This window comes from Myotis yumanensis, unplaced genomic scaffold (genome assembly GCF_028538775.1).
Source record: "Myotis yumanensis isolate MYYU_CA2020_CCGP unplaced genomic scaffold, mMyoYum1.0.hap1 SCAF_11, whole genome shotgun sequence".
In the NCBI taxonomy this organism is placed as follows: Eukaryota; Metazoa; Chordata; class Mammalia; order Chiroptera; family Vespertilionidae; genus Myotis; species Myotis yumanensis.
The window spans coordinates 36,885,741-37,174,098 of NW_027223762.1; the positions used below are offsets into that span (position 1 = coordinate 36,885,741).

General features: G+C 42.2%; 2 protein-coding genes and 2 non-coding genes across 11 annotated transcripts; 3 read left to right on the forward strand and 1 right to left on the reverse strand.

Moving 5' to 3' along the window:
• Positions 1 to 14,358: 14,358 nt before the first annotated feature.
• AFTPH (aftiphilin) lies at positions 14,359 to 75,324 on the forward strand. 4 transcript variants are annotated; one of them, XM_070429338.1, is made up of 10 exons: positions 14,362 to 14,588; positions 37,301 to 39,258; positions 48,064 to 48,215; positions 50,018 to 50,144; positions 50,779 to 50,835; positions 54,180 to 54,302; positions 60,627 to 60,687; positions 62,198 to 62,281; positions 66,529 to 66,652; positions 74,176 to 75,324. In XM_070429338.1, exons 2-10 carry the CDS (start codon positions 37,333 to 37,335, stop codon positions 74,318 to 74,320), a joined length of 2,799 nt encoding a protein of 932 aa, XP_070285439.1. In that variant the 5' UTR covers positions 14,362 to 14,588; positions 37,301 to 37,332; the 3' UTR covers positions 74,321 to 75,324. The 4 variants fall into 4 exon arrangements, with proteins under 4 accessions (XP_070285442.1, XP_070285441.1, XP_070285439.1 ...); XM_070429340.1 differs by lacking the exons at positions 66,529 to 66,652; positions 74,176 to 75,324 and adding an exon at positions 61,640 to 61,679 and having other exon boundaries at positions 14,360 to 14,588; positions 62,253 to 62,267; XM_070429339.1 differs by lacking the exon at positions 62,198 to 62,281 and having other exon boundaries at positions 14,363 to 14,588.
• A 27,816-nt stretch (positions 75,325 to 103,140) lies between these two features.
• Positions 103,141 to 213,160, reverse strand: SERTAD2 (SERTA domain containing 2). 5 transcript variants are annotated; one of them, XM_070429344.1, is made up of 3 exons: positions 125,237 to 125,523; positions 124,690 to 124,770; positions 103,141 to 108,436 (listed from the first exon to the last, which is right to left on the reverse strand). In XM_070429344.1, the coding sequence occupies exon 3, from the start codon at positions 108,430 to 108,432 to the stop codon at positions 107,479 to 107,481; it is 954 nt and encodes a 317-aa protein (XP_070285445.1). In that variant the 5' UTR covers positions 108,433 to 108,436; positions 124,690 to 124,770; positions 125,237 to 125,523; the 3' UTR covers positions 103,141 to 107,478. The 5 variants fall into 5 exon arrangements, with proteins under 5 accessions (XP_070285445.1, XP_070285444.1, XP_070285448.1 ...); XM_070429343.1 differs by lacking the exons at positions 124,690 to 124,770; positions 125,237 to 125,523 and adding an exon at positions 212,473 to 213,160; XM_070429347.1 differs by lacking the exons at positions 124,690 to 124,770; positions 125,237 to 125,523 and adding an exon at positions 140,530 to 140,607.
• Positions 213,161 to 269,285: 56,125 nt separating this feature from the next.
• Positions 269,286 to 269,365, forward strand: LOC139020257 (small nucleolar RNA U2-19). Its single transcript, XR_011473264.1, has one exon. It is a non-coding gene; the product is annotated as a small nucleolar RNA U2-19 (small nucleolar RNA).
• A 396-nt stretch (positions 269,366 to 269,761) lies between these two features.
• LOC139020256 (small nucleolar RNA U2-30) lies at positions 269,762 to 269,825 on the forward strand. The gene has a single exon (XR_011473263.1). It is a non-coding gene; the product is annotated as a small nucleolar RNA U2-30 (small nucleolar RNA).
• The last annotated feature ends 18,533 nt before the right edge of the window (positions 269,826 to 288,358 follow it).

Genomic DNA, 288,358 nt, shown 5'->3' on the forward strand with positions numbered 1-288,358 from the left:
TGCATGTTTTTATATTATAAAACTAGAGGCCCGGTGCACAAAATTTGTGTAGGCGGGGGGGGGGGGGGGCCCTCAGCCCAGCCTACACCCTCTCCAATCCGGGATCCCTCTCGCAATCCGGAACCACTGGCTCCTAACTGCTCACCTGCCAGCCTGATCCCCCTAACTGCCTACCTTCTCTCCCCTCCTGGCCTGATCCCCCTAACTGCCTATCTGCTCTCCCTTCCTCTCCGTGCCCTTCGGACCCCCGGCGCAGGCGTGCTGAGAGCTCTCCGCCGCGGCCCATCCCCGTCCTGATTGGTCATTACGTGATAGCATTCCAGCCAATTTGCATATTCCTCTATTATTAGTATAGATAGCCTACATACTATGTTATGTTTAAATTTACATGGACAAATTTCATGCTACATCTATCCTTTAACAACTTGCTTTTTCAATCGTGTTAAGTGGGAATAGCCACATTTTATTTACCCACTCTCCTACAGGTGAACAGTTAGATTGCTTCCACTCTTCTGCTATTATAAACAGAGCTGTAATGGATAGTCTGATCCTTATACCTTGGGCACAGATGCTGGAATGGTTCATGGGAGTTATTGGCATATATATTTTCTATCTTCATAATGAACTCTGAAACATTTAAATGAATAATTTACTTATTAAAGTAAAAATAATTATAGAATATATCCACTATTCTGTGGATATGTGTGGTCTCAAATGTCTCTGGATATGCATGGTTTGATGCTTTAGGGTATGTTAACCTAACCTATAGAAAGATAACAGATAATACTAAGTCAATGATAATGACTCTTTGCACCTTAAGAAAAGTAGAATTTTATGGTATTAGCTGACCCTTGTTTGTCTTTTTATGTGTATATTCCAGTGATGGCAAACCTTTTGAGTTCGGCGTGTCAGAATTTTGAAAACCCTAACTTAACTCTGGTGCCGTGTCACATATAGAAATTTTTTGATATTTGCAACCATAGTAAAACAAAGATTTATATTTTTGATATTTATTTTATATATTTAAATGCCATTTAACAAAGAAAAATCAACCAAAAAAATGAGTTCGCCTGTCACCTCTGACACGCATGTCATAGGTTCGCCATCACTGGTATATTCTATCTCCCCAACAGGAGTGATGATGTGTTAGATTTCTTAGAATTCCCAGCAGCTAAGAAGGTGCCCTTTACATAGTTTAAACCTCTTGGTACTCAAAGTGTGCACCTCTCACAAGCACCCCTGGCATCACCTGGCTGCTTGTTAGAAAGGCAGAATCTTAGGTCCCACCCTAGACCTAATGAGTGAGATTCCGAATTTTAACAAGAATTCGGGTGACATTAAAGTGTGAGCAGCACTGGTATAAACTAAATGTTCCCTGGACCTTACCAGCAGGTGTGGTTAATTTTGATTGTGTTAATCTCAATAACTCATATTCCCTAATCCTACCGAATTTGTTCTCAAGGACCTTACCTATTACTGTGCCATGTGATAAGTGTCACTCAGTGTGCTGTGGGGCATAGAAAAGGGGCATTTTCAGATGGGTGAGTCAGAACATCTTCTCAAAGAAGTTGATGTCTAAGCAAGTCTTAAAGGACTCAGAGTCATTAACCAGTTAGAGAAGGGCAGGGTGTTCTAGGCAGAGGGAATCAAGTGGGAAAAATGCAGGTGTGCTTGAAAAATGTTTAGGGAGCTCCAGGTAACTGAGTGCATATAAAGAAGTAGCAAAACAAGAAGCTGAGTACAGATTATGAAAGATCTTACTTACTAAGCAAAATAGTTCTGGCTTTTATCATTCAGGCAGGCTGGGAGAAACGAGTGAGCTGTTTTGAGTAATAAATGACACAATTATACTTGTAATACAGGTAGGTCACTCTGGAAACAGTTTCAAGATTGAATTTGAAAGAGGCTGGAGTGGCAAAAAAAAAAAAGTGACAGACGGCAAGGTGGCCAGCATATCCAGAAGTGGCTCACAGACCACGGTCAACAAAGGGAGTCTTGAGAAACGCCCCACCAGAGAGTGGTGGTCCTATGTGGCTGCGTGACTGCAGATCCAGATGGCTGACCTGTGATGGGGCTGGCAAGAGCGAGCTTTAGTCACACTTCTCCAGGTTGGATGCTACAAAGATGATTAACTCGCGTTCTCTTAGCAGGCGCCTTGGCAAGTCAGTTTGGTCGGGATGGACATATTTTGTGGAAGGTAACAGACTTAACACAGGTGATGTGTTTGAGACTTATGTGCTCACTCATTCAGTAAACACTTGACTATCATATGTGTATTATACTTGTGGAAGGATAAAAGCACCATGGTGAGTTCATAAAAGCTCCCGAGGGCCAGGAACCAAAAACCCCAGTTCCTTAGTGCACGGATTTTATAGTTTCTCTTTTACACCTGAGTATAACCCAAGATTCAACCCTGCTTCACCCCACTCCAGAAACTGCTTTGAGAACAACAGGGAAGGAAGAACCTTGGGAAACCTAGAACTCTGATCCACGCGAACCCATGCTCGGGAGTCCTGAGATGAGCCACAGTATTCAAGGTATGCCATCCTCTTCTTGGCATCAGTTGTCCATCTTAAACTCCACGCCGCTGATACGGCAGGAAGAGATTGGTTCCGTCTCTCAGTCGGTAGGTATACAACACCCATGGAATCACCACAACATCAGTCACAGCGGACATTTGCTGGAACTTATGTCCTGAGCCCTGTATTTAATACTTTATTTGCAGCATCTCACCTAGATCTCACATAGATCCTTGAGGTAGAGACTGTTATTTTTTTTAGCAATTATCTTATGAGATTATAAAACATACAGAAAAGTATATAAGACATGCAAAATCTTTGTATGGACCGGATACTAATTTGCAAACTCCTGGAGGTCAGGGAGTATCTTATTCATCTGTAAACCCCCTCAGCAAAAAGGACACTTATGTAATACCCTTTGTAATACTTTAAGCGAAAAAAAAAAAAAAAAGAAATTAGGTGAAGGGTACATATAATATGCTGTAGTATTTTATAGTTTTTTTTACATGTATGAGATTATTTCAAATTAAAAAATGAAAAATTAATTAAAAAAAAAACAAAAAACCCCTCAGCACCTGAGATTGAGCCTTGAGACACTACTTAATATATTGCAGATGGATCACGAGAATTTGCCAGCTTTGTTTAGTTCCACTTCATATTACACAGTGTTTTACAAGTATCATACTTTAAAAAGATATTAGCTTGTGAGAACATGTAATAAATAACTTCAAAATGCAATGGGTATTTAATTTTAAAGCGTGCCTTTAACATTTATGTAAAACGTTTTTTGTACTCATTCAATAGAAACTTATCTGGCCACTGGGTAAAGCCAGCAATAAAACTACTGGTCCGCAATGTGCTAATGTTGTTAGGGCTTAATAAGCTAATAGCCAAAAGAAAACAAATGGTCCCTTGTCTTAACAGGTCTCAACTCTTGGTGCACTTCACTCTCACCTGTGGAACTTTGAATGACACAGTTGCCGCTGCCCACGCCTGGAGACCCCGGTGCAATGGGAGAATCCTTCATCATAGCTGGATTTTGACCATACAGATAGTTGTACTCACCTTTAACTCAAATGAGAAGAATGTGTTTGCCATGACTTCACTAAACATGAGACTAGAAGCTCTGTGATATGTATTTATCAGCTCTTTCCTTCTAAAATGATTTTTCTTATACAACTCCTCCTTTCAAATATTTAAATACTCTAGGGAATATCAGTAAATGTATTTTTAAACCCACACTTTCAACATTTTTACATCAAAAAGAATAAAAGTAATCATCGGAATAAAAATGGAAATTTCTCTGGCAGTGCATAAAAGGGAAACAGTTACTAGTTTGAGAAGGAATCCATTAAGATTATGATTATCAGTAATATCCAAAGAATTTACAGTAGTATTTTATAAAAGCAATACTCTAAAATTTGCTCTATTTTGACAATTCTATGAGTGGTAAAAAATATTTTTTTGAAATGATGTCTATTTGTGTCCAGAACTGTTATAAATATACTAAATTTCATTTATTCCATTACTCATTCATCCAACAAATGTTAGATGAACACTATACTAGACACTAGAGATAGTTTATGAAATTGAAAATTACAATGGATATGATAAGAGCATTATTATACATACACACAAGGCACTTCAGGGGCTTAAAAGAGGAGCAAAAAAAAAAAAAGATGGGGGAGGGGTAAAATACTGAGAAGACGTCTGTGAAGGTTTCCAGGAGGAGTTTTTCTTAAGCTTTGAATTTTATCTTAAGGAAAAAAACCAAAGCCAGCTAGTTTGAGGAGTATGTATGTATCAGAGTTCTTAATCATGAGCAACAGAAATTGGCATTCATTGATTAACTAGAAAAGAAATTTATTTAAATTATATTAGGTAGCTCAGAATTTCCTGGATGACTCAAGAACCAGGTTCAGAGTCCACACAGCCAGAAACATCTCCCAAAACATCTCCCAAAATCATGCCAGAGATAATCATGCCATGGTATAGTCAGCGCCACTGGCCCTGAACATTAAACAGCAACTAGTTCCTGCTGCCTCACTATCGGGAAAGTTCTCTGTTGTTCTTGTTTTTCTGTGTGTCATTAGCTCCTAATTCAAAGTCTTGGGAGAGGCATCTGCTTAGCAAGGCCTAGGGCACATGCTATACCTTGCTGCAAAAGAAGCTAGGAAAGTATCTAGAATAATAATTATTCTAGTAGAATAATCTAAATACGGGATCGGTCTGACTGTTTCTTTGTAATCCTGTTTAACTTGTTCCTCCAGCTTTCTTTGTTGGATAACTACCACCCTCAAAACTGAGTGGCTTACAATCAACAACCATTATTATATCTCCAGCTTCTATAGGTTGACTGGGCTCAACTGGACAGTCCTGCTCCAAGTGGTGTCTGCTGAGTCTAAAATCCTCTGAAGGCTCCTCTGGCTCACTCCTACGGCTGGCTGTGGGCTGGGAGCTCAGCCAGCTACCTAATATTCTTCTGTGAGCTACTTAGTATCATTTCAATAAATTTCTTTTCTACTTAATCAGCCAGTGTTGACTGGTGGAGCATTACTTGGTTGAGGGGGGAATGAGACTGAGAAAGAGATGGAACTCCAGCAGTCCAGTTTTCCTCCATCGGGCCTCATCACATGACTGGGCTCCCCACAGTGTGGTGCCCTCAGGGAAGCTGTACCTTTCACATGGTGTCTCTCTTCCAAGAGGGAGCGTTTTAAGCAGCAAAGGGAGCAGCTCCAGATCTCTTAATGCTCAGCCTGAAAAGGTACACAGCACCACTTTCACCCATTCTATTGGGCAAATCAAGCCACCGGCTAGCATGCACTTACAGAAGAGCAAGACAAACCCCATCTCAGATGTAAAGAGTGGCAAAACATTTCTTTTCTGCAGCTGTCTTTAATTCCCCACGCTAGCACTTCCAGCCTTTATACTAGAGGAAAGCAAAGATTCATAAGTTGGTGATTTTCCTAAACATAGAAAAGGAGTTCAGATGCTGAGCTCTCTCTCTCTCTCTCTCTCTCTCTCTCTCTCTCTAAAAAAAAAAAAAAAAAAAGGCAATTGTTCACTGTAAGAAGCAGGAAGGGCACTCCAAGCAGAGGAAACAGTCCTGGAAAGCCACGGAGAGGGCTGCATCAGGTACTGCCGCTTAAATAGTGCACTACCGATGATAATGTAATTCCCACTGTGCTCCTGCTAACACTGCATTAGAGAACTCCTTGTTGAGCAGACTTGTAATCCTACTGTATTTGTGCATATTAGAGGGTTTAAACTGATTACAATTGATTCGGAGGTTGCAGTCCCTGCTCGTTTTCTCCTTTCTACATCTTTAAAACCCTTTACAAGGTCACTGTTTACTCGAGCTGCTCCAGAATCGGAAACGCGCGTCTGACGATGATTGCCTAGGGAATGCAGGAGTTTGGAAATAAGTGTAAGGGAGAGGCAGACCTCATCTGTACAGTCGGGTAGTTTTCAGTAGTCTCTCCTTTCACTTTGCATTATTCAAAAGAGCAGAAGAGTAGAAAGAATAATACAATAGACGACAAGTATCAACCACCTACATTTGGTTCAATAATTGCTAGACTTTGCCATATTTGCTTTATTCCTATGTATATGGGGTGGGGGGGTTGAACCATTTTAAAAAATTACACACATCATGACACTTTAGTCACCTCTAAACAGTAAGGATGTTCTCACACATGTTAATAATTTCATTATTATATCTTAAAAATGTAATAGTAATTTCTCAAGAGCATTTAATGCCAGTCTATATTCAGATTTCCTCAAATGTCTTTTATAACTGGTTTATTCAAATAAGGATCCTATAAAGAACCACACATGGCATGTGGTTGTTATTTCTCTTAAACCTCTTTTAATCTAGAATATCCCTTTTGAAAGTGTTTTGTTTAGTAGAATAATCTAAATACGGGATCGGTCTGACTGTTTCTTTGTAATCCTGTTTAACTTGTTCCTCCAGTATTTCCTGTCACCTGGAAGGTAGATGTAGAGGCTAATTTAGATTCAGGTTAACTATATTTGGCACGAACACTGTGTACTTCTGCCTTCTCTGTACTGCTGTGATCTGCCTGTTTCATCTGTGGTCTCTGTACTTGACGTTACATCCCATCAGGAAGCTCACTGTGTCCAGTTGCCTGTGTCTTTCAGTCTGGGAAGTGGGGAGCGAAAGTAATGTACCCCAGGTTGGATGAGGCAAAATATTCTAAGACAGGGTCACAGCGGGACTACAGGTATGGAGAGAAGTGAGAGCCAGCTCCCAGGGATGCTGCGTGCTTCTGAGTCCTTAGCTTTGGGCTGACTGGCTCACCTAAAAGGACTGATTCTCATCTTGATAGTATTAACGGAGGCAAAGATCCTGGCTGGGGTCTGAGGATTTGTCCTCCTGCATCTCATAGAATAGGAAGGTCCCAGCAGAGTCCCTGCACAAGTCTCTCGTGCCCTGTTCTGGGAGAAGTCTGGTCTGATTTCCTAAAAAGAAAAGCAGTACAGCAATGTTTACTTCATAGGATCCACAGAGCAATAAGAATTAAGGGCCTGGTGCACTTAATATGGGCCCAGAGGCTGGTACGCTGGAATTATTGTCTCTGTCAGCTCTAACACGCCAGCAGAGGTCCCAAATAGCAGTAGGGAGTTCTCTGGAAAGCAGGGGTGGCAATTCGGTTCCTGGATTGACTTTAAGTGTTTGGGAGCAGTGGCAGACACTTGAAGGACGCAGGAGTAGTGGCCCCAGTGGACAGAATTACCTGAGACAGTACAGAAGCAACTGGCAGTTGCGGGTTTCTCAACCTCAGCACTACTGATGTCTTGGCTGAAGAATTCTTTCTTGTGGCGGTCACCCTCTGCATTGTAGGAGGCATAGTGGCTTCTCTGGCCTCTACCTCCTCGATGCCAGTTATACCCCCACCCAAGTTGTGACATCCAAAAGTTCCTCCGGACGTTACCAAATATCCTGGGGTAGGAGTGTGGTTGGAGAGAGGAAAATCAACCCTGGTTTTGAATTGCTGGCCTGGGGGGGACAGGTCAGTTGAGTGGCAGTAGGACTTTCTATTAAAGGACCAACACCAGGCTCTGTGTTGAAATCCCTTACATACAGTAGTTCATCTCATCTGGATAGCAGCTCTGAGACAAGGGCTCTGTCTTGATTTTTACAGCTGAGGAAAGTTCTGCGCAAGGGTCTGTGATGTTGCTAAGGTCCTGACCTGGGTATACTCCACTGGAAATGGAATTCTCTCTCCATGTACCAAGCTGCTTCTCTTTGTGACAACAGGAGCAGTTGCCAGGATGCCAGCACCCCAAGCCTGGTTGCAAGCACTGAGCAGACTTGAAGGAGCATTGGCTGGGGGCAGGGAGCATCTACTGGCTTAGCAGCATTGCGCTGGTAGGAGTTTTCAGGGGCACAGGGAGGTTTCCACTGATGGTTTTCATGGGGCTGCTGCTACCTGATCTGACCAGTGAAGTGAAGAAAGGATAGCCATGAGGGTCACAGCAACATGGCTTTAGAGTGGGAGATCATGCAACATGTTAAAGACATGGAGAAAAAAACATGGCGGGACCCTGAGAAATAACAATGAGAGGATTGGACTCAAGTTCTCCCAGTAATGTAGAAGATCCTAGAGATAATTCAGGAGTTACAGCATGAGAACACTACTTACACTAACCACACTTCACTAAGTGGCATAGAGTTGAGAGACGCTCACTGAACACCCTAGGAAGGAAGGAATGGGGCGAGGAGGGGCAGGCCTCAGGCACTGGGCATGGAAGAGTCTGGAGAAGTACCCCTCCAGTAGGACCAGTCAGATACACCAGGGCAAACCCATATCTGAAGTGAAGCTTCTTCCAGCGATGACAGCAGATCTTCCTCTTCTCTGAATCCCATTTCTTTATTAGTCCTGTGCACATCAGCATTTAATTGTTCTCCATTTTATAGAATCAGAAGTTTCAATGTTGTAGTTGTTTCAAGTATATTAGTCTTGTCTCCCTAACTAGACTGTAAAATCTTTTGTTGATGGGCAAGAACCAAGGCCTATTTCTTTACAGTCCCTTAGCACAATGCTGAGTGCATAATTGTTAATTAATTTTAAAAGACAAATTACAAAAGTAATCAAGAATAGGATAACTATAAAACCATTGAAGAACATGATAAATAGCAAAGCCTCATAAAAGCTAGTAAAAATTAAATATTAAGAAAATTTTTAAGGAAGAGTCCATTGGTTTAAGAAAATGTTATATCTTCAACAAGTATTATTTCATCAACCATGTGCCAGGCAATGTTCTTGAAGTTGGGAACATGGAAATGGATACAAGTAAGACAGACAGAAATCTCTGCCCTCGTGCAAGTATAATTTGCATGAAACTATCTCTGCCACATTTCTCTGGATCCTACTACCACACAAAGTTAAACACAGATGTAAGTTTTCCACAAAGGTAATACTCTAGTTCAGCACTGTCCAATAGAAATAGAATTTGAACTACTATGTGATGTAAAATATTCTAGTAGCTACATTTTTTCAAAGTGAAAAGAAACAGAAGAAATTAATTTCAAAATCTTTATTTAATCAAATATATCTAACATTTTAAAATGTAATCAATATCTTTAAATTATTAAATTAATTTTTGATCTAGGTCTTCAAAATCCTGTGGCACATCTCAATAAGACTCAGACTCAGACTCAATTCAGACTATATAAGTTCTGAATGCTAAACAACCACATGTGGTTAGTAGCTACCATATTGAATAATGAATGTAGCTCTAGTTATTTTTTAAGTAGCACATTTAATTAGCCAATGACTTCAGTGCTGGTCATTTCAACATGTTAATAAAGCCAATTAAAAAGGAGTCAAATTTAGGTATTAGCCTTTCTTCCTCTACATTTAGAAAATGTCTTCAGGTTCCTTACTTTAAATGTTATGTATTAATTTGAATTCCTACCACCAGGAGCCTATCCTTTAAAACTTTATCTTTGGAAAGGTCTATACTGTCCTGACATTTTGAATATTTGTCCAGAATGTTCTAGTATCCAGTAATCCAGAAAGTATCAAAACATTAAATTGTAATTTTCATTATTTATGCAATAGACTTGATAAGCAAGTCCTTCAAAGACCAGTGGGAATGATTAAGAAACAAAATCTCTGTTGTTTCACCAAGTATAAAATGGGGAAGTCCCCATTAAACCATCAACAAAAACATTAGCAACAAAAAAAGTTTAATTGTATTGTTGTTATAAAACAAGCTTCTTTTTATACTGTTATTCCATGTGATTAGCACAATTTATACCTAGCATGAATGTTTATCTTCAGCACATCTTATATTATGGTCATAGCCAGCTGAGTATATAGAAAACAAGTTTATTTGGGTCCCAAATAGTTTTGGTTTTCTATGTGCTTTGGTGAAAAAGAGAAGATTGTATCAAACAAGAAGTAATGTGGAGTAAAAATAGGATTTACTCTGTGTTAGGAACATGAAATCTGGTTTCTAGTTCTCAAGAATCCAACTGAAGACATCATTGTCATTTAACCTCTTAGGACATTATGAATCTCACCTGTAAAACTGGGGGGCCCAGCTGGCATGGCTCGGTGGTTGAACATCGACCTATGAACCAGGAGGTCACGGTTTGATTCCTGGTCAGGGCACATGCCAGGGTTGCAGGCTCGATCTCCAGTGTGGGGCATGCAAGAGGCAGCCAGTCAATGATTCTTTCTCATCACTGATGTTTCTATCTCCCTCTCCCTTCCTCTCTGAAATCAATAAAAATATGTATATTTTTAAAGTGGGAGGAGAGACTACGTTTGGACTACATGATTTCCCATGCTGCTAAACTTTTTACAGCAAATTTTTCAAAGGCTTTAATCCTGTATACATGGTACTTTAGATTATAGTGAAAGCTTGTTCCATTTATTAGCCTTACTCATTGTGAGAAGAAAAAAAACTCCATTTTCTTCAAATAATTCAAACATAAAATAGAAAAGGTGTATTAAATGACAGAACGGGGCAAATTTTCTTTTACCCATGAAGAAACTGAGGAACCATAATATTCCTCTTCTGTAGAGTGAGAAGGCCAGATGGTATAGGAGGGAGGGGCTGTGAATCAAGAGGTCACAGTTCTTGTCCTAATTCCATCTCTAACTTTTTGATCTTGTACAAATCTCAAAATATGTGGCCACATATTCTGTAAAATGGCATTAGTTGGCTCCACAGGGATCTGTGTGAAAATCAGAAGATATAACATACTTAAAGGCACTTTGAAATATTCTGCAAACCTAATATATTAGCATTAGCATAATCAAGAACTATCTCTAGGACCCTGTTCACAATTCATAGTTTTAAACTAACTGGTTCTGGAAAAGTTATTTTTTTAACCATGAAAAAAATGAATATAGAACATGGCACATAATTATATAACAAACATCCATGTACCCTCCACCTAGAATTAAATGTAAATGGTTTAATCAAAACATCAAGCTTTACACCTTAAATGTATGTAATTATTTGCCAAATATATCTTAATAAAGCTGGAAAAAATATAAATGGTTTCTCACATTTACATCAGATCTTTTAAAGATATAAAACATTGCAATTACAGATAAGTCTTCTTTAATACTTTTTGACCCATTTCATACTAGTCCATAATGAATTTGTGTATATCATGCCTGTCCATATTTTTATACTTTACTATAAAATGCATATCCATAAGTAATAAAGTATTGACTTAGTTTTAAAGTAACATTTATTGTAAAATTCACATGTATTCATTCAGAAAATTCACTTTTGTTTTTATAATCTAATGTGATTGATACCTATAGCTCTAGTTTAAGCGTGCTGAATAGTAATGCATCTATGGATATATCACTATTTATCCACTAAAAAGTGTTTACTGGGTTATAAAGTAAAGTCATAGGAAAATATTTAAATATGGAAAGGACCTTAGAGGTCTTCTGGTACAGGGTTTCTTACACTGGCATTTATAGACTCTCTTCCATTAATGAGATTTAGGTTTAGGAAATTTGAGCATCTGGGGGATGAGCATTTTCTGCAGAAAGGGACAAATCTGTGACCATATGCCCAAAAAGATACATGTGCTAAACACAGTAGTTACTTGTCCTAGTAGAGTTGAGAATCTGTGGTCTAGTTCTTCTTTCATTTGACATATATGAGGTCCAGAGAGGTTAAGTAATTCATACAAAGTCAGTGTAAATTACTTTCCAGAACCACACATTGCTGGGGTTTTGTGCTTGCTTGTTTGTTGATATCTTATACAATATAAGTTTAAGTTTCTTTTACCTTTTAGTCTATAAAATACAATTTTATCTTTTTATTTCTTTTAATTATTATCCACTGCTGGTGAGGAGGTAAAATTGATACATTCCTATATCACTGGTGACATTGTAAATTGGAAGTCTTTTAAGAAATAATCTGAGATGATGAAGTACCAGTAAAATATAGCCTTTTGGCTCAACCATTTTTATATTGAGAAGAAATCCCTAAAATCAGACAAAGCCACATGCAAAGAAATGTTCATCAAAATATTATTTATAATAGTGGGAAATATCTATGAGTAGGATAATGGATAAATCAGTCTATCTATTCCATTGAATACTATGTAGGAAAGTAAAATTAAGGTTTTACAAAATGTTAAGCAATAGTAGGGAATATTTATAACATACTCTTAAGTGAACAAAAGGATACAAAATCAACTTATATGATGACTACAACTTTGTAAAAATTCTGCACAGGAGAAAAAGAAAGAAAGTAAATACAACAAATGATAACTGGTCATTTATTTTTTCTTTTCTTGATACAAAATCTTAGCTAATGTAGTTATGGTCATAATTTTTAAAAAGTAAACAAAAACAATACTATCATTGGACCCAAATGCAATGAATTTAGTAAGTATGTTTCCCACAGATTCATCATCTTAAAAAACATTCAGAGATAAAGACTTTCCTTTTGTAATACAATTTCACAAGCACTGAAATGCTGTCTTCAGAATTATGGTAGGATTACCAATTACAATTGGTTGACTGCACTCGCAAGTCAGCTGGCCAAATAACTACTCTAGTTCCATGTACAACGTTGGCCTCTGATTTCTTAATTGTCCTTAGTGAACAGGATTGGCTTCTGCATTTACCTGGAAAAAAATAATAATCACATGTTATGTATGAAATCAGGAAGATATTTTTTTCTGAAAGCAGGGTTTTCTTTTGAATGTTTTGATGTTTAATTATTTCACTTTAAACATTTTCTTGATATAGGTTCAGCTTTAAGATTTTGTCATATGTTCTTATTATTCTGATATTTCTATTGAGTAGAGCTATCAAATAAAAACAAGCATGTGTTCATCTAAAAGAATTAATTTCCAGTTTCTACACACACACACACACACACACACACACAATTTTTGTTTCTTTCCTTCTTCGGTAATAAACTTATACTAACATATACATGTATATGCAATCATGCACGAGAGCTAAAACCAGCAGGGGGCGAAGCACAATAGGAATACATTTGACAAGCCCTATGGATTACTCTCGCTTTAACAATAACCAGAAATCCAGCAGCACGGCCACGAAGCAATTGGAGGTCCTCCAAGTTAAAAGGATGTCGTCTACGCGCATCTGACAGCGAAGGAGCTGCGGAGACAAATGCGGGTCTGTTCTACACTCCGAGGTTATTCGCCCGGAACATCGCGGAGGCGGGGTAAACCGTGATGAACTGCTTTTGTCCTCATCTTCCCCGACGTGGGAAATTCCTCCGCTCCGAGGGGTGGACGCTTCCCGGTGGCTGAAGGGGGTGCTTTTCATCCCGTTTCTCTGGGCAGCTGTTGAGCTTTGCTGTTTTGCAATATTTTAAATTATTCCGATCGCCGTTGCAGGCGTGGCAAATGTGAGGAGAAGGACCCCCGGCTCATCCCCCCAGACGAGGACAGTAACCCGTGCAGCCTTGCACTCTGGTTTTTATTCACGATAAACGCGGGGGGAAACTCATACACCCGCAGTGACCAACTGCTCAAGGCTGATGATAGAAAAAGAGTCTGTGTGACCTGTTAGAGAAACGCAGAAGTTTATTGGATGTCTTTAGTTTCGTCGGATAGTCTCCCGCAGCATCGGTAAACAAACAAACAAACAAACAAACGACCACAGTCTCCATCCTTTCACAAAATCCCGTATTTGTGGTGTTGGGTCTCCAAGACGATTTGTCAGTGCGGCGGCGGCTTTCCCCTCTTGCTTCCCCCTCGTAAGTTTCATGTATAACAATCTCTTCTTTATTTGTTAAACATCAGCTTCCTCTTCTGTCATATTGAATTAAAAAGAGGGAGAGATGAGTGAATGAAAAAGGACAAGCTGATCAGTGCTCCACTGTAGTTTTTTTGGAAGATAGGATTCGGTATTTCAAAACCTTAGTCATTTTATTGGGCGAGCAAGAGACTGAACCCGTCCCGAGCTGAGCGAACATATGAATCCGCTAAGAAGCACCTGTCCCCCGCCCGGAGCGCCGCCTGGGCGGGCGGCGGAGTGCGGAAGGACGTCGCCGCCTCTCCCCGACCTCGAACGTCTCGGTGACTCCCAAGGAAGTCAAGAATAGGGCAACTTGCCCTCACCCAAAATGGCGGCCGGCGCCCTGCGCGACGGCGCCTGCGCGGGGTAGCGTTCTGTGACACTAACTCCCTTGGAGTTTCCCTCCCACACGCCTCCCCGGCACCCACCAGCGCCCGGCCCCGACCTAGCCACCTGCGCCCGGAAGTGACGTATGGCAGCAGCGGTTCCCCCGCTGCATGATGGGAGAGTGTGTGGAGTGGGCGGGGGGCCTCCGCGGAGGAGGAGGTGGAGGCGGCGGCGGCAGCGGCGGCGGAAGAGGGCGGAGGGTAATGGGATGGGGGTTCCGCGGCAGCGCTGAAACTCCGGGTGGGCGTCCATGGCGCTGCTTCGCTGACAGGGCTGTGAGTCGATTGCCTTCCGCTCTCACCAGCTCCGCGTCGGAATAGCCAGTCCTACCCCGGGGGAGCCAGTTCCTCCCCGGCCCCCTGAGCCATGCCCATCGCGGCCGCCCCGGACGAGCCAGGTAAGCGCCACTGCTCCTCTCCCCCAGCCACGCTTGCGGGGAAGAGGGTGAGAGGACCCAGCCCACCCGCCAGACCCTCGCCGGGCCAGGGGGCACCTGTCTGCCGCGGAGCCCGGGGCTGCGGGGAGGTGCCGGCTCTGCGGGCCTGCGGGCTCCGGGCTCGGGCTCTGCCCTCTTCCGCGGCGGGTGCGGGGAAGCCGGCGGCGGCGCCCGAAGCGTACAGCTTCCTCCTTTGCCACCCCAGGCACCGGCCGGGGAAGTGAGTCGTCGTCACCTCCGCGGCCGCCGCCGGCTCGCCCTGTCCCTCCGCTTTCACCTGCAGACAGCTCCGCGCCGGCCGCTCCCTCCCGGGAGCTGCTGAGAAGTTTGGGGCTTGGCTGGGGCTCCCTGTTTCTCCCTCCTCCTCCCTCGTGACAGGTGTAAACACTGCCTGCTTCGCCCAGGCCGGAGGCTGGCGGCGACCGGAGTGTGCTGCTCCCAGGGGTCTCTGAAGCAAGCGGATTTCGAGTTCTCCTGCGGGCGGAGGAGACGGCCCCAAAGCTCATGCATCCCTTCCTGCGAGGACCTTTTCTGCTCCCTTCTTGCGCTCCTCGAGAAATAAACTGCGTCTCTTCCCCAAATTGCGTTCGAGAAGTTGGACCATTATTATTCTTGAAGCGCCCAGGTTGGCAGGTGCTCATGTCTTGTTTGGGCCGAGGACAGAGGATATAGGGTGAACGGTGGTGGGGCCCCTTCTCCGCTAGGAAAGTACTGAGCCTGGCCAGGTTTTTCTCTTGTTGGTTAATGCAAGTTATAGCTTGGTTTCCCACTAAATTTTCTACTGGGGCCAGGGAAGGATTAACTCGTACATGTGAATATTTTACTGGGGATAAATGAGACAAAAGCAAAGGTTCCATTTCAGCGTTCTCGCTTTAGGAGAAGAAAAGTAGAACTTGAATCTTCCCTTTCACTGGCTATGTTCGTACTCCCCAGTTTGGGGGATTTTGGGGGGTGGGGGTTGTGGGGGGAGACAGTTTAATCCTTTATGTTACATTTAAATTGTTGCTTTCAGTTAACCTTTTAGACACAGATATTTGCCAAACTCTAGGTGAAACAAATGTTTCAACACTGTTGTGTTGATAAAATTTATGCAGTTGACATTTATGCCCTTTGCCGGCTTAAATGTTCGTTTTCCTGGTAATTTTTAACTCTTCCCAGAAGTATAGGGTGGGACAAGTTGTTCGTATGGAAAGTAATACAATAGTTAATAAATAATACAAGAGTAAACTGTTTTGCATACATTAATTTATTTAATTCTCACAACAACTCTGTAAGCTAGTAGGTGGCATTATCCCCATTTTCTAGAGAGCAAACTGAGGCAGAGAGATGTCAGTAACTTGCTTAAAGTCAAACAGCTGTTAAGCCAGGATATAATATACCATTTATATAGTTTTAACATATGCAAAAATATACAATATTTTTGGGGGGAATCATGAAATATGTAACAAAAGTATAAAAATATACCTGGTAATGATAAATGGCAAATCAGAATTAAAAGTTACCTCTGGAGAATTAGAGAAGGATAAAGGATCTAGGACGGGCCCAAGGGTTTTCAACCATAAATTTACTGTTTTTAAATCTGAAGCTGATTTGGTAAAAGATTAAGTTTCAACACAACTAGGTGGTGGGTACTTGCTCATTCATTACACACACACCCTAAACTTTGTTGTATGCTAGAAATCATAATGAAATTAAAAGTTCAGTTTTTTGTTTAAACTATATAAAGCAGTGGTTCTCAACCTGTGGGTCGCGGCCATCGGAAAACACATATAGCATATCAGATATTTACATTATGATTCATAACAGTAGCAAAATTACAGTTATGAAGTAGCAACGAAAATAATTTTATGGTTGGGGGTCACCACAACATGAGGAACTGTATTAAAGGGTCGCGGCATTAGGAAGGTTGAGAACAACTGATATAAAGTATCACTGTGTCTTTCAGCATAGTATACTTTAAAAGAGGATAGGGAAGGGATTGGTGTCATTTTGTGTTGACTTCCTTTTAAAATTCAAGGAGCCTCTAACTGAAAAGTATTCGGATTAAGAAATGTTGCCCTCTCCAGGTGCCTCTGCAGCAGCTTCTCTTGCCTGGGCTCTCCTCTGACTGCTGCCAGTGATCTCAGTAGCTCTGTATCACACTCCTCATTTCCATTTCTGGCCTTACCCTAGGGTAGGGCCTCATAGGTCCGGATTAGACCTATCCCCTGAGAAAGGGAAAAGATCTGAAACTATACAGTAATGGGAAGAGGGGGAGTCATTGCTTATTAGTTTGGGAGGAGTGAAAAGAGAAGGAAAATAGATTTAAGACTCTGTCCTATCATTCCTCAGTCACTACCACCCCATTCTGAATAACTTAAGTAAACCTTGCAAAGATAAATTGCTAATAAATTAAAGGTTGTCTGTATTCTCAAAGCTTAATCTACAAGCAGTATTTTGGTAAATAGTTCCCAGAGGAAAATCAAGTAGTAAATTAGAATAAATTCACGTAGGTTCTATTTATATAAATATTTACATAAATATTTATAGTGTGCTGCAAATCATTTCAACTAAGTATCTGCTAACACCGTGGTATTCTTTTCTTGCCATTCATACGGCAAGTACTTAACTGAGCACTTGCTGTATGACAGGCTTTGTTTCCCCTGGGGATATGAAATGAACAATCCAGGGGAAAAATTAGCTGTCATAGGGCTTCATATTCTTATATGTGTGTGCACACGCGTTTGTATATGTGGATAGACGAATGAAATATAGAGATGGCAGATGATGTTAAGTATTACGGAGAATAATAGTCAGTTTAGGGAGATAGACAAGTACAAACTTTTTTACTTTGAATTGGGCTGAGAGGTTGGTGGTACTTGCAGTTTTATATAGGATTGAGTTAGAAAAGGCTCAAGACCTGTCTGAAGAAGGAGAAGAGAATAAGGAGGGGAGAGGTAAAAGTATGCCTGGGATATTCAAGAAATTACAAGCAGAGAGTAGTAGCTGTGATCAGCAAGTTAGAGGGTGAGAGGGCAATGTTGTAGTGACTTTGTAGACAATCCAGCGACTTGGGCTTCTTACTCTGTGAGATAGGAAACCATTGCAAGGTTTTTGAGTAGAGAGCTCAAAATGATCTGTTTGGCAAGAGTGAAAGCAGGAAGATTCTGTTAGGAGGTGGTTACAGTGATGTAGCTAGGAGATGGTAGTGGCCTGAACCAAGATGGTGGTGGCAACAGAGGTGATGAAAAGTGGTAGAACAGTTTCTTGAATTGGAATCTTTAATAATTTACCCATTGCTAAACAAAAAACTTACAAAGGTGCTACCTTCTAAAATTCAAGGTCGTCAGCATAACTGCCTTATTCCGTCTATCCTACTTTCTAACCAGACGCTGCTATGTGATTTCCTGCTCCTTGACAGTTGCCACATGCTTTATCCTTAGCGCCTGCCTTTTCCTCTCTCAATTAAAATCCTTCCCATTTCAAATTCTTTCTCCTTTATGAAGCTTGTTTTTCTCATTTCAGCATTTTTCCCTCTTCCCAGTTAAGTAAGATCTTTTTCTTAGAATCCTTATAGCCACATTTTAGTTCATATGGTGTTTATATTCTGCCTCATTAATTGGCTTTTACTGTTTTCTTGTATTGTCCCCCCTAATTGTTAGTTTTTCAAAGGTCATGACTCCTTTTACTCCTCCTTATAGAACCTAGCAGTTTTGTATATAGTAGATGCTCAGTAAATAGTGGATGTACATATTTTTTAATTTTAAAAAAATAGTCTTTTAGTACAAAAGAATACAGAAGCATTGTATATATGAGGCTTGTATTGTATTTAAAGTGGGCAGTGCTGCTCTAGAGCATGACACTGACTTGTTTATGAAGAAGAAATATAATTTTTTTTTACTTTTATTTTTATTTTTTTTCTTTATTGATTAAGGTGTTACATATGTGTCCTTATCGCCCCATTGCCCTCCCCCCCCCCCCCCCCACACACCACCACTCATGCCCTCACCCCCCTGGTGTCTGTGTCCATTGGTTAGGTTCATAAGCATGCATACAAGTCCTTTGGTTGATCTCTCCTCCTTACCCCCACCCTCCCCTACCTTCCTTCTGAGGTTTGATGGTCTGATCGATGCTTCTCTATCTCTGGATCTGTTTTTGTTCATCAGTTTATGTTGTTCATTATATTCCATAAATGAGTGAGATCATGTGATACTTACGTTTTTCTGACTGGCTTATTTCACTTAGCATAATGCTCTCCAGTTCCATCCATGCTGTTGCAAATGGTAAGAATTCCTTCTTTTTTACCACAGCGTAGTATTCCATTGTGTAGATGTACCACAGCTTTTTAATCCACTCATCAGCTGATGGGCACTTAGGCTGTTTCCAAATCTTAGCTATGGTAAATTGTGCTGCTATGAACATAGAGGTACATAGAAATATAAAATTAACTTCATTATTCTAGAAAGTAGTAAGTAGGTTTTTAAAAAGTTGCTTATTTAAGCCTGTCAATATGTTTTTCAGAGTATACACAGTTTGCATAGTCATTTTTCAAGTTATAAGTGTTTGATTACAAACCATAAGTTACTATAGTTCTTATGCTCTGAAAGAAATACTATGCAGTATATGTAAGAGGCCTTGGGGGAAGGTGTTAGAAAACTTACCTGAGGAATCAATCCTTCATCTAAGAATTAAAAGATGTGCCTGTCTGGAGTGGCTCAGTTGGTTGAGTGTAGTTCTGTGCACCAAAAGGTTTCTGGTTCGTTTCCTGGTCAGGGCACATATCTGGGTTGTGGGTTCGATTTCCCTTTGGGACATGTATAGAAGGCAACTGGTCAATGTTTCTCTCTCACATTGATGTTTCTCTCTCTCTTCCTCTCTCTAAGCAGTCTTCAGGTGAGGATTGAAAAATAATTGAGAAATATGTGGGAATGTTTTAGGCAGTGGGAATGTAGGTGCAAAGGCCCTTTGGCATAAAAGAATGTTATTGCCTGCCTTTCAAAAACTGAAAGAAAACCTAGCTTAAAGAATTGATAACAATGGGGAAAGGGAGATGAAGTAGTGTGGCTAAAGAAATGGAATTGGGCTTAATAAACTTAGAGATTTTTTATTTTTATTTTTATTTTTTAGATATCACAAGCGTTTTACATGATCAGGTTGACTTTTTAAAAGATACTTGGATTGGACATGATTAATAATAGTTCATGAAACTCATTTAGATGATAATGGCTGCTTAGACCAGAACAAGGTACGTAGTAAAAAGAGATGTTCCAGATTTTAGGGGTTTATGAAATAAAAATCATTCTTTAGAGGTAGTGGAGGGTGGGGTGGTCTTAAGTTTCTGGCTTAGTAAGTGGATGGGTGGTAGGGACACTCTCTGAGTTAGAGAGCCCTGGAACAGGATCAGATGTGAGGAAGAACTTGAACTCTGTTATTGTTAAGCTCAGGTCGAAATCTTAAGGAATTCAAGTAGAGAGGACTAGTAGAGAGTTGGCTTGGCTGGACTGAAGCTCAAGTTTGAGGGTTGGGCTATAGGGATCAATCTAGGACTCAGTTAAAGCCTTAGGTAGATAAGATTGTTTGTGTGAGAATTGTGAGAAGATATCCTGGATAAAACCTGGAAGAATTTATACTGCTAATCTGAGTGTGTTTAATACTTATGAGAAAATCTGTAAAACATATACCTCAAACCAAAAATCATTACAGGGGAATACCAGATTCCTGCGATCACAGTAGATTTGTATTGGAGGCATTAGTAATCAATAAGGAAAAATGGAGACTTAAGAATTTAAAGGGGTCAACCAACACACCCCAATTTGCTTATGATGTGATGGTTTAGTATACCAAGAGCTTTCAGTTTTATAAACAGTACTCACCAACTAGAAAATAGAAGTGGAGAGACCCCATTTTACAATGAACAAGGGGTTGGGGGCGGTAAAATACCTAACAATAAATTTAACAACAAATGTAAAAACCCTACATTGCTACAGGTTAAATTTTTGTGTTAAATAAAATGAACAGTTCTGGTAATAATAGAGGAGACCATTCCTAAGTCACACTTTCTTATTCTTGCAGTGCTAACTTTAAATATTTTTCAAAGGAAGACTTATAGGAGTAAGTTCTTTAATATTTGCATATGTCTTAATGAGACCACAGTTTTTTGAATGTATGAAATGAATGTTTATGCCTCACCCACTCTCCCTAGTAGGTATTTTTGTTGTTTTATTCTTAGTCATTGCTTATATTTTGTAGTATTTTCTGTCTTTCTGTGGTTTAGCATCTCCAATCTTGTTTATTGTATGGATGCAGAAATGTTGACTTGGAATATTTGCTGCAGAGACATTCAAAATGTGAAAATTTCTTAAAGCTTTTGTTTTTAGTAGCTATTTATAAAAGCAATGAACCTATCGTCAAGAGATCATTTAACTCTTTTTATACTGAATATTCATAATAACATTTTTGTTCCTTTTTAAAAAAATTTGTACCAAGAGTTTCAGCTATCAAATTCAAATTTTCTCTTACCTGAAACCCAAATAGAATGTTTGAATATCCACTTTTTACTTGTAGTTAAGTCACCATTTCTTTGCACTCCTTTACATATTTTATTAGACTATTTTCCCTACATCATAATAAGCCAGCAGATGATGTGTTTCTGTCTCATTAGGTTTCAGAATTTTACTTGAAGCACAGTGCAAGTGTTACACCTAAAAACAAAAGTACAGATTTTAATCAGGTTACCAGTGACCTTGGTTTCTGGGAGTAGAAAAGTTTCTCATGTTCACGTTTATTTCTTAAAGTTCAATTGCAAGTGAAACTGTGATTAATTTTTTAAATGTGCTGTATTTTTTCTAAGAATTGTATAATATTTAAATTATATACATTATTATATCTGTTTCAAGGATTATTGCAGTAATTTAAATTTGATTCATTAAGGAAATTTCCCATTTCATTTTTAAGAAAAGTATTGAAGATTTAATGTTGTGAACTTTTTGTATTTGAAGTCTTAAGAGTGTTAATTTCTTAGTGATAGTCTCAGGTAAATGTGTATGACAGAACTTTAAGAAATATTTGTACAACCAAATAATTGTAAGGGGAAATTTTTAAAAGAAAAAGAACTGTTTCATTGATTTACCTTTCTCAGTTCAGCAGTGAAGTTTAGAGACATTATGTCATCCCCAAAGTTATAAAGTCCATAATGCTTTTATCCTTTGGAGCTTAACACAGTGGTTCTCAGCCTTCACTAGCCATCAGAATCATCTTTGAAACCCTTTTTTAAATGCAGATATTCAGGTGCATACCTAAAATGCACCTATTCTATTAAAAAAAAACAATACAAAACTGAAATTGAGAAGCATTGGTTTATGGTCTAGTAGGGGAAACAAATTTGATTCACTTTGTTAAATGTAATAAAAGAGTTGATATAAAAAAGGAGGCTTTATTCAGACAGTTGACCTCACATAAAGTACCCAGGCCTTAATGTTAAAGCCCTACTCTCTATAGTTACTCTTTATGGGATCTTGAACTGATTATATGACCTCACTGAACCTGTTCTTTCATCTATAAAATGGATGGTTGGGATTAAATTGTATAATGCATGAATAAGCACCTTACACAATACCTATCACATAGTAACTTGATAAATATTGCTGCTCTCACTTCACAGAAAACTTCATGTCTGAATAGGGTTTTTGAAGGCTTAGTCAGTGGGTTCTCTGAACAGATAAGAATAGGAAATTATAAAAAAAAAAAAATGACAATTTGGCGATAGCATGGTGCCAGTGGAGGACCTGGGGGTAGTTTTGTCTGGCTGGAGCAAAGAGGGAATATCTTAGCCATATTGGCTAAGATAAGTAGTTTCAAGTAGATTGCCGTAATCTTGGCCAAAAATAATGAGGCCTTTTAATAAGGTATTGGTTAAGAGATGTTAAGGATTTATTCTGTAATTGATTTAATTTGGGGCAGTAGGATATAAAAGGAGGAGCAAGGGGTAATTTTTTCTGGACTTAAAATTCAGAATATCATATACTAGTAGAAATAAGTGGTTTCGGTGTGTTTTTTGAGTAGAGATTAACTTCAGTTTTGGAATTGGAGAATATGATATGACTTTGGGTCATTCAGGTAAAGATATTCAAAAAGACATTTGGGTAGAGACAGATCTGGAGTTTGGGCAGCCTACAGATAGAGGTTTGAGCATTATGAGCATATAAAAACAAGCTGGATGAAATCTCACAGGGATAAGGATATAGGGAGGCCAAGGCCTGGGGAAGACTGACACTTATGAGGCAGGCAGAAGAAGCAGATCCATTCAAGGAGGAGAAAGAACAGATATAATAGGTAGGAGGAGAATTAAGAAGGAATGCCTCTCAAAAATGCCTTTTCACTTAAAAATGTATTTTAGACACCTTTACCTATTAGTCATGTATAGCTTTATTGCTTTTTTAAAATGGCTACACTTTTTATTTACCCTATTCCTTATTGATAGATAGTTAAGTTGTTTTCAGATGCTTTTTCAAAAAACAAATAATGCAGGCATTAACCATTTTGTGGAAATATCTTTTCATACTTGTATGAATGCATCTGTGACACATTCTTGCAGATGAAGTTGCTTAATCAAAAGAATGTGCATTAAAATTTTGATGTATTACTAAGTTGTCTGGAGTATGTGAACCAATATATACTTCCACCAATAGTATCTTTATTTTTATCTCTGAAGTGGCTTGCTTCTTAGATTGAGGGTAGTAGAATTTGAAAAATAAGTAGTATTTTTATGTATTATTTTTATGCAGAATTCTATAAAGAGAAAAAGAATACTTTCATTTTATCAAATTATTTGTTTCATTCAACTAATGTAATTGAAGAATGCATTTTGTCCTTGTAAGCATCAGATCAAGGAGGAGTTATTTGTTCTAAAAGAAGCTCTGTTTCCTCCTCTAATGTGCTGGAAGCAAAATTGGATTTAAGGGAAGTGAATCAGAAGGAAAGAGAATGATAGCATTATTGTGAGGTGGATTAAACCTAGAACAAAATTGATGAAAGCAAACAGTTCTTGACATACTGACATGACCAATACAAATTCTGTGCTGAGAGTTTTTACAGAAATATTTTGATATTTTTTTCTTGTAGCAAACTTTAAGCAATGGCTTTGAATTATTCTTAAAAAACTGATCATTGTGGAGTTGTTAGCTTAGAAAATACCCAGAGTAGAAATACTGATGAAGTTTTAAGTGGCCAAAATAACACTGCTTACATAATTTTAAGGTGAAAATATGAACAAATGTCACAGCTTTTTTTTTTTTTTTTTTTGCTTGTTTTGTTTTAATTACCTGGCATTGTTTGCAATGCCTGTATTGAAGGGCTCACTGCCATTCCCTAACCTCAGTAATACCAATAGCATTTGGGGGTAAATTGACTTAATTTTAGTCATACTCTAAATTCATCAATGTCCCTTTTGTCAATCTTTTTTTTTTAACTTTGGGTTGTGACCTATTTCTGGTTTGTAAATTTAGGCTTGTGAAGTCAATTTAGGGGGTCATGGCCAGCTTTTAAGATAAAATGAAATAGAATTAAAAATGTCAAGAGTACATAGAGAGTAAGGGTAAAAAGCTTGGTGAAACTTTTTCTTTTAAGTGCATGTATGTATATGTGGGTCTTCATGCAAAATGTATTTTTTCTGTGGGTTACAGGGATAAAGTTTGAAAAATTCTGGTTTATAAGGCAGGCTAACTCTCAAAAACATTCTAATCAAAAGTATAAAGGCACATTGCAAGTAATAAATGTTACCTGTTTTCCTTTTACCCTTTAGCCTTTCTACCTCACAAGAGAAAGTAAAACTTTAAACCAAGCAATGACACTATTAAAAGGTCAACCAGCTAGAAATCTGCTTGTGATGGGAATTCCTTCCATAGTTTCCATGAAGTTATTGGTGCAGGTAGACCCACTTGTGGCATTAGCTTTATATACTACACCATGAGCACTATTTTGGAATGTGTTTATATCTGATTTTTCAACTATACAAAGCTTTTGTTTTATGATAATTCCCCCCAAGAATGTCATTATATGTTATTATCTGTTGATAATTTATGACTATTTTTAAGTGTGGTTCATTGTCTGATTTCCTCCTGTTGCCTCACATGTCTCTAGGTCATTTTTTTTTTTTCTCGGTGGATGGTCAAGAAACAAAGTAAAACTAATAGTGCTTGGCAAAGACATAGTTTATGAGATAAATCTTCTGTTACATAGGTCATATATTAAGGCCAAATTTGTAAGTTTTAGATTATCTAAGACGTCTGCTTCCTTCCTCATTAGCCCAGATAATTGAATTTTGACTGCATTTGAATGTAGTTTTATAACTTTTAGTAGAAGTTTTCTTTAAAAGGTGAGTTGCTCTCACCGTAGACGTTTATGATAAAGAGACTGTCTGAGGAAGGGCATCTGCCAAGGGCCTGCCAGGGTGTACATATTTTAGGTACTGACTAGAGTGGTGTCTTTAGTTTTGAAAGTCCACAAAGTAGGTTTTCCTGTTTGTTTGTTTTTCCCAATAATTCCCTGGGCTCTTGAGGTTTAACTCATCAATCTTGACCAGAATGCGAATTTAAAACTTTACAGCAAGAAATTTTTTTCAAAGCATGTTGGCTTTTCACGTCAGCTGATTGCAAAATCTGTGGGAAAATTTACATGAAGTACTAAAGAAAGTTGCTGGGAGCAAAGAAGAGCAAGCGAAATTAGATGGACTGTCCAGAGTAGCATCACACTCTGGTGACACCAGCTGACACCTCCACTTATTCTGAAGAACTGACTCAAGTCAGAGCACATATTCATGTTAGCTGGTCTGTTAAAAATGCATGAACAAATTGTTGTCCTTTAGCTGGTTTTATTTTCTTGGCTTGCATGTGAGTACCACCCTGCTCAATATATTCTTTCTTCAGATACATTGCAGCACAAATGATTGGACTTGTTTTCTTTCATGTGTCACATTTCAGGCCAGCCTCTCTCAGACCACACTTACTAGGTTGAATTTAAATATTTCCTAATGTATTTGGTGGAATAGAGCTATGGTTCCAGAGCTAGAGTTATAGAAAGATAGTGTGTTGAGGGAAAGGGGGTAGCAATTCAAGAGTGGCCAATGGAATAAATGCCCCAGCAAAAACAATACAGTAATGTGTTCAGTTCCTACCATGAGCCAGGCTCTGAGGATGGGTGTTCAACAACAGAGGCCTGTGTCTGCACATTTCCAGTCTTTTGAGCTCAAGTAAAGTAACTCATACAAGAGCGGTTTCAGTGGAGTGGTGAGGTGGAAGCCATATTGTGTTGGGTTAAGGAGTAAGTGGGAGGTTAGGAAGTAGAGATAGTGAACAGACAGGGCTCTTTCAAGAAGCTTCGTGGTGAGGAGGAGGAGGAGAGCTAGAAGAACACGGAAGGAAGGGATTTGTTTTGTTTTGATCTGATTTGTTTGAGGATGGTAGAGTCTTGAACATTTATAGGCTGATGAGAAAGCAAGAGTAGTAATGAAGAAATTCAAAGAGCCCCCTGAGCAAGCAATTGAGAAATCAATGGAATGTCCAGGGGTTATCTCTGGACAATATTGTGGGTGTAAGCAAGATTTTAGTGAAGGGCATGAAATTGAAGTAGTTCCTGCTTTTAGATTGTTAAGTTACGGGAATGTTAGGGTGGAAATTACAGTGGCTAATTCATTCTGCAATAATATAACAAAAGCAAAGGGGGGGCGGTGGTGGTGGTGTGAAAAACCTGTTTTCCAATGGCTAATGTATCTATCCTCATTGCTGTTTCTGTTCTTTTGCCTTTGTTATCAGTAGTTATCCAGTGTCATTTATTCTAATTCAATTAGAAGTGCCTTGTGAGAAAAATAGCTAGTAAACTCAAAAATAGTTGATATGATGAGTTAAAGTTAAAACAATTTCTAATGTTTTTATCTTGTTTAATTTTGACTGTGAAACTATACAAACATAATTAAACTGTCTTATGGATTTGCATAGAAGGCTAAAATATACAGTAAAAGAAAAGTTCTTAGGAATCTTTGAAAACTAGCTTCTATAAAATGATAATTCATTGCTGTTTAGCAACATATACTGTATGTTGCTGCTCATGTTGTCATTCACATTATGTATTCGTACTTTTGTGAATCATCCTTACTGATATCAAAACTAGGAAGATAAAAACTTTACTGCATTTTTACTACTATGTACATTAATATTGAAATAAGAGATTCACTTCTTGGCATTTTTGTTGTTTATTCTTTCTTCATCTTAGTTTGTAAGCACCTTTTTTTCTCCTTCAAGTATTTTGGAAGTTTCAGAAACCTTTTTCTGAACAACTCAGAAATCTTTTAGGGAAGACTAATTCTAACATTTGCTGTCAGTTATATCAGGAGTTAATGCAGTAATACATTTTTCAGATATTTTATTAGCTTGTGACTGATTCATCACCACTTACTAGTTATACTACTGTGAAGGATTATTTAACCTCTTTAAGGTTTTATTTTTTCACTGTAAAATGATGATAGCAAGTCCTACCTTATGGCCTACTGTAAGGACTAAATGAGATAATTAATGAGCGCTTTTCATAAAGTATCCACACACATAGTAAGTATTGAATGCATACTAATTTGATATTGGTGTAAACAGAGAACAAAAGCACATGGAATATACTATTTTTAATAGATGTTTTAAATAATACTGCATATTATTATGCAGTTGAGGACATAGTGACATATTGATACAGTTGATATCTATAGTGTCTTGGGTTTTAGTTTTTAAATTGACAAGTTTGAAGGAATTGTGAGATCTCTGAAAAATAATTAGCTTTGGGATTGTGGAAGTTTAAGTAGCCTTAGTTTGCAGCTTGTTTGAAGGGAGAGAGGATGGTAGCCCTAATAACAAACAACAACAAAATCTTTGTCAATTCTTTACTAAAAAGTATCTGTTTTTAGGGGCTCTCCCTGTTTTGTTGGCTGCTATGGAATTAATATGCTGAGAACAAAGCATTCAAAAAGAGAAAATAAAAAAGATCATTTTTGTAGATATTAAATTTTAAAGGCATGAAAACTTTTCAACATTATGGTTCTGTCACCTCTAGATGTATTGAAAACCAAATAGTTAACTAAAATCCAAATCTCCTTGTGGCTCAGAAGTAGGACTCTTCGGTTTCTTTATGACAAGATTATCCTTTTTTAAACTTATTAATTTTTATTGAATTTATTGGTGTGACATTTGTTAATAAAGTTATAGGTTTCAGGTGTACAGTCCTATAATACATAAGACAGGACGACTCTTAACCAGGCATGTAGACTGGGCAGATTCATTGACAGTACATTTTGATAGTATCTTAAAACTCCAATGAGAATATTACAGTAATGATTTGAATAATTCAAACTACTGCAGTAGCAGGCAACATTTGTAATGCAAATTGATGATGCTAATTGCTTATGTAACATTTTCACACATTTTTCTAAAAGAAAATACAGATTTTTTTTCTGTACTCACCCAAATGATTTAACAAGTGACTAATTATCTTCAGACATAATGTAATAAAAAGGTAGTGATTTGTGTGTGTGTGCTCCATTAAATAAATCTTCCTATTGTAGTTTGTACTATTTACATCAGTAGCATAACTTCAGATACAGTGATTTGTCTTTTCCTTTTTCTTGACCATTATCCTTCCTGCTTAGGTTCTCCTCCACACACACACACACACATACCCACTCCCCATCCTAGTCCCTATAAAAGTAAGTTTGGGGTGAAGGGTCATCAGTAAAGCTGGATTGTGTAATAGAGGTGTGCTTTTCTGGCCTTGAAAATTAATGTACACGTTGATGCTGTTTGTGCCCTGTAAAAGAATATGGGAGTTTTTGTAATGAGTTTTTAGCTTGTCTGGAGGGAACTCCTTATTCAGTGTTTGATTCTGGGACGTTCCTAGAGGGCCTGCCTCTATGTCTTAGGCAGTGGTTCTCAACCTTCCTAATGCCGCAACCCTTTAATACAGTTCCTCATGTTGTGGTGACCCCCCAACCATAAAATTATTTTCGTTGCTACTTCATAACCGTAATTTTGCTACTGTTATGAATCGTAATGTAAATATCTGATATGCAGGATGTATTTTCATTGTTCGCGGCCCACAGGTTGAGAACCGCTGTTTAGAGAAATATGTAAAGTCCTTTCTATCTCAACTAGGCACCTTCTTAAAAGTCTTTATTTTTGTGGTCTTTCCTCTACCTGGATAGTACCTACTTCAAGGTACTGGCGACAACTTGTGTTGCATTATCCTGTTCCACTTCAAAACTTCGATCTTTTAACAGACTAATCCCTTGAGTTGGTTCAGATGTTATGATCTCAGTCCTTTAACCTTAGGGGTTGTTTCATATATTCTAGGGATTGGTTATGGATTTAGCAATAAAGTCAATTTCATGTATCTTCAGTAATGTTTTTACTAAATGTTTCTTAAATTACTTTTTTAGTGACCTTTTTAAAATATATGCAAAGTCATGTGAATGTTTGTGCTAACTAAGCAAACATTGGCTTAGATTTTGTTAAGGGTAGATTATGATATGAGCCACAGACTTGGTGAAAGTTAAAATGTGATGATAGTTGATAATTTACTGAGTGTACAGAATGTACCAGGTACTGAAAGTCTATTTTCTGTAATTCTCATAACAGCATTGAAAGGTAGGAACTGCTAGACCTTTTTTATAGATAGGAAACTGAAGCTCAGAGAAAGCAAACTCATAGTTATTAGTAAATGAGGAAACTGGAATCTGAACCTAGGATCCATTTTATTCCAAGTCCAAGATCTTTTCCCTATACTATACTACTATCCACTTGAGACATACATATATTGCCTTAAATCCCAGAATAAGGCAACGTATAAATAAGTAAATTTAAAAAAAAAATAGAATGGTATATTTATAACTATGGTCATGTTCATTTACTTGTAATGTAGCTGCTATTAATCTAAGTATGTTGACTTTCTGAGAAACAATTTTTGTTTTTTATTGATGTCTAACATACATATAGCAAAATGCACAAATCTTTTAAGTGTACAATGGGGTGAATTTTTACAAATGTTTGTGCCTGTGTAACTATTACCCAGGTCAAGAAATAATATGGACATCTAGCAGACTCTTTTTTGTCCTCTTCCAGTCAGCATTCGACTCCCTGTAAGAAACCAGTTGATCTAGAACCATTTGTTGAAAAGCCTATATTGTCCACAGGTCTCTCTCTGAAATGTGATTTTTCCATGGACAAATCTTCAGAGTAGAGATCTGCCCAAATTCTCTATCTTCATGTTCTAACTACCTTTAAGATACCTCATTTACTACTCAATCATGAGAACCTCATGTCTACTATTTGTGTATACTATGGCCTGAATATTTTTTGGATACTCCCATTACTTGTTTACTCCCTTCTAGTAGGTCTCGGAATAAGCAGACATAAAAATAGCAAGTTCAACACACACCCCTCTATGTGCATGCACACACACGTGACTTTGTTCAGGTTGTAAAGAAAATAGATGACTGATTAGGACCCCTTTTGGTGTGAAGTAAGAAGGATGAAGAAACATTTCTTGAGGTTGCTATGTGCCAGGCATAGTAGATAACTCATCTATCCCGTTTTCTTTTTCCTGTTAAGTAGAATTAACTACTTAAAATCCATATTTTCTATGTTAAAAATGTGGATTTGTCTAAGTCAGGCTTAATAGGTAAATTCATTATACAAGTAATACTTCAATTAACCATTACTAAATAATATTTCAGTAAACAAATATTAGTGAATTGGCCTGGACACAGAAGAATTTTCTGGAAAGTTTCAAACCTCTTCCACACTGGCTGGTTGGCATTCTTGGCTGAAACTTGGGAGTGGCACTCATAGGTTTCTGAAGGGTGAGTTGGGCCAGAGCCAAGGCCTGCTAAAGGAGAATGTGTGCCCAAGTTCTTCCCTCAATGGTTGACACAGTTTTGAGGAGTAAGGAAATGATCATAGTCTGGGAGTCTGATATAGCCTGTTACACCTAGAAGGAGAAAAAGGGAGCATGCTTTGCCAAGGTATGACAGGAAGAAAACTGCTCTCTGTGTTGTTGGTATGGTTACAAAGTCCTTGATACAGATCCTTGTATTTACCTTAATATGTAAGTTTGAAATAGGCCTTAAACCAGCGGTTCTCAACCTGTGGGTCGAGACCCCTTTGGGGGTCGAACGACCTTTTGACAGGGGTCGCCTAAGACCATCAGAAAACACATATATAATTACATATTGTTTTTGTGATTAATCACTATGCTTTAATTATATTCAATTTGTAACAATGAAATTGGGGGTCACCACAACATGAGGAACTATATTAAAGGGTCACGGCATTAGGAAGATTGAGAACCACTCTTAAACCAATAAAATATTCCATTTTTTAAACAACAAAACATTTTAGAAAAAGCAATGGGTTAACCTCAGCCAGGTTTCACTAAAACAAAGATCAGATATGTTTCTTTAAGAAATAAAGTGTTATGGGAATGTAAAATGGTATAGTACTCTGGAAAATACTTTGGCAGTTGTTGGTTTTGGGGGATGTTTTGATGTGGTTTTTTTTTTTTTACAAAACTAAACATACACCTACCATAGGACCCAGTAATCACACTCTTGGGCATTTATCGCAGAAAAAAATGAGGACTATGTTCACACAAAAACCTGTATATAAATGCTCTTAATATCTTTATTATATACTAGAGCAGCTGTGGGCAAACTACGGCCCGCGGGCCAGATTCGGCCTGTTTGAAATGAATAAAACTAAAAAAAAAAAAAGACCGTACCCTTTTATGTAATGATGTTTACTTTGAATTTATATTAGTTCACACAAACACTCCATCCATGCTTTTGTTCCGGCCCTCCGGTCCAGTTTAAGAACCCATTGTGGCCCTCGAGTCAAAAAGTTTGCCCACCCCCTGTACTAGAAGCCCGGTACATGAAATTCATGCACTGGTGGGGGGCGGGGAGGATCCCTCAGCCCGGCCTGTGCCCTCTCACAATCCGAGACCCCTCGCTCCTTACCGCCCCCCTGCTCGCTGCTCCTTAGCACTGCTACAGAGGCGGGAGAGGCTCCCACAGAGCTCGCCAGCCGTGAGCCTGGCTTCAGGCTGAGCGGCACTCTCCCTGTGGGAGTGCACTGACCACCAGGGGGCAGCTCCTGCATTGAGAATCTGATCCCTGGTGGTCAGTATGCATCATAGCAACCAGTCATTCTGGTCCTGTCGTAACTGCCGCTTAGGCTTTTATTATATAGATTAGTTAAACATACTGTTAGTATAGATATTATTAATGTAGTATGCATACTATTTATAATAATAAAATACTGGAAATAATCTATATGTATTTCAGTTGGTGAATGGTTGAACAAACTGGTATATGTGTACAGTAGAATACTATCCTATATAATAAAAGCCTAATATGCCAAGTGTCCGGTCAACTGGTCGGCCGTTCAGCCAATCAAAGAGTAATATGCTAATGATATGCTAAGGCCACTCAACTGCTCGCTATGATGTGCACTGACCAGCAGGGGGCAGACAGTTGAGTGGTTGACCAGTTGCTATGACGTTCACTGACCACCAGGGGGTAGACGCTCCCACCGGTAGGTTAGCTTGCTGCTTGGGTTCAACTGATCGGGACTGAGTAAGACTGGCCAGACATGCCCTGGAACCCTCCCGCAGTCCCTCCCCAGTCCCTATCGTGCACCAGTGGGGTCCCTGGTCCCTCGGCCTGGCCTGTACCCTCTCGCAATCCGGGACCCCTCTGGGGATGTCAGAGAGCCAGTTTCGGCCTGATCCCTGGGGCCAGGCCGAGGGACCCCACTGCTGCATGAATTCGTGCACTGGGCCTCTAGTTCAACAATAAAAATGATTGACCTGTTGATACATGCAACAACCAAAATGGACTTTAAGGGCATTCATTACACTGAGTGAAAAAAGTTAACTTCAAAAGGTTACACACTGTATGATTCTACTTACAAAACACTCTTGAAATGACAAAACTATAGAGATGAAGAACAAATTAATGGTTGCCCAAGGACAGGGATGGGGTGTGGGAATAAGAGTAGTGGTGGTGGTTACATCTGTAGATGGGATACATTGATCAGAACTATACACAAACCCAAAAGATTGCAAGGTTTTATTTTGTATTGTTTTTAAGGAACTGAGTAAGGTCTGTAGTCTAATTAATAGTAATGTGTAAACAAGATCAGTTTCCAATTTTGCTATTTTACTAGAGCTATATGAGATATCACCATTAGGGGGAGCTGGATGAAGGATGCACAGGGCTACTATATTTACAACTTTCTGTTAGTCTATTATTATTTCAGAATAAAAAGTTTTAAAAAAATAAGGTATGTTGTGCACCTATGTTCATGGCAGCATTATTCATAATAGCCAAAGGTGTAAGCAACCCAACTATTCATCAACAAATGATAGCCCTGGCCAGTGTGGCTCAGTTAGTTGAGCGTGTTTCATGCACCAGAAGGTCTCCAAGTCAATTCCCCGTGAGGACACGTGCCCCAGTTATGGGCTTGATTTTCAGTAGGGTTGCGTCCAGGAGGCAGAGGATCAATGTTTTGCTCTCACATCAATGTTTCTCTTTCTCCCGCTCCCTTCCTCTCTCTCTCTCTCTCTCTCTCTCTCTCTCTCTCTCTAAAAAGCAATAAAAATATAAGATCAATAAATCAATAAAGCCAGTCACAAAAGAACAGATACTATATGATTCTACTTTTATGTAGTATCTAGGGTAGTCAGATTCATAGAGACAAAGTAGAATGATGATTGCAGGAGCTGGGTGGGGAGTGGGAGGGAAAGGGGAGTTTTGTTTAATGGGTAGAGAAGATACCTTGATATTTGGGGAGATTAAAAAAGTTCTAGAGATGGATGGTAATAAAGATTGCATAGCAGTGTGTATGTACTTAATGCCATTGAACCATACACTTAAAAATGGTTAATATGGTAAATTTTATGATGTATATTTTGTCATAATTTTTTAAATAAGGTTTTATTGTATAAGTAACATGTTTATTGTAAAACATACATATTGAAATACACACATAAATCTCCTTTAGTGTTATTAGTGGGTTTTTTTTCATTTTGAAATGGTCCCAGATTTAGAAAAAGTTGCAAGTTCAGTACAAATAATTTTCCCAAAATAATTTGAGACTTCCCAACCCAATGTCCTGTCTCTGCCAAATATTCTAATGTGTATTTCCTACAACCAAGGACATTCTCTTACATAACCATAATACTACCATCAAAATCAAGAAATTAGCATCAATACTTTCCTGCTATCTAATCCTTGGACTGTATTCAAATTTCATAATCATCCCAATAATGACCTTTACAAACAGGGAGTCAGTTGGGAGTGAAATGCTGCATTTACTTGTCATATCTCTTTAGTCATCTTCAATCTGGAACAGTTCTTCACTTTTTCCTTAATTTTCATGACATTGATATTTGTGAAGATTGTTTTGTAGACTGTCTCTCAATTTGAGTTTGTCTAACGTTTCCTCATGATTCAATTGAGGTTATATATTTTTGGCAGGAATATTCCAAAGCGATTCTACGTTCTTCTCATTGGATTTGTCAACTGATGCATGATTTTAATATTCCTATTACTAATGATGTTCACTTTGATCACTTGATTAAGTGTCAGGCTTCACCACTATAAAGTTACACTTTTTCCTTTGTAATTAAGTATGTTGTGGGGAGGTATTTTGAAGCTATGCATATCCTGTTCCTCATCTAACTTTCCATTTATTCACTTACATGTTTATATCTGTGAGAACTGAGTTTATAATTTTATTCAGTGGATTATAATAAGTTATTATTTTTATTTTGATGCTCAATTGTTCCTGATTTAACTGGTTGGAGCCCTTCAAGCTGGCTTTTGTGTTCTTTTGACATGTTCCCATCATTATAAATGTTTTAAATTTAAAAAAAAGAATCATGACATTAATGGCTACATAGTATGCTATTGTAAGAATATAACATAATTTGTATAAATAATCCCTTTGGAGCATTTTGTTTTACCTTTTTTTTAGGAATTTGTATAGTATAGCCAGATTGCCTTCTGCAAGGTTTATAACAATTTGCACACCCACCAGCAGTATGTGTGTGCCAGGTGTCCATTTCTCCACACTCTCATTAACAATCAGAGACTATTTTTAAATAATAGGAACTTCATAATTATAGGGAAACTGTTAGAAGTCAAATTACCCCGTACACTAAACATTGGAAGGAGTTATCAGGACTCTAAACAAGGAGGAAAAAACAGGGTTTATTTTATACAGGGTGTCCCAGAAAAAAAATGTATATACACTTTAACAGCTAATAGCTCGGTTTGGAACAGCTGATCATCAGTTAGCCCCATTTTCTTCATCTCTAATTTAAATTAATATTGTTTCGAAGGCAACTTCTCCCTAAAACTGGAAGATCATATAAAATTTTATTCTGAGAGTTGAAAGAAAGTGATTCTTTTTAAGCTGCAAAACTGATTGAATTTTGTAATAAACATGTTCCTCATGTACCTTACTGACAACTGTGAATTGCAGGAAGTATCAATTCATTGTTTATGGGCTAATTTTATTGTAGGACTTTGGTTGTTAATCCTCCCTTTGCTTTTAATATTAGCCTGTCTGTGGCACTTTTGACTGTTTAGTACAGAGGAACAGAATAAACTAGATATAAATTTAAGAATTAAATGTATAAGGAAAAAAGAGGACACGATAAACTAAAGGATATGGGAAGGATTATTGAATAAATGGGATTATGATAATTGCTTGGCTGTTTAGGAAAGATTTTTACTTAGATCCTTGCTTTAGATCATACACTAAATTAAGTTCTAGATGGTTTAAGAATAATGTAATTAAGAAAATTATTAATGAGAAGATCAATTGGTTTGACCCCTTAAAAATTAATTTGGGGAAGCAGTTTGGCAGTTTCTTTTTTTTAAAATATATTTTTATTGATTTCAGATGGAGGGGGGAGAGAGAGAAAGAGAGAGAGAGAATATCATTAATTAGAGGTAATCATTAATCAGCTGCCTCCTGAACAACCCCCCACTGGGAATTGAGCCTGCAACCCAGGCATGTGCCCAGACTGGGAATTGAACCATGACCTCCTGGTTCATAGGTCAGTGCTCAACCACTGAGCCAAACCGGCCAGGTTGCAGTTTCTTATAAAGTTAAACACTGTATGCCAGCATTCACACTCCTGGGTACTTAAGTTAGAGAAAGGAAAACTCATATTCTCAGAACAGTCTGTACATAAATGTTCGTGGCAGTTTTATTTGTAATTGTAAAAACAGGAAACAACCAAAATGTCCTACACGGAGTGAATGGAGAAACAGAACTGTGGTATAGCTATATAATGAACTATACGATGAATATTAAACTATTTTTGCAACAGTTCTTATCCAAATTGTAGTGATGATTACTCAAATCTAATCTATATATGTGATAAATATCCTAGATAGAACCACGCGCACACACACACACACACACACACACACACACAAAACACAAAGGAAAAAAAAACTAAACAAGGTGGTTTAATCAGGTGCTATCATTAATTACCATATTATTGGGGGAAACTGAGTGGAATATACATGATAACTATAATTTTCAACTTCTTGTGCATCCTAAATGATTTCAGAATTGAAAATTATAAAAAATTGTGGTACATGTAGGCACTGGAATATTATTCAGTGCTAAAATGAAATGAGCTATCAAACCATGAAAAAACATGGAGGAACCTTAGATGCATATTACTAAGTGAAAGAAGCCAGTCATATAGTAGTATGTACAGGCTACATATGTACTGTATGATTCCAACTATATGACATTCTGGAAAAGGCAAAACTATAGAGATAGTAAAAAGATCAGTGATTTCCAGGGGCAGGGGAGAGGGAAAGATGAACAGGTGGAACACAGGATTTTTAGGGCAATGAAATTACTCTGTATAATTCTATAATGGGGGACACATGTCTTTATACATTTGTCCAAACCCAAGGAATGCATAACACCAAGAGTAAACCCTAATATAAACTCTGGACTTTGGGTATTAATGATATGTTGTAGGCTCATGAATTGTAACAAATATATCACTGTGGTGGAAGATGTTCTTAATAGAAGAGGCTATGAATGAATGGGGGCAGGGAGATATATGGGAAATCTCTGTATCTTCTGTGCTTTTGCTATGAACCTAAAACTACTCTAAAAAAATAAAGTATATTAAGACAAAACAAAAGAATCAACTTGGGTAAAAAGTTGAAAAGCAAAGTGAGGAAATATTTGTAATAATTATTAGAGATAAAATGTTCATATCTTTTATTTATAAAGAGTTCATACAAATTCATAAGGCAAGCCCTGAGTAAACTGGAAAGAGGGCTTAAGAGAACAAGCAGGTGCCCCCAAAGAGAATTTTTTGGTGTTTATTTGAAATTTGTTGGAATCCCCAAATTTAGTAATGTACTACCAATGCCCTTAGAAACATACACTAGAAGAGAAAAAATTTTTTGGCATATTATTATAGTGGTGAAAAGTAATCTCACCTAAGAGGAAAATAGTTTAAGATATACAAAAAAGAGCACTGTAAATTTGCATTGTTTTGAAGTAGCTTATAGAATTTTGAAAGATCTTATCCTCAAAAAATATCTCTCTTTTTTTCAGTTATAAATTAATTATTTGAAAGCAAGTGAACAATGGAGCCAGACGTCATTCAAATGTACTCTTCATCCCCACCACCACTGGACAATGGAGCTGAGGATGAGGATGAGGATGAATTTGGGGAATTTGGAGGGTTTTCAGAAGTTAGCCCTTCCAGTGTAGGGTTTGTTGAATTTGAAACACCAGAATGTACTCGTCCCAAGGAAGAGTTTGTACCTTCAAACCACTTTATGCCAATTCATGATTTCTCAGAAAATGTAGGTAGCCTTACAAGCTTTAAGTCCATTGAAAATGGTAATGATAAGGATATCACTGCTGAACTTTCTTCTCCTGTGAAAGGACAGTCTAATGTTTTGCTCTCTACCACCAGCAAAGAAGTAATTCCATCTGAAACTTTAGATACTTCCATCGATGGCATAGAAAGTCCAGGAAATTTAAATAAAATAATGGAGCAGAGACAGAATGTTGGAACACCTGAAAGTTTCTCTCCGAGAGATTTTAGAACTGATATGAATGTTGTTCATCAAAACAAGTATTTACAGAGCTGCAATGGTGAAAAGCCTCCTTGTCTGGAGATTCTAACAAATGGGTTTGCAGTATTGGAAACTGTAAATCCTCAGGGAACAGATGATCTGGACACTGTAGTGGATTCAAAAGGAAGAAAGCCTCTTAGCACTCATGGTACTGAGTATAATTTAGACTGTGCACATAGTCCTGATGAGGAATTTGCAGATTTTGCCACATTTCCCGAAAAGGAAAGGATACAACTAGAAGAAATGGGATGTGCAGTTTTAAATGATAAAGAAGCACTAACCATTCAGGAAAACAATAAAATTAATAGAGTTAATGAACTAAATTCTGTAAAAGAAGTGTCTTTGGGTAGAAACTTTGATAATAAAGGACACATTGAAGGAGAAGATCAGATTTGCCTTTCAGAAACAAGCAGGAAGAGTAACAGAGGTCTCAGTACTGAAACACAAGGCCTTCCAACATTACAACAGGATGAATTTTTAAATTCAAGTGTACAATCAAAGGCTTGGACTTTGGTAGACTCAGCTGATAATTCGGAAGCCAATAGGAGAGAACAATGTAAAACTGAGGAAAAACTTGATTTATTTACTTCCAAATGTACTGGCCTATGCATGGATTCTGTTAAAACTTTTGACGCTAATGATGAAGTTAGTTCTTCCAAAGAAGAAAGTAGAAAGTTTACTGATTACCAAAGCCCCAGCATTGATCCTACAGAAGAAAATGTTTTGGGCGATCCTATAAGTGTAAAAAATGGTGATAGTAGTAACGACTTTGTGACTTGCAACGTTACTAATGAAGATGATTTTGGTGACTTTGGCACAGCCAGTGGCACGACTCCACCTTTTGTTACCGGTACTCAAGATTCAATGAGTGATGTCACTTTTCAAGAGTCCTCAGAGCACTTTCCACATATTAGTGAACCAGGTGATGACTTTGGAGAATTTGGGGATACAAATGCTGTTTCTTGCCAAGAGGAAATTTTATTTACCGAGGCAGACCGAAAACAAAATTCTGATAGTTTTTCAGAGGAAGGTAAGTTGGAAAGAAAGTCTACAGGAACTGAACCTGTTTCAAAACTAAAAATTGGGCAAGAAGGTGAGTTTGGAGATTTTGATTCTGTGCCAAATATTCAAGATGACTGCAGTGCTTTTCAAGACTCTGATGATTTTGCGGACTTCAGTTCAGCTGGTCCTAGCCAAGTTGTAGATTGGAATGCTTTTGAGGATGGACAGAAAGATAGTTGCTCTTGGGCTGCTTTTGGAGACGAGCAAGCTGCTGAATCTCATCATCGGAAGGAAGCCTGGCAGTCACATAGGACAGATGAAAAGACCGATACCCCAGAAACCCTCAAAACGCACAGTGTTCCTTTAGCAACTTCCAAAGGAGCAGTTGCTGGTGGCTATGTACAGGAAACAGCCACTTCAGTTCAGGTATTTACTATTTTCTCTATTTTATATGACACACTATGGAGGCTTCTTAATTTAACTTTTCAAAAAATATTTTTAAATTGAATATCTGTTAAGGAGTCTTTATGATACATAATGCTTGCCTGATTTGTAGGTCATTTACATTTTTTACAAGCCTTTGGTAAACTTGAAATAGTCCTACAATAATGCTTAGTAAAAATTTTCTTTATCTCAAGGGGTTTTTTAATATTTAAAGAAATTCATCAACTTGGTTTTTTTATTAATGTAAATATTGTTACATTATCAAAAATGTAAAAATTCATTAATTAGCTAATTCTAGTGAATCCTTCAGTGTTTACTTTTACAGTGGTTTTAAAAGAAAGTTAAACTGAGATTTAGAAGACTTTTTTAAGTTTCAGAAAACAATGTCTTTTCATTTTGTCTATCAAAGAAAGACCTAGGAGATTAAAGTATAGTTTGGATAGCAGGAGAAAGCAAGCAGAATTTGAAATCTCAACCTATGCTGAAGGCTATAGGGACTTGAAGGATAGAAAAAGAATTTGAAAGAAACAGATTTGGGCCTTGTAATTTAACAGGTACTAAAAGACCTGGGGTAAGGGTGAGAGAGTAAGGTTTAGATCTAGTAAGAGACAACCATGGTTGACTTATTATGGCTATATTTATTTGCTTATAATTTCTTGCAAATGTACATTTACGGCCACTCTTCTTGTTGAGTAAGGACATCAGGGAGAATATTTTTTACCCCCCTGTACTTTATCATCTTCTGTTGTAGTCTTTTTCAGAGAAGATTGATTAAGATTTATTTTCATCTAAAGTAGCCCCTAGAGGTGCAGCTTGATACCCACGTTGTTCCTCCGGCTACATTTTACCTTTCCTCAACCCCAAGGGGTGTGGAAGAGAACACTTGAAAATAACTGCTTTATACTGACAATTGATATATGTAACACTTGGTCCTCAAGCTTAGTTTAAAGTTCCTGAGAATAAAATCAGAAGCTATAAATTCTACTTCTCTAGTTAGTTATCTTTTGCTAAGCAAACCATTTTTAATTGGAAATATTTCCAAAGTCTGAATGTTAATTGAAATGGTTATACATCATTGTTTTAACATCTTTAATACTTTAAGATATTGTCGAAATTATGGTATTACCAGTTGGTGTACACAGCTAATCACTTTTCATTTGACTTTGAGGGTCTTAATAGCTAAATTTGCTAATTCAGTTATTACATGGTTTGGCTAATGTTTTTTATCTGATGAGGAATTTATTTTTGAGGCAGAAGCTTGCAGTTGTAAACAAGGAGTGAATTAATTGTACAATGCAAAGCAAAGACTTGTTGGTTTTGACCTAATCCGTTTCGTAGTTAGTTTCATCTTACTAGAGTGTAAGGTGACACTGGTATTGGATGATCTTTAATTTATGGCGTTAGAACATTTAACATCATCAGATAATGAATTTTTTAAAGTATGACCACTTTAAAAAGGAATTTTTTGCATCATACAAGTTGATCGAAGTTATTTATGTATAATTTGATTACTGAATATAGGAGATGATAAAGTATATGGATGGACCTTATGGAATCTTATGGATCTGAGTTTGAATCTTGACTCAGCCTCTTATAAGCTTTATGACTTAAGACAAGTTACCCCTGGACTCAGTTATCTGTAATATCTACTTCAAAGGACTTTTATGCAGATAAAATGACATGACAGTAAATTTTAAAATGAGTGAAAAAATCTGAAACACCAAAATTTTTAATATGATTCTATTTTTAAAAATTAACTGTGTATATGTGGCAAGATGCATTAAGACTTCCTGGGATTTATTTGGCTCAGTCTTAGGCTTTTTTTTTTTTTGCTGAATGAGTTACACAAAAGGAGCAGAACTTGGAGGTGGGTGTTGAAATAGAGAGACTGCTGGAAAGGGCTAGAAGAGAATTTCGGAAGAAAGTTGAGGTAGGGGAATGGGTAAACCCTGCTAAGTGACTAGTTGCAAATGACTTTCATTCTTATCCTGCTGTTGTGAAGGAGGCCTGTGGCCTGCAGTTTCTTTCTTTTCCAGGGTCTGCTGAGCTACGCCAGCAGGGCTCTTAACATTTTAATAAAATATCTCTTCCTTGGGTCAAGAGACAAATCAGTTATTGTAGCTTTATTGCAATAATTTGTTACTTAGGGGAAAAATCAACCAAGAAGAAAATTTTCAAAGTTGTAAAATGTTGTTAGACAAACTAATTCTCAGAAGTGGGTCCAGCAAACCTCAAAGGGGATTTAAGCCATACATGACCATGTATTGATAAATATTTTTACTCTACAGTGAAATTTTCTTTTTTAGAGTTCAATATATTTCATTCTCATTAACAGTCTTATAAATTGTAGAGAAAGGCAGGTAGTGGTATCTCTATTGTTTAAATTGGAAAGAGGTCAAAACTATTCTTCACTTTTTGGGCTAAGATTTAAAACGAAACAAAATGACGACAAAAGTCCTCTTTACTTTCAAAAGAGTCCTTTTTTCCCAAAAGACCATTATGTGTATTGTTTTAACAGGTTTGTTTGTTTACCTGTTAATTTTCCAGAAAGGAACCTTGACTGATAGCCAAGATGCCTTTTTCTTAAGTATATAGTAAAGAAGATAATGTCATAAGCACTGCATTTAACTTTGAGCTTTTGTAAAATTTGAAAAGTATTACTCTGATGTTATTTGATAATTTAGGTAATTAATGAGTAATTTTTAAAAAATATTAATTGGCTGTAGAAAAGGAAGCTATGAGTCATTCTTTCTTATTGGCTATCTAATTGATAATGCTACTGGGAAAATAGTTTAGTTGAAGATTTGTTTTGAAAGCTTTAAACATTAAAAATATCACAAAAAGGAAAAAGAAGAGAATCTCTAATACTTTGGCTTATGCTATTTTGAGATTAAGTTATTGGTTTGTTCACCAGAACGCATTCTCAAACTAAGTATAACTAATCCTATATTTTCACCTTTGTTTGTTTAATCATCTGCCTAAGGTTTGTGAAAGCTTTCCTTTATTTGGGGAACACTTCAGTTTATGACTGGAAACAGAAGTAAGCAACAAAATAAGGAAATTAAGTGGTCAAAAGATACAAACTTTTAATTATAAAATAAATAAGTCCTGAGGATGAAAAGTACAGCATGATGATTATAATTAGTAATACTGTATTTTATATTTGAAAATTCCGAAGAGAGTAGATCTTAAAAATTCTCATCACAAGAAAAATCTGTAACTGTGTGGTGATGGATGTTAACTAGACTTACTGTGATGGTCAGTTTGTAGTATACACATATATCTAATTATGTTGTACACCTGAAATTAATATAATGTTATATGTCAATTATATATCAAGAAATTAATATTTTGGCCTTACAGCTCTTTGCTTATCTGAAGTATTTGGATAGTGGTTCCTTTTGTTATTTTTCCCTCAAAAAATGTGAAATTCTGGCCTTTGATTCCAAAATAGATAGAAATGTTTTATTAAATTTATCCAAAAATGGTGTAGAAATTGCAAAGCATCTTTTTAGAGCCTCATGAATATTATAACCAGTTGCTTTTATATCGTTTAAAATTGGAAACTAACAAGTATACAATTGTAGGTTGTACTTGATATCTTACTTAATATTTAATGGTGTTGAGGCATAAGGTATCTTTTTAAATGGGAGATTATATTACCCAGTGGATTTTATGTTTCTTCCACTTAAGAGCAAGACCTAATGCTATCAATATTAAAACTATTAACAATAATCAACTTTTGTTCCTAAGAAAGAAAAAAGACTAACTAGAAATATGTTTAAGGAATTTTAGAAATTACCTTAAATAGAAAATACTTTAAAGGAGATACTTATTTGAATGGCATAGAACCAGAGTCTAGGACTCCTACCTGTGCTGGTCTTATACACTACTTTGAAAAACTGAATGAGACCTTCAGTGCACTTAATCTGCTCATACTCCAGCTGTTGATAAAATAAAGGTGTGTTAGTTAGCGCTCTCTAGAGCAGGGGTCCTCAAACTTTTTAAACAGGGGGCCAGTTCACTGTCCCTCAGACCGTTGGAGGGCCGGACTATAGTTTAAAAAAAAACTATGAACAAATTCCTATGCACACTGCACATATCTTATTTTGAAGTAAAAAAACAAAACTGGAACAAATACAATATTTGTATTTGCATGTGGCCCGCGGGCCGTAGTTTGAGGACCCCTGCTCCAGAGAAACAGAACCAGGAGGATGGATGGATGGATGGATGGAGGGGGGATGGCGGGGAGGATTGGCTTATGCGTTTTGAAGACTGAGAAGTCCTAATCTCCACAGTCTTTGAGCTGTCTTCAGTGATTGGATGAGGCCCACTCATATTAGGAAAGATAATCTGCTTTATTCCGTCTACCAATTCCAGTGTTAATCTCATCTAGAAACACCTCCATAGACATAACCAGAATAATGTTTGATCAACCTCTAAGCACCTCATGGCCCAGTCAGGTTGACACCTAAAATTAACCGTATGGGAACCGCATGTCTATCTGTAGCTTCCCAATTTTTTAGAACACTTGTAACCTGTTTGTGACTGAGGCATATCAGTTGGGAAACTCTGCATTAGATAATACGACTTATTTGCACAAGTGGGTAAAAGGCTGCTTTTATATCCTAGGACTTTCTTCCTCCAACCTTAGACAGAAGATATGATGGAACTGGGAATTCATGCATGATTCTGTGTCCACCATTGATGAATTAAACAATCGGGTAGTTAATTGTTTTTGCTTTCCCAGAAATCCAATCTGGTTTGAAAAAAAAAAAATGAAAATATAAAAACACTTAAGGTAATAAAGGACCCTGATAGGAAAACAAGTATGTTACAAAAGCCAGTTTACCTTTGGAGAGTAGTATAGCCAAGGCCACATAGGACTTTTGTGAGCTCCTTCCCCATAAAAGATACTTAAATTTTTCTTTTATAACGGTATAAAGATGAGAATGTTAGATAGTAAAACATTTTCATGAACCCTTAAAATTATTTTGGGCCCTAAGCCCAATGCCTACTGTGTAAGTTAGTCCTGGGCATAGTATAGTGCTGAAAGCAAGGCTCCGGAGTCCCACTGCTAGATTCAGATTTACGTTTCAGCACTAGCTTTTTCGTTATCCACTTCCCTGAACCTCAGATTTAAAGAATGATCAAAGTACTTACTTCAAAATTCTTACTATGAAGATAAAATAAAATTGTGCATCTAAAGGTCCTTAATTAGCACAGTGCCTTGCACATAATAAGTGCTCAATAAATGTTAACTGTTACTGAATAATCTCAGAAATGAACTTGGAAAGTGGTCTTCAGAGGTGCAAGAAATAGTGTTGCCAACTGAATTTTTTGGTGAATAGCGGAAAGTAATAGAGACAAATGAGAATTTGTGTGGGAGTACCCCTAATTCTGGCTCTATATTTACCCATCAGACTATTTTGAGAGCAAAGCTGCTGCTTTGGGCTAGTTTCCATTCTCAGAATAGTTTTGACAGGTAGGAACTCTTATGGGCATAAGTGCCCTTTTGTGCAAGTAGTAGACCTCCTTGTTTGGCTTCCTCGCACTGGACATGAATAGAGAAAATCAAAAGGGAACCTGGCACCTGCCTTGAAGGGCGTTTGACTTTCAACCCTGCATTTATTAGAGCCCCCAGTTCTTAAAATGTTTAATGGCTAGATGTACTGCTGTTTGCTAGGCTTAGCATTTGAGATTTGTATGAATTAAAGGACATGACTGAGTTATATAAACTGGTATTCAGCCAACCAGTCACCAGTTTCTAAATTCCAAATTTAAGGGAGAACTGATGGCTCTTTATCCTCTTTGACTTTGGTGTTGAAGGCATTTAAAATTTAAGTATTTGATGAGAATATTATTTTATTTAGTTACTATTATAATCTCAGCTAAAATTTATTATCCTAAGTGTGTGCACTTTTGTTACCCTCACATTAATGTAGAGCATAGCACTGACTAGTAAAAATTTTCAATTTGCTTTGTTGAAAACTATGCATTGTTGTGTTGAATGAAATTACTTGCTTTTAAAGCAAATCAGCAGTTAATAGTTGAATACCTTATCTAATGACTACAAATGTTTGAAAGACAAAAAAAAAAGTGGATAAAAGCATGACTTAATGAAAAGAAAGTAGGCTTTAGCGTCTGGCTTTGCGTCAAATCCTTGCTGTGCACCATGCCAGCATGTGACTGGTTAGTTATATTAATCTCCCTTTACTTTATCTATAACATGGACACAATACTTGTCTTTCAGGGTTTCTTTTAAAGGATTAATCAAGTAATATATGTAGAGCATCAAGCATAGTGCATTACATAAAGGCATTCATTTAGCTATTATTATGTATACATGCTATAATTATATAAATATATCTGGTCTGTGTACAAAAATTATTTAGATGGCTTACAATAAGATATACTTTTGTAAATAGAACAAATATGCCCCCTGCAGTCTTAAATAAAAGTGAAGTGCTTTTTTAAAAAAAATCTATTTTACATTGATATAGTTAATATTCCTGTACCAATTATGTGTAGGAATCTAGGTACTAGAGATTCAAGTTAAGGGATAGTCCTTGCCCTCAAAGCTCCTATAATTTTTAGAAATTGAATTTAGAACTGCTTTGATGACACTATAATATAGTGGCAATATGTGTTGGGTAGTGCTGTTCGGTTAGTGGACTCTGGCTACTTGAATCTTTGTTACTTGTTTATTGCTCTACCTCAGTTGGGCAAACTGTGGCCTAAGAGACAAATCTGTCCTGACACCTGTTTAGTACATAAAGTTTCATTAGAAAACACCCACACTTGCTTGTTTATGGATGGCCTGCAAAGCCGAAAGTATTTACTATCTTACCCTTTATGAAAAAATGTCCTGCTTCATTCAGTAATTGATTTGAAGCAATGTAATGTAATGTCTAATCTTACACATATGGAACTTTCTTTTTAAATTACTATGTAATTCACATTCTTTATGAGAAAAGATTGGGAAAGAAGTAAAATATTGAGGTAATCAGGTTAATGTAATGCTCTGTTTCCTCAAGTACATTCCACTAATTTAAGAATTTGCTGGCTGGTGTACCCAAGACTTGTTGTGTAATATTGCCCAATGATTGAATGTGTTTTGGAGTCATTTCTTTCTTCCTTTGATAAATGTTGTTGTTTTTTTTATCCCATTTAACAAAGAAGATACCAGAAGGATTTTGTTTTAATTTACAGAGAAATAAAAATTTGGTCTTATGTGAGTTTTGTTTACCTTCCCTGCCCAGGAGATGCCAACACGCCTCATGTTTCCAATTAGATGGTTATCTGATCCGTTTAAAAGTAATGTCTCTCCATTCCCTCTGTGGAAGCCTTTAAGCGCTGGTCCCCTTGACACACTCAAGTTTCACAAGCCTTGGGATCTTGACTCTACTTTTTACTGGAAGTTTCATAATTGATACTGAGAACTTTTCTCATATCACAGACATGAATATAATAAAGATTTTAGAGTAACTTGCAGAGAGCAGAAGAGTACCTGAGACTACTAGTAAATGCAGTGTTGAGTTTTTTGCTCTGATACTACTTTCAAAAAAGAGATTTTAGTTTGGAAAATATGTTTGTGAAAATTTTTCCTTTTGTTTTTCCTGTTTGCTGACTGTACTAAACAACAGAAATCAAGTGATAACTTGTGTGCCTTACTTGGCAGGAAGTACCACCGTGATGTGGCATTTTCTTGTACACTGGGTGTCATTTCAGAAATACACTTAATCTTCCAACAAGCTTTAACATGTTTACAATTTGTATTCTTATTTGATGTTTAATTAGTAAATTGAACTATTCAGTTTTACATGTATCTGAAATAATTAGGAGAGTGAAAATAAATGTTATTGTAGGTTGCACAGGTAGAATAAACCTAGTAGTAACCAAAAATGTAAGTTAATCTAAATTCAGTAAGTTTTAATTAATGAAAAAACTCCAAATACCAACTTTTTTGGTGAAAATTCTTGGGAATATATGAGTTTTGCTTGGAGGAAAGGCATTGTTTTATTCAAAAATACATATATACATACCATAGAAAAATAGAGAAATGGAATTTCTAGAAGATAAGACAGACCATCAGATTAATAAATGAGCTGTTGAATTTCTAAGTAAAAATTGAGACATTCTTTCCTATTTTAGTTTGCTCTCTTAGCAGCAGAGATGTTTCTGAAAGGCTTTCAGAATTCAAGTTTATGTCCAAGAAAAAAAGGTTTGTTCAACTATAATAGCATACTTTTACAAGCATCCGATCTTATTGGTCCTAAATCTAGAATATGTGAGTGGTGGTAAGAAACATCCCAGTGTAGTGTAAAGAATATGAATGCTATCTAGTATTTGTTTTGTTTTTGCTTTGGACAGTTTATTCAGACTTTGAGATTGCTTTCTCACTTTACAATTGGGTAATAATTTCTTCTTTGAGGAATTTTCTAATGGCTTAAATAACATGTTTCTAAAGTACCAGGTATAGTGCTTATTGTGTAGCTACATTTATTTTTCATCACTGTATCACCAAGATTATTTAAAGTAATCATTTAAAACACCTGTTCTATGAGTAGTTGTGCTTCTTTCACTTGTACCTGACTGGTAGTTTCCCTCTCTGTCTTACAGTAATGGACAGAGGGTGTGTGTGTGTGTGTGTGTGTGTGTTTGTGTGTGTGTGTGTGTAGTGATGATGATGATGATGATGATGTTGATGATGATGATGATGGAGAAGAAATATGACATTAAAACTTGAGAAATGAAAATATACTTTTGGGGGGTGTTTTGGTACAGACAGCTTTACTAAACCGCCTGCAGCGAATTTTCGAAGCATGTTTTCCTTCCATGCTTGTCCCTGATACTGAAGAGGAAGTTACTTCTCTGAAGCACTTGCTGGAAACAAACACCTTGCCAGTAAAAACAAGAGAGGCCTTAGCTGAAAGTGGGTAAGTAGTAGACAGTTGTTAGATAGCATGTAGATGTGTTAGTGTCAACTGTTCTATTTTATAAGGTTCTGAAACATTATTGTGTTAAAGTTTTAAAAAATCATATTGTGATAAAAATACATTTTTTTAAAACCTCCATGTGTCTCCATTTTTTAGCTTTTTTTCTGATATTTCTAAATCTTTATTCTAATCACTCAGTCTTACATTCCATTTTTTGACTTCATAGTATGGTAGATGAGAATTTAGATCTTACATCTGCTATTCTCCTTCATCATCCCAATATACTTGTAGTTTTCGCTTAAATTTTTATTTGGTATTTTCATTATGATAATCGTGTTAATAATGGTCCTTGCTTAGACACTAATTCTATCATAGTACAACTTTTTCCCGACTCTCTTTTTCCATTTCTAAGTCTTTCCCTATCAGCCAACAGTCTGTTAATATAATTTTACTTGTGATCAAACCTGTCAGGCTGGCCATTCCATTTTTTCCCTGGGAACTTCCATCTTCCTATTTCAGTCCTCTTAAACACGTTGTCTTGGGGACTTCTGTTCACTTAGATCCTATTTTGGTGGCCCACATCCTCTAATAGCTCCTGAGAAAAAAGGTACATAGGAGATAAAGTTTTATTTTATTTTATTTACTCTCACATTAAATTTATAATCTAGGATCCTTTGTTGCTGGTGTTCTGAAAATTCACAATTAAATATGAGTCTTTTCATTCCTTGGACTGAGCAATGGATGGGACCTTTCAGTCCAGAAACTTCTGCTCTCCAGTGTATGGCAGTTCCGCTTGTATTGACAGTTACCTTCTTTCATTGTCTCTGTTTTCTTTCTGGAACTCTTATTAATTATTAGCTGTTAGAGGGTCTACCAGTATATTGATTTTCTAGTTTTAATTTCAACGTTATTTTCATTCCTGGACTCTTGCATTTCTTTACTCTTTCCCTCCACAGGTCTTTCCTTTATTGCTCTCTGTGACCTTAGTATTTGTGGCTCAGGGTCTTAAGTATCTTTTAATTTCATTGAAGATAGAGATTATTTTTGCTGCTTGGTTTTTGTTTTGGGATGATAATATGAGAAGAGAAGGGGACAAAAAGGCTTATTTTTTGCCACCTTAAAACTGTTTTTGCCTGCTTTTTTTATTGCTAGTTGTACAGGTAGTTCATACTCTTAGAACCAGGAATCTCTTTCCAGAAGATTCATTCTAAGGAAATAACACAACTCAACAACAACACACACCATAAAATACGTGAAGATACTCTTGCCTTACTAACAAGAGCTGAACAGTAAATCTTATTTAAAACCGTAGGAGTATAGCTAAATATGATGGTGCATTGGTCTTAATAGTACATTACACAGCCATTGAAAAATACATATGTAAATGGGGAAATGCTTAAAATCTGAAAAAAGGATACAAAATTATATATATGATATAATTGCAACTGTGTTTTGGGGGATCAAAACTCAAGGAGAAAATACAAATATTAAATGGTTGTAGTAAGAAGGTAGAATGCTGAGTTGATTTCTTTCCTTCTTTTAAATATTTTTGCTTTAAAAAACAACATACAGGCTAAATTTGTGCTTGATTACTGGCATATTGTTTCAAATGAGCTTAACTTAGTTACTTTTCTAATAACTGTAAGTGTTGGCTGTTGATTTAATTCAGATACTGGTTGTATATTCATGTTAGACTCAAGATTAATTGGAATGTATAATATTTCACAGTCACATTAAAAGTAGAATTCGTGATGAATGCTGTTGAGTAAATCATTGTTGGTGGCTTCATCGTGACTTTACAGGGAACTGCTGGATGTGTGGACTGAGCTACAGGATATCCACGATGCACATGGCTTGAGATATCAGTGGGGCGGCTCCCATAGCAACAAGAAGCTTTTGTGCTCCTTGGGAATAGACACCCGAAACATTGTGAGTTTGTTAGTACCTTGGAAAATCCTTTAATTAACCTTTGGATGTTTTTAAATTATTACACTTCTATTCAAGCTGTGATAAGCTAGTTCCTCAGAAAAATAAATATTAATTGGTTTAGATGTTCATGTATTTGTAATATGCCAACTTTTAAACATAAATCTATCTCAGTTTTTCTCCAATCAATATTTCTTATTTTTAGAAAAAGTTGTTTAGTGTTTTTCCTTAACTATAAAATTAAAGAATTGGACTAGGACAGTGGTTCTCAACTTTCTGGCCCTTTAAATAAAGTTCCTCATGTTGTGACCCAACCATAAAATTATTTTCGTTGCTACTTCGTAACTGTAATGTTGCTACTGTTATGAATCGTAATGTAAATATCTGATATGCAGGATGGTCTTAGGCGACCCCTGTGAAAGGGTCGTTCGACCGCCAAAGGGGTCGGGACCCACAGGTTGAGAACCTTTGGACTAGGAGATCAAAATTACAACCCCATATGGGCAATTTGACAGTTTCTTCAATTTACCATTTTTGATGTATGTAATATAGCATTATAAGCATATTTTGGAAAGTATTTCATTTTATGACAGATCATTTTCTAAATATATGCTCTTTCTCTCTAAAACATGTATAGCTCTTCACGGGCAATAAGAAGCAACCTGTTATAGTGCCCATGTATGCAGCAGGATTGGTAAGTATAAAAATGTTTTTGTGTGTATTTATCATTGCTGCATTTATTATATTAAATCATTTACATTATATGACATGTATTTTAAGGGCATTTAGTATGAGAACATTAAGGGAATAAATACAATATCATTTTTGATGTCATAAATCCCTTTAAGTCTTGATCTGAGGATATTTTTTATATTCCATTAGTTACAGACTTTTGTTTTAGATTGAAAATTACTTTTATCTTAATACTGTTAGTGCTCATAACTCTTTGTAAAATGCATTTCTGGATGTTTCTCTTTTTTCTTGTATATTTTTCTTCTTTTTTCTAAATTGCTTTCAAGTAGAAAAAGCTAAAATATCTGAAGACTTAGATACCATTTGTGTTAATCCAATTGTGATCAATTTAAATAATGAAACTATAGATGTATATAAAAGCTTGGAAGTACAAAATTATAGTAACAGAAAATGACCATGATCCATTATTGGTCCTTAGTTTTACCATTAATGTTTTAAATATGTTGAATTTTGTTTTTGTTTTGTTTTGTTTTTTTAGATATGCCAGGTAGTCCAGGATAACTGAGGAATTTTCATTCTGTACCATACCAAGATTCAGTCACATTTTAAAGTTGGATTTGTTTGCGGTTTTTGGTGTGTCATTGAGTTATTGGTGAATTAAAATGTCCTATCTATTAAACTAAAAATATTGTTAAATATTTTTTTGCCAATAACTTGAAAATACTATATTTGAGAAAGAAAGAAAAAGCTAAGGAACCCTTGGTGTGGAATATAAATTTTAGCTCTTTATGTGCATGTAAAAATGAGTTTGCTGTGGAGCTTGACCTTTCTTTAATCTAAAAATTTTTCCCATGAATAAGCTGTAATTATTGATATTGAATTGGACCATTTTGCTTTGTTCTGTTTTGTAGTTTTGTTCTGTGGAATTGGACAAAAACTTTTCTGCGTTCATTCTTACCAGTTTCTTTTCCTTAATAAATAGTTATCTTATATTTTCAAAACACCTTGATTATCCTTACACTCTTTTCTGCTGTAGATAAATATAATCCAGAATATTTATTTAAAGTTTTGGTTATTTGTATTTCTTTTTTTTTTTTCCTCAAGGAATAGCATTCCAGAAGTTGTTGGTGTTATTGTCATATTCTAAGTAGAAAATATGAATTTTATTTATGGGAGCTTTCATTCAGCAATAACCTACTTAATGCTTATTTGTAGACTCATCACATTAGCCAGTTCTTGAAGTTTTGTGAGAGGTTAGAGATGAATATTTATGCTTTATTTTGCTAACTTAATTACAATCTTTGTTAGTAATAATTTACTATTTTTATAAGATTTTAATTCCAAAGTTGATTTAGTGAATGCATCATTTTCTCATTCATTTTAGTAATGCTTTACATTTAGAAACTTACTCTTTTTCATATCTGGCTTCAAATTTTAATTATGCCTTAATTTTTTCCGTGGTGCCTTACCTGTGTGCGATGTTCAATATATTTTTATCTCATTTGGAGGAATAGTATCTGAAATGATCATTTAAGTCACTGGTTCTTGGACTTTAATGTGAAGTGCTTGGAAAACTTGTTGAAACACAGAATGCTGGGCACCACCCTCAGGGTTTCTTATTCAGTAGGTCTGGAGTGGGGCTCAAGAATTTGCACATCTAACAAGTTCCCAGGGGATGCAGAAACTACTGATTGAGGACTACTTTGAGAACCACTGGTTTAAGTGATAGTTCACATTAGAAAAGTTGGCTAAGACTAGTAATTGCCAAATGCATTGTCTCCTTGTATAAGGGCACAGTTATGCAAGGGGTGTTGAGCATGACTTCAATCTGTAAATTGCTTGAGGTAGCTTATGCTCTATATTTTTGGAGAGGGAGGTTCTAGAAATTTACAGATTCTAACATTATTAACTTAGCAGCTTTGATTTTGCATCCCTCCCCCCTTACCCCCCACTCCATTCCCAGTAGAAGGAGATTTTTATTTGGTCTGCTTGATAAATACTCAGGAACTTATCAAGTATTAGTTTTAAATGTGTAAAAGCTTGGCTTTTTTCAGGCCAGTAACTCATTATATTTAGTGTTTGGTAGAGTGTTGATGCAAAATACTGATTGTTTTTTTCTTTATTTCTACATCCATTCCAAATGTCTTTCTTTCTAACTCAAAAAGCATATTCGATTTTTACACACCTAGTGGAACATGTACTATTTCTCCTCTGAAACGGTTGTGTCTCTGCTTTGCCAGTCCAAAGAACTAAGTATTAAGGTTCCCGTATTTTATTTATTTTTATTTTTTATTTTTTAATCTTATTTTATTGTTTAAAGTCTTACGAATAGTAGTACATAGGTCTCCTTTTTCCCCCCATTGACCTTCCTCCGGCCTCCCCTACCGCCCCCCCCCCACCCCACCCCCCACCGCCCCCGGCACATAAGGTTCCCATATTTTAGTTGAGCCAGAAACAAATACTAGATTCCCATTGAAGCATGTAGACGTCATCACATTATACAGTGTGTTTTAAAATTAGCTCTCTTTTTTTTTCTTTATTGATTAAGGTATTACATATGTGTCCTTATCCCCCCATTGCCTCCCCCCCCCCCCCCCCCCCACTCATGCCTTCACTCCCTGTGTCCATTGGTTAGGCTTATATGCATGCATACAAGTCCTTTGGTTGATCTCTCCCCCTTACCCCCACCCTCCCCTACCTTCCTTCTGAGATTTGACAGTCTGATCGATGCTTCTCTGTCTCTGGATCTGTTTTTGTTCATCGGTTTATGTTGTTCATTATATTCCACAAATGAGTGAGATCATGTGATACTTACGTTTTTCTGACTGGCTTATTTCACTTAGCATAATGCTCTCCAGTTCCATCCATGCTGTTGCAAATGGTAAATTAGCTCTCAGTTCTCCAAGCACCACCATGGTGTAATGTGTATGAAGGGTGCCTTTTCCTACGGTTTCAGTGTCAGAAACCATAAAATTGTTGGGTTCTTAGGGTTGGGATGTAATACCTGTTGTGCTTGCCTCTTAAAGACTCTCTCCTTCCTCGCCATCACAGCTTGTGCTTTTGCTTTTGTGTGGCAGTGATAACAAGGTACTTTAAAACAAATTTGATTTAAAATACAAGGTCTTACTTCAAAAAGTTTGGGTTCCCAAGGTATTATTGTGAAACAGTTCCAATTATAGTGCAATAAAATTTTCTCTAAACAAAATTTAAGAATCGTTCCTTTTGTCTTTAGTAACTTTCCAAATAACCTGTTTTATCCTTTCTGCTTCCTTATAGATTAAATTTCTTGTAAAGTTTATGGGTTGATCCCCCACCCCAAATTAATGGCTAATATACCTTTTTCAGGGTATGTTAGAGCCCACCAAGGAACCCTTGAAACCACTATCTGCTGCAGAAAAAATTGCTTCCATCGGTCAGACAACCTCCATGTCACCAGAAATGAATACATGTACATCTGACCAATTCCAGGTAAAAATATCTGTATGTGTATAGATACGTTCAGGCATATCTATACATGTATGTCCACACACACTGGACATACATGTATAGACTTTTAAGTTTTTTAAATGTTTTAAAAATTTGACTTCATGATGGGTGTGATTTTGATTACTTATTAAATAACACTCCATGGAATACAATGAACAAATTATCATTTCTAAGAATAGAAAGGCACAAATTGAGAACTGGCTGGTCATGAGTAAGTCCTTTAAACCTATCTTAAACTTAGTCTCTTTTCCTTTAAGATGAAGACTTTGAAACATGCATCTCTAAAAGTCCCTTGCAGCTTGAACATTGTATGATCATTACACACACATCTGACAAGTGTTGGATATCCTCAAAAATGGGGAACACTGCATTTATACCGACTCTTCAAGTCCGCTATTGTGTGTTTTTCTTGAAGCCTGCAAAATTTTATAAAGTAATAAAGTTTAGGTGTGTTTATTACATCAAAAACTGTTGTTTGAGAAGTTTGAATAAAACTATTACTTAACTTGAAAATGATGTGACATTTAACAAAACTATCGATTAAGAAAAAAAGAAAGCTCTTTTACCTTTCTTATTCTTTACCTGCTTAGCACATTTAAGCACAAAATTTATTTTAGTCTAATATATATAATATCAAAGCCTCCCTGTCACTGTTTATCTGAGGAAAAGAAGCATTTTAGGTTGCTTACTTTTCCCACATCAGATCAGAAACAGATTTAGTGCTGGTTAAATACTGTTTTTTAGAAGATTGATATTTTTAAGTGAACATTACCATTTCTAAAACATATCCTTGCTGTGTTTGTCATTTCTTAATCTTAAATATCATCTTCAATTATATCTAACACAAAAATGTATGTTTGGACAGCCTTTCCCAAAATGTGTGCTCCATTAAATACTAATCCCCAGAGATGCAACACTAAAGAAGTGCTTTAAGGTGGAATAAGTTTGGGAAATATTTCATATCATGCCTTAACCCACCATTGGAGATTCACAACACATACATTAAGGACTCGGAAGAATCCTGTAGTGAATAACCCTATGTAATTGTCATTCATGTCTCAAATGTTCTTGGCCACAGGACCCTTTTCTGCAGGGACTAGGGGAGAAGAGTTCTAACACCTGCAGCACTAGTGTTTTGAAAAACATACTTTAGAAAATAATGAAATAAAGTAAGGTCCTTCCCTTTCAAGTGTGTTTCAAGAAACATATTATATTACTGTTGTGTACCACTGTGGTTTATATCTGGGCACAACTAAACATCCCTTTGAATTCATGAGCAGAGGCCTAATGCGTTAAAATGCCTGGTCTTTTACCAACTCTTTTGGGTAATAGGTAAATGGCTTGGGCAAAATATCTCAGTAGGTAGAATCTGTCCTTAGATGTATCCTCTTTTCATTGCCCTCTGGATATCAACTGCCCTCCCATGCCTGCCTTACCTATGCAGATTCCAAAATTCTCCTAGAACTCATTTCCATGTCTACCTTAATCAGCATTCTTATACTCACAGTGCTGGCTCATTTACTAAAAATGGTGCTGTTCTTATTTGAGGCCACTTGTTACTAGTTTTGCTTTCCTCCTTCCCCTCTTCTCCTCCTTCTATCCAAGTCTATGTATTACAGCCCCATAAACTATTGTTTATTTTACCAAAACTGGCCGATTTTATGTATTTCATTCTAGTCATACCTTATACATATCTTTATTATATAATTTAATTATCGACGTGACTAAAAAAAATCTAGGTGACCTAATACAAACATGTGTCAATTTAATGAAAGACTTTTAATGGAAATTGATGTGTTAATGTAATAGAGGTTAGTTGCAGCTCCATAGTATGTTGCCATCTATTCATGCACATACACCCCTGTGTACTTGCAATCAAAGGATTACTGTCTCCCTATTTATAGGCAAGTATAGAAATTTTTAGCAACATTAAGCACATCTAACTTTTTTGTTAAAAAATAGAACTTGCTCTCTTACTAGTTTTATAAAAGTCCTTTTGATCAAACATATCCTTTTATTCTGTTAGTGCACACATTTCTTTATTCAAAAAAAATAGTGATCCCTAACTGGTTTGGCTCAGTGGATAGAGCATCAGCCTGCAGACTCAAGGGTCCCAGGTTTGATTCCAGTCAAGGGCATGTACCTTGGTTGTGGGCACATCCCCAGTAGAGAGTGTGCAGGAGGCAGCTGATTGATGTTTCTCTCTCATTGCTGTTTCTAAGTCTCTATCCATCTCCCTTCCTCTCTGTAAAAAAATCAATAAAATATATTTAAAAAATAAAAATCATCATTCTCCCCTTTAAAAAAAATAGTGAATTAAAAAATTTATTTTATACTTTTTTGTTGTAGTTTGTGATCCTCATTAGCTTTAGTTTTTAGGCTTTTCGGGAACCAATGAAAATAATATTTCCCAATGGAAGTTGTTCATACTTATTTCTGAATTGACTTGAGATTATGTAAGTCTTCATTCTAATATGTATAAACACACTGAAACAGATTTCAGTATGCGTATCAGAATTTTGTGCTGGGATGCCTGACTGCCATCACTAAATTGTGAGATCTTTGCTTGGCTCCATACTTGTGATTCAAGTTAAAATATTTAACAAACATCTGCTATACATTGTAAAGATTTCTTTATATAAAGTGCTATTTCTTACCACTGTTCTTTGGCCTGCAACATACATATTACTTTTACTTTACTTTTTGGCCATGCAGTAAGGCTGTTATGTCTTCCTGCTACTCATAATTTTCAGATTAAAAAGCTGTATAGCCTTTAATGCTAGAAACTTAACAAAATTTGTCAGGAAAGACCTGTTTAATATCTTTTCTCTCCCTCCCCCCACCCCCGCCACAAAAATATATATATCTATACTAATAAAAGGGTAATATGCTTATTAGACCGGACGTCTTCCGGATGTCCTTCCTGACAAAAGCCGGGGTCCTGGGTGCCTGCGGCTGGCCGGAGGAGGGAAGCCTGGGTCCTGGGTGTGGGGGCCGAGGCAGAGGAGGTTAGGGGCGATCAGGCAGGCAGGCAGAGGCGGTTAGGGGCGATCAGGCAGGCAAGTAGTTAGGGGTGCTCAGGCAGGCAGGCGAGTGGTTAGGGGCGATCAGGCAGGCGAGTGGTTAGGGCAATCAGGCAGGCAGGCAGAGTGGTTAAGGGTGATCAGGCAGGCAGGCAGAGTGGTTAAGGGTGATCAGGCAGGCAGGCAGAGTGGTTAGGGGTGATCAGGCAGGCAGGCAGGCGAACAGTTAGGATCCAGCGGTCCCGGATTGCGAGAGGGTGCAGGCCAGGCTGAGGGACCCCTCTCCCGTGCACGAATTTCGTGCACCGGGCCTCTGGAGTGTGTGTGTGTATCTCAAACCTTCCTTTTATAAAGTGTTTGTTTTGGGCAGCACTAAACATTGACTTTCAAATTTAGTTACATAATTCTCATTGTGACTGCATGCTTTTTGTTCTGTCTATTCTAGCTCAGTTTTGGTACCCACTGAATTTTTCTTCCAAATTAGTTTGTACTCATTAATTTTTTAACCATTGCATCTCTTGTTTAGGAATTTAATAACTTACTAGCAACTGTTAATGGTGTTTTGGTGTTTTCTCTAAGAAAGACAGATTATAGGTAAAAAGCAGTAGTGATGCTTTTGTTGTCTTATTTTTATCTTTATTGACTGAATTTCAAGGTCACATCATTCCTGGTGTCATTACTGATTCCCCTCTTAGTAGGATCAGTACTTATAACCATACTAGAGGCCCAATGCACAAAATTCGTGCAAGAATAGGCCTTCCTTCCCCAGTGCCGGCACTGACTTCCCTCCAGCATCCGGGACCCAGGCTTCCCTCACAGCTCCGGCTTCATCCGGAAGGTAGTCTGGAACGACGTCCAGTCTAATTAGCATATTACACTTTTATTATTATAGATTTCATTCACTAATGAGTAGACTCAACTCTCTGACTAGCAGTTATTCACCTAGTCACCACTAGCAAACTTCCTCTTGTAGGCTACTTGATGTGGCTATTTCAGTTATGAATTTTAGAGTTAGAAAAAAGAATAAAATTATAATTGTGGTCTCCTTTATAATACATGTTTGGAAAGACTAAGTAATATATCCCAAATCATCTATCAATGGTAGCTAAGACCAGAGAACCCAAGTATTGTGTCTCTAGTCTCCTTTTTTTTTTTTTTTTTTTGCTCTTTTTATGACCTTGTTTTTTTAGTGCTTTTGTCTCCACAGTAATCATACCACATTGCTTCAAGTTGTTTTAAAATGCTTCACTCCAATGCTTTTCTTTTTTAGTTGCCTTGTCAGTGTCATTAGTTAGCCTATAATTGCATAGATGTCCTGTTTTTCATCTCTTATTTCTACAAAATGTTGATTTGTGTTTTAGCACCTCATTATTATACAAAGTGGGGCAAAAGTAGGTTTACAGTTGTGAGTATTCAAAACACAGTTTATTCTTGTATTATTATTAATTAATATTTTATTATTTTCCATACAAACAACTGTAAACCTACTTTTGTCCTCACCTGGCTGTGTCTTTAAAATGCCATACACACCTATATGAAAAGCTAAAATTTTAGCAGATCACTGAAATATTTCTAAGTATCCAACTACTTGACATCATTTAGGTAAAATGTTAATGAAAGAGCTTTGCTCCATTTATCCAGAAATGTTGTTACTACATAAATTGGGTTTTGTCCATTCAGTCAATGTTGAATATGACTAAAGGTGTAGAAGTAGAATATATTAGTTGAATCTGTTGGAATGCCTACCTAGAGCTTTTTGTTTGTTTGTCTTTGAGATCAGCTAAAGAAGACCTTTTCTAAATTTTGTTTATCAGTCTTACAACTAGGTTATAAACTAGATTTTCACCATTTTTTGTTAAAATAAGTATAGATTCACTGGAAGCTGCAAAAATAATACGGAAGAGGTACCTTATACCCTTCACCAGTTTCCCTCATGTTTACATCTTACATAATTATGGTACAATATCACACAACTAATATGACCATTGTACAATATGTGTGCATAGTTCTGTATCATTTTTATCATGTGGAAATATTCATATAACCACACTGCAATCCAGATATAGAACTCCTCCATCGGCACAAAGAACTCCCTTAATACTTCCTGCTCCACTGCCCACTCCTCACCCCACTCCCACAACTATCCCTAACCCCTGGCACCCACTAGTGTTAGCATTTTACTTTGTTTATATCCCTCCCCCTGACCTAATTTGGGACAACTAGATGCTTATAGTAGCATGCCTGTGATTGGTATCCCTGTTATGAAGATAATTGTTATTACAATATCATGGTTTTAGACTTTCAGAAATAATGGTTTCATGCTCCTTTCAATGTCTTTACACAGAAAAAAAAATGAGTATTAAGTTTAAATAGTACCTACCTTACAATAAAGTGTGTGTGTATATGTGTGTGTATGTATATGTGTGTATATATATATATATATACATACACACACATACAGTAAAGCAATGCAAAAAAAAGATAACATGTTGATACTGAGTCTAATAAAACAACAGGTTATTTCAGTAAGTGTTGTCAACACTGCCCCAACATGAAAGAAAGAAAGGAAACCAAAAACCATAATTTTTTCTCACCAAGAATATTCTTAAAATAAAAAAAAAGAATATTCTTAAAGCAATACTCATTTTTAAAATGTTTTGTATTACTTTCCATCTTATATGTACAATTTGGAAAATTGTAAAGAACCAGAGACCTAGGACTTTGAACTTTCTCATTTTGTATATAACAAGACCAACTAAATTAACCATATATGGTCATACAAATAGTTACTGAGTAGTTGCTCAGTTTCAGATCATCCAAATTTCCTCAATTCTAATAGGATACCTTCTCTATTGCATTATGCTATTTTTAAGTGCCAAGTCATTTAAAGTTATCACACTAGTGAAAAGGGTCTGATATTTTATACATTTTAATGTTTTTATTGTAATAAAGCCAATAGCTTAAATAATGATTTGAGAATTGATTGAAATCTTGACATAGAAACAGTCCATAAATTTCTGTTTGAACTGTAAAGATAATTCCATTTTTCAGATACAACTTTTTCAATGTCAAGCTGTACTGTTTGTAAATTTTGCAATTTCAGTCTGGGTTAATATTATTTGCAGGTAACCTTCTGAAATTGTAAATTATCCCAATTTTGTCTTTAGGAATTTTATTGCCTAATTATCTTGCTATAATATAATAGATTTTTTCTTTGTAAAGGATTCTTTTTGTTGATACAATCTGTACTGATTAATTTTGATTTTTTGGTTTTCAACTCTAGGAGTCTCTACCACCCGTCCAGTTTGACTGGAGTAGCAGTGGCCTTACTAACCCTTTAGATGGTACGTCTCTCCGTAGAGCCTCTAGCACCAGAGCTAGAGTTAAGAAAGCTACAAAGTTCAGACAAACTTCTCTCTGCTGATTTCCTTTTTTGTTTGAACATAACTTCTTATTCTTATCTTTGGAAATTCAGGCTTTCTTTCTGAATAGTAATTGCTCAAGAAGTCAGCCATTACTACTATTAATTAGCATTAATGGCTAAATATAGGTAGTAGTAGTTAGGTACATTTTTAATTTCTTCATCTTAAGTCAAAAAACGTCTTTATTTTTTACAAATATGTAGGTAGTTTAAATGGTATTTTAGGTAGGGTCAATTTACTTGAAATTTTTTTCTGCAGTTTTTAATTTATAGAATTTTCTTGGATGCAAAGTCTTGTGACGAGAGGCTGCTTTAAAGCACAAAGCACAGTTATTTAACTAAAAACAATGCAAATAGACCCATATTTATTGATTCAATGTAGTTTTCAGATTTAATAATATTTTATAGAGCACTTATATGCAAATAGGAAGTGAATGATTTTCATGATCCTTTTCTAAAATTTATCTCAAAATGCTGGTAAGTAGTTCCAGAAATAATTGTTTTCACTCACGGCTTTAAGAGAAATTCTTGAAAAAGGCAAAGCTTATTTTAGTAATGTGGAGTCTTTAAAATAACGTGAAACGCTAACTTTCCAAAGTGTTGACACCACAAGTTTTAATTTGACCCTAAGATACAATTACTCTTTACTCCTTTACGTCATCGGTAGTTTGAGCCATTGCCTAAAGCATTCTGTCAGTTTTGCCTTAGAATGGGGGCTAGGATATTTGGAAAGCATCCAATTGAATAACAGTGCTGAAGGAAAGCCTGGATGCACCTCTTGCTGTTGTCTGGTGTCTTATTTAGTCAAATCATCGTGCTTTTTATTAACAAACAACTTCTTTAAAAATGTATATTATTTCTGATTACTGTTTCAGAGTTAAAGGGGAACAGTACAGCTTGAGCTTGCACATCAGGGTAGGGCAGTTATGACATATTGTTTTATTTTAAACTAAATTAATGTATTGGTGTGTGTCCTAAAACTGAAAACTTTGTCACTTTTTAAACATTATTAATTGGAAACCAGCATTACTAACATGAAAGATTGATTTGGGCATATGCAGTGATTTAATGTTGGGTTGAGATTAAAGTATTGTTTCCCTTTAACGGGTATATTTTCCCTTGGTCTTTCTGCTATGGCTTCGAGTTTGATTGAAAGAACTGAACTTCTAACTAAAACCTTACTAAAGTGTTAAATTATTTACCTTGTACATGAGAAAATGTACATCAAATTAAATTGTTACTTCAGAAATGTCCTTAGTAATGAAAAACTAATACTGTACACATTGTTTTAATGTTAATTTTAAAATGTGTAATGACTACTAATTATAACCTGCATGTTCAAGTGTGTGTCTTACCCCTTTTTACACATAACCCCTCCTCCCTTGGCTTACCTTCTGTGTGGCTGCCTACCAACACGGTCACTGAATTTCAAGCTAGTGGAGGTTCCACTCTTCTGAACCTTGATTTCTTTGGGCCCGTGGATGACAGTAGCTCTAGCAGCAGCACCACAATCCCAGGTCAGCAGAGTGTCAAAACCACAATTCTAGTTTATTTACTGAAAGCATGACCACATCACTTGACTTTCCTATAAACAAGGAAATAAGTAGATTGTATTCTCTTTGATGTCTTTCTAATACTTTTCTTTCACCTGTCTATTGTTATTTTCCAGTAGCTGACTATAGCAAATGACTTATGTGAAATGTATTTTAAAGAAAACTTTCTCAGAGTGTAATATTCAGAGCTCAAAGTCATTTCTAGGAATAAAACAGTCCTAATGTCCTTATTTAAAGGCAGGAGTTTTTTTTCCTATAAATGAAAAATGTGATATTTGATATGCTTATTTTTTCAAGCATATTCTATAAAGCCATTTGAAAAAATAAAAGTTTAGAGATATAAGAATATTTTAGTACACAAAGATGACTTTACATTGTAGTGCCTGTGATAATAGAACCTTTACAAATGCTAGCATTCAATTAATTGTTTATTAGTGCTGAATGTATAATTAGGTTCCAAAATGTTGGAATCTAGCACTTAGTTATATAGTGCCACATAGAACTATTATTGTCTTCATGTAGCTCTTAAGTAGAAAGTTTACTGTTAGTTTTCCATGTGGAGGAAAAAAGTTACAAAAGTTAATAATAGAAAATAATTGCTATGAGATACTAAAAGTTAGAAATAAACCTTACTTGGAGTGCCTGTTAATGTGCAGCCCTGCGAAAGTTCAGTTCATTGACCAAAGAACTAATGTATTTTGTCATTGTCTAACTGAATAAAAGATTAAAATATAATGGCATTTTTATGTTTACATTTTATTTAATATGATTTTAATGACTCTGTCATCCCATCTTGTGATCTGGTAATCATCATGCCCATTGATCATCAGATAGCCATTGGGGTGCTATGTATAGATGCTGGTGCCCAGAATGCATAGCGAGGATCTCTCTGTGCCCCCACTGGTGGCCAGTTACAGTCAGCCTGGTTCCTGAGAATTTGCTGGGTTTATCCTATTCAACTAGATAACCCTGCCACCCACTTCCAGCAGTTTAGGTGCCATGATGGGAAATGGGGGAGAGTAAGAGTCAGCTAAGAGTGAGCCTGGGATGTGGATGCCCTTCTCCAAGGTCTGGTTATGGAAATCTGACCCTGCTGTAAGGAAGGTCCAAGGCCATTTGGTAGAATGACTCGGTTCCTCCAATCTAAGCCCTGGTTATCATGTTCATTGTTTCCAAGATTTTGCAAGCATATGAAAAAACCAATCTGTGTCTGGTTGTGACTTCAAAATGATATTTTACTATTTACTTATATTACTTCTAAATACATTTGAGCTATGTAATGACCTGGGTGAGCTAATTAGTTGTTTTTAATACTAAATAGGGGGGAAAGTGTGTATCGATTTCCTTATAACTGTACAGGTCCCAAGAATGAATTACCAAGCTCCCATTTTTAATTTGCTCTTAGCTTTGTTTTGTCATGAACTGTATTATAATTTAAATGAGGTCGCTATTTTTAGATGCCTAAAAATCTGGTTTAACTTTAATTTTTGGTTACATTTTAAACTCAGTTAAAATCATCCATAGATAATCTAACCATATAAAGAAGTACAGAAATAACCTGATAACCAGGCTCAGTAGCTTTGAGAGAAGCTTAGAGCTGTGATAGAAGTGAAATTAGCATGGTCAAATGCGGTCCTCATTACTTTTTAAATATTTTCATTCTGTATTTTCATTATATGCTCTAGCTGCTGTATAAACTTGATTACTATAAAGTTGCTTTGCCTTTTTATTGCTATTGGGTTTTGTTAAAACTTACCATCAAGCCACAGGTATCAACACCTTTCTTAGTATTCCATTTCACTATTTGCTTGCACTTTTTCTGACTTGTTTCTGGGAAAGTCATTTTGTCTCAGCTTGCGGTTAATTATTTTGTGTGTGAGACAGGAGGTTGGCATAGAACTTGGTTGGCTAGCTTTAGTTATGTAACTAAACTATGCCTCATTGAGGTTTTGTTTAAAAAAAATTCTTCTATTAAAAATAATTAGTCTAATTATTCGTATAGAGTAGGGAGTTATTTTGTTTTTTAAAAAGGCCATAGTACTGTTGTTTTTCTTTTCGTGCATGGGATAGTTTGTTTTCGGCTGGGGGAGGTTGATTGTTTTGTTTTTTAATCTCCCACTTTACTCTTTGACAGCCAAGTAGCCAATATTTTAAAAATCCAAGTAAACTTTTACCAGCAATTTTCTGTTGCCAGTCAGAATGCAGTTTTTCATTCTGCATTATTCCTTAAACAGCTACTGACATTTTGTGGTTACTTAGAAGCTAACCTTTCACAGTGGACGAAAGAGGTACTTTGGATTCGTTTAGTCCCTTTACAGGCATCTATAATTTTGTACATTTTAATTGCAACCTATATACTTATTATAAAAGGCCTTCTAAATATATTTTGAAATTGTACCTTAATGAAATATTAAGAACTTGGGAGAGTCAACAAACATTTTCTATAGCCTTCCTCCCTTGTTGGACATGGTAAATGTGGAAGCTGCTTTTGCTTGTTTGATTTCTGTAAACATCTGAGATCTATGTTTACATCTGCTAATTGTTTCCTAAGTTGAAGGCAGTTCCTGTGGGTTTTTTTTTTCTTAATCTTGAAATATCCTAAAAGGAGGAAACTTGTTAATATCAATATGTGCATTTATATGTAATTTTTATTAGCTGATCATCAGAGCTTGTTAAAAAATAAAGATTGATGAAACTACAAGACATTTTCCCTGACAGTCTGTTTTTCTGTTATACGCTGAAACTACTGAACTTTTCTCAAGTAATTTGCTGGGGCCAAGAGGAGTGTACAATTAAAAATTTTTTATCTCATTATCTTTATTATCCAAATTTTAGCTTGAGTTGAAATATGTAATTGTTCTTTTCATTGTTTTCGTAATCTTATTTAATATAAATCTATATTCAAGAGAAATATAAAAATAGATATGTATATTTTACTGAAGTCAGATAAGGGGAGGATTTTTATAGACTTACAGCAAATCTAATACTCTAACACAGCTTCATTTTGAATTCCTCTGACAAAATATTTGGTCTAGCACTAGCCAGTTTGGCTCAGTGGACAGAGTGTTGGCCTTCGAACTGAAGGGTCCCAGGTTCGATTCTGGTCAAGGGCATATGCCCTGGTTGCAGGCTTGATCCTGCAGGAGGCAGCCAATCAATGATTCTCTCTCGTCATTGATGTTTCCATTTCTCTCTCCCTCTCCCTTCCTCTCTGAAAAAAAAAAATTTTTTTTTAAAGATATGTGGGCCCTGACCGGTTTGGCTCAGTGGATAGAGCGTCGGCCTGCGGACTCAAGGGTCCCAGGTTCGATTCATGTCAAGGGCATGTACCTTCGTTGCAGGCACATCCCCAGTAGGGGGTGTGCAGGAGGCAGCTGATTGATGTTTCTCTCTCATCGATGTTTCTAACTCTCTATCCCTCTCCCTTCCTCTCTGTAACAAAAATCAATAAAATATATTTTTTAAAAAAAGATATTTGGTCTCATAGCTACTAGATATAGATATGAGACTATAGAAATATAATTAACCCTTGAGACAATTTTTATTTCATCCAAAAGTAGTTCTTTTTTCACTTTTTCTGAGAATATTATACCCTCCCACTTCTTAGGAAAAAACAACTTGATATATAATTTATCTTTAGTAATAATTTAATGCTTTGAGTAATATCTTATCCCCTCAAATTTTCAGAATATTTAAACTAACCAAATCATTTACCATATTTGAAACTTTATATTACCTTCCAAATCCTTTGGTGTGAAAGAAAAGAATGCAGGAAAATGGTCAAGAAGGTAGCAGGAGAGGTTCAAAAAATGTGGTTAATCAGTCAATTTAAAAATTGAGTCATCCTATTGTATAATAAATCATGTGCATTCTACTTATAAAACATTATTAACTTTCATATTGCAAACCAATCCAAAATTGAGGGAGTTTTCTATAGGAGATAGAATTTTAGAGTGTTTGGATGGTATTATGTTAAAGTCTATACATATACCAAAGTGGAATTTTGAAAGTATTTTCCTATTTTATAAGAACTCTGAAAAGTGAAACTTATAATTTAAAAAATAAATACAGTAGTATAGTATACTAAAGATGTGTTGTGCTTATAAAAGACTCAGATGTTTACAGAACAATTGCCTTTTGCATCTTGGATTGTGGCTAATTGAGTGACCCATTGCAGCTTGCCATCACTGACTATCATTTTATACTATAAGGTGTGGATCCAGAGTTGTATGAGTTAACAACGTCTAAGCTGGAAATCTCCACCCCAAGCCTCAAAGTGACTGATGCATTTGCAAGACTCATGTCCACAGTTGAGAAGACAAGCACATCTACCAGGTAAGCAGTTAGTGTTTACCCTGACTTTGAATTCTGTGTTTAAACAGCCCAAATGGGAAAGCATTTCAGAGTATTGTGTTAAGATTCACTTTATGTTTGTAAAAACTAATAATGCCTAATTCCATAAAATGGTGTCAGATGTTTAAAATTGAACTATATTAGAGCAGTCTATTTCATGAGAAACTAGAAAGGACTAATAGATGTGGATTTTTCTCTCCTCCCACCCCCAACTTTGTGGAGAAGAATTCTGGTTAAGTATTAAGATCATAAAGCCACTGTAGAAAGAGTCCCTCTTATCCTTCATAACTTCCTGAAATCTTTGGGAACCCAGTCTCACACTCCTAGAGTCGTTGTTTTATTTTCTGAATTCTTACATGTGCAGCACCTCTCTTACTGAGGTTTCTGGGACCCCCTTCAGGGACATGGCCTAGAAAAGTAGTTATCTCTCGGTGTCAGAACGAGATACAAGGAATGTTACTTGGGCCTTGTGTTTAGGATTCAGGAAACCTTTAGTTTTACATGGTTAAGCACTGGAATAAGCCATTGCTTTGACATGTTAGCCATAGGAGTAACCCGGTTCGTAATAGGAAGCTAATCACTACTGCAAGAGCAAATATTGGTTGATTAGCATACAAACTCTGCTGTCCCACATCCATGATACATCAACACTTTAAAATGTTTAAGCATTCAGTCTACAGAAATTTATTATTATTAAATTATGAAAATTATTTATAATTATGAAAATCCATTATTTGTCTTGTAATTATAATTATGGATTAACTTCCCTGAAATGGATTTGTAGCATGCACATGCTTATTTGTCCACAGATTCTCTCCATTGCTCTCATTACCCCTATTTCTTCATAGTAAGGCTACCTGACACTGTTAAAACCTACTATTAAGTCAACCTACTTGTAAATTAAGCCAATGCGAGTGTTTTACTTGCTTTCTAACTTTTTCTATTCCCAAATAAATCATATTTTCAAATTGAAATTCTTCTCATTCAAATTTCTCCATTTTTTCTATATGTGTTAACCAAAACCTAATGCACGCTTAACTTAAAAAAACACACACAAAAAAACTGATGTTTTTATTGTTTGGGCTTTATCCAGCTATTTTTCGGACAGTCTTTTCTAAGGACAATCATACTATTTCCATTCCTTTTTTCCTCTGCAGTCTCACTGAACAAACTATTTATAGTAGAGTTATGGACAGCCCAATGATGAGAATTCATTCTTTTCGCCATTAGGAGGAGCTCTAAACCACATTAACTCTCCTAACTTTTTAGTTCATCCTTGAAACATGCTGTATGTACACTAGGGAACTTTTCCAACTCCTCTATCACTTTAAGAGGTTATTTTGATGTTTTCCCTTATTCTATACTATTATGGAATGAACTAAAACTATAGTGTGTATCCTACTGACCATCAGTGTTGTGGCTGCATTGAATTACTCTTTACTACCTGTTCAGCTTTATATTTAAACACAATAAATTGAAAAGAAAACAAGCTGCCAACTTTGTATTTTCTGTTTTGAGGAATTAGTTGTTTGAAAGTGGTGAGAAGTACAAATATTCACAAGTCTTACAATTTGAAGGTAATACTATAAAATTGTCCCCATAAGTACTTCTCAATCCTACAGAAAAGAAAAAGGGGGTGACATATATGGCTCCAGAAAGCATTTTAGGTGTCTAGTTGTTTTTCTTTTGTTTCTGTCATTTTTGTGTTTGTTTTTGAGTAAACTATAAAATGTAAAGCTCAGCAAAATCTTCTTGGCTCTTGATAGTATATAGAAGATAGAGCAGAGCATTGAGGGACTGTAGGGTAAGAAACGGTTAAGAAATAGTGGTCTAGGTAGAGGAATTTTACATGTAACAAACAAGATCCCATCCTTTCTAAGTGCTTTGCATGTGTGAGAGAAAGCACATGTTTTATTTTCTTGTTTACCTTTACTAATAGAGAGAAAAATAATTTCTTAATTTTGGCCAGCTAGTTAGTAGCCACAGATCTCTAACTAAAGTTTATACAAGCCAAAGGACTAATTGTCAAAAGGGATACATCTTTTTTTTTCTTACCTTTTAATTGAGATAAAATTCATCCTTCTCAAGTGTACAATTCAGTGGTTTTCAGTATATTCATGAGGTTGCACAACCATCACCACTATCTAATTCCCTAACATTTTTATCACTCCTAAAAGAAACCCTATACTCATTAGCCACTTTTCCCAGCCCCTGGCCACCACTAAAGTGCTTTCTCCCTTTGCATTTGCCTATTCTGGCTATCCTATATAGTAAAAACCTAATATACTAAGTGACTAGTCAGCCTTTCAACCAATCAAAGTATAATATGCTAATGATAGGCTAAGGCCGCTCAACTGCTCGCTATGATGTGCACTGACCACCAGGAGGCAGATGCTCTACCCCGGTAGGTTAGCTTGCTGCTGGGGTCCGGCTGATCGGGACTGAGCGAGACAGGACAGACATGCCCTGGAGCCCTCCCGCGGCCAACCTGCCACGTCCAACCTCCTCCTCAGCTGGCCAACCTCCGGCATCCCTCCCTGCCCCAATCATGCACTAGTGGGGTCCCTGCGCCCTCTCACAATCTGGGACCCCTCAGGGGATGTCGAAAAGCTGGTTTTGGCCCGATTCCATGAATCGTGCATCAGGCCTCTAGTTTCATATAAATGGAATCATACAATATGCAGCCTTTTGTGCCTGGCTTCTTTCACTTAGCATAATGTTTTCAGGTTCAGCCATGTTGCTGCATATATCAGTACTTTGTGTTCTTTTGTGGCTGCATTTTGTGGACATACCACATTTTGCTATTGCATTAATAAATTGCTGGACATTTGGATTGATCTTACGTTTTTACAGTTATGAGTAATGCTACTGCATTTATTATGAGTTTTTGTGTAGACAAATGTTTTCTGTTTTCTTGGGAGTGGAACTGCTGGGTCAAATGGTAACTCTCTGTTTAACTTTTTGAGTAACTGCCAAATTGTTTTTCCAAAGTAGTGGCACTATTTTACATTCCCACCGATAATGTATAAGAGTTCCCATTTCTCCACATTCTCACCAAGGCTTGTTTTTGTCTGACTTTTTGATTATAGTCATCCCGGTGAGTATGAAGTGGTAGCTCATTGTCATTTTGATTTGCATTTCCCTGGTGGCTAATGACGTTGAGCATCTTTTCAGGTGCCTATTGACCATTTGTATCTCTTTAGAGAAATGTCTATTCACAAACTTTCCCAATATTTTAATTGGGTAATTTGTCATCATTATTATGAGAGGCCCAGTGCATGAAATTTGTGCACTGGAGGGAGGGGGTGTTCCTCAGCCCAGCCTACCCCCTCTCACAGTCCAGGAGCCCTCAGGGGATATCCTACTGATGGCTTAGGAGCGGGCATAAGCCACAGTCTGGCCTCCCTCTGCGGGTGGCAACTGGGCTGATCAGGGGAAGGTGCCACCCCCATCACCCCACTGCTGCTGCCACTGCCGGCTGCTGCAGCCGCCAAGGTGTTTTCATCAACACGGACTCCAGTCCCTTCACCACGAAAAAATGACAACTTTCTTTAGGCATTTTCAAGATGTCTCTTTCATAGGGTATGACATTTCTTTTTTTTTTTTTATCCTCATATGAGGGTATTTTCCCATTGATTTTTAGAGAGCGTGGAAGAGAGAGGGAAAGACAGAGAGAAACATCAATGTGAGAGGCACACTTCGATTGGTTGCCTCCTGCATGATCCCTGACCTGGGCCCTGGCCAGGGAGGAGCCTAGGTACATACCCTTGATCAAAATCAAACCGGGCCCCCCTGCGGGTTTGTGTCTCCACTCCGGGCTCCCCCCCGCGGGTTGTTCTCTCTGGGGCCGGGCGTGGGCCACCCTGTCTGTTGTTCTCTCAGGCTCTGGGCCCATGCCAGGCCCCTCCTCCTGAGCTGGTCGTGACTGTTATGGCGTCCTGGCCTAATTTGCATATTGCCCATATATATATATATATATATATATATATATATATATATATATATATGAATTCTTTACATATTCTGGGTACTGGGCCTTTATCAGGTATATGTTTTGCAAATATTTTGTCATTCTGTAGGTTGTTTTTTCACATTCTTGATAGTGTCCTGTGAAACATGAAAGTTTCTTAATTTTCTCAACAAAAGGGAAACTTTATCGAGGCCCCAGGGCCACAGGGTACAGGCAGGGAGACCACTCTGTGGGCCAAGAAGATGGTGGAGAGGCCTTATTTACTCTTCTCCTTGGAGCATAAGTTGTTGGTGTGGCCACACTTTTTGCAGCATTTGACAGCATGGTGGGTACGGGCAGGGGTATTGGCATACGTAACACTTGTGGCAGATCATCTCGCCGCAGTTGTACTTCTGGGCAAGCTGGTGGAGGGAGGGCTCCTTGATGCCACCCCGCAGATGAAGTACCAAGTACAGGGTGGACTCTCTGAATATTGTAGTCTGAGAGAGTGGGGCCATCTCCAGCTGTTTGCCACAAAAAATCAGACACTGCTGGTCAGGCGGGATGCCCTCCTTTTCTTGCATTTTAGCGTTGACATTCTCAGTGGTGTCACTGGGCTCGACCCTTACCAGTCAGGGTCTTCACAAAGATCTGCATCTCTGCGTCTGCTGGGGAGGCTGCTTGGCCCTCATTGAAGAGAATTAACAAAAGTCTCTTAGTTTTTATGAATACAATTTATCTTTTGTTGCTTGTGCTTTAGGTGTCCTATCTAAGAAAGCAATGCCTACTTCAAGGTCAGGAACATTCTAGGTTTTCTTCTAAGAAGTTTTATAGTTTCAACTCTTACATTTAGCTCTTTGATCCATTTTGAGTTAATTTTTTAATATGATGTGAGATAGGAGTCCAACTTTGTTCTTTTGCCTGTGGATATCCAGTTGTACAAGCGCTGTTTGTTAAAAAGACTGTTCTTTCCTCTCATCCCCCATAGAATGGTCTTGGCACCCTTGTTGAAAATCAATTTGCCATAAATGTATAGGTTTATTTCTGGACTCTTAATTGTATTTCCTTGACAAAAAGGATAAATCTTAACTGGAGACACTATAAATGAAAATTAGGTCACTGCCTTTGATTTGAGAAAAGGTCATGATATAACTTTTTATTTTCAAATTCTCCACAAGCATGTTCTTCCTTATATTTTAAGAAAACTAGATCACATCAATGTGCAGTGACTACAGATAAATGCACAAAGAAAACTTTTTCTTATTTTTAAATACAGCTTCATATTGCCTCCAAGTAGTGCCTCTGAAATAAGGCAATTGGTAGAAACACTAGAATAATGTTTACCAAGTATTCCTTGGGTAGAAGGTTCTTCCTTTCCCATACCCCAATTGTACTCCACAAATGAGGAAGTCCATTGAGGTACAATTTTGTTACTGCTGTTAGTAACCTTTTATCATTGCAAAGCAGTAGGATATGTTGTAGAAAGTTACAAAATACAAGCCAACAAAAAATTTAAATTATCACATTCTTACCACTCAGATCACTATAACTTCTTAGAGCAAATTCTTTCAGATTTTTTCTATGTAAATATGCACATACTTGTGTTATTTTAATCAAAAATGAGATTTTTATAGTCCATACTGAATTAAATCTACTCTTGCAATCAGTGATCTCCATCTGTCAATTTAAAAAAAAAAATTTTTCATTTCATCTAATACTCAGGCTATATTCAGATTTCTCTGACAATGCCCTTTCTCTCTGCTTTGTCCAAACCAATATTCAATCTAATGCTATTGTACCTAGCTATTATGGCTCTTAAGTCCCTTTTAACCCAGCATAGCTACCCTTGATTCCTTTTGCTTTTCATTTTATAACATTAGCTTGTTAAAATAATCAATCTAGTTATGCCCAAGAACATCCCAACCTCTGGATTTGTCTGTGTCCAAGTAGTATTTAATATGTTCCTTGATTCCCCTTCTTTACTGTAAACTGGAAATTATATCTGGAGGTTTGATGAAGACAGGTAAACCCTTGCCTAGAATGCATCATAGGTGTTGTGTCACGTCGGAAGACACATAACGTCTGGGTGACTCCATCGTTGGTGATGCTAAGATTGACTATTGGTGAGAGGCTAACCTTTTCCATTTTATACTTTCAGTTTTTTCACTTTTAAACTAAAAAGAGGACAATCTGCTTTTACTTCAGAATGATGCAGATATCGGTTCCCCATTAAACATCCACCTAATAGTTTTGCCACCATTTAAGTACAATGAAATGTAGATTTTTATCAGAAAAAATTCTGCTGAGAAACCCTAGAACTCAGTTCAGTATTGGTTGATCTGCTGATAGTTTCAATGTGCCTAAAGGTGACCCCTGTGCCCCATTGAACAACTTTAACTTTGGTCCTAAAAGTCTGACGTTTGAATCGATTTCAGCCTGAATTTAAAAATGGTAACAATAGAAAAATGTAGGAATAAAATAAAGGTCTGCATCTCTTTCTTGCATTATCTCCTGACTTTCTGCTGCCCATCCCTAGAACAAAGAAAATATGTATAGTAGGTGGCAGGAATAACTTGTGTCACACCTAATAGAGTACCAACTATCCTTTATCATAAAAGAGGTCAGGCTTTTTAGAGTAAATGATTTTAAATGAACTTTGGTTTAACATCAATATTTTTATCACTATAACTATTCTTTCAATATATTTAATTTCCTGGAAAAAAAATAAAGGTTGGATTACAATCATGTGCTCAATTTGTGCCACATTTGAGGTTTTGTTGGCATTTTCTGTGGCTCACCTGCTGGGAAGACATGAGTCACCCAGAGTTCTTCATATATGTGGTAGGCACCAAACTGCACATTTCTAGCACCTGGGGCCATTGTAGTAAAATGTATTTCATCTAGAGAACGCACAGGATTTCAAGATTTCCCCTGTTCCCAACCCCTCCTGCCTATGTGCATCCTTAGTGTCAGCAGCCGGCCCTGGTGCTGCTGCATTTGGACCCTCTGTCTGCATCCCATTGGGGCTGAGGCCCGGTGTTTGTGAACTGAGGGCTTTCTCTCCTGGAATTCCCCTTCAGGGATGAAGAGCGCCCAAGGTTAAAATGACTTATAAGGTCTTGTGCCAAACATGTTTTGTTTTATGTTGAGGTAGTTTTGGTAGTTTCACTGGGAGCAGGGGGAAATCCAGTTGGGCAAAGTGTTATTAGGGTTTCTGGATTATATTTCTGCTTAGTAGCATTCTGAAAATATTCCTGAGTAGGTGCTCCTAGCCTTAAAAGTAAAGCTGTGAGCTATACACGGTACATGTGAATATCCGTATGTACATGCCCAGCTATGATGAACATACGTAAGTAAGGCATGAAACTTCATAAGAGACTTGGCATCTGGCATAGGAAGCACACAACACAAGAGTATCATGAGGTTCAGGAACCAGCAGAGATAAAGGTGCTCAAGTCCGCATAGATTGCTAACTGACCACCGTGAGAGTGGGTGTTCCCCCATTTGGCCCACAGCAGTCACATTAACACACTTCCTTTTTTGCATTTGTCAATAGGAAACCGAAAAGAGAAGAGCACCTGAGTGAAGAAGCCATCAAGGTGATCGCTGGCCTTCCCGACTTAACGTTCATGCATGCCAAGGTGTTGATGTTCCCAGCCACGTTGACACCTTCCACGAGCTCCCAGGAGAAAGCAGACTGATAGCAGATAGGAAGTGGACAGTTTCAGTGGCTTTTCCTTCTCTCCATCCCTCCCCTACCATCAAAAGCATACCTGCTGTAATTAAAAAAAATTCAAGTTCAGCTGATTTGTTGGTAAGCCACACTAGAAAGGTATACATAGTAATGTATATTTATTTACATACTGAAGTCCTAAATTTATATTAGAAAAAATGTAAATAATCGGGGGTGAACATTTTTGAAGATTTATTCTTTTTGTGTTGCTGGGGTGTATACATTTATGTCTTTGTGAAATACACTGGTGGTGTCCTTCTTACAAAACTTTTGAAATAAAAAAAAAAAAGAAAATTAAAAACTCAAATCTCCACTGTCTGTGAAATCCCCTTCAGTCTTTTCAGATTGCATTGAATGTCCTATTAATTTTTCATATCATATGTTGAATTACTTTTACTGTCATATATAAGCTCCAAAGTCATTGTTAAATTTGTGTGTGAGTGTGTGTGTGTGTGTGTGTGTGTGTGTGTGTGGTGGATTTGTTTTAGATCTGGCTTTTGTTAAAATTTTTGTGCTCTTTTTTAATCTTTTCAATCTGGCATATTGCTGTTTTACCTTTTGCAAGGTACTTCATCGATTGCTCCTTTGTTAAGGGTATGGATCATTGTCAGAACTTGATTGCAGGGGTTTAAAGAGATTGTGTGTCTGTTTTAAATCAGTTTGGTTTGGAGAAGGACCAAATTATATGAATGTCTTACCATGAAATTTACTTGTTACTGATTTTTTTTCGTTCTATCATACCACTATTTTTTGAGGATTTTGCACAGTGTAAATGACATAATCATAGATTGCTATGGTTTAGGCTGTATATACAGTAAAAACTATGGGTTTTAAATGTTTGGGGAAATTCCTATGGAAAAAAAAGAGAGAGATGTAGAAAGAAGAACCTCTAACAAGGGTAATGTGCATGCCCAAGGTCTTTGGAGATTTCAGTGTGTAAATTTCCTTTTAGCTTACACAAAAATAAAATAATTTAAAAGAAATTAGCCTGGTGTCTTTGTCCTTTGGTATCTGGGGAAAATGTAATAAGTTTGGATGTGAAGTGTTACTCTGTGTTAATGTACTTCAGTTCAGAGGAAACCATTTGGTAGGGCTTCCACTTTGTTGAAACCAGGAAGAATTCAAATCTGGCCCATAAGAACTGGATCAGTCATTTTAGTAGCTGGGCTGTTTTTTATGTAGAACACGAGATCATAAAAGAAATTCCCATGATTCATTATGATGTATCTTCATCCGAATTGGCAAGGTGAAGGAAAAGTTGGTAGGGAATTTTTTTATTTCCAAGAAAATATAGGCATGAAATTAAGGTGAGCAGGAAATTTCTATAAAGTGATTGTAAAATATTATTAAATATTGCTTCCCCCAAAACTCACATGACACATTTCATTAGAAATAGGCAGTCAGCAGCCCCGAAGCCCAGCCCCTCACATCTGCTATAGAATGCCTCAGTGGAACCCCTCTGCACCTCCATCAGTGACAGAGATTCCTGTGTTGCCAGGTTATTACACAGGCCATTGGGACAGTTGCCTGAGTGTCGTTTAAATATGGCCTGTAGTGACCATGCTTATCTCCCAGTCACTTCCCCAACTTTTTTTTTCCTTTTAGAGAAGGCTTTTCCTCAGAATAGTCACAAGTCTTCAGTGCCCCGTGACCTTCTGAATGGAAGGATAAGATGCTCTGAGCAGAACTTCACATGTAAAAGGTTGCTTCTAGAGTACATTGCAAAACTCAATTGTAATGGCAGCCTTCGCCAACCTAAGTTTAGAGCCTTAGCTGTGTTATCCTGAGGAAGTTAATCAACTCTGAGCCCTAATTATCTTTTAAAATGGAATGACACCACCAACTTGTGAGGTTGATGTATTAAATAACCAATGTAAAACACTTGTAGCATGAGTAGATAGTCAGTAAATGATAGAGTCAGCAAAATTGTGAAGGCCTTGGGAACCCTGGTAAATTCAAGACACTCAAAGAAAGGAGCACTGCCCTAGCTAGTTTGGCTCAGTGAATAGAGCGTCGGCCTGTGGACTGAAGGGTCCCAGGTTCAATTCAGGTCAAGGGCACATGCCTGGGTTGTGTGCTCGATCCCCAATAGGGGGCATGGAGGAGGCAGCCGGTCAGTGATTCTCGTCATTGATGTTTCTATCTCTCTTCCTCTCCCTTTCTGAAATCAATAAAAATATATTCTTAAAATAAGGAAGAAGCACTGAGAATAACAAGTTATTGCATTATTTTAAAACGGTCAAGTGGACTGTCCTCATAAAAGGAATCCTGCTTTATGACTCAGAGAATGGATGTTTCATTTTACAACCACTTTTGGATAAGGAAGGTTTCCCTGTTGTTAATCATATTGGCTCTGGATGTTTTAATCACAACAGATAACATTAATATTGGATTGTCAGGTTAAAGCCAGGGCTGTAGTCTGCTCAGCTCTTTTTTGCATTAGACCAGGACTCCAATCGCCCCAGAAAGCAGTAGCAATGGCTGCTGCAGGAAGAGGCTTGAGCGTCCTATGATCTCAGCCCAGGGAGAGTCTGTCAGGTGCAAGCTTGTCCTGGTCATCAGCTGTCCATTTGTCTTCCTCGAAGTCAACCAGGAGGACCCTGCAGAATTGGGGAGAAGAAACGAGTCAGCAGCCCTAACAGCCGAATCACACATAGTGGAGGCTGGTTTAGCAATCAGCTTAAAACCGGCTCACTCATCTCCTAGTCTCACTGGATGGCCAAATCCAAATAGCCATACATAATTCCCCAGTCAGTCCAAGCCAGACTGGTAAGTATAGGGGAAACTTTCCTAGGTTGAGCCATGTGTCACTATTATTTTTTAAATATGTTTTTATTGATTTCAGAGAGGAAGAGAGAGGGATAGAAATACCAATGATGAGAGAATCATTGATAGGCTGCCTCCTGCACTCTCCCTATTGGGGATCGAGCCCACAACCCGGGCATGTGCCCTGGTTCATGGGTCAACACTCAAACCATTGAGCCACACAGGCCAGTCACTACTATTTTTATGAGTCATTCTTTTATACAGAAACTTGTTTTTCCCTCTACATGATTATCATGTCCTTTAGAACTTGTCATCTTTCTGTTCCCTCGTGTTTCTTGAATCAGGATTAGTCTTAGCTGTAACAAAAACCCAAAATGCTGCGTCTCATGTAATAAGACTCATACTTGTGTCACATTTGAACTTTGAAGTTGGAATGTATCATACAATTGGATAGGGTATCCATTTATTTGGCAGTGGTTTCTTTTTCTTAGTGATGTATAAAATAATGCTATCTTACAATCAATGACAGAGTTGATGAAAAATAGTAATGGTGGCTTCAACAATAGAAGCTTATTTCTCTTGCCTGTAGAACAGAAGGAAACAGTCTGGGGCTGATAAAGAGGCTTCATAAGACCATCAGAGAAAAGCTCTTACTGTTCTGTTCCACTGTTCTCAACACATGGTTTGTACCTTATGGTCCCAGGTGGCTGTTGGTACAACCACCATGCCTACAGTCATCATGGGTGAAGGGTATTCTCCTCCCACTAAGGACAGTTTCCATAAAGTACACGCATGATGTCCAATTACATTCTATTGGCCAGAGTTCAGTTGTGGCACCATATGTAACTCCTAAAAAGACTGGGACATACATTTATTCTGAGTTGCAGTTCAAGAAGGAGTCTAGTAGTAAGGAAAAAGGAGAGAACAGAGTTTGTAGGACAACCCTAAGTCTGGGCCATACCTGTTTTTCACCTCTCAGCCCATACAAACAGCATCTCATTGAGTAAAGGAATACACAGAGAAACGAGTTGTCTCAAGCTACAGCGATGCTTCAGACTGGATCTGTCCTGTTCCTGGTGCTTTTCTGGAGTGGGGGGCGGGGTGAGAATCTATAGAGGCCAGCACTGGGGCCTTTGAGGGAACAAATGCTAAGACAAATCCTGGGTGGAAGTAGGGAGCAGCCTGGTGGGGTGGAAGGGGACTAGGAGTTGTGTGTTCTAAATATAATTGCCAAGAAGCAGCTAATATCTTGGATAATCCCTTTTTTAAGTCTCCCATCCCTCATGTATAAATGAGGGGTTTAAGTCTATAGAGTTGAAAACTAAGGTAGGGCTGGAACATTGGCTGGCCCAGTGCTTTGCAAACCACTCCCAGGAGCCCTGCTTCCGTGTCCTGCAGTGAAAGGGTGTCCAGCAGTAACACCTTGGGCTGATAAACTGGAAGGAGGGATTGCAGAAGATCTCATTTGATGAAAGGGTGGGTTCCATTGCTAGCAAAAGTTCAAAGCCAATGATGATAAAATTCTGAGAGCTGGAGAGTGAAGGCTGGACAAGAAAACTGACTTGCACAACATTACACATCTGTAGCCAGAGGCAGGACCTGAGCCAGTTTTCCTGACTCTTGGCCTTTTCATTTACACTCTCCTGAATCTCCTCTGGAATGGTGGTCAGTTAGCCTTTGCCTGAATATTTTTAGGGACCTCGTATGGCCTCTGAATTTCACAAGACTGCCAGACACGGGCCCTGCACTCGGCCTTCTCTCTCTGAATCCTCCCAGTAACCCTGAGAGGTGCCTGAACTGAACGTGCCTCCATTGCCTGGTGAGGAAACCCAGACATGCAGCATTCTGTAGCTTCCCCCAGGTCCCTCAACCGAGAAGCAGAAGAGCCTGAGCCCCGGGTCTTTCTGATCCCAGGGACTGAACGCTCAAGCAGAGCAGAGTGTCAGCCTCTCAGTGTGGCCAGGGCTGTTGCAGCACCTGTCCTCTTGCTTTATGATGACCAATTTGCTCATCTCTCTCCCTCCGGCTTTGGCTTCAGGCTCCTGGGTCAGCTTCTGGGTCATGTTTGTCCCCTGGTCCCTGGCACAGTGTCAAGGAGTGTTTGCTTCCTCACCCAGTTTAAGCAGGGGACCCTGGGAACCTGAACTGGACAGGGATCCTTCCTAAATCTGGGCTTTGCCTTTGCCAAAAGATACTGAGAACCCCACCTCAAGCACCATCTGAACTTTTCCAAAATATACCCTACTAGAGGCCTGGTGCATGAAATCCGTACACTCGCGGGGGCGGGGGGGGGAGGAGAGGGTGATCCCTCAGCCCAGCCTGCTCCCTCTTACAGTCCAGAAGCCCTCAGGGGATGTCCACGGGGAGCAGGCCTGAGCCATCAGTCAGACATCTTAGCGCTGCCGCAGAGGCGGGAGAGGCTCCTGCCACCGCCACTGTGCTCAGCCAGAGCCCGGCTTCTGGCTGAGTGGTGCTCCCCCTGTGGGAGCACACTGACCACCAGGGGACAGCTCCTGTGTTGAGTGTCTGCCCCTGGTGGTCAGTGCGCATTATAGCAACTGGTCATTCTGCCGTTCAGTCGATTTGCATGTTAGCCTTTTATTATATAGGATACTATCAATCACCAGTTCAATTCTGCAAGCTCTGAACAAACCCAAGCACCTCTTGGCGCCTGAGAAAGGTCTGAGTGTGGCTCAGAGAGGCACAGATAAACCACACGCTTAGGACCTCAGACAAAGCTTGATATTCCTGAAAAGAAATGTCACACTGGTAGTCATTAAACTTGAGTGACATGGCAAGGGCACCTGAAGCCATGCTCCATGTTGAAACCTGCCTGGCCATCTGCCAGCTTTCACCATCCCATTTACCCTACCCCCTCTTTTTCTGTTAGACAAAGCAGGACTAGCGTGTTGGGGCTGGAGTTGTTGCAGGCATGGTAGGGGAGGTGATCCTAACCATGAGGTTCTGGGCCTAGACACCCCATCCTGGGACCCCAAATCCAGCAGGATTATCACCACACTAGAGGCTCTCTTTCGTTATAAAGTCAAGCCTCGGCTGGCTGGAGACATTTGACTATTTTGACTCAGTGGGACGAGAGAAGTGTGGCCCAAGGACCGCCCAGCTCCTCACTCAATGCTCCGGTCAAGGGGAGCGTTGCTGAAGTGGGTTCTCGCTTTGTTTCACTTTATTTTTGCTGCGTTGCCTTGGGAGCCTGAACTTTGATCTGGGTGGGATTCATTCATTCAGGGGCTCAAGAGATTGACACAGACCAGTGTTCCCCCTCCCGTCAGAATGAACTGCGCTCCCTTGGCTCAAAGAAGAGGCCTGTGCTCTTCGCCAGTGACCGGCTACGCCCCGGCAGCACCCCTGTTCCACCCCGGCCCCCTCTCCCCCCTCCGGTTTAATCGCCTTTCCCGGCTGCCCAGGTCCTGTCAGGGAGGCCACAGCTAGAACCCAGAACACAGGGAGGCCTGTCTCCCTTCAGCTACTATCTTGTAACTCCCTCTTAATTTACAATCTGTTTGCTGTTTCAGATGTTTGGAAAGAAAAATCCTTAGTCAGCAGCTCTGGGAAGCTTCGTTTGCAGTGAAATCTGGACTCCTCTTTCCCAGCCCGGGTTTTTTTTTTTTTGGTTTTTGTGGCTAGAACCTAACATCTGCGAAGCAGGCTGGCGCACTCACGCCGGTCACCAGATACCTGTTGAAAGGATGCAGTCGGGGGTGGGAAATCTGGGCACAGCCCACCCGGGACAACAGGTGTTTATCTAACACCAGCCTCCACCAACCTGGAGGTTGTAGGGAAAGGAGCACGGACGAGAAAGGGTGGCCTGTCCCAGCTCAGGTGCTGGAGGAACCCGCCAGGAAGCCCTTTCCCCAATGACTGACAAGAAAGCCCTTTTCCCAGCTGCAGGGGTGTGTCTGCACCCTGGTCTGTACCTCCCGGGCTGACCTCTGGGGAAAGGGTCCTCCCAGGCACTTCCATACAAGATGACACAAGTTGTCATTGTCTTTGGTGTGCTTCCGAAGGCTGTGAGAGAAAGGGACGTGTGCTCTTGTAGATAATCATGTCTTCATGGAGCCTGGTAGGGAGCAATAGACCCTCCCGGAGTTGCAGCGTTAGCGCCCTGGTGGCTTTCCCATGAGGCTGTCCTCAAGTGCTCACTGGCCCCAGCACAAAGGACCCCTGAGCCTCTGAGGCCACAGAAGATCTGGCCGGACCATCGCTCTGGGAAGAGAAGCAGGAATGAGGTGACAGAGTTTGAGTCCTGGCACTGCCACTTCCTAACTGTGACATTGTGAACCGGGCTGTAAAATGGGGATAGGAATTCATGTAAAAAAATACCATAATTGCCCAGCCGGCATGGCTCGGTGGTTGAGCATCAACCTATGAACCAGGAGGTCACAGTTCAATTCCCGGTCAGGGTACATGCCTGGGTTTTAAGCTCGATCCTCAGTGTGGGGCATGCAGGAGGCAGCCAATCAATGATTCTCTCTCATTATTGATGTTTCTCTCTCCCTCTCCCTTCCTCTCTGAAATCAATAAAAACATATTTTTAAAAAACAAACCAATTTCTTAGGTGTGATAATAGGGTTAGCCGAAGAATATCCCTTAATCTTGGATATGATGTTGGTATGTGTGGGTGGACATAATTTATTCTGAGATTGTTCAGCAAAGTAAACAAGTAAGTAAATAAAATCTAAGATATCTAAGTTTCAGCTTGGTTCAAGGGAGGAGAATGAGATGCCCCAAGGGATACAACTACTTAGGAGAATTAAAGAGGTAACTTGTGTTAAACACTTAGCATGACACTTGGAAATACTGCTCAATAAATGTTAGCTATTTTTATTATTATTATCACTAAGTTCTTATTGGGTGCCTGACTTGGAGCCTTTTAGGGTACAGGCTGTTAAACATGCAGCACCCAATTCAGTGAAATAATTAGGGACCAGCAGGCCAGCTGTTCATGTTTGAGGGACTTTGAACAACCTAGTTTTGCCTTAAACCAAGAGGCTACGGAAGTAGCTGAGTTCCAAGACCCAGCCACAGGGAGATGCTGAGGGGACTCAGGGAGACCTCAGACCTTCCTAGGCAAGTCCTTAAAGGTGACCCTGGCTGACACCCCACCCGTGTCTCGTGATGGACCCAAGTTTTCAATTGTTCTGTGGTGGCTTGAAGGGTGGGTGGGACGGAAATGTGTTGGGCGGGGGTATTCAGCCAGAGCCCATCCTAGGAGATGAACCCCACAAAGACTGTCCATTCATTCCTTCAACTTCAATTAAACACCTACTAGGTGCCAGGTGCTGGTGCACATTCCATCCCTGATCACACAGAAAGCCCATACCCTGGGGTTTGTCAAGCACCTGGGCCTGGCAGAGCACAGGAAGGTGAGTCGTATTCTTTGGGGCATCTCATTTTCCTCCCTGGAACCAAGCTGAAACTTAGAGATCTTAGATTGTATTTACTTGCTTATTTACTCTGCTGAACAATCTCAGAATAAATTATGTCACTGCCTCCCACCGCCCCCCAAACACACACACCAACATCATATCCAAAATTAAGGGATATTCTTCTGCTAACCCTGTTATCACATCTAAGAAATTAACAATAATTTCTGAACACCATTCGAAATCCAGTCTATTAAAATCCCCTAAATGTCCCAGAATGTCTTTTATAGGTTGCCTGTTCTAACCAGGGTCTGCTAAAGGAATATGCATCCCATCTGGTTATATATTCCTTTTAATCTAGAACAGTTCTCCCATCCTTTTATTTTTCATTGCCTCATTTTTTTTTTTTTTTTAAGAGACCAGGCCAGTTGTCTTGTAGAATGTCCCACTTTCTGGATTTATCTGATTGTTTCTTGCTGGTGTCCTTTAGCTTGTCCCTCTATCCCCTATATTTCTTCTAATAGGCCTTAGTCCCTTCAGGCTGCTTTAACAAAAATAACATAGATTGGATGGCTTATAAGCAATAGAAATTTATTTCTCACTGCGGTGGAGCCTGGGAAGTTCAAGATCAAGGCACTAGCTTGGCTAGGTTCTGGTGAAAGTCTGCTTCCTGGTTCATAGGCAGCTGTCTTGTCACTGTGTCCTCACATGGCAGAAGGGGTGAGGGAGCTCTCTGGGGTCTCTTATAAGGCACTAATCTCATACATAAGAACTCCACCATCATGACCTAATTACTTCCCAAAGGCCCCATCTCCTAATATCACCGCTCTGGGGTTAGGATTTCAACATATGAATTTGGGAGACACAAACATTGTCTATAGCAAGTAGTATAACCTTCCTAAAGGTCAACATCTTCAACTATCTCCAACTTCATCCAGCTTTCAGCAGAAGATTTGGGGCTCTGCAAAGCATAGGTAGAACAGGGAGGGGGGAAGGGAGAGGAAGAAAGAGTCCTCTATGCATGACACAAAAACCCAAGCACACAGCCAGGGAGGACCATAGGCTCCGGCAGAGGCTGGGCTCATCCAGCAACCTTGACATCCCCAGCTGTGGGAACTGGCCCTGCAGGTTATCAACCAGGATTGACCACTTGGTGGTCGGCCCTCCTTCCTCTCTGGACCTTCCCCAGGCCCCTGCATGGCTCCCTCCCTCACTCCTTCAGGCCTCTGCTCAAAGAAGCCTTTCCTGTACACGCCCAGCCCTCTCCAGCCCCTGTCTGCTGTGTTTTTCTCCTCAGCACACATTACCACCTGACATACATGTTTTGTTTATGTTGTGTTAGCCGTCTCTCCTGCCAAGACTTCATTAGGACAAAGACCTTTGTTGCCTGTTCACTGCTGTGTCCCCAGTGCCTAGAACAGCTTCTCATATAGAGAAGGTACCTAATAAACAATGGATAGATGAATGAATGAATGAATGAATGAATGAGCCCCACAGCAAGTAGGCCAATTCCAAGAACATAATTGACGTCAAGTAAACAGATGTTGTTTGGGTTATCATCTTCCCAGAAACATATACTAAAATTCTGAAACTACGCTTAACGTTAAATGCTGGGGGGAGAAATCACATCATCCATGAATAAAAACAATAAAACCTCCCCTGCAAGCTATCTGATCTCCCAGCCCACAGTCACCCCTGCCACCAGAGTTTGGGTAACTCCTGGATCACTCAGCTCAGGGTGAGTCCAGGGCCTCTTGGTCATAAATACCATTTAGTCCCACTCAGCAAATAAGAGTCCTGTGACTTACGATGTTTGGCAGGGAGGATGATCCCTCTGTCTGATTTTTTTTAAAACTTGAGTCTGTTGTGTTTTTCCCTTTTTTTTTTAAGCCCTCAAATGCCTAACAGGTGCTGTATTCAACTCCTAGCCAAGGGCTGTGGCTTACAGTGGGCACTGAGCCAGGGGGCCTGGGGAAGGTAGCACGGGCCTGGGAGCCAGGGTGGAAGCCTCACTGCCCACGCCCACTGATGAGTGAAGGAGCAAGGCTAGCTTTTGTTCCGTTGGAGTAAAACCAACCAGCGGGAGAGTGTGTATCTAAAGAGGGGCTTCTCACCCTGGCCCTCAGGGGGTCCAAGGATCCCCTGAAACTCTGTGCAACATACTGTGAATATTTGCTTCTGAGCACCTTTCTGGGGAGAAGCTCTGTAGCTTGCATCAGTTTCCCCATGAAGTGGGTGACACTGCCTTCCCCCTCCCCCGCCATTACCACCACCACTACCACCACAAAGTAAGAAAGGAAAACACAGAGACAGCACCTGGCAGCTCCCTGGGTCTGTGAATCAACCAAGTTGTGTCAAACCCCTGCTGTGCCCCCATCTCACTTAGAACAGTGGTTCTCAACCTTGGCTGCACATTAGAATCTCCTGGGAATCTTTTTAAAATCCTGATTTCTGGGCCTCATCCTCCAGAAATTCTGTTTCTTTGTTACTAATGTTGTGGCCCCACCCCATAACAACCTGATACTAGGTTGACTAATGACCCCCTCAAAAAATAAGTCTCCCCAGAACCTGTAAATATGACCTCATTTGGGGGGGAGGGGAGGGAGGTCTTTGCATATAAAATTAAGATAAGGATCTCAAAACGAGACCATCCTGGATTAGGGTGGGCTCTACATCCAGGGATAACTGTCTTTGCAAAGGAGGGAAGGATGTGAATGTACTTGATGCCAATGAACTGTACACTTAAAAATAGTCAAAATGGTACATTTTATGCTATGCCTATTTCACTTCCATAAAAAAATGTAATGAAGAGACACCCAGGGGGAGGTGATGTGAAGATGGAGGCAGAGACTGGAGGCCCATCGCTTGTGTTTGCAAGCCAGGACCCCCGGAATCGCCAGCAGCCACTGAGGCTGGGGGACAGGCACGGGGCAGATTCCCTCAGTGCCTCTCAAGGAGCCAACCCCGCTCACACCCTGACGGTGGACTTCTGGCTCCAGGAGTTTGTGGCAGTTTGTCACTCCCCAGCCCTAGGAAACGAATCCTTAGGACGACACTTGACCGAGGACACATGGCTCCTCTGCTATGGAGACTTGGGGTTTCTAAATATAAGTCCAGAGCTTGGTCCACTGTTGGAATGCCCCCTGCTGCTGCGAGCCAGCTCTCGGGGTTCATGAGGCAGGTGGGGCTAGAAGCAAGGCTTTCATCTGTGCTGGCAGTGATGGTGAGGGTAGCGAGGCCCCCAGAGAAAACAGGTCACCATCTCATTGCCTGGAGGCTTTTCATTCCTCAGGAAGCTCTGTTTCTAATGTTTCTAGAAACTGGGCTGAATAACAGAAATGCCTCCAGGGCCACACGCACTTGCACTACACAACTCCAGGGGGCGCCCTGACGGAGTCAACAGCAGCAATGACACCCAGGGGGCTGCAGTGCAGGGCACCACTGCACACAGTGGCGTTGGACACTTGTGCTGAACAGGCCTTCAGGGAGGCCGGCTTCCTCATTCTGGTCCCAGTTCTCCCGCAGGACTAGCTGGTGGGTCCCAGCCTGAGAACCGTGTGGGCTTCATCAGTCGGGGCCTTTGTATCTTGGAGCTCTTACCAGAACGTAAGCCCACATGGCCCACAGGCTCAGGAGAGGACCGCGCCCGGACCCAGGGCCAGCGGAAGCAGTCTGGGCCTCCGCGGGGCTTCCTCTCATGTTCTGTGTGGTTTGCGGAGGATTCCCTGGCTCTAGGTTTTTAGAGGAAAGTGTCGGAGAGACTTCAAGTTGTTAAGCTTGGGGGCTGCCCTTGGACAGTTCTGTCACATCCCTGCATTCCTACTAGGATTTAACCTTTCCCTAGATTCTGTGAGCCCAATACATGTGCATGTATATGGATATAAACATGTATATTACTATATATATTTACATATAACATAACACTATATGTTTATATATTATATATGTACATGCATCTTTAAGCTCCTCGGAACCAGGCTGCCTTAGATATGTCTCTGAACCATCTGACATTCTGTGGGAGCTTCGCCTTCCTGCAGAGGGGGCAGGGGTGGGCGGGGGAGGACACGAAGTCCTTTGGATCAGTGTGTTGGGAGCTGCCACCAAGCGTATGAATTAAGAGCTGGCGTCTTTGATCTCATTGAGTAAGTGTATAGGAAAATGGATTTAAGCTGACAATAATGTCATTTCCACACAGTCCTGGAAGCACATGAGTTTGGCCTCAAAGCCAAAAGCTCCCCGACTTTCTGTTCAATGCTCTCAGCCCAATGCAGCCAAGTCCCTGGCCGGGCTCCCCAGGGTCCCGCAGGGCACGTGACGTGGGGGCAGGGCCCGCCAGGCTTCGGCCTCCAGGGGGAGGGACAAGCCCAGGGCTTTCGCTGGCCCAGCTGGATTTTCCAGTCCAGCCTGCGCGTTCCTTCCCCTTCCTTCCCCCAGCCTCTGGCGAACACGTGACGGCACGCCAGGCTCCAGAAAGTGAGGGGGGTTCTCCTGGGGGCCTTCCTGTTGGGGGCCCTAGAGGCTCTGCCAGCCCCATCTTGGGGGGCAGGACTGCGGGGCTTGGATGCCCCCCTTTTCCTTTCCTCCACCTCCTCATCGCCCCTGCGTCCTCGCCCCGGCTCCACTCCCCCCGCAGACCCCCTCCCACCATCTGCCACTGACACGTCCAGGTGGAGAATGGCAGCGCCTCGGGCTGGAAGGACCCAGAGACCGTCCTCTGCAGCCCGTGCGCTCTGCGCAAGGAGACCCGAGGCCACCAGGCGCAGGGAGCGGAAGAGCAGCGCTGTGGCCGATGGTCCGAGGGGGCGAAGGTGTGCGCACGGGAAGCCCCCCCCCCCTCTCTTCCTGTGGACTGGGAGGGGGTCCCCCCGAGCACCAGGGTCGGCAGTGGGGACCAGTCGGGTGGGCATTTGGGGAGGGAGGCTTCAGGTCAGTCTCCGCCTGGCCCCTTCGCCCCTTCGCGTGGCACTGCCCATCTCCCGCTGCCTAGTTGGCGGGCGCAGGAGGACCAGAAGCTCAGCTGGCGCGCAGCGGGCCGGCGCTGGGCTGGGCTGGGGAGGGCGGTCGCCGGGGCAGCCAGGGTGTCCGGAGGAGACCCCCGCCGCCACTCCCGGGCAGATTCCGCCCACCCCGCCCGCTGCCTCCGCTGCTCCCGCGGTCCCCGGGAGACGCGAGCCGGCCTGGCGGCTGGATGCGAGCGTCAGAGCCTCCCGGGCAGTCACGACCTCCAGCCCCGCCAGAGAGCTCGGAGTTCCCGCTCCATCGCCCGCCCCCCACTCCCTTCCTCGCCCCCAGGCCTGGCGTCTGCATCCCGCCTGCGAATGTTCAGCCGCTGCCTGCCCTGGGCCTGAGCCCGGCCCATCTCCCTGGGGCAGCATCCCTGGTCTCTCCTTCCGCCCTCCTGGACCAGCGTCCGCTAACTGGGGCCCTGGAACCAGCACCATCAGCGCCCCCACAACCCCCCCGAACTTGCTAGAAATTCGGACTCTACTGAATCAGAGTCTGGTCCCAGCAAGGGGTGTGCCACGGGCCTGCAGGACACATCTCGTCCTCTGAGGTTTGAGAAGCGGGCTCTGGAGCAAGGACGACGCCTGGTCCAGCTCCGCCCGGGAGGGTACACTGAGCTCCTTGCTGGTTACTGATGGGTGAGCAGGGAGATTGTTCTTGCAGGCAACCCCGGGTTCTTTAAGAAAATTGTCTCCTGGATGGTGACTAGAAGTGACTTGGAAAATAACACAAATTTCCTCAAAGAACTGACCCACTTAGCGCCTCTTTCGATTAAATCCCGAATTGTTTACAGCGAGCTGGAAAAGCACACTGACTCTTGCCCGGGGCCTCCGGGCCTCACGGCCTGGGAGGCTCACGAATTCAGCCTTCTTCTGGAGAACCTTGGGCCACTGCTTTACGGGTGTCACTTCCAGGCCAAGTGAAAATCTAGCCAAGAAGGTTTGGGGTACATTTGAAGAGACTGATCTAAGGTCATTCCCACTGCGCTGGCCAGTTTGGCTCAGTGGATAGAGCCTCAGCCTGCAGACTGAAAGATTCCCGGGTTCGGTTCCCCAGCGTGGGGTGGGTAGGAGGCAGCCAGTCAATGATTCTCTCTCATTGATGTTTCTATCTCTCTCTCTTCCTTCCTCTCTGAAATCAATAAAAATATTTTGTAAAAAAAAAAAATAAAGGTCATTCCCATTTCATAGGCAGCAACTACTTCCCTGAACTAGAAAAGATGTGGACAAATGGAAAAGATATGGCCATGATATTTTGTCTTTTCCCCCCAGAATATTCCTTAACATTTTTACATAACGTTTTTAAATAAAACTTAAAACCTACAAAACTCTGTAATGTGCCCCCATCCCTAAGACAAGTCTCCGTTGCTAACCTAGTGAGAGAGAAGGCTGGCCTAGTGGCGGTGGCTCAGTGGGGAATGTCTCCATCCAACCGGAAATCCTTTTTACATGCAGCCACCTTTGAGCCACGCTGCCCTCAACCCAAAGGAGTCATTCTGATGGTGGCGGATTAGAGAGAGGGGGAGATTTGACAGCGGTTGGCCAGCCCCTCAAGTCGCATCCCCCAGGCGACATCCCCACCTGCCTCTGGGCAGTCTGAGAGGGCAGAGGGGTTTGGGAGGATAGGGCCTCTGGCTGGTCAGTGGGTGCCCCTGGGCGGACGAGGATGGGAGAGGGTTTGATAGAGCAGTGCCGACTGTGCGGTGTCAAAGAGCCTTGGAACTATCCCTTCTCTTTGTCCCAGCAATTCCACTTCAGGTAATTCTCCCACGGGAATAATCAGAGAGGCCCTAAATGAACCGCCACAATGGGGGAGTGGTTTACTCAGGAGTGGCCCCGTCACGGAGGAGCAATGTACAGCCACCTAAAACCCCTCTTTCAAAGAATTTCTCACGTGAGAATTGCTCACAATATAATGTAAAAAAAAAAAAAAAAAAAAAAAAGTCGCATAGAAAATATATGCACTGCAGCCCCCTTTTTTTCTATAATGAGTACATGTTACCTTAGAATTTTGGAAAAAAACTATTTAAGAACTCACAGTGCCAGATTCAAAGACGAATAAGACACACATTTAGAGCCCTGGGCCCATGGTTAAAGGACATAGAGGTGCCCAGACAGCAGCAATGGAAGCTGAGTGGATGAATGTGGAAGAAACCAGCCTGGTGCAGTGGGAGCTCAGGGCAGGGAGAGAGAACATCTGCTGGGGCTTCAGCTCCTTGGGGACAGATCAGTGTACACGACACAACGCACAGAGAAGGGGCCGTCAGAGCCCAGTTTGGCTCCCCGGGGCCCTGTGACTTCAGGCAAATCACTCCAAACTAGTCTGACTTGCCTTGTCTGTAAACGGGATAACAAAGAGGTTCCTATGAACAATTTTACTAACATAATAGAGGTGAAGCATTGCCCCTGGCACAAAGGAAGTGCTCAGGAAAAATTAGATTTATAATAAAAGTGTTAGTTAATGTATTCATTGATTTTTGAGAGAGAGCAGTGGGAAGAGAGAGAGAAAAAAACATCAACCTGCTGTCCCACCCATCCATGCATTCACTGGTTGACTCCAGCCTGTGCCCTGACAGGGGATTGAACCCACAACCTCGGCTCCTGGGGAGGACACTCCAACCAGCTGAGCTACCAGGCTAGGGCTATAGTAAAAGTTTTAACACCAAGTCTAGGTGGGAAAGCATAAGAGCTGTGCGGAACCAGTGGGGGTGCAGGGCATGGGGTTCATGGGGAGAGGGTGGGAGAGAAGGCACGGGGGGATGGGTGTGGCCTGGGGCAGGGAGTGGGCACAGGTGGAGGGGTGCAGCTGGTGTAAGCTCTGCTCAGGGGTAGAGGCTGGGAGACCATGTCTGGGGAAGGGGGGTGGGTCTGTCCTTCCCTGACTAACGGAGTAAGTGAGGCATGTGGGGAAGATCATGTGGACGGAGTTTCCAGAGATGGACTCAGAGCCCTTAGCTCCGACTATGGAGGGAAGGGAAAAGGCACGGAGGGGTGTACGCAGAGCGCCCGGCATTTGCTGAGGATCTACATTACACCACAGACTGCTTTGTCCTCTCAGCAAACCTGAACATCACTGTGTCCATTTTACAGATGAGAAAACTGAGGCTGAGGATCACACACTAGCACCAAGTGGACTACGATTCAAGCCAGCGAGCGAGCGTGAGCTTCCACCTGGCTGCGCACCAGCACCTGGAAGACCAGCGTTTGTGGTGCTCCCAAGGCCTCAGCAGTCAGAGACCTCGAGGAGCACAGAGCCAGCCCGCGGGTTTCCAGGGACCTTCCTGATGAAATCACCAGAAAGACCCTTTCAGCCCTTCCCGTCCCCCAAAGTGGGACCGGACTGCAAGCGCCTGCACTAGGTGGACCAGAGGTTTGTGTATGTGTATGTGTGTGGGGGGGTGGGTGGGGGGGGATCCTTTAGGTTTTAACAGAAATGAATTAAAATATTTTGGTCTTTGTGTTTGTGTTTTTGAGAATGTTATAAACCCCTTGGTAGGACTAGAGGCTGTGGAGGCAGCCCCTGCATCCCCCATACCTGGCACATGCCTGTGAGCCAGGGGACCGGCTCCCTCCTGAAGGGCTGATGCCTTGGGCCCACACTCCTCTCTCCTGCTGACATCTGAAAGATGAAATGCCTCAGATAAGAATTTAATTCTTGCCAGAATGGGCAAGACGGCTGAGCTCCTGAAGGTGGGTACAAGAGAGAGACAAAAGGGGTCCCGAGAACCCTGGCGTTGGCCCGCTCCACGTGGAGCTCCGGCTATCTTCAGGCCGAGTCTCATTGCCTGAGCGAACTCTTCATTTTTCCCAAGCCACCTGGCAGAGAGCCTGACCACGGCATCTGCCTACCCCGTTTCCTGAAACTCTGGCCTCCTCCCTGGGATTTACAGACTTTGGGAGGGAGGTGCTGTGTTGCTTCACAGTGCCGATGCCCATTTTTCACAAGAGAAAACTGGGTGTCAAAGTACCGAGAATAGATTCTGCAATGAAAGCATTTGGAGCCAGACAGTGGGAGAAACCTCATTTATAACAAGGGTTCTCGGCCATGGCTACAAATTCGAAGCACAGGACACTTTAAAAATACTGATACCCAGGCTCCTCCAAATATTTACTCTGGGCTGATGAGGCTCTTTCTTTCTTTCCTTCTTTCCCTCCCTCCTTGCCTCCCTCCCTCCCTCCCTTCCTTCCTTCTTTCTTCACTTCCTTCTATTGTTTGAAAAGTCTTCTAGGTGATTCTAACATGCCAGGTTCCACCTAAATAAAACAACTGTGTTAAAAGAAAACTATCTAATTGAGAAATGGAATGGACAAAGGATATGAATGGGCACTTCTCAGAGAAGAAACAAAAATGGCTGATAGGCACATGAAAAACTGTTGACCCCAATTAATAATTAAAGAAATGCTAAATAAAACAAAATGAGATAGCATTTCATGTATCAAATTGTCAACCTTTTTTTTTTTTTTTTTTTTTGTAAGGAAAGAATATTTCAGGAAGAGCTATGGTGTGTCTGTGTGAGTTGAGGTGGGGAGGGAGGATCTCAAACACTATTTATGAGAATAAATGGTTACAACCTTTCCTCAGGGCACTTGGGCAACACGCACCCACCTTTCACCACATCAATTTCACTTCAAGATTCCAGATAGGATATACTGAGATTTTAACTAGCATTGTGCATCAAAAAATTGGAAATTTCTAAATATTAAACATTAGGAGATTGGTTCAATTAATTATGGTGCAACAGTAGAATAGAAGGCTGCACAGCCATTGAACATGAGATAGTGGATGAATACATACATCCCCACTTGGGAAGGTGTTCAGATAAATTATTGAGTGTGTGTGTGGGGGGGAAGCAGTTTCCAAATTGTAGTGATACCTTTTTGCTTCATTAAAAAGAAAATAGAGTGTAGCCCTAGCCGGTTTGGCTCAGTGGATAGAGCATCGACCTGTGGACTGAAGGGTCCCAGGTTCGATTCTGGTCAAGGGCACATGCCCAGGTTGTGGGCTCGATCCCCGTAGGGGGCGTGCAGGAGGCAGCCAATCAATGATTTTCATCATTGATATTTCTATCTCTCTCTCCCTCTCCCTTCCTTTCTGAAATCAATAAAAACATATTTTAAAAAATAGAGTATAAAATATATGTGTATGTTTGTGTCTGAACTAGGAAGAAACTTACAAAAATATATACAAGGTTTTTAGCAATCCTTGCCTCTGAGTAGTACAATGGTGATCACTTTATATTCTTATCTTTGCTTCTTTGTGTTTTCTAGCTTTGCCCTACAAAGGACATACTTGTTTTTGTCAAAAGGAGAAAAATATATTTTTAATGTGCATTTTACTCTCCAGAGAAAACTTTGCGATTGTGTTTTCTTCTGGGAGGGGAGGAGTGAACATCTTGGAGCCATGGAATCTGCAGATAATCCCCTGACCACTCATCCTCCTCTCTACATCTTACCTTAGATCAAGAAGCCAAAATAGAAGCCCAAACTGGGTTTCCCCTTCTCTTCCAGGCCTTTTGCCACACTGCTGGGCTGTGAGATGGCGGAGGGAAGTGGAACGGGGGAAGAAGAGGATCCAGAGGTCTGAGGGATCCCCATCAGAGTAGAGAAGACCCAAGCTTCCAAGTCCGGGCTGCACCTCTGTGTGTCTGTCTGAGCCTTGTTACCCTCGCTGAGCCTTGGCGTCCCTAGCTATAGAACGGGAATAATAATAGTTCTGACTTCATGGGTGGGTGTGAAGTTTTACTGAGCTGGTGGAATGTAAATGCTTAACACGTTGCCGGGAACACAGCACTCAATAAATGGCGCTACTGATTCTGACTTGGGCAGCCAGGCCGTTCCCTGCCCCAGAGGTGGACAGATGCACACAGGGAGCCTCCGATGGCCCTGACCCTCACTGAGGCCCCTGTGGCCACCTCCAGCGGGAAGCTGGGGAAAGAAGCCAAGGACCAGAGTCAGGGACCTATTACCCGGGGGCCACGCTGGGTAAGAGCTCCCTACCCCGCGTGCCCTGTCACTTCATCAGGCAAATGCCCTCAGGGACCGGTACCCCATCTTGGCCCTTCCTCCTACAGTCACTCCATTGATCTCAGTCCATTTGGTGATATGCCAGGGCGGCCCAAGGCCTCTGAACTCAAACTGCCACTGTTCATCTCCCCTGCTCTTTACATGTGGGACTTGGGGGTTAAAAACAGCCTTCATGCACCCGTCCTCACAACCTCCAGGGCCATCTCCCTGCTTCCGAGCCCGTGGCTGTCAGCCCAGAGCGCAGGCTCCCTCCAAAGAGCACAGAGCTCTTCAGTGCAGAGCGAGGTGTCTCTGGGGCACAGAGCCTCCCAGCCCTGCCCAGGTATGGGGAGGCGCCTCTGCAACAGTGCGGATGCCCTCTGACAAAATCCGGAACAGAGTGGTTTTCTGGTCTTCTAGAAGTTTCCATCTGGACAAGGGAACTGCTCCCACTCCCTAACCTAGAGGAGGCCATTGTCCCTGGAGGCAGCAGCTGGCTCCAATTCTCCAGAGGGGGCTGCCTGGGACCACGTCTTCGGAAACCATGTTTGGAGGCGAGAGCCTTTATAGCAGCAGGTTGAACTCCGGTGATCCCCTAAGCCAGGAAAGAGTTGAGAGAACCTTTCGGGGTTAGTACAGAGGACCTGTGGGCCAGCTTGACTTCACATCTCCGGAATGAGTGAGGGGATGGATGGACGGATGGATGAATGAATGACTTGAGTTTACTCTTTATTTCTAGAGTTAATTAAGGCAGAGAGAGAATAAAACATCCGTGATGTGCTAACAGCAATGAGGAACTACGTAGTTCAACGAGCCTGGCATGGAGTTGAGCACACAGGGTCAGTGGGCAGCCCCCCTGTGCCTGTGCTGCCCCGCAGCTAAGCCAGAACGTGGCCCACAGTGCTGTGTGGCCACCCCTCGGATGCACGAATGAAGGACATTACCGCCCAGAGGAGTAGGAAAGGGGGGAGGGGACTCTGGGTGTGTCTCCACATGGAGTTAAGGCCATTTGTGCTTCTCCGTGTGGCCTGACAACTGCGGGAACCTGGAAGTCAAGCACCCACAGATGGGAAGCTCATTTTAAAAAGTGAAATTAACAGAGCAGGAGGGGCACCGCCAGATCAAGAGGGCTCCAGTTCACACCCCAGGCGGCTCTCCTAGCAACCTCGAGAAGAGGCCAGAGCTCCTGCCAAGCTAGTCAAATAACACCTCACCCAGCTGCAGGTCTTCCCCTCAGAACTGTCTGACATTCTAAGATGTAACTGCCCCCACCCCGGTCCCGCGCGGACACACACACACACACACACACACACACTGTGACCCTGTCCTGGGCTATTCTGTTTGATGCTTGAGCCAGAGCTAGGGTTTGTGTGGACTGGATTCCCTGAAGGTGGAGCTTCTGTGTGGGATGGGGTGCCCAAGAACTCCTCCGGAGAGCCCGACCCCGGCCCCCAGGCAGCCCATGGCTCAGGCCCTCTGGGTTCATTGCTGGGCAGTTGCCTCTCCCTGATCTGGACACAGTCCCTGGGCTCCAGCCTTCTGCTTGGTCCTCATCTCCTGTCTCCACCCCTGGACCCCCAGGCTGAAAAGGTCAGTCTCAGGGGCAGTGCCAGGCCCTGTCAGATGGGGGCGTTGGACCCGGGAGGCATCTGGAGTGGAAGGCAGGCCTGCAAAGCTGGTGTTTTTCTCCTGGGAGTGGCCCCTTTGTGTGACTCAGACCCTGAGAATTTGGGAGCCCTGCTTGGCTCTGGCTGATGCTGGGCTCCCAGGGGCCCTCACCGGCCTCAGCGTGAATGCACTTGGGTTTCTTGGCTCCCCTGGCCCCCTCCCACTCCCCTCAGTGGATTCCTTTTGTTGTCACTAAATCCCCTCCAAGCTCCCCTTCCAAAAGCCAGCAGATCCAAGTGGAATTCAACACCCAAACACTCACACAAAAGCGAGGATTAATAGCTGGCTTTGTCTGGGCACAGATGTGCAGCAGCTTGGGGCGGGGGGGCGGGGGGGGGGTAACATTTTTTCCTGCCACTCGAGTGAACCCAGCTCCACACGGGGGAGGGGGGAGGGGGAAGCGGGGGGAGGGGCAAGAAGGAGGGACTGCCACATGGCTCCCTCAGGAGCTCTCTGAGCTGAGCCCCACCTCTCTGAGCTGCTGTGCTCCTGGGGTCTGGCCCCACCAAGGAGACAAAGGTCCTCTCCCACTGGAGGCCCCTCAGGGTCCCCTCCTTTCCCTTCCAACAAGTCACACTCAGCTGCTGGCGGGCACTCACAGTCCCTGTTCTGGAGCCTGACTCTGAAACAGGCCCCAATCCTCAAAGAAACCCATGAGCTGAGCGAAGTAATGGGGCACTGACTGGAGGCCCCAGGAGCTTGTCAGCTCAGGCAGATAGAGAGGGTTCCTGGCGGAGGTGGGACCAAAGTCCAAAGGATGGGCGGGGTCTGGAAAGGAGGGAAGGAGGAGGGCGTCCCAGGCAGGGGACTCCAGGAAGAGTCCTTGGGGCAGGAGAGAGCAGGGCCGGGCAATCCTGGAGGAGGGTGTGCATAGTCCTTTGGGGCAATAGGGAGCCACCAAAGGTTGTGGAGCAGAGGTGGAGCTGGAGGAACACTGTGGGAGTGGGGACAGGCGGGAGGAGCTGGCAGCCCAGAAGATAAATGAGCGTTGCTGGGGGCAGAGCCGGTTCTCATCCAGTCCCCCCTCTGTCTCCAGCAGAATCCCGCTTCTGAACAATCCAGGACAATGTTCAGCCACGTGGTCGTGGAGGTTTTGAATTTGGTCCTCAGCACTTCAGGGAAAAGTATTATATTTCCCTTTTGCCCTGTGTCAGGCCAGTCAGGCTCCATTCCCAGCTCTCTGGTTGGGAATATGATATCGGTCAAGTTTTGGTGATTGGGCTGGGGGTGGGGGGCCTCCCCCTCCTTAGGGTGGTGCACGTATCTGGGGTCTCTAGCCCATCTGGTCTCTGGGGAGCTTGTTGACCAAGACAACTGTCAGGAGGCTCAGAGGAGGGAAAACAGGGAAGAAACAAGGAAGCAAAGAAATGATTGCGATGCCTTTACATGGTGATGACTGCTGTGGGGAAAATGAAAGAGCGATGTGCCTGGCTGGGGGTGGGGTGGTCAGGAAAGGCCACTCTGAGGAGGTGGCATTCGAGCTGAGACTTGGGTGGGGCAGGCAAGACAGAGCGGGACTGGGCGGGAGTGGGGGGAAGGGAGAGGGAGAGAACCTGGGCAGGGCAGGGCAGGGCAGGGCAGGGTGGCTGGAGAAGTTCACACTGGCAGCGTTTAGGAGCAGCAATTTTGTTAGGGGGACACTGGAGGATTTTCTTCCTTTTAGGTTGAAAGTTTGGATCTGGCTCCGTGGGTCACACCGGGCCTGGGTCAAGCAACCTGGAACTGGCAGAGGGCCTTGTCTGCCCCCTTGGCTGAGCCCCTTCTGCTCCTTCAACTCCCGAAGAGTGTGCATGTGTTTGGGTTGGAGGAGAAGCCTGTCGGGGGTGGAGGGGACAGAGGGAAGCTCTGACTGGCTTCAGTCCCCCGGAGGGAGTCGGTTACAAAGCTCCAGGAGACCAGGCGACCCCGGCTCCATGGCTCTGTGGTCGGCAGCAGGGCGGGCGGCAGCAGGTGTCAGACCAAACCTGGGCTCAGCAACCTTGGTCCTTGGGTTCTGGCTAGAAAAGAATTCAGAGCAAGCCCCACACTGTAAGAGACCATTCATGTGGTAAATCATAGAGTAGAAAAAGGAATTCCTAGAAGAAATGGGCTTAGGAATCAAGTTCTAGAGCTAAAAGGAGGGTCCTTGGAACTGGGGAGTGAGGGAGCTAAAGGTAATGTGCCTGGGGAGGGGGAGGGGGAGGGGGAGGGGAGAAGGGGACAGGGGGAGGGAAAGGCATGGGTATGTTCCCTGGAGGGTCCTCCATTTTTAGGATTTCAAGGGCAGAGATTTTAGGGGAGGTCCCAGGGGCAGGTCTCAATAGAATATCCAGCTGTTTCCCAGGTGTGTCCATTCAGGGTCCTGGTCTCCACTGATTGATTGGCCAGCACCAGGGCAGGGGGGTCATTATCCAAAGCAGCTGGGCCCAGGGCAGCCATGGCTGGTTTTGTTGCTTTTCTGGGCCAGAGCTGAAATACAACTGAGGCCTAGATCTCTAGGGAGGAAAGGCCAGGAGGTCGAAACCTCAGGACCAGCAATACCCGAGGGGAGGGTGAGATATGCGAGGGGAGGGTGAGATATGCGAGGGGAGGGTGAGATACCCGAGGGGAGGGTGAGATATGCGAGGGGAGGAAACTTCACCCGGGAGAGGTCCCCACCCTACAACCCACTGTCCATTGTTAGGCGCCTGGGGCTTTCCATCCTGGTGACCTTCTTTGTACCTGGCCCATCTCCTTGCTCTGCTCCGGGCTGTCTAACTGCCTACAGCAGCTCCAGGTTCAAAAGAAGGTGCTAAGGTAGGAGCCAGAGGTGGGGACTGCCCTCCGCTGCCGGCTCTTCCACTTAGCAGACTGGGCCCCTCCCTGCACCTCAGTTTCCCCAGGCCTGCTCGGCCTGTCCCCTCCAGATCGCCATGAGAATCCAACAATGCGAATGTCTGTGAATGTGGGGTGTGATTGTCGAAACCAACAGACCCTCTCCAGGCCCAGGGAAGCCGCAGTCCGCGAGTGTGTGGCTTGGATTGACTTTGAACAACACCATTTCAAAAGCGCTGGGCCACCTGGCACTGTTTCCAGACACTCAGCTGGGAGGTAAGTGACCATAAATCCTTTTCTAGAGGCGGCCTGGCTCCGCGCACCAACGCACCTAACAGTGGCGTGCACGCCCACCAGCAATCACGCCCTGAGAAGACAAGTGGAAAAGAAGTGTGTTGGGGCGGGGGGGGGGGGGGGGGGGGGGGGGTGAGTAGAGGGGGGGGCGCTGTTTGTGCTCCGGCTCCTGAGGCCGGCAGGCCAACCCCCCTGAGGTGGTGTCTGCGTCCGTCCGGAGATTGCTCCCAGCTCGCCCCACCCCTCCCCCTTCCTGGCTCCAGCCTCTCCCCCGCCTGAGCTGCTGCAGCCATTTCTTGTCACTGCAGAACAATAGGCCTTGCTAGCAGCTGGCAGCTTGGCCGCCCTGCCCGGGGAGGGGCGGGAGGGAGGGACAGAGGGAGGGAGGGGGGCCTCCTGGCGGCCTGTGGGCTGGGGCAGCCAGCCTGCTGCAAGGGGGTTCCCAGCTCCAGGGACAATGCCAGCCTGTGCGCCTCCCTGGTCGTGCTCACAGCTGTGTCATGTGCGTGCTCAGTGAGTTGTAACCCTGGGGACTGTTACTCCTGATTCAAAGACACCTTCCCAAGAGGAGCAACAGGACATTAAAAGCAAAGATGGAAGAGGCAGCAGGGACTCTGGGACCCCCGATTGCCATAGACTTGGAGCAGTGTCCTCAGTAAGTAAAGAGCTGACCGTGATGACGACAAGCATGGTGTCAGGAAATCGGAGAGTGCTGCTCGATCTGATCCGAGAGCTTAGTAAAACCACCAGGCAGGACCCCAGGCCCGGATATGGGCGGAGGCCCCGGGGTTCTAACTTGCCCCCAGGGAGAGCCACAACAGGAAGCACTGGCATGTAGTTGTCCTGCCTCCTTTCACCACCGAGAGGGACAGTGACTGGCCCAAGGTCACACAGAGCCAAGATGAGAGAACCGAGGGGGGCACTGAGCCCTGTAGGACTCTCCCAACTCCTGGCTCATGTGGTCCCCGGGGGCATCTTCCTCCTCTTATCCCTCCGGGCAATGCCTGGATGTTGTTCTTCACGCCCCGAGAAAGAAGAGAGGTGTGAAGTGACTTGGTCAAGGTCAGGCAAGTGAAAGGGGTAAAGCCCCCACAGGGTCTCCTGCCTCTCACCTTGCTCAGCCTCCAGTCAGCCTGTCTGGGGGCCCCAGGAACCAGGAGCAGTAACAAGCCACAGGGAGCGAGTGCTGATGTGGTTGTATGAGTCAGAGAGGCCCGGCCCACAGGCCTAGCTCTGCCGCTTGCCAGCTGTGTGACTTTTGGGAAGCTGCTTAAACTCTTCGAGCCTGGACTCCCTCCTCTGTACAGCAGGAGTGGTGAGATGAACGTCCAAGGACTGGGGCGAGGAGGCCACTTAGTGGTGTCTGGCACATACGTGCTCAGTGAGTTGTAACCCTGGGGACCGTTACTCCTGATTCAAAGATACCTTCCCAAGAGGAGCAACAGGACATTAAAAGCAAAGATGGAAGAGGCAGTAGGGACTCTGGGACCCCCGATTGCCACAGATTTGGAGCATTGTCCTCAGGGAGTAAAGAGCTGACCAAGCATGGTGTTAGGAGATGGTGTGCCCACGAAACGTGCCTCCAGCGCTAAAACACCCAGCCTTGCTTTAAGGTTCAACCTAAAACACTACACTGAGCCCCAGCCGGTTTGGCTCAGTGGACAGAGCGCCCATCTGCGGACTGAAGGGTCCCAGGTTCGATTCCGGTCAAGGGCATGTACCTGGGTTGCGGGCACATCCCCAGTAGGGGACATGCAGGAGGCAGCTGATCGATGTTTCTCTCTCAAATATATTTAAAAAAATAAAACACTACACTCAGTGGAGACCTGGATTTTCACCTTGCCCACTGTCATGTTAGCTGTAGCTGCCCTTTAAACTCCTCCTCTTCCTCTTCCTCCTCCACTTTCTCCTCTTCCTCCCCCTCCCCCTCCTCCTCCTCTTCCTCCCCCTTCTCCTTCTCCTTCTCCTCCTTCTCCTTCTCCTTCTCCTTCTCCTTCTCCTTCTCCTTCTCCTTCTCCTTCTCCTTCTCCTTCTCCTTCTCCTTCTCCTTCTCCTTCTCCTTCTCCTTCTCTTTCTCCTTCTCCTTCTGTGTTTTGGGGCTGTTCTAAGTGCTTTACATGTATGGACTCATTTAATCCCCGCCATTGCACAAGATCAGCTCAATCTTACCCCATTTTATAGACGAGAAAGCTAAGGCACAGAGAGGCTCTGGAATTTGCACAAGGGCTCCAGGAAGTAAATGGTGGAGCAAGGACTCAGACTCAGGCAGTCTGGCTGCAGAGCCAGACTCTGAAACTCAGTGCTATAAACTGTGTCTTGCCTTAGACCACAATCACTTCCCCCTCTCTGTGTCTCAGCTTTCACATCTAAAATGGGGCCCTTTGACCATTAGTTCCACATCTAGGCCCCTTTCTTGGTCCTAAGTTCTGTGAAGATGTCCACGCTTACGTGACTTTTCTGACTGCTCTACCTCTCTGGCCCTCACACCATCCCCTCCAACACCTGGACTCTATCCACTTTCCTGGGGTGTACTTTCCAGTCTACATAAGCCCCTGAGCACAGGCACTGTGGCCTGGCCCACCTATGGCAAGACACTGTCTGTCCTAAGCGTTGGTTTGCAAAGATCAGGGAAACATTTTCAGTTAAGGGCTGAAGAGCAAATACTTTAGATTTTGAGATCAAGCCTTGTGTTCTCAGTGCCATTGTAACAGGGCAACAGCCATAGAGAATACACAAATCCATAAACAGGACCATGTTCTAATAAAACTCTACTTACAAAATCAGGCAGTGGGCAGGATTTGGCCCAAGGGCCATAGTTTGCTGACCTGTGGCAAAGATGACTATCACAGAGTTTCTGCTCTTTGGAGCAGCAGGGGGTAGCAGAGGAAATGAGCAGTGTGCAGCTAACCTAAGACACGGCAGGACTTGCTAAGTGTGTTAGCAGAGCTGCAGAGCCCTCCAGAAGAGAGCAGGTGGGTTCTGACTCGGGGATGTGGATGGGCACTTGAGCTTGGCTTGGAGTGATGGGTAGAAGTTCTACAAGCAGAAGTGGGGACATACCCCAGGGAGTGCAGTGTGCTGGGAATGGGGCATCCGGAGGGTCAGGATGGGAGTGGACCTGGGACCCAGACAATGAAGACTGACTTCTGTGCTTTTCTCATGCCCTAGAGAAGGGTGAACTACAGGGTTCTTCTCTTCTTTTAATTCAACAAATGTTCTGAGTGCCTATGTGCTAGGCATAGGTGTAGGCACGAGAAGATAGACAACATCTGCAACTTTAATTTTTTATTGCATTGTCAACATTTGCACAGAGATTTAGGTCTGACTTTATCTTGGCCTCATAAGCAGAGAAATTGAACGAGTTGCTAAAGTTATGTCTAATGAACAGTGGCTGCTCCTATTCCAGAGTCCACTCTACTGAGCAACAGACTAATTCCTAGCTGCCTAATGCGTATCTCTACTGGGATGTCTGGAAAGACTCATCCTGCTCTTCTCTCCATATTAGTTTGCTAGGGCTGCTGTAACAGAGTGGCTTCAACAACAGAAATGTGTTGTTCTGGAGGCTAGAAGTCAGAGATTGAGATGTCAGCAGGGCTGGTTCCTATGAGGGCTGTGAGAAAAAAATCTGTTCCAGGCCCCTAGCTTCTGGGGTCTGCTGGCAGTCTTTGGTGTTCCTGGGCCAGTAGACATATTACCTGGATCTCTGTGTTCATCTTCACATGGCGCTGTCCTGTGGGTTTGTGTTGATATCTGCTCCCCTTTTAAGGACACTAGTCATATTGAGCAGGGCCCACCCATCCTAACAACCTCATTTTAATTTGATTATCTCTGTAAATACCCTATTTCCAAATTAAGATCCCATTTTGAGGTACTGGGGGTTGGAACTTCAACATAACTTGTCTTGAGGACACAGTTCAACCCATAACACCTCTCCCAACACCCCTCCCCCATATTCCATTGCTGATTGAATGGAACCTTCATTTCCCAGGCCTCTCATCTCCAGGCCACTCCTTCATCTCTTCACCAGCTGGTATGGTGGCCAGAATTGCCTGGACCAGGCAAGGCTAGATGCCACAGGCCCGTCACAGATGTCCCGGCTGCCAAGGAGGTTGCATTGGAACTCCTCCATTAACTTCTGGAAGGCGGAGGGGGAGGCCAGGCTTTATAAACCAGGGGGACTGCTTGGAAGATGTGCAACAAATGCCTGAACCACTGGCACTTTGGGATGTCAACTCGAGCATCAAGGACGTACTGGCGTAGTTAGGAAGCAGGAGCACTAACCAGAGGCCCCCTCTTGGGAAGCTGTGGTGGAGATGGGAAGTAGGTGGTGGGGAGTGGCGAACATTTGGGAACAGAATGTGGCTTGGACTGGAGAACAGGTTGGGGGAGCAGGGAGGGGGGCGGGGATTAGGCCTGGGGGAAGGGTGGTGAGGCCAAAAACAGAGGCCCAGAGGGGAAGAACAGGCCCCATGGGGGAAACGAGGCTGTTTTCAAACACACCAAGTCTGGTAGATAGTTAAGTCCAGAGCTCAGGAGAGAGGCAGGACCTTAAAACAAGTTTTCAGACACCTGGGTGGACTAGATTCCCTTGGGAAAGCCAGCAGGAGTGGAGGCTCTGCAACACTCTAGTCACTGCCCAAACCCTGGGAAAAAAAACTATTCAGAGAGTTGGAGGGAGAGAAGTGAGAATGAGGAGTCCGAGAAGGGCCCCAGAGGCAGGGCGAGGAGAGAAAGGTCCTCCTGAGACCACGGCCGGTGAGGGAAGGTTGTCGGCACCAGCTCTGGCAGAGGCCATGGGGGATGGTTCCTTAAAACGAGCAAATTGTGTCCTGAGCTGGTTCTGTTCCGGTCAGAAGGAAGCTGCACACGCACCTCTGTCACCTTTTAACTGTTTATTGTATAATATAAAACTACAAAAGTAAGACTGCTCATTTCCATGTACATTTCATCTGTCCAGTTGTTTCGATTACAGCCCAAACCTACATGTGAATACAGCCATTGGGGTTCCAATGTAACGTCTGTAATATTGCATAGAAAAGGCACAGCTCTCAGGTCTGTGGGGGAAAGGTTACACTTCCTCTTTAGACAAAATCCTCCTTAAAAACTATGCACCAAATGTCACTATGTACATCGGTTCCAAAATCTTGGTTGTTTGCTTGCATGGACTGCACTTCTCTTCCAAACGTATTATCCCCAAAAGATGCCCAAGATTTTTATTGGCTTTGTCTGCAATAGCATTTGATCCTGGCTAATTTTCAAGAAACATTTAGACTCATTCTTAGAAGCACTGAAGACAATGGTACACAAGCAGGAACATATACCTCGCCGTTCGCCGGCAATTACAGGAAGTTAACCATTTACAGCCAGAATAGGTCCAATATGCTCTTTTCGGTATTTTCATAAAATGTAGGAAGGCCCAATTTGTAACAGCAAGGTTTTTAAATTAAGACAATTCATGGAAAATATCAATCGCTACACTAGGTAGAGTCTTTTTTTTTTTTTTTTTAAAACATCTGTCATTTAAGAAGGCTGCCCAGCGGTATTCATAATTCATTGTTTACCACAAAGGTGGTTAATAAATTTAAGCTTTAAAAACGATCCGTAAGTTGATACTTTGGCTCTTTGGAGCTTATTTATGTAAGAAATTTTCCTTGATTGACCTCAGGGCAGTTGGGACACGCCAAGGGGCTATGGCAATAAAAAGCTCAATTGATAAAGACACTCGAGGTGTAGAGGAGGCTCTGGCTAGTTCTCACCTTGTGGTGTGAACAAGGGTGTCGGTGTGGTTGCCCCTTCTGTTGGAGAGAGAAAGTGCTACTAAAAAACATTTAAAAAGATCAACCCTTTGATGCTTGATTTTCTTTAAAAATTTGGAGGTATTGAAACATCCCTCACCCATACCTTTTGCATATTTCAAATAGACCCACATTGGAGAAGAGAGTACAAATGAATGTGGACTGGGCATATGATGAGACGACCCGGGGGTCTGGCTCGGACCCCCTGTTAATACAGATTGACATTCCTACCAGAGAATACATTCCTACCATACATTCTGCACATGTTACGATCCAGATGTTGTTAGAGCTCCACAGTAAAATAAATATATTTACACAGAAAAAAAAGGAATAAATAACTTATGGAAAAAAAAATCACTTCAAATCCAAAGCTCTTAATATTCTGCTCTCATCTTGTCACTTCATTGCACATCACTGTCCATGGGTGTCCTCTCCCAGTCACACCCAGCATGTCTTTCTCATGAAGGCACCTCGAACTGCCTGCCTGACTCTGAATGCCACGCGATGTCCTCTGCACGGGGGAGGCACGCTCCAGTCCGCATCAGACTGGGACGTGCAGGTCGCACACGGCTCACAGTCTTCCCTGCTGGGACATCGCTTTGGGAACACTTGATGGTTTTGTTCTTTTTAAACCACGCCACTCATTTCCCAGGCCTTCCTCAGAAGACCGTGAATATCGAGCGTTTATGGCAAGGGTGTCCAGAGCTGACAAGCATTTGCCTGATGTTGGGGTGGTTTTTTTTGTTTGTTTTGATTTTCAAGACCAGCCTTACAAATACTAGAGTCCGAGACCACGTTCGGGCAACACTTCGCTGTGCTTATTTGAACTGTTGCCCAACATATGGGATTTGTTTAAACACACGATTTGCTAATCCAACCAAAGTACAGTTGTTCTAAGTTACTGTAAATCAGCTTTTAACAATGGCAAATCAACCGCCTTACCCTGTTATTGTTCGGAATAATCAACACTATTGTGTATGTATACATATGTATAAGTGTGCAGCATGTGGTGAGTTTACCAGGTCCTCCAGTTATCGAAAGCGTGGCATCTGGGCTGGCTTGTTCTCCACAGAAAAAGGAAGCTCTTAAAACGGACAGGCACAGCAACACTGGAAGCATTTACAACAACCCTCCCCTCACCTATATATGGTCCCTGGTCCCATCACAGGAAATGACACATCTGCAGCAGTACAAGGTGTCCTGGTGGAGGTTGCTTATAGGAGAACAAGAGCAATTTGATCTGTTTCCCACTGCTCTCCTGAGTTGATAATTAGCCTTTAAAAACACATTCAAGTGGGGGAGGGCCAGGGAGGGGAAATAAATTAGAATGTAGATTTAATCATACCATACACGATGAATCTTTTGATTAGATGAGCAGTTCCTTCATCACAAATGTATTTGTTTTGCCATGTGCATTATAAAAATAAAACTATCTATGGCTTGTTTAAAGTGCCATCTTATAAAGCTGTCTTTTTTTAATTGGCCAGAAAGACTCAATTTTATCCATGGCAAGAAGTGAGCAGAATTGGTGACTGAATATTGACAAATGACTAACAACAAAGACAACAACAACAACACAAATCCCATAATTTAAAAATTCTTAAATAAATATAAAAGTTATTCCTAAAGAAGCCACCTGCATTTCAAAAATATAGGATGTAACCAGCGACAGTACCATTGGAAGAAAGAAACAACTGAAAGGAAAAGGCCATAAACAATGTCGGCAACAAGCATGATACATTGCAAACATTTCAAAATTAAATGTACACCGTTAGGAATAAAAAGCTACTTCTCAAGTGTCCTGGTTTGGGGGTAGGGGGTAAGGGGTAAGGGGTGGGGGTGGCAAGGGGAGGAGGAGGAGGAGGAACATGCATAGAAAGTCCTGTGTATTTGGGTAAAACAGCCTTGTGAAGTGTAGTTAAAGCAGTTGATTCAAGAAAGCAACCAGATTGGAAGCTGTGACATAATGGGACCAACTCCTGGTTCAAGGGCCACGGCTGTTTCAAGAGTGCATCCGGGGCTGGGCCGAGGTGGGCCGAGGTGGGCCGAGCTCACGGTGGTGATCATGAAGATACCATTTTCAGCATTTAGCAACAGAGGGAAGGGAAGCTGGAAAAGACAACTGGGCAACATGATGGACGCCTTCTGGGGGAGATTTTTTTCTCTAGGAGCCCTAAGCATTGCAAAAGGGTTTAGTTCCAAGTAGAGGTTGGTTGCTTTTCATAAAATTTTGTTCACATGTAAAATTTCAGGTCATCATAAAAATTATGCCAAAAAGGAAAGATGTGGGTGTTTTTTTTTTTTTTTAAATAAAAACAATTAAAAGCGCAAACTTGGCATAAATACAGTGAGTATTCGGTAGTCTTCCCCCTCAAGAGAGGGAGCTAAAGAGAACCATCACTTAAACCCCGAGCTCCATGGCCACCTCCCGCCAACTGCTTAATGCAAGTTTGATGAGCTGATGTGGCTCTGGCTTTGGAAGTCACAGTGCTGGCAGGTGTTCATGCCAGGAGGCCGGTGCTTGTGAAATTTGGGTGTGATATCGCCTGGCCCTTTCTTAAAGCGCTGTGTGTGTGTGTGTGTGTGTGTGTGTGTCTGCATTTGGGGGACGTCAACTGCGGATTGATTTGATCCAATTTTCTCTTTGCACCAAACACATATAAAACATTACAACGCTATAAAAGTACAAGTGCAACTTGTACATCTGAAGTTTGCAGGAACTATGTGAGCAAATCCTATCAAAATAGCTATCTCATATGTATAAACAGCATTTGTTTTTAGAAAAACAATATCATAAACTGCAGAATCTGTACAAAAATATAAAATAAATTTGGGCAGCAGTTTCTAAACAGCCATGTAAATGCAACACTTACGAGGCGTTAATGCCTCTAAAAAGGCTGAATTGCCAAGTCAACCTATACAGGGCGAAAATGCCGGAAAAGGTACTGAGATTATCTAAATAATATATATATATATATATACATATATATATATATATATATATATATATACTTTTTCTTTGTTTTACCTCTTGCAATAAAACTTATAGAAAAAATAGACAAATATGCACATGCAATTTACAGCTTTCCCATCTTATTCCTTGTGCTTCACTTGAACTGTTCATTTTTGCCATTCGACATAGCAACATTGTCTTCAAATGTATTCTTTCCTATTCCAGGGTAGCAGGTCTCTGAGGAACCACTCAAAAACGTGTATTGAAAGTGGTCATACTTGGATGAAGGCACTCCAACTCTGCTCAAAGCAAAAACTAGTGTGATCCTTTTGTAAAACGTTCTTTTTCTCTGAAAAAGGCAAGCAAGGGTGCATGCACAGTGCGGAGCGCTGTCGGGGCTCGGGGACACTCGCAGGGTCCGGGGTGGGCACGGTCGCGGGGGGGTGGGGAGGGGGGGGTCCCCGGGATTAGGACCCCACGAGCACCTCCATGATGTGGTCCAGCTCCGTGAGGTCCATTTTGAAAGGCTGACTCGGGGCGACGGGCTGGCTGCTGTAGGGGGCAAGGGTCTTGAGGAGGTCGTCCGCCGACACGGGGGCCATCTTCGAGGCTGTGCCCGAGGCGGAGGTGCAGGGGTCGAAATCATACATGGACGTGTCAATGTCGGCGAACAGGATGTCGTCCAGGGTCAGGTCCGTCAGAAACCCCGTGGACGTGGTGACCTCGAAATTCCCAGGCAGAGAGTCCATCAGTTTGGGGTCGTCGGGGCGGCCTTCGGGGAGCCCCTCGGGTTTCGGGGCGCTGGGCTCGCTGGCGCCCCCTTTGGAGCTGTCAGTGGCGGCCCCGGCGGCGGAGGTAGATGTGGGACAGAGCTCCTCGATCTCGTCCAAGGCGGAGGAGAAGCTGTCCTTCTCGGGCGGGAGGGCCGGGGAGGGGAGTCTGGTGGGGGCCGCGGGCGGCGGGGCGGCCGGGGAAGTGCAAAAAGTGTCGTCGTCGTCGTCCTCGAGCAGCGAGGCCGGGGTGAGGCAGGCCTCCAGGGGTGTAGTGCTGGCCAGGTCCCCGGGGTGCGCGGGCGCGGGCGCGGGCGCGGGGGCGCTGAAGGCGGGCGGGGCCTCCCGGTAGCCACCGCTCAGCGAGGCGGCGCCGGGCTGGGAGGACGGGGTGAAGGCGGGCCGCAGGCTGCCTTCCTGCTTGAGCTCCTCCTGGATCCGCCGCAGCATGTTGTTGATTAAGACGGTCTTCTGCAGGCGGGGCTCGGTGAGGGACCGGTGGCTGTAGAGCTTCATAATGGAAATGTTGAAGATAGTCTGGCGCTGTAAGGTGTAAGACACCTTGGACGGACCGTCGGAGGGAGACAGGATTTTGCCTTCCAGCCCATCTTCATGCTCATCAAACTTCCGTTTTCCTCCTTTCCCCAACATATATCTGGCAAAGGAGAAAGGAAGGAGACGGAGTTAATCACAGGAGAACTTACTGCTGCCATTAGGAAGACGCTGAGCCAGAGGTCTGCACGTGGACTCCTGCGAGCCCCTGGCCCAGGCTTTGCTGGAACACACGGGTTAATTGGGGGAAGACCTGAGAGTCAGGGAACTGGAAGATCTACTTTTGTGTGCCTGTGGAGCAATGTTTTTCACTCCACAGTCTGGTGAATGTATTTCTTGGGAAATGTGTAGGACCCAGACAAGTTAAACGTTACCATGGAAACCGTGATTTTTACTTTCTCAGCTCCGGCGCTTGCCTAACATTACCATGCAGGTTCAATTTCCCTCCCCCAAACAGATTTATTTTTAAAGCCCAAGAAAAACACTTACAATGCTATGACCTGGACAGATAAAGGTGTCAGAGGGTACAGCCTGAACACATCTTGAACGATTAAAAGAACCAACTTGGAGGGAACATGCACAATTTTGGAAGAACTGTGTGTGCTTTCAAAACGCCTTTTCCTTCCTCATTATGCATAGAGCCCTTCTGTCTGTCTGGTGACACGTGGTGAAGCACTTGGCCTGTGTTAAATGACCACAGTGATTAAGCTGCCACCGCTTTTCAGTCTAGAATCAAGTGGAAGAATGTGGATTTCCCTGCCGAAGTTTTTCCATGGCTCAATGTCACTGCATACAGTTATGTCTGAATGCAAGTGGACTAATTGAAAGTAATGTGCTCTGATTATAAGCATTGTTGTTTGGATACTCAAAACATTTCATAACAAAATACTTACTGTGAGTCCAGAGATATATATATGTATTTCAAAAAATCAGCACTCTGATAGCTCAGACCTTGAGTATTTGGGAGTGGGTGGGACGTTAGTTCCTGCCCCGCCTTGCCTGACGCTCACAGCCTAGGCTGAGGCGCCTCCTCAGCTGCCCCGGCCCGAGTCAAGACACCTTCAGCTGGCTGCATCGTCCTCTCAGAACTTCAACCATCTCAACACAACAAGCGCAAGTCCACTGGCCTTTGCCTCGTGGACCTTAACTTCTGACTGTTTAATCGAGAATGTTGTCCTTCTGTCATCCAGACCAGGAGACACGGCTCTACGCCAAGCCCGTGCTTGCTCTCTCACCCTCTACACACGGATCCACGGACACACGGACATGCTCTCTTCAAGGCCACTCACTCTGATATCTTCATGTATGAGCACATGCTTTTGAAAAAAGTTATTCAATTTTTCTTCTAACACTGACTTGCCTTTTACTGAATTGTTTCAGCTGATTTTGACGGTACCTTATTCAATCCTTCATTAACTCATTCCGCATCTATGCTGTCGTGGGCTCTCTGCCAGGCAGTGGGTCCCTCAGGGGAATAAAGCCTGGTCTTCAAGGGGCTAAGTAATTTCTCCTACACCTCCTTATCATTTTGAACTCTGAGTCTCATCCTAAAGGAACACAGCTAACCACAATGAAACTTCAGAAATTCCTTGTAACACTTCGCTGAAGAAGGCCACGCTGCCCCTGGAGGCGGACAGATGTGCAGGTGGTCACGGAGCCTGGCACACAGGTCCCACTGGAGGTGACGACCTCCATGTGCCTCAGTCTCAGGGAGAGAAAGACGAAGACAGCTGCAACGCATCAATGTCAGAATCAGCTCGAGAATTTGTTAATGCTCATAAAAATGTGGAGCTACTTGCATGAAACACTTTTCCGCATTTTATAAACATTAAGAAAATGTCTGTCAATCACTAGAACCAAAGACCAGTCTCATAATGAATTGTTCCCTAAGGCGAGGGAGGTATGAGAGTGACTACTTGCTTATCTAAGACCTCATGTGACAAACATTTCCTACTCTGTAGTGCTAAGAGTCTCATTTGTATATATACTTTGCATAGAACATTTCCTATCTGAAGTATCTGTGCCCATTTAAACTTCAGTGTGAATCCGAGAGGAAGTGATTTCGTTTCACGTTACAAAACACTTTCTACTTTATGCATTTAGAAGTGTGACCGGACCACTGTGTTTTGAAACAGATAACTGTATTCACAATTATACTGTTTGTATTTGCTTACAATTTAAGCATCTAAATACTTCCAGAGAAATTCCGCTTTTGCCAAAGAGCTCTAAGTGCATTTAGTTCTCATATGAAGCTGTTAGATGATCTATGTTATATATTATGTGAATAGACCCAAGACATTTAAACCTGTGTGACAGAGTAGACAAATGCATACATGCAACAGCGAACGGATCGGCCTCTCTGACTCCATCTTGGTCAAGCCTGCTTCATTCCCATGGCCTTCAGGCCAATGGCATCTGTTTAGTTTTGCATACAGACATGCTAATCATTAGAGGAATCCTGCTTGTCCCTTGAATTTAAAAAAAAAAAAAACACCCCCTTACCAGAAGGTGCCTCTCCCAAGGAGATAAGGGGAGTATATACGGTTTATCAAAGATTTGCAGGAACCTCGAGGCTGGACTCACCTCAACTAGGATCAACAGGGTCAACAATCTTCCTCAGACCCTTGCTGGCACCCGTATGTCTTTGGTAGTCAATCACGTCTTGCCCCTCCCATTTCCACTTCCCTTGACATAAAAGAAGCCTGAACTCTGCACCTTCTTAAGATGGATTTGAGTCACCAAAAGGTCTCCCATTTTTCTTGGTTGGTACCTTCTCAATCAATATACTTTTTTTTTTTACTCCAAACTCTGATGTTTTGAGTTTTGGCCTTTTAAAGCACTAGGCACACATATGTTAGACCCGTAGCATACACAAATACTCTAAAACAGTGTTTCTCAAAGTGTGGTCCATAGATGATCTGTAAACTGTTACTGGTCCATGATGAGGTAAGTAGAGATACTATATGATTGAGAAACTTTTATAGTAAATTTAAGAGTAACTGTATGTCTGTAGCTCCAATAAAGAATGAGGGTTCTGTTTTTACATCTTTGTACTTTTCATTTCATTTCTCTAGCAATTATTTTCCTTGTGTTCTACTAAAGTATTAGTCTATGAAGGAGGAAGAAATCAAACAAAATGGTTCTTTATCACAGCAACTTTTAGAAACACTGTCCTAAAATGTAAACCAAATGCACAACTAAAAGCAAACTAGTAAGCTCACTGCCACTTTGAATTTTGCTGGCTTTCTTGAGGAAAGGTAGGTAAGGCACTATAGACTTGTCCTTTTCTTTTAGTCATTGATATAGAACTGTTTCCGATAAAGATTTGTTTCTGAAATAAATAACAGGATTTTTCCAATAACTCACATTTCACCAGAAATAATCACTAAATCTTTGGAACTCAAATATTGACAAAGCATTCAGTCCTGTAGGCATTTAGCAGAATTCCTAGAGCTGAAGAGAGGCTTTCAGAGGGATTTCCATGTGAGAAGCACCTCATTTCCAATTAGAATGATCCAGCTGGTCATTGCTGCGGGATGACCCCAGTGATTTAGGAAAAGCTCATCTGAAACCTGTAATGCTGACTGGATGGGGAAGGAGGAGGGTCCGTGTAGGCAAACTCTGTGAGCAGGAATAGACAGAAAAAATCGAATCTTGGATGCTTTTCAAATGAGTAAATAAGGACCCATGACAGAGTATGTCTCAAAGCAGGTTTGCCTTCATTTCTCTGTTTCTCTTTATGAGGCAAAACTGGCTCCACACACCCAGTAAGATTGCAAAAGGCACACAATCATGATGTGTAACCCTACTTCCACGTACATTTTTATAGAAAGGAATAAAATGCAACATCACAGAACCTAGTCCACATTTTTACTTAAAAATCAATTCTACAAAGTTAAAGCTTATCCAAAGTTTGCTTAATCCTGTTCAGAATCAAGTCTTCCCACTCGGCCTCCTAGAAGTGGGAGGACGTGAGAGGCACTCACTCTCAGTGGCGTATTACCGACCACCTCCTTGGAGCAGGACACCATTCAAACAAGAAAATACAAGCCTCTCAAGAGCCTGAGGGGAGGGCGAGAAGCCAACAAACAGCATCTCAGGGCCTGAGCTCAGGCTGGCCCAAGCCAGAGCAGCGCTCCTCTGAGCCTCTCTAGCCTCTAGTCTCCAGCACTGCACTGCGCGAAACAACAATAGCTCAGTGAGCAGGCTAGCCGAGAGACACGTGACCTTTTGAAAGGCCTCGCAGGGCTGCGGCCAGAAGACAAGCAGTAGCTGGGGCTCATTAAGGGCTTCCAGGTGCCGGGAAGGGGGTTCCTGTCTGAAAGGCCCGGAGCTCACCCAGAAGAGGTGCTTGTGACCCGGCTGACACCCCACTTTGTCTCCTCCCTCACCTTCAAAGACCCAAAAGGGAATCTGGGCTTCAGGGCTTGTTAGAGACCCCCAAGAGGAGGATGGAGGTGGGGGGGCCTCCCTGTTCGGCCCATGCAAAGGGCCCTGAGACGAACCACAGGCACGCTTCCTTAGAACAGTCAGTCAGTGGTTCTTCAGGAAAGGTTTGAGATAAGACGCCTTCCCTTCTCCAATACATTTGTTAGAACAAACTCCTGGCTTTCTAATTTTCTTATCATAATTGTTAGCAACTATTAACTACAGCAAAGTTTTGAAAATAAAGAACAAAACTCACAGGAAGCAATATAAATGAAAACTTCTCTTTCAGAGTTTTCCACAAAGTTTAATACGGAATAAAACTCCATATACACAGAGCCTGGCTTCCGGTTGTGCAGCTTTCATTCAGAAGGACCGGGCTGCTCTCAAAAGCGACAGTCCCCTTGGGCACACGATCAAAAGCAATAAATGTCACTAGAAGAATCCGCGGAAGAAAAGAGGATGGAGAAACAGGCGATGGCATTACCTGATACTTGGGGGTTTGCATTTCAAGATTTTGAGTGACGCCCACAGTAAGGAACCTGAGAGGTCATTACGGACTGGAGTATCCGGAGAGACTGCTGGAGATAGGCCTGGAGATTTGTATTTGAGGGGGGATGGACTCTTAATGTCTATTTCCCACCCCAACCAGTAAACCCCAGGAGGGCGCAGCCTGCCTGTTCTGTTCACCTCCTCAGGACAGGGCAGTCCCTGACCCGCCAAAGATGCTCCCTAGACAGTTGCTGAATAAGTAAACGGCAAATGGAAAGAATGAGGAAAGACACTACGGGACGGCCAGAGAAGAACGGTCACGAAGTTGGAGACGTGTGTCTCTGGTCCTGAGTGTGAACTGGGCCCGGGAGGGAGGAGGAGAGGTGGGCCTGGCTGAGGGAGTCCTGGGACCGGGGCACAGAGGGAGGGCTCTGCTCAGCACGCTCTCCTGTGCCGGCCGCTCTGAGTTCTGGAACGTGGGTGAGCATCAGCCTCACCTGGGGCATGTTAACAGAGACTGTTGCCTTCCACCCCGAGATTCTCATTCAACGGGTCTGGTGTGGGGCCCAGGAAACCCACCTCAGGAACCACGACTTCCTCTCCCCTCAATTGGCCATTTCATGTTTAAGCCTGAGAACCTCTCTACTCAGTTAAACCCGAGTCTGAAGTCTTCCCTATCCGTGTCTCAGCAAGGAAGGAACAAAAGAACAAACAGCGTTTCCGTGATGGCTACCGACAGCTGACATTGGAAAGAAGACTATGCGGAATTAAGACGTCTTCAGCTCAATTTTATTGACAGAACGCAGCTCCTCCGATGGACACATCAGGTCCCCCTGGCCAGTGGGCCCAGATTCTTCTTACTGTGATCTCAGAGTGAATGATGGCAGCGAGGCCAAAAAGGAACGGAAACATTTAAATTAAATGTTTAAATTAAACACTAAATAATTAAAAGGGTAACATTTCACAGCTTTTGCATGTTTAAGGCATTAAGTATTATTAAATGTAAGTATTTAAAAAACCTACAAGTAAAAAAAAAACAAAAACCCACAAGTGATCAAAAAAGTTCTCTAATTCCATGTTTTTAAACTACATATTCAAGCTATGATTTAAAAAAATTTTTTTAAACCCCTCTCTCCTTTAATGTTATCTGGACTGTCAAAATAAATGTCATGATTTTTAAATTAAGAATATTAAACTTGGCCCGGCTGGCATGGCTCAGTGGTTGAGCATCGACCTAGGAACCAGGAAATCACGGTTCGATTCCCGGTCAGGGCACATGCCCGAGTCACAGGCTCAGTCCCCAGTAGGGGGCATGCAGGAGGCAGCCAATCAATGATTCTCTCATTCTATCTCCCCCTCTCCCTTCCTCTCTGAAATAAAAAATAAAATAAAATAAAACAAAAAGGATGTTAAATTTACTGGTGCAAACTACCACTTCTGTCAGCCCCACTAACAACAACAAAACCCATTGCTCTAACTTGCAGGCTCCCCATAGCCCTCAGTGGCCACTAGTGCCCCCTAGAGGCCCAGAGCCTGGTAGCCACAGACTGACAGGCCCCTGCAGGGTGCGGGCAGCATCACTGCTGGGCTCCTGAGTGGGGAGCCCTCCTCAGCTCATCACCAAGGCTGCCTTTCTGGCTTTCTGACTCTGCTGGTCCAAAAGAGATGTAAACATTGCATTGTGCTTTAGCATAACTCATCCCAAACAATAGTCATTACCCCAGGCAGCAGGAAAGCCACCCATCTCATCCTGCTCGATATCCAGGGAATTAATGCTTTAAAAAGTCTTTAGAGGGGGTCAAAATTGATAGCTTGGTCGCAGTTTCTGAAGGGAGCACATGATTGGGAAAGGTGGGACTGACCACATGGTCAAAAAGGCAGCAACAAGGTGAGGTACTTTGCCCTGTGCCTGAGGAGGGTGTGAAATTGGCCCCCAGCTCAATACCACCCAGATGCAAGGATGGGTGATGGGGGATCCAAGAAGTCATTACTTTTAAACAACTCAAGGCTCAGCTGGTTCCTACCTTGTGCACATTTTCAAGAGCTTATTCCAACATCCTTCTGGACTAGTAAATAACAACCAGAATCTAGTGTTTGCCCTTCTCAGAAGTGGAGCAGGCTTCGCGATTAAGTGACATGTTGTTTCAAAAGTCAGCGAACAAGCCGCATGTCTGCAGTCGGGGACGGGTAGCCTAGCAGGGCACGCGGCTTCTGCAGAGCTGGTCACACTCTACCTCCTCGCCCGCGTGGCAAAGACACTGGTGTTTGCCTGGGTATAAGTCACTGGCCTATACACTTAGGATCTGTATGCTATACTTAAAAACAAAAACAAAAAACACCACCTTTTAAGCCCTAGTTAATAGCGCTCAAGAAAAAGGTACCTACTTCAAAGGGGAGCTTTAAGAAGCCACATCCCTAATCTCTTCAACTCCACTGTCCAGTGTGACCACAAGTGTGACCACTGGTGGCTGAAGCGTCCAGAAGTGCCGATGCGGACACTGCTTATCACAGAGAGGCGGCAGCGATGCCAACAGTTCGGAACCACGGCCTGTCCTCCTGGACCTACCTCGTTTGAAGAGAGAGGCTAAGAAGAAGTGACGAGTGTCTCCGAAGAGGCCAGCAGAGGCTATTTCCTCACTCTGACATCCTGTGTCGCCAAAACCCCAAGTCCTTTAAGTGGAAACACATTCTTTCCGTTTCTTTTAGGGGTAGTGGCAGAAGAAAGGAGCGCCCCTGGCAAAATTATTGTGTATGTGACAGACTTCCAAGACCAAAAGAGAGAGGCCGGCCAGAAATGGTTTTGCGACAACTTGTGAAACAGAATATTCTCATTTCTCCTCTCTCACCCCACACAGTCGCTTTAAGATGTGTTTTGGACCCTGCTTTAGAGGTGCTCCTAACAAAGACACCTACCCACCAGCCAGGGCCTCTGAGCCATGGTTCTGCCTGCAGGCTGCCACACAGCAAGTCTCAGGCCGGAAGGAAAGCTGCTCCCACTTCAATGGGGGAAGACACGTTTGCCTGGACAACTTTCCACACTGTTAAAATATCCCACCTTAAAAACACACAGGACCCAGACATCCGATAATGTCCATTCATTGAGCACCCTCCCTCCTGCAGGTAACAACACGCCAGGAGAACAAGGCCACCCCAAAGGACATGGTAAGGGTGGTGCGGACAGGATGGGAGAGGGAGCTGAGAGAAACAGGCAAGTCCTCCAAGGTTTTGCTATCCAAGGCTGTGTAATGCTGTGTGTGGCAAGCACAGAAGTAGTGATAGTCCGTCTGTCCCCCCTTCCCCCGCCCCACCGCCCCCGTCCCCCTCCCCCCCCAAGCACCTGGGTGGCAATTTGTTGAGCCTCCAGGAAACAAGGGGGAGGACCAGCACCCCCAAAGGCTGCCTTCAGACTCCAAAGTGACTGCCTCTGGCCCAGGGGAATGGCAGATAACAGGGGCAAAATTTCACTGGGGGGGAAAGCCTCTCCTATTATTTACAGACAAGCGTAGGGGCTCCCAGAAGACAAGGGATGTCAGTAACACAACCCCTAAAGCTGCCCGGATGGGCTTTTTTTCAAACCAAAGCTCATCCAGAATGAGGTCCCTGCAGTCACAGCCATACTAATTGGTAAGTAAGACAAAGCCTCCCCTAACAAATCGGCAATGTCATTATGAAGCCAGTCGCTAGCCGAAGCCAGTTGGGCGCGCTGGGGTGCTATTCTGCAGCTGTAACCCGACACCACTGTTTGCAGCGTGCCTGCCCCGCCTCTCCCCTGTGCAGGGGGCTCCGGCTGCGGGCACCGCACCCGGGGCTTAGTAATCGCCAGACAATAACTTTCGAAGGAGACCAAGGGAGACAGTTTCTGAACTTCAAGGGGAACAATCCGCTTTGCTTTCTTGACAGCATCTCAAAGCCTGGAGATACAGCGACATTTAGCCAGGAAATCAACCTCTAAGTGAACTTAAAACAACAACAACAACAAAGACTTGTACTATTTGGGGGAGTCTTCTAAAGGCCACATTTTAAGACACTCTAGCGTTCCCGCTCAGGATTTTTACACACCTGTATTAAGTTGAAGACAGTTTCTGACACTATTAGTTTGTTAAATATAATCTGTTCTCTTGAAAAAAGGAAAAAACACACACACACACACACACTTAAAGCTTGACAACTAACTGCATTTAGCAGGCAAAATAAGTCCAATTCTGGGAGATAATGTTTCAAGTAAATATTTCTTTGGAATAAATTATGGCCTGGTTAATCAACCTCTGGAAAGAAAAATGGGCTTCTTTATAGTGCAACTGTTAAGTAGTACAAAATGTTTCTAATATCCTGTCTGATTGGTTCTTCCAACAGTTGGGAATTTTGGGTTTTAAACCTAACTCATGAAGCAAGGGTCACCAGTCACTTTCTTTCAGAGACAGTGGAAATGCTAATAATTCTTTTATTTTACCTAAGGATTCTGGCTTAAAGCACTGCACATGTAAAGTAAAAGACTGGGCAAGATTATACAGAATTTAAGGTTAACAAAAACATACTCAATGATATGATGCTTGGAACCTGCTTTAAAATACTCTAGGAAAAAAAACCTGGTTGTGTAGCTGATACAACACTGACAAAATGTTGCTAACTGTGGACGCTGGGTGATGAGTACACGGGAATGCATTGTACTCTTCCCTTTACTTTTGAGTATGTTTGCAATTTTCCATAATAAAAAGTTAAAAAAAAATACAACACATCAATAGATTCTATAAATTTAAAAAAATCAAGTAAGCACAATCAATTATTTACACTCTCACCGAGAACTATTTTATTAACGTGATAGGTTATTTTACACAGAAGAAAACTATCAATGCTCTGTGTAGTAAACAAACATGCCCAGTAGGAGTCGGGACTCCTTCAAGCTCTGAAAGACAGAATTCCACATCCAGCCACAAGGGGGCGTAGCAGAGCAACAAGGCACTCCTGAAGTCTGATTACTCACAGAAATGTCTACCTACAGATCTCTCAGAGTATACACTTTTCCAAGATTGTTCCTCAATTCCGGTCTCTGCAGGACAATGCTAAGCAAGCCAATTTCTGGAGATACTGTCTGTAGAAAAGGTTGTTGCCTGTATATAAGAAACACTAATGTTTCAAAGACCATGGTTAAAATTCTGGGAGGATTTCTCAAGTGAGAACACACAAACAATAACAAACACACAAACCCATGTGATAAGATGTGGATTCAGAGAAGCCAACAGTTCAGAATTTCCACTGGGGGTACTAAGGTAGAGTCCCAACCACACAATGAGTTTTAAGGTAAGCGCTAAGAATTTTACTAGTATAGAAAAGCCTTCAGTAATCCTATTGCTTCTTAATATCAGGAAATTACTTACATGCTAAACAGACACAGCAGTTATTTGGGAAAACTTCATAAAGGATATTGGAGAGAAGTCATTTAATTATAAAACGCAACACAGTTAACCTTAGAGAGATAATGGGGCAAGTTATATAAGTGCTTGCTGGAATTCTTTCCATTCAAATACAAACTTCAGTTCTATGATGTGTGTTCAGGAAGAATGTCCATAAGAGTTGAACTGTGATCTCCAATATTTCCATAGGAAACTTGGTAAATATTATTGTAATTTTTTATAAATAATATATTACAGTAAGCATTTAAATTATGGTGCTACTTCATAATAATTTGGTGTCAGAAACACATCTTTAGCTGAATCTAAAGCCTCATTAACATGAGAACTTAGATTTGAATTTCTTTCCCTTAAGATTATGTGCCTGTAAAGATTACCAAACCTCACCCCACCCCCATTCCTATGCATAATGAAAATATTTTTTTCTCCTGTATTTATAATTGCTTGGATGGGATTCTGGTTTCAGCCCTCCTGTAGCATCTTTTCCCCAAAGATACCTTGTTTTTCCCCTCACACGAGACCTTTAATAAACAATGCCATGGGAGGTGGGGGGGAGCTTAAGATAGAAACCAAATGCTTTGCCAAAAGTATGTGATGGTTGTTGTTTTTTGTTTTTTTAAAAGAGGGCTATCTGATATATAAAAAGAGACATACTAAAACAGATAAATGTAATTTGTTAGAACAAGTCAGTGAAAAGTACGATTGCATATTAATTTAAACAAAAGATTTCCTTTGAGGTTTTGTTAAACTACTGGCCTTGAATAAAACAAATAAAAACTAAGTATGCTACATCAGGAAGTGTTTTGATGGAAGTGTTTCTTAACGGTTATGATTACTTTTTAATTTCCTTTGCTTTCAATGTTGGAATGCTTTACTACTGTGAAAAACTGCTTAAAAGAAGGCATGCTATAAAATATTCCTCACAAACACAAAACATATTTCATCTTTTAATTTCCACATGCCCAGTTTAAAGAAGAAAAGCAGAGAAATGTTATTTATTTACTTACTGAGTGAATCTAAACATTGTATTACATGATCTAAACCTGAATTCCTTAAAAGAAAACTATCAAATTTCTACAATATGACATATGAGTATAAAGATAGGCATGTAAAAGGAAGGAAGTAACTACCCTATTGTGTAAATATCTGTCCCATGTAAGCAACATGCATATTCTGTATGTATATTACTTATTTCTATGAACTAGGCAGACTAGTGATAAGGTTTTACAAAAACAACTTACACGTGATAGCATATATGTGAATAATTCACAAAGTAGAAAAAGGAAATGATACAAACTAAACCCGAGGGCAGTGAGTGATAATTTGTAAATGTGGCGGCCATTCATTTTTACTTACTTTGGGGGCTATTCTGAGATCAAATGTATTTCTTCTGTATTGTTAATTAATGACCCACAGAACTTGACACAAAGTCATCTAGTCAAATATAATCAAAATAATCAGAGTACTACACTGAATGTAATAAATATTTACTTTCTTAGGAAGCTACCTCTTACTACTTCAAGGATCTTCAATGACCTTTAGGGAGAGATCGCCTGCCTCCAACCTCCCCCGCTTGTCCCCTGGACATTCCTGAACATTCCGATTCCTCCCGCCTATCTTACTTAGGGATCTGCATTTTGAATTTGTAAGCCAATTACTGTTAGACAGCAAACAATCATCAGATGGTAAAAAATACTTTTAAAACATTAATCTGTTTTAAAAACTGTTCAGAGAAGACCACCACGAGGCTCATGGCAAGCAGAGAGGCAGAGCAAAAACTTCTTCAGCCGCAGACCACAGGGCTCAAACGCCACGGCCAGCGCGGCTCTCTGTGACAGCAGGGAAGACACAGAAGTACACACATACACGGAGGCTCCCTCCTCAAAAAAAGGAAAGAAATCTGAAAAGCAAATCTGTATCCAGTTATTGTTATAAAATGGGAGAAGCACTCGGGGAGGATAGATCAGTCTAAAACAGTCGCCACCTCGTTATCTCCTTAGTGTGGATAGAATTTTACGCAAACCTGTCTGGAGGAGAGATGACCTTGGGACTTTCAGATTCCCTGAGTTTAACTTGGACAACCCTTCTCAACACCAGGGTGGGGTACTCCAGCAGGCCTGCCCGAGCGTGGTGTGGGATGATAAGCAGCCAGCCAGGGGCTAAAGGCTCATCTGCAGAGTGACTTTTCAGTATTTAATTTTTTGACCGTGGCATATTCAAGTAGAACTTTTTACTTTTGTTCAACAGGTTCACACAGCCCACTATAAATTTGTGTGTGTGTGTGTGTGTGTGTGTGTGTGTGTAAAATGTCCTTAAGAGCCAGAATCCATTCTCCTATGTGAAACTCCTGAAACACACACACACACACACACACACACACAACCTATGAAAGTTTTTAAAGAAAAAAAAATCTTAGAATTAAACAGTAACTCTGCAAAGCTACAGGTTTTTTGCATAGAGGCGAAAAAGACAGTAATACAGACATGAAGTCATTTTAAGGATTTAGGTTTGCTGCTACCCCAAGTTACTAGAGAAACAAAGCTGCCTCTGGGCACCTAAAACTAGTCAGACCTGCTGTAGCAGTTGCACAGTAGGCTCCAGCTCTGTCCTCCGCTCTCCTCCCTCCAGCCCCCACCCCACGCATCCGCATAGCTCACTCCACTGAGGGCGGCGCCCAGCCAGGCACACTCACCCCTCGCTCCTCTGCTCCTCTGCGGTCCCTGCTCAGAGGCAGGGCCGGCTCTGGACACACAGTGTGCAAGCCTGAGAGGAGGCCAGCCGAGAGAGCAGCCGATGCCAACTCCATTTGGAACTGAGAGCTGCGGTGGGTGCAGAACACAGCTACGGGCTCCCCGATTTCTTAAAGAGATCGATCAAGTTGTGGTGCTTGCTTCAGTGACACCTGGCAGGTACTTTCAATTCAGTTCAGTTGAGGAACAGGAGATCTCGGGAGGAGACGAACCAGCCTTTCCAGCTTTAGGGGCCCTCAGACCACAACAGAGAGCAGAATTTCCAAAAGGGAGTTTGCACCGTATTGAAGATACGCATCTCTTTCGTCCTATTAGAAATCATACGTTGTCAAAGATATTGTGTTTGTATTTTTCGATTTTTTATTTGTATTTCAAAGAAAATTTTTAGACAGCCAAGCATGTTTTGTTTGTCTCATGATCTTCAAGGAAAAAACAAAACACAACAACAACAGCAAAACAAGGCCTCTATTTATTACCCAGAACAGAAATGTTGTCTTATTGGCCTGACATATGCCATTCACAGATTCATACAAAGCATGAACTGCCACACAGTGCTCACGGAGAGAGACGCTGCTCTGCACAATGAGGGATGGGCGCTCCAGGGACAGTTTGCTCACAGGGTTTCCCAGCATCTGTGCAGAGGGCAGGAGTTTGCCTTCAATGCCAATTGCACTGGCCACTGCAGACACTTTCTCTTAAAAAGACAGGCCAACTTTGGTTAGTCGCCGGCTCCTTCGAGAATATGAAAACTAAATTGAACGTCCACACACTTGCTGGCATCCCAGCTTTCAGGTTTCTGTCCATTGTTTAAGGAATGTTAACCGTGGGTAGAAAATACATGATTTGTGCATACGCAGTGGCCACTGCACTTTTAGAATTTCATATTCTGCTGGTCCAGATCAATTAATGGAAAGACCTAGGATGGTGACTGTTCCCCTTATCGCGAGGCCAGTTTTCCATAAAACTGGAGCTTGCCCTATGGTGCCTTTAGTATACAAGTGATCTTTGAGCTCAGTAATCAGAGAGAAAGTGTCTCTGTCTCTCTGTCTCTGTCTCTGTCTCTCTCTCTCCTTTGCCAAGAAACTAATACAACTATAGTTATTTCCTACAGGCTATGCCATAACACTAAATATAAAATTTCTGTAGCAGCAAACTTTTAAAAAAATTCTACAAGTGAATTAAAGTTCACACTCTGAAATACCATATTTATCTATACATATTTTAATCTATATGTAAAATTGACAAAATCATCTTGATTTTTCTGATATAAATGAAATGTAAGATATAGCTTTATGCTCTTACCAGTGTTCCTCAACAAGAAACTACAGCAAAAAATAATTAAATAGATAAATAAGTACACAAACAAAAACCTTTAAAAGTTTTTATTGTAGCTTTTACCCATCTTAGCTATTATAAAATGTTTTGGCTGAGAGTAAACTTTTAGTATAACTTGATACTGATAATTTGTTATCTGCTCCTTTATTTACCCACAGGAAAAATATCTTTAAGTATGTGGATGTGTATCTCCAACTCCCCCTTCTATCTTTTGATCTGTTTTGTGTATGTGTACATGTTTCTAAAGTAGTGTTGTAACTTATTCTGCCACTGGATCACTATTTAAAACAGTGGATGCCAAAAGCTATCAGCTGCTACACAAATTTGAGTGAGTTTTAAAATATCGTAATATATGCTATTTTACTATGCTCATTATTAATAATCAGTGCATAGTAACTGGGTAAATTTTAGCGCCTGAATTAAATAAAAATGCTTTCAAGAGAGGCAATTCAGCAAATAGGAGTCCAAAGATGTTTCTAAATGTGAGTTAATATCCTTCTCTTGGTCCTTAAAGGGAAACAAGCTTGAGCAGCTGTTACCTAAGGAGCAGCGGTGACACTTGCCTGACAATAAAACTGTTCCCTGGGACACCCCTTGTCCGCACTCGATGGGTATTATAAAATTCCAGTCCTCTCTCCTACCTGCTGTAATACAGCAAGGAACAGAGCTGAGTGTTTCAAACAAACACACAAAAAGGCTGTCAAATCCATTTCATAAGATTTCTCATCTGAGAGCAACATGGTTATACACACTGTAATTAGGAGGGGGGGGAGTAAAATTATTTTAAAGGGCGTCAAGCTTGATGACCAACATAAACAACTTTACACGAACATATAACACCTCTAAGTAAATCAATGAAGTGAAAGGAAAACTTGCTAACATTCCTCACGTTTTTCTTTTTTTAAATTTAACGAAGACATTGATAAAATGAACAGGGAAGCAGAGATTCTTGCTCGTACCAGAAGCTGGGATCTTAGGAGGGTATTTTCATCCTCACAGCACACCCTAGCACACTCAAATCAGAATAGACTACTATAAAAAGGGGGAGGAATGGCAATGGGAGGAGCTCTTGGGGTGAGACGTGCCTTCTGGTTAGCTGAGCAACTCACCCCCCCCACTCCCCCACCACCACCCCCCATCAGCAAAACAACCCGGAGGCTCTCAGGTGGACTGTCCTCCAGGGGTTGAGTGGAGCCAAGAGCCCACTTCACTCCTGTCAGAGACGAGTCCCTCATTATAAAAGGCTACTCTGAACACTCAAGGCCTCAGGGATCCTACTGGCTACTACAACTTCCAGGCTCTTTACACACGTTGTAGACATTTCTTAACATATATTGGGAAATCAGAAAGCAGATTTCATGAACAAAGCTTGGAAACATTTACGTACTATCTTCCTGAAGGCCAACTGGGGCTGCTCGATTCGATTCAAACAAAAACTGCTCCAGCCTGAGTCTGATGGCTCACCCTGCCGACGGCCCTTCCCCATTCAGTGCCTGTAAAAACTTACTTTCCACCTCCCGAAACATCCGGAAACTACCCGATGTGAAAGCAAAAAGTTATTCTAAGACAAAGCACCTATCTAACCTTTTCATGAAACAAGAGTAAACCCAGAGCTCTATTCCCATCTCAGTCTATGACTTTGAATTCTGCTAAAGGTGAGGTAACTAATGACCAAGGAGAAACGAAGGAACAACTCCGGGCTTTCTCTCCATGCACTGTCCCTCTCCCAGCACCCTCTGTCTTGACGGTACAAAGTCCAGGGCTTGGGACAGCTGGCTCCCCTCCACCCCCTCCCTCTCAGTCACCGGCGGTCACCACCAAGATGACTTGTAGATTTCTAACTTAGAGTCGAATATGCATGTATATTCAAAATCAATTCACTGGCACACGGGCGAAAAGAGGGTAGAGAGGGCTGTTTTTAAGCTGAAAAACACAGGAAAACTCACAGAAACACGCCAGAGCAAGTTGGATGCAAACCCGGGCACGGAACTCAAAAGTGAAGCAGCCTTCGCGGCAGCAATCCGAGCCTTAAAAAAAAAAAGAAAGTCTCGCACGTTCACAACAACACAACCGCCACCAACACGCACACACATCCCGGCAGCAAAGGCAACAGCTCCCAGCTCCCAGCTCCCGCGGCCTCACGGCTGGGCTCGGGGAGCTCCCGACACCCTCTTGACCCCGGTCCGTGACTCCCGTCCCCGGCCCTTCCCCCAGCAGATCTGCGCCCGGCGGCTGGGGGGTCCCAGCCCTCACCCCGGGCGTCCCCGGGCGCCGGGCCGGGCAGCAGCGGGAGGGAGCTCCCCTCCCGGTACCGGCCCCAGCCCAGGTCCCAGTCGCGGGGGCTTCCACGACCCTCGCGGCCGCCCGGGGCCCTCCTCCGCCCTCCAGGCGGCTTTCCCGGCCCTCGGCCGGGTCCCCCCGCCGCCCCCCCCGCCCAGGGGGGAGCCCAGCGCAGCGGAGGACCCCCTCCGGCCCGGCGCCGGGAGAACTTACCACATGCAGCTCCCGCTGGGAACTAGCGCATCGGGAGGGGGGCAGCCCACTCCTCCAGCTAGTCCCGCTCCATGCGGAGCGCCCGGCTCCGGGGGCCGAGGGTGGCGCCGGGGAGCGGGCGGCAGGCGAGACTGAAGCTAAGCCTCCGCCGGCCGCTGCCTGCGCGCTCGGAACATTATACAATGGTGGCGGCGGCGGAGGCGGCGGCGGCGGGCAGCGGAGGAGGAAGCGGGAGGCGGGCGGAGGGGGCGCCCTGACCGAGCGAGCGGCAGCTCGTGCTCCAGCACTCGCCGTGCAGGAGTGACGTGCGGCCAGCGAGCCTCCCGCGAGCTCCCGGCCCGGGCTCAGCAGGCCCCGCCCTCCCCGCCCGGCCCCGCCCCTGCCGGCCCCGGCCCCGCCCCCTCCCCCGGCGGTCCCGGGAGGCGCGATGAACGCCGAGCGGGCCCCGGCCGCCCGAGGAGCAGGAAGGGGCAGCGGGCGCACGGGAGACGCCGGGCGGCAGCGCTGCCCACGGCCGCCTCTCCGGCCGACGCGCCCTTTCTTTTCTCTTAGGGCTTAAGGAGAAGGGGAGCGGAAAAGAGTCACCCGGGCCCGGGGACCCCTGCTCGCCCCCCCCACGGCCACCCCCCCCCCCCCCCCCCCACACACACACACTCTCTAGAAAATACTCATTTAAAGGACCGAACGCCTGGTGACAAAGGCGGCGGCGAGTGCGGCGCGCGCACAGCCTGCAGAGTGGTGCGACCGCAAATATGACAAGCATCTGAGCTATTCGGCAACTTGGGGCCGGTCCGCAGGGCGGGCAGGGTCCCGCGGGGTGGGGGTGGGGGTGGGGGGCAAAAAACCCGACCCCGAGGCCCGGCGTCCACGCTGCCGCGGGGCTTGCGAGAAGGGAGTCCCCGGAGGGCGCGAGCGGCCGCGGCCGGCGCCGGGGCACTCAGTCCCCGACGACCCCGCAGAACTCTCGAGCGACCCGCAAAGATGTCCCAATGGCAGGGTGGGGGCTCCCGCTGGAGCCGGGGGAGAAAATGCCCCTTGTGCGTGGTGGCCTCGGCCAAGCTTTCGAAATGGGTCGCCAAGTCAACAGTACTTCTCGAGCAGGACGGAAGGACCGAGTGGCATCCTCCGTGCCAGGCTGCGCCGCGGGGCAGACCCGGCAGCCGGCGGCCACCGGCCCTGAAAGAGTCCACGAAGGTAGGGAAGCCAGGCTCGGAGACAGACGCAGGGCGGCCAGAGACTCCAGTCCTCTGCCCAGAAGTTTCACGTCCTTAGCCTTTTCCTCTCCGTAGGAAAGCTACTGCGAGGAACTACTTATATTTAGCAGGGACATTTATTATACTAGCTGAAAGAGGTTGTGTGTATGCCTGCCTACATGGTGCGAATTTAAAATCACCGGAAAAAGAGAGACAGCTCCCCTGGAAAGTAGAGATGGTTTTATTTTAAAAATTACACGAGCGCTCAGTGTAAAAATGTTACAAAAAGTAATTCAGGCACCTTAACATTTTTGGCTGCTACCCCAATCAGTATCTCAGATCACTTCCGTGTTTAATGGTCCACTATGCCAGCTATATTTAAGGATAATAAAGCTTTAAGGCCTAACATAAAGGTGATTGTAAGTCGTTAACATCAACACAAGTGTAGGCCTATTCGAACTGTTCTGCAATGATTTGTTATCAATCAAACTGATGCTCGCATTGAAATTAAACCTGGGCTAAAATGTTTGGTAGAGGGGACAATGTTTCTTGTTTTATCTTTAAGGGGGATGGGAAAGGTTTTTACTGGACCCTAATTATAATTAAAACCTTACACAGATTTTTCTTTAAGTCTAACCGATGCCAAAGGCTAATTATTTGTGGATATCTTTGGAAAGACCCATTATAATGGGGTTCCAAATACACCCGGTGGAAGGAGTGCTCAGGCCCTCTGCAGGTCCTGCTCAGTTGGTGCCTGGGTGGCACAGCATTCAAACAATTTGCGGGGAAGCCACGATATTTTTCATTTCCAGAGTTCTGCCTTTAGAGAAGACACTAACTACTAACAGTTTCCTAACCACCCACTCACATATACTTTCAGTGCTCACTTTAAGGAAAAGCCATTGAAATAGAAGCTTTAATAATCTCTTCCTGCGATATCTTTTGTAGGGGAGGCCAGAGGGCTCTGTTGGACTTAACATGAATTTAAACTGTTACTCATGAATGGAAGTTAGCAGCAAGTTCGAGTTGCAGAATTTGTGTGGCACGGATATTTTCTAGCAAATGGATTCCCAAACGCAGTATTCCTGTACAAAAGAACTAAGATCAAAGTGACAATTTCTGTGTCTCCAGAGTGGACACCTGGTTCTGATAAACCGTGCGTTCTGTACATGCTCCGTCAAGGTTTGCGTTCTTAGGAAGCAACCTGAGTTTGGGGTGAGATGGCTGGCACCTTCCCCACGTTTGAAGGTTGTAATACTATCCCATCAGTGCACATGTTATAAACAAGTCCCGCTTCCCCCGCTTTCAGATTCTGGCATCTTTCACCAAGAAGTCAATGCATGAAGTGGCAGCTTCAACAGCCCCTGATGTGGTCCAACACCAGGTGGTTAACCTTCTCCCTTCCCCCTATGCCAAGTCCCCACAGGCTGGCCCTAGGAATCCAAGTCCCTGAGGATCAGGAAAGGCCCTCCCAGAACTTTTGAAGTCAACTCCCTTCAGTATGCAAGGGAGTTGTTTTTTAAATTATTTGTTCCCAGCAAATGAGCAAGAAATGCTTAGTGAACATGATAGTGTCATGTTCACTCTTTGGGACTTTTAAAAGCCCATTTAAAATAATCCTGCCTTCAGGATTGAGAGTTTAGTTTCTCCCTCTCACTTGCACGTAGAAATTAGGCCAGTCATCCACATTTAACTACCAGGAACATACCTGTTTAGGGAGAAAAGAAACATTGCTTTTCCAAGTATAGAACTGTGATGGTAATTATTAAAAATACTTCATGAGTTTAATTTCAGAGAGGTACTTCTCAACATTGCTTTGTAGTTCTGGGTACTAGTTTGCACTTCACTGCTTCTCTTGAAAGTTTCTGTGCCTTCACATCTTGCAAACTACTGGACTACTGCGCTAACTGAAGGTCACTTTTAGCATTTAATTAGCACGCACAAAAGAAAGACACGAGGACAAGCTGCCTATATAAACTGAGAAACAAAGACATTAAAACAGTTTTCAAACTTTAATTTTTCTTTGGCCTTTATTATATCTTTCTGGTTCCACATGAAATACTGGTAAGAATCATCCACATACACACCTTGGAAATACTGGTCTTCTGGCAAAAAAAAAAGGGCGGGGGGGGGTAAATATTTCAGTTATTAAACACATTGCATATAGCCTTTTAACGGAAAATACGGAGATCCTAACTCAATGTGGACTTCTCTTTCACTGATAACTAAAAACTGTCAATGAATCTTCAAACTAAAGTCCTGGAAGTCACATCGCCTAACTGATTTTCAAAGAGTTGATGAGGGATACAGTGACTTGGAGAACGAAATACTCTCACCAAGACAGCACAGACAGGGTCAGTACTTCTCTTCCACCAGCAAGTTAAGACTTCATTGTACCAGAGGAGCAAGTCAACTCATCTACTTCTGCAAACTCTTCTTCCACCTGCTTTTGTCAGTTTTTTCCCCTGCTTCTCGCCTCACACAGAACGTCAACTCCAGTGAAGGGCTGCTTCTGCAGTTTCCCTTATTGCTACTGGACTACTTTGCACTGATGCCCCTTGTGCTCCGAGAGAGAGCGTTGTTCTGTTACAGATACACCATTTTCTCTTTCAAAAAACCTGACAATATTTAAATTCAAATTTGGAACCAATTTTACTGGTACTATTTGAAGAAAATGCTTTTAAAACCATTTTTCTCTAGTATTTTTTATTCGTTCCTTCTAACCTGTACTAGAGAAGATGACTTCCATTAGGCATTATAGCTTCCTTCCTATTCCATTTGCCACTGTTTTCCTCAGATAAACTGTGGGGTCCAATTTGCAGCAGCCTCCCTTAAAGACCTGAGTTTTTGCTCTCATCCTCTCCTCGGCTGAAGAGTGAAGGCCTTCCGGGTGACAACTCCTGTGCTCCTTTCCCGGCCAGAGGCCCCCCGACTAAGATTGGTGGTCGCTTCTCAGAAACAGCTCTCCTTGTACCCAGTTCCCCACACAGCGCCACCCTCCTGGTGGCATCTGCATCTTGACTCTGTATTTCCTGTCTACAAAACCAGCCTTCCTTCTTGAGTCCACACTCTTCTCGAGATACCCAGCACTCCTGGCTTCCACAGAAAACTTCTTCGATGGATGTTAGAAATCTCGCAGCCTCCAGACCTTCCTTGTCCCTGGGAACCAGCTCAGCGAGATGAAGAGGCCTGGAGTCGGAGTTTGAAGATCCTGTACAAATAAATCACTCAACTCTGATTAAATGTTGATATTTTAGTTTCTTAATCTGCTATGTCACAGATTTAGAATCAGCATGGGTTCCAGTGAAGAGAGCGCAGCTTTTGGTCAGGAGATTTGGGGGGTAGTTCCTCAGCGACAGCCAGCAATGCGGCTGAATCAGACCCTGGCTATCATGGGTCTGCTTCCACACTCCACACAAGGAGGAGTCTGGGCTCAAAGATTTCTGTACTAGTAGTCCCTTCTCAGAACGAGGAGTCTATGAAAAGTGACCACAGTTGGGAGGGGTTTTAGGGCTTAAATGAGATAATCTGCTTATTGGAAGAATATAAAAACAACTTCACAGGCACACATTCCTAGAAGAAAGAAGTACAAATAATGACCATTTGCTTTCTTCAATAGGACATGTTCTTTGAAATATTTGTCATATCCAGAAGACAGATTTGAGCAGCCCTACCCATATTCTCTTGGCTCTGTTACCCATTATGGTTCAAGTCACCTCATTGTGAAATCTATAACACACCCAACCTCAGCATTTTATGGGAGCAGGTTTACATGACATTTTCATATGGATTCACTTGTTTGCTCTACATCACATCTTCCCTCTGCCACAGGCAGGACCAGGACTACTTCCCACATCTTACAGATGAGTAAACAGAGGCTTAGAGAAGGACCTGCCAATTGAACTCCTCCTTCATCAAGATGACTCCCAGGGACAAAGAAGATCTGGAGGCTGTGAGATCTCTAATGTTCAGTAAGTTTTTGTGTAGCTAGGAAAGACTCAAGCTGGGTGCCTTGAGAAGAGTCTGAACTCCTCAAGAAGGGGAGGATGGTTTGTGACAGCAAGTCCAGAGTCAACATGCAGAGACCACCAGGAGAGAATGCTATGCCGGGATTTGGATACCACTTTGCTTCAACCCTATCCGAGAGTCATGAAATAACAATTCTACTTCTTACACAAAGAACTCCAACCCTGCCTGTTCTTGGTTTGTTAGAATCACATTTTAACCCACAGAATTAATAACCCTCAACCACTACAACAACAACAAAAAATAAAACTCATCACACCCTCCAGCCTCTTACTCATTTCCAATATGGTTCATAAAACTGTCATCACTCTCTGTAGTCTCTAGAACAGTAGCTGATACAGTAGTATTTGATAAATATGGAATTATACTCAAATGAAAATATGAATAAATTAAGAAATGCTAACAAGTTTACAACAGCTTCATAAACTCAAGGGGATTAATCTTTTCTGCTAAGATTTTCCTCTCATTACCTTTTCACTAACTCTGCATGTGTGTATATAGGTATAAGTAACTGTTCACATACACTGTTCAAGCAGTATTTAGGAACCTTCATAACTAGAGGGGTCACTGTGAGTGATATAATATTGTACTTATAACTGCTTTTCAGCATTTCTAAAACATGCCATTTGGGGTTAACATAGTTAAAAGGACGAAATGGGCACTCACAAATATTTACTGTTAAGAGTTAATCCATGCAGCCTCACTATTGGGGGAATAACTTTGCAGATAAATTATTGCCATAATTCTACCATCCCCTACTTCTTTATGAAGGTTTTCTCTTCCTACTTACTTTAAGAAATAAAAGTCTTAGTTAAATCTTATTTAAATATGCAGCGGCATTTGAGAAAATCTTAAAAAAAAAAGATTTGCCTATTCAAATTTTCAAATGATGACTTGAATGGTTCAAATGACCATTTATTACTTTGATCACTTTTATGTCCTCTTGGTCATGAAATACAAAAATATGCCAATAATCAAACATGGTCTGAATATCATCAACCAATATTAATTTCCAGGAAAATTTGGCAAAATGATCACAGGAAAAATAATTTTTTTTCAAAAGTATTATTCTAATGCCAGCTTTGTTTATGTTTCAAAATCAAGCAAGTTTATATGACTGGCTAGACTCAATTCTATTTTCTTCTATACATATTCTCATGTCCATACTATCTAGAATTGTATACCTTTATATCACCTATATGAGTAAAGAGTTAATTTAAGAGAAGTATGGCAATTTGGCTCTAGCTATAAAAATTATACTTTGAGAATTAAAAAAAAAAAATTCAAAGCTATAAACGTGCATAGATGCCCAGAAAATGCCTTTACAGCCAGGCTATGAGGTATCATTAGAAAATAAACATGTGGACAGAGAGCACAGTTTAAATATAAACATAGCATACAATTAAAAATGAATCAGCTCTTTCCACTTTGAATTTTTATTGGTTTTCTGAAAGAGAGGTAACACTTAGGTAAGACGGTACAGACTTTATCTTTTCTTTTAGTCACCAGTGTAGAGCTATTTTTTTAAAGACCTGTTGCCAGAATAAACAAGACTTCTCCAAAGCTATCCAACTGTCCAATAATACTAGTCCCTTGCTTTAAATTAAAAATTTTTTAATTTAAAACTTTTTATTTTTAAAAGTTCAGAAATGCACAGAGTGACGTCAAGTAGGAAGAAACTAAAACAAGTATCTCAGATAAACACCAACACCAATTAGATACACTTGTGTAACCAGTCAGTTGTTTTTCTAAACATGCTTTAAAGGTTGAACAAAAGATTTAATCTTGCTAAGTAATATTTGTTTCAAAACTGTTGTCTCAGAGAAGTCTTGTTTGAGTTTTAGGAAACTCCTTAAATGGGCAATTATCCGAGAAACTGGGTTTTAAAGAGAAAATAATAGTGTGAATGAGCTATATGTAACTTCCCTTTTTAAAAACAGAAGTTGAATCTGTATCACCAAATTTAGAAGGAGAGTGGATGGCAGCAACCACCAGAGAATACCATCTATAGCATAGACGCCCACTGCCATTCTGTTCTGTTACAAATAAATATACACTCTACGATCCTGTGTTTGCTCAAACAATGGGTGTATTTAATCATCCCTAAAGATCATTCTTTTAAAAGCAAACATACATGTGAAAGAGTCACATCAAATAAAAAATCCTCACTTAAAAAGTGCCAGATTCTCTTCTTTGACCACTGCGATTCAATTCGCAGTCCTCATGGTGTCTGGTAAAGCAAGTCCAGAAACTCATCTGGAATAGCAAAAAAAATTCATCTATACGTTTTTTAAACTTATAAGCTGTAATAAGTTTTAAAAACAATATGGGGGATGTGTCCTATCAGGTATCAGGCTTATTATGCAGTTCCAGTAATTAAAACAGAGTGATGTTGGCATAGGGATAAATAAATAGATCAACAGAACAGAATTGAGAGTGTAGAAACAGACCCGCACATATATGGAAGTGTGAAATAAAACAGTGGTGAGATTACAGATCAGCAGGAAAGAACAGACTGATTATTCAATAAACGGCTAAGGGTCACCTGGTTACCTGTATGAAACATAAAATCAGTTATCTAATATTTTTCCAAAAGGCACATTTCAGGTGGACTGGAATCCAAATATGTAAAGCAAATCTTTAAAAGTTTTAAGAGAGAATATAGGAAAGTACGTTTGTGGCCCCAGGATAAGTCATGTGTGATGATTGTCTCCTAAGATTCATTCTCTACTTGGGTAAAGAGGAAATTCAAATGTCCAACAAACATGTGAAAAGATACTTAACTTTATCAGTGATAAGAGAAATGAAAACTATAAGGAGATAGTTCACAGCTATCAGAGTGACCACTTTGGAGATAATTTGGCACTATCTAGGAAAGTTGGAGATGCATTTACCCTGCCCACATACATGCAGTCTTTCTCAACTGGGTTCCATGAGAAAATAAGCCCTACAGAAAATGATGCAAGGGACTATTTCCTCAATCTTCCCAAGGATGGTATAAAGTTAAAAGCCAGTGGTGTGCTGGTAAATGTTTAACAACCGTCTGGGGGGATGGGGAAGGAAGCTCTTATCTGTAGCCATTTGCTGATTTCTGTGGTGTGCATACCCCACCAAAGTTGATTTTAAGTCTCCCAACTAAACTCAAGAATTAGAGAGAGATTCACACAATTGCTCTTAGGAGCAAGGATAAGTCATTTCACAGAGGTTAATTTATTACATACAATGGAAGCTTTAGGGTATTGGAGCTTAATTATCCAGAGGAATTTTGGATCAGAAGAGTTAAGTCTAGAATTTAGAGAAACTCTTATTTGTTTGTTTGTTTTTTAATTTTATTTTTCAATTACATTGGGCATTCATTATTATTTTATATTAGTTTCAGGTATATAGTATAGTAATTAGACAATTATAGGGATCTTTTTTTTTAATCACTCGTGCAGCTCTGGAAGAATGTTTGTGGAAGAATGTTTGAAGAAACAACCTTAATGATCATTAAGATGAGAATAAATTGGCACACTTGAAAACCATTGAGGTTAGAGGTACTAAAGGTACCATATAGTATCAATATGGTTAAATCTCAAAAATATAATGTTGAGTAAAATTAAGCAAGCTTGAAGGAAGAAATTGAAGATTCAAATAAATGAAAACATATACCGTGTTCATGGATAGAAATAATTAACATCTTTAAAATGTCCATACTACCCAAAGCAATGTATAGATTCAATATAATTCCTATCAAGATCCCAATGATGTATTTCACAGAACTAGAACAAATATTTCAAAACTTTAAATGGAACTACAAAAGACCCTGAATAGCTACAGCAATCTTGAAAAAGAAAAACAAAGTTGGAGGAATCACACTACCTGATATCAAACTATACTATAAGGCCATAGGAATTAGAACAGCAAGGTACTGGCATAAAAACAGACATATAGGTCAATGGAACAGAATAAAGGGCCAGAAATAAACCCATGCCATTTAGTCAATTAATATTTGACAAAGGAGGCAAAAATATACAATGGGATAAAGATAGTCTATTCAATAAATTATGCTGGGAAAATTGGACAGATAAGTGCAAAAAAAATGAAGCTAGACTACCTTTTACATCATACACAAGAATAAACTCGAAATGGATTAAAGATTCAAATGTTAGATTCAAAACCATAAAAATCCTAGAACAAAATGTAGGCAGTAAAATCTCAAATATTACTTGTAGCAATATTTTTTCTGATGTATTGCCTCGGGTAAGGGAAACAAAAGAAACGACAAACAAATGGGACTACTCAAACTAAAAGGTTTTTGCACATCAAAGGAAACCATCAACAAAATGAAAAGATAACCCACTGTCCCTGGCTGGTGTGGCTCATTGGTTGAGTTTCCTCCCATGCACCAAGGAGTAGCTGGATCCATTTTGCAACAGGGCACATGCCCAGGTTGGGGGCTCAATCCCCAGTAGGGGGTGTGCAGGAGACAGCTGATCAATGGTTCTCTCTCACTGATGTTTTTCTCTCCCTCTCCTTTCTCTCTCTCTAAAATCAATTAAAAAAAAAAAAAAAAAGACAGTTCACCGAATGGGAGAGCATATTTGCAGATACATCTGATAAGGGGTTAATATAGAAAATTTATAAAGGATTTATAAAATGCAACACCAAAATGCCAAGCAACCGAGTTAAAAAATGGACAAAGGACCTGAATAGACACTTCTCCAAAGAGGACATACAGATGGCCAATAGACATATAAAAAGATGCTCAACATCACTAATCATCAGAGAAATGCAAATTAAAACCACAATGAAATATCACCTCACCCCTGTCAGAATGGCTATCATCAATAAACCTATGTTCATTGCAGCATTATTTATAATAGCCAAGATTTGGAAGCAGCCCAGTGTCCATCAATAGACAAGTGGATAAAAAAGCTGTGGTACAGTTACACAAAGGAATACCACTCGGCCATAAAAAAGAAGGAAATCTTACCTTTGCAACAGATGGACCTGGAGAGCATTATGCTAAGTAAAATAAGCCAGTCAGAGAAAGACAAGTACCACATGATTTCACTCATATGTGGAATCTAATGAACAAAATAAACTAACAAACAAAATAGAAAGAGACTCATAGATACAGAGAACAGACTGATAGCTATCAGAGGGGAGAGGGAGTTGTGGGGCTGGGTGGAAAAAGTGAAGGGATTAAGCAAACAACAACAACAAAAACAAAACCCCTTCATAGACACAGACATCAGTATGGTGATTACCAGAGGGAAGAGGGGGTTGAAGAGGCAGAAGAGAGTAAAGGGGGGATAAGTGGTGATGGAAGGAGATTTGACTTGGGGTGGTGAACACACAATAATACAACACACAGATGATGTATTATAGAATTACTAGAGGCTCGGTGCATGAAATTTGTGCATGGGGGCGGGGGGTCCCCTCAGCTCAGCCTGCACCTTCTCCAATCCAGGACCCCTCGGGGGATGTTTGACTACTGGTGTAGGCCTGATTCCAGGGATTGGGCCTAAACCGGCAGTTGAACATCCCTTTCACAATCTGGGACTGCTGGCTCCTAACTGCTCACCTGCCTGCCTGCCTGGTTGCCCCCAACTGCCCCCCCCTCACCTGCCTGGTCGCCCCCAACTGCCCCCCCTGCCTGCCTGATTGCTCCACACAGCCTGCTGTTCAGTTGTTTGGTCGTCCCTTACTAACCCCCCTGCCGGCCTGGTCGCCCCACGCAGCCTGCTGTTTGGTCATTACTGTTACTGTGACGGCATCCTGGACAATTTGCATATTCCTCTATTATTAGTATAGATATACCTGGAATCTATATAATTTTAGTAACCAGTGTTGCCCCATAAATTCAATAAAAAAGAAAAAGAAAAAAAAAAAGTTGCCAATCTGCCCAAGATAAAATCTATAGAATCTAAAGAAGCTGAGATTTGAACTCAGGGCTGTTCATATTCCATAAACATGTAATCTGCATGTCTATGCACAGCATAGAACCTAATGAAGTAGGTATTTAATAAAATATGTATCAAGGTAAAAAAATGAAAAAGCAAATAAATGTTATAATAAACAATTTGAATTTATTGATTTCATCAGGTTAAAAATGTTTTTATTTTCTTCCTTATAGTTCCTATGAAGTAGAACTTCATAAGATTTTTTCCCTACACTTTCTAATATCTACTAATAAAACATTTGCATTTCATATATTTATTTATATCCCAATATTTCAGTAATAACTTATTCCTTTCACTCCTTTAGATATATTGTTGTTCTCTCTCTCTCTCTCTCTCTCTCTCTCTCTCTTGCTTGCTCTCTTTCAATAATCTATAATAATAAAAGGGTAATATGCTAACTAGATCGGACATCTTCCAGACGTCATTCGGACATCCTTCCTGACGAAGCCAGGGCGGAGGAGGGGATGTGGGGTGGGGGGTGGGGTGGGGGAAGCCAGCCTGGGTCCCAGGTGCCTGCGGGCGACCAAAGGAGGGAAGCCCAGGTCCCGAGTGCCAGAGGGAAGCTGGGGGAAGGAAGGCCTACTCTTGCACGAATTTTTGTGCATCAGGCCTCTAGTAGACTGATAATGCTAGAGTAAAGTTCTAAATAGAAAGCCCGTCTGATAGGGCAAGTATAAGAGAATAATTGGTTTAAAGCTTTTGCCTGGGGTATATTTCTCATCTGCCAGGCTAACTTTTATCTTATTAGAAAGGATAAAGGCATCCTCACAAAATATGGAAGGCTTCTTGTTACTTCTCAATCTGCCAAATAACTCATTTAACACTAAAAAGTGAAATCTTATTGTTGATTAAAAAGCAACAACTACAGAAACACACTTTCCCCCAAAATACATCTTTCACTTGGTGTTCAGGTGACCACTGACTGCTATACCAAATGCATTTTGATTCTTCCTTATTTTATGTCTTTTGCTCTGGGCATCATAGAAATCAAGCCCACAACTATTTTTATTCTATTGACCTTTGGGAACGAGATGTCGTCTCAGTGCATGGGTAGTGAGACTTTTTTTTTCAGAGATAGTCTTGAAATAAGCCTATGTTTTAAATACACACTTTTCTGCGCTAGCAGGCATTCTGAAGCTAGGTAGTTCTAAATAAAGAATGCTAGTCAACAACAGGAAATAACTCCCACAGAAAAAAGGGGCAGAATACAAACTCTCACCAACTCTTGTACACAGTTCACAACGGCCTTTTGTTCCCTGCACATTAAGCCTGAAATTTTTACTTTTCAGAGCATGTTTGGGCCTTTGCAGGGCAATTAAACTTCTCTTTTCCTTCTGAGGGTGTCCTTGCCTTCTTCCCTCCGAGGAAGTTAACCTTATCACTAATTTCTTACTAGGAGATAGTAGACCAGAAAATGGAACAGTTTCTATTCCAAAACTTAACTTTTCTTTTTCTTAATGGAGTGTCTCAAGAAAAAAAAATAATAAATTCTCAGTTTAAAACTTACTTTTCCTTCTAATACATACAGTGCTACATAAACACTCACATATATGTTTGAAAGGAATATGATCATCTGCAGTACGTGTTTCTAAATCTATCAACAAGGATATATCGTATTAACCCGTAAATTTGGTCGAAGGTTATCAACACTTTACCAGTGACATTTCAGCAAATCAATACAACCTGAAGGTAAATTTACATTCTACTCCAAAGCTCCCCATCTGAGTTTATGGTGAAAAAGAGGGAGAAAAATCTAGACCCAAGCTAACCAAATAGAAAGACATCTGAATGGTCCTAGCCGGTTTGGCTCAGTGGCTAGAGCATCGGCCTGTGGACTGAAAGGTCCCGGGTTCGATTCCGGTCAAGGGCACATGCCCAGGTTGCAGGCTCAATCCCCAGTAGGGGGCATGCAGGAGGCAGCTGATCAATGATTCTCTCTCATCATTGATGTTTCTATCTCTGCCTCCCTTCCTCTCTGAAATCAATAAAAATATATTTAAAAATAAATAATTAAATTTAAAAAAGGAAAGAAAGACATCTGAATGGGTGGTTTTCAAAGTCAAAGTGACTCCAACTGAAAGGAATTGGTGGTTTTCAACTATAGTAGGCACAGGTAGTCCTGACAAGAAAATGGGCCTGAGAAAAACAGCCTAACTGTGAGGCAGCCTGGGATCTCTTCCCTCTCCATACACCCAGCCTTGCCCTCTCTACTGGCTCCTTCCTGCGGTCAATAAATTACAGACGCCATGCTCTCTGTCTTCACTTTTGCAACAGGAAACAATCCTCCCCAGCTGCAATGCTGCAGGAATGCTGGTGGCTACTCCTGTCTTTGCCCTCAACAGTGTTAGTCCCTCCTACTTCCTCTGGCGTCTGCAGGACAACCATTGCTGACCACACCCAGAAAAGAGCGCCAGTGCCCCCGAAAAGCCAAGGCCAGTTGACACTTCTCTGTTCTTTATACTACTGAGCCTCTCTGTAGCATTTGACATTGACATTACTGACCACCTCCAACCATTTCTTTCAGTACCTTTGGTTGAACTGTAGTCTCCTGGTTCTTATCTCTCTGGCCACTTATAGTTTTTTTGTTTTGTTTTGTTTTGTTTTGTTTTGTTTTGTTTTGTTTTGTTTTGTTTTGTTTTGCTGGCTCCTCTCCTCCTCTGCTCATCCTTAAACCTTTAGTTCCCAATTTTAAAAAAATTACCTTAGGTTGCAATTTGGGACCAGAGAGGGTTATGGAGATGAGTAGGGAGTAGGGGGTGGTTGGTATTACAATCTTCAGGAAAGTTTGGAGACACAATTGTTTTGGAAAAAATTGCCAACTGATAAATTACTATCTAAATGTCCATATTCCCTATGGCTTTGTTTTTGCTCCTTCTCCTCTTCTTATCTTATAAACTTCCCCTAGGTAAACTCACTCACTCTCAGGGCATCTATATGCTAATGGCTCACAAATCATTCACCACATTCTAGACTTTTCTCTTTAACTTCATATCTGACCTTTATAGAGAGAAAGACCATATATTCCAGTTTGTCAGGGTCATTCCTAGTCTATTCTTGTTCTGGCATAATTAATAGCACCCTGTTTCAATCTCAAAAGGGTCCTGGTTTGAATAATAAAAGTATATAATTAGGCTATTTTTATCCCATTGCTTATTAGACATCTCTACTGGGTATCATAAAGGCATCTCCAACTCACAGCACATCTATAACTGTCCTAATCTGACCCTCCTCCTGAATGCCTAAATATGGGTAAGGCACCACAAGGTACCCTGGTGTCTAAGCTGGAAATCTAAGATTCAAAGTGTCTTCTCTTCCCCCTTTTCTCACATTTAACCAGAGTCCTGTCAATTTTCTCTCTTAAATGTTTTTCAAATATGTCCCCCCCTCTCTATTTTTCCTGTAACAGTCCTAGTCAAGACCCCTAAACATCTTTTACTTGATTGTAACAATCCATCTCCCTATTTCCAGTCATGGATTTTCTCTAATCCATCCACACCACCTACTGCGTGACAAGCAGCACTCTAACAACCAGGAAAGACTAACTCATTCCATCACCGATGCAACAGGTTGCCTGGGATCGAGACATACACAGGATGACCATGGACACACATACCCTGGCCAGTGTAAAGAAGTCAGGGAGGTGGTGAGGGGTCTTAGGATACATGGGAGTTAGCCAAGGCCATCAAAAGCAGATGGAGCAGCAGAGATGGGGAGGTGAGAAATAGCACAGGATATGGGTGCAGATCTAAAGTGTAAATTCAAGCAAGGAGGAGCAACACACAAGACTAGAGTTTGACTGGGCACATCTAGGAAGGTCTTGGGCCCTATATTAAGGGGTCTGCCTTTATATTCTGAAGGTGGTAAGGAGGTACTCAATGACTTTCCACGGGGGAGTGACATGATGTGAGTTTTATTTTAGGGATGTAAACTCCACATCTATTCCTGAACTTGATAGAGTGATCCTAAAATTTATTTAGAATAACCAACACACGAAGAAAACAATAAGATAAATCTTAAAAGCAGATATCAAAAAGCTGTAATAGCTCTGGCCAGTGTTTTCCAGTGGTTAGAGGTCAATCTAAGCATCAAAGGGTTGCAGGTTCAATTCCCGGTCAAGGGCGCGTACCTGAGTTGCAGCTTCAATCTCCAGTCTGGTATGGACGCGTGCCGGAACAAAACAATTGTTGTGTTTCTCTCATATTGATGTTGGTTTCTCTCACATCAATGTTTCTCTCTCTCCCCCACTTGGAGGGTGGAGGGAGATATCCTCCGGTGAGGATAGACAAAATAAAAAAAGAAGAAAGAAAGAAAAAGGCTGTAATAATTAAGAGTTGGGTCCTGACAAAAGAAAAATATAAATGTATCTGCACTGAAAAACTTGAAATAGACCTTAGTATAAAGATCATTCTTGTTAGTGAGAAAGGAAGGTGTGTGCAACAGTTTACTATTTCAAGGGGAAAATTTATTTTAGATTCTTGCCTCATACAATGTGATAAAACACTAGGGATTAACTAAAAAATAAAACATATTTTTTAAATGTAAGAGAACTAAAAGAAATTACAGATAAATAATTGATCTTAGAGGTAGGTAAGTAAAACAGAATACACTAGAAAAACTAAGTATCAAGAAACAACCGCCCAACCGGTGTGGCTCAGTGGTTGAGCATTGGCCTATGAACCAGGAGGTCACAGTTTGATTCCTGGTCAGGGCACACGCCGGGATTGCAGGCTGGATCCCAAGTGTGGGGCGTGCAAGAGGCAGCCAATCAATGATTCTCTCTCATCATTGATGTTTCTATCTCTCTCCCCCTCTCCCTTCCTCTCTAAAATCAATAAAAATATATAAAATAAAAGAAACAACATAAGCAAAATTAAAAGAAAAATGATAAACTGGAGAAATATCTGCAACATAAATAAAGAGTAATCTTACAGCCTAAAGTCATCTTATGAATCAATTAGAAAAACACCAACACTAAAATAGAAGACACTGAAAGGAAATTAGAAAAATGGGTAAAGGATACAAACTAACGGTCATCAAAGGAAGAAATGCTTGGAAAAGCAAATGCAAATCCACCTAATCAAAGCAACATAAATTAAAAAGAAATATAACTGCCACATACCAAGCTGGCTACAGATATGTTAAAACTGGTAACAATGTGAGGGCACAGTGGACTGGGCTGTGTCATAGCCACTGATAAGAGTGTACAGTTGGAAAACACGGGTTGAGCGTCGACCTATGAACCAGGAGGTCATGGTTCAATTCCCAGTCAGGGCACATGCCCAGGCTGCAGGCTGGATCCCCAGAGTGGGGCATGCAGGAGGCAGCCCATCAATGACTTTCTCATGGATGTTTCTATTTTTCTCTCTCTTCCTTCCTCTCTTCCTCAATAAAAATATATTTAAAAAACAAAAACACGGGTTTGAACTGCATGGGTCCACATATATGGGGATTTTTTTTGGTCAATAAATATGTACACTACTGTAAATGAATTTTCTCTTATGATTTTCTTAGTAACATTTCTCTCTAGCTTACTTTATTGTAAGACATAGTACACAATACTTAGAACTTACAAAATATGTGTTAATCACTGTTTATGTTATTGGTAAGGTTTATGTTTATGTTACTGGTAAGGTTTATGTTATCGGTGAAGTTTTCAGTCAACAGTTACCATAAGTGTTGGGGGAGTCAAAAGTTAGATGCAAATTTAGACTGTGGGGCACCCCTAACCCTGCATGGTTCAAGTGTCAACTGTTAAAGGATTCAAACTTGGGAAGGCAGGGTGGGTCACATGTATCAATAATTTTTTTAAATGTCCACTGTAATGTCATTTCATTTCTAGGAATTTACTCCGTAGAACTAATCAGAGCTAGGTGCCTACTGTACCCTAGGTTCTATGAGTTGGGAATGTGGCAGCAAACAAAACACACAAAAACCCCTGTTGCCGTGACCCTTATGTTCTAGTGAGGGGAAAGAGAGAACATCGGATTAGTAAATTACAGGACATATTAGCAGTGAAGTGCTTTGGGGCACATAAAAGAGGGCAGCGAGATGGAGAACGTGTGCTTCAGTGTGCTGTGTGGGGCGGGGCGCAGTTTTGAAGAAGCCTCACTGAGAAGATGACATTTGAGAGAAGAGCTGAAGGTCATCAGGACTCGGGCCAAGCGTAAGCGTTTTCATGGCAGAGCAAACAGAAAATACCAGCAGGCCCTGAGCAGGGAGCATGCCTGAGGGCTCACGATGCCCATGGAGGGGAGAGTGGAAGGAGAGGGAGGATGGGGAGGGGTGTGGTTATTGCAATGTTCTTGACCCCTAAATGTGTATTCTCAAGACAGTGGCCAGGGATCCTTTTTAAACAAAAGATCATGTCACTCCTCTCCCAAAACTGGGTGGTAATGATTGATTGGCTTAGTGTTGCTTTGAGTGTTTAATCTCTTCAAGTGAGTAAAAAATTCTAATACTATTTGAAAATGTGTTACTAACACTAAACAACTGAGAACCCCTGGGTAGGTGTAATGGGTCAGAGCTTGAGCTTCACTGCGAAGGCAAAGCTGCCTCTTACGAACTTTCCACTTATAAACCGTGGGCCTGCTTCTCAACCCCCCATTCTTAACTGTAGAAAAGAGGAAATATTACCCTCCTCGCGGTTCTAAACAGATTAAATAAGATGATACTTTTTTTTTTTTTGTTCCAACTGAAGAGTGCCTCTGGTGGTACGTGAAGTGATTTTAAAAGGTACAAGGACCTGGCACTAAAGGATCATGGTGGAGGAGGGAGGCAACAGCTAGATGAGAGGTAAGTGCTGTGTGAAGGGATGCAAAGGTTCCCAGGGAGGAGGAGGAGAACAGGATAATGTTTTGAGCCATTACCTTGAGGTTTCTTTGCTGCCTAGCCCCTGCGCTGCGGGAGGCAGCGAGGCGATGCTGTTTTGGCTAACCGGGTGTAGGGGAAGCCGGCTGGAAGCCCGGGGGAAGAAATTTCCCTGCCTGATTACAAAGTGAGGGCCACACACTCATGCAGGGGCAGCGCCCTCCTTCCAGGCTGCCTGTGTGAGGACGAGGATGTGGTGGCGGGAGCCGTGCTAGCCATCTTGTGTGCATGACGTAAGAAGGCTAAGGACAGAAGTCCATCTGCTAGGGTGGTGGGGTGCAGTTCGAGGTGGAGCCTGGGTCCTCGATGACATCACTGAGCTGATGAGCTGATGAGAACAACTGATGCTAGGACTACCTTCCTCCAGACCTCCGAGGGAACAATATAAATGGCCTTATGAGGGTTTGTAACTATAGGTGAGGTCCTAGAACCACAGGCCGCTGAATCGCCTAGGGCAGTGGTTCTCAACCTTCCTAATGCCTCGACCCTTTAACACAGTTCCTCATGTTGTGGTGACCCCCAACCATAAAATTATTTTCGCTGCTACTTCATAACTGTAATTTTGCTACTGTTATGAATTGTAATGTAAATATGCGATATGCAGGATGTATTTTCATTGTTACAAATTGAACATAATTAAAGCATAGTGATTAATCACAAAAACAATATGTAATTATATATGTGTTTTCTGATGGTTTTAGGCGACCCCTGTGAAAAGGTCCTTGGACCCCCAAAGGGGTCGAGACCAACAGGTTGAGAACCGCTGACCTAGGGACTGACTTAACCCCACATCCATGGGCCCCACCCAGCTCTGCTAAAACGTTATCTCTGTGGGAGGGGCTTACGAATCTGTATTTTACATTTCCCAGATGTACTGGTTTCCTATTGCCGCTGTAACTAATTCTGAAAAATTCAGCGGCTTTCAGTGACACCAATTGGTTCTCTGACAGTTTAGAGGTCAGAAGTGTAAGGTCACAGTGTTAACAGGGCTGCATTTCTTCGGGAGGCTTCCAGGGAAAATGTTTCCTCGTCTTTTCCAGCTTCTAGAAGACAGCTGCACTCCTCGGCTTCTGGCCCCTTCTCTTATCTTCACAACACATTCCAACCTCTGCTTCTGTCATCCCACTTCCTCCTGCCTTTGACCTTCTTACCTCCCTCTTAGAAGGACCCTTATAATTACATGGAGCCCAGAATAATAATGCAGGAAAACCGCCCCATCTCAAGATCCTTAATTTAATCACATTTGCAAAGTCTCTTTACCGTGTAAAGTAACATGGTGGGGGGGTGGGGGGGGGGTGGGGCACTATTACCACCACCACCACATCAGTTGATTATGGGACCAGTAATAATCAAGGGTTTAAGCTACTGTTGGTTTTTCTGTACCTGCAAGTGAATGCATCTTAGTAAATCACTTACTGCTCATAAAAACTTAACCCAGTGGTTCTCAGTGGGAACAGAGATGGGGGTGTGGAGGATGGGGAAAAGGACCAGTGAGAAGCTATACACATTAGTATTGTTTGGGATCTTTTTTCAAAATATATTTACCTGGGTCCTGGCCCAGACCTGTGGAACTGGGATATCCAGGTACAGGCACCAGGCACGTATGGGGGAACAAACCTCCCTAGGAGATCCAGCTGCAACCTCTGGCTAAAATCCACTAACTTCCAACTATGCATTAGTTTTCTTATCTGTAAAATATAAGAGTAACGTATGTCCTGCCTATCTCTAATGATCATGTGAGGATCAAGGGAGGCAATGTATGTGGGAGCATTTTATAATTGGGAATGGTTTATTTAATTATCACTAGTGATTATTAGAGGAAATTGATGCAGACAGTAAATGGTGGTGGTGGGCAAAACAATTCCTCCAGTTACTTGGAACTAAAAAAAGCAAACAAAAATAAATCCTTGAGAAAAAAGGAGAAATCACAGAGCCCATGTGTCGAATCTCATGCATCATCATGTATGCCCTGAGTGTTTATGTTAAAGGTGATTTAATTTTTTTTTTTACCTCAAACCATAAATTGTCAATGGAAATCAGAGGGGAGGCTAGATTAAAAGAGGCAAGCACATGATACTGGAAAAATAAACTAACAAGTAGAAAAGGAGGAGATTGAAAAATGTTGGTACAAGAAACTGAAAAAATTTAGGGATGTGCGATCATTTAAAGTAGGGGCAAACAGCACCGTGCCCCTCACTAGCTCTGCCCTAAGACTCTGTGTTCCAAGAGAATACCTCAGCAACTTAAATGATCTCCAATCATGAAGGAAAGGTAGCATTGTGCTCAGTGCTCTTCGTGGGGAAAATGTAATACTAACAACAACAGTAATGACACAGGAAAATATTTTTATGGAACAAGCTTACATTAAAAAATGTGGGTGCTTAAAGAGAAACTTCAAATATATTTAAAATGCACATGTACAGAATGCCTGCAGGCTATATAAATATCACTCTATAAACCAGAGCTGTTGTAAATCTATGCATGAGTTCTGCCGATGTGAAGGAAGTCCTCACACATCGTAAGAGCTCAATATGTGTTGTTTGAGAGATTGAAATTGACATTGTCACCTTCATGGATGAAGGATGGTGTGAGATCGGTCCATCTGCTGGCTGTGGAGTATTACAAGGATAACAATACCACACCTTTAAGTCTGCATAATTACTTATTTACACGTTATAAAGCACCTTGACCTCATCATCTTATTTGATCCCTACTCCCTAAAGCCCCAAGAGCCAGTTGCTACTATTCTCTTTCACTCTTGAGCAGTGGTTCTCAACCTTCTGGCCCTTTAAATACAGTTCCTCATGTTGTGACCCAACCATAAAATTATTTTCGTTGCTACTTCATAACTGTAATGTTGCTACTGTTATGAATCGTAATGTAAATATCTGATATGCAGGATGGTCTTAGGCGACCCCTGTGAAGGGGTCGTTCAACCGCCAAGGGGGTCGCGACCCACAGGTTGAGAACCACTGCTCTTGAGGAACCGAGGTTCAGAGAAAACTCCCTCAAGATGCCACAATAACCAAGCAGTAAAGCCCCGATTCCAGATCCAGTTTCCACGGTCAAATTTACATTATTGTAAATATCACACTTCACTTAACCAGCCAATGAAGACTCTTTGCCAAATTACATTTCTGAAAACAAACTCAGATGGGATCTTTCAGTGTGTTGACCTATCTAACTCCTATCTACCTACCTACCTACCAGCATGAATCAGGACAATTTTAACATATCTTTAAAAAAATCTTATCTTTTTCTTTTTAATATGCCCACACATGGGCTAAGTTTCTATAAAAAGCTTTAGCTCAGAGTAAAATGTTATTACTGAATCTTAAACACTTTAATAAATTAAAAGTGCTAAGAAAAAGCTAGTCAACAAAGTCATTCGCTCTAAACACCGAAAGCTCAAAATGTGCGGGTTCCACACGTACTCGGTCGCTATATGGAGTGGTACAGTTACCCCACTGGTGTATTCTACTTGCACCTCTAGTGGACTACTATGTCTCTGTGCAGTTTCAGCCCACACGCATTGATGACACACACGGAGCTGAAAATGCCGTGATTCACCAAGGCTGCCGGCGGGCACCTCAGTGATGCACCCACCAGGTGTGAAGCTGCACTGCGCAGTGCACGTTCTCACTCCTCTGACCCCTCCACGCACCGCGTGACTCCGGCAGAGCATGTTCATCCACCTCCGACCCACCCCACCCCACCCTCCCACCTGAGGAAGAGCACACGTCAGGCAACTGAAGTAAATAAAAAAGGATTATCTAAAGGCACCCTTAGTCAGAAATCATCTTTTCTACATCTACAGTGAAAAAGTCTTCACTGTGAGTGAGGCCATTTTTATACTATTATCTTTTGGCTCTTTGCAGAAAAACCGAAGTACAAAATACAGGGTATTTTGAGATTATTTAAAATGTAATTAAGCAATACAGTCAACATTTTCCGTCATGCCAAGAACACTAACTTTGGAGTCAAAATATTCCTGGGACAAACAGGGTTTCAAGTTCCAGCTTGACCATGTGTTGGCTATCTGACCTTAGGCAACTTGCTCAAGCTTCAGTTTCCTCAACTGTAAACTGGGGATAGAACCAGGACCTGAGGCATGGTGTTATTGTGAGAGTTAAATGAGATGATGTATGTAAAGGAATTAGCACAGTCTCTGAAAACGACACACAAGGGTAACTATTTTTGTTATTAATAATAACTTAATTATATAATGCTCATTAAGTTCAATGCTGTGCTGGTGGCCACTGGTGTTGGAAGGAGAGCTCCCCTGTTTATCCCCAGGAGGCCTGGTCATTGCTGCCAACTGTAATGAACCTTATGGACGGTTTGGGATGCACATTAGAGCACACTAGAGATGAGGTGGAACTCCATTCACTTAAAGCATTAATCAGACTGGAGTGCAGGAAAAAGATGTTTTTAGTGAATAAATTTCACCATCTGACTAGCATTCAAAATGTACCTCTGTCCCCACAATTCAATATGAAGCCAACCCCACCATTTTTTTTCTTTGCCCAACTAACATTTACTAACTGTCCAGTGTGCCCTAGTCTAAGTTTAAGAAAGGGTTCTAACGGTGAGACCTCTGGATTCTAAATTAATTGTGATCCCCTCCGTCTTGTGTCTTTGCTTGAATTATTTTCTAATGGGAATGTGTACATAACAAAATATAATAAAGACTAGGAAGAATCAGCTACTGTCTTCAATGGCTTTAAAATATAAGTAACAGGAGCAACCAGCATGCATCTTCCTATTTTCACTACTATAACTGGGCTACAGTACTTTCTTTTTCTGCCTAGAAAATGTTAATAATGCTTGGAAAATGAACCCAAAGGAAAGGAGAATGTACACAAAAATGTAGAAAGCTCTGAAAAATATTGGTACTCATCACGGACACAAATACTTCCATCTGCCCATGCTTCTACCCAGGTTGATGGATTATGGGCTTGAATTGTATATCAGGATTTACATTTAGCTATGAGTAAAGAAATACTAACAGTGGCTAATAACTATGAGTTGTTTTGGTTTTTTTTCCCCTCACAAATTAGATGTCTGAGATTAGGTCATTCAGGATTGGAAAGTTGGTTGAAAGGTACTTGGTTTCCCCTTTTATTCAAGAAGAACTATCCTCCCCAGGGACATCTCACAGCCAGATCACAGTCGGAATGTAGCCACCTCATCTATAAAGGTGTCAGAACATCAAGTATTTTAGCTTAGTACAGAGCTACCCAAAACAGAATGGTTTGGGGTAGATGGCAGAGTAGAAAGCACTGGGAATCTGTCTCTCCAACTAGACAACAATCATGCTGGCAGGATATCTGATATAACTGTTTTGAACCTATGGAGTCTTTCGAAGGCTTGCAATTGGGGCGGGGGGAGGGGGGGAGCTTGTACGGTCTATTGCAGCAAATTTCAGCTCTTTTTTTTTTTTTTTTTTTTAAATATATTTTATTGATTTTTTTGCAGGGAGGAAGGGAGAGAGATAGAGAGTCAGAAACATCGATGAGAGAGAAACATCGACCAGCTGCCTCCTGCACATCTCCTACTGGGGATGTGCCCGCAACCCAGGTACATGCCCTTGACCGGAATCGAACCTGGGACCTTTCAGTCCGCAGGCCGACGCTCTATCCACTGAGCCAAACCGGTTTCGGCAAATTTCAGCTCTTAGTACAGTATCAGCTACCCATCCCTCAGCCCCAGCTGTGCACTTGCTCCTGGAGCAAGATCCTTCTCTTCCAACTGAAGTGACTTCCAGGTGATTTAAAAGGCCAGCACCCTCCCACTCCCCTTTCATTTTTCACTTTCTCCCCTTTTGGGAGCCAGAGATCAAAAACTAGGATGTTAAAAACTCACTGCAACAGACAGAGAAAATAAGAAAGTGACCATGCACATCCAGAGAAAGTCTCATAAAAGACCTGAGAAGGCTTTAAGCTTACACCTTAGGCTGAGAAGGAGACAGACTACAACAATCAAAAAAACCAAAAACAATACAAAAAAACCCCAGCAAACTTTGAGGAAGAGGGAGAATCTGATTTCCAGAACTACCACATTATTAGATACAACAACAACAAATCACAAGGCATACAAAGAAACAGTTAAGCATGGTCAATTCAAAGGGGGGAGAAATTAATCAGTAGAAACTGTCCTTGAAAAAGACCTAATGAACATATATCAGATAGAGACTTGAGCTGTATACAAAATGGAAATATCAATAGAGAGAAAACCTAAAAAGAAACCAAAAAGAAAGAAATTCTGTAATATGTTACAACATGGATGAACCTCACCCATGGATGGAGACATCATGCTAAATGAAATAAGGCAATCACAAAAAGCAAATGCTATATGATTCCAATTATAGAAGTACTTAGTCAAAATCATGAAAGGATGGTGGCCTCCAGGGTTAGGGCAGGGGAGGATAGGGTGTTACTGTTTAATAGTAGAGTTTCAGTTTTACAAGACGAAAAGAATTATGATGGATGGTAGTAATGTTTGCACAACAATATTAATGTATTTAACACCACTAAAATATACACTTAAAAATGGTTGAGATGTTAAATGGTATGTTATATGTATTTTACCACCAAAATAACACAAAGACAAACAAATAAAAACCAGAATGAGGGATAGCGGAATAGATATAGCATAAATATATAGCTATATTAATAGAATTTGCCATACGGTAAGAGAATGCAGCTAAAATTTATGATTCATTGTGGGGGGGGGATAAATTAAAATATCAAATGATTATTAATAATTAAAATAGTTCTATATGGATTGATAATAACAACAACCATAATGGCATCTTGGACTTATCCATATAGCACTGTTTTCTGAAAATCCCCATCTCTTTTCTACACCTATTAACTTTTGTCACAAATTTAAAAGAAATTTTCCAGAGAATATTTGCATAAGGTAAGGGAAAGAAATATAGAATATGAAACTTGTGTTACAAATGCTGCCTCATGTTGTCCTTCCAGAGATCCTTCAGAAAGGTGAGGTAGGTTTGTAAAGGCTGTTCATGAGAAATGCCATCTGAGTCTATTTAGGTTCAACCAAACTGAGTGTGCGGAGCCAGACTCTTCATTAATCCAATACTCACCCCTTATCAAGGAGGTTTGCAAGCGTAGCCCTTATGGGTACTACGTACAATGAAACAGAAAAGGTCTCAATGTTTAGGTCAAGTTGTCAGTGCTAGACCAAGAGAGGAAGGGAGGAAGAAAACAGGGAAGGGGTGAGAGGCAGAGCTCTGATCACTATGAAACAACTCCCAAACATTATAAAAGCATGTCACCTAAAATTATTACTTTTAATTCAAATATAAGTCCACAGATGGATAGCTTTGTCCCAAGGAAATCAAACTTTCGGAGAACATGTATGCAACATGTTCAAGCCCAGGACATATTCAAATTCAGTCGGTTATCATGTAGCCATTAATTAACATTATAGTTTGTAACTCAATTAGAGCCTTTTTCTAGATCTTTAACCATTCGGTAGACTGAAAAAAATAAGTATTACAGCATTATTACTAAGCAAAATACTAAAAATACTAGGACACAATGAAAGCTATTCTTCTCTGAGCACATATACAACCCCCATTGTTATTAAGAGAGCTTAGCACACACTCATTTGGAGAAAAAATGAGAAATACACTGTAATGCCTCAGAACTATTGTAAGTGGTACACTACCTTCCTAAGACTAAATAAGAAAAAGCAGAGACTGTTAGATTTACAGTCTTCAAACATGTACATGTCCAATCAATTATTTATTTTGTGTAAATTTTAATTTAAAAAATTATCCCATAGAAAGTGGTTGCATCATTGATGGATTAGATTATAGCACTCTTTCAGAAAACCAAAGAAAGATAAGTTTAGTAAGTTTAAATAATATACTAAAAAAAGTTCCCTTTCTCAGATGAGAAAACACGTGAAATCAAATATGGGAAGTTCTGGAGTGAGTTTCATAATTACTTATGACCCCACAAGTAGTTAGAGCAAAAATTCTTCATTAAAATTTTTTTTTAATTCACAATTATGTGATTGAGTACATATTCATTAATAGCTAGGCAGATCATAAGGTCTCAAAAGCAAATTTTTGTTTTGAGACCTGGGTCCTTCTATGAAGAAGAATGGGTGTGGTGCAGGTGGGACAAGGGGTGGCTCTTAAAGGTGAAAAAGGCTTGGGAAGCTCATCCAAGACTTGCATTTTAAGACAGAGAAACAAACCAACAATATTACTGGGGAATATCTGCCTGGTTGCAATAATGAATATGCTTCTTTTACTATGTTTTGTATGTTGAAGGGTTTGACATGATTTTTAGTTGTATATTACCAAAATGGGTTTACAACACTTTTTGTTTGTTTTCAAACTAATTTTTAAAAAAATGTTTTTAAGTAAAACTTTTTTCCCCCCAATGGACAAAAGACTTGGGCCCTAAATGGAGTTGGTTTTTAAAACCTGCAAACTAATTGGGTGACATTTAATCTCCGAGATTAAAATCACTTAGTGAATATTGTATTGTTCCACTGTCCTCACTGTCATTTTGGCATTTGGGGCCTCGCTCTGCTGCTTCTGCTGCTTCTTCGGGCGCACTTACCGGCTAATGAAACCAGCCCAGGAGCAGCTGCCTGAATCTATGTCAAACTGCATCTGGCAGTCATCTATCTTGCAGCCATCGAAATGCACCTCTGAAATCATACAAAAGCAGCGCAGAGCTCCTTGCAGCCACACCAACACACCAGTCTTTGTTTCATCAAGGCTGTAAAGCAATTTTAGACCTTTTTTTTTTTTTTTAATTTGCCACATATTTGAGAGTGGCAGCTTTCTAAAAAAAATGGGGGGGCGGGGAGGATTGTTTTTTTTAATCATGAGTATATCAAGTCTTAAAAATGTCCTGTTAAAATTTGGTAGGCCGTTATTAGCACAGTTTTGGCTGAAATAGTACATTTAAGGGCTTGCCAGCAGAGACACACTGGTGCCGACAGATCCCAGACAAGGAGGCGAGTCTGCTTAAAATTCTTGAGTTGTCACGGTTATTAAATATGCTGTGCCACAAAACCTCCCAGGACTCATGGTTCTCTCCACTGAGTTATCAAAAACGCTGGCCATAGCAGGAAAATTATTTACATGTGCATTCAAGGAACATTATTTTAAAGAAGCATGTTATAGGAGAAAGGTTTTTCTGAAGGGGAGGAGAGAGAGAGAATAGATAGATGATAGATTTTCGTTGTTGTTAATCCTCAGCCAAGGATATTTTTCCATTGATTTTTAGAGAGAGTGGGAAGGAGAGACACAGAGAGAGAAACATTGATGTGAGAGAGACACATCAATTAGTTGCCTCCTGCACATGCCCCAACCAGGACCGGAGAAAGCCTGCAACCGAGGTACATGCCCTTGACAAGAATTGAACCAGGGACCCTTCAGTCTGCGGGCTGATGCTCTATCCATGAACCAAACCTGCTAGGGCAGATGATAGATTTTTTTTAAAAAAAGATGAACTTTTTCCAAAAATTACAATTAGTTGGATTACTCTGTAACAATTGGCTTTTCTCCTGCCCTTCTGATAGTAATGACCTTCATAAGGGGATATATATTTTTTCACTGTAATGGCTAAGGCCTGAGCCATTAAGAAAGGAATATAACAAACATGTACTAAAGAATGTACAAAGAAAGCCAGGCCATAGATGATGCCTAAAGCAAACTTAGTTCTTAGATCAGAAATAAGTGAAAAAATAGTATTTTTATCTCATTAATTGATTTTGTTCATATATATATATATATATATATATATATATATATATAATCAGTTTCACTTTATGCAGTGTTTTACTTGTATCCTACACTTTCTTTTTATTGTGGAATTTACATTTACCGTTCCAACCTTTTTAGAGTGTATAATTCAGTGGCATTGAGTACATCCATATTGTTGTACAACCATCACCACTATCCATTTCCAGAACTTTTTCATCATCCCAAACAGAAACTCTATACCCATTAAACAACAACTCTCCATTCCTTCCTGCCCCTAGCCTCCGATAATCTCTATTCTACATTCTGTATTTGTGAATTAGATTTTTTAGGTGCCTTATATAGGTAGAGCCATACCATATTTGTTCTTTTGTGTCTGGCTTATTTCACTTAGTATGTTTTCCAGGTTCACCTATGTTGTAGCATGTATTAAAATTACATTTCTTTTAAAGAATGAATAATATCTTTTTTTTATCTATCACCTGTTGATGGACATTTGGGTTGCTTCTGCTTTTTAGCTGCTGTGAATAACGCTGCTGTGAACATTGACACACAAGTATCTGTTTGAGTTCCTGCTTTCAATTATTTTGGATATATACCTAGAAGTGGAATTGCTATGATAATTCTAGAACTGATTTGAGGAACCAAAGAGTAGCTTTTTATTTAAAAATATATTCTTACTAGAGGCCTGATGCACGAAATTCGTGCATGGGGCTCAGCCCTCGCAGTCCCAGCTTTGTCCGGAAGATCGTCCGGATGATCGTTCTGCTGTTCGGCCATCCAGTCTAATTACCATATTATGCTTTTATTATTATTATAGATTGATTTCAGAGAGGAAGGGAGAGGGAGAGGGAGAGAGAAACATCAACGATGAGAATCATCAATCAGTTGCCTCTGGCATGGCCCCCATTGGGGATCAAGCCCACAACCTGGGCATGTGCCCTGACCAGGAATCGAACCATGACCTCCTGATTCATAGGTCGATGCTCAACCACTGAACCACACAGGCTGGGCGAAGAGTAACTTTTTAAAACAAATCTTCTGAAGCTTAATTTTGTCCTTGTAATGAGCCACAGATTAGTTTAATGACTAAAATTTTTCCTGTCTGATGTCTGGAGATCTCAGTTCTTCTCTTATCTGATCTGACCTACAAAGTTGATCAGCTGGTCACTCCTTCTTCCTCCAAGAAACACTGTTCACTTTGCTTCTAGGATGCTACACCCTTGGTTTTCTTCCCCTCTCACTGGCCATACATTCTCTGCCTCTCTCAGCTGATTCCTCGCCCTCTCCCTGACCTCTAAAAAGTCTCGGGCTCAGTCTTTGGACTTCTTCACTATATGCACTCCTCCCTTGGAGATCTCATCTAATCTCAGGGCTTTAAATATCATATAAATGTTGACAACTTGCAAATTTATATCTCCAGTCTGTGTAAGTCTTCCCTGAACGCCAGGCTGGAACATCCAACCACCCATTCAACGTCTCCCCTCAGATGTCTCAAATTCGACATGCACGCCTCAACTTCCTCCTTGCAGTTTTTTCCCTTCTCAGTTAATGACAACACCATTTGTTTAAGTCCTCAGCTCCAAAGCCTTGGAGTCATCATTGATTCCTCTTTCCTTCATACCCAACATCCAATCTGGCAGCAAATCCTGTTGGCTCTGCCTTTAAATACAAATGGACCATTTTTCATGACTCTACTGCTACTATCCCAATCCAAATCACCATCACTCCTTGCCTGGAATACTGAAATGGCTTCCGAAATACTCTTCCTTGCTTTTGCCCCATTCTCCTACTGTCTATTCTCAACACAGCAGCCAGAGTGACCCCTTTTTAAATAAGCCAGGTCATGTCCCTCCACCCACTCACAATCCTCCAATGCCTATCATTTCACTCAAAGCAGGATCCAAAGACTTTATAACACTCTGAAGCAGCGGTTCTCAACCTGTGGGTCGCGACCCCTTTGGGGGTCGAACAACCCTTTCACAGGGGTCGCCTAAGACCATCGGAAAACATATATATAATTACATATTGTTTTTGTGATTAATCACTATGCTTTAATTATGTTCAATTTGTAACAATGAAATTGGGGGTCACCACAACATGAGGAACTGTATTAAAGGGTCGGTTAGGAAGGTTGAGAACCACTGCTAAAGGTTCTACAAGTTCAGGACTCTCATTGTCTTTCTTACCTTCATCACCAAACTCCTCTCCCCCAACTAGCTTCACTTCCTTTTTTTTTTTTAAATTGATTTCAGAGAGGAAGGGAGAGGGAGAGAGAGATAGAAACATCAATGATGAGAGAGAATACCAGTAGGGTTTGAGCCCGCAACCCGGGCTTGTGCCCTTGACCGAAATTGAACCCGGGACCCTTCAGTCTACAGGCCAAGGCTCTATCCACTGAGTCAAACCCACCAGGGCTGGCTTCACTTCCTTGCTAGTCCTTGAACATACTAGACATCGTTCCACCTCAAAGCCTTTACACTGGCTGCTCCTTAAGCCTAGAGCTCTCTTCCTCCACATACCTCCATGGGTTTTCTCCTACTTCCTTCAAGACTTTGCTCAAATAACACTGTCTCTTCGTTTAACCCTGTTTAAAATTGCAAATTACAACCCACTCACTCCTGAGCCATTTCCATATCCTCACCCCCTAAACACTGCTTTAAAAATTTCCCCATAGAACTTACCTCCTAGCATTCATTCTTTAACTTATGCATTATATTTATTGTCTTCTGTGCCAGTTAAACTGTGAACCCCAATAAAAGCAGGGAATTTCCCCCCTGATTTTGTTCACTGTTGTATTTCCAGCATTTAGAAAAATGACTACCATAAGGTAGATGCTCAATAGAAAGTTTTTAAATGAATTGGTCAGCAGAAAAATACCCTTCGTTTTGGGATATACTGCCAGTTACGGGTGCTTAATAGGGTTACATTCAAATGTGCGGCCTCTCTCACTTACAACACACAAACATTTTTAAAAATATATATTTTAATTGATTTCAGAAAGGAAGGGAGAGGGAGGGAGAGATAGAAACATCAATGATGAGAGAGAATCATTAATCGGATCGAGCCCACAATCAGGGTATGTGCTCTGACTGGGAATTGAACCGTGACCTCCTGGTTCATAGATCGACGCTCAACCACCGAGCCATGTTGGCGGGGCTGACAAACATTTTTAAAGCATCTTCTATGAGTCAGGCACTGTACTACCTGCAGGTGAAATACAGATAACCCTTCCCACGTGAAGTTCACAGTACAATGGAGTTCTAAGGAGTTCACATTTTTTTAAACTTTTCCTTTTCAGATCATTGTATTTTGACATGCAGTTGTCAAAAACAACACTGAGAGATACCATTTACACTTTACTCAGTTTCCCCCAAAGGTAACATTTTACAAAACTACAGCGCAGGTGGTTGACATTGACATAGTCAAGATGCAGAACTTTTCCATCACCACACAGATCCCTTGTGTTGCCCTTTTATAGTCGTACCCACTCCCCTCCCAGTCCCCTCCCTTTCCTTAACCCCTGGAAACCATTCAATTCTCCTCAATTTCTAGAATTTTGTCACTTCAAGAATGTTATGTACTTGGAATAATACGGTATGCAATCTTTTGGGATTGGTTTTTTTTCACCCAGCATAATTCATCCAGGTTGTGGCATCTATCGCTAGTTAGTTCGTCTTCGTTGCTGACTAGCGCTGAACATACCATAGTTAGTTTTGCATTCACTCACTGAAGGATCTGAGTTGTTTCCAGTTTGAGGCTATTCTGAATAAAGCTGCTATAAACATTCATATACAGGTCTTTGTATGAACTTAAGCTTTCATTTTTCTGAGATAAATGCTCAGATATACAATTACTAAAGAATCTGCCAAGCTGTTTTGCAAAGTGTCTGCAAAGTTTTACATTCCTACCAGCAATATATCTGTGGCCCAGTTTCTTAACATCCTTGTCAGCATTTGGTGTCGTCACTATTTTTTTATTTAGCCATACTGAGAGGTGTGTGTATCTCATTGTGCCTTTAATTTGCATTTCTCTAATCTAATGTTGTTGAACATCTTTTTGCCACCTGTCTATCCTCTTTGGTGAAATATGTCTTCATGTCTTTTGACCACTTTTTAATTTGATTTTTCTTACTGTTTACTTTTCAGAGTTTTTTTAAATATATATATTTTAGACCAGCGATTTTCAACCTTCTTCATCTCATGGCACACATAAATTAATTACTAAAGTTCAGCACACCAAAAAAAAAAAAAAAAATTATATTTTTTGCTGATCTGACAAAAAAAAGGTATAATTTTGATTCATTCACACTGGATGGCTGTTGTTGTGTTGGCTATTGTCATTTTTTAAAATCTGACAATCTAAAAAAGAGGTCAGTACCCCTAACAAAATGGTCAGTTTTTGCATAGTCTGTTTGTTTTTTAATCCTCACCCGTGGATATGTTTATGATTTCTGAAAGAGAAAAAGAGAGAGAGAGAACATTGATCAGCTGCCTCCCGTACATGCCCCGACGGGGATAGAACCCAAAACCTAGATATGTGCCCTAACTGGGAATCTAAGCCTCAACCTTTTGGTGTATGGGATGGTGCTCCAACCAGCTGAGCCAGGGCATGCATTACATGTTTTGAAAAGTCTTGTAGCACACCAGCTAAAAATCGCTGTTCTGGGTACTAGCCCTTTGTCTATATGTGGTTTGCAATTATTTTCTCCAAGTCTGTAACTTGTCTTTTCATCTTTTCAACGATAATCTTTCGAAGAACAAACTTAACTGATGGTCTAATTTGTGAATTCTTCCATTTATGGATCATGCTTTACATGTGTAATAAATTTTATTTTGTAACAGACCTGAGTCTTAAATGAGTAAGAGTTTGCCAGATTGGGAAATGGGAAAGAACATTCAAGGCTAATGAATCAGAATGGCACCACTAGCTAGTGATGATGTCAGTTAGCTTAAAAATATGAGAACTGGAGAATCCTTTTGACAATCCTATATTTAACAATACTCTAGTGCAGTGGTTGGCAAACTGCGGCTCGCGAGCCACATGCGGCTCTTTGGCCCTTTGAGTGTGGCTCTTCCACAAAATACCGACTTCTGCGCATGGGCCACGAAGTTTCAATCGCACTGTACGTGTGCACTCGCACATGGTATTTTGTGGAAGAGCCACACTCAAGGGGCCAAAGAGCCGCATGTGGCTCGCGAGCCGTGGTTTGCTGACCACTGCTCTAGTGTATGTAATCAGAAGGTGCTGTACTCTACACAGGGTGGTGGGGATGGGGAGTAACTCTTCTATGTTTACAATTTGAAATATTTTGGGATTGGCTAACACAGACACTTTTTTAAAAATTGATTTTGAGAGAGAGAGACAGACACACACAGAGAGATTTGTTGTTCCACTTATTTATGCATTCATTGGTTGATTCTTGCATGTGCCCTCACCAGGGACTGAACCCGCAACCTAGGTGTATGGGGACAACACTAACCAACTGAACTACTTGGCCAGGGCCCAGACAGTTGTTTTTTTTAAACAAAATATTACTAATGCCAACCATTCGGAGACAATATATAATTCTAGATACCGGAAATGGAACTTAGAAAGAATTTTCCTATACAAATACAGAGGTGGTGATCAGATAAAGGTGAAGAGTATTGTGAGTAGTGGGGCCTCTCCTTTATTTGACATGATCACTTTTATAGGCCGTTCTACTTAAACGAATTTTCCGGATAATTGATGAAGCTTACCCCTTTCCGAGTGCCAACATGTTTTCTCTTTTAACCACAATGGAAGACTTTGGACTGTTGTTACTAAATCTAACTATTTTACTGTGTGGTAATGTTGTTAAATGAGCGATGCGCCTTGGGGCTACTAAAGTTCACAGGACTGGTTGCCCCTGGATCAAATTCCTCTGAACTGCCAGCTTAGTTTTTACCTTGGCGTTTTATGTGTCCATGTTTGTTACTGGACATTCTGTTCTTAATTTTTGCAACTGTCAAGATGCCTGCTTCTCACACGTCCTCCTAATCTGCAGTGGCTTGGGAAGCCCTGTAAGCCAATAAGAATTCTGTCTAACTTAAGAGTAATAGGTTCTAAAGGAGGACATGATTCCACTCACCTCAGAGTAAAATGCGTCAGTGCATGGCACATGATAGGATTTTAATGCTGCTGAAAACTTTGGGAAGAGGCTTCTAGCTTTCCCCAAATATATATTCCCCCTTTTTTCTGTAATAATTTCTAGTTGAGCCCATGGGTACCCAACCAAAAACTAAATTTCCTAGCTTCTTTAGTAACTGGGTGTGACCATGCGACTATGTTCTGGCAAATGGGATATGAACTGAAATGGCAGTTACAACTTTTGGGGTACGCCCACCTATCCTCACACCACCCCTCACCCCTCCACTGTGTTTCCCCTTTCCAGTGGCTGCTTTAGTGGGTGTTGAGCCATCCTGAACAAAAGCAATGTTCCAGGGATAGTGGAGCAATAAGGTAGAAAGTGATAAAACGGTTCTAGCGTATTGTTCCCCAGTCTTTATCTATTACATCTTTAAGTACCAATAATATTTTTAAGAGATGCCACAGTATTTTTTTATGATTATCATTTTGCAATTGTTCTATTTTTCTGTTTTCATCCTAAGTATGTAGTTTTATTTAGAGAATGTGAGTTAGCAGGTCAACTTTAGGCTTAAAACATTTATCCACACTTAACCAGAGAGGTTGTAGAAGCTATTACACCAGTCAGCTATTCTAAACCTTTTATGTTAAATATGAACATTTTCCCAATACTACTCTTAAGTCACATCTCATTTATCTTCCTCCTTAGAACTGCATAGGTTTGTTTTAAATCGCTTAAAAACCTGTAATAAACTACAGAGTTTGTTAAGAGTACAGGTACTCTGGTTAATGTTCAAAACGGTGTGGCCAGAGGTAAAGCAAGTATTATTAAATACGAATGTAATCCTTATCAACACAAATTGAACCTTTTTTTTTAATTAAAAAGCTAGTCCAATATACAACCTCATTCTATAAATATATCACTTCCAAATCACAGTGAAAGAAAGGGACTTTTATGGAAATTACCACCCTTTCAAAGGCTAAAGTCCCATCTTCCAAAGCTAACCTGCAGGAATTTTTCAAAGCTTATTTTCCTTCAAACAATTAGCTAAAATTCCAGATTCCTTTTAGTCTTTATTCTTAAAGGACTCTGCCCTTCGCGCCTACCGTCCTATGTTTGCCCTTAGACACTGCTTTTCCCCCTTCCCTCTAGCTGTATCCTCCAGAACCACAGATCTCCAACAGCACAAGACCTGGCACTAGCACCTGCCTGCCTTGCTTCACAGCTGGGCCTCACCTGGACACCTCCAAACCCAATACAAATAGCAAATAGCAGCCAAATGCAGATCCCTCTGTAGCTCCCGCTGGGTGGCCCCAGGCAGTGGCTGACTTTGCACCTCCCTGGAGGCCCTAGAGCCAGTGCACCCAGTAGACAGCTTCAGACCATAGTAGAGTACAGCTCTACACATACACAAGTGACACACTCAAAAGGCAGACTCAGTGAGCACCAAGCCCCACTGAAGCAAGTCCTGCTCCATACGGGTGTCTCCTGCCCAGCAGCTCTCCCACTGTAGTCACAGCTGGTCCTCACAGTCAATTGGTCTGGAGATCAACTCCTCCCAGTGATGCCAACAGCAATCAAAGCTCAACTACAAGACTGTGCACACAGCCCACACAGGGGCACACCTAGAGTGCCCAACTCAGGTAACTGGGGAGGCTGAGCTACTGGGCCCTACAGGACACCTATTACACAAGGCTACTCTACCAATTCCAGGAGACATATCAGCTCTGTTGAATACATAGAAACAAACACAGGGAAGCAGCTAAAATGTGGAGACAAAGAAACATGTCGCAAATGAAAGAAATGGAAGCAAGCAAACTACTGGATACAGAGTTCAAAACCAGGGTTATAAGGTTACTCAAAGATCTTCATGAGACTTTTAAGGATCTTAGTGAGAATGTCAAAGACATGAAAAAGGACCAGTCAGAAATTAAGCATACACTAACTGAAAAAAAGAATAATTTACGGGGATTCAACAGTACAGTAGAATATTCCAAGAATCAAATCAATGATTTGGAATATGAAGAACCAAAAATCACCCAATCAGAAGAGCAAAAAGAAAAAAGAATAAAAAAATATGAAGATAGTGTAAGGAGCCTCTGGGACCACTTCAAGCGTACCAACATTTGCATTATGGGGGTGCCAGAAGGAGAAGAGAGAGAGCAAGATATTAAAAAACCTACTTGAAGAAATAATGACAGAAAACTTCCCCTACCTGGTGAAAGTAATAGACTTACAAGTCCAGGAAGCCCAGAGAGTCCCAAACAAGAGGAACCCAAGAGGCCCACACAAAGACATATCATAATTAAAATGTCAAGGGTTAAAGACAAAGAGAATCTTAAAAGCAGCAAGAGAAAAGCAGTTAGTTACCTACAAGGGAGCACCCATACAATTGTCAGCTGACTTCTCAACACAAATTTTGCAAGCCAGAAGGGAGTTCATCACCACAAAATCAGTATGACATGAAATGTTGAAGGGTATTCTTTAAGAAGGAGAAGGAGGAGGTGAAGGAGGAGGAGGAGAAGAAGAAGGGGAAGAAGAAGGAGAAGAAAAAGGGGAAGAAGAGGAGGAGGAGGAGGAGGAGGAGGAGGAGGAAGAGGAGGAGGAGGAGGGGGAGGAGGAGGAGGAGGGGGAGGAGGAGGAGGAGAAGAAGAAGAAAAAGAAGAAGAAATAAAAAATATGAACAATAAAATGGCAACAAATATATATCTATCAACAATTGAATCTAAAAGTCAAAATAAACGAAAAATAAATTTAATGAACAAAATAAACTGGTGAATAAAATAGGATCAGAGGCATAGAAGCTTCTGACAAATCTCAGAAGGAACCGGGGAGGTGGGGGACAGGAAGAGATAACCAAAGATCTTCCCTATGGACACAGACAGTAGGGTGGTGAAGGCCTGAGGCAGGGTGGGAACTGGGTGGAGGAGGGGATGAGGGGAGGGGAAGGGAGACATCTGAAATACTCTCAACAATAAATACTTTTAAAAAGAAAACTTTTAAGGGAATAGGTGGTAGCCAAACAATTGGATTTACTAGGTATTAGGGAAGGTAGAATGCAATTGTGCAACACTGGAATTTGACCAGGCCATTAAGGTCAAGTAGTTAAATGTAAAAGGTGCTCCTGATTGCATGGAATGTAAAAATGTCTATATTTTTCTATACATTAAAACAAAACTTCTAATCACCCTGACTTTCAATTCTTTTTTCCTTAATTCTGAAAGCAATCAATTGCACTGAAATAAGTGGTACAACTGGAGGAGAGAGAATACCCAAAAAAGTATATATGAGAAAAATCTTTTAGTGATTTTAAAGGAGCTTAATCTGTGTATTAACAACTGTAGCTCTGTAAAAGGAAACCATGTGGAGAACATAGCAACATTTAGTTTATGTTTTCACAAGTATATGCTGACTGTCTCATAATTAAGTACACAGAGCTCTAAACAGCCAAGCCAACATGAGAGAGAGCTTACACTGTTAACCATTATAGAAGAGGTTGAGAGATATTTGCTAATGACTACCATAAAAGGAACTGATGACTAAGAACAGAGAGGATGTGTGACTAAAAAGTCCCACTACAGTTCTTTGAAAATTCCCTGAATAACGAGGCATGCCAAATGTGGTCTGTCATAAAAGCATCTGATGCTAAACTCTGTAGTTAGGCAACAAATACATGCTCTGCCTAAAGGATAAAGTGCCAAAACAACAAGACCATCAATAAGTGAAAGTGTTAATCAAATTAAAGTGTGGCCCAGACTGCAAATGCTGCTGGGCCAGAGTGGGCTGACTCCCGAGATAAGTCATTCAGTTCCTCAGGTGCTGGACCACCGCACAGGGACCAGACACTTCAGGCCACTGCTGTTCTTTCCTGCACCTGAAAAATGTAGAGAAAGTTTCTCACAGATCCTCAAATACTAGAATAATTCAAGTCAGCACATCATAGCTTACTACAGCTATAACCAAGCTGCAGAAATCAAAAGAAAATCCCAGTACACATTGGGGAATGCATTCGATTTTTTTCATATACACAACTGTCTCTGAATTGGCACAATTGATTTTCCAAAAGAAGATTACATTCCCCACAAATAATAATTCCAAATTATAACAATAGTTACCATTGTTTTATGAACAACATCATTTAATCCTTTAACTCATGAGGTAGGTATGACATCATTTTTCAAATGGGGATGCTCAAGGTCACACCATTATGGTCAGATTGAAACCCAAGTTTGGCTGAGTCCAAAACCTATGTTTGTTTCACTACACTTCACTGTTTCTTGATATTTTTCTGTTTGCCACCCGCACTTGCGGGAGAAAATACACTAAATACTGACTCAAATGGGGAAACGGTTCTGAATGACTGCAGAAATGTGTTGTAACACACTGCAGTGACTTTTCATGCCACATAATTAAGGGTATATGTATTTTTCTTTTCAGTTTTTTATTTTTGGCTTTCCTAGTATATGCTACTATCTGGACCTCTAAGCATGGTTTTAATACTGTATCAGGTTTCAGTAGTATATCGATTTTTAGTAAAATGTACATCTCCATCATGTACTAGTATAAATTTTGCATCTTTAAGAACCTATGTTCTATGTATACGATGAAAAAGAAGCAAGTCTTGACTCCTCTATAGAACTATCTTTCATTCAATATAATTGATTCAATAATAAAGGATGAAACTTACTTTCCTCATTAGGATTTTAATATTTCCTCTACCTAGTGACTGATGTACGGTGAGAAAGAACTGATTAATAAAAAGACATTTTAATTTTCTGAAACAATAAATTGCAAAGTGGCATTTTGCTCTACTGAAAGATGCAGAATACAGTATTATTAAAAATGTCAAATACCATGATTACAGAGGACATCTGTTGCTCTTGTTGCATCCATTTCTCTTCTTCTATAATGGCACCCCACTTTTAAGAAGCCCCCTCTTTTTTTTTCAATCCTCCAGCTGATTCTCTCTTTACCAGGATGGACACATGACCTAGGGCTGGCCAATCAAAGCATTTCACCCCCCTGGCCACAGTGATTCATTCACAGATACATACAGGTCAATGAGATTTAATGCCAAGACTTTTCACAAGCTATTGAGAAAGAAGTACTCTCTTTCTGCTAAGTATGCTAAAGAGGCTGTTGCTTCTGGCTGTCTTTACTACCACATGGGGATACTATATCTAAGAATGAAGACACCACAGGGGGAAACCATGATGAAAAGTAAGACTACATATTCCTGATGCTATTATTTGAGTGGTAGCAGGTTCAGGATGGAAAGGTTGATCTTTCTAGCCAATCCCTGTCATGTGGTCTTACTCTGCTGCAGGCCACTAAGCGCCTCTTGACTCCTTCTTTCCAGCCTTCCTGGCAATTCTGCGAACACCTGATACCATTTTTGGCTTAAATAGAATAGTGTCTGTTTCTGTTTTTGCAACCAAGAATCCTGCTAGCCCAATGGGCAAACAATTTTATGATCTTGGGATAGAAAAGGCCCGCCTAGAAAGAAAGTTGACTACATAACAATCTAAGAATTAAAATAAGAAAAAATAAATTATATAAAAATAAGTATATGGATATGCAATTCACAAAAGAAGAATATTAGTCAATACATACTCTTTAAAATATTCAAATTAATGAGAAGAAATGAAGATTAAAATAAAACATAAAAGACTAATCTCCCAAAACAAAAAATCCTGGGCAGGCAAAAACCATTTCTGTGTTGTTTATTATTGAAACCCCAATATAACACACACTCAGACATTTATTAAATAAATGGATGAATCAGTTTAGGAAGGAAGCAATTGGGTCTAATCAACAGACCCTCTCAGGTACTGTTCGTGGGAGCACACACTGGTACAGCATTGGAGAGCAAGTCGGCAATATTATAAAATGTTTTAATGTACATTCTGCTGGACTCAGCAAGACCATACCTACAAATTTATCTTACAGAGAACAATGAAAAAAGTGTGCAAGACGTAAGGATAAGTGACGTTCCCAGCAGGAGATTGTTTCCAAGAGGACAAATGAAAAACAATACAAATGTCTGGCAATAACGGTTTATTGAATAAACTAGAGGTCCAGTGCCCGAAATTCATGCATGTGGTGGGGGGGGGAACCTCTCAGCCCGGCCTGCACCCACTCACAATCTGGGACCTGGGACCGCTGGCTCCTAACTGCTCACCTGCCTGCCTCATCGCCCCTAACCACTCGCCTGCCTGCCTGATCACCCCTAACCATTTTGCCTGCCAGCCTGATCACCCTTAACTGCCTCTGCCTGCCTGCCTGATCACCCTTAACTGCCTCTGCCTGCCTGATCACCCCTAACTGCTCGCCTGCCTGCCTGATCACCCCTAACTGCTCGCCTGCCTGCCTGATCACCCTTAACTGCCTCTGCCTGCCTGATCACCCCTAACTGCTCGCCTGCCTGCCTGATCACCCTTAACTGCCTCTGCCTGCCTGATCACCCCTAACTGCTCGCCTGCCTGCCTGATCACCCTTAACTGCCTCTGCCTGCCTGATCACCCCTAACTGCTCGCCTGCCTGCCTGATCACCCCTAACCACTTTGTCTGCCTGCCTGATGGCCCCTAACTGCTCGCCTGCCTGCCTGATTGCTCCTAACCACCTCTGCCTCGGCCCCGCCGCCCCGGCTTCATCCGGAAGGATGTCCAGAATGACGTCCGGAAGGTCGTTTGGCTGTCCAATCTAACTAGCATATTACACTTTTATTATTATAGATTATTTTACATCTATTCACATTGGAATACTATGCTGCTATTTAAAAAGGTATCCTATATTGACATGGAAAGAGTTCCATGACTGAAAATAGCAGAAAACAAACAGCATCTATAGTATGACTTTATTTAATAAAGTTACCTTTTTCTTATATATTCCCTGGGGTAAGGTCTAGAAACATATTCATTGAAATGATGCCAATGGATTCTGAGTGCAGAATTTAGGGGAGGTTATAATTGTATGGGTTGAATGTTTTGAACAAACATTTTATCAAGGTACCAAATAATAATAAAAATGACACAAACATGCACAGAATTTGTGCAATTTCCAAAGGAATCACATATAATATTTAGTCAGATGAGACAGAGAATTTTAATCTTTTCATTATGGCAATGTAAGCCTAAAAATTTACCAAATTGGCATAATAAGGGAATAAAATTCCCCTTTTCATTCTAGACCCAAGGCAAAGGTAGAGGCTAGAACAGCTATCCAGGTAAAATATCTTGAGAAAAGAAGTTATTTAAATCTTATAAATGATTCTCTTATAAATTAACACAAATAGCCAAGAATCTAAAGAACTACGAGGAAGTAAATCAAGGTCATCAATTGTTCAAATATGCATTGCATCAATTCTGACCAGTCAGAAAAGTACTGTACATTTGAAAACATCCAAAATGCAATGGAATTCTTTTGTCCAACACTACCGGATTGTCTCTTATTTCACTGCAAAAACTCTAACATACTCACCCACTACTTATCCCAAAGTCCTGAGACATATAATCAATTTTAAAAGTAGTAAGTAAAATGCTTGGCATATAATATGGAAGGCGAGATTGATACCAGGAAGAGGGAATGTGATAGAAGCTGTCAGCCTTGTACAATAAATAGTACAACCAGTGCGTCTGAAAGTCTTATTGCCATGGCCCGTAATATTCTGAAGCACTTAAATTCTCAAGAATTCTACCTTTGAAACAGAAACCTCTCGGCAGGGTACCATAACTTGTGCAATCAATGCAAGTTAATATTGTGAATACTCTCCACATCTTTAAAAAACTAAGATATATGGGGAATTCGTCCCAGAATTTGCACATTCAAGTATGAGCAGTCTAACGTAGTGGTTAAGGCCCTGGGGGCGAATGACCTGAGTGCAAGTCTTGACTCTGCCGCCTACTAGCTTAGAAATCTTGGGCAAAATAAGACCTGCTTCAGAGTTGTAACGATTAACTGAGTTAATACAGACAAAGCACTTAGAATAGTTCCTGACACAGAGAATGCCCCCCAAATATTAGCTGTCATGATTATGGGGCATAAAAATGATTCCAGGATTCTAATGCTGTAGGATAGCTATGGAACTAACCAAGCTAAACTTAAATTATAAGGCATTTTATAATTCAACTCATTATGGTTCTGACTTTTTAAAAAAGTAGTGAGTAATTAATTTTAATTCTTTGAGGTGCTTTAAGACTCTGCATTAACTAAATGTTATTCATAAGATTATATAGTACAACTGTTTCAAAGAGCTCAGAGGCTTACTCTAATTATTTATTTTCTGATCCAAAATGTGATAATTTTTTTCCAAATAGACAGTCTCTAAATGTGAATATGTTTATTGGTTACAGGTTTTATTCTGAAAACAAAAAAACTTTCCAAACATGACACATATACTTCAAAGAAGTGGTAATGAGAAGTTTATGCCAGTAATTGCTATGAATTTGAAAGGGACCATTGCAAAACCCAACTATATGAAAAGCCTAGCACTAAAAAATGCTCTCATCCTAGACGTACTTCCCCCTCCATTCTAGCAACATGAAGCTTCTTTCTTTTTACCCCTTTATCACTCCGTTTTTTAACTATCCCTTAATTTCATTATCACATCATGAGACTTCATTTCATTGTCCCTTTTCAACAGGAATGCTGTTTTAAAATAAATGTCTCCTCATTTTTTAAAAATATATTTCTATTTATTTTAGAGAGGAAGACAGAGGCGGGAGAGAGAGAAGCATCAATGATGAGAGAGAATCATTGATTGGCTGCCACCTGCAGACCCCACACTGGGGATGGAGCCCCAACCCATGCAACCTACCCCGGCATGTGCCCTGACAGCGAATCAAACCGTGACCTCCTCGTTTATAGGTCAATATACAATCACTGAGCCATGCTAGCCGGACTCCTTTTTTTTTTTAATTGTAAGGCCTGAATACTGGCAACTCATGGATCATTTCACGAACTAAGAGTCTGCCTATAACACACAGCACCACTGGTTTTGGTAAAGGCAATATATACCTTAAATTACTAGAAACTACTACATCCTGATGTATTTGGCCTTTGTGCAAAGACCATGATTTTGTGTCTTGATTGGCGTATCTGTTTTGTTCTGAGATTTGAGAGAGACCTCTTAGGACAGTTTTGATTATTTAAAAGTCATAAATACGGCCCCGTTTCTGGTCGTAAAATGTCTGAACTTTGCCAGCAGCTCTTTCACTTGGTCCTCAATTTGAAAGGCAAAGACGGTCTAGGGGTCACAGCTTAAACTCTAGTAAAAGTCTGACCTTGTGATGTAAGTTATAGTGAAATCACACTTATGAATCGGCACACGCCATTGTTACTACAACTACCAATTATAATTTCTAATAGTAGTGAGTGTTTTCCAGGTATCAACTTAGTCCTCACAATAAACCTATATGTTAGGTATTATTTTCATGCTGTCTTTATAGATGAAAAATATGAGGAGAAGAGAGCTTAAGTAACATGACCAAAGTCACACATATTGTGACAGTGACATAATTTGAACCCAGTTAGTCTGGGCCAGGGCCCATGCTCTTAACCATGTGCTATACTCTCTCAAAGATAATTTGGGGCAAGCAAGAAATTAAAAAAAAAAAAATGTGACTGCATCTCATGCACTTACTTTACTCAAATTCAACTATATGTGTTCAATTGAAAAAAGAACACTAGAAAATAACAATTTAGGTAGTATAGACAATTGCCCCTGTTTTACTCATTGTATGCCCAGAAGGATAGAGATGGGAAACTAATTTTTTTGTACTCTTAATCCATTTCAATATTTAAGTATCCATTGTTAATGACCCAAGTACTTCTCCTTAATGAGAGTATTTAATTAAGTTGAATGTGGCTTCAGTGTAAAGAGACATTTTTCATGTAACATTAGTTATATGCAAGTCAACTATTTCATCTGGTGCTCAACTGAAGAAACAGTGATTATCCTATTGCTGCTGGGGTAAACTGGCTCTCCGGGGAGACGGAATGTCAGTCCCCACTGTGCTCCTTCCTCCGGGATTAACAAGATCAATTTTGACCAAATACAATCTTTGCAACTTCAAAACTTACCTCCTGCCTTATATGCAGCTCCACTAATGCATCACGGTTGTATGCAATACTTCAATAACAGTGAGTAATAGAGGCCAGATCATTTACAGAATGCAATTTGTGCTCATCTAGGCCATTACTGTGGCTTTGCAGTCTCTTACATTCCTCATAGCATCTGTTCAGTTTCCCCCCCACTTTCCACAAAGTCTCAGATACCTCCACACCCACTTAGTCGCTGACAACAACACGTACTTTATAAGATGTGAACCATGCAGCATCAATTCTCTCCACTTAGTCTACTTTCACCACAAAACTCTATCATCCAGCCCCTCCTGCTACAAATTGAAATCTAGTCTCACCGTTTTACTGAAACTGCTCTCTCAAAAGCCACCGATGACTTGGTTGCCAAGCCCAATAACATCTCAGTCTTCATCACTCTTTCTGTATAGCAGTGGTTCTCAACCATGGCTACAAATTAGAAGCACAAAGAAAATACTGATGCCAGGGCCCCACCCTGGGGCCAACTTAATTGGTCTTGGGTTGGCAGAGGGCTGGGTTCTTGCTTAAAGCTCCCCAGATGATCCTAATGTGCAGCCAGGGTCAAGGATCACATCTCACTTGTAACTCTCCCACTTGAAACTCTTGGTCATCATGATATCATACTTACTATTTCTATTTCTCCTATGGTTCCTCTCCAATATCCTTCTCTGAGTCCATTTGCTCTGCCAATTGGTCATTTTCCTCTCAACTCTTAATTTAAGGTTTCTAACACTCCCAAATCTCCATATCTAATCTTAAACTCAAACCTCAGCTCTAGACCCTCACCTCACAGAGATGTCCCTCTGAAGTCAAACTTCACACATCCCAAATCATCATATTGTGCTAGTTGCCTCTCAATCCTCTCTATATAATAGCTTTTTCAAACTTTCTGCATTTTTCTTAAACCCTCCATTTTCTACCACATCTCTTCTTGTTCACAGCAGAAAATCTTGTTTTTATTTCACAGAGAAAATACAAGTCTTTACACTCAATCTTAACTTGACCCAACCTGACAGAGTCTCCTACACATGCACTTTCTCTGCACACCAGCCCTCTGGGGCTCCTGTTTTCAGCCACTCTGGAGACGAGGACCTGTCAATTATTTCCTTTCCTTCTTCCGGATCCTTCTCATCAACATCTAACTACATTGAAGCCTTTCCCATTTTCAAAAGATAAACTCAGAAAACTGTTTAACTCTACATAATCTCTTAGGTACCACCATCTCTCTTCCTATGCAGTCAAAATACTTAACAAGTTTTTTACATTCACTTTTTCCCCTTCCCATTCACTGCTCAACTCACTACAACAAGTTTCCATGTCAACCTTCCATCCAACTAGTTCTTCTCATAGTCAGCAAGGGCCTCCTTGTTACTAAGTCCATGGAAAACTTTCAGAACTGTACACTACTAACCATTCTATCCTTTTTTAAATGCTCTCTTCTTCCCCTGGCTTCCAAAATACTTCATGTTTAAGTTCTCCTTGCTTCTCTGGCCACTCAGTCTCAGTCTTTTTTGGAGGCTCTTCTGCAAGGTATTCCTGAGGAGGCTGTCCTCACCTGCTCACTCATATTTCTCCCTGTACACTCTCATCTATCTCATCGCATCAACTGTGTACAATCTGCTGCCACCGAAGTATTTGTCCAACCAGATCTTCAATGAGATTCAGAATTGCAAATTCAAGTATCACATTATCTCACTCACACATGGAATCTAAAGAACAAAGTAGATCCAGAGACACAGAAGCATGCAACAGACTATGAATCTCAGAGGGAAGGCGGTGGTGGGGGGGGGGGGGGGGGGGGGTGGTGGTGGTGGTGGTGGTGGTGGTGGTGGATGGATGGGAAGAGATTAACCAAAGAATTTATATGCATATATGCATAACCCATGGACACAGACAGTAGTGCTAAAGGCCTAGGGTGGGGGGCAGGTGGGGTTAGAAGGGGTCAATGGGGGAATAAAGGGGGACATCTATAATACTTTCAACAATAAAGTAAAAGAATTTTTAAAAACACACAAAACAGAGTTACAAATTCAAATGCCTAACTCTACTTCTCATCGGAGAAGTTTTATGGGTGTTTTAAATTCAACATGTCCAAAATTGAACTCACCTTCTTTTCATGCCTCTCCTCAAACCTGCTGCTCTTCCTCTTTCTCAGTGGAGGCATCACCATCATCCAGTTTCCCAAGCCAGAAACTTGGGCATCATCCTAATCTCCTCTTTCTAAACCCACCATACATTCCAGCAAGCACTAAATTCTGCCCATTCCACTCCAACTGCTTCAGTTCAGTTCAGGCTGAGACTATGCCTTGCTTGAATTTCACTGCAGCACAATCCTAACTGGTCAGTGTAATCTCTCTACAAATGCAAATCTGATCATGTCACTCTGCTGCTTAAGACTAGGCAAGGTGGTGCATTTTATATAGGCACAGAAGTAGTCAGAAAGATTCCAGGGATGGGATGGAGTTCAGAAACAAACGCAGAAAAGTAATTTTATATATGATAACATTTAAAGCAGCATTTAATATCAGTGAAGGTGATTCAATGAATGAAGTTGGGATAATTGGGTATTTAGTTGGGAAAAAATTAAAGGATGTATCCTTATCTCATATAATGAATGGGTATTAATTCCAGATAAATTAAAGCTCTAAATGCAATAAAAAGAAACCATAAAAGAACATAGAAGAAAATATATGAAAATTTTGTTACTAATCTGGGGAAGAATAATGTACTTGTATAAAAGGTCCAAATGCTTCCGAAGGCCACACAAAGACCCTTGCTTATTGCTTAGCTCCTTAACATCATCTCTCTCTACTGCCCCTACTCCTCCTCTCCAGTCGTGGGAAGTTCTTGCTCCAGGAGATGCACCATGCATGCTCTCTCACCTGAGTGCCTTTGCAATGCTCTTTTTGTCCCCTCTCTCTAATATACTGAACAATTCATCATCTTCCCTCTGATTGTAAATGCTGCATTTATCATATATTAAATTTGGCTCAATGTCATCTCCCCCCCACCCCCACCCCGGATTCTGTTGTGTTCCACTGATTTGTTAGTCTTTTCCTGTGCCAATGACATAATGTTTTAATTATTTTGGGTTTTTAGGTACATGTTTATACCTGCTATCTTCATTATAATTTTAACAAATACTGGAATCAGCTTATCAAATTCTATTAAAAACTCCATTAGGACTTTTGGGTGTAATTGCACTGAATCTATAGATCACTTTGGGGAGGACTGGCATCTTTTCATCTAGGAATGTGTTTTTCTACCTCTTTAGTCCATCAGCAATTTTTTTTTTATAATATATGTCTTATAGAACATAATTTTCCTAGGTATTATAGTTTTAATTGCTATGGTGATTGGGGTTTTATTTCATTGTATTTTCAAAGTGATCACTGATGATGTGTAGGAAAGCTACTATATTTTGCATAATTACTTTGCATTTAACCACCTTACTGTTTTCTCTTACTTGTTCTAATAGTTCTCCGGGAGAGTGAGAGTATTAGGTTCCACAGGAAAGAAAAAAGACAGAGAGTTGAGGCAGGTTGTTTGCAATATAATGAGGTCCACATAAGACAGGTTAAGTTGAAAGTGACAATGTTATACTAAACTAGAGATGTCCTAAAAATATACAGAAATACAGAACTGGAGCAGAGGAGAGGGGTGAGGGTGAGTCACGTGCATTAATGGTAATGTCAATGCCAGAATAATGAAAAAAATGTCTAGTCCAAAATTTGCTATTAAAAATACAATGAAAAAGGCACTGTTTTAATTGTGTGGTGGCTTCATACTATAATTATTGAGTATAGGCCTATACAAGGTACTTTTCCAAAAGAATTTCAGGAGACCAAGGGTGGGGTCTCCTGACTGTGGGTCTGACGACTACATTACTACCATGGAATTCATGTGAAAAAAAAATCCTGATGATCAAAAGTAAAGGCAGGAAACGGGTGGAGGGAAGGGGAAATGCTGAACTACAAGGTCATGGTCAGGAAACCAATTTGGCAAGGCATGTGGAAAGCCAAGGCATATAGAATCAAGTACCACATACAGTAGTGCACAGTCCAAAGCCAGCTTTGTTTTCAGCAACGGGACTCAAATGGCAGGGTGAGAGCCAGTGTCTGTGATCCACAGAAGCAGCCGCCTCAAAAGGCCCTGTCAAGCTCGTGTTCTTTTAGCAGCTCTTACTGCTGAGACAGACTCCTAAGGGGAGCTCAGACACAAGGCTGCCTCAGGCCTAAGAAACATATTAGTAATTAATGCCTAATGTTGATTGTCAGGAATGTATACAAAGTCTCCTTTTCATTCATTTCCATTATTTTTAAACAAGTCAAAGAATGATATCTGTAAATCATACAAGAAAATTAAGATAAAGTATGTACATCCAAATCCTAACTTTATGAAAGAAAGGTGTTTGTGTGTATACATTATAGAGGCATGTCTACTTTGTGTCTATTGTCAAGTTGTTCAAAGTAAATATCACTAAATACCAGAATGTAGCTTAGTTTTTAATTGATTTATTCTTTTCTGAAATTTTACAGTTTTCTACAATGAATATATATTGATTTTTATAATAAGAAAAAAAAAAAGGTGTCATAAAAAACAACAGAAATCAAAGATCCTGAAATACAAAATTTCAGATCACTCAGGAAGATAGGAATTCTGATTAAATCTCCAAATTTTAGAATCTAAGTAACAAATAATGAGAAATATACCACTAAATTTCCCCTTTGGAGAAAGTTAAAATAAAAGGGCCTTTAAAGGAACAAGTGTGAAACCCACGGAAGTGTAGCAGCATGAAAGGGAATGTAACTGACCCTCACATTATGCTGGCAGAATGGGAAAGAGGTTACAGAAGACAAGACAATCACCTCAGAAAGGACCCCCTCAAAACAGCACAAGTCAAATAGGATCATGCTTTTGGGAAATGAATGCCACATCTCTGAAGCCCGTGAGGGGTACAGGGTTAACTATGGGAGGGAGCTCCTTCCTGGTGCAGTCACGGGGGGAAGGGCTCCTGGTGGCAGATAGGCCTGCCTGCCCTGAGACAGCTGTTTCCGGGACTGGCCTCTTACCTTCCAGCACCCCGACCGGCCGCCTTCCTGGTGCCTGGTCCTTCCGGAGAGTCCCTACCTATGACCTGCCCTCTCATCCTCCCAGTCTCAGGACCCAGACTTTTAAAACTCAGATGGAAGAGGCTGGGAAAGCAGCTAAGTGGACAAATTAAAGTCCTTTGATCTGAGCCTGGAAGCCGGTCTGCCAGAAGATCAATGCCTACAGCAAGAGTAGTATCCTTGTGACTAAATGTGAGAAACAGGTATGTTTATTATGCTCATTTGTACACATACTTACGAAGTGTCTTCTACAGGTGAGGTACCTGCGAGGTGCTGTAGGGGATATAAAGAAAAATTATTCATCTTCCCGAGGGAGCTAATGTTGATAGAGGTGGTGACAGCCAAATAAAGTAAGTGAAGAATTGTGCAATACAAGAATGAGGAGGAAATCTGCATGGTGGGTGAGAGTGGGTTCTGAAGTCAGGGGATTGAATCCCAATCCCGGCCTCCTACTTGTGTGACCTTGAGTAAGTCTCTTAACTTCCTTATATCTTAGTTTCTTCATCTATAAAATAATGATAATGTGCTATCACCTCATAGTGTTCATGGAAGATAACAGAGTTTAGAACAGTACGTGGCACATAATAAAACATTTGCTATAATTCTGTGCCTACTCTGTAGCAATGTGCTAGTATTTTATATTAAATAATGGAGGCATTATTAGCCCTGTTTGTAGATGAGGACACTGAGGGTCAGAGGATTGGGTAATCTGAACAAGATCTAGAGAGAGGAAGAACAGGGTTGTGATTTGAGCTGACATCTGCCTGAACGCAAAGCTTACGATGTTTATTATTACTACTACTGGAATTGCTGTATAACAGCAGCAGCCAACATCTGTTTAGTACTTACCCTGTACCAAGTATTATATGCATAATTGCAATTCTTCTCACAAGATACTATCTGAACCCATTTTACAGGAGGAAGAAGGACACCTACGTGGGGAGGCTCGGAAGTCACTGAGGGGCTAAGCGGCAACGCCAGGATGTCAGCTTGTATCTGCCCTTTTCCAGGCCAGAGCTCATCGCCCTGCCTAGTGGTGCTTAACTGGGGGGCTTCAAGGAGAGAGAGCAAGAGATTTCAGAGGATCCAACCCCTAGAGCAGCCGTGGGCAAACTACGGCCCGGCCCGCGGGCCGGATCCGGCCCGTTTGAAATGAATAAAACTAAAAAAAAAAAAAGACCGTACCCTTTATGTAATGATGTTTACTTTGAATTTATATTAGTTCACACAAACACTCCATCCATGCTTTTGTTCCGGCCCTCCGGTCCAGTTTAAGAACCCATTGTGGCCCTCGAGTCAAAAAGTTTGCCCACCCCTGCCCTAGAGGGATAGTACCTGCCTACAGCTGAGGAAGGGAACCATGGCAGCCTGCTCACCTCCTCACCGGTGGTTCTCATGAGCCTGCAAAGGCAGGTGTGGTTGTAGATCTTATATGCCAAGGTGAAAAGTTTATACTCAGTTCATCTAGAAATGGGGAGTCAGTTAAGTTTTTTCAGTGAGGTTTTTCAGTAAGCAGTATTTTAGGAAAATTAATCTGGGAGTAATGAATAGGATGGGCTGGAGGGGAAAGAAAAGTGTAGCAGAGACCGACTGGCAAAGAGACTATTCTAAGCCACAAAGCTTATTTTAGTCTTAACATAGCTACATGTCAGACACAGAAAATACGTCCTTGGAAAAAGACCCACCTGAACACAAAATGACTTGCAGCTTGCAGAAAACTGCATTTTAATATCTAGATCTATATATAACAGCTCAAATAAAAGTGGGTTTTCCTTTTTAAAATTAACAAAAGAAATATATACATATGTATGCACAAATAGTAATTTTTAAAAAGTAAACTATGAGACAAACTAGGTATGTAAATATGATTGGATTAATCCAGCATATGTGAAGGAAAAAAAATTAGGATTTTTATAGGGATTTATAATTTTAAAAAACTAGTGATATGAACTTTCTGGATATAGTAAAGAAAGAAGAAGATAATGTGTAGGGATTATTTTACATAAGGATATACCTTATTTAGGTAATTATAGGAACTGAATTTATTTTTAATTTATATGACAGAAGTAACTGTATGTATAAGATGCTAAATGTAAGGGAATCATAGTTTTTGTCAATTTAAGATTAAAAACTAAAATCAAAATTGTGGTCAAATAGAAGAGTTTTATAGTTTCTAGGTTTATTACCACTCGAGTGTTGAGCAGATACAGAAAGTAGTCCTTTTTTGAAAGGAACTGAGATAAGAACCATAAAGATATACCCTTTGAGTAAATAAATCTATTCCTAGGAATCTATTCTAGGGAAATTAACTGAAGAAAAGCAAAAGGGCATCTGTAGAAGATACACAATGCAGTGTTTCTCTAGTTCCTCAAATCAAGACACAATGTGCCCTGGCCGGGTGGTTCAGTTGGAGCATCCTCTATCTCATACTCCAAAAGGTTATGGGTTCAACTCCCAGTCAGGGCACATACCTATGCTGTGGTTTCGATCCCTGGTCGGGGTGTGTATGGGAGGAACTGATAGAGGCTTCTCTCACATCGATGTTTCTTTCTCTACCTCTCCCTTCCTCTCTCTCTGAAATCAATAAAAATGTATCCTTGGGTGAGGATTGGAAACGTAAAAAGAAAGAAACAATCTAATAATCCAATATTAGAGAACGGCTTGATAATTATGATTTGTAAAGATTATAATATTTTATAATACTAAATAAGTTTCAATTATAAGCATGATATAGAAATACAAGAAAATGATTGTTATATTTTAAGTGCATATTACAGAATACATAAGTATATGGATATTATTTATACCTATATAAAAACATACATACATGGAATAAGGCAATGGCAAAATTAAAAACAGTAGTTCGAGGGTTGTGATTAGGTATCTTTCTTGAAACAAAAACTTTAAATATTGTTCTATTGTCTTTTTATCATCTTCCTGTCCATATAGATTTTTCAGTTTCTTTAAGGTAGAGGAAACTTCGTAAGGGAAAGCCACCTATCATCCCTAATCTCACTGATCACATGCAATTTCTCCCATGTAGGATTTTGCCTAATCAGCCTCATCTCTAAGCATAACTGCATAATATTTCTTTTCACTGTTCTTATTTATATTAAGTAAAAATAACATAAATCACTATCCCTTCTCAAGATTCTGAGTCCAGGGCTAATCCAGGCAAATCCAAGAGAGCTGTTCCCACACCCACATTCCTTCCTTAATTTTTGGACAGAAGAGTTCTGTAGCCACATGGATTGACTTATGACAAAACCCTTCCTATTTCTACACAAAATATTTATCTGTGCTCACAAGTGAAAATGCACTCAGATTCTCCCAAAAAGCTCATTTTATCTGGGCCATATTAGATGAATGCCTGACAAAGGAGACAGAGATTCATGGAAGTGAGAGCTGCAGATGGCTTTCCCGAGAAGTCTTTCTACTGCCAGGTTTTTAGAAATAGTTTGGGAGGAATCAGCAGTTATAAATAGGTTGCAACAGAAATACCTTATCTTAATTTTTCCAGTATTCTGTACTCAATTTCTGGGGGAAAAAATCTCGAGAAAAAAAAAGATAGTTTTCAAAAAGAAAACTTCCAGCTTTTTTCTTCTAGGAATAACCCAAACAGTGGTTTGAAATGGGCCAACATACATCTTGTAGATTATAGAGTAATATGTGAACACTGGGCAACAGTGGGTTGAGTAAAAGAATGAGTTTCCTTTCCCCTGATCCAGCCGCTACCCCTCCCCTTTCCCATTCTCTCCCTGCCACCCCACCACCATTGTTCATTGTTCAACGTGTACTATTCCCTCACTCCTTCACATAGCCTCCTTTCTTCAGCAGACATGTGTCTATGAAAACACATCCGCTTCCAGTCCTCTCTCCTCAGTGTACCATCAAATTCAGCTTCCTAAAAGACAGCTCTATCCAGCTCATCCTCCTCTTCAAAACCCGTAGTGACTTGCATGGGTCCCAATTCTCCCCAGATGGTCCATCTATTGTTCCTGTAATTGCCCTGAGCTTTCCACCTCTCTGAAATGCCTTTCCCCTCTTCATGCTCAGTGTCCAAAGCCCTACCCATCCTTTACTATTAAGTCCAAATTGCACTTCCTCCCAAAAGCCTTCCCTACTAGCACTAATGAGAAACTTTGTTCTTCCTCCGAACTGTCATCCTAATTTATGCCCCTATGATGTCTTGGAAATTTTGTAGTTATTTGTGAGTAAAGCTTATTTCTCCACCTTAAAAGCATTGACAATAACATCTCTTCTACACCTCTCACTTTGAGTAACTATTGAATCAATGAAGGACCAAGCTTTGGTGAACTTAAGACTGCATATGGCCCTAGTCAGTTTGGCTCAGTGGATAGAGCATGGCCTGCAAACTGAAGGGTCCCGGGTTCAATTCCAGTAGGGGGCGTGCTGGAGGCAGCCAATCAATGATTTTCTCTCTCATCATTGATGTTTCTTTCCCTCTCCCTTCCTCTCTGAAATCAACTTAAAAAAAAAAAAAAAAGACTACATATGCACATGTGTGTGCTGGTGCATGCATTTAAAAAGTCCCCACTTGTTTAGAACTTGGAATGGGCAGGCTTCCAGGCTAGTCTTCACAAGTAAACTTAGCCCATATACAGCTGGGACTCAGCGCCTCAAAGATTTGGATTTGAGAGACTAAGGCAGGGCCCAAGCATGGGCATTTTTTTTTTTTTTTTTTTTTTTTTTTAAGTTCTGCAGGTGACTTTTTGAAGTTCTGCAGGTGACTGAATGTGCAGCCAGAGGGCAGATACGGTATTAACGATGCCGGCCTGGGTTTGGGGTCCTAGCAACAACTCGTATATAGTTCAACAGGGAGGAGGAAGAGGAAAAAGAATTATCCCCCTTTTCTGGGGAAAGAATATAGCAAGTCCTACTTTTTAGTCTTCCTCTCATTTCCTGGGGACCTTACGATGCTCTAAATCTCCTGCATTTCTCACCGTGACCTGCCCGTTTCCCTAGTATTTCCCTGCTAAAAGTTCACTACTATCCTAACCCTCTCAAAATGTTAGCTTCTGCAGGGAGTAAATTAGATATTTGGGGTTGCAAGCACTGCCATAAAAATAATTTATGCTGTAGGGGTCATGAATGAACCTTTTAGTTGCCTGCATATGTGGTAAGAGCTATCGTCTACTGAGGACTTACTATATCCTAGGCATGGGGTCATGTACACTGTATGTATACAGGTCAATTTAATCCTTGAGTAACCCTGGGAGGCAAGGCAGGTACAATTATCCTCATTCACAGAAGATAAAACAGACTGGACCTGCCCAAAGGTTAGACAGCGAGGAAGTGGCAACACCCAATATCCAGTCTGAAGTGTCCGATTCCAAACTCATGTTCTTATCCCCCTTGCTGTGTGTTAAAGAAGGCTCTTGCTATCCTGCACTTGTTACTCTGTTCAATGGCCCTTGGCAAGGATAAATAAGCAAAAGAGCTCTGGCAGTGGACAAGAGGACAGGAAACTGCCAGTGTGACCAGATGGGCTCTAGTGCTGGGGTCTACTCCCCTGGTCCTTCCTCCACTTGGACCCTCAGATTCTCCATGAGCACCGACAAGGCCTCCCGCGGCGGCAGCATCGGGGCCTGCTTAGAGGGGAAAACTGGGGCAAGAGTAGCAGCCACTTGTGTGTAGGGGTTTCTTATAATTAGGCTGCTCTACTTGAAATGCATCAGGAGAAATGTAATTAGTACACTCATTTCTTAGATCTCTGTTATATTTCACTAGTGAAAAGACTTGGATTAAGACCTACATCTTAGAAATAATATCCTGGTAGGAACTAATGAGAAAAATATTTATGGAATTGGACCCTGGTTGTGAAATACAGGGCTTATCACATCCAAAAATATTTTTCTTTATTCAGGGACACTAACATTTAACCAAGGTAAATAGCACTTTTTTAAAAAAAAAAAAAAAGAAAAAAGATTAGCCTGGACAAACTAGAAAAAGAGCCTTCATTTATTTCTAATTACCACTCTGTTGCCAGAGATTCTTAGCCACTTTCACGAAGCCTTCGTGTGTCCATTTAAACCAGAGCTCGTTCTGTGGGCATGCCATTCCAACAGCCGCCAGGGTCCAGGCAGGCTTGGCCTGAGGCGCTGCGTGCATTCTCAGTGCGTGCATTCTCGTGCACACACAGCTCCCGAGTGTCTGAACCTCGGCCAAAGAACAAGAGGACAGTCTGCTGGGAGATCAGGTACATCTGAAAGCTAATCAGTTTCACCTGCAGTCCAACTCCACCACTTCCCAGTCATCCTGACAGCTAATAAGTGGAAAATAAACACTCCTCTAGCTTATGGCACGTGGGTTCAAGTTGAAGTCTATGATTAGTAGCACCGAATGCACACCTCAATGAACTCAGTTTCTAACAAACAAAATTGAAATGGAATTGAGTCTTCATGGTTTTCTGAACGTTCTCATTCCAAGTCTCAGAACACCAGGAAGCACAATGGGTGGTGCTGATGTCCACACAGAACTGTGACTGATGTTCCTGACCAAACGTGGGAGAGATCCGCTTGCAACAAGCGGACCCATGAGGCAAAGACAAAAATGCCTGGGGTTTAGGACTGTCTGGAATTCCTTACAATTAAACTAGCTTGATAGGAAAAGCAAATTCTAGGAGTTCTGGTTGTGTTACTGAATTAATTACTAATCTTTTCTGTGCCTCAGTTTTCCTATCTATAAAATGGAAGTATTAGTATCTGCTGTGCTTAATTCAGTGTTATGGAGATAAAAACTAGACAACTAGAGTGAAAAGTGTTCCAAGAGCATGATCAAAAGATAATCCAGTAATGCCAAAATCTTATTACTATTTCTTATTTCATTTACAGTCAACATACTCTTACGATTTAATAACAACAAAAGAAGTTAACAAATGGTTTTATTTTCCACTTGTGCTCTTACTCAAGTCACTTTTCATTTTGTTCCCCTTCCAGAAAATAAGGATATGGGAAACAGTTCTATGGTAAGGTTTCTAAATCTCAAAAAACTAAGCACTACATAAAGTTTTAAAATAAAAAGTTTCCTTCTCGTAATTTTCACTGCCTTAGCCAGGTCACTCACGGACTATAAGGGGGAAAACGCACAGAAGCACTTGAATTTCCACCTCAACTATAACACAATCAAAGGAACCACAGCCCCCAAAGAAGAAAGGTTGGGCGTTTTCATCACTTCTCAACATCCTTTCTATCTCTAAACCAGAAGCTAACAAGGCTAAAAGGACTGAGGGAATCACACTTTTAAATAACAGAGGTATAGAAAAGTATATAAATACAAATGGACAGATTCACGTATTATAGAACACATGTCCCCACCCAGGTCAAAAAATTGAACACTGTCAGCATTCCAGAAGCACCCTCCCCACCACGCCCTCCTTCTTGATCGGTGCCCTCCTCCCACGCCCTCGTGCACATTTTTTTTTTTTTTTTAAATCTTTATTGTTCAGATTATTACATTTGTTCCTCTTTTTTCCCCCCATAACTCCCCTCCTTCTAGCTCCCACCCCACCCTCCACCCTCACTCCCCACCCACTGTGTTCATCCATAGGTGCATGATTTTTGTCCAGTCACTTCCCGCATCTCCCACACCCCTTTTCCCCCCAAGAATAGTTAGTCCATTCCCTTTCTATGTCCCTGATTCTATTATAATCAACAGTTCATTCTGTACATCAGGTTATTTATTCACTTGATTCTTAGATTCATTTGTTGATAGATGCATATTTGTTGTTCATAATTTGTATCTTTACCTTTTTCTTCTTCTTCCTCTTCTTAAAGGATACCTTTCAGCATTTCATATAATACTGGTTTGGCGGTGGTGAACTCCTTTAGCTTTTCCTTATCTGTGAAGCTCTTTATCTGACCTTCAATTCTGAATGATAGCTTTGCTGGATAAAGTAATCTTGGTTGTAGGTTCTTGGTATTCAGCACTTTGAATATTTCTTGCCATTCCCTTCTGGCCTGCAAAGTTTCTGTTGAGAAATCAGCTGACAGTCGTATGGGTATTCCCTTGTAGGTAATTGAGCCTCTTTCTCTTGCTGCTTTTAAGATTCTCTCTTTGTCTTTTGCTCTTGGCATTTTAATGATGATGTGTCTTGGTGTGGTCCTCTTTGGATTCCTTTTGTTTGGGGTTCTCTGCGCTTCTTGAACCTGTAAGTCCATTTCTTTCTCCAGGTGGGGGAAGTTTTCTGCCATTATTTCTTGAAATAGGTTTTCAATATCTTGCTGTCTCTCATCTTCTGGCACTCCAATAATTCTGATATTAGACCGCTTAAAGCTGTCCCTGAGGCTCCTTACACTATCTTCACACTTTCGGATTCTTTTTTCATTTTGCTTTTCCAATTGGGTGTTTTTTGTCGAATCTTTGGTTTGATTCTTGAGCTCCTCTGGTCTGCTATTGGGTATAATATTCTTTATTTCAGTCCGTGTATGCTTACTTTCTAATTTCTTTATCGTAGCATCGAGGGTCTCATTAGTTTTCGTGAGGCTCTGCACAAATTTATGGCAAGCCCTCAAAATTGCGATTCTTAGCTCCATATCCTCCATTTCTGTCATGTTTTTTTGTCTCCGCATCTTTTATGCTTTCTTGGTGCACCCCCTTGTGGTCTCTGTGTGCAGTCTTGTTCTAGCCAAGCCTTAATTGTTGTAGTTAACACTAGAGGGATTTGACCACCAGGCGGACTGGCTGTTGGAATCAGCTGTGCGGAAAACGTCTGTCTTCTGGGGAGGCGCTAATCCAGCCTTTGCCTGAGGCGATCGGCAAATGGCTGTGCGCAGAGCTTGGGCGGGCGGGATCAACAGGGCGGGGGGAGGGAGCCGCTATGGCCGCTCTCAGTCCGTCCCCAGGGGTTCTGCCTCTCTGTCCCAGCAACTGCTGCAAACCTCGGAGGGGCCGTAGCCAGACAGTCCCGCTTCTCCCGTTTGAGTCTGGGTCCCTAGAGACTCGCCCGGATCTGTAGCCCAGAGTCTGAGACTCACTCCTGATTGAAAACGACAACCGCGCCCTCAGCCGCCAGCCTGCTTTGCGCGCGCACCACCTCACCACCGCACCACCGTACCTTTTAAATTTTCCACACTATGCCTCCTCTGAGCGTCGGAATGCTGTTGTTTTTGCTTCTAGTTGAAGAGTCTCTCCTCAGCCAGCCTTCCTGTGGTTCTGGTTGATGTCCGTTCAGTCTTTTAGTTGTATTTTTAAAGTGGTTGTTTGAGGCAGCAAACTCCGGTGTTTACCTATGCCGCCATCTTCAATCTCCCGCCCTCGTGCACATTGTCCTTGATGGATCCTGGTGCACAACAGCTGTGCATTCTCTGGGGCAGCAGTCCTCAATGTGGTCCAACTCTTGGAGGCAGGGAAGGTGCTGAGACCCCTGGGAATCTCTAGATCCCTTCAGAGGGTCCACAAAGTCGAAATTATTTTCAAAATAGTTCTAAGATGTAATTTGCCTTTTTTACTGTTGAAAAAAGGTGAAACATTTGGGTGGGTTCAAGATGACATGACAAAGGCAGCAGCATCAACTTGTATTAACAGTCACTGAATTCCTCACCTCCACACTCTGAAGAAAATATGCCAGGTTCGTGCTAAAATGTTCTTATTGAAGCAGTAAAAACATTAATTTTATTAAATTTCTTCTTCTTTAGGATGTACAAATGGCCAGTTATAAAAACAGTCTTGGGGATATAAAATACAGCATAGAGAATATAGTCAATAAAACTATAATAACTATGTGTGGTGTCAGATTGGTGCTAGACTTACCAGGGTGATCACTTTGTAAGTTACATACATGTACAATCACTATGTTGCATAATTACTGTGTTTAAGTTTTTTAAAAACTCTGTTCCTGAGTACATGCCTTTTCAATATTCTGTGTGACAAAACGGGCGAGTACACATAAAGCACTTCTGCCACACACCACGGTACAAAGGTTGCCTGGAGAAAAGCACTTGGGCAATTGTTTGCCTTTAGCTAGATGACCACAGCTGCTTTTTTCTGAAGGAGTGACAGTCAGACAAACTATGGTTATTCAGACTTGAGTATCTGGCGGATCAGTCAGCCTAACCCTTCAAGAAAAACAACCGAGAGTTTGGGTGCCAGTGGAAAAATTTGGGCTTTCAAGTGAAAATGACAATTTTAGAAAACTTGTATCTGCCACTCCGTGCTTGACAGCTTCCCAATACTTGAACACTTTTCTGATGAGGTTGGTAGTGAAGTTAAAGAATGTGACAGTGTAATATTGTATAATGAAATGTGGCAACAATGGAAAGATCTACGAAACTGAGTAAACGAGTATTTTGCAAATTACCAATGTATGATATTACAAAATCACGTGTGAGTAAAAATCTACTCAACATGTAAGGTAAACTAAAAAATTTTAATGTAACAAAATAATTAAGTTTATTGATATGGTTTCAGATTTCACATTGCCACCCACCTTTAAGAAATTACCATTTGTAGTTTTAGTTGAGTAACAAAGAAGAGTATCTGCAATTATTTGAGAAAGTTATTAAAATACTCCTCCTTCCTCCAACCACATATCGGTGGGAGGTCACATTTTCTTTGTATACTTCAACCAGAAACAACATACCACAACAGATGAATATAAAAGTAGATAGGTCTGAGACTCCAGCTATCTTCTACAAAGGTAGACATTAAATAGACTCGCAAACTAATACAATGCCACTCTTCCCACTAATTTTTTAAGTTATTTTTCATAAAAAAATAACACATAATGGGCTTTCCATAAATAAATATTTATAAATTTCTCTTTTTTTTTTTTAATATGGTAGCTATCTGTAGATATGACCCACATAAACAAAAGTTCTGTGAGGTCAATAATTTCTAAAAGTGTACCGTGAGATCAAAAGGTTTGAGGAACTGCTACCCTAAGGTATAAATCTAGTAGTGAAACTACTGGATCACGAAGTATCTTGTCTTGGGCTTCACTAGATACTGCCAGACTTTTTCCTGCTGTGGTTGTACCAATTCACACTCTCACCAATAGTTATTTATATATTCTGAATATAAGTCCTTCATCTGTTATATGTGTTCTAAATATTTTTTCCAATATATTTTTTAAATTTATTATTTTTTTGTCCTCACCCGAGAATATGTTTTTATTGATGTGAGAGAGAGAGAGAGAGAGAGGAAGAGAGAGAGTGAAACCTCAATATGAGAGAGAAGCATTGACATTGATCGGTTGCCTCTTGTATTCGCCCGACCGGGGATCGAACCTGCAACCCAGGTACGTGCCCTGACCAGAAGTCAAACCCGCAACCCTTTCCCAATCTATTTTCTCCAATCTTTTTAGTGAAGAGAAGTTCATCAAGAGTAGTCAAATTTATCAATCATTTCCTTTATGGTAAGTACTTTTGTGTCTCGTTTATGAAGTCTCTTCATATTCCTAACTCTATATTCTCCAATCCTCCCAAATGTCTTACTGCTCTGCTTTTCACAGTGAGATCCATGGCACTGCAGGCTATCCACTATTTAGGATATCTGTGGGCTTCTGTTTGCAGTAAGGAACACAACCACTCTTCTCTGTGTCTTCATATATCTCATTCAAGAGTCATTCTGTACTGCTATTGAGTTTCCATCCGAATCTCTCAATTCAGCTTAAGAAATAGAAGGTGGGGATTCAAATATTTCAATAGAAAATTAAAAAAAGAGGCCTTACTTTTTCAACGGACTCTTGGATATGTAAAGCCATCATCCATCTCTTTATAATATTACAATGAACTGGAAAGCTGCCCTTCATGCTGCCACAACAATGTTTTCAAGAAAGCTGTGTTGATGTTTTGTTTTAAGACAGAACTGAAAACACTCTGGGAAATTTTCTAGGTCTACAGAACTTTCATATGTATTTCTCAGTAAAAGATAAGTCCAAATCAGAGTGTAGTGTGGCTGAATGCATTGGTTTTCCTTACTTTCCTTTATTCGCCCCTGAATACTCCTCAGCAGGAAAAGCGCTGTCCTATCCACCATGGGAACTAGAAAAGGCATTCCTGTCACATATTTGTCACCCTCTGAGATCCTAGTATCTTTCTAGAATGTAAGTTGTTTCTTCAACAAAACTAAATAAATAAATATCCATGCCCAAATACCTATTTACACATGAACTTACCTACCTGCTACTTTTAATGTCTAGCATAGTATTTCTCCAACTAGAGATCATTATCCATTAATGATCATGAAATCAATGAGTCATGAAATCAGGTGAAATTAGGTGAATTATACTCAGTATTTTTAAAATATGAACTACAAAGTATGTAATCCTATATACTAAAAAGGGTAATATGCAAATTGTTTCCTTGACCAGGAGTTTGACTGAAACTTGACCAGGGGGTGGGGCCAGCTCTTGAACCACCCAGGGCCCCTTCCCCCGGCCAGCGGGACCCTACCCGTGCATGAATTCATGCACCAGGCCTCTAGTAGAAAATATGAGAATGCCTGTACATGGTGAGGGTAAGTATTGTTTCATGAAATTCTTTTCCAATTAAACATGTGTGTATCTGTGTGTCTCAATGTAAAATGTATTTTTTTTTTTTTTTTTACCATGGGCTTCTGTCAAACATTTAAAAGGTATTTGTCTGATATGAGCATACATGCTGGGGAATTTTCCTCCCAACAACTATCTCTTATCCTGAGAAATATCCACCCACTACCAACCATATGGGTAAACACACATGTCGCTATGTTTCTACATGACCCCCACCTCCATGACCCCCACCTTCCTGACCTCTCTACTCAGTGACACATGACCAATATTGATCTGATGAGTTCCTTGCCTTGCTTACAGTTTGACATCCAGAGGCAGAAGCTATAACATAAACTGTGGCAGTCATGTTTCCAGCCATGTGGGAAAATGGTCTGCCATAGAAGGAATGAAGCAAACATACAGAAAGAGATGGAGATGAAAGACGGAGAGAGTTTGGCCTTGTTCAGGCCAACTGCGATACTACCCTTCCTATAGTTTGATGGCCTAAGTCTTTCTTAGATTCTGTAAGTCTCTGTTTGCTAAGTTAGTCTGATAGGTTTCTGATACTTCCAGTCCAGTAGATAGACATGCAATGCCTGCATTTCCCCTAAAGTCTTGGGGGCTGAAGTGATGAATTAAAAATTTAAATCCCAATGAATAATGAATCGGGTTCTTACCCTAAATTTCCCTCCACCATGTATCATTTAAGAGGGAAAATTGGTGCAACTCATAAAAAGCTACGAATATTAAAAGAGCCCGGCCGACGTGATACAGTGGTTGAGCATCAACCTAGGAACCAGGAGGTCATGGCTGGGGCACATGCCCAGGTGGCAGGCTCCATCTCCAGTAGGGGGCATGCAGGAGGCAGCCGGTCAATGATTCTCTCTCATCATTGATGTTTCTATCTCTCTCTTCCTCTCCCTTCCTCTCTGAAATCAATAAAAATATATTTATATTTATATATACACATACATATATACAAATACCCCCCCCACACACACACACACACATATAAAGACTGTTACTGAAATTCAGCTCTGGTCTTCACCACCAAACGGAAATGAAGGACACTTTGGGATAAACATGGTAACTGAAGGGAGGAACCTCAAAGCCTCTCCAGCAAAGTCGAATACGCACCATTTATAATACTTTGCCTCTGTCTGTGGCCTGAAATACAACCACTGAGACACATTATAGTAAAGGTACAGCACAGACTTAAGTCAAAGGGTATTTGCTTATTTTTTAAAGCTAACCCAAAATCGTTCTATCAAGTTCTTAGGCCCTGGTGAATGGAATGAGGGCAAGATCACCTGATTATAATCAAGTATATGCCGGGTATGATTCAAGGACTTAAACGCAGAAATTGAGAATGAAGAAAGGTTGGCTGAGAGCAAAACCTGGAGCTGACAGAGGTGGGAACGATCCAAACCAAGAAATGGGAAAACTGAATACAGCTTTTGGGTTTAAGAGAAACTTCTTTTAAGAACACAAATATAGCTCTTCCTATATCTGCTTGACTGGAGGCTAGTTTGCCCTTAAAATTTATAATCCAACTGCCTTTGTGAATACCTGAGTATTTCATGCAGAACACTGCAGAAACTGACCCTTTTACACATGTAGTTTGCTCAGCTTTGGAAGTAACTACCGAGAGAGACAAATTTGCAAGGTGCAAGGTAGGTCTATAAAGGCATTCCGTGAATGGTTGTTTGTTTTTGTTTTTGTTTTTTCTGGCAAAGTGGTCTCTTTTATATAATGGAACTTGTGATTATTCTGATCAATTCTGCACTCCCTATCAATTCAGCTTGACTTGGAGTCTGCCCAACTTATCCGGGGTTTCAGAAAGGCTCTCCAGGTTCGCAGCTCTATGGAAGGCCAGCAAACATGTGACTTGCTTGCCATCAGCTCTCTGAAAATATATGCCAAGGAGTTAAAGGTTATTCGCTGAGCTTTTATAACATAAGTAATATGTGATTTTCTCAGTCCAAAACTTCTCAAGACAATGCCTAATGAGAAATCTGGTGCTAAAAACCACAATGCGATTTGCTTTTGGTCTTTATACTTCAACTTCTCAGGGACAGGCAGCATTATTCTGAAAGGTTTGAAAGTGGCCACCGTTGTCATTTTTCGTACAAATGGGAGGTCATATGAAAAAGGGGTTCTTCATAAATGTTTCCAGAAGACTGAGACCAAATCTGGGCTGTCCATGAACCTATCTGTGATATTCTTAGACTTGTACATGGCTGAACACAGCACTGGGTACATTTGACCCTGGGGTAAGTCTCCCCAACTAGATCCTAAACTCCTGCAGGGCTGGTTCCAGCACTGGGCTTTGCAAAGGGGAGGTGCTCGGGAAAGTCTCCTGGGATGAGAACGGTAACCTCTGTTTAAGGAGGTGTCCTTTTAAAAGGAAGAGCACACTGGTCTGAGTCTGGGGAAATGGGACCTTGTCCCTGCTCTTACTAGAGTTTCACTTTCCTTATGAAGGGCTTTCCTCTATCTTTAAAAAATAAAAACCGTGTATTAAAACTGAATGGTCCTTAAGGTTCATTGGGTGCTGCCATTCTGATTCTAAGTAAGAAGTAACAAGGCTTCCATTTTTTAGTAGTTTATTAATGTCAAAGTCAATCGAGAAGTTGCCCTTTGGTGATACATACGTTTCTGCTGTGAGCAACATGACTGGTCACCGAGCTGGCTCTGCTGACTGTGGCTTTCTGTGCAGATGTGAAAGCGAGAGGCACCGAAGATCTTAACGCTGGATGTTATCAAAGTGCTTGCTCCTGCCCCAGTGAAGGAAGCAGTGGAGCAGAAGTCCAAAGACAAGGACTCCAGTCTCAGCTCCACTGCTTACTGGTTGTGTGTCCTGCATCATACACTCTCAGAATTCTGTTTTCCCACTTATGAAGGGGAAGGGCAACACCTCACGTGGTGGCTGCAGATGTGGGTGTTAAATAAAATAATGGTCCTGTGAAAGCTTACACCCTGCAAGGCACCAGCCATACAAACCCAGGAGGTAGGGCTGTTTGCAACACAAAGCCAAAATGGTGTTGTTCAACAAACTCTGCAGAGTTCAAATAAAAAGCAAATGCTTGAATAAAGGGTGAAAATGAAAATTCTACTTTGTTTTCCACTCAAATTATATCCACCATGGAACACATAGCGCGATAATTACTTAAGAGTTAAAATCTAAGCCCCGAGAGAAACCAAGATGGCGGCATAGGTAAACACGGGAGTTTGCTGCCTCGAACAACCACTTCAAAAATACAACTAAAAGACGGAACGGACATCATCCAGAACCACAGGAAAGCTGGCTGAGTGGATGTTCTACAACTAGGAGGAAAGAGAAAAGCATACCGAGGCTCAGAGGAGGCACAGTGCTGAAGTAAAATACTAAGGTTCGGAGTGCATGTGGAGCGGGCTGGAGGCTGAGGGCGCGGTTGTTTTCAATCGGGAGGGAGTCTCAGGCTCTGAGCTCCAGTTCCGGGTGAGTCTCTAAGGACCCAGACTCATACGGGAGAAGCGGGACTGTCTGGCATCGCTCAGAACCCTAGGGCAGCTTTCTCTCAGTGGGGCTTGCAGCGACTACTGGGACACTGAGAAGCAGAGCCTCTGAGGGCAAGACTGAGAGCAGCCATAATTGCTAACCCCGCCCTGTTGATCCCGTGGGACCCGCCCCGCCCAAGCCCTGCAGGGAGGCTTTTGCTGGATAGCCTCAGGCAAAGGCTAGATTAGCACCTCCCTAGAGATCCAGGAGCCAGGAAGCCCAGAGGTCAGAGTGGGACCATCCAGCTTTAAGCTCCGTGGAACCATAAAAGACACACTCAGGAGGCAGACTCAGTGAGCACCAAAGCCCCATCGAAGCAAGTCTAGCCCCAGAGGGGTGTCTCCAGCACAGAAGTTCTCCCACCGCAGACACAGCTGATTCTCACAGCCAATTGGCCTGGAGGTCAATTCCTCACAGTGATAACTACAACAATCAAGGCTTAACCACAACAAGACTGTGCACAAAGCCCACAAAGGGGTGCACCAAGAGTGTCTACCTTAGGTAATTGGGACACTTAGCACAGAAAGGCACTCTATCGACACAGCGAAGCATAAAAAAATGCCGAGACAAAGAAACAGGACACAAACGACAGAATTGGAGGAAAGCAAACTGTTGGATATAGAGTTCAAAACCACACTTTTAAGGTCTTTAAAGAACTGTTTAGAAGCCCTCGAAAAGACTGGTAAGACCGCCGATAAATGTAGTGAGATCCTCAAGAAATCTAATGAGACCCTCGATGTTGTGATAAAGGACCAACTAGAAATTAAGCATACACGGACTGAAATAAAGAATATTATACAGACTCCCAACAGCAGACCAGAGGGTCGCAAGGATCAAGTCAAAGATTTGAAATACGAAGAAGCAAAAAACACCCAACTGGAAAAGCAAAATGAAAAAAGAATCCGAAAATATGAAGATAGTGTAAGGAGCCTCTGGGACAGCTTCAAGCGTACCAACATCCGAATTATAGGGGTGCCAGAAGATGAGAGACAGCAAGATATTGAAAACCTATTTGAAGAAATAATGACAGAAAACTTCCCCTACCTGGTGAAAGGAATAGACTTCCAAGTCCAGGAAGCGCAGAGAACCCCAAACAAAAGGAATCCAAAGAGGACCACACCAAGACACATCATAATTAAAATGCCAAGAGCAAAAGACAAAGAGAGAATCCTAAAAGCAGCAAGAGAAAGAAAATCAGTTACCTACAAGGGAGTACCCATACGACTGTCAGCTGATTTCTCAACAGAAACTTTGCAGGCCAGAGGGAATGGCAAGAAATATTCAAAGTGATGAATACCAAGAACCTACAACCAAGACTACTTTATCCAGCAAAGCTATCATTCAGAAGTGAAGGCCAGATAAAGAGCTTCACAGATAAGAAAAAGCTAAAGGAGTTCATCACCACCAAACCAGTATTATATGAAATGCTGAAAGGTATCCTGTAAGAAGAGGAAGAAGAAGAAAAAGGTAAAGATACAAATTGTGAACAACAAATACACATCTATCAACAAGTGAATCTAAAAATCAAGTGAATAAATAATCTGATGAACTGGTGATTGTAATAGAATCAGGGACATAGAAAGGGAATGGACTGACTATTCTTGGGGCGGGGGGAGAAAGGGGTGTGGGGGTGAGTGAAGAGATTAGACAACAATCGTGCACCTATGGATGAGGACAGTGGGTGGGGAGTGAGGGCAGAAGGTGGGGTTGGAACTGGGTGGAGGGGAGTTATGGTGGGAAAAAAGAGTAACTAATGTAATAATCTGAACAATAAAGATTTAATTAAAAAAAAAAAAAAAAATCTAAGCCCCACTTGGCGTTTTCAGGGCTCCACCACTGACCAGTTATCTAACATCTGTCCTCTACCCTCACTACTACTTGTTTACAATTACGGACAGCCGCTTCCAGTGATGAGAAACTCCACTGCTGTTCAATGACAAACTAGGACACGTGTTGTTGTTGCTTTAACTTACAGCAGGGCTGGGCAGACCCCTGCGGCCGTTCCTGTAAGACGTGGGTGTGGGCTTCCCCCAGGGCAGTGCTGGGGAAGCCCCCCCACTGGTGTGCACCCTGCACGGGCCACTCCCTCCCTGCAAAGGCGCTCTGCTCCCGTCGCAGACCTAGACTCTGAGACTTCCCTGCACAGCAGAAGCGCGAGGCTGGGAGGGTAGCTGCTACTGGGTCCTTATTCTTCGTCACTCACAGAGAGCCAAGGACGGTGAGAAGGCCGGGACTCGTTTTCTTTGTTAAAGCAGATTTTCTGTACTTCACCTCTCTTGTAATTTTAAAAACCACAAGTATTGTCTTTTAAAGGCAAAAGCATTTTATACCAATTAAGGAAATAAAATACAAAAGAAACAGTTCTTTTGGTTCATTTGAAGTTATGCAGTAGAACACGTTTCCTTCACCCTACATGCACTTCTTTCCTTGGTTATACTAGTAATTAAGTCAACTACTGTATGATGCTCGCTTGCTGAGGTTGCTAATATAGCTAACTTCTGATGCTCACAGCTTCACTTATTTTTGAATGCCCGCTATACACCCAAGTGCAGTTTAAGAAAGAAGTTTATTATATGTGCCCTTTTTAATATTGAGGGTTTTAACACATTTTCTGTCAAGGGTAAGCTAAAATCAACATTCATGTGAATTCCCTAAACATACATCTCAAAATCAGGGGGGCTAGTTCAAATGGGGCATTGAGTAGAAAGTTAAGGTGTGAGTAATTTACTGTGGGTAGTCCACACATATCTAAACACTTCCCACCTATTCTTTTTAAAAATATATATATTTTATTGATTTTTTTACAGAGAGGAAGGGAGAGAGAGAGAGAGTTAGAAACATCGATGAGAGAGAAATATCGATCAGCTGCCTCCTGCACACCTCCTACTGGGGATGTGCCCGCAACCAAGGTACATGCCCTTGACCGGAATCGAACCTGGGACCCTTCAGTCCGAAGGCCGACGCTCTATCCACTAAGCCAAACCAGTTAGGGCAATCCCACCTATTCTTAATGTCACATTGGAAAACCAGCTTGGAGTCACAAACAGAAAACCACATTACCTACAACCTAAAGTATTTCCAAACCATCTATTCAACTATAAGTCATGGAAAGTAATTGTTCTTTTCCAATTTTTATAACTGCCTGAAAATAAACAAGAATTAGGCAAGTGAAAAAGACAACTATTTATACTAATAAAAGGGTAATATGCTAATTAGACTGGGAGACCTTCTGGACATCCTTCCAGACAAAGTCATGGTGGCAGGGCTGAGGCAGAGGTGGTTAGGGGCATTCAGGCCAGGAGGGGAGGGCAGTTGGGGGCGATCAAGCCACCAGGGGGGGCAGTTGGGGGTGAGCAGGCTGGGGGGGGGCAGTTGGGGGCAATCAGGCTGGTGGGGAGGGCAGTTGGGGGCAGCAGGCCAGCAGGCAGAGTGGTTAGGGGGAATCAGGCAGGCAGGCAGGTGAGCGGTTAGGAGCCAGTAGTCCCAGATTGCGAGAGGGATGTCCGACTGCCGGTTTAGGCCCGATCCCTGTGATCCCTGTGGGTCCCAGATTGGAGAGGGGTCCCATATTGGAGAGGGTGCAGGCCAGGCTGAGGGATACTCCCCCCCCCCCCCCCGCCCCGTGCACAAATTTCGTGCACTGGGCCACTAGTTTTATATAACAAGTTATATTTTATCAAGTGGCTCAACTCTCCCCCAAGAAAATTATGATATCTAACTAACAGAACACCCTCTCTTTCATGTTGGTTTTGTCTCTTCCAGTTAACAACACAAAACAATTACGATCATTCAGCCTCTCAATTTTCTGTAGCTTTCAGAGTTTAAATGAAGAACAGAATCATCTTGTTAATAAATCCTTCCCATTGAGCTTGTAAGTATAGATTTATGCTAGATTTTTCAAAAGGCCCTCTCTGAGGCAAGGGAGTGGGTGACCTTGTCGTCTAAGAGTTCTCAAATGCAAAAAGATTGTATCTGATTTTAATGCACAGATGTCTTGACTGAAAAAGAAATTCATAAATCATTATTCCACATATTTTAGGTGGGAGAGGAAGTAACAGAATTGAACAATTGACAATTACTGAAGAAGTTATTTAAGGAGAAGAGAGACAAAACAGTGTTTAGAAGGCATGAATTTCAGCCATTCCTCCACTTGCTAACTTTTTAATTCTTTGGACTCGTGTTAGCTCATTTCTACTATTAGGAATAGCGACAGTTCTGCTCATTACACAGGTTTCTTGCTGGGGATTACATGTGAAAAGTCAAGGAAAAGTACATTACGATTATTATTTTTTTAAAAGGTGGGGGGAGCTACCCGAGTATTCCTGACATGAACGGATTTCTCTGCATTGCATTTATTCAAGTGTGGCTGAAGATGATCAAACCAATAGCAGACCTTCGGTAGTTCTGCAAGAATCTCTGAAGTGGGTCTGCTATCACTGCTGCATGCGGTGACGTCAGGCTGTTGTTTACAGAAGAAAGGCTGCCAATTTCCACTGAGCAGAAGACCGCAGTGGCCAGCCTCCTTTGGCTGTGAGTGAGCAAGAATGGACTCTTTATGTGTGGCATGTGTGTACATGCAACAGTTCACGTGCAGGGGCACCAAAACCAGAAAACTGCTTTGTGTGCATGCACCAGCCCACACTTTGGGGCTTCCGTTTTCACTAAGAAGACTAATGAAAATGGATCAAAATGCAACTTTCACTTTTGTTACGCTGAAGGAAAAAGTAAAAAAAAAAAAAAATGCCACTCAGAAACTTCATCCTCAGTTGGAGGTTTGAAAGCATTTTAAAGGCAGAACAGTCCATTCTTCTAGTTTTTACAGGCTCCTCCTTAAGGTTTACAAACATTCACTAACAAAAAGAATTATAGAAGATGTGCTTCAAAGCACAAAATATATTGACTGCAGTAGCCAAGTTTTACAGGAACAACCTCATTTTCAGAGTGGTTGGAGTTGCTTCCTCCTATAAGTTCAGGAAGTACTCACTCAAGTTTTAACATACTCTAACTGAACCCACTTCGGGGAGTTATTTTGTTAAGTTTATGACTATAAAGAGAAAAAAATCTGGCTTATTAACATATGCCCATTCATGAAATTTCCTGGCAGAAGGCAACCTTGTATTAAATCAAATTTAGAAGGGCAAAAAGAAAATAGGGGCTGCATTCATTATACTCTTTCTTCAACTATCCATCACCTTCTGGGACAGCAGTCAAATCAGGAATAATATGGGAACAGATCATGTTTATAACTGGCACTGAAACTTTACTTCAGACAATAAATCTAGTGTAAATCCTACCACTGGAACACTGAAGAGGAGACATAGGAAATGTTTTTGGTACCTAAAATGCATTTCCTTTAGTCCTGTTGTAAGTATATCTGAAAAGGGAGAAACTGTGGCCCAGAAATAAGGTGAAGCCGAGGAAGAACCTTCAGTTCTGTTTTTGGCTCTGTGGCTCCTTACAAATAATCCCTAGGTCAAATATTTACCCAAGATGTGTCTTATTCTTTCGTATCTGAGAAATGGGGGTGTCAACAGCAAATATTATTTTTCAATTTTTAGTAGAACACAAGAAAAAAAAGATAATAAGTGAAAAATCTTTAGGCAACATTGCATTACATGTACATTACAGGAAACAGAAAATAATAGAAACATGGGCTGGGAATCCAGCCCAATATTGGCCAACTCCTTTGAGAGCTAGGGAGGAAAACGTGCTAAACAAGAAGGAAGTGTTATTAACACTTCCTTCATTTTATAGTGAGACATAACAGTAGCATGAAAAACATGGCACCAGTTCAACTTTTCCAGGGCCAGTTCCAGCAAGTAATATTGGCCACATCTTCTTAAACATATCAAGAAACCTTTTTAAGAAATATGTTTTTATTGATTTTTAGAGAGAGAGGAAGAGATAGAAACATTGATGAGAGAGAAACATCATCAATTGGCTGCTCCTACATGCCCCCTACCGGGGACCAAGCCCGCAACCTGGGCATGTGCTCTGACTTGGAATCGAACCAATGAATAACCTCTTGGTTCATGGGTCGATGTTCAAATTAACCCCAATAGAAAATGTTCCAATATTGCTCTTACAATGCTTAAGTACTGCAAAAAAAAAAACAAAACCAAAAATCCATCACCCCTGTCAACCTGGTGCACTTACCACTTAGTAGTCACCATGTTAGTGATAACATGCGACATGAGTTACAGTGGAACTTGACAGCAGTGCTGGGAACACAGGAGTGTCCCCCTACCACAGGGTTTTATGGCTAAGTTAGGAAAAAATGAACTGCATCATTGGCAGAGTCCATGACTTTGTCCCCAATCAAACTAAATTTATGGCTAATTACTGACAACTTTTCTGACAATCAAAATTTTCCACCATAATGCAATTCTAATAATACCCTCAAACTTCCCTTTGTTTTTGCCCAACTGTAATTTTTCAAAATGATTTCTCAAAACTCAAGTTGACCAGTAACTATCCCCAAATGCTTCAACTCAGTCACATAGCATAGTTAAAGATGACACACTGAGTGGCACAATGCTACCTGTGGGACTCGTGGCCCTAAAACTTCCCCATATTTCGGTCTTTCAGAAATAATGAAAATCATTCTGAGTATAACTGCTTTTCCAAATAATTTTTTAAAAGCTACTGCAAACCTGCCGGAACCGATTTGGCTCAGTGGATAGAGCATCGGCCTGCGGACTGAAGGGTCCCAGGTTCGATTCCGGTCAAGGGCATGTACCTGGGTTGCGGGCACATCCCCAGTGGGAGATGTGCAGGAGGCAGCTGATCGATGTTTCTCTCCCATCGATGTTTCTAACTCTCTATCTCTCTCCCTTCCTCTCTGTAAAGAAATCAATAAAATATATTAAAAAAAAAAAAAAGCTACTGCAAACCTATTATTGTTCATTGGTTGTGCTGCAATTTTCAGTCAAAATAAGAACTCCTTATGGAAAATGAAAACAACAAATGACCTGGGACAAAAACAGTTTGCCCTGAGAATCCATTCCACACAAGTTTAGATCCCGCCCATAAGAAGTTCCAAGACAGAACACAGGAACGATAAAATCGAGGAAGAAGACAAAGCTCAGGCAATTACTCTATCATTACAGTATTAAGTCCTGGGTAATGAGAGGCAGATAATGTACTGCTCTTCAGCCTACTCACTTGGACTTTTGTTCCATTCTCTCAAGGAGACTAAAAATGAAGGATACGACTGTAACATTTCTCAGTAGAAAGGTAAAAAAGAATCTGAGTCAGTCTCGACTGCTTAGCCTTGATGGGTTGTTCACTTAACTGATGGAGTGTCTGAGGACAGAAATACATTTCCGATTCAACTGCTAATCCCAGCAATCAGTTTGACCAACTGTATAGCCATGAACAAATGTTTCCTATGCATGACTGTTCACATCATGGCAAAGCCAGCCTTATTCTAGTTAGGAAATTAAATTTTAGTTTGAGTTTTTGAGTCTTGATCTTTGTTTTCTTTTCATTTCTTTTTTTAACTTTGGGTAGTGGAAATAAAAATAAAATCTGGTAGTAGATGGGAAACAACAGCCATTTCACTTTTCATTGCAGCCTCTGAGCCATTAGCAGCAAACCTTAGCTAAACAGTAAAAGCATTTGTTACAGAGCAAAGGGAAGCTTGTCCAAAAAACTTTTCTGCGAGATTCTAAAATTAAAAATTTGCTCAGATATGTCACCGTTTTAAAGGTGACCAATAGCACTTCAAGGAAACACAACGCAAATTTCAAATCCCCCCTCCCTCCCCCCACCCCCCCACCCCCCGCCCCCAAACTAGCATTTTTATCTATAGCCATGGTGTCCCTCCTCTGGCTTCTTTAATAAAATTACTGTTTACTTTAGAGTTCTGCTTTCCTTGTGCTGCTTTATAATTTAACGTTTACAGAACCTTCATTTGAGATGTATAAGACACATCAACACACACTTAAATAGTTCCTTTAAAAACTGTCCCTCTGACTGAATGACTCATGCCAGCAGAAGCATGAAGTATGGATGGATCCATTCAAAATCTACGTATTTTCAGTATTCACGGAGCGTAATAGATCAATAGATGCCTGTCAATACTAAATACAAAAATTTAATGACAAAGTAAAAAAACTGTAACTGAAAAGGTACAAGCCAAGGTTCAGCATCTTCCAAGTCAACAGAGACTCCAGACTTTTCAGCCTTCTATTCCCTTGCAGGAGGTTGGTAGGAATAAAATATTCTACTTCAGGGGTCGGGAAGGCTCGATTGCTCTCCTTCAAGAGTGATCCTGTTGTTTCGATGGAATTTTTTTTTTTTAATGTGAAGATCTTCCTATGTGATAATGACAATTTTGCAGGTGTTTTCAGGAGTGCTTTAGAAATCCCACAGGGAAGAAAAAAAGACAATCCTTCTCTACATATTTCGAAAAGGGCATGCCTGAACAACCACCCTAGAGTGTTCACACATCCTGGAAAACACGTCTTTGGATGATGACTTTCTCATGGTACGTGAGAGAGGGTTCAAGACCAAACAATAAAAAAAAAAAAAAATACTTGCTGGTAAAATACACACAATTCTTTTTAGAAAATAAGTTCTAGAGAAACCAGGGCAGCTAAACTACCATATAAGCCCAGATTTCCCCAAAGTATCAAAAGCCTGGTGCATCCTGGACAACTAAGATACTACATTTCAAATAGAGCATTTTACTTTGCTGCTTTTCCACAGGGCATGTTGCAAGGAGAAAAATCTATTTTGACTCTTGTTTTTACAGAGAGTTAAATTAAAGAGATTTTTGTTCACATTTGATCTGGAGCGTGATAAATATGCGTACACTGTTGACAGTTTTCCTTCGGTGGCTTTGGAATAATATAAAGTGAAGTTGAAATACATAAGAAATAATAATATAGGCCAAGACAGGTTAATGGACAGTATACGACCAGTTGCAAAGTATACATAAAATGCTATGCCCTAGATACTGAGGTGAGAGGACAGGTAGAAGACCAGTTAAGGAAAAGTCACTTACATATATGCTTACTAAAATTAAAAATTTGCTCTGATCATATGTCACCGTTTTAAAGGTGACCAATAGGAGTGTGGCAGTGTCAAAGGAGGATTCTATAAGATGGAAAGAAGAAAAGAAACAATAGAAATTAGCATTTATTAAATATCAGCTGTGGGTTTGTTGCTTTACCTATTGTATGTCAGTTAATAATCACAGAGGTAGATATCACTGTTCCCATTTTACAGCAAAGAAAACTGGGCTTAGAGAGGAATAATGAACACCGTTAGTGATAATGTCCATTCCTGCTGTCCTCTCCCTAAGTTAACCTCATTCCCAGGTTACAGGTCCAGATAGGGGCAGAGCTGTCAAATCAGACAGAAAGACTGAGAGCCCACCCTGTGGAGAGATTCCGACTTCTCCTGAATACCATATTATATGAATGTGAAGCAGCTTCAGGAAGGAGCCAGAACAGGAGGTGGAAGCTACGAAGGAGTCTGGCACAGCAGAAAGGTTCTAAGAACCTGAGCCACAGGTGTGACCAACCCTGAATCCTGCCCTACCTCTGCACTTGTGAAATTAAATTTCCTGATGATTCCAGCAAGCTTGAGGGTGGTTTCTGAAAATACTCTAACTGATAAAGGAATGTAACTTCTCCAAGGTCAGCCACAGTAAGTGGCAGAGCAAGTATATGAACCAACAACATTCTGCTAGAAACTGAGCTTTTTCCAGTAAACCACGCTGTGGCATGAACTTTGATGAATGTTTTTCTCATACCATCATGCAATGTTAGCGCTAGAAAGGATCTTACCTCATCATAATAATGAAACGCATTTATACCTCACAAAAATGAAGTAGTGGCCTTTGCAAACAGAGAAAACAAACACACCTTTAGCAAAAACTCCCAGGATTTTATATTCTGAAGAACTTCTCACTTCATATGCATTTAATTTTTAGTAAAATATGAATTCACATCCTTTAATAAATAGAATTGAGCTCTTGAAAAGCATTTCAAGTTATTAATTGTCTTAGGTGGGATAATGATATTGTGGTTACATAGGAGAATGTCCTTATTCTCAGGAGATGCAGAGTGAAGTATTTAATGGTAAGACTTATGATATATGAAACTTATTTTCACAGGATAGAGAAAGTAAGAGAGCCGTAAAGCAAATACAGCCAAAGGTTAACAATTACTAAATCTAAGTACAGGGAATATTGGGTGTTCATTGACTTATTCTCTCAAGTTTCCTAAATGTTCAAAAAGTTTTACAATACAAAGTTTGGGAATGATGGAATATGGTGTAGGACACAGCATTGCCAAGTATAATGTGGCTATCCATTAGAATAACCTGGGCCTTTTGAAAAATATTGAAGTCAGGGTCTCACCCCATGTTTTGGTGTGGGCACAGGTGATTCTAATGTATGGATCACATGGTATGGTAGAACTTGAATTTTAAAGTCACAACTCACGAATACTCTGATAGTCCATCCCAACTCCATAAAGACAAACCTGAAAATTTCTGTAGACTATGTTTTATTCGTGAAAAATTGCCAGTGTTTTAAACTTAACATAAGGATTAATTCCAACAGTAAAGAAACTTCCCTGAAACATACATTGGGTGACATATTAAATATTCAATTAATATTAACCATCACTTTAACAAACCTATTTAAGTTTCCTGGTGCTGTGCTCAACACCACAAGGGCAAGAAAAATAGAGCAGACTTAATTTTTTCCCTAAACAAATCTATTCATAGAGTCTATGTTCCAACATGCCAAATTTTAAATTATCAAAATGCAAAAAAATAAAGGAACAATATTTAAGGAAAAGCATTAAGCCACTTAACCTCTCTTAAAAACGAAAGTCTTACTAAATCATGCTCTTTATTCCATGCCAAAGATGAGTCATAATTGGTTCAACTATAAGGAAAGGAGGATTCCTTGAAAAACACACCACTCTAATTCTCCAAATTCAAATTTGTGCAAATTACTTAAAGATACTCCAGTGAGCCGTACATACGGAAAAAAGCTCTCTAAGGCCCTATATCTAAATTTCAGCTCACGCACAGCCTCCTCAGTTCTATTTGCTTTTCTTAAAATATGTGTGTCTGGGGTATGGGGTAGAGGTGAATAAAGAGTAGATGAAATAGAGAAATAAAAATAAATGACAAACTTTAAAAATATAATTCTTATAATAGAGGTTTCATCTTGGAAATGTACTTTACACCCATGTGGCTTTAAAAAGTTTTATTGATATACAATAAATGCATATATTTAAAATATATAATTTGCTAAGTTTTGACATACATATGTATACACCTTTGAAACCATCACAGCAATCAACATAATGAATATAACTATCCTAGGTGGCCTTCTTTTTTAAAAATCCTCACCCGAGGATACGTTTATTGATTTTAGAGAGAGAGGAAGGGAGAGAGAAATATCAGTATTGATTGGTTGCCTCCTGTAAGTGTCCCAACCAGGGATCAAGCCCACAACCTTTTAGTGTGTGAGACAATGCTCCAACCAACTGAGCCACCCAGCCAGGGTTCCTAGATGACAATCAAATAGATGTGTCATAGCATAGACACAGTTTTCAGGGGGGAAAAAATTCTTGATAGAAATTGTTACATTAAAAAAAAAAAAAGCAAAAAAGTCTCCACAGAAGTGTCCTAATACTTTCATCAACAGTTAAAATAATCATTGAAGCTTTGGATTTTTCCCCCCTAATTGAAATTTAAGAGACAAGCATATGTTGTATTGTTTTATCTTAGACTTAGGTCCAAACAAACAAACAAAGGCACTCTAAAAACAAAGGCATACTTAATATTTTCAAACATCCAGGAAGATAAAAATAGAAGCCATAGTCACACTGCATTATGTTTGAGAACTTTTAAACACACACATTAGGGATTTGACTATTCCAAAACAAAATAATTTAGAAAGATTATACCTACATATTATAGCAATATAGAGACTTCCTAAATTTGTAATATTAAGCCTGTAGCACTCCCATTTCACAGGCAGTTGGGCTACTCCAGGCAAACTGAAGAAAAAAAAAGTGTGTCTTCAGTAGCTGTCGAAGGCTCTGACACCCCCGCCCCCCCCCCCCCCCGCTTTCAGTGTTTCTTCCCTTTAGGGCCCTCACTGATGTACCAGGTTTCCCAAAGTCATGAAGTAACTCTTGTCCTCAGAGCCTAACCCATGTCAAAGGTATGTCTATATATTGTGTTCTCGGGTGCAGAGTTTCTGCTTAGGTAGCTAGGGAATGTAATAAATGGCTAGGATGTGTGCTCCATTCCCTTCCCCTCCCCTTCCTTGTTGAGCAGTTTTAGTAGCTAAAAGAGGGACTGTTCTACCCTGAGGTGCCTAAGGTACAAGGAATACCTGCTGAGCATCTCTGCCCTAACTGAAAAGGAAGGATGGGTTTACAGGAAGGCCCACCCAGGATCCCCAGAGGCCAAGTCCAAGACGAAGTTTACTATAGTGGCCTACACCAGACTTCCCATCAGACTAAATCCCATATTGTTTAATACAAGAGATTTCATTTTCACATGGAGATCTCTTGTCTCCCCAAATGGAATGTGAACACCATGTCTTATTAGTCTGTGATACCCCCAAGAACTTGGGACCTGTATTAAATAAAAATAAAATAATTAATGAAAATCATTTTATTGTATCATTTTGTATTAATGCTATCTTACTACAAAATACTTAGATTTATCGACTTTAATACATGAGGTAAAAATGTATAGTACGAGTTTTATTTGTTCGTTTAGAAAATTACATAGCATTACCATCATAGAAACAAACGATTAGTTCTTTCCGTACACCGGACAAAAACAAAGTTAAGACATTCTTGCTAATTGTGCAATATAGCTGAGATGACTACATTTCCATTGTGCAATTTTCAGTGTTACACTTTTTTTTTCCAGACTCTGTTACAGAGAAAACAAAGCAAAGGGAGAAAACAACTTAAAAATATAAAGAAAATCTAGTAAATAGTTCAGATCATGTCCACTGTCAGGTTTCCCAGGGTTCACCAATGAGGATGACTTCAGATTTCTGCTGGAAACATCCAGTTACATTATCAGTTTTTAACATTTCAACTCAAATGAAAATGAAAATTGTCCATTCAAATGGAGTTTTGTTTTAAGATTTAGGATTCCTTTATACCAAGTCAAAGGGCATAAATTCCATATAAAGAAGCCTTACTTTTTTCCAGATCATTATTATACAATGTTTAGTTATGACTAATCCAAATAGGAGATAGTAAGTTCTGCACACACCAAATTGTTTGAATGTAATTTCTACTAGGAAAGGAGTATTTGTCTCTTTTCTTCACTGCTGTAATGTATGTGCCTAATAAGAGTAGCTGGCACATAAGAGCCCAATACATTTCTGTTGTACGAAAGGAAGGAAGGAAGGAAGGAAGGAAGGAAGGAAGGAAGGAAGGAAGGAAGGAAGGAAGGAAGGAAGGAAAGGAAGGAGGGAGGGAGGGAGGAAGGGAGGGATGTTCTTAGGCCAGCCGCCCCTCCCACGGAGTCAAGAATGGGACATAGGTGTGCACAGTTTTATAAAGTACAATTTCTGGAAAATCTCTTATTTAATCAACTCCAAAATGCAGTTTATCTAATCTTATATTTGAATTGTTTAAATAAAAAGTAACAATGGACCATTTTCTAAATCAAAAGGAGGATTCATTTTGTTTACTCAAATTGAAAGTTTTTCTACTACTGAAGTCTGAATAATATCAGGTATTCTGAGAAACTATAAAACAGTCTCTCCAAATCAATGGATTTTGGTCCTTAGGAAAACATTTTACTCAAAAGATTTTTTATGTAAACTTTTTTTGTTTAATAATAATATGCATTTACATACCCTTTGATTTCCTGGGTGAAAAGACCCCTTAAAAATCAAAACCAAAGTTAACTCAAAGGGATACATTTCATTTGAGCTGAAGCCATGGGAAGACAATAAAGCTGATGGTTACTTCACCAGGAACCATTAATCATTTAACAATGGTGAACCCTGGAGAACCTCACAGTGGACTTGGTCTGATGTTCAGTCTGGTTTTAAGGAGTTCAAAACACAACAAAGGAGCTGCTCCTCATGCCTAATGCGATGTTCTCAGGCCAGCCGCCCCTCCCCACGTGGTCAGGGGGTGATGGTCATTGCTGAAACAGCCTGCAGGGCTCTCCAGAGCACTGGGCGTGCAGCAAAACAAAGGGTGGACGTTTGAGATGTTTCAAAGTCACATGGACAGAAAGAATTCTGCGCCTATCCCACCATAAAAGAGGTGAACAGAAAAGCAGTAAAAAATAAGCATGTCAGTTTTCTCTTTTCCCACCTCACTTAAGCTAAAACTTGGTTTTAGATTTACAAAAATGGCTCCTTACGTTCTGTGTAGATTAAATGGCTGGGGAGCTCATCTTTTGAGATGAGCTAAAGCAAACTTTCTATATAGGAGGACTTTGCCTCAACCTCATAAAAGCAGACTGAAATAAATGAAAACTACCAACTTCATACCTTATACAGAGGCAGAGGCAAAAGACAGCTAAAGGAAAAAGCCTACTGTGATCAAGGAAAAAGAATACCAATGTGAAGAGAAGACAGAGCAAAATAAGAAAGATGCTGCACAAAAACAAAAAACAAACGCACGTGGAAATATTAAGAAACTGAAAAACAATGCTAGAACAAAGGAAAGAGGGTTGTGAAAAACAGAAAAAAAATTACATTAAAAGTGAGCTGTTTGGGTCATTTTATTTACTATGGTAAAAGTAAACATTTAATATACTAAAGAGTCATACATACCATCACACAGAACATTATAAACATCCATGTGGACTTTAAATTCAAAAGAGGAGAAGAAATCTATCATTCTAAGTCTCTGTTAGTTGAATGCTGAACAATAAGGGGGAAAGGACACTATATTTTTAAAGTTGCTTTTTGCTAAGCAACTTCATGTTAGACGATAATTGCTCACTATACTCAATATTAGTTGAAACAGATATTTCTTTATATGTCCACTTGTTTTGATAGGTCTTATTCTGAGTCCACTAGAATTCAGTTCCATTTTAAAAAGTGAGTAACATCACAAGGCCGTGACAACTCTTCTGCTGATAACCACAAAGGGACAAAGCTAAATGAAAAGAAATGAACACCAGGTGCTCACTGTGGGCTTTGGACTTTTAAAGTCTGCTAACTCACTTTTAAGGACAAGAGAAGAAAGACTAGTTTCTTAATACACAGCCTTTCCAGACGTATCTTCATTCAAATTTTCAAATAAAAGATTAGCTAAATTACATGAAATCCTACAACCCGCTATATTCTGATGTGTGCACATTTCACTGCATTCCAGGTTCAGAATAAATGAGTATAGCTAAAGAATCATTTTGAAATTTAGAAGTAAATAAATAATTAATTTTTCTCACAAAGTCTGATATGTCTGAACATCTTTTCCTGCAATGTGCAAGCAAGTTTTACAAGCTTTAACTTAATGAAATGTATTATCTCTTAGATACATAAAGCTTGTCCTTACATCAACCCCTGCTATAACCCAGGGTATACCAAAACTCAGCATTATCATTTTACATATATATATTTATATTTCAGAGAGGGAGAGAGATAGAAGCATCAATGATGAGCCCTAGCCTGTTTGGCTCAGTGGATAGAGCATCAGCTCTCGAACTGAAGGGTCCCAGGTTCGATTTCGGTCAAGGGCACATACCTTGGTCGCAGGCTCGACCCCTGGCCCTGCCATGGCACATGTGGAAGGCAACCAATCGATGTGTCTCTTCACATCGATGTTTCTCTCTATATATCTCTCCCTCCCTTCCACTCTCTCTAAAAATTAACGGAAAAACATCCTCGGGTGAGGACTAAAAAAAAAGAAGAAGAAGAAAGAAACATCAATGATGAGAGAGAATCATTGATCGGCTGCCTCCTGTATGCCCTTTACTGGGAATTGAGCCCACAACCCGGGCATGTGCCCTGACAGGGAACTGAACCATGACCTCCTAGCCTACAGGTGGATGCTCAACCACTGAGCCATGCTAGTCAGGCTCAGTGTTATCATTTTAAATCCCATTCAATTAAACCAAAGTTCCTTGCCTCTTTAAAAGGTACCTTATACATTCTTGTGAACATATCAATTAAAAATCTCTTCAAATATAAAGTTAAAAGAAAAAATGCCCTTCAGACAAATGATCTAAAAGGCCACAATTTTTAAATGACGATAAATATCCATTTCTAAATGCTAATGTTTACTTTATATTTGCTTGCATTTTGTCCTCATGCTTTCAAAAAGTACTTACAACGTACCCCTGCAACATCCTCTGTGAATGAGGGTAGGATTAACTGCCTTCCCTCTTCCCACTGAAAGGATAAGAACTCCAAGAGCCATGGAGGTGAAGTGTAAAGCTCAAGGTCACCTACTCAGTCTAGATCCATGGACCTTAATTTTAAGTTTATGTCAATAGATAATGTATATATTATTTTCCTCTATTTTTGATCACTGACAGATATAGCAGGTCCTCGAACAATGTAGTTTCATTCATCATCATTTCATCTTAAGGTAGAAAACTAACTCATAGCAATTAGCCTATGGTAAATTTTACATTGATTTCATTTTACGTTGTCTTGCTTAAAGTCACAGAACCTATTGATGACGTTAAGTGAAGTCTTAGTTTACAGTTCCTCATTTTCCTAATGTTAGAAGACAGCACAGAAATCACAAGCCTTAAAGTTTTTATCTACCTCATTCTTCTCTTCTTTCCAAACAATTTTTCATCAGAAACATTGCTTTTTTAAAAAGCTGGATACATTATATGTGACTATAAAATACTAATACTCAAATGTCTTCACAAAAATGTTACATGAAAAGAAGAGATAAGAAAGAGATGTGAGCTACAGAAACAGTCATGCTAAAATGTGCCAGGTGAAAAATAAATGACCTTCCCATCTTGCAGACCATACACTTGTGTAGTTTCTACATGCCTATAAATTAACTTTTTTAAGTTTCATTTTTAGATTGGCTGCTTTAAAAGTATATGAACGCCCTAACCGGTTTGGCTCAGTGGATAGAGCGTCGGCCTGCGGACTCAAGGGTCCCGGGTTCGATTCTGGTCAAGGGCATGTACCTTGGTTGTGGGCACATACCCAGTAGGGAGTGTGCAGGAGGCAGCTGATCGATGTTTCTCTCTCATCGATGTTTCTAACTCTCTATCCCTCTCCCTTCCTCTCTGCAAAAAATCAATAAAACATATTTTAAAAATAAATAAATAAAAGTATATGAACAACAAAGGACAAGTTTTCTAAATTAGTTGTTTTAGCCAATGAAAATGCAACATATTCCGCTAAATTGGGCAATTGGTGATTAGGTTAAACAAAGGATTATATATACAAGAGTATCCACATCGTAGAATATAATATACATATTTGAAAAGTTTTAATAATGTTAGGGACCATTAACACTTCTGAGTCAATCAGTATCCAGATTTTGTTAATGAGGATATCTCTTTTATAAAAGGTATTTTTGCATTTTATAATTTCAGAAGCATAATAAATTAAACTGGATTTTATTGACAAATAAAACAGAGTGATTCTATAAATGAAGCAGGTGCTAGGCCTCATCAATTTTGTTTATTTAAAATATATCTATTCCCTAATTGTGTAATGCCTACTAAGTATGTGGTGAAGTTTAAAGTGTTTTATTTACTAATTACATATACCTCCTTAATGAGTCCTATTACACTATTTACGACAGCTATTTCTAAAGTTAATTATTTATTAAGATTATGCAAGAGAAAGAGTTTCATTCTTGAATGGGAAGAGAAACAAAGCTTTGGTTCTTAAGGAAATGACGCCGTTTTATTTTCACAGTGTTAGCTTGATAAATTCTCTTTATTATTATTAATTCTGAAGCTGAAAATAACATCACAACATCATTTAGGACATGCAAAAATCTAATTTGTATAATTCACATTTATAGTAACATCCAACTTAGTAACAGGAAATTTGGGAGTCAGAACATCTTACAATAATAAATGGACATGTCAGGTATCAAAGGAATATATGTGATATGTACTTTTCTGACTATTTTAGGTTTAATCTTTAAAATGAAAAATAGTTTCTTAATAAAATATGTTATACTGTAATTGCCCTCATTGGTCCTCTATTTACAAAAATAATAATTGAGAGCATAAAAATTCAACTTAACAATACAAATACTAGCATTCTCCACCATATTATGTACATATCATTCACCTAACTCATAAACAACTTCAGAATAATATTATTTAATTCATTCCACAGCATTCATTAAGCTTCTTTATGTACCAGGAACCCTGCTAGATACTGGAGATTAAATTATGAATGAAACACACACACACACACACACACATATATATATATACACATTAATGAAAGAGAAACATGCAAATTGGTGTCACTCCGCTATGCCCACCAGCCAATCAGAGTGACTATGCAAATTAACCCAACAAAGATGGCGGTTAATTTGCATATGCAGGCACCGAGCAAAGACTGAAGACTGAAGACTGAAGAGGCTTGGCTTCTCCGCTGAGGCCGGACCAAAGGCCTGGGTCCTGGGTGCCGGAGGAAAACCGGTGCCGGCAGCCAGGGGAAGGAAGGTCTATTGCACAAATCTCTTCATGCAACAGGCCTCATATATATACACACACACACACACACACACACACACACACATAGAGGTCCAATGCACAAAATTCGTGCAAGGGGCTTGGCCCTCACAGCCGCGACGGCTTGCCTTGGCCCTCGCAGCCCTGGCTTCGTCCGGAAGGTCATCTGGCTGTCTGGTCTAATTAGCATATTATGCTTTTTTTATTAATATAGATATATTTTTTAAATTGATTTCAGAGAGGAAGGGAGAGGAAGAGAGAGAGAGAAACCTCAATGATGAAAGAGGATCATTGACTGGTTGCCTTCTGCATGCTCCTTACTGGGGATTGAGCCCACAACCTAGGCATGTGCCCTGACTGGGAATCGAACAGTGACCTCCTGGTTCATAGGTCAAAGCTCAACCACTGAGCCATGCCGCCAGCTGGGCTGAAACAGTCTTCTTACCCTCAAAGAGCTTTCTCTTTAGTAAAGGAGAAAATCACAGCCAAAACCGGTTTGGCTCAGTGGATAGAGCGTCGGCCTGTGGACTGAAAGGTCCCAGGTTCGACTCCGGTCAAGGGCATGTACCTGGGTTGCGGGCACATCCCCCGTAGGAGATGTGCAGGAGGCAGCTGATCGATGTTTCTCTCTCATCGATGTTTCTAACTCTCTATCTCTCTCCCCTCCTCTCTGTAAAAATCAATAAAATATATTTTTTTTAAAAAAGGAGAAAATCACAGATAACAGCAAATGTGTGATAGGTATCACCATAATAGAAGTATATACATCCTCTTATGCAAGCTTAAATGAAAGAGTGACCAACTCAGCTCATCGAATAACTAAATTTCATAAATATATATATAAATGCTTGTTTAAAGTATAAATCCCAAAGAATATCATGCATATTGATAATAATTCTGCTTATTTTGACAGCAACAATTCTTTATCTTTACAAAAAATTTACTCATGTTTCAAGACATACCAGAAGGATAACAGGGAATTAAACTTGAAAAGATGTTTCAAATGCTAGTCAAGATCTTTACAAAGATGTACTAAATATTAGTCAAGATCTTTGCATGGCCCTGGCCGAGTAGCACAATTGGTTAGAGCGTCATCTGGATACACCAAGATTGCTGGTTCAATACGGAGTCAGAGCATATACAAGTGGAGGGGACCTAATTTATGGTGAGAGAAGACGGTTTGACTTTGGGTGGCAAGCAGACAGTGCAATATACAGATCTTGTATCATAGAAATGTACACTTGAAACCTATATGATCTAATTACCCAATGTCACTCCAATAAATTTAATAAAAATTTTAAAAATGACTCAACCAATGAATGCATAAATTAGTGGAACATGTGATGTTTCTCTTTCTCTCTCTCTCTCTCTTTCTCTCTCAAAGAAATCAATTAAAAAAATTTCTTTTAAATCTTTGCAGCCCAGCAGGCATGGCTCAGAGGTTGAGTGTTGACCTATGAACCAGGAGGTCATACTTTAATTCCTGGTCGTTGGGGCATATGCCCGGGTTTCGGGCTCAATCCCAAGTGTGGGGCGTGCAGGAGGCAGCCGATCAATGATTTTCTCTCATCACTGATGTTTCTATCTCTCTCTCTCCCATTTCCTTCCTCTCTGAAATCAATAAAAAATACATTAAAAAAAATAAAAAGTATTTGCATATGTTAACTCATTCTGACCCCACAATAAACCTATGAAGTGTTTTCTATTATCCCCATTTTACAGATGGGGAATCTGTGGTTAACTTGACCATGGTCACATAGACAACAAGAGGAAATGCTGGGACTTGAACTTACAGAACCTAATTCTAGAGGCCCCACTCTTAACCACTATATTAGACATCCTCGATAAGGGTGGTGGTGATGATGGAACAGCTAACACCAAGTGCTCTGTGACATGCATTCTTAGTTATCCTTACAGCAGCCCTTTAAGGAAGTCATCCTTCCCATTTACAGGAGAAAATCAGCAGAGGCCAGGTTTAAAAGTTGCCCAAGGTCAAACAGCTATCTAAGGATGGCAGCAAGATTCAAACTCAGGCAGCCTGGCTCCTGTGCTATGAGGCCTCTCAATGATTCAGTCCGACACTCAGGCAGAAGGCCACATGATAAATTTATTAAACAATTCAAAAAAGCTTTGTATAAGTCTTCCTGAAACACTTTGCAAGATTTGGGAGCTTAAGACAAGCATTTCCTTACGATAGCATTTACATTTGAGTCAACTTGACTACTTTAGGCTGATCACAAACACATTTCTGCTCTTCAAAAATAAATCTTTCTATAGAAAATTGGCAGATTTTAGTGCAGGTTTAGTCTATTCTTTAAACTTAAATTTAGTAACAACTTATTCTGATTAGTCTGAAAGAGAAGGAGAGAATGAACTACTAAGAGGCCTTTCCTATACTTTATTATATCAAAACACGCTTGGTTTGGCCTAATTTGAATCTTGTGGACAACTAGACCAGAACTTGATACAAAAAGAGTAATAACATTTTAAATAGGCTGAATTCTCAAAAGTAACCTCAGAAGCCGATTCAGAGTAACTATGCGTAATTTTTACTTTTATCTCCAATTAAATACTAAAGATGCATAAGGCAAGATTCTCATAAAGCATATATGGGCAAGTATGTATACTTCTGAGCTACCAACAATCAAGAAACCAAATTAAATTTTTACAAAACTCTGTAGCATGGCATTGTTTAAGAGCAATCAAAAATACAAAAGAGGGATAGCAAAAGGGAAAAAAAAACAAAACACCACTATTTTTATCCTTAACACACCCCACTGTGCCCAGTGCCTGAGAAATAAAAAATCCGGTGTTGTAATTTCTTGCTAGAAAAGAGGTGAACTGAAGATGCAGTATGAAGCCGGATTTTCATCTTACCTTGCTTTCCTCCAACAGGTTCAAAGACTTCATCGCCTTTACTTTAATACTTAATTCATATTTTTTTTTCCAAAAGGGAACCTATAAAACTATTTTAAAATAAAAATAGTCAGCCACACCACTAGGCAACCTGCCTTCCCTTGCTCTAGTATCACACATCCAAATGAGAAATCACCTTTTGTCTTGCCTTGACTCAATAAAAGTTTAACTCTGATTTGGAGGAACATGTACCCACTGGCCATGTGACACTCTGTGCAGGTCACAGAGTCTCTTAGATCGCACTGCTGACTGTTACAGCTCACGAAGCATCCTAGAGACAGAAAGCGTGCCATTGCCGCTCATTTTAGAAGCGTGCTCGTGCCCCGATGGTGGAAGTCTGGCAATAAATACCTAGAAACACAGCAGGGCTGGTGAATGAGGGGGGCGGGGGGAGCGGGAGCCGGGCGGGAGGCAGTCTCCACCTCGGGTCCACGCCGGACCCGGAGCCTTCTCCCCTCCATGCGACCCCTGCCCCCCGGGGTGGACGGCTCCAGCATTTGTCCACAGCGCCCCAAGACCCCGCACGGCACTCACCCTTCCGCGGAGAAGTCGCCACCGGGTCCAGCTCCGAGACGGGTCGGGGTGGCAGCGAGGGAGGGGACGTCTGGGCTGTGGGCGGGGGGTGCCGGTGCGTCACTCGAGCGCAGGACGGTGAGTTCGGGCGGCGGGAGCCGAGAGGAGCGGGGACATCAAGTCACGGCCGAAGAAAGGAGGAGAAACGTGGGGGGCGGGGGGGGGGCGGGAGGTGGAGAGCCCCCTCCCTAAAATAAACTCTCGGGCCCCTGCGACCCGCTGCCCCAGAGAGGGAAAATGAAATCGGGGGGCACTGGACTGATCAATGAATCTCTAAAACGACGAGGAGCGAGGAACAGACTTTAATTTAAAGGGGGACACGGAGCGAGGGCTGGCGGGGAGGCAGAAGTCGCGCTGGGTCTATCCCATGCCTTTGCAGTCCCCGAGCAGAGGAGGAGGCTGGCGGAGGGGAAGTTGCAGCGGCTCCTGAGGAGGAGGTGGAGGAGGAGGTGGAGGAGGAGGAGGTTGCACCGTAACAAGTACAGACAGACAGCCATGGATCAGAGGGGCGCTGCGAGCAGGGGCGGCCGCGGCGGGGCGAGCGGCGGCGGCGGCGGCGGCGGCAGCACCGCCTGCTCAGCTCGCTCAAGACATTTAATTGGATTGATGGGTTGTGCAGTGACTCACAGACTTTACAGAGTCGTACAGCAGTCCCCGCCCAGCTGGCCGGGGGGATGCGGCGGAGACGGCGGGGAAAGGGGGTCGCGGACGAGCCGGGAAGGGAGGCGGCGACTGAGAGGGCGAGGCGTTGGGGGGCGGAAAGCGGAGCGGAGCCATCCAATGGCGAAGCCCGCCGCTCCGACGGGCGTGAGCGCCGGCCAATGATAGCGCGGCTCGCTCGGCGGCTGGCTGCGCCCCTAGCCCACTGAGTCTACTGAGGACACTGCCGCGATCGGGGCGGGGGAAGTGGCGTGGGGGGTGGGGAGAGTGGGTGGACGTTGAGGTGGGGGTGGAGGGAAAGAGGAGGCGCCGGAGACCCGCGGAGTCACTCCGCTCGCCTCGCTTCAGAAGTGGCACCTTCCGCCAATCGCAGGGCCGCTTGGGGGTGATGGACGCCAGGGTGTGACCAATTAGGAGGAGACGATGCCCTCAGCGAGGCAGAGGGGAAGAAGTAGGCGGGCCGACGCCCTCCCCCTCCCTCCCTCCCGCCCGCCCCGTTGGGGTCAGTCACGCAAAGAACAGTGTGAGGGCTGGGGCCGCGCGGGGGGGCGGCGGGGGGCCGCGCTGCTGGCGGCGTGACAGCGATCGCGACAGGCTGTGGTGCCCACACCGCGTCGGCGGGAGGAGGCGGCGGAGGCTGGCTCCTTACTCAGCTTGCAGGCTGCGGCGGCTGCTCCAGCTCAGCCTCTGCCGTGCGCGGCCGGGAGCCCCGGAGGCCAAGCCCCACACCCGAGGAGCAGCCGCATTTGGAGTGAATCAGATCAAAACTTTGCCCACGTCCGTGCAGCGCCTACTCTCGGAGACAGCTCCGTGGGGCTGTGCTCCGGGCTCCCAGGCAGCTGGGAGCCAGAGACCCGAGGCTTGGCCACGGCATTTGCGTCCTTGCTTGCCCGTTTTCTGGGGAAGTCAGGGGAGGGTGTGGACAGGTTGAAACAGCTCCTGAATACATACCTTTTCTTCTTCTTCTTTTTAATGGAGTTTCCGGAAAAGGCACTTCTTAACCTGGCACGAGCGAAGCTGTATGGGCTTTGTTTTTTAAATGCATGTCTGCACCTTCCGCAACCTCTCGCCCAATCTCTGCCCAGCAGCCTCCTTCACCTGCTCCCTGACGGCAATGCTAGGGAGGGCTCACTATTAGATCTTGTCACTGCTCCTTCCCAGGAACTATGGCTTTTCTCAGTTTCTTGCCTACGGTCCAATACGCATGTTACAGACCTTAACCCTTTCCGCGCACGTTTGCAAGTAGCGGTAATTACCAATCAACCTGGATAGAAATGCCCACAAAAGCAGTTACTTCTTTCCCACAAGGTGCATTTCTGCACCTTGACGTTTACGACAGTTGCTCCCTATCCCAGGAAAGGAAACTCATGTCTCATCCCTCCAAAAAGAGGTTTTCAAAACTACTTAGAAGGCCCATTGTCCACTTGCCATAGACAAGACAACTAGAGAGACCTAGAGTCGATTTAGGGTCCTGAGATGACCTAGATAATGTTTTCTCTTCCATAAGATTAAAACCTACAGTGGTCTGGAAGTCAGAGAACATGGACGTTTGCTCTGGCCATGTTGAAGTTTTCCTTGATTATTGTCATTTTCGGGTATGATTCTTCCCCTGAGCTGTAATAGTGACACTCAGCCTGACGCCGTTTACCTCTCCCCTTTCTGACTTAGCCCTACTCCATGATGTCTGCTGTAATCCTGAGTCCGCCTAAGAAAATGAGCTGCGCTGCAAACTTTTGCAGTGCCTCGCTTGTGCATGCGTTGCCCCTCTGTGTGTCGAAACTCCTTTGGAATTCAGTGCAAGGAGGCCAGTGTCCTCACCCCAGGACATAGTGACCCATGAAAGGTAGACAGTGTTGTCTTACCAGGTCACCCTGTGATAATCTAGACAAAGTAAATCCCGCACATGGGAAAAATCACCTCCATTTCTAATGTGTGCTTTTGTACTACATTTAAGAATGTGCTAATGGTGCATTTTTTTAAAAAATATTTTTTATTGATTTCCAAGAGAAAAGGAGAGGGAGAGACAGAAACATCAATAATGAGAATCATTGATCAGCTGCCTCCTGCACGCCCCCTACTGGGGATTGAGCCCTCAACCCAGGCATGTGCCCTCATCAGGAATTGCACCGTGACCTCTTGGTTCATAGGTCAGCGCTTAACCGCCGAGCCATGCTGGCAGGGCTAGCCAAACCTAACCTTAACTGCTATAGTAAGAAACCTAAATATGAAATCAATTTATGAAAACCAAAACTATTCCTACATACTAGTACTAATAAACTAGAAAATACAACAAAACTGTAAAGTTAAGAATTCACCTGAGATAGAATGCACAAAACCTTTAGGAAGAAAATGTTAAGTCTATTAAAAGACTTCAAAGAAGACCTAAGTAGGGGAATATATAATATTTGTGGATAGGATGCTGTAAAATTACTAAACTCTGAATGATCTCTAAATTTATTCATAAACTCAATGTAAACCTTTCAAACTAAGGAAGAAAATGTTAAGTCTATTTTTTTAAAATATATTTTTATTTATTTCAGAGAGGAAGGGAGAGATAAAAAACATCAATGATAAGAGAGAATCATTGATCCGTTGCCTCCTGCACCCCCCCCCCCCCCCCCCCACTGGGGATAGAGCCCACAACCCCGGCAAGTGCCCTTGACTGGAATCAAACCCAGGACCCTTCAGTATGCAGGCTCTATCCACTGAGCCAAACCGGGTAGGGCTGTTAAATCTATTAAAAGACTTCAAAGAAGACCTAAGTAGGGGAATATATAATATTTGTGGATAGGATTGTTAAGCTCTGAATGATCTCTAAATGTATTCATAATCTCAATGTAAACCTTTCAAACTTGTAGCAGGATTTGAGGAATTTAAGCATTCTGAAATGCATACAGAAGACTAAATTCCACTATAACCTGGCCATTTTTTAAAAAAGAAAACCCGAGGGAGGGGAAATTCACCTTCCCAGATAGTAAGACATAATATGTTATAGTAACAGGCATGTGGAACAGAGTAGAGAACTCAGAAACAACCCATTTACCTGTGAGAACTTGGTATGCAATAATGGTCACATCACACAAAATCTATGTTAAAATCATGCTGAGATAGTCAACTATTGCTGCAATAATAACACTATTTAATAAATAATCCCAAAATATCAGTACCTATAGCAGCCATTGTTTTTTCTCCTTCATGAGTTAGTATGTGAACTGAGATTTTGCTGATCTCATCTGGGTTCAAGACTTGGCTGGGCTCAGCCAAGTTCAGCTGGGCTTGGCTCCAGGACACAGGTTAAGTTCAGGTCTTCATCACATGTGTCATTCTGGCAATGACAGAAGCAGAAAAAGTGAAGTCAAATCACTCAAACACATTTAAGGCCCCTGCTCCCATCACATCTTCTAACATTCCATTGGCCAAATAAGTCACATGGCCATGTCCAACCTCAATAGTGGAAGAACTGCAAAATCACACAGCAAAGGGCCTGGGTATATAAATCTATAGCAGGAAGGACATGAAGGGTTGGGAATGAGAATTCAATCTAACACAGAGGTTTCATAGATAATATTGGGGAAATTGGTTCATTGTGGAGAAAAAGTTGCATCCATATCTCCTACCATATGCAAAAGTATGAGCTCTCAGTGAATTTTAAAAAACCTAAGAGTCAAAGGGAAAATTATGAAGCCAATAGAAATTAAAAGCAGAAGAATAGCTTTGGAATCCTAGGATAGGAAAATGCTTCTTAAGTAAGACTCTAAAAGCATAAACTATAAAAGCAAAACAATGATAAACTGTGCTACATCAAAATTAGAGTTTTCTGTTCCACAGAGAACATCACAAATAAGTTAAGATAGAATTGATAGATTGTGAGGTATTCCCAAAGGTTAAAACCAACAAGAGACTAATATCTAGAATATTCTAGGAATTCCTGCAAATCATTGAGGGGAAAAAACACACACAAACAACCAACCAAACAAACAAACAAACAAAAAACCCACAGGAAACATAACAGAACAATAGCCAAAGAATATGAACAGGCAGATTTACAGAAGGGAAACTTGAGAAACTAACAAGTAGGTGAAGCGATATACAGATAAAAGCATATTAATACAATACGACACTTCTTTACATGTATTAAACAGGCAAAAATGCGAAAGATGGTTAACACCCAGTGTTGGCTAGGCTGGGAAGAAGCCATTGCTGTTAGAACTTAAGTCCAGGTCATTTTGGAGTTGTTTTGTAGCATGTATTTTCCTGATGGCCCAGCAGTTCCACTCCTGGGAATATGCACCCCTAAGAAACTCTTGCATAAGCCCATAACAGGACGCGATTGAGGATACTCATCACAGCAGCATTTGAGATAGCAGCATATTATATGCAAACTTAGTACACATCACCTGTAAAATGGTAAGAAAAACAGTGAATACTCTGGAATAACATGCAGCTGTTGGAAGTAATGCACTAAATGTACATCTTGCAACATGGATAAATCTTTAAAAGATGTTATAACTGGCCCTAACCGGTTTGGCTCAGTGGATAGAGCCTCGACCTGAGGACTGAAGGGTCCCAGGTTCGATTCCAGCCTAGGGCATGTAACTTGATTGCAGGCACATCCCCAGTAGGGGGGTGTGCAGGAGGCAGCTAATCGATGTTTCTAACTCTCTATCCCTCTCCTTCCTCTCTGTAAAAAAAAAAATCAATAAAATATGTTTGTTTGTTTGTGTTTTTTTTTAAAAAGGAAGATATCTCTTTAAAAAAAAAAAAGATGTTATAACTGAAAAAAAGGTAAAAAAGAAAACAAGATCATGTAAGTCCCAGGCCTTGGGATGTGTTTCGTTATAGGATGTATCAATATGTTTTTCATTTCTGCTCTTAATCTGGGGCACTCAGAGGGGAGGTACGAAAGGTGCTGTTACGACTCACTTCTGACTCAAATATTTTCTTCCCGTTTTCACATGAAGTTGTGGCAGGCTTTCATGCAGGCCCTCCCCCCACATCCCACATTTACTCCTTCTCCAGGCCCATGGTTTCTCCCACCATGGCATGCCCTGTCACCCCCCCTGCTCCCCCATACGTGTTGAATATACATTTATCTGGTTATATGTTTCCTTCTCAGGCTGGGTGGGAGATGAGTGTTGGCTCTCGAGGAGGGGGCTGCACAGTCAGAGATATAAAATACAATCTTGCCACTGTACCACTCACACCTGCCTACATCCCCATTTCCAAGTGAGAAACACCCAAACATCTCGGGATTTTAGAAAGCTTTATTTCAAGACTGACCTAAAAATGTGTTTGCTTATGTATTTTTATATACCTTCTAGGGTGCTACCGGTGCTAATAATAACCATAAGGATGATATAACAGTAATTGTAATATGAGCTTTGTGTCAATAAGCAGGAGACACTGAGGCCTTTTAAAGTTGACTGAGAGGGACGTGTTGGAAAAAACATAACTAGCTGTAGAGCCTTAGGACACGTATCAGAAATAGATCCCTGAAATCAGGGTTGATAAGCAAGTAAAGGAGTTCCCAGAAGGTATGGGGATAGATAGATGAGTTAGGGGGCTTTCTAACCTGAAGACTGGAATACATGTGACGGCTCTTGAAATTCCTCCCAGCCCTGTCAGGTTATGAATCTCTACACAATTGTTTCCCACAAAGGTACACTGAAAATAGCCCCTGCTTGGATTATACTGTCTTAAAAGCCTGTCTCTACCCAAAGCATTCCTTAATGGCTCATTACTAGCATATGAAATTCTGACCCTTAGTAATGGCTATGATTGCATGGTCCTCAAACTCACATATGCAGGAGCCTGCCTGAGCCCAGGTAGGGAGCTCTGCAGGGTAGCAAATGAGGACCAGCTGCCCACACCCCTTCCTGGGGGGACTGAGCAACAGCTGCAGGCTCCTCTCCAAATAGCTTTGGGTCCCTGGTTTCTGCAGAAGCCAGAATGTGAGCCTGCAAAGATGACTGTTCTCAGGATCGCATATGTTATGATCCCACTTAGGGTCTGTAATGCTCATCACTAGCTCCCCAAATTGGAGCATTAATGTTAGCTTGCATCTCTTACATAACACTAACCCTAAAAGGTCTAATAATTTATTCATCTGTAGTTTCTGTAACTCCTGGGAGCTGTGTGATCCCATTATTCTGTATTTGTTGAACACTTTCTGAGTTCTAGACAGTCTTGGGAGATGTAAATGGAAAAGTAGATTGAGCCCAGATTATAGAACCTTAAACGCCTGGTTAAGAGTGTCAATTTATAGGATAAGGTAGTAGGGAGCCTTCGAAGGTGTTTGAGAACTGGAATAGCATGATGAAAAGAGTGTTTTAAATTTAATTGAGCAAAATATCTGGGAAAAGGACAAACAACTAGTAAGTCCTATTATAGGAAAGCCTCTCTGGTAAGCGCAGGGGAAAGGGAGTCCTTGCCTTCCAATAATTTGTAGTTGCTAGGCATTGGTCTGTGTCTGTTTTTAATACAGGGGGGTAGCATTTTGAGGTATTAACCAGTGTAGTTTCCCTGTATTTCCTATACCCGCGTCCATTTCCTCAGGGTATGTACATGCACAGAAGAGATTTGGGAAGAAAGAAGGGTCAACTCCTGACTTTCTGGTCTCAAAATGGACTTGAAGAACTCCCAGCAGACACTAGCTCTAGAGAAAGGCCCAAGTTTTCATAAGCTACAAGGCAACATGAAAGCATAGATTTGGAAGCACAATTTGTGGGGCCCAGAAAAAAGTGTTGTTAAACGTACTAGAATATAGATGTTTTCCCTTTCTTCTACAGTTTTTATCTCAACTTGCGTTGGTTTTCAAAATCTGTTATTTAATGTCATTAGGCAAAAATTGAAATTATTAGCCTAAATTTTATTGTTCATTTTTGTATCGTGCAATACCAGTTTTAAATGCAAATATAACAGCATGTAACTTCTAAGCAGAATCACTGAAATTATGCAATTTATATCTTGTATTTTATTCTTACCCCAGTGGGACAATGAAAATGCTGCACAAAACTAACTCAACCATTTGTTTTTTTCCACTTATTAATACGTGCCTTCTACCAACACTCTTCCTGCCCTTTACTGATGACTAAGGAAGGGCTGAAAGGGAAAGGAACTATGGGGTGCCCTACATTTCTCTTTCCTTCCGTGTCTTCATTTTAGCATGTGGTTGGCTAATAGAGGGAAGTACCCGAAGTGAGAAAGGCTATGATAAGATTCCTGGGCTGCTCATGTGTTTAGAATGCCATTGCCCTTTTTCTGTGTTCAAACAAGTCCTGGTTTGAAGGAAAGCATGACCCCTCAGGGTTGTCAGCGCCTCCACTTAATCAAAGATGAAACACACATCTTGCTGAACTCCCAGGACCGTGGGACATCCAGAATTCTGCGCTCACGGGGCAGCAGGAGCAGCAGAACTACATTCCTCTGCTCATGCTCCACTGTCCCACTGGATTTCACAATAAAACATGCTGAATGCAAATCTTTGACAATTAGCCCGGTGAAGAGGTATAGTGAAAAAACAATCCTGTAAGTCAATAACAACAACACAATACTCCTGTGGAATTGCCACAGGGGAGGGCAATCTAGGTTGTAAGGAGCCCCTATCTTCCATGGTGGCATTTATGGCTCTAAGATCTTGCAAAAGTCTCCACTTGCCTGATTTCTTTCTTATTACAAATATGGGTGTGTTCCAGGGACTCTTTGATGGCTCTATATGTCCCTCTGCTAATTGCTGATCAATTAATTGTCGGGCTGCTGAAATCTTGGACCTTAATCATTCTAGCCACTAAATATACTCCTACAGGATGCTTATGGCAGGAAGGACCATTAGAATGGATACATTTACCTGTCACTCCTAGGAAGATTGTAACATCCTATCCCTCCCTAGTGGCCACTCTCATTATCAAAGATAGCCGACGCAGTATCAAACTCTTTGGAAGAGAAGTCACTGAGATAATAATCTACACTAATAAAAGAGAAACATGGTAATTGGCGTACGACCGCTACCCTTTTCATTGGCTAATCAGTGAGTATATGCAAATTAACTGTCAGCCAAGATGGCGGCCGGCAGCCAGGCAGCTGGAAGGGAACATGAGGCTTGCTTGCTGCAGACTCCAACATGCCCCGCCTCACTTTCCGGCCTCTCAGTTGCAACTCTAAGCAACTATATACTATGTTGCAAATAAGAAGCTAAACAAAAGCCCAGAAACCGGCTTTCAGTCAGCCGGGCTTTACCAACACTGTATCGATGTTTTCAGCGGCGAGGCTTCAGAGCTAAAGCTGGCCCAGAATAAAAAAAAAAAAGAAAAGAAAACAAGGAGCGGTTGGAAGCTTCAGTCACTCGCTTCTGGAAAACAGCCCTCAGCCCCTCACCCAGACAGGCCAGGCACCCCAGTGGGGACCCCCACCCTGATCCAGGACATCCTTCAGGGCAAACCAGCCGGCCCCCACCCGTGCACCAGGCCTCTATTCTATATAGTAAAAGGGTAATATGCCTCCCGGCACTGGGATCAGCGGAGCAGCGAGGCTCCCGGCACCGGGGTCAGCGTGACAGGGTGCAGCACCCAAACCCCCTGATCGCCCTGCAGCTCTGTGTGTGACAGGGGGCGGGCCCACAACCTCCCTATCTGGCCTGCTCTGTGCCTGATAGGGGGGAGCTCCCCAATCCCCTGCTTGCCCTGCGGCTCTGTGTGTGACAGGGTGCGGTGCCCCAACCCCCCCCCCCCCCCCACGGGCCCTGCTCTGTGTGTGACAGGGTAGAGCCATAACCTCTCCATCGGCCCTGCCTCGAGTGTGACAGTGGCGGCACCCCAACCCCCTGATCGGCCCTGCTCTGTGGGTGATAGAGGGCGGCGCCCCAACCTCCCTCCACGGGCCTTGCTCTGTGTGTGACAGGGTAGAGCCATAACCTCCCCATTGGCCCTGCCCTGAGTGTGACAGGGTGCAGTGCCCCAACCCCCTGATCCGCCCTGCTCTGTGTGTGACAGGGGGCGGTGCCCCAACTCCCCTGATGGGCCCTGCTCTGTGCATGACAGGGGGCAGCACCCCAACCCCCTGATGGGCCCTGCTCTGTGAGTGACAGGGGGCGGTGCCCCAACTCCCCTGATGGGCCCTGCTCTGTGCATGACAGGGAGCAGCACCCCAACCCCCTGATGGGCCCTGCTCTGTGCGTGACAGGGGGTGGCGTCGCAACCTCCCCATCGACCCTGCCTTGAGTGTGACAGGGGGCGGTGCCCCAACCCCCCAATCGGCCCTACCCTGAGCGTGACTGAGGGTGGCATTGCAACCTCCCGATCCGCCCTGCTCTGTGCATGATGGGGCGGCGCCACAACTCCCCAATTGGCCCTGCTCTGAGCCTGATCAGAGGCTGCACTTAGGAATTGGGCCTGCCCTCTGCCACCCGGGAGCAGGCCTAAGCCAGCAGGTTGTTATCTCCCGAGGGGTCCCAGACTGCGAGAGGGCACAGGCCGGGCTGGGGGACCCCTCTCCCCCCGCCCCGAGTGCACAAATTTTTGTGCACCGGGCCTCTAGTACCTTATAAAAGAGAACCTGGCTATGCTGATGATCTGAGCGCTGTCTCCGTGTCATTCCTTCTTCGCCGACTCCGTCCACACCTTTGGGAACCCCTGGACCTGCTGGGGCTGGACCTCAACAAAAACATAGATTCAGAAATAAAACCAAGACTTGAGATAGCACAGCAGCAGAGTGCCCTTCTGATTCCAGGTGCTGTGCAGTGTACAGGGGACCCTGTTTGAAAGCTGGATGGAGGGCCAGGATGCCCTGCCGTGGACAAGTGAATGATGCTCTAGACTGGAGGTGGGAGGGAGAGCCAGAATTCTAAATACGAACGTGTCTCTGAGAAAGAGGACTGAGTCTTGCTCCTCTGCCCACTCTTCCACCTCCCCACCGGGTCACACCCTAGAACCCACTTCCAAAGTTTTATGTCATCTGTTGAGAACTTGGAAACTTACAAAGAAAAAAATTAAACTATATATCATCTTGCTGTCCGGAGAGAGCCACTGTTAAAATTTTGGTCTATATGTGTACAAAATTTAGAAATGTATAGTAATATATGGTAAACAGTTCTCATGCCACTTCATATGCTTCTAGAACACAGTTTTAAATGTAACTTCACATTTTTTTTTTTTTTTTTGGTGAATATTTGGTGGGATTTTGCACAATGAATTCTGGAGGGAAGAATCTATCAGCAGGGAGCCTGGTCAGGAAATAAACGCAAGAACTCAAGCGGGGGGTCTGGGCTGGAGGTCGGCAATGGGGAGAGAGAGAAGGCGCCTGGAGGAGGCTCAGAATAGAATGTTGAGTGAAAAATGCGAGTCATCAAAGAGTCCATCTATTTATAGTTCGAAAGGCAGAGAAAATGAAACGCGATGTTATACAGGAATACACACATAACCATTGCAACTGTAAAGTAAAACATGATTCTGAAAAGTATTCCCGAGGCGAAGCCAGGGAGGCGAAGGTGCTGAGAAATGGGCACTCGGGGGTTTCTAAGGCCCTGGGGATGTTCTATTTCTTTTTAAATGTATTTTTGTTGATTTCAGAGAGGAAGGGAGAGGGAGAGAGAGATAGAAACATCAATGGTGAGACAGAATCATTGATTGGCTGCCTCCTGCATGCTCCCCACTGGGGACCAAGCCTGCAACTTGGACAGGTGTGACCTCCTGGTTCATAGGCTGATGCTCAACCACTGAGCCACATGATGTTCTATTTCTTAAGCCTGGTGGTAGATGCATGTGTGTTCAATTTATTATTTTTTTCAGCATGGTGCACTTTCATTTTATATATTCTTTTGTATAATATGATATAGGCTAGTATATCTTAAGCCAGTTCCAAAAGATCAGGTTTTCCCCAACCTCACTCTTCTGTATCCTGAGGCTTTGCTAGACAGGTTATACAAACTGGGCTCTTCCCCCAAGCATCCGCTCCCTCCCCAACTGCTTAATTAATAATAATAAATAATAATAATAATAATAATAATAATAATTTAATATTGTTCTTAAGTAGCTATCCGGAGTATATTTACCTGAAAGTGTCATTTCTGAGCTGAGACCAGCAGCAATGCAAGCATACACCAGAACGTGAATACGCAGACACACGAATATATGAAGGTCTAATCATGCAGGGATGAGCATGGCCACGGGCTGGAAAAGCTTTCTGCTCTGAAAGTGCCTGCCTTGCCGCATGAGTAGCAGGCGCACAGCATGCTTTTCCAAACCAAATCTAAGATGTTGAAGGGAGAAGGAGTAGGCAAGTGCCTCACAGGGTCCTCTTTACTGTGTGGCAAGATCATCGAGGACAATTACATGGCGATCTCTCCATGCCTGTAGTAGACATGCTACAGAAGATACTTTCAGCAGGCTCACAAACCTTTTTTATCCTAATAGTATACACATATTTTATTCTAAAGTGCATACTACATATATCACTGACACCTAAAAGCCGTGACTATTGTTTAGAGCTAAGCTAAGCTAAAGGAGAGAGCAGCCCTAACCGGTTTGGCTCAGTGGATAGAGCATCGGACTTCGGACTGAATGGTCCCAGGTTCGATTCTGGTCAAGGGCATGTAGCTTGGTTGCGGGCACATCCCCAGTAGGGAGTGTGCAGAAGGCAGCTGAATCGATGTTTCTCTCTCATCGATGTTTCTAGCTCTCTATCCCTCTTCCTCTCCCTTTCTCTCTGTAAAATATAAGTAAAATATATTTAAGTAAATAAATAAATAAATAAAGTAGAGAGTAAAGTTAGCTTAGATTAATGTTTCTTAAAAACTCTCTATGAATGATAGTATACCTGGCACTCTACTATTATGAAAAGTGGTTCACTTTTCATGAAAATGGTTTATGAAAGTGGTTACAAAAGGCCTTTTTGGTTCTTAAGAAAGTGGACTATGGGCTATGGGCAGCCCTATCCTATGACCCCAAGCACAACATGTCATGTTGGCGACCACTGCAAACCTCTCTTTCCAATAGTCATTCTATTTTGAGTCCTTTTTATCTGCCAGGCTCTCCATACATTAGCCCATACACCCGTAAACGCTTGCCATTTCTGTTTGTTCTCAGATATCCTTCCTCGTCTTCATTATCTTCTTCATCACAAGGCATTGGTTGCTGGGCCCTCAAAGGAAACCACCTGGGCAACATCAATCCTACACTCATTCCTGTTGTTCCTCTGAAGAGTAACAACATACACTTACATGAGTGTATGTAAGAAATACCGACATCACCTTGCAGTATGGAAGCGTGTCAAATCAACACATTGTACACCTTAAACTTATACAATGTTATATGTCAAGTACTTCTCAATAAAGCTGGGGAAAAACCTACAATGGAAATGAAAATATAAATAACTTGGCTCACTTCTGGTATTACTCCCTAGTGCACACCCTTTGTCTACCCCACTGCCTCTGCCTCTGTTGTTGTTTTTTCCACTTTGTCACGGAGGCAGAAGTACTCTGAGCACACTGCAATATTTTGAAATCTACCCACTTGATCTCTCACATAGAAAGTCGTTGTAGGCAATATGAATTCTGATAAACAAGACTTTAAGTGATAGAATGGTGCGAAAATAAAATGGATGAGTTATAAGTCTCTACATAATTATTTTATGCTAGTTACTCAATTGACCTTTAACTCTGCCACTACTCCCATTCATAACATATCACAAGCACAGAGAACAAAAATCAACAACAGAGTGCCATCTTTAAAAATGATGGTAATAAAGTTCTAGCAACCTCTGGGCAAAGCATTTCTATGATGATTCATAGATCAGGTAGAGCAAGGTTAAAAGAATGCTGAGGATAAAAGTTAGCTTAGTTTTGTTTTGTTTAGTCACAGTAAAATTCTCTAAAATGACAATAATCCCAAACATAGAACTGCCATAAGTGAAAGAGAGATCTATCATATGTGAATAAATTTAGAAAGAAATTTAAAGGTATTTTTAATTTAAAATATTTTAATGGATGATGAATGCTATTGGAACAAAATTCAAAGGTACAAGAGGATACATAATAGAAAATAAGTTCTTGTCCCATCCCAGCCTCCCAGTTACCTCCCAAGAGGCAAATATTATTACCAGTTTCATAATATTCCCATATATATGTGTGTGTGTGAGATATATACAAGTTAATATATGCAGTATATTTATTTTTATAATATAAATTATAATGTTTTATAATGTTTATGCATCTTTCTTTTTTCACTACCTTAATCTTCTTCAAGCTTGGGTTGGGCAGCGTGGCTCAGTGAGTATCAACCTATGAACCATGAGGTCACAGTTGGATTCCAGGTCGGTCGGGTTCCCCAGTGTGGGGAGTGCAGGAGGCACTCATTACTGATGTTCCTATCTCTCTCTCCCTCTCCTTTTCTCTCTGAACTCAATAAAAATGTTTTTTTAAAAGACTGTAATAGTTAATCGTATAGACGTACCATAACTACAGAACATTTATATTGTTTCTAACCTTTTGTTCATACAAACACTGTGACAACCAATGACTTCATGTGTATAATGTAACTGATAAACTCCCAAGAGAGAAATTGCTGAGTCCAAGGGCATGTGCATTGAAAACTGTGATGGTGTCCTGGCCGGTTTGGCTCAGTGAATGGAGTGTTGGCCTGTGGACTGAAGGGTCTCAGGTTCCATTCTAGTCAAGTGCACGTACCTCGACTGCAGGCTCCATCCCCACCCGGTCAGGGGTACGTGTGGGAGACAACCAGTCGATGTGTCTCTCTCACATCAATGTTTCTCTCTCTCTCTCTCTCTCTCTCTCTCTCTCTCTCTCTCTCTCCCCCTCTCTTTTAAAGAAAAAAAAAATTAATAAAAATGTGATGGCTATTGCCAAATTGCCTTTCATGGGGATCCCAGCATCAAATGGGTATTTTATAATGCACTATAACAATTGCTATTGTGGTTGTTCTTTAACTTTATTAAGTACTTATATAGTACGAGGGCATAGCACTCTCCACAGTAAAACCATGTCATAATACTATTATTACAGACACCCCTCACTTTATAGGCTAGATGTTAGCAAGAATGTCACGTTAGATATTACCCTGCCTGCCTCTCGTGGTCTTAGAATTACCTGCATGGTGACCAAGCTGTGGCTTCGCTAGGCCTTCAAAAAACAGGCCTACACAAAGCCCAGAGGATTTTTAGGGCAGTGAAAATGCTTTGGATGATATTATAAAGACGAACATATATTATTAAACATTTGTCCAAGCTTATAGACTGTACATACCAAGAGTGAACCCTTAAGTAAGCCATAGACTTTGAGTGATTATGATGTGTCAGGGTAGGCTCATCCTTGGTGTGTTTTGTTTTTTTTTTAAAAAAGGTACCATTTTGGTGAATGATGTTGATAATGGGGGAGGCTATGCATGTGTGAGGGCAGAGGGTATATGGGAAATCTCGGTACATCCTTCTCAATTTTGTTGTAAACTTAAACTTGCTCTAAAAGATAAAGTCTTTTTTGAAAGGCCTATATCTATATATGCATATCCTTTTCCTTAATAAATCTAAAGGGCAGTACTTCTTTGATCCACTCTGGAGTTTATAAAGTGAAACTGAATAGAAACCAAGATGAAAGATAGTCATCAAGGCTTCCTCTTTAGCATTGACTAGCAACTAAAGTATGAGAAATAAATTACAGTTTTGAAAAATTCCCTGTTTTAATTACTGCAAATGTTAATGTGACTAGGTAAGAATTATTTTTAATCACCTATAATTACATGGATAGTGTACATCTAAAAGCACAAAGTCGTATCAAAAGCCACAATTTAAAAAAAGCCCCAAGACAAACTTTGCTTTTGTTTGAAACGCGCTGTATTTCCCCTTTATATGCTCTCAATATGTACGGTTAGAATGGCTGGTTTGTAGCAAATACAGCAAGCCAGCTAGAAACATCCCCCCCCCCCCCCCCCCCCCCCCCCCGCGTTCAGTGGGTTTGCGTCTTACCCAGTTTGAGCAAATTCTTGGCGAATATTTCATGAACTCACAAGAGACTAAGAATTTATTTGACATGTTTAGGAGATGTAAAACAAACTCGTGTACGTTTTTCAGCTTTAGAAAATTGGGGAATTCCCTGTGCCAGAGAGAGCTCCCAGACCGGCAATGCATGCAGCCCTTGAAATCGTTCAGCACAAAACAGAATTCCCCCTTATCACTGAGTTCAGGATCTTCCATTCTAGGTAGGATTTTTCGCTCCCTCCTTCACGAAGGAGGGAAGGAGAGCGAGGGCGAGCTAGGTCTGCGGTCGGAGGAGTGTCTATAAATAGAAGGTGAAGTGTTCTAATACCCGGAGGAGGGCGAGGGGGAGCCGGGAGCGGGGAGGCGGGGGGTGCGTCACGGCGTCCCTGCCCCGAGCTGCCAGCGCCGGGGCGGCTGCGGGAGCCACAGCGAGTATTCGGGACGCCGGCACCGGCCCGGCCTTGCTCCGCCTTCTCCCGGGAGCTAGAGACCCGCGGGAAGGACAGGACGGGGTGGGTGGAGGCCCCCGACAACCCCCACATGACCCCAGCCCCAGGTTGGATCAGATCCACTCTCGGGCGCACGGGCGCCAGTGGAGAGGCGGGGCGCCCTGGACTCAGGCGCCCCTGCTCGGGTGGCAGCCGCGCGCCGCCACGGTCCTCCTTTTGGCCGCTTCCCCCCCACCCGGTCCCCCCGCCACCCCGCCTCCCCGCCGCCCGGCCTCCCCGCCTCCCGCCGGCAGCGGGAGAACAATAACCCGAGCGGACAATGCGAGGGGAGTTCCGAGGGGGCGGCCCCGGCGCCCCGAGCGGCGGGAGGCCACGTGGAAGATGAGTTAGGTCTGCTGAAACCTAACATCTCAAAGGGCCTGTCTGCTCAGGGCCGGGGAGAATTTCCTCCGGTCCAGAGAGACCAGCAGCCGTTGGTTAAGAGGCGCACCGCGTGTGTGTTTGGGTTCTTTTCTACTTCGGATTTGAATCTCTGCCGTCACTTGTGGAATTTCCACAGGCCTGTCTTTTTGTAAACAGGTCGCTCTGGGATTCCCCACCCAGCCTGCCGCCTTGGCCACTGCTTCCAGCTCGACCCTGTCTAGTCTCCATCGAGATTCATCCTCTCTCCCCTCCCTTCTCTTCTTCCTTCTCTTCCACACACACAATTTTGTTCCCTTTGCACTTTCTCTAATGTGTGCATGTCCTGCAGTTTTCTCCCTTCTAACTGGCGCCTGGGTTGGGTTCCCCTGCCCTTTCCAATGTGTCGATTTTATTTCAATCTCTCACAATCCCCCCGCTCCCCATTCTTTCTTTCCTTTGTTTTCTTTCACAGGCAACTATATTTGCCTGATTTTTTTTTCTTCCCACTGGTGAAGGTTGTTTCACCTTAAGGACTCAAGGGCTCCTGGGGGAACACCAAGAGGATTTCATTGCATTAAAAAAAAAATTCTTTATTGTTGGAAGTATTACATATGTCTCCTTTTCCCCCCCATTGACCTCTCCCCGGCCACTCCCCAGCACCTGCCTCAACCCCCTGCTGTCTGTGTCCATGGGTTATGCTTATATGCGTGCATACAAGTCCTTTGGTTGATCTCTTACCCTCCCCCCTCCCACCCTTCCCCTGCCTTCCCTTTCATTGCATTTTATCTCGGGGCACTGTCAGGCAGTTCCATGTCCACAGAGGCTGGGCTAACCAGAGTTTTATACTTATATGTATGTCAGACCATCCTAGCTGAAGAAATCCCAAAGCTCTGTAGTGTCTTGGGTGCTGGGCTGCTTGCTTACAATAAAAAGGCATTCGGGAAAAGAGGGGTGGGAGGGCATTTTCAAGCTAGGTCTCTGAATATGGATCTTACACACACTTACTTTAAAGCAAATTTTTGAGCTTACAGTGTTGGAAAGTCAGGGCACTGGCATCTTTCAGCCACCCATGAAGTGCCATCTCCTTGGTCATCTTCTTGCACTTGTTCCCATCTGTGGAATGAATATGTCACCACTTGGTTCTTTCCTCTGAGTCTGGTCTGGAGAGCAAAGTACAACCCTTTATCAGAAATAACTCTTAGACTTGGGACCTGCAGAAAAGGCAGGCCAAAGAAAAGGAAAGAAAAAGAAAGGAAGGAAGGAAAGAAAGAAAGAAAGAAAAAAAGAAAGGAAGGAAGGAAGGAAAGAAAAGAAAAGAGAGAGAAAGAAAGAAGTCAGTCAAAGGAATGGTTAAATTTTTACCAAAAAGCATACCTTTGGTGGCCAAAATGTTTGGAGGTGAGAATGAATGTGAGTGGCTATATGTGAGGTAGGAGTGGGGGTGGTGCAATCAGTACACACTTCCAGGAGGCCTTGGCTTTGCCCGGACTGACCCTCAGGTTGGGTGGGGCCTGAACATAGCACACATCACATTTCTATGCAGGTGACATTGGAAATAAACTCGGTGCAGCCTTGACAGAGAAAAAAGCAGCCAGCATCCAGAGGAGAGGAAGAGAGGGGACTGGAGGGTCACTGGCAGGCTTGCCTTTTCCAGCAGCAGCTGTGGATTGGGGGGCTTTCCTCCATCCTGCCACCACTTCCGCCTGCCTGGGTTACTAAACCCACTTTCTTCCAGCCAGGGCCTCGATTGAAGGCAGATCAAGAGCAAGCTACAGATCATGAGTAACCCTATTTGCATAAACCATGCTCACATCCTTCAAAAAATTATTAAGGATTTTGGGGCCCAAAGGTCGGGTCCAACCACCAGGGTTAAGACTCAAAAATAATATCAATATAATCATTTATTGCAATTTATTTAATGCTAGGGACTCTGCTATGACCTTTAACACCGTATCTCATTTAATCTTCACAACAAGACTCTGAGGCAGATATTACTACTCTCATTTTACACATCAGAAAACCAATACAAGAGTAGTGACTAAGAGTGTATTTGCCCAAGGTCACAGGTTAGTGAGTGGTAGACCAGGACTCAAGCCCTACTCTAGCTTCAAAGCCTAGTTTGTAATCCTCTCTCAGCAAGGGGAGGAGATAAAGGCTGTCCTCAGCTGTGAGGACCTGAGAATTCATCCTGGGGTGGGGGAGACTTGGGGCATCGATCCCTGTGTGCCACACTGAGCCTGGGTCTGTGTTTATGAGTGTCTGCACAAGACTGCACAGAGTCACTATGACAGTCACCTTTGTCCCTTAGGGAATTGATTCCGGTCCTTCTAAGGAAAACCTGTCAACCTAAAAGAGCAAAGCTTCCTTGAGAGGACAAACACTCCACCCTAAACTTTGCCATTAAAGCTGGGGAACAAACCTCCACCCACTGGGGGACAGAAGACTTGGCTCTTTACAACAGCAAGAAGGCACAGCCATTTTCAGGAACAGCTCCAGTAGCATCTGTTAGCAGGGATGAGGCAGGCCCTAGGCAGGGGCACAGTGGTCAAAGAGAAGGGGAGGGGGGAGAGTTAGGTTGCAGTGGGAGGGGCCTTGATTAGAGACAGGATGACAACAGAGATGAGCCAACTCCAGGCCAGCTGGCATCAGAAGAGTCCCAGACACGAACAGGGCTCAGTGTAGACATCCACAGGCTGGAAGTGCTTGCCTAGGAGGGAGAGAATTAGTCTAAGAGCAAAGGCTCTGGATCCAGACTTCCTGGGTTCAAATCCTGTCTTCATCCTTTCCCACCACTATGACTTTAGACAAGTCAATGAACTCTTCTATGCCTCTGTTTTCTTTTCTGAAAAATGGGGATGATAATGCTTTATAGAACTGTGGTAGGGTTAAAGGAGAGAACGTATACAAAGAGAACGTATACTTAGAACAGTCCCTGGCATGTTGTTAGTCTTTTCTCAGTGTGAGCTGTTATGGAAATCATCCAACTTGACACAGGGTGAACTCCCTGGAACTGGCAGGGGATTCCCACTTCAGGTGTGCACTCCTCCAATAAGAAAATGAAGCAAAACCAGGCAACAAAAAGACTGATGGAGTTAGATCTCCAGCAAAAGACTGGAAAGAAGTTTAAGCAAAGCATAAGACCCTTAATTCCACCCCACTCCACCCCACCCCCCTGACTTTCCTACTGAAAGGGCTTGAAATGGTTCCACGGAATGAACAGCAGTGTGGGAGAGTGAGCCAAGCATTTGACTAGGTACTAGGTGAGTTAACTGTAAGTTGTAACCTTGAGTAAGTTACTTAATTTCTCTGAGCCTAAATTTCCACATCTATAAAATGAGTAGGAGTGGTGTGTGTGTGTGTGTGTGTGTGTGTGTGTGTGTGTGTGTGTGTGTTGGGGGGGGGGTGCGTCTTCCCATCATCTCCCCCTTTCTTCTGGGAACTGTTTCTCTCCCATTCGCCTACTATTGGGACCTTCGTTTTCTTACATGATGCCACCTCCCTGGCCATAATTGACATGTGACCCAAACTGGGCCAATCAGAGTGCTTCCATGAGATTTTTATTTTTGTTGTTGGATCTGGGAAAAGATAGTCAGCAACTCTGGGTAGAATAGGTGGAGTGGGGGTTCAGGGCCACTTGGCAGTCCTGTCTCCACCAGGTGAAGTCTAAGAAGATTACATACAGTGAAAAGCAGAGATAAGAGACCAATCATTCTGGTGGCATTTGGATCAGGTGTCTCTGAGACGCATGTGTACCCTGCATTGCCTTCAGTTAAATGAGACACTCAGATTGATTCCAATGATTCTCCTTTTCCCATAAACTGGTTCAAGTTTGTTTTCTTGAGTCACTTGCAACTGCCAAATCCCTGAGTATACAGATTAGTTTATTTATAAAATTCCCCCCTTTAACTCTAAAGGACTATGCTTTTATACAAAAAATAAATGAATGATGTTCAAGTAAGGCTATGTCTCTGAACCTTGGATTGCTGTGTGGAATAATCAAAGCCTTTAAGAGAGAGAGAGAGAGAGAGAGAGAGAGAGACCTCATCTAACTTACTTAAAAGTGCAGAATAGGTTCAAGACTATTTATAGCTTTTTATTATATCTAAATGAAAGAAATAAATAGGTCAAGAGCTGGTGTTTTGGTGAACTGTGAGGAAATCAGCCATTAAATTATAAAGAATTGATTTTAAAACTGTTGACTTGGTGACCTGGTTTTGAAATTGAATCCATTTTTTTCCCGATACCCAGTATAACACAAGAGGGAAATTAGTTAACTTTGGCTTGATGAAGACCAAGAATTTAGAAAGACTTGGTCACAGTGTGGCTATTTTAGCCTAATTTCCTAGTCTGTCTGCACTACCTTGTTAGCATTGAGTGAGTGAAATCTTTTCTTTCTACTCTAACTCATCCATCGGTCTGTGTATTATTAAAAATAACTTACATTTTAACTTTCAAGAAATAAATATTTTTTATTTTGGCTTCCTGATCACTAATAATTCAATATATAAAATTTTGTACTTTTGCCCATGGTAAAATAACTCAGGAATGTCTGGTACCAATAAATCTTTCTATTTATAATGACTCTCAATATTAAATTTAAAAAGAATGCCTATGTGTCTATACTTATATCTGTAACTGTGTTTTAGTCTTCTCAGTCTACTGTAGTTAATTCTTGATAATTAATGGTATGAGAGATGGTGCTTTCATAGTGTTAATTGAAATCCATAGAAAATTATAAGATCTCATTTTTTTGCTAGTATTGTCATTTTAATCTCCTCCCCGGAAAAAAAAAACAAAACTTAAACCAGAGCTTATATGTATAGTAATAAAACTATTTTGAGAGACTTTTACAGACTCTGTTAACCCACTCTTATTTTTATTTTTATTATTTTTTAAATTAAATATATTTTTATTGATTTCAGAGAGGGAGAGAGATAGAAACATCAATGATGAGAGAGAATCACCGATCTGCTGCCTTCTGCATGCCCCACAATGCAGACAGAGCCCGCAACCCGGCCATGTGCCCTGACGGGAATTGAACCCTGACCTTCTGCTTCATAGGTTGATGCTCAACCACTGAGCCACACCCGGCTGAGCCCACTTTTATTTTTTAGTTGAAGACCTTCCAAAATGTAAAATCATAGATAAGCGAGAAGTGAGAAGAGGTAAGGAGGCTGGAGCTTGTACAAACCACTACTGATATTAATACATTTGAGTAACAAAACATTGGTTATAGACCCAGAATATCATGGCACCTAATGACTGGGCCTGACTCCTGAGGTCAACAGGAGCCCAGCTCTCACTATCACCCCTAATGAAAGGTCTGAGCCATGTAACTGGAATGATTTTCACTTTATTCCCACTTACTAACTTTTCCTGTTGGGGAATTCTGAACCCACGGCCCACTGAATTGGGCGATGCAGTGTACAGTCTCACCCATATACACTACAACCCTGTCGTCCTCTTCTTTGTCCCTTGCCTCTTCCCACTTTACACTCCTACTCAGGCACCTCCTTGCCCTGCCCACCTGTCCACCTGGTCTTGACTACAAAATATCCTGCCTTAGTTGACTATTTCTGTCCTGATGTCTTGATACCACCTCATTATAATTAGAGGGCTATTGATAGTCGGTTTCCTAGGAGACAGAGGGTGGGTGGAGTCTGCGCAGGGAGTGCTTCTGGACATGTGGCTGATCTTGGCTTTTAATCTTCTTTCACTCTGATTATTGTGTGAGGCCACTAGTGCCGATCAGTCGTGCCTGTTCTTGGTACAGTTCCTGTTTTGGCAGGGGCCAATTTGGCTAACTCTCAGTTCCCTTTATCCACCTTTCCTCCTCACACAGCTGGAGAGAAATACCCAGCTCTACCTGACAGAAATATACTTATAGAAGACATGAAACCACTGTACACATCTACAGAGTTATACACCTTCACTTTATAGATACATATTTAATAGAGGAATGTGTCGCAATAGTGGCTCTATTGGTTCAAGCCAAGCATCAGAAGGCTAACTAAGCATCAATAAACGAACACAGTGATGTGTAAGCGATGAGCTGCAAACCCTGCACAGGTGGATGAACTCAGAATAGCGTGTAAAATGTATTTTTTGTTACATCCAATCACTACAACCTTAGTCAATGAGTACTGCAACTTGGTATAGACCTCTGGACAACTTGCTGGAAATATGTTAAATACTAAAGAAGTTACATCTAATACTACAATATGGATAGGTGGATAGCCAGGTAAGTAATCTGATGATACTGCAGTGGGAACTGTCTATAATTTTATTATTACTGGGAGATTTTGCTTTGTAATCACTGTTCATTTCTTTAGTCCTGCTTTGAATCTTTGAATCTCTTCAACTGCACAAGTAAATTATCAGGAATTTGAAGGTGCAACATGAGCACAAAGACAGTGAATTATTAGAACAACTGTGATTGGTCATGTGGTATGAACTGAGAACATGTAAGGTCAAGAAAAATAGCATTAAGGTTGATGAAGAGAGGCAGGGAAAGCGGAGACTATGACAGGCCTTAGGTGAACACCACTGTAGATCTAGTCAAAGCAATGAGAATGGACATGCAGACGAAAGTCCCAGACCCAGCAGGGAAGGCTCCCTAACCTATCGTGAGAGTGAGGACTGTATCTGAGAAATTACTCATGCATTCATTTTAAAAATTCAATCAATAAATGTTTACCGGACATATAGGATATGCCAGGTAATGTGTCCCGGGAGAGAGAGATACAAATACACGGTCCCTGAGTTGTTATTCCCATCAGAAAGAAGGACAAAATAAAATGAATAGAGAAAACAGTGACAGGTGCTGACGTGTTATGGATCTGAGATAGAGCCTGGTGTGTTTGGGAGGACTCTCTTTCCAGAGGGACCTGGGAAGGCTGCTCTGAGGACACGAAGACTTTCCAATGTTTATTTCCCTCATCAGCTCTTCGCAGCCAGCAGTACAGCCTCTGAGGTCACAGGGAGACTTCAGGGAGAGAAAGCTGTGCGCTGCTCTGTATGAAGTAAGCTCTTTCTAGTTTTCAAACAAATGAAGAATGGTATGGAATTGCCACCGAGGTATAGAATAACTTAATGAGCAGAGCTCACAGTCTCTCAGAGATGAAAGAAGGAAAGTCTGTTACTGAAGAGAACCCAGAGTGGGCACGTCAAAGAGGAAGAGGAGGGGACTTCAAATATTATCACAAAGTAGAACACCTTGTAGGGATCACAGGGGAGCAAAATCCAGCAGATAAATTACTGCGCATCTACTATGTGTCAGGCACTGTTGGAGATCAGATACCAATGATGAAGCATGAATTAGCCCCCCGCCTGCTAGCAGGGGTCAGGCCTGAGTGCCATAGAAGGCAGCTGGGCACCGGAAGCCCAGATTGGGCGCCCAGACAGCCCAGTGCAATCAGTGGGAGAGTTGAAGCAATGGGAAGCTAAGAAAAGAAAGAAGTAAGATCACTTTTTCAAAACCGTAGGTTTGACTTGAGGACACCAGCCACCAAGACTGATACCTTCTATCAAGAGTATCCAGGTCATTCCTCTTGTTCGGCCTTCCTGTTTGTGGAACGACCTGCTGGCTTTCATCTGGCTTCCCATGCAGGTTTGCATAAAGGGAGAGACATTCAAGCAGCAAGTGTGAGTCTATGGTAACCTTCTGGGGGATTCAGATTTCTTATTTCAAATTCAAGTTAAACAACAACAAATGCTGGTGAGGGTGTGGAGCAACAGGAACTCTCATTCATTGCTGGTAGGAATGCAAAATGGTACGGCTGCTTTGGAAGACAGTTTCTTATCAAATTAAACATCTTCTTACCATGTGATCCAGCAATCTTGCTCCTTGGTATTTACCCAGATGAGTTCAAAACTTATGTCCACACAGAAACTTGCACATGAATGTTTATAGCAGCTTTATTCATACTTGCCCAAGCATGGATGAAACCAAGGTATCCTTCAGTAGGTGAATGGATAAGAAAATTTTGGTACATCAGTGCTAAAAAGAAATGAGCTATCAAGTCATGAGAAGATACAGCAGAAGCTTAAATGCACATAACTGATATCAACAACCTGGAGGGAATACAGACTGCATTCTGTCTTTCCAGTAGACTGTAAGCTCCATGAGGGCCGGCATTTCTGTCTGTTTTGTTCACTGTTCTATTTCAGAACCTAAAACTGGCCTTATCCAGCACATAGTGGAACAAATGCTCAATAAATAGTGGTTGATCAACTAACCGTTTTTATGACACATCTCCTGAGCAGGCCATAAGCTCCTTAAACATAATTAAGGGCCTCCTAATGTTCCATGCAGCACCTGGCAGCACATGTGGCAGATGACCAAGTGGACCCTGGGGAGTGGCTGTCTTTCTAGTATCCTGACCCTGACACCCTTTGACACCACCCTAACCACACAGGGCTCCTTTTATCTCTTATTTGCCCACAACTTGTGGACCTGTTTACACCCTAACAACAATACAGTCTGGATGGATGACAAGCTGGTGTCCTGTAAAGAAGGAGCATCTAAAACTCAGTTCAGTAAGGATACCACTCCCAGGTAGCTAGGTAGGCAGGCCTGAAAAATAAAGTCACTTATGGGGCCAGGATCGTGCTAGATTTCTCCCTTTGTAAAACAAAGCAGATGGTGTCTGCCTTGCAAAGTTATTGTAAGAATCAGGCACGCTGAGTGTGACCCATTTGTGGTGATGCCTGTGCATAGCATGTGCCCAATAAGTGAGGCTTTTTAGATGATGAAGTGGGGTCAGTACTGCCTCCCACCCCGTCCAGTGCAGCGGCAATGTCGATGGTAATGATATGTGATTCATTTTAAAGCCCAAGGTCACATGGCCACCTTACCTGCCACCGGTTCTGAGGACACAGTTATTTCTGAGGACGGCAAGACCTTGCCAAGACCCACTCAGGCATTTCATGTAGCGCATTTCCTTCCTCATCCAGCAGCGTCAATGACTTTAGACATTAAACATTAGAAGAATGTGTCTGTGTCATACTTTAAAACTGATTAGGAACGGGGCCAAAAATAACGTCAAAAGAATTCCCCAGTTTCCAGAGACCAGCCGGTGCTGCGAGCTGTTCTAATACCGCAGTTACTGATAAAACAGGAGGTGCTGCCATCTTTCCTGGCAGAGCGAGTTCTCCTCTTTACACGTGGAGAGAAAGCGTTGTCTCCACCACTGGTGAGCCAAGTCACTGACCACCCGTGGAAGCCCACGTTCTGACACCACCTGACTTCTCGTCTGAGAGTTTTATGTTTCCTTCCCTCCCTTTTGCATTTCCAAATTTCCCCTCCAATGATGACTTCTGTTTGGCTCCTCTCTATTATTTCACCTTCCTGTTTGCCTACCTTTTCCTTTTGTTATTTTATTTTTTCCCATCACCTTTTATCCTCACTATACCCTGCTCCACTTCCACCCACCCCCCAATCACCACACTGTTGTCTGTGTCCATGAGTTCTTTCTCTTTTTTTTTTCTTTTCAATCTCTCCATCCCTCAGCTTGCCTCCCGCCCCCACCCCCCACCCCCACGCCAGCCCCTGCAGCTGTCAGCCTGCTCTCTATCTATGAGTCTGTCTCTATTTTGCTTGTTAGTTCAGTTTGTTCATTAGATTCCACATATGAATGAAATCATATGGTACTTGTATTTCTCTGACTGGCTTATTCTATTCTTTTTTCTCTTATTACCCCTCTCCTACCCCCCTCTCCCCACCACCACCATGTATTAGCCTCCGGTGAGTTGCTTTGTCACCTGCTCCACCCACAGCCCTTCCTAGAGGGAACATTCCTAAGCTCCTTTCCCCTCCTGTGTAATAGTTCATTTGGCCTTTTTTATTTTATTTTATTTTTTAAAAAATATATTTTATTGATTTTTTACAGAGAAGAAGGGAGAGAGATAGAGAGTTAGAAACATCGATGAGAGAGAAACATCAATCAGCCGCCTCCTGCACATTTCCCACCGGGGATGTGCCCGCAACCCAGGTACATGTCCTTGACCGGAATCGAACCTGGGACCTTTCAGTCCGCAGGCCGATGCTCTATCCACTGAGCCAAACCGGTTTCGGCCATTTGGCCTTTTTTTTTTTTTTTTAAATTAATCTTTATTGTTGAGATTATTGCAGATGTCCCTCTTTTTTCCTCCCATAACTCCCCTCCATCCTGTTCCCACCCCACCCCAGGCCCTTGCCACCCTATTGTCTGTGTCCATAGGTAATGCATACATGCATATAAGATCTTTGTCTAATCTCTTCCCACACTCCCTTCCCTCTGAGAACCATCAGTCTGTTCCATTTCCATGCCCCTGATTCTATTCCATTCACCAGTTTATTCTGTTCATCAGATTTTTTTTATTCATTTGATTTTTAGATTCACCTGTTGCCACTTTGTTGTTCATATTTTTTATCTTTACTTTTTTCTTCTTCCTCTTCTTTTTTTTTAAAGTATATTTTGTTGATTTCTTACAAAGAGGAAGGGAGAGGGATAGAGAGTTAGAAACATCGATGAGAGAGAAACATCGATTAGCTGCCTCCTTCATACCCCTTACTGGGGATGTGCCCTCAACCAAGGTACATGCCCTTGACTGGAATTGAACCTGGGACCCTTCAGTCCGCAGGCCGATGCTCTATCCACTGAGCCAAACAAGTTAGGGCCTTCTTCCTCTTCTTAAAGAATACCCTTCAGCCCTAACCGGTTTTGCTCAGTGGATAGAGCATCGGCATGCAGACTCAAGGGTCCCGGGTTCGATTCCGGTCAAGGGCATGTACCTTGGTTGCGGGCACATCCCCAGTGGGGAGTGTGCAGGAGGCAGCTGATCGATGTTTCTCTCTCATCGATGTTTCAAGCTCTCTATCCCTCTCCCTTCCTCTCTGTAAAAAATCAATAAAATATATATTAAGAAATAAAAAAAAAAAGAATACCCTTCAGCATTTCATATAATCCTGGTTTGGTGGTGATGAACTCCTTTAGCTCTTTCTTGTCTGTGAAGCTCTTTATCTGACCTTCAATTCTAAATGATAGCTTTGGCCTTTAAGAAACAATTGATGTCACCTTGGCTCTGAAAGTTCCTAATTTTCCTTTTCCACCAAGTCTGTTGAGTTTTGAAGACTTTTTTCCTTCTATTTAATGGCTAAGAGCTTAGAAACTCTGAGACTGGAGGATTCGCCAGGCAAACAGCATTTTGCAAATACCAAGGAGAGAATGGAAGTACCCGCTTGTTGCCGTGTCCTGGAGAACAGCAGTGAGGCAGGAGCTCAGGGGCCTTGGCTGGTGTCCATAACCCAGTGGCCCCAGCCCCAGCCTCAGGCTGGATAGGGAGGCCCTGCCACTCCTCCTGCTGTGCCCCTACCCCTACTCCCCCGAGTGCCCACAGCTGGCATCTACTCCAACCCCTGGTAAACACCACATACCCGCCGGAGCTGGACCTTGGCCTATTGCTTCTCAATTACCAACCAGCCCAGGGAACACCTGCTTTTCATTCTCTTCAGGGGAAGTGTGAAGTTCTCCCTTGGGGCGATAACCTGTGGTATAACCCTTCTTCCTGGTTTCTTTTTCCACATCTCCTAGCCCAAGTCCAGAAGGTGTAGGAGTGAGCCCCAACATCTGCTCTGCGAGGTCCGGAATCACCCTGGAGTGTCTGCAGCCAGTGAGGGAGGGTCCATGGCGGACAACGCGCCTCCGTGGCTTTGTTTTCCTTTGTCTGCGTTTGGTTGGCATAAACACTTCTGAAAAATGGGCTGCAGCTGATGCCTGTTCGTTTGGTTCCCTTTAACAAGAGCTTTCTACGACTCTCACTATGCGGAACACATGTTCCGAGTATACAGTTACTTGATGGATGGAAACAGTGCTGAGGGAGGCAGAACACATGTTTAAAAATATTCCTAAAATACATAATTGCCCCGTGGACCAATCGGGGACATAATATATATTTTAATACACCATTTAATTGCTGTTTACCTAGGAGACAGGAACCATTCTGGTCTCTTGGGTTGAACTACAGATTTTTAGAAACTGTCTAAAGACATATTTACTTGATTCATTCTGGCCGCCAGAGTGAAGAATCCTTTTTCAAAGAAGTGGCTTTACATGCAAGACAAGAGAAGGAAAAGCTCTAAGGCGGTGGCTACTACTGCAAAGACAAAAGCCTTCGCTTTCATGATTCAGGGATAACAATCCCGAAGAGTAGGCTGTACCCGACGGCCCTAAAATTAATCCACAGCCGTCATTCCGCATCACTGAAACGCACGGCTCCTCACACCTGAATTTTTTCTTTCCAAATCTGAATATTTTTTCATCACAGCTCTTTCTGATTCAAATGCTTAAATTGCATCAGACTGGCTTCTTTTAAAGGGAACATTAAGGAGATTGGGCTGGAGAGCTCATCTCTTGAGCCCAAGTCCAAGGGAGAACTCATTATCTCCCTCCCCCCAAAACTACTTCTCCTTCCATGCTCCCCATCTCAAGAAACCAGCCCTAACCAGTTTGGCTCAGTTGATAGAGTGTTGGCCTGTGGGCCAAAGGGTCCTGGGTTCGGTTCCGTTCAGGGCACGTACCTGGTTACAGGTGCCTCCCCGGCGAGGTGCTCTGGTCAGGGCTCGTGCAGGAGGCAACCAATTGATGTATTTCTCTCACGTCGATGCTTCTCTCTATCTTTCCTTCTCTCTTCCACTCTCTCTAAAAATCAATGGGAAAATATCCTCAAGTGATAAGGAAGAAAGAAAGAAAGAAAGAAAGAAAGGAAGGAAGGAAGGAAGGAAGGAAGGAAGGAAGGAAGGAAGGAAGAAAGAAAGAAAGAAAGAAAGAAAGAAAGAAAGAAAGAAAGAAAGAAAGAAAGAAAGAAGGAAGGAAAGAAAGAAGGAAAGAAGGAAAGAAAGAAGGAAAGAAAGAAGGAAATGGCACTGACATCCACTCGGAACTCGTGTCAGAAACCAGTGTCATCCTTTACTCTTTCCTCCCTCCCTCGCTCTCATACCTTCATCCAATCAGAAACTATTTGGGTGCTACTTCGTTTCTCAGTGTCTCAGTTTCCTCATCTGAAAAAAAATGAGGATTGTAATAGTACAGATCTCATAAGGTCGACACTATAAGCTTTAAATGTCAAGTGCTTAGAACAATGCCTAGCACATCTTTCCTTCTCCCCACCTCATAGTCAATATCTCAGGAACCTGTCTACTTCTCCCCAGAACCTGTCTACTTCTCCCCATCGCTAAGGCCAATGCCCTAATTCAAGCTGCCATTCTCTGTCACCTGTGTCTCTATCTGGTTTCTGAGCGTTCACTCATTATGACCCCACTCCAATCAATTCTTCGCAAGGAAGCCAGAGCTACCTCCCACATATAAATCTGAGTCTGTCACTCCTACTCCTAAAAACCTTTCATGGAGATTATTCTTAGGATAAAGACCAACTTCTATTTTTTTAAAAAATATGTTTTTATTGATTTCGGAGAGAGGAAAGAGAGGGAGAGAGAGAAACATCAATGATGAGAAAGAATCATTGATTGGCTGCCTCCTGCATGCCCCCACTGGTGATTGAGCCCTGATTGGGAATCGAACCGTGACCTCCTGGTTCCTGGGTTGATGCTCAACCACTGAGCCACACCAGCTGGGCTAAAGACCAACCTCTAGAAATGGCTTTTGAGACCCTTCATGATCTGGCCCCAGGCTCCCACCAGAGCTCTGTCTGAGTTCCAGAGCGTTGTGGCTATGAGACGTCTGACTCCAGCATGAGCTGCATGAAACTGGACACTGAACCCCTTTGTTTTATTTGCTTTCTCTTCCCTCAAGTTGGTGGGGCCTAATGCAACTAGGTTGAGGAATGGGGGCTGCAACCTGACCTACCAGGGAGGCCAGCTTCCCTGAGGGCGTGCCCACGAGTGGTGCACACCAGAGTGGCTGCACCAAGGGAGAGCTGTGGAGATGGGCCTTTTATCCTGGCTCTCAGAGTGATTCATTCTGCCCTGGGCAGGCCCTTTAGCTTCCAAAGGTCCAGGATGGAACCCACCAGCCTTGAATTCTCTGAAGGTTATGTCCCTTTTGCCCACTAGGAACCACCGGTATCTGTGTCTGGGTTGATCAGTGGGGTCCACTCACCTTCACAATGGAGTCCTGTTCTCCATAAAGAAAACTGAAGACTATGGTTCAGAGCCACAATACCAGCCATTTTCACTTTCACGTGCACAGAGAAGGTTTTACTAGGAGGAAGGTAGGCAAAAGGGAAAATGAGAGGGACAGAGCCCCCTAGAAGGTGAGCATTTGGGGAATGGGAACAGAGAGGAGGGGAGGAAGGCAGCCCCTCTGGGGCATCTGTCTCCATGGTGATGATGCAGAAGGGGAGCAGAGGTCCCACTGGTACCAGGCCTGTCCTGCCTGCTCTGGACCAGCAGGTAGATCCAGGAGGAAAGGTGGACGGTGGACCTGGCGATTACAAAGACTTTCTATATGCTATAGCAGCAGAGGGGAGCAGTGCCAACTGAGAGCACCAGGGAAGAGTCAAACACCACCATTTATGACTGTAGATTTTCAGGTAAAAGGTGCCAGGCAAGGCCAGCTTATCTGAACGGGGCAGGGGTGGGGGGGCAGATGCTGGGCCGAACCCACTAAGGCTTAAGAGAATGAATTCAGAGGCAGAGAGGTTAGCCAAGGGGTTAGGACCAGGGCAGATGCAACAGCTGGGATGGAATTGAGGCTCCTTCCCAGCACAAGGCAAGCAGGGCAGCTGGAGCCATTCATTCTACGAGACAGCCAGCAGTCCAGTAACCAGGGAGACCACTTCCAGAGAAGTCCAAGAGGTGATGATGCAAAAGCTAGGCGTATCTGGTGCAACCGCTGATGAGGTTCCCCGTGGAAGAGCTGCGTGCCCCAATATACAAGGTTGTCTATGGTAAAAAGGTAATAGCGAAAGAGGCTAGCGAAAGATGCTAGCAAAGATTGAGATCCAGGTAGTGGTACATAAAGAAAATCAGGAAGGATCAGGCTGGGTGGAGCTGCCTTGTGCTGGCACTACCAAAGGTTGCCTCCCACCAGGCCTTCCAATGATTCTCTCCCTTCACTGCCCTTTCAGCTGACTGTGTCTCCCTGGAGCCTGTCCACTCCAGGAGGAAAATTTGCTTCTGGTCCTGCCTCCTCTTTGTCCATCCTGTTCTGCAGTAGGCCACCCCTGACTATGTCCTGAGATACGTGAGGAAAGGGTTGCCTGGCTCCAAACAGACCTCATAAGTGCCACATTCCCCCCCCCCCCACCCCCCCTGCAACACCTTGCCCTAGCTAACCCAGAAGCTGACTGGAGTCTCTGCTTGCAGTGGCAAACCAGCAAATGTCTACATTGGGCTTTGGTCCTTGTTTGATGGCTTACACTTGTTTGTTTTCCTTTGCACACATTCACAGTTAATCATGTATCATCAGATACTGATGCTGGCCTAAGGATGTGCACTGCTTCAGGAACACAAACTTCAAATTCGGAATGTGCACAGGCTCACATCAGGTAAAGAATTACCTGAGCTCATGGTGAGAAATGCATTTGATTAACTCTGAGCCGTGGAGGGAAAGTCACCGGTGTCCTGGATGAGACAGCTCGCTACTATTTATTTATGCAAAACATCAAGACAAAGTCATTAAAGCCCCAATTCCTGGTAATTGTCTCAGAAATTGCATTCCCTGGCCTAGCAATTAGTTTTATACAAAGCAAGAAGAAATTTGGGTTAATGACCTTGAGTTTTTATGAGTCAATCAATATTTTGGTTGCTGCAGGCTGCTTTGCTACTGTAAATTTTGAGTACAGTGTTTGTGGGGTGTGTAAATGTTTAACTAGTCACTGAAGCATCCATTAATGAAATCACTTCTTCTGTTCTTTAATTTAGAAGACACTGTTGGCAGTGTACTGTTGTGAGGTGTTTGTTTTAGCTGCTATCATAGATTTGGAAACTAAATTGATGTTGTGCTGTATGGCTTATTACTATGTCACTTTGCATATCTATACTGCAAGCATCTCTTTTTGTATTCATCTCCTTCACACAGGTCTTGAATAACCTACTCACTTGCTTCAAATGGTTTTGGCTTGATTTTAACTTTACGACCTTGCTTCTCTATCTGTTTTAAAATTGGCAGTACCCCTGGCCAGTGTGGCTCAGTTGGTTGGACATCATCCCGTGCACCCAAAAATCGCTGGTTTAATTCCAGGTCAGTGCACATGCCTGGGTGGCAGGCTCAATCCAGGTTGCAGGCTGCATCCCCAGTGAGGGGACATGCAAGAAATAGCCGATCTGTGTTCTGCTCTCACATCAATATTTCTCTTTCTCTCTCCCTCTCCCTTCCTCTCTCTTTAAAATGCAATACAAATAGTATCATGTTGGGTCCAACCCCAGCAGGTCCAGGGGTTCCCAAAGGTGTGGACGGAGTCGGCGAAGAAGGAATGACACGGCGACAGCGTTCAGTTGATCAGCAGCCTAACCAGGTTCTCTAGCCGGGTTCTAGCCAGGTTCTCCAGCCAGTTTCTGTCTTTATTCTCCTGTTACATCTGTATTTATACCAGTTGATTTTAATCCTATCCATTCTATTCCAAAGGTTAGGGCGTTTGTTATCTCCATTCCAAGGTCACTACTCTATTGCTCTGTTAAGCTACAAGGAAGTAACTGAAGGAGATTATCCTAAGTAAAGATTATGTAGCTTAAGCATGATTGTTCGTAGTTAAAGTGATTAACTACCCTCCTGGCACTTAGTTAAGGGGTTTTACTGATTTATTACCTTCCTTAGTCCTGTTAATCCCTAACTCCAGGGAAAAAATCCCCACCTGGGGAAACAACCTTTCTCAGAGAGGTGACCTTGGTTAAAACACATAGCGCTAAGAAGGGGAGCAAACATATTAAGAAGAATATGCCATATATGCCAGGTCCCTTGAAACGTATGCTGTGCAGATGTTTCTTCCGTGCAGTGACTATGTCAAGCAGCAAGGATGGACCAGCTTCCGGCAGTATCGTGTTTTTTAAAATATATTTTTATTGATTTCAGAGAGGAAGGGAGAGGGAGAGATAGAAATGTCAATGAAGAGAGAGAATCATTGATTGGCTGCCTCCTGCACGCCCCACACTGGGCATCAAACCTGAAGCCCAGGTATGTGGCCTGACTGGGAATCAAACCATGATCTCCTGATTCATAGGTCGATGGTCAACAGCTGAGCCACACCAGTCCGGCAATACAAATAGTTTTTTAAAAGATTTGCAGAGGTGTGTGTATGTGTGTGTGTGTGTGTGTGTGTGTGTTAACATCCCAGATGTACTAGGAGTCACTAACAGGACTGATTACTAAGCCCTTCCTTTTAATATGAGATGACTTTGAAAGAGGAGAAACCAACTTAATCAGAGTCCAAAGCTATAGCTGTTAAATACCAAAACAGTCAAATAGAATGAAGCCTCTTTCAGTTGGTTGTTTTGCCTAAATCAAGATTTTCCAACATGTGTTCTTCAAACATCTTCCTAGGATGCTAAAAGGATTCTATTTTGTTTCCATGTGGAAAGTCAAGTGAGAAAAAAAGTGGTAAAACTAGTTATGAGGCTCTTCACCAACTAAGGGACAGTGGGTGAAAGAGGGCTTTAACTCTTCAACAGTGTCCTAAAAAAGAACTACCAACTACTGTACATTTTCTTAATGTGTGACTTTGGCACTTGCGTGGTATTGGCACTTGATTGTAAAAATGAATCAATATGATAAGCAGAGACTTTCAATGGTCTTTACTAAAAAAGGGTGCCCTGATTTTTTTTGGTAGATCATCAGGGACATTGAGTATGAACTGAGTATTAAATCATATTAAGAAAATATTTTAATCTTGTTTGGCATGATAATGACACTTTATGTAATAAATGCACTCCCCCCCCCCCCCTTTTTTTAGAGATATACACTAAAATATTTAAGGCTAGAATAGCATGCTGTCTGGAATTTCTTTGAAAATATTTCAACAAAAAACAAAAGAGGGAAAAAAAAGTGAGCATAGAGGGAACAAGTAGATCAGAGTAGTGATGGTTGTTGAAGCTTGGGGGATGAGTCTATAAATAATCACCACTTTTATTTACCTTCAACAATTTTTATAACCCAAAGTAAAAAAAGTTCTGTGGTCAAATAAGTTTGAGAAATTCTAACTTTAATAAAATAAAATAAGCACGTTTCTTTACCATAGACTTTCTCAGGACCTTTGTATATTAGTGTGTATGTAAGTCTTTTATTTTTTTTTCTTTGCAGGGCATCTCAAAAGACTGATATTCTCCCAAATATGCTAACATACTTTAGAAATTCTGCCCTAAATTCTATTTAACAACCAGCTGAGATTGACTTCTCTGCAATGACTACTATTGGCTTCATGATCAGCGTGAATGGATTATGCTTTTCTTCCCATCTCTCCATTGAGAATGGTAGACGGCTGAGGTTCAGACCTTGGCTCAGCCCCTTATTAGCTCTCTAATCTCAGGCAAGTCATTTAATCTCTGTGCCCTTTAGTTCCTTCATCTGTAAAATGGGGATAATCATACCTACCTCACAGGATTGCCATACAGAATAAATGAGATAAGGCCAGTAAAGCATTTTGTACTCTGCCTGGAACATGGTAAGTTCTCAATAAATCTGAGTTATTATTGTTATAATTCATCCTTTTCAGGCCAGCTTAGATTGTGCCCTCTCTGGGAAGCCTTCTGGATTTCCTTTATTCAGAATTAATTCCCTTTTCTTCTGTATTCTGGCAGTTTTTTAGACCTCTAATGTGTGGTTAATTGTAAAAGCCTCGAGAGTAAGGGCCATGGCTTATTCATTTCTATATTACATCGGCATTCTAACATAGGCCACTAAACCCAAAAGTGTGAAAACGGGGCTCATCCCAGCAAACTCAGCTTCCTTTAAGTTCTTGAAAGACCCACACAACCATAGCATTTACATATAATTGTTTAGCCACATCTAGCTGCAAGAGAGGCTGGGAAATGGTCTTCATTCCATGCTTCCCCTTAGTTAAGGCAATGCTCTATTTATCTATGTATCTATGTGTATGTATGTATGTTTGTATGTATGTATGTATGTGGCTAGCTACCTAGCTATCCAGCTAGTCATCTATCTATCTATACTGCCTGAGATGAAGTCTAAGGGTCAAGTTTAGTTCTGCCAAGAGCCCGTTGCCTACTTTCTGGTGAGTGGAAAAGACCCTCCCTGATGTTAATATAGTGATTTTAGGATAAGAAAACAACAGCTTCCTGATGTTATAAATATCATTGGGTCTTTGTCACACTAGAGAAAAATTTTTGTATTGACATACTTAAATACTATTTAGGAAAAAAAAAAGCCTTCAAATCAAGGAAAAAATAACATTAGTGTCTCTGTAGCAATAACGTCCCCACTGAGGCACAGCAAGCATACACACTGAGCATTTTGACAGGAAAATATGCAGATATTTTCTTTGGCAACAGCCATATTTCACAGTTATTACTTCCCAGGTCTAAGCTATATGCATACGCCTTCCAAAAGAACATGCAGGCAGCAAGAAGAAAATAAGAAACCCTGGATTTGATCAAAGTATACAAAACTCTCTGCCAATTCATAAGCATCTTTTCACTTGATTTTCCTGATGTGGTATGTGAGTGAAAATTCAGGTTAATCCCGCAATGGAGGACATGCAAATAACAGAGACCCTATCTAAATAAGCTTTAGGCAGACAAAGCTTTATTGAGTATCTTTTTTTTTTTTTTGAAGTAGAAATGAGTTAATACAATCAAGAATGCACAACTCTTCAATTCTCATGGGCATAGCTAACTAATTCATGGAGAATAACAAGAAATTCACAGATGAACTAAAACCATCATATTGACCATCAGAATTCATTTTCTCCTTTGATGATTGCCAAACAAGTAAAATGATGATTACTTATCTATTTTTCCCTTTGTCTGCCTTTCCTTTCTCACTTAGAACATTTTTTCTTATTGAACTTAATAAAAAAAAATTAAGTATTTGCTGTGCAATGTAAGAAACACAAACTATGAAAGCACTGCTCTCACTGAGTTTAGTTTATAATTCAATTGGTTTTATTTGTAGTTTTTGTTCATTTTTAACCCAAATGGCAGTGTATTATATTAACTACTATGTGCCTTGGTTTTTTACTTATGTATCATGGGAAGGGCTCCAGGTTAGGAACTTTTTGGAATATTCTGACAACAGGAATATAGAGTAGTCCACATATAGGACTATGGAATTCAAAAGAATTGCGCTGCCTCTTTTTTTTTTTTTAACAGCAACATAATATTCTACTGTATGAAAATACCATAATTTACTACACCAGTTCCTAAATGATACACATTAAATTTTTTGTTATTACAAATTATGCTGTAATAAATAACTGTACATTCTCTATTTCCCACCTGGGCAAATATGTTCCTGAAAGTTGAGCTGTTGGGTTGAATTGCAGAGAGCATGTGCTTTTGTGATTTTGATACCTATTGCAGTCAAATAACTCTTGCAAACTGTTCTCTTTTAAAGAAGATAATTTACATATTCCATAAACATTCATATATTTACTTTCATGTATTATAGTGTGTCCTCATCAAGAGAAACTTTGACCAAATGTTGTGAATTTTACCCATTAGGAAGATAAAAAAGTCACCTCATATTTTAATTTGCATTTATTTTATTATGAATGAGGGCAAGTGCTGTTCATATGTTGAAGCAGGTATTTAGGTCTATTTCTGGATTCTCTATTCTGCTCATTAGTCTGTCTTTTTCAGAATTAAGAAGGATGACTCTTTTTTTTTTTTTTTAATAATGATATTTTTAATTATTTATTTTATTTTTAAATCCTCACCAGAGGATATTTTTTTCCCATTGCTTTTTTAGAGAGAATGGAAGGGAGAGAAAGAGACAGAGAGAAACACCGATGTGAGAGAGACACATCGATTGCTTGCCTCCCACATGCCCCTGACCAAGGCCAGGAATCTGCAACCTGGGTACATGCCCTAGACTGCCAGAATCAAACCCGGGATCCTTCAATCTACAGGCCAATGCTCTAACTACTGAGCAAAATCAGCTAGGGCAAAAAGGATGACTCTTAATTTAAAAAGAAGGTATTGCTCCCGGGTTTCGGCACAAAAAGAAAAAAGAAGGTAGAAGGTATAACTGAGCTCTACCACTGACTAGCTAGCTTAAACGAATCCCTTAATCTCTTTAATTGTTGCTTCTCCATCTGTACAAAGAGTTCTGGATTCGATGAGTTCATTTGCTCAATGCATGTTTGTTACATGTTAGGCTCTGCTGAGGATGCAAAAGACATGTCTTCTCTGCTCTCCTGGCTTGCCAGGCACTTGGGAGAGGTCAGACACTATTCAAATCCTACACAGGTCATTGATCATCCCTGGTGAAGGAAACTTAGAAGATGTGGGGCTCGAGGGAGCAGGGAGAGGGTCATAGAGACTTCCTTTTGAAAAAGAAAGTGACTTGGAAACTGAGATCTGGTGGGGGAAAAGTTAGCCAGGTGAAGCCAGGGGTAGTGGAGAGGAAGAGTTTCCCAGACAAACTTTCTGGCATGTGAGGAGCTGGCATGAATGAAGAACTCTCTACTGTAAATGGAGACAGGAAAATAATGGGAAAGTGGTAGATGAGAAAGGCTAAAGAAGACAACAGGAATCAATATGTGTTGAGTCTTGGATAGATATTTTGGTCTTTATCCTAGGCCAGTGATGGCAAACCTATGACACACGTGTCAGAGGTGACATGCGAACTCATTTTTTTTGGTTGATTTTTCTTTGTTAAATGGCATTTAAATATATAAAATAAATATCAAAAATATAAGTCTTTGTTTTACTACGGTTGCAAATATCAAAAAATTTCTATATGTGACACAGCACCAGAGTTAAGTTAGAGTTTTTCAAAATGCTGACACGCCGAGCTCAAAAGGTTCGCCATCACTGTGACCTAGGCATTTGTCTTGCCTGGGACATCTAGGAAATAAAGTCAGAGTTAAAGACTTAGTGGTGCCCTAGCTGTTTGGCTCAGTGGATAGAGCGTCAGCCTGTGGACTGAAGGGTCCCAGGTTTGATTCTCGTCAAAGGCACATGCCCAGGTTGCAGGTTCAATCCCTAGTAGGGATGTGCGGGAGGCAGCCCGATCAATGATTCTTTCTCATCATTGATGTTTCTATCTCTCTCTCTCTCCCTCTCCCTTCCTCTCTGAAATCAATAAAAATATATTTTTAAAAATAGGCTCATCTCTTAAAAAACAACAACAAAGCTTTAAAATACACACACACACACACACACACACACATATACATATAAAGACTTAAGTGGTGACACTTTATTGGTAGGTGAAAGCCCAGGACAGCGAGAATTAGGAAAAAGAAAAATGAGGCAAGGAAAGATGTGAGGCAATGCAATGTTGTACTTATCACCCTGGTCACTGAATCACTAGGAGCTGCAGCTACAGAGAACACAGGTGATCAATTACCAGGTGTGTTCATTTCATACAGGATTTCTCCAGGAAGCTTATAAGGAAAAACCACATTTCAGAGCAATTCTTACCAGGGAGAAAGGAGGAAGCAAATTATCTGCCCTGCCTACTGTTCTCCCACCTTCTATTGCCCACTTTTGTGTTTCACTCTCCAGAAAGCACACTCCCCTGTGCTTGCAGAGAGCATCCCCCGCCCCTCACTGGTCCTGCCCAGGTGTGGCATTTCATCCAAACCTGGGAGCTGAGGTGTGGCTGGAACACCCACCACAAGAAAAAAAAGGTCTCAGTCAAGGGAATCTGAGAAGCACGTGGAGTTTATGTCCAACATAGTGTTAAGGGATTCTAGGCAAGAGAGTGACATGATCTGGCAACATTGTAGAGAACAGCTTAGGGAGGGTTGAGAATGGAAATATGGAGACCAGCAGGGAAGCTATTGCAATGGTCCAGAAGAGAGCAGATGATGTCTAAAGTTGAGATGGTGGATACGGAAATGGAGAGAAGTAAGTGGCATTGAGACATTTTAGGCGGTAAAATTGCCAGGGCTAAGGGAATGGTTGGGTTTGAGAAATAGGGGACGGCATCAAGGATGTCGGGTTTCTGACCTGAGCCGTCTGGTGGCGTGTGGTATCACGTAGTGAGATGGGAATCTGCGGTAGAGAACCGAGTTTCGGAGGAAGGAGCCCGACTTGGGATTCAGACTTGTGCCCTTGAGAAACCCAGCTGGAGATTTGGAGCAGGCAACTGAGTACATGAGTCCGACTATTGGAGCTGTAGGTGTGGACGGTAGGGATTGAATATAGAGTGAGGAAGGGAAGCTTAAAAACGTACACACTGACATGGCTCTGTGGAGGAAAACGGGCTTGGGAAGAAGACAAAGAAAACGCAGGCAAAGAGGTCGGAGGAAATAAAAAGTGCTTCCGGTTCTTGAAGCCCAGAAAGAGAGTTCAGGAGGCAGGGTCCCCGAGAAGCCAGGGGAGGTGAGCACTGAGCCCTCTGTGTTAGCAACATGGTGCTCATTAGTCATCTTAGCCAACGTGATGGAGCAGAGGAGTGAGAGTAGCTGATGGAAAGGGAGAGGAGAGTGAGCATACATTGGAGAAGTTTCTTCGGGAAGGAGAGGAGAAAGGAAAGTAGCAGGAAGGGGTTTGGGTTGAGACAGGTGTTTTTTGTTCTATCTGAAGAGAGACTTGAGCAACTTTAAATGTAAAAGGGAAGGACTCAATGTTGGGAAGCGCTGAGCATACAGAGGAAAGGAGACATGCTATGGTGTTGGGCTCTGGGAAGAGCGGGAGGGGCTGAGAATCACACACAGGGCCTGACCTCCGGGTAGGAAGCATCCAGTGAGGGATGGGAGGAACGGAAGGAGGATGGCGCCAGGGAAGGTGGGGCTGCAGCAGGAAGTTGAGGTCTGCAGGTCACGTGCAGAAATATGTGGTGGGGCAGGAAGGGTCAAAAGAGAGTGGAGAGGGTTTGAAAGAGAAGAAACTCCCAACTTAGTGATCTCGAAAGAACTTCCTTCATGGGCAGTTTGGAGGAAAGGTAACTGCGTGGAGGGAAGAGGGGAAATGAAGAGGGAAGAAGGAAGAGGGTCACAGCCAAGCCCCCCGTGTCTGCTTCCTGCGTACCCTTCAGCCCGTCTTGGCTCTGGTCTACAAGCTCATAGCCAAGGATGCAAACAAGGTGGGTCTGAGACAGGAGCTCCCGGTTTCTGGCTTCCTGATAACTAAGAGGGTGTCCTTTTAAAGACTCACCAGTACTAGCTTACCACGAGAACCAATCCATTTTTGAAGACTCTCCTTTTGTTGTGGCATCATGGCGATTCTTCCCAAGGTTGACACAGGCAAATAAAATAGTGTGAGCGTCCACTAAAACTTTAATGCAGAAGTATATCAAACGTCTTTTGTTCCTTAGGCTTTTCTTCTCGGCTAGAACAGGACCTAACTGTTTAACTTGTGGTTAAGGATTATTTGTGTGGGGCACCTTGGTAGGTGAAATGTAGTGGATCTGGCATGTTGCCAGTGGAACACTGGGCAGGAGCTCCAGTTACAAATTGCAGCTGTATAAAATAACAGGAAATGTGGGGCTTTGAAAGATTCCACTGGAAAGATTAATTATTTGGAAAAGAGTTATGCAGCCGCTCCGTGTGTTTTTGGAGAAAAGGTGGCCCCCGCCATGTTTAATAGCGCAAAAGAAAATGTTGCCACCGGGCTAAAGAGGGGAAGGGAAGGAGCTCTTTTTTTCTTGCAAGGGCTCACATTTAGTTTTAAAACCATCTTCATTCTCTTTCTGAGAAGACAGGGAGTTAGAAATGAAAGCCAGATGGAATCCCTGAAAAGATCTGAGGCTTAAAAAAGAAAAGATCTGGATTTCCTAATTCTCTGAGATAACCTCACTATTTGTCTTTTTTTTTTTTTTTTAATTTTTATCACTACCATCCTCCTTCCTGCCCCTTAACCTCTAACAATTTCCTATACATCAATCCACCATGGACATTCATTTTCCTATAGGCTTAGGAATGTTACTCAGATAAGTTCACAACTTTTGGGTGGACATTGACTCTGGATTTAGCGACCCTGTGATGTCCAGAAGGATAAACCAACATGTATTGCACAGCCGGGACCTCTCCGACTGACCAGCCAGCCAACACCCAGATGGGTTTGAGCACCATTTTCTGAGAACAATGCGTTTCTACACATTTGAAGTAAAATAATTCGGTCTCCCCAGTGTACCTGGCGAACTGTCAAGAAATTGGAGAGGACTCAGTATTTGGGGGGTGGGGGTGCATTTTCTTGAGTTCCAGAGACATCCATCTATCAATATATATAGAAAGGGAGTATATATTTCCAGGTAGGTTCATCACTTTGTTTCCTCTTGAACATCACTCATCTGAAGTCGGTCCTGGAGAGATTTATTTGAAGGTTTGCTTGAGTAATGGAGGGGGGAAATTTTCTCCCTTGGCTTCTACATGTCTCGGAGTTGACCCTGACCACCAAATATGAAAAATGTTTATCTGACATGATCAGGGAGTGGGATGTTCAGGTTAATGAATTGCTATTTGGATTGATAAAGAGCAACCATTTGGAAACTGTATGTGCAGTAGACGTGCTTCACCCCCAGTTCTGATGCCGCAGGACTCAGACTTTCTGAGATGCCCAGGACGGCAGGACTCAGAATTGTTCAGTGCCTCAGGTCATCACTGGGAGCAACAGTTACCTCATAGAAAGTTGATGGGCAGTAAACTGGGCATTTTCAGTGTAGTTCTGCTCAATTGCTAATTGAATTTTTACGTCAAAGATGAACCGTTTTGGAGAGATTATGATGAAAGTTCATGATTTCCTTTCATTCCTAAGATCTAACAAGTCTCATGGCCGGCTCAGATATGAAGGGAGAGGAGGAGCAGGAGCCTTGTCTGTTGTACCCATCGTCTCCATTTTCTGTACACCCTCCTCCCCCACCATTATTTTCTGTGCACCTGGGTATGTGCCCTGACTGGGAATTGAACCCCTCACCTTCTGCTGTACAGGATGATGTTCCAACCAACTGAGCCACACTGGCCAGGGCCTAGCGTATACATTACATATAATCTTCATTAGAAGCCTGCTTTCAAATGAAGAAAGTGAGGCTCAACTTCCTGCTCAGCGACAAGCAGCATCATTTTAATCCCATCCTGTCTCCCCAAGCCATGCTCCCTTTCTTTTTTACTTTTGGATCCAATGGATGAGCAAACTCCAGGCAGAGAGGCTGCAGGGCTTGCTTTGAGTCACACAGGGTCTTCCATTTTATTTCACAGAATTGATGTCTCTGCAGGAAGGTGGCCTCAAAGGAGAGCCTCAGAGAGAAAGATAATGTTGAACACACACACACACACACACACACACACATACACACGGCATGGCTCAAGCTCTTTGGGGCATCATTCTGTTTCTTTTCCTGTATGTATAGTTCCTGGGCATCTTGGGGGAAGGTGGGGTGGGGCAGCAGGTAGATCTAAGCACTGCATGGATTACCCACGCAGGTTCTCTTGTCCTGTATTAATAGGAAGAAAAGGGGGTTAAATATAATGTGACCTCAACACAAATTTGACAAATGAAATTGAAATCCTATAGCCTAATAGTTGCATATTTTAGGAATAAGTAAATTTTTACTGATTCTTTTCAGTTTAAAAGTAACACATGCTCGTGAAGAAAATTTGTGTGACACTGCGAAGTATTACAATTTTTAAAAAAGGGAAAATCCTACTACCCAAAGAGACTAATGGGGTTTGCTTGTTTATTGTTTTAAAGCTGACAAAGGGAAATTGTACCTTTATTTGCTCCATGTGGCTGTCCTAATTGGGGCTGAGGTTGCAGGCATTTTGGTTAATCCTTCTCAGGAAGTAAGCAACAGGACAAAGAAGACTGGCCTACAAAACCCAAATTCAGTGCTGTTCTTGGTCAAAACTACTCTTTTTCCTCAATCCACAGTTAAAAGTCGGTCTCTTCTCTTAGTTCAGAGCTAACAGTGATTTACAGATTTGATAAACAATTCCTCCATTGTATTGGGGCCTCAATAAACGCTCTGAGTGGAAATGGAATGAAACAGATGGTCAATGGCATCAGGGATCATGGTCTTCAATTTTATGAAATCGGGTCTGACTGAAGAATTAAGGCAAACACATGGGGTGGGTCAGACAGATCTGGTTCTGCCTCGTAGTTGTTTGACTTTGGCAAAGATTCCGATAGACGTTGGCACCAAATATAAGGCAGCCCTAAACTTTCCCAGGGGGAATCCTCCCATAATATTTTGGATAATCTGAGCACATAAAACTTTTAGTGAGATGGATAAAATTGTGATATGCTTATTCAGTTTATGAATTTAATTATAGATCCATGTTTAAAGCCATTTATACAATGTAGTACATTAATTTGTAAATGCTTCTCCCACCCCTCACCCCCACTCCCGTATTTTGTAAAACAAAGCTAGTCAAACCCTTCACGTGCCTCATGGTCATCAGCGTCCTCATCGTCCCTGGGGCGACTTACTGGGCTCTCTCACTTGCATCCGGATTGTTGGAGATTCTCCTGGACCCTGTTTGGGATGCTGTCACTGGAAATTTTATCCCAAACCACAAAGTGCCCATTCGCATAGCATTAGTCAGTTCATGTTTTCACTGGTCTTTCCAACATAACTTACTCACTGTTCTGCTTTTCAAAGGGATCATAAAAGGCTTGTTTATAGCAACTTACAGCATTGCAAATGTGAAGTCATATTCCCAGGAATAACTAACAAACTGTGTTACATTTTTCTTACCTCCTTTTGTACCGAGCCAGCGATCTCCGTAAGCTTCCAACACTAGCATTAATTGAGGTCATTTCAGGCTAATGTAGTCGTCAAATGGTACCATGGCTGTTAAATATAAAGAAATTTAGAAAGCATTGGAGGTTAACATGGTGTAAACATTGCAAGGACTCTGTGATATTGTGATTAATATTAAGAAATAAATATATTTGGTCTTCATCCCATTTCTGGCACAAAGTTCCAAAAACCATTGAAGATTCCTAAAGATAAGAGCCATAAAGGTGAAATGAGTGTCTTTTGTTAGTTCTATAACAAGGTCTTTTCAAACACTGCAGAGTTTATTTTAATGAGGTGATTTTTGGAAAGCCCCAAAATAACCTTAGGATGGGGGCCGGTTGCCAGGAGAACCAACCACAGGATTAGAGAGTTGGGATTTTTAGTCCCACCCACCTGACCTCTGGGGAAGGGAGAGGCACTGAAGGGTAAATCAATCACCAGTGACCAATGATTTCATCAATTATGCCCAAACCCAGTGGTTATTTAAGCTAATGCGTCACACCCAAGACAATACTCCAGTCCTTGGAGTAGTGCTCCACACATTGACTTCAAAACCCACCTAAGTTTGAATGTATTCAGACAAGATGTTGATTTTGAATGCTGCCACCTCCACCCCCTCTGGGCAGAGCCCCATACCTTTCCAGTCTGGGTCTCGGGACCTGAGCTAGGTGATGTCCCAGCTGAGCAGCGCAGAGGTTTGCTCTGGGGGACCAGTCTGGGTCTGGGGTGGGGGTGGAAATGCTGGGGCTGGGGGTCACACAGAGGTGAAGAGGCCCAGGTATTACTATGACAACCTCTGAGAATAAGTACTAGCAGCCAAAAGTAGGTTTGAGTCCAAAAGCCAAAATAATGTTGAAATTGGGTGGCAATTCAATGAACAGGTTAGAACCCAAGTAGAGAGAAATGACAAGAAAATGAATAATCAGTAAGGACATGGCCAGAAAATTAAAACTGAATTCATATTGACTTAAATGGGTATTACTCCACCATCCTGTTAATTAAGGGAACTTGACTACCAGCCTATGTGCATGTGAGTATATGCCGAGAGATTCATGTGTTTAATGGGGTGCAGGGGGTGCCAGCTTCTGCCCTTAAGGAGCTGAAAGAACAGGATCAATGAAGAAGGAGAAAGCAAACATCTGCTGAGCACCAGGCATACCAGGCACTACAGGGCTCTGGCTCAGCTGCCAAAGGGCCTGCTAACTAACCTTAGCCCTGGTAGTAACACCTCTGCTCTGTTTCCTACTTTCAAATGTGGATACTAGTGCCTGCCTCGGGGGCTGTGGTGACAGCTGAACGGGTTAATGCATGTTGTGATGGGTTACAGAAGCCACCAGTGGTTTACTATTCCTCCCATTAAATAGTGGGGTCTACTTACTCTCCCCATGAGCCTGGCTGTTCCTGTCACTGGTTTTGATCATGTGATTGGTGGAATAATGACACACCCTCCCCAACATGTCCTTGTTCTAATATCCAGAGCCTGTGAATATATTATGTTCATAACAAAGGGGAATTAGAGGTTGCTAGTCAGATGCCCTTGAGGTGGGGAGACTATCCTGGATTACCCGGGTGGCCTAATGACATGACAGGGGTCTTTAGAAATGAAGAGGGAGGCAGGAGAGTCAGAGTCAGAGGGACACAGGAAGAGAAAGACTTGACCAGCCATTGCTGTCTTTGAAGATTGAAGGGGCCACTAACCAGGTACTGTGGACAGCCTCCAGAAAACACAAAAGGCTAGAAAATGAATTCTCCTCTAGAGCTCTCAGCAAGGAGCACATCCCTGCTGACACCATGGTCTTAGCTCAGTGAATTTTTAGATTTCTGACCTCCAAAACTGTAAGATAATAAATTTGCGTTGTTTGAAGCCACTAAATTTCTGGTAAATTTTTTGCAGCCACAATAGGAAACCAATACTAGCCAATAGAATGGAGCAGAATTATGCTGTGTAATATCTAAGGCTGGGCCTTAAGAGATCTGCAGCTTCTAACTTCACCCCTCTTGGAAGTCAGCTGTCATGTAAGCAGTCCAACTATACCAAGTCACCATGCTGTGAGGAAGCCCAAGCTTCCACATGGAGGAGCACCAAGTTGCCAGACATGTGAGTGAAGCCTTCTGGTCCTTCCAGCCCAGCCTAGCCACCAGCTGAATGCAGTAGAATAAATGGCCCCAGCTGACATATGTAGAATAGAACCATCCAACTGATCCTGCCTGGATTCCTAACCAACAGAAATGTAAGCAAATAAAATGGTTGTTGTTTTAAGCCCCCAAGTGTTAGGATTGTTTTTCATACTGCGATAGAGAGCCAAAACTCTTGAGAAATATTTAGAAAGGAGCATACCACATATAAGCATTCAATATGTTGATTATTATTATACTAACTTAGTTTTTCATGTATTAACTTCTCAATAACTCTGCTAAATGGTGTCTTGGTCCATTTTGGCTGCTATAACAAAAACAACATAGACTAAGTAGCTTATAAACAAACAGAAGTTTATTTCTCACAGTTTTAGAGGCTGGGAAGTCCTAGATTCCACGTCTGGTGAGGACTGGTTTCCTTGTTCATAGATGGCAAGTGAGCAGTTAGGGGTGATGAGGCAGGCAGGTGAGTGGTTAGGGGCGATCAGGCAGACAAGCAGGCGAGTGGTTAGGAGCCAGCAGTCCCAGATTGCGAGAGGGATGTCTGGCTGCTGGTTTAGGCCAGATCTGCAGGGTCAGGCCTAAACCAGCAGTCAGACATCCCCCAAGGGGTTCTGGATTGCAAGAGGGTGAAGGCCAGGCTGAGGACTCCCCCCCCTCCCCACCCCCCCCCCCCCCCCCGCACAAATTTTGTGCACTGGGCCTCTAGTTTCCAAATAAAGTCACATCCTGAAGTTCTGAGTGGACTTGAATTTTGGGGGCACACTACTCAACCCAGAGCAGTCCCTCTGTTTCATACTAGAAAACTAGAGATGTCATTAGGCAGACTATGCTCAAATGAGCTTCAGGCAAAAATTCAGAAGTATAAACCTTGAGGAGGACAGGTTGGGAAGACTTCAGGCAGAAGGTAAGATTGAACCTTCACTTAGACATTTCGTAAATCTCTGACAGTTTGGGAGCTGCAAACAAATGTTGCTGAGTGCTATTTCTCTGGGTCAACCATGGAGGTGAGTGTTGCTCGCTTTGAATAAAACTCTCAAGCCATTTTAGAAGGTCCCACAATGAGGCTCCATTTTCCATTCACTGCTCATCTGGTCGGCACCTTTCGTGATGTGATTCTGTCCTGATGAGCCCCTCGCTGCAGGTGGGGAGCCCCTGGACACATTCTCCCTAAAACCTGCTCTCCTCTGGGAGATTTATTTATGGAGGAATGTATTTCAGAAGTTTGGTGTCATGTAAGTCTCAGCGAAATTACTTTCAAATGCCTACAATGTGGATATTTCAAAATCAAATCTATGTGTGAACAAGACCAAGCTTGCTAGCCTCGTGAAGACATTGTGCATGCCAAGTTCAAAAGAAGAAGACACCGCATCTTAGGCTACTTGATCCAAATACAAAACAGAATGTAAAACATTATTACTAGTCCCACTGGCTCCAATTTTCTTTAACCTGCATGGGCTCTGGGGTTCAAGTCCCATTCCTGCCAGTTAGCAGTGATGAGCCTTTGATATGCCTCCCGAGCCTCAGTTTGGAAATCTACAGACTGGCCCTACTACCTACGCCAGCAGGCTGCTGTGAGGATTCAACGAAAGAGTAAAATGCAAAATGCATTGAGCAGTTGAAGGTCCTTAGTAGGGCCTCACAGTGCTAACCTGTTCAGTTCCGGGCCCTTATCTTCCTGCACTGACATGGGTGCCAAGGCCAGATGTGGGTTAGCTGTCACTGAACTCAGCAGAGTCCCCAAGTGTCAGGCTTGTGCATCCTTCTCTTCTACCACCAGACTTTGTCCTCGGTACACACGAAGGGTGGGCAGGGAGACCCCGGAGTTGGGAGTTTAGAAATAGATTGGACAACGCAACGACTGGGGACAAAAGAGACACACGAACTAGGCAAGAAAGCTTTTCCCCCTCTGGTTTGCGGTGGGCTCTTTGCCCCTCATGAAAGGAGGGTGAGTCGGTGACGATCCTGCAGAGAAGAATGAAGGCTCCTCGGCCTGGGCAGTGGGCATGAGGAAGGGGCGCAAAGAGGTCTGCAGTGACTCAGCATATGACTCAGGAGAAAGGGTCTGAGCTGTCCCCCCGGGCCCAGTCGGGAGAACAGACCAAGTCAGACAAGTTAGCAACGGTCACAGAGCTAATCTGAAAGTGGGGCCACAGTGTCTAGCCCACCTGACATAATAATTAGTTCTAACATTTACAGAGCCCTTACCCTGGTTATATATCAGCTCATTTCATCTTTATTATAGCTCTACCGGGGGTTACTGTCATTGCCTTCCCTGAGGCCCAGAAAAAGTGTGTGGTTACCAGTTCCAAGAGGAGATCCTATGATCCTCAACCTCCTGGTGGTAGACCCCTGAGGACTTACTTTCCTGTCCCCACCCCCCGCCAATCCTGGGTCCCTGACACTTGACTGTGACCCCGCCTTTAGAGGACATGTTTCTGCAGCTCAGCCTTAGCACCCCTTTGCACACGCTAGTGGTAGTTGCCCCTCTGCTATAGGTAGCAGACACTGTGACACTGGACCAGTCCTGCCCCTTCTGGCCTGACCTCTGAGAGCTGGGAAAGGACAGGCAAGATTCTGGGAGTGAAAGAGGGAGGTGAGGAGATTGCCCCAACCCTCAAATATACAGCAGTTCCTGCTGTCAGAGAATCAAGAAGGTTTAAAGAGACAAGCCTTTTGTTCCATAATTATGGTAAGAAATGTTAAGGGCAAATACCACTAGAAAAAAAAAATGTTGGCACTGGCTCGAACTCACACAACATCTGAATGATTCTGAGATCTGAGTTCAGAGCAGGGAACAAGCAAAGACTAGGGCCCGGGTTGGAAGTATGGATGAAAAGAACCCACAGAAGGAGGAAGAGGCAAGCAGAAAGGGAAGGCTTGGTTTAATCAGAATGAACAATAGTTCCCTCAACTAGTCCTGTCTGGAAGAGCTCCTGAGAGCCATCTTCCAAAATCTCCAGATTTCAGCCGGAACAATGCTGGGGAAGCAGCTGCCTGAAGGAAGGGGGTGGGTGAAAGTATTGGACTCATTCACCGGACACCGATTTGCTAGAAAAGGAAGTGGGGGTGTTGGGGACATTATTTCCACTTCCTGGATACATAGTCAAACAAGAAACAACTGAGTTCCAACAGGACAAGGCAATAAAATAGGCGACCACCACAGGTGGCACCACACCCAACACATGTCAGGATATAGTAAGAGCTCGCAGTAGTATTTTTAAGGCTTCCAGAAAGCAGTGCTTTGTTACCATCTTAAATCTAAAGGACAACAAAGACACCTTAAGAATACTTTTAAAAAATGTTATTGATTGATTTTATAGAGAGAGGAAGGGACACACAGAGAGAGAAACATTGATTTGTGGTTCCACTTATTGATGCATTCATTGGTTGGTTCTTGTATGTGCCCTGACCCGGGATTGAACCTGCAACCTTGGTGTATTGGGATGACGTTCTAACCAACTGAGCGCCCCAGCCAGGGCAAGAATACCTTTTGTAAAGTCAGCTCCAAAATGGTTGAGCTGTCCTTGTTGCCTTTTAATAAGATTAAATGAGTTGTGGTACATTCAGACAATGGAATACTAGGTGACCACTAAAGAAACCTGTCTGCTTTCTATGTATGGGTATAGGATGATGACCAAAATAAATGTGAAAAAAAGCCAGAATACCCTACAGAGTATGCAAAATACATTTCAGTACATTTGTACAAAATAATGACATGTCCATAGTCTTGCAGATGTGTAGAATGTCTCTAAAAGAATACACATGAATGTGTATGAGCTATTAAAGATAATAATGGAGTTTTAAGTCAGGATAGTAAGCCTTAGCTGATTTGGCTCAATGGATAGAGCATTGGCCTATGGACTGAAGAGTCCCGGGTTCGATTCTGGTCAAGGGCATATGCCCGGGTTGCGAGCTAGATCCCCAGTAGGGGACATGCAGGAGGCAGCTGATCAATGATTCTCTCTCATCATTGATGTTTCTATCTCCCTCTCCCTTCCTCTCTGAAATCAATACAAATGTTTTTAAAAAATAAAAAAATGAGTCAGGATAGTGATTCTCCTTGTGGGGACAGATGAGGTGGAGGGCTTCTGGGGTGCTACTAATGTTCTGTTCTTGACCTGGGTGCTGGTTACATGAGGTGTCCAATTGGTGAACGCTCATTCATCTGTATTTATGATTCGTGCACTTTTCTATGTTATGTACTCCAATACTAATGTTTTAAACTCATTTTGAATAATAAATAAAATAAACAAATAATATGAAATATATTTTAAAGTAACTTTGAAAAATAATGAAGACATACCTCCAAATTCACGCAATCAAAGAGGTTCTCAGCCCCTTTCCCAGCAGATTAGTCCTGGCTGTTACTCACCCGCCCCGTCCAGCACAGGGGATGAAAGAGGCTTAAGTTTCCACGGTTCCCAATCTGGCCTGCTTTACTCTTCCTTCACACTGACCTCAGCCTCTTGTTTATCAATTGCTCCAGGACTTCCCCCCCCCCGCCCCCCCCAAACAGATTAAACCACAGTTGTTCATCTGTTCAACAAAGTCACCCGCTGTGCGGGCTGTGGCTCCCCAGGGCTGAGGTGTTGAAGAAAACCTGCTGGCTGGGAAACTGAACGGAAGCTGTTTTATTTCATGCCTGTAGTTTTCAATAGGAGCAGGCATAGTTCTTTTTATTTAAAAAAAAAAAAATTTTTTTTAAAGAGGTGAAGACAATTAGTTGATCCTTTTCATTGAAGAGAAAGAAAAAACAAACAAATCTCCTGATACGTGGTGGTGACATTTTTCCTAAAGAGTCACGGGTTGCCCCAGAAAGAAAGGGAAAAAAAAAAATCAAGGCCTTTCCAACCCCATTTTCAAATGTGATCTTAGGCATTCCCTTTGAGGGAAGTTGGGTGTTTGCCCAGGAAGTTCAAAGCATCAGCCAAGATTCACTCACACCTGGGAACTATAACCTCCTGCAGCAGGGGCAGGAAGGGCCCTGGCATTGATTGGCGGCCTATTGTGTGCCAGGCACTGTGCTAGGCACTCCAACCATTATTATATTCCTTCCTATCACAATAACTCTGTGAAATAGATTGACAGAAGGAAACCAAACCTCTGAGGTCATATTCTATACACATCCCAGTATGTTATGGCTTAAAAGAATGCTTTATTATTATTGCTTAGGGTTCTCTGGAGCTCAGTTGGGTGGTTCTCACGTGGGGTCTCTCACGTGTTGCACCTAGATGTTGGCTGTGGCTAGTACTCTTAAGGCTCTACTGAACTGGATGTCCAAGCACAAGTTTGTTGAACAAATGCTGGTTGGGTTGTCACCCAGAGTGCCTCCATGGGGCCTCTCTCAGAGGGCGTGTCTCAAGAACAAGTATTCTGAGAGACTCAGGCAGAAACTGCAAATCTTCTGTCCTAGCATCACTTCTGCAACCTCTTGGTCAAAGTGAATCACAGGCCCAGCCCAGATTAAAGGAGAAAGGGAATAGACTCCATCTCTCAATGCCAGGGGCAGTAGAGAAGAATTTGTAGCTCTCATTAATCTATCATATCTAGAGAGTGGTGAAACCAGAACTTGAACCCAGGTTGGCCCGACTCCTTCCATTAGTCACCTATAGGCTTAACTATGAGCCTGTTTAACTATTGGAAATGGCCACTGTTGATCCTGGTGTTGGAAAAGAAAGTTGGGTGACAATATCAACACCACTTAGATGCCTCTTGATAAAGAAGCCAGTGTGGCTTGGCTGGCGTGGCTCCGTGGTTGAGCGTTGACCTATGAGCCAGGAGGTCACAGTTCAATTCCGGTCAGGGCACATGTGGGGCGTGCAGGAGGCAGCTGATCAATGATTCTCATCAGTGATGTTTCTATCTCTCTCTCCCTCTCCCTTCCTCTCTGAAATCAATAAAAGTAAAAGATAAAAAAAGAAATACTATTTGGAATCTGAGCAAACACGTTACCATGTTTCCTTTTAGAAATAACATCCCCACCACCACCACCACATTCTCCTGACACTTGTCCTTGGCCACTGTCCCTACGGTAACCTACCCTCCTCAAAGACCCATCTGCACACCCATCTTTGGTTCATCTCTGCTGTCATGGCCAGTGCTTCTCCAGATTTCTCTGCTGTGCTTTCTGGGGCTATGAGATTAAGTTATGAATGGGCTTCCTGGGGTATATAAGAAAAGCCCAGTCATCCTGGAGCACTGAGGTTCTGTCATGCAGGTCCGTGAGGGAACATTCTATGGAAAATTGAGGTTTGCTCCCAAGAGGGGAGGAGAGGGTGCTTCATTCCTTCAGTACCATTGCAGCTTTCATTCATTCCTCACACATTTCCTTGGTGCCTGTGCTGTGCCCGGCGCTGCCTTCTTCCTCTTTCACTCTAAGCACCTCTTCCCTGGCCTCACCTACCTTCTCGCCTTTGAGGGGTTTCCAGACTCCACCTCCAGTGCAGAGCCTCCTGCTTCAATGAATAGAGAAACTTTACCACTAAATTTGAGAGAAGTATGTTAGAGTCAAGAAGAGGAGGCAGGGGGAGAGGGGGTGGGAAGAGATCAACCAATGAACTTGTATGCATATATGCATAACCCTTGGGCACAGACAATAGGGTGGTGAGGTCCTGGGGGGCAGGAGAGAACAGGAGTGGGCTGGAAGAGGTTAATGAAGGAAAAAGGAGGACCTATGTAATACTTTCAAAAATAAAGATTTTTTTTAAAAAGAAAAAAAAGGAAGAAATAAACATTTAAGAAAAAAGAGGAGGCAGCTTAAAGATTCTGAATGCATCAAATTGGAGAGTTTAAAACCTAATTATTCTTTAGACATGGGCCTCTAAATGGCTTCAATCAATATTTATTGAATGATTAAGCAAACGTACGGTCACGCTGTTGGTAAATAGAAGGATTTTTCTAATAAGCTAATCATTAGAAGAGATTGCAAGAGGGAGTTAAATTTAAGAGGATAGTTCTCACACCTATTGCTTTAACCATTCCAAATAATAGGCCTTGTACAGATTTCAAGTGTGCCTTAGGTATTTGTTAAAGACAGTCTAAGACTTGTCTCCATTAGACAAGATTTCAAATTAGTTAGTTTGTGTTGGCACTTAAAAGTGTGGACAAAAAAGGTGGGGAGGGGTTCTATGGAAAGTAACTTCACAGGGTGATCAGATCATAAATTCCTAAGTGGGCAGGTCATGGTGGGTGGTCACGCCCCAGGCCTATAACTTCTTTAGTGTAAGGTTTTAAGCCAGCCTTATCCATTGTCCATCTAGGTTAATACACTTTGAAATATCAGAAGTAATAACCCTCCAAGTGGGCATTAACCCTCAAGAGAGCACATAATCTTGTTCCAGTTTTCCTCACATCCCCTCCTTAACTTCAAATGCATAAAAGAAGCTGCAAAACTGTCATTCTTTGGAGCATTTGAGATCTTGCTCCCTGGCATATGTCACCAGTTTGGCTCAAATAAACTCATAAAAATTCACTACAGGTTCTGACGTTCTTACATCGACAAGAGGAATAACAGTGCATGTCTTTTAAATAGCCCTTCTCCAATCTTGGCACCAGTTCAAAATGATCTTCACTCCTTTCTCACCATACACCCAAGTGTCCTGGCAAGGCAACTCTTAAAAATACAACCTACTGTCTTAATCTGTCAAATAGAGAAAGTAATGGCAGTGGTCATTGAGAATTAAATGAGATCTGTGACAAGAAAATATTTTGAGAATTTACACTTTTTTTTTTACCCTATATTTATTTTCTAGGGTCCCTTGGCCTGTTCCCAATTCAGTCTGCAGTCTTTCCTTATCATCTTGAAGTCAGTAGCATTTATTGCCTCAGGGGAGGAGTGATAAGACAAAAAAGCCAGAAAACTACTTAGGAGTGGTAAAAGTGAGGACTTGTGACCTGTAAAATTTAACCCTTGAATAACTGAAGCATAAAGTTTGTGCCATAAATCTTAGAAATGGAAAAACAGAGAACTAGGCATACAAGAATTATCAAGAAGGAAGGAGAGAGGCAGAGAGGAGGCAAAACGTTGGTAGTAGGGTCCCAGAGAAAAGCGCTTCCCCCCCTGGGAGGTAGTGGGATGATATGCCCCCTGGAAAATGGGGTGATGGTATACCCCCTGGAAGGCAGAGTGATGGTATGCCTCCTGGCTCCAGGACAGAGGAATTTGTCAAACAGAAGGGCTGAGAGGGAGACGGGAGAGTCTGGCTCTTTCCAGGTGCTGTCTTGTTCTTCATGAAGCTGGAGGTGCTTCTGAGTTAGCAGGGAGAACCAGGGCTTTGAAGTATGGAGCAAAGAAGCAATCCAGCAGGGGCCAGATGGAATATCAAGTCTGACAATGAGATTGGCAAAGTTCATTTGTATTCTGTATTGGGACCCACACAATGGAGGCTGCCCATTCTAAACCTAAGTCAGCCCCCACTTACAGGACATACCTGTCAAGGAAACCAAACATACACAAACCACAAGCCTTTATTCCTTGAGTAAAGGATATCAAACTCAACTTGTTTCGGTGTTGGCATTTCAAATGACATAATGGCAGCTACCACTATGGATAGATGAACTTTAGGATATGAAGTACCAGCAATTCCCCATCACCTAGGAACTTAGACAAAATTTGGCATAGAGCAGAAGTAAAAATCAATTGAAATTAAGTTTCTGCCAGAAGAATGAGCATTTAAAATAGAAATTAGAAATTAAAGCCATTTATTTAAAAAGTAAATTAAATTGAATTATTCAATTCCACATATCTCGTCCAGACCTTGAGATTTACTCCCACTCTAAGATAATGTGTGTGAGTGCCTGGTATATAATATGTGCTCAATAAATGCTAGTTACTATTATTATTATTATTATTATCTTAGATTCTAGGACAAGACACTGAAGAAGGTCCTATTGTAACAGAAGGAAAGACTCTGCCTCTCTGACTACATCTTGTTGAAGTCTGCTTTGTTCCCATGGCCTTCAGGCTAATAGCTTCTGCTTTGTCTTGCATGCAGACATGCTAATCATTAGAGGAATTCTACTTGCTGCCTGACTATTACCAAAACAGCCCCCTACCAGAAAGTGCCTCTTCCAAGGAGATAAGGAAAGTATGTACAAGAATAATGATTATTTATCAAAGATTTGCAAGAACCTCATGATTGAACACACATCAACTAGCAGGATCTTCCTCAGACCCCTGTTGACTCCCAGATGGGAGTGCGGTGGTCCATCACCTATTGCCCTTCCCATCTCCCCCTCCTTTGCATAAAAGAAGCATAAACTCTGTACTTGGGAAGTCAGATTTGAAGAATCACTAGGTCTCCCATTTACTTGGTTAGTGCCTTCTTAATCAACAAACCTTTCCTTACTTTGAAAGGCCAAACTCTGATGTTTGGAGTTTGGCCTTTGAAGCATCGGGCACATGGACTTTGTACCAGTAACACTATTGCACACTTTAAGAAAGTCTTATTACCTTCCTTTGGAGAACTAAAGAAGGAAAGGGGGTCCACTTTATTCCTACCGGCAGACACTCAAGTTAGTACTTTGAACAGTTATGGTGGGAAAATGGACCATTGACAACCCAGAGGGAACAGCAGTGGAGAGTCTCCTTGACTGGTTGGGTAAGTTCTCTCTTTACTCTTCTTTCTTAAAATTGACCTCTATAGAGAATACTATGTATTCATCAAGGCAGCTCCTTTGGGGGCACACAGTAAATCTACACATCTCAGTTTATCTTGGAAACATAGATGGGATCATGTGATCAATTCTGACCAATGGAAGTGGGGAGAAATAAGAGGTGTCACTTCTTGAAGCCTAAAAGCCTTTCATATGACTCTCTACAACTGGAAGAAAAGGGCTCTGAGGACCCATGAAACATAGCCACAGACAGGAGAAGCCTGGACTCCTGAGAAGCCCGTATAGGAGAGCCACAGAACTAGGACACTTGGCTTGGACTGTCCACTTAGTGAAAAATGAGCTTTCCTTTGGGCCAATGCATTAAAATGTGGGGGCTGTCTGACAAAGCAGTCAACTCTAGTACACACTGTGTAAGTGTTAGAGCACGTTTGCCAAATGGGATTGTGGTTCATACCCCTGTACCCCCACCTGCAATCCCTGTCACCAAATTTGGCTAGTTTTAGTCCTCCCAGAAGTCAGACAGTGTGTGAGTACAATTGCAGCTTACTTGCCTCCTCAATGTTCTTTGGGATTTAGGCACATAAAAACAGTAAACATGAGATGTTTCATTTTAGGAACTTGCAAATCCTAGGTTGAGAGAGTTTTAGAAATGGAAGGCACATTTGTAGTCTTCTGGTTCAACTGTTAAAACAAGTGAGGAGGTTTTCTGAGATCTGCTCTTACTAAAGTAGGTCAATAATGAAAATAGCCAAATCTGAGCATCAAAAGACCTTCCAGTCTACCTGATGTATGATCTCTATAGTTCTGAGAAGCAAAAGCAAAAAGTAATTTAAAACAATAAGGGTGTGTGTGTGTGTGTGTGTGTGTGTGTGTGTGTGTGTGTATAAAGGTGACAGTGGATAATTGAGAATTTGCTAATGAATGAATGAGATTCAGGAGGGGGGGTGCAGGAATGGGGGGGGCCATGTGTATGAAAGGCTATGAGCAATGATGAAAAGGTTTTAACTCAGCAGGTGTGGCTCGGTTTATGAACCAGAAGCTCATGGTTCAATTCCCGGTTGGGGCATGCGCTCAGGTTGTGGGTTTGATCTCTAGTGCAGGGTGTGTAAGAGGCAGCCGATCAATGACTCTCTCTCATTATTGATGTTTCTGTCTCTCTCTCCCTCTCCCTTCCTCTCTGAAATCAATTTTAAAAAATTTTTTAAAGACAGAAAAGGTTTTACTACCAACCTTTGTAATTATGAAGGTTTCTACACTTGAACTGAGCTCAGAATTGGAGGGTAGAAGGAAACTAGTGAGAAGGAAACCAAAGCCTTGTTGGACAAAGTACTGACTTAAGGCCATAGGGTGGATAGTACTGGAACCCAAGTCAGCACCCACATCTTCAGAGCTCCCTTCAATGTGCCTGTCGATACATTTGGACGTCCAGCATTAACCACTCATGCTTTAGAATTAGAGCAGTGTGGGTTAAAACTCTGGGTTCCTCTCTGACCAGGTGGGTCATCTCAGGAATAGCATTTAACATCTCTGAACAGCATTTAACCTCATCTTTAAAATAGAGATAATAATAATAGGACTTTCCTTTTAGGGTTGTTATATCAACTACACAGATTAATGCATTTAGAGTGCTTAGTAAACATCTGACCCTAGTAAAATTTTATGATGTTTTTGCTGCTACTTAAAAGAATACCAAAGTTGTATAAAAACAATGCAGCAGCCTTAACAGAACAACACCCCACACAGCTTGAGGATTACTTCCTCTGTGAACAGAAAGCATTATATATTCATGCTTTTGAAGAACTTCAAATGTATTGATTCTTTTTTTTAGCTGAAGGCTTTTGATAAACAGCAAATGCAGAGAGAGACTTTCTCTGAACTCCCCTTACCTGTCTAAAGACAGATCCTCCAAAAAGAACTCAATTGCTATAAATTGCCTCCCTTCTTCTCCCCAGGATTTTCATCAACATGGGAAGATAGACTGATCACAGGAGAGGAGACTAGAAGCCCACACCACACCCAGACAAACTTTGTCACACACTACCATATCTCCCATCTATTCTACGAATCCATTCACGTTTCCTGAAAATTATTTACTCTCCCCTAAATGATCTATAGCCCCCTTGCCCTTCTCCTAATAAGTTAGCATATAAGTTTTCAAATCCCATTACTTTTTTGGATATTCACTTTTTTTATGCCTCTGCCTATGTAATGTTAAAAATTAATGAATTTGTATACCTCTTCTCCTGTTAATCTGCCTGTAGTCAGTTTATCTCATAGACCCAGCTATTGAACCCAGGAGGGTAGAAGGACAGTCTTTCCTCTCCTACATTTATTTGGGACATTGATTCCTTACCTCATATGCATGTCCTCTGCCAGATAATAAATTTCTTTCTTGATTGATTGATCAATTGACTTTTAGAGAGAGAAAGAGATATTGATTTGTTGTTCCACTTATTTATGCATTAATTGGTTAATTCTTGTATGTGCCCTAACCAAGGATCAAACCCACAACCTTGCCGTATCAGGACAATGCTCTAACCAGCCGAGCTACCCAGCCAGGGCCAGATGGTAAATTTCTTGTCACCTTATCTCTTTCTGAATCCCTCAGAGCAAGGAGTCTGATTTGCACAAAATAGGTGCTCCCTTGGAGCTTGTTGGGGAGCAGAGCCTGGCATGGGAAGATGAATGTAAAGAATTTGTGAGCGTCTCACACCCCATTCTTGGCTAGGGTTGACCAGGCATGCCCATGCCTGCCTTCTTCTTCAGGACTCTAGCTCCTGCTTCGATGAAGAGAAGTATGGACTCCTAGAAGAAATATTCATTTGACGTGAACCCCCAAAAGGAATTTACTTGCTGAAATGGACCTTCCATGGTCAACCAAGGTCCCAAATTTTATGACTAGTAAAAGTCTAGCAGCATTTACTGACAGGGCTCCTCATGTACCCTGTACACCTGAAGAACCTCAGACTGAACTCTTAGCTTCCCAGGCTATGCTCCTGTCATCTGATTCAACCTTTACAAGGGAGTTCCTGGTTTTGTCTTTTAACAATGGACTGAGATCTGTCCCATCCAATCAGAACTGCACAACTATATCCTCATTTGCATCTATACTGACCAATCAGAATGCATACTACCAAATAATCAGAACTGCACAATTGGGACCAATCAGCACTATATGAATTTGGAAATCTCATTTGCATAAAATTGGACCAACTGGAAATCTGAGCAGGAACTTTCTCCATAAAAGATGGCCTCCCCTTTGCCTCAGGGAGCATTTCTACTGGAAGCTGCATTTTCCTAGTTTGTAAACTGTTTTACCTGAATAAAGTGTCTCCTTTTCCGCACCTCTTTGGGAAATTGAGTTACAGAAGACAGCCACTCCTGAATGACTAAATGGCCCTTATAAGAAAAGATCTTAACCTTGATAAGCTCTAGAGAAGGTGGTGAACCCAGAAATGCCTGACCAGTTCCGGGCACCAGCTGGCAGACCTAATATACTGGGCTCTTGCGGTCTATCATCTTCATGCTGAGTACAAGAACTGCTTTATGAAACCCAGAAGGCTGGGAAGTCTTGAGAAGTCTAGCTCTTTCTTCCAAACGTGCAATTCCCAATTGTGTACATCCTGCCTCCAGATTTTCTTACTGGAAAAGGACCTGGCCCTTGGGGGGTCTGCCTAGGGCCAGCCGGTAGTGTGTGGGTTCTTGACTTCATGCAGGAAAAATTTCACAGCATGAGTCCAAGTGACAATGAGGAAATGTTTATTAAAGCTGGGGATGTAAAACAAGAAAGGGCCTAGTATAGAAGAAGCAAAGGGCTGCCCTAGCTCTCTGGGAAGTCAGAGAAAAGGGGGCCGTGGGAACAGGTTCAGGGGACTAGCCTGGGACGAGCTGCTGCTGCCCGTTGCTCCCCAGGTTGCAAATCTGTGGAGTCCGTTAGAATTTAGTAGGATTTAGGAGATGCCTGCCTGTGGGGGAAAAGTGAGGGAAGAAGAGGGAAAGGGGAATGGCAGGGGCTGCTCCCCAGAGGGAGAGCAGGAGCTGGGTCCTTTGTCTTGAGGCTTTATCTCTTTCTCGCTGGCACAGGCAGGAATCTTAGGGGAGATCTCCAGGGAGGTTCTTAGCAGAATACTCATCAGTTGTCTTGTTATTCTGTCTTGTGTCAGTCTAATTTAGAGCCACAGGCAATGAACCTGAGATGACTAGAGGGAAGGTAGGAGTTTTTCCTCTCCTACATCACCTATTGGGAAGACTGGAAAAGTTCAAAAGAGAGGTGCTGGCTATACCTGCTCCTGATTGAATTGGCCTCAATTTTGCCACATTTGTATAAGAGAAAGAAGCCTTGGGAGGGACTGGAAGCTTCCTTGTCTTGAATATTGATCTTGGTGGTAGTTACCCAGGTACAAAAATTCAGCAGGCTGTATACTTAAGATGCATGTGTTTTGCTATATCTAAGTTACACCTCAATTAAAAAACACCAGTGGCCAAGCTTACCCCCCTCCAAAGAAAGTCTGGATTTAAGTAGTATGGGATAAAGCTCCGGCACCAATGTAGCTAAAGTTCCCCAATTGGTTCTAATATATAGGCAGCATTGAGAAACACCAGCAGGGGCCTCAGCACATTCTTGTAGGGGCTGGCCAGGGGCTGGTCTGTGCCCAGCCTTTGGAAGCAGGATTAGCCTCTGGGAACTAAGTGAACTCTAGGGGTTATAGGACAGTTTGTGGGGTAGGGGAGAGGAGTGTTACAATTTGTGAATTCCCATCTGTCTCCCTATATCCTTCTAAGACCCCCCCCTCCCCTTTCCCCACACTAGTCATCTTAATCATCTTCGTCATCTTAGGTTCATTGCCTGTGGCTCTAAATTAGACTGACACAGGGACTCATCAGCTCTGCCTAGACATCTGAACCCCAGTGGCAAGGGCCCCCCACAGTAACAGCCAAAAGTCTAAGGCTTCAGTCCCCAATGCCCCAGCAATAGCATCATCTCAGGGTAAGCCAGGGAGCCAGAAGCATATGACTGCAGGAACTCAGGGCCCACAGCTTCAACCTGGCATCTAGACACATGGCCTGCAGGGAAGGGGGTGCACAGTGAGGCAGGTGGTAGGAGTGTGGTAGGCAATTAGACAGATGTGAGCAGAGCAAGGACGATGGGCCAGGTACAGAAGGTCACGGGGGTGCCCCAGGTCCTCGCAATGGACAATCAATTACAGGGTGGGACCTCGCCCCAGGGTGGCCTTTCCTCCTCTAACATATCTAGTCATGAGGTTTGGACTCCCAGACCTTTCCTCCCTTGAGATAACATCTAGGCCTCGGTTGTATTTCAGCTCCAGGCCCAGGTAAGCAACAAACCAGACCAGTGACCCCATGGCTGCCCTCAGGACCAGCTGCATTGAAAGATGAGCCCCTGCCCTGGCACTGACCAAACAATCAGTGGAGACCACGACCCTGAGAGGACACCTGGAAAACTGCTGAATATTCTATTGAGATCTTCCCCAGGGACCTCCCCTAAAATCTTCGCCCTTAAAACCCTAAGGAAGGAGGACCCAGGTCCCTCTCCCTCCCAGGAGCCCAGGAGCCTGTCCCACCTCTTTCCCTTTCTCTTTCTCTTTCCCTTTCCCTTCCCCGCCGCCCCTCCACTGCCTACACCCTGCCCCCAAACATGTTACCATTAGCTTCCTCACTCCCAAGCTCCAAGGGCCCTTCCTTTACCTCTGTAACTTGTTCCTAAGCCCATTTCTTCTAGGAATTACTTCTCCTACCTCTGTGATGTTATAAATAAATGTTGGAGTCTTGGCTCTGAATTCTTTCCTAGCCAGGACTCAAGTATGAGGTTGCTGAACCCAGGTCCAGTCTGACCCCATGGGTCTAACACCCAGAGGCTCTGTTCCTGCTGCCTACAATAGGAGACAGGTTTCCAAGGACCCTGGAGAAGGATGAGCCGATGATTTTGGCTGGGGAGGCAGAGTAAATGCAGTGTAAAAAGCCTTGTGACTATGGCCTGGGGAGTCATTAGAATGAGAATTTATGGCTGTATTTTTCATTGAGCCTGGCTGGAAGATTTCAGAAATGGAAGATTCGTTGGCACCAGAAGCCTCACACCAACCAGTGTCTCTAAATCAAGCGGCGAAGCAGACGGGCTCTGCGTTACTGGACACTAATTTTATGCCTCAACTTGAAAATTCGAGCTTCTTAGAATGAGCTCTTGCAATTAGACATTTAAAAATATCTAATGATTACCAATGAAGAAAGAAAGAAAGAAAGAAAGAAAGAAAGAAAGAAAGAAAGAAAGAAAGGAAGGAAGGAAGGAAGGAAGGAAGGAAGGAAGGAAGGAAGGAAGAAAGAAAGAAAGAAAGAAAGAAAGAAAGAAAGAAAGAAAGAAAGAAAGAAAGACTGCTTGTGATATCTCCTCAAGCAGCTGCTAAAAGGCAGAGAGAGAGAGTATAGCGTTCATCTGAGGGCAGCCCACAGCAGAGCCCCCATGCCCTTTCTTGAAGGTCAGAGCCACCCTAAACCGCTTCCAGCTTTACGGAATAACTTCCCAAGGTCTCCTAAGCAGTGGCGGTACATTTGAGACATCACCAATACCACTCTTGAAAGAGCTCATCTTCACCTCAGACCCTAAATATACAAACCAGACCCACCCCTGCCAGTCCCCTTAGCCCTTATCCTTCTCACATTACAGCCTCAGCTCAGCCCTGCCAGTGCCCTTCAACCCCTTGGCGTGGTTTCACTTCCCTCATTCTGTTGTGTGTGTTTTTTTCTCTGTTCTTCATTTTCTTCCCTTTTCTTCTCCACTTCAGTCTCCAGTTAAAGTCATTTGTGCCACCTTTGTGATTTTTGCATATCTTAATACTTAATTTTTTTACTTTGATATTTGTTATCTCTTGACTTCCTTTTAAACACCTAAATAAAATTACTTCTAAGAGAAACTTCATATCAATAGAAAAACAGTATTCCCTGCTATAGAAAGAGAAACTTATAAAATAGTAAAATACACACAATGAAAACAGAGGTATGGTATTAACTTCTAACTGGCTACTGTTGGCGACTGAAGGCTGTGAGCCAGAGACCTACCCAGCCGTGGGTGAGAGAGGAGGTGGGAAAGGTTAAGAGAGGCGCTGAGGACAGACTAGCACCAAACCAAGGCTTTGTCCTTCACATAATCAGAAGTGGCAAGGGGATTGCCTCATCTCGTGTCTTTTATTATTATTATTATTTAGTTTTGTGTTCTTAGATCATTCTGTGTGTCCCAGGAAATCCTGGTGTGAAGATTACTCTAGTTTGATCTCTGTACCCTGCCCTTTGTTCTCGCTCCCTCATTTCTTCAATTTCCCTGTTTGTCCTCTCATTACCTCCCATTCCTTCTCTTTCCTTTCTCTTTTTAGTGGAGTAAGCAAATTCTTCTGTTATCTTCAATGTACTAACTGCCCATGAGAAAAAAAGAAAACGAATTATTCAAACTTACAAAAGGTGACCTGGTTAGGCGCCCAGCCAGCTCTTTCCCTACCCCACGTTAAGCCTTGCTTCCAGGGACTGGCCTTCTGCCTCCTCTCCAAGCTGGCATGGTTTTTGGATATAGTGTCAAAAGAGGAACAGCAGCCCTGGCCAATTTGCTCAGTGGTTAGAGCGTCGGCCTGTGGACTGAGGGGTTGCTGGTTTGATTCTGGTCAAGGGCAGGTACCTTGGTTGCAGTCTCCATCCGTGCCCCTCCCCCCAACCCCAGTCAAGGAGACAACCAATTGATATGTCTCTCTCACATTAATGTTTCTCTCTCTCTGTCTCTCCCCCTCCCATCCACTCTCTCTAAAAAACAATGGAAAAAATATCCTCAGAGGAGGATTAAAAAAAAAAAAAAGAGGAACACCAGTCAGTGAGTGGGGATGTGGGGTCCAAGTCAGCCACCCTGAGCCAGCCCTCTGCCATCCTGGACACATAGTCCCTCCATGCAAACCCAGGGAAAAGTAGCTCTGCTTGGATTCATGTGGGCATAGAAACAGGCTCATCCTGTAGCAGGTCGCCACACCACATGGTGGGATGGCTGGCGGGGCCTCGTGGACAAGGTGTGATGTTATCAGGTAAAATCATGACTTCCATAAAAATGTAAAAAATGAACATGTGTGAAAAAATTTATTTTGCTCAAAAGATCTGACAGAACCAGGAAGATAGATGTTATGACTGATTCAAAGGAAAAGTCAGAATAACACAAATTTACATGGAGTGAAAGGATATTAAGATGACTTGCAAATGAAGACACAAGTGTGTGTGTTTCTTCCAGCCAACAGGGCGGGGGGGGGGGGGGGGGGGGGGGGGGGGGGGCAGGGGGTGAAAAGAAGTCAAATCTTGCCCTGGCCAGTGTGGCTCAGTTGGTTGGGGTGTCATCCCATGTACTGGAAGGTTGGAAGGTTGCAAGTTTGATTCCCAGTCAGGGTGCATATGGGAGGTAACTGATGTATCTCTCTCACATCAATTTCTTTCTCTCTCTCTCTCTCTCTCTCTCTCTCTCTCTCCCTCTCCCTCTATCTCCCCCCTTCATCCCTCTCTAAAACAAAAATCAATAAAAAATAAAATAAAAAGACTCCTTAACTTAATAATAATAATAATAATAATAAATAAGTCAAATCTATACCAGATAAGACAGAATTTATATATCTATCAATTACCTACAATTTATGAAGTTGCAAAAAGACAATGGACAGGGCTTGAATCTCATAGCCCTGCAAAGCATGCTGTAGACAACACTACGGGGGAGGAGAATTTTTCTCTACCCTTCTAGGTTGTTTTGGCTGGTCTAATAATTAGATTGACATAAAATAGATTAACAGGAGGAAAAAAAATTTAATTACATACGTATGGAGCTCCTCAAGAATATGAGACCCACAAGAAAAGGCCGTGGAGGCTTATATGCCAAATGGAGCTAAGGAGGAGTGGGTAGGGGTCTGGGACTTTAAAGGGGATGAAGACAGTTTATAGGAAGCTGGGAAGAGCAAATGTTTAGTAAACAAATATTTGCCATATTATGCAGAGACATTGGGACACAGAGAGGACTTTGATCTCTAGGCTCTGAGGCCCTGTTCTACACACACACACACACACACACCCCCCCCCCCTCAGGTCTACCACAACTAACCAATACCCTTTATAGTTATCTCTGGTGAGAGCTATCTTTCTGATCCTGGTCCTTTCTCTAAATACTTTTGGAGTAAAAGGTTTTCTTGAATCTGCTGGATCTTGATTGCCTTCAGCTCAAAAGAATCCACATGCCCAAAAAGGCATCTTTGGGGGAGGCTTATTCTGAACCCCTTCGATACATATAGATGATTCCGTTTTCCATTGAAACACAAAATTGGTTCTACATAAAGTTCTTCACCCAAGGGTGATCCCATTCATTTGACTAATGCTCCCTAACACCAGCTGCTTCGAGTGCACACCACACACTCCGCCTCCCCACCAACCCTCCACCTGGCAGGGAGCCTGGGAGCCGATGCTCCCTTGACACGAGGTATAAGGGGAGTTGGGGACTTGGGTTCCAGGCGTGACTCATCATGAACTACAGCAGGAATGGCACACCTCTATCAAGCCACCTAAACCTCTTCTAGTTGTTAAAATAAGGCCGACCAGGTGCTCTCTGAGGTTTCTCTAGCTCCAAAGTTCTAAAATTTCAGGAACTAAGAAGCTGATGCTCATAAATCTTAAACTAGCTCCAGGATTTATGACAAGTAAGTGGCAACCCACAAGATGACTGATTCATGCCTTACCGTATCAGTCACGGCCCTGGGGTACATGTCAAGTGAGGTAACATCTTTAGGGTTCTTCCTGTTTGTTTGGTATTCTCCCCCACTCCCTCCCACCACCACGCTCACAGCTTAGGGCCATGATGAACACTGTCGTTTTAACTGAGATCTTTTTCACGTGGTTTTCCAGGAAGTGAGGGGCCGAAGAGAGTTGCTCTTGGTGCCAGTCCCTCTCCCCTCTCCAGATCGGGTGTTTTCCTCCGGCCGTGGACTCTACACGTGGAGTGTGGACTGGAAGACATCCAAAAGAGGCTGAGAGGCTGTGAGGCCAGTTCAGGCCACACACCCAGGCGAGCCACGCACCATGCCAGGAATGGCCAGGGCACGTGCCACTTAGGGGTGCGCCCAGCAGGGCCCAAGGAGGTTCCTCTTTGGGTCCCTACTGCCACTGCCCGAGTTGGACAGGAAAAGGGCTGAGTCACCATGGGGGTGGGGCTGCCCGGGGCAGCATGCCCAAGGAGCAATTAACATAACAACTCTGGGTGGAGGTGGGGGGTGGGGGTGCTGGGCTGGCCCTGGGGCGCACTCCGGGAAACAAAACAAAGTTCTGATCCCTAGTCTTTTTAGCCTGGGCGTCTCCTGGCCCCAGGAGCCGGAGGAGGAGGAGCCAAACCGGCGAATTGGGGAAAAGAATCTAGTTTCCAGTCGCATCAGTCCTAAATTCTCCCTGACACTGCCAGAAAAGATGCTAATGAAAGACCAATTGTGTGGCCCGAGTGTTTTCTTCGCACATCTGTCCAGGAAGTTGGTTAGGAAGCCCAGAAGCAAGGTCACTGGCCCCATCCTATGGCAATACCTTTTGCTCACTACTGACCTCTCCTGGAGGGGGTGGGGGGAGGAGGAGGAGCAGGAGGGGGACAGCTTGTGGAGCTGGGAGGCAGCCCGAGATAAACTAGACCTGGACACAACTACCGGGTTCTTAAACCCAGTATCTCTTGGAGTATGGATCCTGCCTGAACCTCAGAACACAGATTCAGAGGCTCAAACCTTGGCAGTTTTCTTTCCTCCCAGGAGCCCCAAACACTTTCACACAGGACTTCTCTTTTGCCTGAATCTCCTTAACATTTTGTCCTGGAAAAATGTAGGGGGCCATGGAGGACCTTTAGAAGAACTAAATTAATATAGTCAGGTTTTATCACTGTCACCCTAGCCGCAGAGCAAGGCTAGGGTCAGCCAGGTCTTTAACAGTTATTTACTGATGTCCTACCAGGTGCTGGCTCCAGGAGGCGGCTGCAGCAATAACCCCATTGAAAGATCAGGAGGGGCTGCAGGAGAACAGGTTAGTGGGTGGAGAGAAGAGGCGGGGCCTCCTGAGGGGTTGCATGGGCGAGCAGGGACTCCACCATCTTCCCGTCTACACCTGCTCTGCTCCGCGCCAAGGGATGGTTTTTGCTGACAAAGTAAACGCTATCATCCTTCCAGCAAAATGGGATTCTAAGCAGAAGGACACGGGTGGGAGAGGAAAGGAAAACAAATTTTGGTTTGAGTGAGGTTGAGGGATGGCTTAATCGTAGGGCTGAGAGGAAGGACTTTGGCATCAGTCTGTTCAAAACTCTGCCTGGCCACTGCCAGGCTGTGACCTGACACAAGATGCGTTTTCTCCCAGCCTCAGTTTTGTTCTTGTAAAGAGAGCATAGACCTGCTCATGGTTTTTTGGTGTGTGTTTGTGTGTGTGTGTGTGTGTGTGTGTGTGTTTTTAATAATTAAATAACAAATTGCTAAGCGCCTAGCCATTCAGAAAATACAAGCTTTAAAAAAAAAAAAAAAAAGCCCTGCAAGTGTGACTCAGTGGTTGAGCATTGACCTATGAACCAGGAGGTCATGGTTCGATTCCCAGTCAGGGCACATACCTGGGTTACAGGCTTGATCTCCAGTGGGGGGCATACAAGAGGAAGCAGATCAATGAGTCCCCTCATCATTGATGTTTCTATCTCTCTCTCCCTCTCCCTTCCTCTCTGAAATCAATAAAAACATTTTAAAAAAAGATGAGTAATAGGCTACATTGATTGTTACTATGAGCCAGACATTGTTCTAAGCACTGTACATAATTTCATTTAGTCTTCTCAATAATACCATAAGGTATGTTCATTGTGATGTCAGCTTTACGATGAAGGAAACAAAGCACAAGGAGCTTAAGACACCTGACTAAAGTCACACAGCTAATAAGTGGTAGAGCCAGAACTCAACAAAACCATGGACTTGGTTAATCACACGGATGCCGTCACAGCACATACAGGACAAACCATAGAAGAAAGGTATTGGCCTGAGCTATACATTGAGGAGTTACCAGGATTTGATGATAGCTGAAACCATGGTTATAGATGGAATCATCCAAAGGAAGTGTATACAAAGAGAGAGGGCGACATCAGCATTTATAGTCCAGATGGAGGCAGGGAAGCCCTAAACAAACACTGAGCAGAAACAGCCAGAGAGGTGGGCGGGGGTGAGGTCAAGGGAGGAGGGCAGCTTTCAGGGAGAGGTGGTCGACAGCAGCACACTGAGCAGCAGCTGTGGTTTGGGACGAGTCCAGTAATGGGTCCTTGGAGAGCTCAGCAAGAGCAGTGGTGGGGCAGAGGCCAGGCTGAAGGGAGAATTAGGAACAGACAGAAGATGAGACTTGTATTGTCATGTAAGGAAGGAGAGAGGGTGATAGTTAGAGGTGGGTGCAGAAGAAAAGCAAGGTGGCCCCAGGATTTCTGATGAATGCGTTGGGCTGGGGAAAGGCTTCCTCCAGTGGCAGAAAAGGAGGTGCATTCTGAGTGAGAATGCAGGAGGTTGGTGGCCAATAGCTTTCTTTTCTCTGTGCAGTCAGGGAGTGCGGTGAGAGTTAGGTTGGGGAGCGACGGGAAAGATCTGAAATCAGCACTGCGCTGAAGGGGGTGGACGGTGCCAGGCCAGCCGGTTGGGTATAGGCTTGCCAAGCAGGGTAAGCTCCCATGGAGATTGGAGACCCTGCACTGGGAACGGTCACTAATCACACTGCTGGGTGCTTTCCCCAGCAGCCTCACCAGGACAGTTCCAGTGTTAACACATAAAGTCCAGAATCCCAGGAAGCCACTCTGCTGTAGGCAGTTAGAAGCCACTCTGCTGTAGGCAGTTAGACAGGCATGGGCAGAGCAAGGACGATGGTTCAGATAAGAAGGTCACCAAGATGGAAAGCCCCAGGTGCCTAGCAATGGACAATCAGTTACAGGGTGAGACCTAGCCCCCAGGGTGACTTCTTCTCCCCTAGCATATCACTGGTCCTGAGGTTTGGACTCCCAGACCTTTCTTCCCTAGAGATCTAGGCCTCAGTTATATTTCAGCTCCAGGTCTAGATAAGCAACAAAACCAGCCACAGCTGGTGTCAGGACCAGCTGCACTGAACCATGACCCTGATGCCAGCAATCAGTGGAGACCACAACCCTGAAAGAACACACCTGGAAAGCTGCTGAATATTCTGTGAAGATCTTTTCATAGGACCTCTCCTAAAATCTCCACCCTTAAAACCCTTAGGATGGAGGACCCAGTGCACTCTACCCTCTAGGGAGCATGACCTTGCCTTGCCTTTCCTTTCCCTCTCCATTTCCCTATCACTTCCCCCTCCCCCAGCACCTTACTGTTAGCTTCCTCGCTCCCAAGCTCCAAGGACCCTCCCTTTAGCTCTAGAACTCGTTTTGCTAAGCCCATTTCTTCTAGGAATTACTTCTTCTACCTCTGTAATTGACCAAATAAATGTTCTCTTACAGTATGGGGCTTGCTCTGAATTCTTTCCTAGTCAGAACCCAAGTACCCAGGTTGTTGAACCCAGGTTTGGTCTGACTCCACCAGTTAGACAACTGATGCCATTTCTGCCACCTACAACAACTCAATCTCAGGCAAACCTGGACCACAGTTTGTTACCCTAGCTCAGGGATGGGAGCAGCAAAAGTAGAGTTGAGTTGACTCGTGACTGGGGACTTAGTGGATAAATATGCTGGGGATAGTGGGAGACATGGCAAGAGAAGGATGAAGATGAACTACTGTGAGGATTCTGGGGTGACATGAAAGACAGTAATGAAAGGGAAGAGTAGGTAGAAGTAGGGAAACAGAACAGATCATGGGACTAGAGTTCCTGATGTGAGCAGAGAGTCGATTTAATAGGGGAAAAGATTTTCAAGAGCTGGAGGAAGCAGTGAGGATGCTTTGGGCTGCAAGTAACAAAATCTTCACTCAAAATAGCTTAAACAAGTGGGAATATATTATGTCACTTACTAGGTAGGGCAGGTTTCCATGTGGCTGATTTAGTGGCTCAACAATATAATCAGAGAATGAAGTTCTCTCATACTCAGACTAGAGGCAAAGTAGCCACCTGCAGACATGACAATGTCCAGAGGAAGAAAAAAGATCATCTTTTCTTACAAGTTTCTCTTAAAAACAAGGACCCCCCCCCCCCCCCCCCCCCCGCCAGAGGTCCCCTAATAGATTTCCCTTCCCCTCTCATCAGCCAGGACTGGGTCTCATGCTCATTCTAGAACTAATTGTTGGCAAAATAGGCCAATCAGACTCACTCTGGAGCTTGGGGTGGGCCAGCTTCCCTTGAGGCTCATGGCCGCATGGGGGACGAAGTAGGACTTAAATGAAATTGAAGTTCTGTTGGGAAGAAAGAAGGGGCTTCTTTTTATTCTTTTTATTCTTGAACACAAAACCAACAGCGTCCATCACAGAGGCTGCTATAGGCAAGTGGGATATGAACACTATTATGAAAACTATTTAACTTCAGTTTTTTGTCTGCTCAAATTCTCACTGGCTCTCTTACACCTATGAGGTGCATTATATACGCAAACCAATAGTGCAGTAAAGTTTTTATCATTTCTTTATAAAAATCCTCTGCTCTGGCAAAGCATTTAACCCCCTGATACAAGAACACACCTTGTATTTTCCCACGTTCTCCCCTTCCCCAGTCTTTGGAAGGTAACACTCTGATCGTTGCCACCTTCTAACAACTAGCCAGACCCTACCCACCCATCAGAACCTGGCCCAAACCCAATCGCTTAGTCTTTAACCACATAATATTAGTGCCTGGAAGAACCTTCAAGACCATCCAGTCCAGGATCATCTGTCTCCGGGGGTCTCTCTGTGTAGACACAGCTGGAGAATGGGTCCAGTTTTACACTTCTCAGGGGTCCTCTTAGCCCCCAGCACAATTACTGGTACACACAGCAGATGTTCACTAAGAACTTACCGAGTGACAGATTAATCAATAGATGATCACAGACTGAAGCGTGAGTGTACCCTGCCCTGCCTTTGAACCTGCAGACCAGCTCTCAGGAGAGAGAGCCTAGGAAGCTGGGGATGGGAGGCTGACTGGGAACCAAGGAGGCACTCCTGGGCAACCCCGAGATGTTGGGGCGGGAAACACGGGTTATAACAAAGCTGAAAGGGATGGAAATTGTAAGCCCTCAAAGGAACACATTAAATGACAAACTATAACCCTGGCTCACCTTCTGAGATACACTTTGGCATCATCTTTGCCACCCCATCACTGGCCTTATTATTTATTTATTTATTTATTTATTTGAGAGAGAGAGAGAGAGAGAGAGAGAGAGAGAGAGAGAGAGAAACGTCGATGTGGGAGAGAAACATCGATTTATTGCCTCCCGCATGCACTGGACCAGGAATCAAACCCGTCACCTTTTGGGGTATGGGACAATGCTCCAACCAACTGAGTCACACCGACCAGGGCAACTGGCCATTTTCACCCAAGCCCTTAAGCTCAGGATCTTTGGTGGGAAGGAAATGAACAGGGGTCCTTGAGAGGACCCACAGAGCCCTCCTGGTGAAAGCTGCCTTTCCCTGCCCTGGGAGGGGTGGTAGAGCTGGGGGAGGGGGGTCTTTTTTATTCTTATTCTTGATGGCAGCTGCATCTTTGATTTTCAAAGAGCCAAAAAGATCTCGAGGATTCTAGATCCATTCTAAGGTTCATGGATTGGTCTGTTTCTAGTGGTGAGTGGCCCTGGCCAGTCTTGTTGATTTTGACAGTTAACCATTGAGCAAACATTCACTGAGGGTCTGCTTATGAAACCAGACAACCAATGGGCCTGGGCTGCCTGCCACTACTTGTGTCAAGTAAGCAGAGACAGGGTTGAGTCTGTATGAGCGTTATTATTCCAATAATGCTGGTAGTATAGGAGAGCAGCAGGTGATCTACGAAGTTCTGCTCTACACCCCCTCCCCAATACGCCAACTGCTTGCTTGGGGTAGAAGGACAAAGATTACACACAGGACTTGCTAAGTTTCTTCCTGGTCACTACAGTTACCTCCTGCTCCTCAACCTCTGCTATTCCTCCACGACTGGCCATTCTTCATCACAAAATACTCAGGTCTTCATTTTCTTGGCAACGCTCCCATGTCACGTAAAACTTTAAATAAATGCCTATGCTTTTCTCCTGCTACTCTATCTTGGTCTGTTTAATTTTCAGACCTAGCTGGGGACGCTAAGAAGGCTGAGGAAGACGTTGTCCTCCCCTACAGTTCCATGGACCAACACACTGCCCCCTTTCCTTCTAGCTAATGCAGACCAGGTCCCCGCCCCGGCAGTCAGAGGAGCCCCAGGAATGAGCACCAGCACTTGCTCGGTGAGGGCTGCAGTGATTCAGGAGGGCGGCCTGAAGGAAGGAGAGGAGAGGGAGCAGCCCGGTGGAGGAGCACAGGAAAGAAGACTCCAGAGAGAGACAGGGACCGTGGTCAGACAGGCGGAGGGGGCCGCCTGGGAGGGTGAATGTGGAGGTTGGGGGCCAGTTGGGCCGAGGGCAAACCCTCTCTCCAGGGGATTGGGGAGGAAGCTTGGGCTTCTGCAGATGGAGGTGGGGCCCTGCCAGGCCTGCCTGACCTCGCTCGGCAGGGGGCCGGCAGCTGTCTGCCCGCTGGCCTGAGGCACACTTCCTCTCCGCACAGTAATCCCTTTCCACTGCAGAGCAGAGCTGGGGCTGCACACTCGGATTACACCGTGACTAACAGGCGATGCCATCCTATGGCTGGCTTGGTTTCATGTTCGTTTTGTCCGCATCCTCTCCAACCATTCTAGTCTTTCTAGTTCCTTCTGACAATCAGCTTTTCTTATTTCCCATTTAAAAATGTCTAAAGACTTACTCATCATTGAGGCCCTTGCCCTGGGGAGGAGAAGTGGCAGCTACGGGACCCTACATCTCTACTTTTCACAATTCATACTGGACACGCCAGCCAGTAGCTTCTGAATTTCAAACCAGACAAAGGCAGGGTTCTGGAGGTTCTCATGGCAACCCTGATTTACATCTCAGAAGGAGCCTTCTGGATCACCAGCTGGGTCCTGGGTGGTTCCCACTGGGCAAAGCCGGCATCAAAGGCCTGTTCGCAGCCACCTCAGGGACCTGCCGGGTGGAGACAGCCCTCCTCCCCTCCCTGCCCCACCCAACCTCTGACTCTGCCTGACCTTGCTCCTTCCTGCTGCCTGGAGGTGGGGCCCCGCTGCCCTCCCCCTCTCGGCCTCCTGTGACTCAGTGGAAGCCGGTGGCCACTTCCCCCCCACCCCGCCCACACTCACATTCCAATGGCCAGCTCAGTCGCCTCTTGGCACTCCACCCACACCCACCAGGCCTCGGCCTAGAGTAAATAGTCATCTCTTTAAGGGACGGTTTACAGTCCCGGCTGGTCCCGTATTGGAAGGGGTCACGTGTCTCTTAGCCTCCGAGTGCATGCCTTCCTCTCTACAGCCAAGAGCTGATCTCTGTGAATCTTCCTTTTGACTCCTGGCTGACCTGGCACATTTTGTTTAAGGGAATTAGAGACTTTATTCTTTAGTGCCATAGCTAGTACAGTACTGGCTCAATGCATGTCTGAAGAAAAGAGTTAAAAAGGAAAAAGAGATATTGAAGTAATTAAAGGGACCCCAGACACCCCCGGCACCGAACAGACCCTACCACCTCCACAAGGGCTCACTGGGGTCACGTTTAAGGTGACATTGCTGATGCCTGGACTGGAGCCCCACTCAGCCACTCTGAGGTCTCAAGGGCATTCGCGCCCACCTGCGCTGCCGTTCGTGCCTCACCTCTCTGCCGGGGATGATAGCTCCATATTTCATCAATTCCAGGATGCACAGTTTTTCACCTTTTAACATCTGAAACCAGGATACGTCCCCCAATCAAAACAGAAGTAGGGGACTGTATTCCTGTTTGTTGCAGTGCCCTTTCCTGCAGGATGAGCCCGTATCCTGCCTGCTGAGCTCAGAGGTGGCTTGCGTCTTGCTCTGGCCCGTGGAGTAGGTAGGGAAGCAACATGTATCAAGTCCAGGCTGAAGCTTTAAAAGGCAGCCAGGGCTCCCCTCAACAGCCAGTCAGGTTCCTCAAAGAGGCTCGTTCCAGAGACAGGCTTCACCGATCCCGCAGAGAAGTCGATGGGGAGCCAACCTGTAACCAGTGGGTGTTTAAGGCACTGAACTTTGGGGTTCTGTTTTGATAGCACAGATTAGCCTATCCTGAGTGGCTCTGCATGTTCCAGTTAGTGGACAGATTTTTTTTTCCTTTCTTAGCGGTACATTAACAGTGCCACTCACAGTGGGTGGTACAGTTGATTCAATGAAACCCAGTAGTACCTCTCACCAACTGAAGGAGTTAATCCATGCACATCATGCGCACAGTGCCTGTGTACAGTGAACGTCCGATTCTGTTAGCCATGGCTATATGGCCAGCGCTCATAACCAGCGTTCATTATGAGTCTGGAATATTGACCGGATGGAAGTTGGCAGCCCCCTCAGATCCCTTGTGAAATAAGAAAGGGTATAAATAAGTTCAAGTAAATAAAAACGTGGCTTTGGCACTTGCTGTTGGAGGCTCTTGGAAGGTGGTCTTTCAGATGGCCTTCCCGTAAGCCAGCCTTTCAAAAAGGCACTTGTTTTGGTAGGTAACTAAGGGCACTGATTTTTTTCCTTAGTAAATAGCAGTTTGTCATCTGGAATATGAGGAGGTGGGAGAAACTACTAAATCGTAAGATGGCAAGGTTTGGTGCAACAGAATAAAGAAACTCCATACTCTTTTATTTATTGATTTTTAAAAAATATATTTTTATTGATTTCAGAGAGGAAGAGAGAGGGAGAGATAGAAACATCAATGATGGGAATCATTGATTGGCTGCCTCCGGCACGCCCCCTACTGGAGATCAAGCCCACAACCGGGGCATGAGCCCTGATTGGGAATCAAACCATGACCTGGTTCATAGGTCGATGTTCAACTATTGAGTCACGCCATCTGGGCCATACTCTTTTAGACAGAGTGAAATATAAGAATCTTGCATTTTTATGAAATTAGGTTGGGTCACAGAGCCAGTTCGGAGAGAGCAACTTCCAGCTCATTTTATACCTTCTGTGTTATACCCCTGTGCTACGGAACGGCTCTCCCCACGAATTGGAGAGCCAGCCCCTGCAGACCCGGAGGCAGTGAGACGGCTCTGCATGCTGGACTGGGCCTCAATACAATAGTGAGGCAGCCGGGGCTGTCTCTGACTTTTCCATGGCCAGCGTCCACCCCTTCAACATCTGCTCCCTGGAAGCTCATGTTACCCGCCTGCCTCCTCCTTCACTGCCTCCGCTCAGAACAAAAGTCATCCATCCTAAAGGGTGAGTGACCTACGCATTACTTTCTCAGAAGCATTTGTATTTTAGAAGGGAACTTAGAAACTGATGCAGGAAATTACAGGACAGCATATAAGCTTGTGTTAGGAATCTGTTAATGGAAAGAAACGGAAACTCACTGAAGGGAACTGGAATTTACATAAAGCTCGGCTACAGATGGTACAGTGTGGCCTCCAGAGAACTGGAAAGTTTTCAGGTAACTACTTTCTCCCACTCTTTCTTACTCTCCGGGGTTCCATGTGCTCTCGTCTTCCTGTGTCCACCTCGGTCTTTTCTCTCAGCAGGCAGCTTTCCTCCCTCCGTTATCAGCTTGCACATGGCCCCAGCATGGCTGCCCAGAAATGATGACTTTTATTTCAAGCCCCAACACCAACTAACTAGAGTTTCTTTGAC

Bases quoted from the DNA above. Each gene is read 5' to 3' on its own strand.
- AFTPH (XM_070429338.1), top strand. From the start codon at position 37,333: ATGGAGCCAGACGTCATTCAAATGTACTCTTCATCCCCACCACCACTG. The intron at 50,836-54,179 runs GTAAGTATAAAA...TACCTTTTTCAG, and splicing joins CCATGTATGCAGCAGGATTG to GGTATGTTAGAGCCCACCAA. The intron at 62,282-66,528 runs GTCAGCAGAGTG...TTATACTATAAG, and splicing joins CAGCAGCACCACAATCCCAG to GTGTGGATCCAGAGTTGTAT.
- SERTAD2 (XM_070429343.1), bottom strand. From the start codon at position 108,432: ATGTTGGGGAAAGGAGGAAAACGGAAGTTTGATGAGCATGAAGATGGG.